General features: G+C 41.8%; 2 protein-coding genes and 1 pseudogene across 2 annotated transcripts; 2 read left to right on the plus strand and 1 right to left on the minus strand.

The window, feature by feature from the left end:
• Nucleotides 1-34262: 34262 nt before the first annotated feature.
• Sgo1 (shugoshin 1) lies at nt 34263-51829 on the plus strand. The gene is made up of 7 exons (XM_038343451.1): nt 34263-34404; nt 34817-35013; nt 44390-44466; nt 46195-46238; nt 47812-48612; nt 50803-50992; nt 51168-51829. The coding sequence occupies exons 1-7, from the start codon at nt 34263-34265 to the stop codon at nt 51277-51279; spliced, it is 1563 nt and encodes a 520-aa protein (XP_038199379.1). The 3' UTR covers nt 51280-51829.
• A 5672-nt stretch (nt 51830-57501) lies between these two features.
• Kat2b (lysine acetyltransferase 2B) lies at nt 57502-212338 on the minus strand. Its single transcript, XM_038341557.2, is given in 19 exon segments — nt 57502-59679; nt 62919-63003; nt 63092-63155; nt 63352-63388; nt 64952-65066; nt 68057-68200; nt 68735-68845; nt 75459-75585; nt 76948-77156; nt 93800-93936; nt 103764-103886; nt 107025-107131; nt 119534-119725; nt 126107-126288; nt 135716-135808; nt 139489-139637; nt 170387-170513; nt 212016-212144; nt 212146-212338. Coding segments are annotated over 19 exon segments (2445 nt in total). The 5' UTR covers nt 212266-212338; the 3' UTR covers nt 57502-59485.
• On the plus strand, nt 160984-161202 carry LOC119822374 (annotated as a pseudogene).
• Nucleotides 212339-258764: the final 46426 nt, after the last annotated feature.

Here is a 258764-nt window from a genome sequence, read left to right on the forward strand (position 1 = left end):
CCACACTCAGTGATTGGATATTCCTACTCAACCAACAATCAAGGTCATCTCAGGCCATAGCTGAAGCTAATTCTTATCTGAGTCAGCACTCAATTGGTACTCCTCAGATCATGCTAGACTACGTAACAATGACAGGTGAAGCTAAGTAGGACACACAAAAAATAAGATGAAAGAATATTTAACAATTCAAAAATCAATATATTAACCATATCAATCATTTAAGTAATAAAACCACAAGCAAACAAAGCAACAATTGTAGAACACAGATATGCCAAGAAATAGGAACAGGGAAGTTCTGATACTGAGAAGCACTGATACTGAAAAGAGAAAAATAATGTTATTTCTTTACAGAAAGTTCCCCCCAAACAACAAATTTCTAGAAAGTATTAAGATATGGTAGCTAGTTTTCAGAATATAAAATTATATAAAAGTTTATCATTTTATAAAAAATAATAAATACTTAAATCTATAATGAATAAAATAATGCAGCATAGACAGAATTACTGATGAAAGACAAAAACACAAACATACAAATATAATATGGTCCTTTAAACAAGAACTACAAGAGTCTAATAAAAATAATAATCAAAGAAATCACAGGCCAGCACTCATAATCTGTGAACTCTAATACTCTGTTCTGCCAATAATAGAAAACAGTGTGTCTGCAGGATTATTCTTCCAAACCTGGAGATATTTGCTTGAAGTACTCTAACGTTTCAACTTTTGAGATAATAGCTCTAACCAATAAAAAGTATTTCATCCTTTTATGAAAAATTAAATGATAAATTTTATGATCGGTTAGAAACTATTTTATGTTTCCTATGATCGATGATTGGATGTAAGTTTGTAAAACAGTGAGATACGATAATGCATATCTTTTAAAAGCAAAAGAAGGATGACATATTTTTAAAGAAAAGTTGTATGATTTCTATTATACACATAAAGCAATGTATTTTGCTCTGTTTCCTTTACAAGCTATAAATGCTTTGGGCAAGATAAAATATTACAGTTTTTTATATGTATTTGTACGTGAGAAAGAGAATGTCTTCTATGTATCTGTGACACCACATAGAAGAGTGTGTTAGATCCTCTGGATCTACAGTTGCAGGTAGTTATGAGCCTCCTGATTTGGGCATTGGGATCTCATCACAGTTCATCCCCCAGAAAAATATGTGCTAAGCCACCTGTGTGGCCCCAAAGTAATATTTATACAATATTAGTATATCTTTCATATATTGTGAAAATAAAAAAAGAACTAAATAAAATCTTTTACATACTATGAAAACATAAAAGAACTAAATAAATGATGAGGAGGTCAATGATCCTTGTGAACAAGATGAATCAGTATTATGATGTTGGATATAATCAATCTACAGCATAAATCAACACACCCAAGGAAAACGCCCAGCAATTTATAAAAGAAAAGCTGATTCTAAAGCTGTATGGAAAGCAGAAAAACTCAGAATAATCAACAGGATTCTGAAGAAATACTACACCCATTCACACAGTCTGTCCTCTATATTAAGCAAAAAACTACAACAATCAAGAAAGGTTATATATTTGTGAAAAAATAAACTGATGGAAAAAAGGACAAAAAAAGTTTTAGACAAAGGACAAAAAGAAACTAAGCCAGGATATGTATGATCTTGACAGATGTTATCTTACTGCTTAAGTATCTATAAGTATAGAAATTAAGTAAAAAAAGACTTCATAATGTAGCAATAATTTCTCATCAGGACCACCAGTCCACAAATAAAAATGTGGAGAATTATTATTATGAAAACACGCCTTGGCTTGGGCTTTTTCTCAATGAGCTCTTAAAACTCAAATTTATTAACTCCTAGTAATCTATGCTTTGCTATGTAATTTTTACTTTTCCTCAGTATGGCATGTCCATACTGCACCAAGTCTGCTGGCAAAATCCGTGTACTTAGTTTCCTTATTACTTCTCTCTGACTTTCTTGTCTTGTAAGTCCTGCTTATTCTCTTCAACTAGCTATTGGCCATTCTGCTTTTTATTAGACCAATTACAGTTACCCATCTTCATACAGTGTAAAAAAGTATTCCACAACATTTCCTCAATTTTTTCTAAATAAAAAAGGACTGTAATTCTAATACAGTAAAACTATATATAATAAGAACAATTATCAAGTAAGGATTATATTCACAGTGTCCAGCCCATTTGTAGTCAACAAACTATTATCTATACTATCTTGATGGGTTCAAAGTTTTATAGCTAAACCACTTTATATCATAAATTATATTATCATCCTAAAAATATCCTTTCAGACTTTTAAGCATTTTCTTAGATAAACAACTTTTATATAAACAGCTTTTATATCTCTCAACATATAAACTTTACATGTCTTTTGCAATTTTTTTCCCACAAGACAGTGTGGGAGAGTTCACACAAGCAGCACACGCACAGACACGACAGAAGCACACGGGATTCGAACTCGCGAACACACGAGCGCACCTTACACGATGAGCCACCGCGCAGCTCGCTGTCTTTTGCAATTTTTTCCCTGAATTTAGTAAGAAAGAAAATTGTAACTATAGTTATCTAGTCTTCAACCCTATCAGAGACCCAAGAAGGATAAAATACTACCTGAGTAAACAGGAAGTGCAGAGAAAACAACTTCCAAAACTATAGAAATGAAAAATACGACTACCTGAACCCAAGGTTCCTCTACAAGGTTGGGGCATCCACATTCATCCTAAAGACCTAAAATATCTGACATATTTTTCTGTGAAGCAGGAATTTTGAAGGATTGTCCTACTTTGTCTTGGGAAAAATTGGCAGTCACCTTCTTTGGTGTCCTCCTTGGCAAATTTGAACAGCATACTATCAGGAATCGAGGAATGGTAGTTTCTTGCCCAGTGGCTAACTTTACCACCAAGAAAGGAAACTCTGTATGGATATTCTTCAATTTCCATTATCTTTCTTTAAAGTAGATTGGTGCTGTCAGGAACAAACATGTCTCACTGTCATGAAAAGCCTTTGGTTATTAAAACATCTTAAATGCCATATTTTATAGATTTGAAGACCATCTTTGTAGCTTGAATTCTAATTGATCTGAATAATAAAAACTTGGAGTCATACATTAGAGGATAAAATCTGAAAAAGCAGAGAAGTAAAGCAGCCAGTCATGAAAGTTCTTTCCTCTACAAAATCCTCAGACTGAAAGGGGTTGAGCTCCTGTCTCCTCACACTTTATATTCCTCTCTCCACTGTGCTATATCACTTCCAGTCTCCACCTGCCTATTTCTAGGATTAAAAACAGGAGATCCCAAGTGTTGGAATCAAAAGTGTGAGCTGTTTCTTTTTTATACTGGTTAAATCTCATGTAGCCCAATGTGACCTTCAATGTTCAATACCTGATCTTGTTTGTTCCACCTCACTGGCAGAGGTTTCTGTCCCACCAGGTCCCACAGTCATTTAGTCCCCAAAAATACACAGAGTTCTACATTAGTTATAAACTAGGCTTCTTATTAACTCTTACATCCTACATTAACCCATAATTCTTGTCTGTGTTAGCCACGTGGCTTAGTAGCTTTTATCAGTGAGGCATTTCTCATCTTGTGCCCTCTGTGTCTAGGTGATGATTGCAGATTGACCCTTTCCTTTTCCCCGAATTCTCCTTTCTGATCACCCTGCCTGGCTACTGGCTAATCAACATTTTATTAAACCAATACAATTGACAAATCTTTACAGGGTACAAAACCATTGTCCCACAGCACTTCTCCCCTCCTTTTTTTCATAACAAAAACTCTGAATCTAATCTCCTTTGTTTAGCTTTTTTCCTGACCATTATCCATAATAACTTGTAACCAACACTCTAAAAAAAGACAAACATCCATAATCCATTTGGGAATATGGGCATAGTTTTCCAGGCTACTTCCTGCTGATTGAGGGCACTGGTAATCTTATGGGGACCTAAAGAAAATTTAGGATTTTGGTCAAACCCTGACAGGAATATTCTGTGAAACTTGATCATTTCAGCCAGCAGTCTTGAGTCTGTTCTGGATGTAGAACTCAGAGGAAACTCAAACTGAAGTCCTCTGAAACATTGGATTATCTGGGTCATCCACTCTTTTCGGAAATTTTTCAGGTGGTCATCCTTGAATAAACCTGATTTTTCTTAACCCAGAATGAATCCTTGGCCTCTCATTTCCTGTGGAAACAAAAGCAAAACCTCTTCTTCGAAGTATGATATCTTTTGTCTTAAATTTTGAAGTCAAGTCATTTTCAAAATATATATGTTGGATTAATCCAGAAGCATTTATAACCAAATGTCTTTTAGCAGTTGTTGCTCCTTCCTCAGCCATCACACAATTCAAAGGCAACACAATAACATACAGTAGCCAAATCTTTGTGTATTTTCCATCTTTATGTGGCTTTATTTAAAACTCTATTTCTTTTCTTTTTAATTTAATTTTTGGTTTTTTGAAACAAAGTTTTTCTTTGTATCTTTGACTGTCTTGGAATTCACTCTGTAGACCAGGCTTGAACTCACAGAAATCCACCTGCCTCTGCCTCGCAAGTGCTGGTATTAAAGATGTGTGCCATGACACCCAACAACTCTCTCTCTCCTCTCTCTCTCTCCTCTCTCTCTCTCTCTCTCTCTCTCTCTCTCTTTCTTTTTGTTAGGATTTTATTCTTTTTTTCTTTTCTCACCCAAGCCTACATACATTTTTAAATATACTGTAAACTGCTTAGAGGTTTTCTTTGTCTGAATTTGTCTTTACTGTGTATCTCTCTTTGTCTGACCACATGAGTCTTTAATTTGCTAAGCGATATTGCTGGGATTAAAGTCGTGGCTTTGGCAGCTGAACAACCCCATTTCTTAACTTTCTGAGAGTCTGGCTTCATGGCAGAGATACTGTCAGGAGCCATGTTTATTGCCATAAGTCTATGGAATTTCAAGGTCCCTACCACCACCAAGAAACATGCTGTCAGCTATTCATCACATCAGTTAAGTGTTTTGTGGCAAGGCCTATTAAAAGAGCTACAAGGTTTTGCAGCTAAAGCTGAATCAGGAAGCCTCTTTTAAATGAGACATGCTTCCCTATAGCAAACAGAGCCCACCTGAGAAAATGCTGCTATCAAGAAGCCATGCTTAACCATGTTTTTTTGTGTCTAGAATTGATTCCCAAGCTCTCTCAGGTTTTATGTGGATATAGTTGTCCACATTGGCATCATTTGTTGGCAATCAGCATTTTACTAAAACAATACAAATGACAAATCTTTACAGGATGAATCTTTACAGGTTCCATAGCACCACCTCCCAAGTGCTGGGACTAAAGGTATATGCCACCACTGCCTGGCCTCTATGCTTAGTTAGTGGCTAGCTCCACCCTCTGATCTTCAGGTAAGCTTTATTTCTTAGAGCACAAACAAAGTATCATCACCTCCTCTCTTTTGTTTAAAATAAAAAATGGTTATAGTTAATATAAGAAAAACTATAAGCAACAATTACAATAAACATTTGACAAATTCAGAGAAAATACTCTATTCTCTTTCCTATTTTGGTGAATCCAAAAGGTCAAACCCAAATCACTTGCTATTCTAAGTTGAATTGTCAAAAACTATTTATATCACTCAACCTTAAACACTTTACATTTCTTTAGAGAATTTCTTTTCTGAACCTGGTAACAAAGTTCTCTGTGAGTTCAAAGGCAGCCTATTCTACATAGAGAGTTCCAGGACAGCAGGACTGTTTCACAGAGAAATCTTGTCTTAGAAAAAAAAAACAGAGAAGGAAAAATGTGCCTACAAAACTAGACACATTTGGGGTACATATTGTATACTTGAACTTTTACTCAGGAGGCTCACACATTAAGATCGTTAGTTCACATATATAGCCTCAACAACATCTCAAAGGAATTTACAGAAATATAAGAAACCAAACCAGGAAAAACAATGAACCACCCTTTCACAGACACTCTTATTTGAAAAGTATATCCCACACTGCCCAATATTTAGACCACTTAAAGAGGCATTCCATTATATATATTACATCAGTAAAAAATGTCTGTCACTAAGTGAAAGTACAATAGAAAATGAACAAAAGTCACAGAAGGAATATAAACACCATGAAATAAACTTCACTAAATGTATTTGCCACATATACAACACACTAATACCTAATCCAAATATTTCAAAATAGGATCCACATGCAATGATTCCCACCAACAGTCTTGAGTGAACATGATAAGTGATTTACAAGCCTGATGAAAAAGAGATGAAACAAGATGTTTTTCTTGAAGCTGAAGAAACTGTGATGTCTAATTTTTTACCAAATTATTTATATGACTAAGATTTTTTTCTTGTATGAAAGTTCCTTCCTATTTCCTATGGTCAAGATGATATATGAGACAATTTCATGAGCAACACCTCCACCCCATACCATGTGGCTATATATCCCAGGCTCACAAGAGGACTACAGCAACACATCCACATCAACCAGGAGTCAAGCAGTTGGTCATTATTGTGATTACTTTGTAGTGAAGAAGCATGGTCCTATCCAAGGCCATGACATTCTAAATGGGACAAGGAGACCCACATGTGGGCCTGAGGCAGTCAACATCAGACTCCAAGGAGAAAACACTGGCCCACCCAGCATCCTCAAGAAGACAGGCACAACTATGGTGAGCATATGTACAGAGTGATATGGGAGAGAGACAAAATAGTTCATATCATGTGGATAGAGGTCTATCTGAAGAGGTATAAGAGATGTAGAGTGGATTGAGGTGGTTGGCTTCATTATCATCCAGGGACATGGTGATGCCTGGGCCTTGGCTTCTGCTAGGGCCCATGTTTGGGTTCAGGTTCTGATGCATCTTGGACTCTGTTGCTGTCCAGTGCTCCTGGTGCCACCAAAGGCAGAGAGGAATAGGCTGCACAGAATTGGCACTTACTGTACACTAGGGAGAACTGGTCCTGCCCCTCACTGGCTGAAACACTCAAGAGAGAGGATCCTACACCTCTCCTGGGCTTCAAATAGAACTGTCCCTGTTCACAGGGCATGGAAAAGCTTGCTCTGAAGGCATAAATATGGGAGAGCAGAACACACTCCTTTTATAGGCCTTGTGGTGGCATGGATAAGGGAAAGCTTCCCTCCTCCCCTCACCAACTGCATCTGGTGGGGGACTTGACAGCTACAAGTGCTTGGGAGTGCAGGCCTTGTACCTCATCTGGGCAGAACAATAGAGCTAACCTGTTAGCCATGGTGTGGGTGAACCAACACCAAAGCTGTGACCATGGGAGAACTGAACTCATTACTCATCTATCTTGTGACATCATGGGCTGCATAGGGATGTCCCCATGTTCATCAACACGTGAGGCAGGTAGGAGAGCTGGCCCCCGATGTCATAAGAGTGGGACAGCTGTTTTTTGCCTCTCATCAGTTGCAGGACTAATGGCCCCTGCTCCTTGCATAAATAACAGAGTAGAGCTGGTCCTGAAGGTGTAGATGTGAAAGAACTGACCCTGAGGATATGAAAGCCAGAGAACAGGCTCTTCCCCTTCCTCATCACTACAAGGGGTGAACTAGCCAGGGCAATGCTGTGCCAAAGACAGTGCAGAGCTGGTGGACTGACCAATCCTACAACTACTTGGGCCCAGAACCAGAGTTACATGTTGGTTCATCCACCCCATGTGTTATCTGCTGGAGCATAAGGGCTCAGTCCTGTGGACTAGGGGCTGCAGGATTTTCATGACACAGAACAGCATCAGGATCTGCAGGAAGAATCCCAGTGAGGACTCAGTGCTGATTGTGCAGTGTAAATCAGGGGCCTCAAACCAGACCAATGATTTTTTTATGAGAAACACCTGCATGTAAAAATATATATGGATAAAGAGGTGTGTTCTTTGGGGAAAAAGGAAAATTTCATTCATAGACTCAGGATTTCTTAAAACTTCCTGTAATTCTTGCTACACAGATACAAGGGTCTCACCTTCTTGAGAATCAGCATAAACATGCACATACCCACACAGTCTCACTGACTTCACATAGTTAAGATTAAAACAAATCGTTAAACAAAATTTTCACTAATGACTATTTCTCATGTGTAAATGTTCATTTTTGTAACCCAGATGTTAAAACATCTAAAAGTTTACTTTTTCTTTATCATGAATTGGTTCATGTAACAGAAAGCATTCATGTAAGCTTGAAGTTAGAGAAACGAATACTTCTCAGATGTTAGTATCATTTGGGAAGATTTGGGAAATGCTATCCTGTTATGGGAATATGTCTCTGGGTTGGATTTGAGAGTTGACATCAGCACACCATTTATAGTTGCTACTCTCTGCTTCATGGTTCAGGCTGATGTGAGCTCTGAGGTCCCTGATTTAGCTGCCATGCCTGACACTTGTTACCATGACACTTTCCTGGTAATTCTCTGTCTGGAACAATAAGTTAAATTAAGCTCTCTTATAAGTTGCCTAAAACATTATGTTTTGTCACTGTAACATAAAAGGCACTAACACATATCAATAAAGTTTTACACCCAAAAGCATTATTTTATGTAATTGAAGATTAGTGTGAAATCTAAAAGGGTTACCTTACCATTTAAAATAGGGCTTTTGACAATATGAATCTGCAGGTGCAAATAAAATAAAGGACATAATAATGCTTGAACAGATTGTTGGCACATAGTCAGATTTTTCTCCTAAATAAATAATCTTGGATAGATGAATGTAAGTGTGTTGTCTAAAAATCTTACCATATCCTTTATAGTCAGATTCCCTTCAGTATGAGTTCTTTCAGGTTTTCCATTATTACTGTGATACGCAAAGGCTGAAACAGACTACTTATACACTGAAGATTTTACTCTTGTATAAGTACTATCAATGAAATGCAAAACTTTTTCACACTGATGACCTTTATAGGGTTTCTCTGCAGTATGACTTTTTCTCATGATTTCAAAGACTAGTGCTACAAACAAAAGCTTAACCACATCACTTGCATTCACAGTGTTTCTCTCCAGCCTGTGGTCTTTTATGTATTTGGAGACTTTCACTGGGTTCCTCTCCAGTATGTATTTATGTATTCCTTTATGTATTTGGAGAAGTGGGTTTTCTCTCCAGTATGTATTACTTTATGTATTCAGAGATGATGTGATAGAGAAAGTTTTCACTGAATTTAATACATTTATAATGTTTCTCTCGTATGTGTACTTTGATGCATTCAAATATTACTGTGATGTACAAAGACTTGACCACATTGATTACATTCATAGGGTTTCTCTCCAGAACATGTTATTTTATATATTTAAAGATAACTGTGTTGTAAAATGGCCTATCACATCAATTATAGTACTAGTTGACTGTTTTATGTGAAGGTTTTGCCATATTCAGTACTTTCATAATATATGTTTCTTCAATATATGTTCTTTGATGCATTTGAACTGTTATGTTCAAAGGCATCATCAAATTGTTTACATTCATAGGATTTCTCCCCAGGATGATGCTTTTCATGATTTTGAATACCACTGTTACATGAAAAGGATTCACCACAGGCAATGGGTGTCTCTCCAGCAGGGGTTCTTTCATGCTTTGAGGGTAACTGTGAAAAGTAAATGCTTTACCACATTGATTATATTCAGAGGGTTTCTCTTTAATATGACTACTTTTGTGCCTGGAAAGATAGTTGGAAATGTAAAAATTTTACAATATTCATTCATTACACTTATGAATATTTTATCCATATGAATTAACTTAAAAATTTGGTCTAATTGAAAAGAAGAATCAGATCTTAAGGTTTTATCACTTTGTTTACATTAATTGTGTCCCTCTTCAGTATGGGTTCCTTTGTGTCTTTGATGATACCTGTGGTGGTAAAAGCCTTTATTACATGACTCATATTTATAACATCCTTCCTCCAAATGAGTTTTTTCACATATTTGAACCTTTACCATACAAATCATATTCATAAATTTTCCTATGGTATAAGTGATACTACATTTTCAAATGAGCCAGAACAAACAGATTTTCACATTCCTAGTACTCAGGACTTTTCTACAGTGTGAGCTTTTGATGTATTCACAATGAAGTTGTAAAACCAATTAATTGTAAACTGTGTCACTTTCAATAAGTCTATTCAAAGTGGGGACTACTACATAATTGTCCTGGGAGAGAGAGGACATGCTCTTTCCATATCCCTAGTCTCACATGATCTGTATCCATTGTGACATAGAATATACCTATTAAAGGAAGAATAACAAATAAAAGGTTTCTATATTATATTCATACAATTTGACTTCTTGTTCCTCATAGATATGTGGTGTAGGGATATAGTTTCTCCATACCAACCTCTTAACTCTCATAAACTGTACCTCTCACTAAATTTAGGAAAGTCACAAGTATATGAGTAATACCAACTTTATAAAAGAATACTTTCTGAGTATAATTTCTTGAACATATACATATTACCTACTCAATGTGTATGTCTTTTGCAATACTGTCAGGGACCATTTTCCTAAAGGATAGACTTGTCGGGGACCACAGTCCTTACAGGGATAGCAGAGGTCATTGCCCCAAGGATGTTTACAGAGAACCCACCCCTCATCCCACTATCTTGAGAGCGATCCGTTAACGGAACCCACCCCTTACTCCAATGCTAATGGATCACATGCTTCAGCTTACACCAGGTGCTGGCTAATGACCTTCAGTTACCCCAGCAGAGTTCCTGCCTACCCCTACCTCCATCCCATTCAAGGGTATATAAACTGTAACTTTCACCCCAATAAACGGAGACCTTGACAATAGAATCTTGCTTGGTCTCCTTCCTTTCTTCAGCCCATGTCTTGCAGGTTAGCGCCCCTTCAGAGGACCCTGAATAGCTGACCCTGCCGGCGGGGTTACAGTGGCACCTGAACACGGAACCTGAAATACGGCCAACTAACTGGACGATGAGGCGCAGTCACGGGATGAAGGAAAATAAGGTCCTGACCAGCTGTGATACTCGGACAGGTCTGCAGGACGGAGGTAGGCGCAGGTTCAGTTCGTTGTCGTCTATAGGACATGGGACAATCGCTTTCAAAGGAAGAGAAATTCATATGGGAATTTCAACAGTCACTTAGGGAAAGAGGAGTAAGAGTTAAAAAGAGAGATTTAGCTGAATTCTTTTGTTTTATAGATGAAAAATGCCCTTGGTTAGTTTTAACCAGCCCAGGAATTCACCCCCAGACTTGGGACAAGGTAGGGAAAGATCTTAGTAAAATGTTAAAAAATGGAGACCCCATGCTGGAGGCTGTCCTCAGTTACTGGGCTCTTAATAGAGATGTAACACAGAGAAAGAAATGTAAAAAAGCGGGACAAAAGTTAAATAGGGAGTAAAACTTTGTAAATAAGTTATAATGGGGATAAGGAAAAAGTATTCAGTTATATATGTTGGTAACTAAAGGGTGTAAGAATGGAGCAGGAACAATGGCAGAGTTATTGAGAATCAGTAAGCGTGATAGATGTAGAATTGCAACTTTTATTGCATGCTAAATGAGTAAAAAAGGTAAAGAAAAAATGATTTTTGTGAGGAGCCACGTGCACACAGTCAGCTAACCTAACTCACCTGCGGGTAAAAGGCAAGCAGAAGCAAGAGTAAGTTTAGAGAGCAAATTTAACCTCACACAGTCTATAGAACAGAGGAGAGGATTCAAAAACTTCTCCTAATCTTATGATTTACAAGTTAAAATAAAAAATGATAGTTAAAAATCCGCCCGCCAGAGCTCGGAAAGGCAAAGTTTAACAGGCAAAGTGAGTCTGTGTCCTACTACCCCATGTCGTGCTGCGCAGCTTCAGCTAAAGGAAAAAAGACAGGTTTAAATTAAGGTAGCCTCTGAGATAAGCAAGTTAAAATGCTTCTTTTCCATTTCACGATTTTGCTTCTTTGTCAAAAATCTGTTTGTAAGCAGGTGAATTTGTATCCAAGGTGGATTGATTTCAGTACTGTGGTAAAGTTTAAAGTCAGAGATTGTAATGCATTCTGAAGTTCCTTAATTGTACAGGATTTTAAGATTCTTTAGGCTATCCTAAGTTTTTGTGAGTTCTGTGAGAAATGTTGCTATAATTTTTAATGGACATTTACACTGAATCTGTAGATTGCTTTTAGTAAGATTGTCATTTTTGCTGTTTCTTCTACTTTCCCAAGAAAATAGGAGATCTTTTTATTTTCTAATGTCTTAATTTTTTTTTAAAAAAAAAGAGTTAAAGTTCTTATCATACAAGTTTTTCCATTTGTATGGCCCGCTCTTGGGTGGAAGTCGAGTTATCTCAGCTTGTGGTCCTTTCCTGCTGCCACGTGTTGCTTCAGGGTGGACTGCTGAGACTCAGGCCTCTTACTAAATTTATAAAGGGCCAGAGTTATACTCTAACAAATGATAATGGTTAAAAATAAAAAAAAAACATTTACCCCCTTCACAAGCAGAGATGACAGGACCAAAAACTTCTGTCCTGCTTGCTTAGAGTTACTCCAAGATATTTTATGGTATTTATGGCTATTTAAAAGGATGATGTCTCATCCTAGGTGTAAAACAGATACATTTGGGTTGTTTTCCGATTCTGACTATTATAAAGTAATTCTGCTGTAAGGATAGCTGAGCACATGTCCTTTTGGTATGGTTGAAAAACTTTTGTATTTAAGCCCAAAAGGGGTATTGCTGAGTTTCAAGGTAGATAGTTGCCTAATTGAAGGGGAAGCCTAGCCCAAAACCTTGTTTTGTAAGGCGTATCCCCCTTGGTCTAAAGGCGTGTCCCCCTTGGTCTAAAGGCGTGTCCCTCTTAGGCGTGTCCCCCTTAGGCTAATATTGACTTATAAAATCTTGCGGGCCTGCGGCCTGCCTGCTCTTTGTTTTCCTGCCCTCCTCGCTGGAACCTTGGATTTGTAAGTTCCCTTTCCTTTCCTTTATTAAAACTGAATTATATATATTAAAGCTTGTCTGGTGAATCATAACTGCCGATCAACCACGCACCTTCACCTAATTTTAAAAAATAACTATACTATGATCCAAAAGCGGCTGTGCTAGTTTGTACTTCCAGCAATGGAGTTTTGTCTTTACCCATATATTCTTAAGCATAAATTGTTAATAATAATTTTTGATCTTGGTCATTTTTACAAGGATAAGATGAAATCTCATAGAGTTTTGATTTGCATTTCTCTAATGGCTAAAGGATGTTATGTTTGAGCATTTTTTTTTAAATGTATCTTAGGCATTTTTAAGTTCGTCTGTTAAGAGTTTTCAGTTTGTCTGTAACAAATATTTTTATTGGATTAATTTTTTGATAACTAATTTCCTGAGTTATTCATATATTTTTGAAATGGGTTTATGATAAGTAAAAATCTTTTCCCATTCTCTAGGCTGATATTATGTTTGTTATACAAAAGTTTCTCAATTCAGGAGATATAATTTATTGTTTCTCCCAATGTTTGTGCCACCAAGGCTATGTTTAAGATGTGACAAAGTGTACTTCTAATTTTTTCTCTGTGAGGTTCAATATAATTTTTTATGTTGAGGCCTTTGACTCATTTAAACTTGAGTTTTGTACATGGAGATAAATGTGGATCTAATTTTATTCTTCCACATGTCGATCATTAGTTAAAATGCTTCCTTTTTTCCATTTTCCTATCTGCTAGGCAGACTTACAACTTAAGAGGAGGATAGCTTACAAACTTTTAATTAGATATACAATGGTTAAAGCCCTAGTTATAATATTCTTATGAGAGATATTGAGCCAATAGGTAAAATTCACAAAAAAACAATGAGCCAATTTCCAATAGAGAGCTTATAAAAGCTGCCTAACAGGTACTCACACAAATAAAGTATACAATAATGTACAAATACAGTATATTAATTATGATTCAGCTATGGCAATTGTGTATTAAGTGTAAAACTTATTCAACAACAGTTTTATGAAAAAGCACAATGCTGCTTTTGGGTAAACCTTCCCAGTTTTGCCAGTTAAGATATTAAAGGCTTAAATTAGAGGCAGAAGCCACCCTTATAAAGGTAGAAGAAGCTATCTCTCAACAAGGCTCAGGATATTTTGATCCTGAAAAATATCCTTTATTTATTGACATTTGCCACTGATTATATGCCATCAGGGCTCCTGTGGCAAGAGGAGCAGCCGCTTCTTTGGATACATGCGCCTCCTACCTCATCCAAGGTTTTGCCCTTCTATTCCTTTTTAGTGAAGCATACCATCTCTAAATTAATGGCACAAGAGACCCTTTACCCCATAAAAGACAATGCCAAGACAGTATTGGCCCATGCTCTCTTTGTGCTTAATTTCCTAACTTTGGACAATCAAGGGCAGTCCACTGCAGACAGATTGTGGCACCCTTCTACCCAATCTACTTATGCACAAGCCCTATGGAAGGACCCCCTGTTGGGAGTCTGGGCTGGCCCTGACCCTATGCTTATTTGGGAAAAAGGCCATGCATGTATTTATGATGCCAAGGCTCTTTAAAAGCAACTTAAAAAAGTTGCAAACAGATCCTGATGCGAACAGATCTGACATAACATCAAGCTGATCTTTATAACGCAAGGTAAAAAAGCCCTTGCAATGCATTATAAGAAAAACCCAACCTATATATATTTGGGGTCGAGGATATGTTTATGCCTTGTTTCACAGAAAGAAAATAAAGCTGGACCTGATGATGTCATAGCTGAGGACACCCCATGGAGGAGTTCAAGGAGAGACTAGTTGGAGGAAATCCTCATCCAGTCTTCCCTGCCCCCATGGAGAGAAGTGCCTGATAGCAGGACCTGCTATGCCACTCTACACATCCTGCCTCCAGAGATTCAGCTGAGATAATTGCCAAGGTGTGCTTCAGGTAGCTGAATCCAGCTCACCCCACCCAGGAATCCCACCTGCCCTGAAGCACAAACGCTGAGATGCTTCCAGACCTGAGACGCAGACACAGATGCCCTGCTGAGATGACCTGACCATTGGTGACTACAATTTTCTGCAGTTTGAATTCTGTTTGCTTTGGAGCTAAGATGCAGACTAAACATCTGACTGTTTTAATCTTTGGGACACAAAACTCATTTTGATTAAAATCTTAACTCCTCTTCACTTAAGAAGGGGAAAGAGCAGGATTTTAACCGTTGCTCAGAGACTGGAACTGATGGTGTTTTGATATAACAGTGTTTGTCATTGTACTCTTACTGGAATTGACCTAATGATATTTGTAACTGCTTATAGATGTTGGGAAAAGTTTGACACACCCTGTAAAATGTTTGGGTTTAATGCATATGTTAAAAATTTTTAGATTTTGCCACATAAAACCCAGAGATATGTGTGCCTGTCCACGATAGGCATAGACACCAGCAAAAAGGGTGCGAGGCAAAGCACTGCAGGGAGAGGACCATGCGTTCTGTCTCTCTACCCTTGTTACAGACTCCAAACCCTTTAGACCTTGGGATCCCTGGGAAAAAAATTTTTGGCAAGCAGCACTCGTAATCTTATGTTGGAGTAGGCACTTAGGAAGGAGTTTATACCATAGGCCAGACTAAAAGGTGAATACTGGGTTTGGAAGGTACCCTTTCTTCTTGTCCAGAGATGGAGTCATTGGTGTCCAAATTATATCTTTTATACCTTTTGTTTTAGAAGCTCCTCGCAGTCTTTTCATTAATAGTCCACACAGAGGCCCAATGACGGGAATACTGTGGAACCCTCCCCTGAACAGCACATCATACAGAGGCCGTACAGGCTGGCTAAACATGGCATGATGTCAGGGGATGAGGATTGCCCTCCACATAGCCTAAGACAGGGACCCTGCAGTCAAAGACCTGCTTACTTTGGTCTTGCTAGATACCTTTTTGAGGAGCTTCAAGGATGGGCAACTGATGGCGGGACCGCCCCCAACCTAAGACAGGGCCCTAGGAACCCTATGATGGGTAATGGGGAGAAAAACCTGGTCCCCACTTGACCTAAGACAAGAGCCCTCATCACAGGCCATCATTAAGGGCCAAAAAATAATTAATACTACCCATAAGACACCCCTCTGTTCCCAGGAGAGGATAGGAGACTCCACTCGAGAGAAGGGTCCTCCTTGCCCCAGTCCCTTCTCCTATAGGTCTGACAATGTGGTTAGATTCTGACCAGTGCTCTCCACTTATTAGCTGCCTTCCTTAATAAAAGCAAGGGGGATTTGTCAGGGACCATTTTCCTAAAGGATAGACTTGTCAGGGACCACAGTCCTTACAGGGATAGCAGAGGTCATTGCCCCAAGGATGTTTACAGAGAACCCACCCCTCATCCCACCATCTTGAGAGCTCTCTGTTAAAGGAACTCCAATGCTAATGGATCACATCTGTTAATGGAACCCACCCCTTACTCCAATGTTAATGAATCACATGCTTCGGCTTGCACCAGGTGCTGGCTGATGACCTTCAGTTACCCCAGCAGAGTTCCTGCCTACCCCTACCTCCATCCCATTCAAGGGTATATAAGCTGTAACTTTTCACCCCAATAAACGGAGACCTTGACAATAGAATCTTGCTTGGTCTCCTTCCTCTTCTTCAGCCCATGTCTTGCAGGTTAGCGCCCCTACAGAGGACCCTGAATAGCTGACCCTGCCGGCGGGGTTACATCAAATTCTTCACCCCATTCTTTAGGTCATCTTCCAGCAATGGAGGATAAACATCTAGAGGAGCCAGCAAGGGAACAGAAGAGCTGTTGCCAGCATATTTGTCGGTTTGTGGTGTTTTTAATTTTGATTTTGCCTGAATGGGGGAAAACCCCTTTTGACTATTTTAAGTTTGGGGATTTTTTGGGGGGGAGGGGGCTCTTGTTGTTGTTGTTTTGATACAGGATGTCTCTGTGTAGCCTTGACTGTTCTGGAACTCACTTTGTAGAACAGGCTGGCCTCAAACTCAGAGATCCGCCTGCCTCTGCCTTCTGAGGTTTGGAATTAAAGAGGTGTGCCACCACAGCCGGTTTGTCTTTCTCTAATCTTAAAGTTTGATCATCCTCATTATATTCATGCAAGAAATTAGCCACCTCTTTCTCCTAATTAATAATCATCTATTTCTTATGTATTTTGATAACAGTCAGGATTAATGCCCAAGATACCCAAAATTGGACAGGGATCAATTTTCCTCATTTGTATGCCTTTTCAATATTCTTTTGGACTCTCTCCAACACTTCTTCATCTAAAGTCTCTTCTGGAAACCAGGGGTTCTAATCATGAACAACTTGCAAGCAATCTAAGAGCTGTGGTCTTGATAACTGTGTTCCTTTTCCTTAAAAATATTTAGCTGAATGCAAGGCAAAACCTTCCCTGGTTTCTGCCTGTCATTCTCACTCACTTCCTTCTGTGAGGGTCTCCATACTCTTACCTCATAGCTGACCTCAGGCTTCTTTCACTTGTCACCACTTCAGAAGCAGTGGAACTTGGGAGAGTGAAGTCACTAAATGAGGCAGACTGAAGTCTGATGCAATAGTCAACTGTATTCAGAGAGTAAGACAATTTATGCTCTGAGGGTTAAGAAAGGTCATATAAGTAAAGTTCTTGTGAGTTCAGGCTGTACACAATCAAAACAAGAAACCAATTTGGAAAAAAACATGAGCAAAAGCCTGTTTCAGATCCTAAGAAGTCTTAAATGAAATGGGTGTATAATTTTTAACTTGCTGCCCTGGTTTATCAGAATTGGGTGTTTTACTTACAGGGAAAATAGAAAATCTTTTCACGTCCTCTCTCATCTCTCAAACTCGATACAAAGTCTCTTCCCTGGGAGACCTGTACTTTGACTTTAAAGAAATTAATTCTCTTGGAAGGGGAGGAGTGCAGGAAACCTCCCTAACAATCTAAGGAAGAGATGAAGCAAAGCAGGAAAAAACAATAGATGTTTCCATATCTGTAAACAAAGACTGCTCGTTCATTTCCCAACTGCTCAGACCCAAATAGTCACACAGAAACTATATTAATTACAACATCATTTGGCCAATAGCTTAAGTTAATAATCCCATATTGCATATCATCAGGAACTGCACTGCAGTAATAGGTGTTAGAAGCAGAAGAAATTGGAGTGTGTGTGTGTGTGTGTACGCACGCACGTGCGTGTACATGTGTGTGGTGGGGTGTGTGTATAAAACTAACACAAAGGAAGGAAGGAAGACAGCCAACTTTGTCACAGAGACACTAGATAATAAAAATTCAGGTTCTAAATATTCTTCTATCCCCAGTATTAGGTCCACTTTTTCCTGATCATTTTCATTTTTAATTTCAACTCTGTCACTTTGGTCCATTACTGTTTTTATTCCCAAAGCTGAAAAGCATCATTAGGAATTAGGATTTTTTTCTCATCCATTTGCATCTATCTAATTCTCCCTTAATTGTTCTTCCTTATGGAATCCACAGAAGGGAAAGGCTGAAGTCTGCTAATGAGCTTCAAGAATTTCACCAACTGTCGGTGGCCTGCTTTAACACTTTCATCCAGCAGCCAAGTTCATAGAACTTCTGCAAACAAACGTTGCTCCTTCAACCCTTCATTTTTTACTTCTAATTAATTAATTAATCCCCTGCATTATTATATTTGCACATGCACACAAACCAGGAGTTTCTTACCTTTAACAGTTTTAAACTTTACCATTTCCTTTTTGATTTTTCTTAAATTTTTATATTCCAGATCTCTGTTCCAGGCGCCATCTGTAAGGCCAGTGCTTACTTACCAAGCCAGGGTTATCTGGTTATGGCCAGTAAAAAATGCCATCTTAACCGGCCATGGGAAGGAAGGGTCACAACAATACTAAGACTGTAACAAGTTTATTGAAAATTAAAATTAAGGGACATGTGAGGTAAAATGGAAACAAACATTTTCTAAAATAAGTATGCCAAAAAATGGGGTAGAAAGAGTCCCAACTGGCTAATCTCATCACCAAACAAAGCTTATGGTACCAGGATTGTTTTACATATAATTGAGTTGTTGGACAAAGGGGTCTCATAAGAATCCCATAACAACCCACACTGCTGCCAAGACAATAGTTGCTTCTCCACATACAAAAAGCAAGACCCCATTGATAAACACATCAGTACAACTCATTGAACATGGGGAAGTTGAGACGGGTCTACATAGAGCCTCCACTCCCATAATCTAGCTTCTTTGCTACAAGAAGACACTCTGTGTGCTACTAAAAGAGAAACATAACCACTAGCCACAACCACAAACCCACTGATTTACAATGATGTCCTGCCTGAAAGATATGCTAGGATAACGGTGCTGCAAAGCCTATGCAAGAAACCAATCAATAATTGATCAGACTTAAGGCACACTCCACAAAATGAAACCCATACCTGACACTTTTTATGTGACCAAAAACCTGAGGCTAGATAGTCTGGTGATATAGAGTAAATCTAAATCCTAATGATCTTTAAAAATAAAATAATAATGACAATAACAAAAAATGTAGTGATAAAATTACTCCTCATGATATTCTGCTATCCTCTGTGTCTTGTTCAGCTATCATCAGGAAAGATTCTTCCTGCAGCAGATGGGATCAAATGTAGAGACCCACTTTCAGATATTACACAGCCCTAAATGTGATGTTGCCATTGAATTCCTCCCCTCAGAGCTCAGGGAACCTGTCAGAAGAGGAGGCAGGAAGAGATTAAGACCCAGAGTTTTTACCAACTTCATATCCAATAGAGGGCTAATATCTAAAATATATAAAGTCAGAGTAGATAGAGGACACTAGGAGAACAAGGCCCTCTAAATCAGCATAAAAAAAAACCTCATATGGAGTCAGAGGGACTGAAGAAGCATACACAAGGCCTGAATGGGTCTCCACTAGCTTCTCTGCATATATATCATGGCTTCCAGTTTAGTATTTTTTATGTGATTTCTGAGTGTGTGAACAAGTGGGTCTCTTATTCTTGTGTCTTCTCTTGGGCTCTTTTTCTTCTGTTAATTTGTCTTGTCCAATTTTGATGTGATAGTTTTTGTTTTATCTTGCTATAATTAAAAAATGAATGAATGGGGGCTGGAGAGATGGCTCAGTGGTTAAGAGCACTGGCTGCTCTTCCAGAGGTCCTGAGTTCAATTCCCAGCAACCACATGGTGGCTCACAACTATCTGTAATGAGATCTGGCACCCTCTTCTGGTGTGGGCATACATGGAGGCAGAATGTTGTACATATAATAAATAAATAAATAAATAAATAAATAAATAAATAAATAGATCTTTTAAAAAATTGAATGGATGTATGAATGAATGAATGAATGAATGAATGAATGAATGAAACCTAACCACTAAGTAAAGGTTAACAACTAAACTGTCACACCTTCTGGGAGAGAGAAAATCAGTTTTTTCTAATAGAGTGACGCTGGGTATGTCAACAACTCCAAGTCAGGCCTCAGGTCCAAGAGTCATTTAGTAACACATAATAGACTCCAGGTTTTCTTGGTATGTACTGTCCCTAGATTACAGTTTGGAGGTTTTTGTTTATTTTTTATTTTTATTTTATATGTGTGTGTGGTTTTATTTTGTTTTCTTTGTTCCGAGGAGCTTTATAGTATTGTGTTTTTGTCTGTTTTTTGAGAAAGAACTTAAATCTGGGTGGGTAAGGGAAAGAGAGTCTGAAAAGACTTGGGGAAGGAGAATTTTATCAAAATATCTTTAAATTTAAATTTTTATTTAAATAATAGAAATGTATTACAAAATAAACTTTAAAAAAGAATCCCTAGCAGAGATGCCTAGAATCCAGATAGGGAGGACCATGCTAAAAAGAGAAGAGAATTAGCCTGAAAGTTCCAACATCACATTTAAGGACATATTCCTGCAGGGCTGCTCAGTCAAAAAGCCAACTCTCTTAGAAATGTTCATCTTTGCTAAAAGAGACAGGGACAGACTTTGTAATTTCTTATGGCAGAACAAGGACAACTGAAACAAGACAGCCTTCTAACAGAAGTTTTTCACTCTACGGACAGAAAGAAAAATGAAGATGAAGATGAAGAAGAAAGGGGGAGAGCAAAAGAGTTTGAAAGAGATCATGGAGAGTCAGGGTGCACCAAAAGGCTAAGAGCAGAGGTACCTTAATCCTCCATAGGTTCTCCTCAGTCTGTGTCACAGCATGAGATCCCAAAGAAATGACTGACCCACTTACACAGGAGAGCACACCTGGAACAACTCTTATGACAGCAGCCAGCCCATTGCTGCTCATTAAAGGCACTGACCCTCTTGTAAGGCAACTTATATTGTTTCTTTAAGATGCCAGGCATGCCACAATTGAAACACTTTGCCAGCATTTGTTTTTGAACAATATAGGTTTCTAAAGCAACTAATTTTGCTCTATGTTTATAGGGCCCCACATTTCTATGTGACTTATGAAAGTCCATAATATTTCCTGTCCCTTTTTGAGGTCTGATTAATCTTTGGCAGTCTTCACTGGCATTATAAAAAGCCAGCTGTTTTAACAAAAACTCTTGTCTTGGTTCCCCCATTTCCTTGTTTTTCAATAACATCTTTGCTCCCTATAAAACCAGGATAAGGCTCAGAGTGACCTTGTATAATTTTTACATAACCAGGCCTAAAGTCACATCTCATATCAGTTTTATCCAGGCAGCCATAGCTCTGTCCCTCACATGTGGAAGAACTGCAGAAAGTATACTGTGCAACTAATAATCTGATCCTCCCTACAATTTTTTCTCTCTCCCTCCTTTTGTGAAACAGCCAACAAAGACTTTTAAGTTGTGTTCCAGGACATTCAACACAGCTGTATGGAAAAAAATCTCTTTTCTCTTCAAATTTAGCAAATATTCACTGCCTAACTAAGCCATGGTATTCTGTATGCTTAAATGCCTACTCAGAGAGGAAAATTTTTCCAGAGAGAACTGACTTCACTTGGACAGATCAGCAAGCACAAACACAGACAACTTTATGTGACAAAGGATTGGGTGCTTTCCTCCTTCAAGTATGGCACTCTCAGCCCATTTTCTTTCTCTTTATGCCTTAATTCAGATCCCTTTTTTTTGTCTGCATAATTTTTTAGTTTTATTTCTTTTGTTATTTTATATGTATGAGTGTTTTGCTTTCATTTATGTTTATGCACCATTGGCAGTCAGAAGAGATGACTGGATTCCATAGGACTAGAGTTACAGATAGTAGATGGTCATGATCTGCCATGGGAGTGTAAGAAATCTAATTCTGGGTCTCTGGAAGAGGAACAAGTGTCCTTATTATTGAGTCTACTCTATACCACCTTTATCATTTTGATTTTAAATTCCTCCCTGTTTTCTTCTATTCTTCCTCTTAAAATTAATTTTATTATTAAAGCAGTTCTAAATTGCCTTTTCCACCATTTTGCCAATTGGTGATGTTGTGCTTGCTACTGGTTTACGAATTTGTCTGATTTGCTTTATCATTGTTACTGCTCTTATAATCTTTTTTCTAAACATATGCTCAACATTTCCAGTAACATTAGAATCTTTCTCATTGAGCTATACTACAAGCTAGCTCAAGAAATCTGGTTCTTACTGAGTTCACAAGTATAAAACATGAAATCCTGGCATACACACCAAAGATAACAACAGAATGATTTCATGTATTAATCACACTCTTGCTCAGTTCTCGGGCCCATTTTTGCTCACAACGAGCAACTGCAGCAGGAGCAACAGAAAAGGAGGATTGCCAAAGGATGGAGTTGAGTGTATGCAGCCTAGATTTCAGCTAAATCTGGCAGGTGCTTTAACAGACCCATGAGTAGACTGCAGAGTTGTGAAGGAAGGCCTGTAATTCCTACAGTTATGGTTTCTGTTTCTCAAAGAATTCTGCCTGCCATATCCCATAGTAGACTTTCAACTGGGCCTTCATGGAGCACAACTCCCTGCAAGCAGAACAAGTCCAAGGACTTCAGAGAGGCTAGATCCTGAGTCCCCTTGACCATGAGCAACGGAGGCAGTACCAGCCTCCCATCACCCACTCATATCACAGCTGTGACAAATTAAAAGAGGAAGATTTTACCTGGGCTCATGGTTTTGAAAGTTCTAGTCAATCATGGTGAGTAGGGCACAGAGCAGCCACCCAGTTAATCTTAGACCCAAAATAATCACACAGAACCTGTATTATTTAAATCACTGCTTGATCCATTAGCTCTAGTTCCTTATTGGCTAACTATTACATATTAGTTTAACCCATTTCTATTAATCTGTGTTTGGCCACATGGCTGTGGCTTACCAGCCAAAGTTAAAGCACGTTTATCTCCAGTGGTGGCTCCATGGAGTCTCTCTGACTCACCCTTCTTTTTCCTAGCATTCACTCTGTTTTTCCTACCTAGTTCTGTTCTGCCCTTGTCATAGGCTCAAAGCAGTTCTTTATTCATTAACCAGTAAAAGCAACACATAGACAGAAGGACCTCCCACACCTCCCCAATATCGCATAGGAACTTTGGGTGATAGTCCAGGCAGCTAGCTGCTTCTGTTATTTATGCAATTTTGTAACTTGCTTGCTCTGTGCTTCTTGTTGACTCAGGTAATAGTATATCCTTCTCAGATCTTTGATGGGGTTAAAGACTAGATATAGTTACAGTTTTCCTTGTTACTAAATTCAGAAAAAAAATACAAAAGAGGGGTAAATTGTATAAGGCTGAGAGATAAAAACCTTAAAGTTATTATCTAAGAAATATTTTAGGTCTAAAAACATATATTTAGGATGGTAATACTAGTTATGATAGAAAGTGGTTTGATCCCATTGAGATAGAATATATAATACAATTTCAAATTTTCCAAATACATAGGACTGGACATTGTAGATGTAATTCTTACCTGATTATTAGTCTTACTATAAAAAGTTTTGCTATAGAAGCCAATGATAATGACACCGGGTTTTGATTCTACTGCATGTACTGGCTTTTTGGGAGCCTAGTCTGTTTGGATGCACACCTTCCTAGACCTGGTTGGAGGGGGGGAGGGCCTTGGACTTCCCACAGGGCAGGGCACCCTAACTTCTCTTAGGACTGGAGGGGGAGGGAAATGGGAGGATGGGAGGAAGTGAAAATTTTTAATAAATAAATTAATTACTTTTAAAAAGTTTTACTATATTAGAGTTAAAACCTTCCCTTTTTATTTAGGCAGTACCTGATAACTCTTCTAATTGTGTAAGATTTACTGTGTTAAAAGTTAAAACCTTCCCTTTTTTTTAGGCAGTACCTGATAACTCTTCTAATTGTATAAGATTTACTGTGTTAGAGTTAAAACCTTTCATTTTTCTTTAGACTAAAAGTAGGAAATGTTGTGGAACATTTTGATTGTACTCTGACACTCCTGAGACTTGCCAATAAAGTTAAACCTTGGATTAAGTGGTGGAGCCAATGACTAGCTGATCAGAATTGCCTTAAAGAAGCCAGCAATTTGAATAGAAATAACACACAAAAAAGGGTGGGGACTAGAGTTTCAGTTTTCCTCTTGGTTTCTGGGATGGAGGGGAGAGATGCAAGTTCTTGTGGGGTCCTCCGAAAAACAAGCAAGGCAGAGCTAATTGTTATTTAGCCTCTCTGATGCTTAAGCAGGTTTTCTACTCCAGCTTTCACTCCTGAGTCCTATTGATAAATTAAAACAATCAGGCTTTTCAGAAAGGGTTTTTGTAAGGAGGTCTCGTACTGTTGATATGTTGCTTTCATTGGTTAATCAATAAAAGAAACTGCTTGGTTTGTATTGGGCAGAACTTAGGTAGGTGGAGAAGACAGAACTGAATTTTGGAAGGAAGGAAGCAGAGTCAGAGAGCTGCCACGGAGATGTCAGGTCAGACATGCTAAATCTTTCCCGGCATACCACAACCTTGTGGTGAACACAAATTAGTAGAAATGGGTTAAATCAAGATGTGAGAGTTAGCCAATAGGAGGCTAGAGCAGATGACCAAGCAGTATTTTAATCAATATAGTTTCTGTGTGATTATTTTGGGTGTAAGCTAGCTGGGCAGCCGGGACAAACAAAGGCCCCCTCTCCTTGTAACAGGGTTTCTCTGCGTAACAGCCTTGGCTGTCCTGAAACTTACTCTGTAATGAGGTTGGCCTCAAACTTAAATTTAAACCTACATATATTTTCCAAAGCAGAGCTGGGGCCATAGTACCAGAAGCCTCAACAGTCTACAGTCTGAGTGGCTGGAAGACACTGACTGAGGTGCCATAGGGCCACAGACAATAATTAAATGTCAGCAAATTCATGAGTTCCTTCACTTATGCATATATATTCTAAAGAGAGAACTCAAACTACTTGCTCTTCAAAGAATGCTGTGTTTTTCAGTAGATTTTTAACAAACTTGTTACCTTAAGTACCCATGCAGAGTTGTTTTGATGGAAACTACTTAATATCTTTTATAGTAAAATTATCCAGTTATTTCTAAACTGAATTCAGCAATGCCTATGAAAGCCCACCTTATACCTAACACTATCCATAGCCCCAAATCCTAACCCTAGCCTTATCCCTACAGTAAAACACTAACAGTTACACTATTCCTAGCAACACCAACCATAACTATATCACTACCCCAACAAAATCATTATGTATAGTTTTCTCTAAGTCCCTGAGCATTTTTCCTTTACCTGTGAGCATATTTTCTAAAGAGCAAACTCCAAGTTCTTCCTCATCTAAGAGCACATGCTTTTTCCTTTGGTTTTAACAAGCAAGCATTCTGTAGCCATGTATGCAGAACAGTTTTAATACTAACAACACATAAACTTTCACACCAAAACAATCCCCTTAGTTCTAAACTGGATTTTGTAATCACTGTAGAACTAGAAGTATGACTTTTCTCTATTAGACAATTGAGCATATTTCCTGCACTAACATGTCTGTTTTCTGAAATGGAAACTTAAAGTTCTTGCTCAACTAAGATTTAAACATTTTTCACTTGGTTGTAACAGACCTTATATCCTTAAGCATATAAGCATAGCTGTTGTGATGCATGCAACTCAATAGCTATTGAAGGTAAACAAGGCACTTCTCTGCATGTTGTATTTAGTAATCACTATACAACAAAACTTTGGTTTTCCCTAGTCAGATCCAGAGCACAGTTCCTTAAAGTGTGCCTATGCATTCTAAAACAGAAAATCAAGCTTCTTATTCTTAAAAGTATATTGCATTTTCAGTATATTTTTTAATAAACCTGCTACTTTGGACAAGTATGAAATTGTTTTGATGAGAGTCATCTAATATCTTTTGTAGGAAAATGGGGCACTTCTTCCTAAAAAAAATTCAGCAATGCTTATAGAACCTTACCTCTAAAACTAAACCCAAACCTGACAATAATTCTGAACCTGACTCTAGCCCAAACCCTGACCCTGACCCTAACCCCCACCATGACCCTAATCCTGATCTTGATCATAACCCCAACCCCAACCCTGACCCTAACCCCGACCCTGACCCTAACCCTGCAGTAAAACACCAACAGTTACATTATCCCTAACAACAGGAACCGGAAGAGTAACACCAAGCCAACAAAAATACTATGCTTTTCTCTAATGAGTCGCTGAGCATAATTCCTTTACCTGTGTGAGTTTTTCTAAAGAGCAAACTCAAAGTTCTTCCTTGTCAAGAGTACATGGTTGTCCCCCCTACACACAAGCTTTCTGTAGGCAGGTAGGCTGAACTGTTTTGATGCTAGCGATGTGGTATCTCTCATTGGAAACAGTCTACTTCTTTCTAAACTGGATTTAGTAACCACTGTAGAACTAGAAGAACGGTTTTCTCTTAGACAACTGAGCATATTTCCTACGCTTGTGCATGTGGTAATATTTTATGATCAAACAAATAAAGCTTGCCTGAAGATCAGAGTGCAGAACTAGCCACACTAGTTAGCTGTAGAGGCCAGGCAGTGGTGGCACATACCTTTAATCCCAGCACTTGGGAGACAGGCAGGCAGATCTCTGTTAGTTCAAGGCTAACCTGGGCTACACAAAATTGATCCAGTCTAGAAGAGAAACGGAGCTCACACAAAGGTGATCCCAGTGCTTGGGACCACATGCCTTTAATCCCAGCATTAGGGAGATGAAGACAGGGATGATATAGATGGGCAGAGAAAAGAATATAAGGCAGGAGGAGACAAGAGCTCAGTGCAGTCTGACGAGGCAGTCCAAGCATGCAGTGTGAGTTTTCATAGAGATCAAATCTTCCTTTAGGTCTGAGCATTGGTAGATGTAAGATCTCTAGTGACTGGCTGCTCTGCTTCTCTGACCCTTCAGCTTGCACCCCAATAGCTGACTCCAAGTTTTTATTATTAAGATCAATTAGAATTCGTGCTACATGTGTGTCTGATTTCTAAAGTAGGAAACCCCAAATTCTTGTTCTTCTAAGAGTTATTTGTTTTTTCACTTGGTTGTAACAGACCTGATTTCCTTAAGCACCCAAGCAGAGCAATACAGGGCACTGTTGTTGTTTTAACTCTTTGGTCTTTATTATTTTACTCTTTTGGGGGTCTGCCACCCAACTCCCAAATAAACACACAAAGGATTATTCTTACTTATGAATGTGCAGCCTTAGCTTAGCTTGTGTCTAGCCCATTTTTCTTAAGTTATCCCATCTACCCTTTGCCTCTGGGCTTCTATTCTATATACCTTTCTTTACATGTAACTCCATGGCTTACTGTGTAGTTGGGTGGCTGGCCCCTGGTGTCCTCACCCTTTCTTCTTGTGCCTTTTTTCTTTTTCTTCCCAGATTTCTCCTTCTATTTATTCTCTCTTCCTGTCAATCCTGGATATTCTTTCCTGACAAGCTATTGGCCATTCAGCTCTTTATTAGACCAATCAGGTGTTTTAGACAAGCAACATAAGACAAACTTCACAAAGTTAAACAAATGCAACATAAAAGTATGCAACACATCTTTGCACCATTAAAACAAATGCTCCACAGCATAAAAAATGTAATGCATCTTTAAATGCTATTCCATACAGAGTATTTCACTCCCAACAACATTTAGTGAGCTCTAAACAACAAAACTAAGGTTTTCTCTAATAGACACCTGAGCACAGTTCCTTCACTTGTGCACGTGTATTCTAAACAGGAAACTCAGACTTCTTGATCTCCAAGGAATACTGCAATTTCCAGTATTTTTTAACAAACTTGCTACCTTAGACAAGCATGCAGAGTTGTTTTGATCCAAATCACTGAATATCTTTCTTAGGGAAACAAGCCACTTCTTCCTAAACTTAATTCAGCAATGCCTATAGAACCCTAATCCTAACCCTACCCCTAACCCTGAGAGTAACATTAGCCCTAACACTAGCCCTAGCCTTATCCCTACAATAAAACACTAAAACTTACACTATCTCTAACAACATGAACCATAACTGTAACCCTAACCCAATAAAAATAATATGTATTATTTTCTCTAATAAGCCACTGAACATGTTTCCTTTGCCTGTACAAGTGTTTTCTAAAGAACAAACTCAAAGTTCTTTGTCATGTAAAAGTACATGTATTTCCCTTGGTTTTACATGCAAGCTTGTAACACGGTAACAGTGTTACTGTGTAGAGACAAGGTTATGGGGGATATTTCACAGTTAAGCCAAAATAGGAGCCCAGTGTGGTTGCTGAAATCTTTAATTCCAGTGCTCAGAAGGCAGAGGCAGTAAGATCTCTATGAGTTTCAGGCCAACTAAATCTACATAGCTCGTTCTAGGCCAGTCAAAATTACATAATGAGACCCTGTCTCAAAAAAAAAAAAAGTCAGCATTAGTCCACATAATTCAACTAAATGTTTACATTCTTGGCACAAGGCTGAAAAATGCAACCTCCTAAAACAAAAGAGCTCTTTTGATTCCAACAATACAATATATTTTTCATACAATATAATAACGGTTTCCCCTCCCTCACATCCTTCTACACACTTTCTACCTCCTCATCTACCCAACCACCTCCCCCAAAGAAATACCACATTGAAAAAAGGAACACCTACTGGGTCTAGAGAGATGAACCATAGTAAAGAGCACTTGCTGTTCTTGTAAAGAACCCAAGTTCAGCTCCCAGTAGCCAAATGTTGGCTTACAACCATTAATAAATCCAGTTCCATGGGGACTGATACCTTCTTCTGACTTTGCAGGAACCAGACATGTTACACATACATACTTGCAAGCAAAGCGCCATCCCAATTAAATAAACACACAGACACACACATGTATGTATAAATATATCTATATCATGTTGAGTAAGTACACAGACCTATAGTTAGCCTGTCAAAGTCTTCATACTTATCATACTACATATCAGTCCCTTCAACTGAAAAAAAAACTAGTTTCTTAACATTGAACATCATAGATATAACATGAGGATAAAAAAGCTAATACATAGAAGGCACAAGCAAAGCCTGGCGCAGAGCATGCTCTTATCAGTACATTATGTATTTTTATGTTGCTGTGTAGAGTACATGGCAGAAGCAACTTAAGGAGAAAAGATTTATTTCAGTGTATAGTTCAGAAGCTATCAGTTCATCATGGCAGGAAAGGTATGGTGACAGACTGGGTCTGTGGCGGTGGGAGCATGCTGTAATTGCTTGTACATGACACTGACCAGAAAGCTCAGAGAGCTCAGGCCTGAAGCAGTACTGGACTCTCACTCACACAGCCATCCCTATGTCCTACTTCCTCCAGCTAGGCCCCACCTCCTAAGGCTTCACAACCTTTTAAAACAGTGTTACCGTGTAGAGACAAAGTGTTCAAGGTTATGGGGGATATTTCACAGTTAAGCCAAAATAGGAGCCCAGTGTGGTTGCTGAAATCTTTAATTCCAGTGCTCAGAAGGCAGAGGCAGTAAGATCTCTATGAGTTTCAGGCCAACTAAATCTACATAGCTCGTTCTAGGCCAGTCAAAACTACATAATGAGACCCTGTCTCAAAAAAAAAAAAAGTCAGCATTAGTCCACATAATTCAACTAAATGTTTACATTCTTGGCACAAGGCTGAAAAATGCAACCATCTAAAACAAAAGTATAAACAAGGATTCTGAGGACTAATAAGTGAGAGTTTGAAGGGATTTATATACATTTCTAAAACACACAAATGAAACCCAGAAGCAATCTGAAAGTAGTACCTTTCTGCAGCCTGTCTACCCACTGTACACTTGAGTAGGTTCTCCATAGCTTGCTACTGCTGAGTGAAAGAAAGGACTAAGCCAATGTGAGTACCAAAACATAATTGCAAAATGCTTTGAAACTTTGTTGCAGTTTGGTTTTGCATATCTCTTAAAACTTTTGCTCACCAAGTTTGTAACATATGTATGCTATTCAAAGGAATGTACACCACACTACCTGATAACTATTAAAGAATATTTTAAGATTTATTTTTACTCTTTTTATTTATGCATATATGTACACATTCTGTCTGAGTGCATTCTACATGCCATACAGAAATATAGACAGGAGCCCATGAAGAGGGCATCAAATCTCCTGATCACATCCACATTTCTAAATGAATCTTTCTAAAAACAATAAAGCAAACAAACAAAAACACTTTAATGCTGGGCTATAGTGGCATAGACCCTTAGAGTCCTAGCATTCTGGAGGCAGAACAGAAGCAGGTATATCTCTGTTAGTTCCAGGTTATTCTGGTCTACAGAGCTAGTTCCAGGACTGCCACGGTGATACATAAACAAAGCCCTGAGACTAATATAAAGTTAGTCACTGTTAAAAAGAAGTCAGATAAGCACTTGTCCCTATAGTAGCTAGCTCTTGATTCTAGCTTTGCTAAAACAGCAATTCTGATGGAGGGTGGCAATGACTGATGGAGGAATTACCTGTTTGAAAATACCAGATACCTTGATTTAAAATATTGCTCAATGGTGGAGTGCAATGATATGTAAAGTAAAGCCTTTATATCTGGCTTTAAATGACATGCATAGTAATGCCTTTGTGTCTGGCTTTGAGAGAAATGATTCAGCAAAGCCATTGCTATGTGTGGATTAATCAGTAGAGGCTGAAAAAAAAACTGTTCAAACCTTGAAGCACTGTTTCTCTGGAGTCTGCACTTGGTGCTACGTGAGAGCTTGCAGCTGCACTGATCTTGGTCCTAAGACACTCCTGGTAGACCTGGAAAGCCATAATCAAAAGGAACTTTTTTTTTGATTATGTGTGTGGCTTATCTGCTCTGATGGGCAGAAAGAGCAAGATGACTTTGGTAACTGGAAACTTTTCAGCCCCAATTTAAGCTTGTAAAATTGTTTGAATAAAGTAACTAGAGGGAGCTAGCCAGGTACCAGTCTTTTCCAAGAAGGCTGTACTCATCTGTTCCTTTGGAAAGTGAAGGCTTAGCATCTTGGTGGTCTGTCTCTGCTGCGGCACCTATGACCCAACATCAAACAAAAATGGAGTGCTTGCTTCACATACTCAAGGCCCAATGTTAGACACCAACACCAACAAGCTATATGAAACAGCAGAAAAGGTGAATTAGACTCTCCTAAGGCAACATCCTAGGAATGTGCTCCCTAGGTGACTCTTACAGTTTAAGATGCCCCTCACTAAGCATACCTACATAGTCATCTTCTGTTTATCACAGATGAGCTTGTCAACTGTTTATTCCTTCATCTCAACCCCTCGATACTTGCTTGCTTATTGTCTTCCATGTGCCAGGCATTATCAGGTCAAGTTCAGCTCTAATGTGTTTCAGACATCCTGGTAACTTCCTATGACATCAGAAGTTTGCTGATGAGTGGAAATGACTGAGTAGATTTAAACACATTTAAAGGGCATGGCTTCCCAGTCGGTGCAGTCAGGCTATTTCAACATACACTAAATTTCCTATGGAAGCAAGGGAACTCAGAAGGGAGTTGACAGATGAATGTGACCAGATGTCAATGCTAATTATTCACATTACTAGTTTTAATTGGAGCCTCCCATACTTCGTTCAGAATTACGGTGGCTCCTCTTGGTTTAACAAGAGTTCTGTTGTGCTACTAATGTTTACCAAGGATATGACTTAAGAAGCAGACTATCCAACTGTTGAGGCTTCAAATTGCTGCCATCTTCCTCTTCCCTCCCATTTTCTTTGTGTGACCAAATCTCACACCACATCTACTTGATGTGTGACTATGCTGCACTTTTCCCAGCATGCCTAACCCCAATTCCTTAACGATTCTCAGGAACTAATAAAGACGTTTAGGTTGTTCCCCAGAAAGTCCTTTTAAAATTCATCCTGGCCCTGAACCAACATTCCTTAACCTCTTATGTAAACTCAATCCTCTGCTCCAGTCAATGCTGCTGCACCTCGAAAGTCTGTCCTGGGGATAGGCTGCAGTCGGTTGTAAATCTCCTCAGTAAATGCTTGGGACGGGATCAGGCTGTCACTTGGAGTTTCTTCCATGAATCAGCCAGGCCCACCTGCAGAATGCTCTCGTGTTTTCCAGAGGTTGAAGCTATAATCTCTCTAGTCAGCTCTTACCCTGGGCCCTCCCGGGCGTGCAGTAAACTGGCTGGACGTTTGCCACAAGAGGGCGCTCCCGAGCACAGGTCTGTCTCAGTCTTCAGTTCTTCAATTCAGGTTTGCTTCGAACTCGTCATTCATCGTTCTCCTCCGTAGCCTCCAGAGAGCCAACACCCCGGCCTAAAATAGGAAGTTATGGACGCATCCAGAATCCAGCCTCCAAGCTTCCGGTGACTCCGCCCCTCGAACGGCCGCCGGGAGCCAAAGCCGGGGCCCCAGCGAGGCTCCACCCTTCCCCTCCGCTCCCACCCGTACGCCAACCCACGGCTGCGCGTGCGTGCACGGTCATAGGGGCTGGAAGTAGGCGCTAGTCGCGGCACGGCATCTGGCAGCCAATGGGGACGATCGTCAGATCACGAGGGATTTCCAACATGTGGCGGCGGTAGTTGTTTCCTGCCTGGCGGAGCGGGCAGGCCAGAGAAACTCGCGTGCTGTGAGGGGCTCTGTGAGCGGCGGTGAGCCGCTGAGGTACGGGGCGGGATGGGTGGTGAGCACCAGGGGGTAGGACGGGGCTAGGCCCTTCAGCTCTCGGGAGCGTGCACCCCGCACTTTGCAGGGCTTTTGCTCTAGCACACATCTTGTAGGACGTTAGCTTGCTTAGTTCATGCTAGCAAAAACTCCTTAGATAGGAGTTTGCTTTTAAAGTATTCTAATAGGGGCTGAGGACTGTGGCTTGCAGATAGATTTTTGCCTAGCATGCACAAGACCCTAGGTTCAGTTTCCTGCGCTGTTCAATTTCCCTGCGCGCCCGCGCGCGCACGGGAACACTCTGTAATCCATTTTAACTCCACCAGTTATTCAATCTCAGACATCTCCAGTGCAAATTTTAAAAACTTGGTGGTGTTAGGGTGGCTGTCTTACGCAAACCCATTCGTACTTTAAAAGAGTAGTTGCATTTATTCTGTTAGACACCCCCTCCAATCTATCGTACATACATTGGTAGAAATACCTTTAGATGAGATATAGAGTACCTATTTAAGTCCCCAGATATGCACGGAGGAAAAAAAGTCCTGGAGAAATTACCCAAGAAAGGAAAAGATTCAAAAAACACTTAACCAAGAGAAAAGAGTCCGTTGTGGTGAAATTGTATGTGTTCATTGCTGGTGGCAACAGTTTGCCAGTTTGGAGATTGTAGTCTAGGATATAAACTTAATGAAAAGTAGCCTGGCATGTTGAAGCATGTCATTTTGCTTTAATCACATTGATGTTTTAATATGAATGCATGTGTTCTCTGCCCCACAAATAATTAGTAATAATTCCTGAATAATTCCAGATAACCATATAATTGCTTCTGAACTAATACTGTAATCCTAAACACTAAAGGTTGGTCATAAACATTGTAAGAAAAGGAAGGCAAAGTGTGTGGCTCACACATGTGGTTCCAGATACTCAGGAGGCTGAGAATATCAGGGCTCTTAAGTTCAAAACCAGACTGGGTAACATAAACATAAGGAGATCCCATAGTGCTTAGAATATTGTATGCCTCCAATGAGTATCTACTAGAAAATGAATAGTTGATACTTACTACAACTTTCTTATGAAATGGCAGAAGTCAGAAACGTGAATGACATTTTACAGGAATTTTTTTTCTTATAATGGGCTTGATTCTAACATCTGTTTTTGTTGAATTGTTTTTGAAATGAGTTTTACTATGTAGCTGATGCATGAATTCATGATCTGGTGCCTTAACCATTTTAGTAGTTTGGATTATGCCACAACACCTGACTATTAATAATGTTTTAAAGCTAAAAAACCAAAATTATTGCCTTTTTGAAGTTTACAACTTAGTCTTAATTCCTTTTCCTAAATTTTATATTTGAAAGTATCTGAGAAATGTTAATTGTTTTTTGATTCATAGACAAAGATGGTTAAGGAAAGGTGTCAGAAAAAGTCCTTTCAAGATAGTCTTGAAGACATTAAGAAGCGAATGAAAGAGAAACGGAATAAAAACTTATCAGAGGTTGGCAAACGCAAGTCCTTTATTGTTGCACCATGCCAAGTACCCAGTAAGAGATTTTTGTGATGTCTTTATATACCATTCTTGTGTGCTAGTGTGGCATTTGTGTGTGTGTGTGTGTGTAGCAGGGAGCAGGGCTGTTGCTAGAGAAGTTCTGGAGCCCTGCTATTTCTCTCTGTTCTATTCCCCTGCAAACGGTCTCTTACTGAACCAAGAATTAGACTGGAAACCAACCAAGCTCCAGAGATCGTCCTGTGTCCATAACCCTCCAACACCTTAGCTCCTTTCCTGCTCTGACACACAGTGTTGGGGTTACTTGTGTGTATGAGCTCTTTATATGGCCTCTGGGCTTGATTGATTGATTGATTGATTGATTGATTGATTGCTCTTAACCACTGAGCCATCTCTCCAGCACGATTCACCTTCTAGGTGTAAGTTTAATTGAAATTTTTATCTTATAGCTAACACTGCGACACTGCTGAAAAATTACCAAGATAACAACAGGTTGTTAGTTTTGGCTTTGGAAAATGAAAAATCCAAAGTGAGAGAAGCCCAAGATATCATCCTACAGCTGAGAAGAGAATGTTACCATCTTGCATACCAGCTATATACAGTGAAAGAGAAGCTAACTTCCCAACAAAGTGAAGACATTGATCAGGTATGTTCATTACAAAACTTTCTTATATAGTTTTGCTGTGTGAAGTGCAGCTTTATAAAGCTCTTTATTTTAGATATGCAAAGTATTCTAAATACTATTTGGAGAATCACTTAAAAAATCATTTATTATGTTTATTTATTTAGGTGTGTATGTGAAGTTCAGAATACAACTTCCAGGTGTTACATAAACATGTGACATTTGTGTACCTTCTCATATAATATGTGCACAGTAGACAGTGTGTAGAAAATAATCGGTTTCTAGCAGATGCTATTTCTTCCTGGGTGCCATTCACACCCGTGACTTGTGACTCCAGACTTGACATGCTAAGTCATGGTATGATTAAAGTTATAGGTGTACAGTGAGTTCTTATCTCTGAAAGAGACTTCTAAAATTTTGTTTTTGTTTTGTTTTTGGTTTCTATAGTTGCTGTGTTGTTATTGTTATTTGATTTCTCGAGACAGGGTTTTTCTGTAGCTTTGGAACCTGGCCTGGCCTCAGACTTGGAGATCCACCTGCCTCAAAGGCTCTGTCACCACCACCGCCCAGCTTAGATTACATTTTAAAGATTGTTTTCTTTCAACACTTTAATCTTTTTTCCCTGTAGTGAGAAGAAGCGGGCTGCGTTCCTGCCACCACGATCCAGCCGCCTGGCTAGCTTATGCCCCGAAATAACAACACACAAACTGTATTCATTTAAACAATACCTGGCCCATTAGTTTCAGCCTCTTATTAGCTAATTCTCATATATCTTGGGCTTTAACCCATATCTAATAACTATGTAGCACCACAAGGGTGGTGGCTTATCAGGAAGATTCTAGCATATGTCAGTAATGGGCCAGATCTTCATCGCATCTGACCCAGAGAAGAGAGGCATGACGATTGCCTACCTTCCCTTCTGTTCTGTCTACTCCACCTATCTAACTATCCTGGCCCTGTCAAAAGCCAAGGCAGTTTCTTTATTAACCAATGAGAGTCCTCCATCATTTCCCCTTTTTCTGTTTAAACAAAAAAGAAAGGCTTTAACCTTAACATAGTAAAATTTCATATAAAACAGTTATCCAAGTAAGGAATTACAGTTACAAATATTTATATCTATTTTATCTTTTATCATATCTAAGGAAAACTATAACTATCTATCTATTCTTCAACTCCATCAAAGACTCCAGAAGGATATAATATTACCAGGTAAACAAGAAATAAGCAACTTCCAAACTCTAGAAATGACAGAGACATATGGATGTCTGGACAGTCACGCAAAGTTTCTCTGTACCATTGGGGCATCCATCTTTCGGCCTACAGGCCCATAGTATCCAGAGACATTTCCATGAAACAGGAAATTTCAAAGACAGTTCAGTCACTATCTGCTGTGTCCTGCAGAATGTCTCGCAGACTCTTTCATGAATCAGGAACCCCGAAAGATCATCTCACCTTTAGGCAAGTTCAGCAGTCCTCTCTCTGTGGGTTCTTCATGTCCAGTTTATGCAACAGTCCAGGCAAGAGCAGTTTCTTGCCCAAATGGCTAACCAACTCCATACATATAACAGAATTGACCTTAAATCCATACCAAGGCAAATTATTCATATCTATATCATATGCCCCCTTTAAATGTAAAAGACACATTTATAAACATATTTAGGAATATGGACGTATTTATTTCTCTCCAAACTGCTTCCTGCTTGAATGGGGACGCTGTTAATCAGATCTTCATGGTGTAAACCTGTGTGCCAGCTTCATCTCAGTCATCAGTTGGGTGAAGTAATTTTCTGAAGGTGTTCATAGCAACCTTCCAGGAGTGCCTGGTCTATCGTACCATACTGCGATAGAAGCAATTCACAGGTCTCATTTTCTGTGAAAACAAAGAAGAATCTCTTTCCAAGATTCCAAATTCTGAAGTCTATCTATCTTGGATTAGTTCAGCAGGCATTTGTAAACAAATATTTTTAGCAGCTGTTGCCCCTTCCTTAGCAATCAAACAATTCAAAGAGAGCATAATAGCATACAGTATCAAGGTTCTCTGTGTATTTTCCATCTTTGTGCGGCTTTATTTTAACCTCTATTTCTTTTATTTTACTTTTATATTTTGAGACAGGTTCTCTGTATATCTTTGTCCTGGAATAACTCTGAAGACCAGGCTGTCCTTGAACTCTCAGAGATCCATCTGTCTCTGCCTCCAAGGCACTGGGATTAAAGGTGTGCCCTGCCACACCTTGAAATCACGGAGGTCAATCTAGTTTCTGCCTCCCAAGTTGTTGGGATTAAAGGTGTGTACCACCACACCCAAGTACTCTCTTTGGTTTTTGTTTTGTTTGTTTTTTACTTTAAGAACTTTAAACTTTTAACATTAGCCTGCTTATATTCTTACACACTGTAAATCATTTAGAGGTTTTCTTTGTTTTTGTAATCTCTCTTTACTGTATCTCTCTCTTCTTTTTCTGACCACATGAGCCTTTAAATTACTGAGCAATATGGGTAGGATTAAAGCCGTGGCTTTGCTGGCTGGATCCAGCCCATTCCTTAGCTTTCCAGCCTCCTGGCGGAGGTACTAGCTGTAGCCACGTTTATCACCACAACTCTGTGGAGTTTCAAGGCCCATAAAGAAGTAAGTACACTTTCAAAAGTAAGGGCTTATCTTTCAAAGTACTGCAATAGCTGCTGAGATCCAGCCTATTGAGGCGTGGTCTCTCCTTCTTTAAAAAAGTAGCAACTGCCCTCCCGCTGGCTCTCTGGCTTCCTGCTCCCCTTCCGGCAACTAGGGCTCCCTTCCTGATTGCGCAGAGGGCTCTTGTCTGGACAGTGATCTGTAAGTTTTTCCCCTTCAAATAAATAACCATTCTATTAATTCCAAACTGGTGTGGGATTGTGACTTACGCCTTCATTTCCCCTTATTCAGTAAATTACAAGGAAACAGCCTATCGGCATCTGAATCCTCCTGATGCTTTCCAGAATTTATAAATGATTATTTTTGTTTGTTTTTAATTGTGGTGTGTTGTGTGGTGTGGTGTGTGTGTGTGTGTGTATGTGTGCATCTGGGCGTGTGTGTGCTAGTTATGAGATGCACATGGAAGCCAGAGGCATCAGAGCTGTAGGTTTAAGGCAGTTTTCAGCCACTACACATCCTTACTGCTGAGGCCCCCTCCTTTTCCAGAGTTTGGCTGAAATTCGAAGGATTACTCTACAATGTCTACTCAATGGCATAAATGCCCAGAACAGTAGGGAAAAAATTCTGCTATTGTACGCTTAGGCCAGCTGTCAATGTTCCTACTAAGTGTGTTGTTATTAGTTGCTAATATTATTCTAGCATTAAAAGAATTTTTTTTCTGTCGTGGATCTATGTGTGTCAACTTGCTCTGAACCACTCTGTACTTGTTCTTCAGTGTTCAAGGTTGATTGCTCAGTAGTAGAGAGCTCTTTTGTTTGTTTGTGACAGGATATCAATATGCAGACAAGGCTGGCCTCGAACTCACAGAGATATAACTGCCCTCAGCTATCCAAGTGGTTGGGGTTAAATGTGTCGTGCCACCACTAAGATGTTTTAGTCTAAGAAGAGCTTTCTTTGGCTGGGTCTGTAGCTCAAGAGTAGAATACTTGTCCGGAATGCATAAAGTTCTGAGTTCCTTCATCCTCAATGCTGCAAAAGAAATTGTGGGGGGAAAAGGGAAGATTTGGAGCAGAGACCTTCTGGGGTAAAGGTGTTTGCCACTTGTTGATGGGACACACATGGTAGAAAGAGAGACCTGACTCCCAGAAAAGCTGTCCTCTGACATCCACATTTGGCTAGCATGCATTCTCCACCAAATAAGTAATAATATTTTAAAAATGCAGAATGTGTAGACAAAAGAAGGGAATTTTAAGACCTGTTTCCTCCTATCTTTACTTAACTTGCTCACTAACAGTTTTTATAATAAGTCTTATATTTTTAAGATTTATTTTTAATTATTTATGGGGAGAGTGTGCACATGCATGCAGGTGCCCACACACAGCTCAGAAACTTCACGACCTCCACCCACCCAGGGATGGAATTATAAGGCAGTTATGAGACTCCAACATAGGTGGCTGGAGGCATAGCAGTGAGTGCTAGGGTCCTAGCACTTGAGGCTTTCTCTAGTCCTATAATTAATCTCTTCAGTTATACTGCTATGATACAGTTAAATATTCTTTTCTCCTTTATCTTGAATAATGTTAATACGTTCTTTTTGTTGGTGGTGGTGGTGTTCTTTTTTCTTCTTTTGGTTTTGCAAGACTGGAACCGGCTCTAGAGATGATGTCACAGACTCACAGAGATGTGTGAGGTCAGCCTTTGCCTCCTCCTGAGTGGCTGTGGATTAAAGGCGTGTGCCACCACCCGCCTTAATGTTACTACTTTCTTTTCTTTCTTCTTTTTTTTTTTTTGTGAGCAAATTTCTTAACTTTTATTTTCTTATTCCCTGAAATGGGATCCATGGTTTTGCATATGCTAGGCAAATGTTCTATCACTGAGCCACATCTCTATCCCCTCTAGTTATTTAACTGCCAATAAAAATTAAATTTTGTGTATGTGTGTGTGTGTGTATATACTATATATATAATAGGGGGTGGGGGTGTGTATGTATGATAATATACATGTATATAATTTATATATGTATATAATTTTAATGATATTTATTGAGCTCTACATTTTTCTTTTTTCCCCTCCCTGCCTCTCCCCTCCCCACTTCAATCCTCCCCCAAGGTCCCCATGCTCCCAATTTACTCAGGAGGTCTTGTCTTTTTCTACTTCCCATGTAGATTAGAGCTATGTAATCTTTCTAGTGTCCTCACTGTGTTATCTAAGTTCTCTGGGGTTGTGATTGTATGCTGGCTTTCTTTTGCCTTATGCTTTAAAACAACCTCTGAGTGAGAGTACCTGTGATAATTGTATTTGTGTCTGGGTTACCTCACTCAAGATAATGTTTCTAGCTCCATCTATTTCCTGCAAAATTCAAGCTATCGTTATTTTTTTCTGCTGTGTAGTACTCATTGTATAAATGTACCACATTTTCCTCAATCCATCTTGGTTGAGGGGCATTTGGTTGTTCCAGGTTCTGGCTATGACAAACAAAGCTGCTGTGAGCATAGTTGAGCACATGTCCTTGTGGCACACTTAAGCATCCTTTGGATATATACCCCAAAGTGGTATTACTGGGTTTTGAGGAAGGTTGTTTCCTAATTTTCTGAGAAATCGCCACACTGACAACCAAAGGGGTTGTACCAGCTTGCATTCCCACCAGCAGGCAGTGCAGAAGTGTTCCCTTTACCCTACAACCTCTCCAGCATAAGTTGTCATCAGTGTTTTTGATCTTGGCCATGCTTACAGGTGTAAGCAGAGTTGTTTTGATTTACATTTCTCTGATGACTAAGGATGTTGAATATTTCCTTCCTTAAGTGTCTTTCAGCCATTTTAGATTCCTCTGTTGAGAGTTCTCATGTTTAGGTCTGTATTCCATTTTTTTTATTGAATTATGTGATCTTTTGGTGTCCAATTTCTTGAGTTCATTGTATATTTTGGAGATCAGACCTCTGTTTGATGTGGGGTTAGTGAAGCTCTTTTCCCATTCTGTAGGCTGTCGTTTTGTCTTGTTGACCTTGTCCTTTGCTTTACATAAGCTTTTCAGTTTCAGGAGGTCCCAGTTATTAATTGTTTCTCTCAGTATCTGTGCTGCTGGGGTTATATTTAGGAAGTGGTTCCCTGTGCCAATGCATTCAAGTGTACTTCCCACTTTCTCTTCTTTAAGGTTTAATGTGGCTGGCTTTATGTTGAGGTCTTGGATCCATTTGGACTTGAGTTTTGTGCATGGTGATAGATATGGGTGTATTTTAATTCTTCTATATGTTGATATCCAGTTATGAAAGCACCACTTGTTAAATATGCTTTCTTTTTCCCATTTGATATTTTTTGCTTCTTTATCAAAGATCAGGTGTTCGAAGATATGTGGATTGATATCTGGGTCTTCTATTTGGTTCCATTGGTCCTCCTGTCTGTTCTTATGCCAATACCAGGCTGTTTTCAGTACTGTAGCTCTGTAGTAGAGTTTGAAGTCAGGGATTGTGATGTCTTTTATTGCCCAGGATTGTTTTGGCTGGGTTTTTTGCTTTTCCAAATGAAGTTGAGTGCTGTTCTTTCAAGGTCTTTGAAGAATTTTGCTGGGATTTTGATGGGCAAATGTTACTACTTTCAAAGTTAGCTATTTTGATATCAAATTGAAAACTTTCATAAGAAGTCTTTTTTTTTTTTTTTTTTTCATTTTCAAGACATGGTTTCTCTGTAGCTTTGAAGCCTGTCCTGGAACTAGCTCTTGTAGACCAGGCTGACCTCAAACTCACAGAGATCCGCCTGCCTCTGCCTCCTGAGTGCTGGGATTAAAGGCGTGCGCCGCCACCACCCGGCCAAGAACTCATTCTTATAGGTAGTTTTGGCCAATTTATTATTGAATTAATATATGTTGAGTTAGGATCCCTCCCCGCATAAGCTGGACAGGATCTGTTGCCCTCTTCTGGCCACATGAACATACATTCAACAGATATGTATATATATAGAATAAATAAAAAATGTGAGATAAAGATAAAACTAGTATGCGTTCATTAAATAAGTTAATTACATTTGATTAGGAGCTCTTCTTAGTGTTCCATCTGGGGTCATCTTTCCAGCAGAAATGTGCAGGCTTTTCCTATTTTCCCTTGTTCTTCCCCACGCATCATGTTCTTCTCATCTCACCCCCATGAGAATTTGGATCCTTAGTATTTGTTTTCTCCCTATTGGATTAGCACAGTCCAGATTGGATTAGAGGTGTAGTATCTGCATTATCTCTTGCCTTCAAGATGAAAGATGAAATCATTCCTGGTCAGGTTTCCATCCCTTATTTCTTTGTTTCCCCCTCACAACACAACTTTTAAAAGAGAGAGAAAGGGGGTGGGGGGCAGATGTAGTGTTCACACCTTAAATCCTTGCATTCGAGAGACAGAGACACATCTCTGTGAGTTTAAGGCCAGCCTGGCCTGTATAGTAAAACCTAGTCTCATTTAAACCGTGTACATAGCTTCTGTCATTGCCGTTCTCTGTGGCTGTGTATCAAGATCACCAAAGCTTGCATGCTGCCAAGTTTGGCTTTCCCTTGTTTCCTAGCTTTGCAGTGATTGGGAGAGAAGTCTCTTTACTTGAAATCATTGATCTCTTAATTTTCATGCCATCATACTCACCCTGAGTTTTCTTCCTACTTCCTTGCTGTTCCGTGTTAGTCTCCTGTGTTGGCAGCTTCTTTATTGGTAAATGCCAGTTGCCCTAGACACATGTGAAATCCTCCCATGGTTATATAAGTGTCTTCTGGTAACTTTCGAATTCAGAAATCAAAGCTTAAACACAGATGCAGAGCTTCTACTTGATTTTAGGAAGCATCTCAGACAAACTCTTATACAAAGCACAACTCTTGCTGGGTGGTGCACGCCTTTAATCCCAGCACTCGGGAGGCGGAGGCAGGCAGATCTCTGGGAGTTTGAGGCCAGCCTGGTCTACAAGAGCTAGTTCCAGGACACAAAAACCCTGTCTTGAAAAACAAAACAAAGCATAACTCTTCCAATTCTCAAGTATATTGTATACTTCTGTCTTCTTCTGTGATCCGATTTCTATTTTTTACTTATTTATTTATTCATTCATTTATTGTTGTTGTTTGGGTCACAGTCTCTCACTACAGCCCAGGCTAGCCCAGAACTCAGTCTGAAACCTGGCTAGCCTCACATTGATTTTCCTCCTGCCTCAGCACCAGAGTGTTGAGATTCACGCACTGCTGTGCCCAGATCTTTCTCCAATTAACTGCTGCTCATCTCAGTAAAGCAGCCTGCTCACTTACTCTGGCCAAACCTACTCCATCAATGCCATCTCCCCATCCACATTCAGTTCTTGCACATGTTGGAATTTTCTCTCCAAGTGTTCTCATCTGCTAAATGTTAAGAATGATAGAACCCTTGACAGAAACTCCGTGGCAAGTTGCTTAATACTGAATATACCCTAGACCCCTTGCGTTATGCATGTTTTATTAATGGGGCCATCCCACGAGCTTTAGTGCCACAGTCCTACCTAGTCTCACATCTTTGTTTGCTATGATGACATCCTAACTTTTTCCATCCTAGGACCCTTTTAAGCCATGCTTCTTGTTGGTCAGACTGATCTCTGTACTGCTTTGCTTAGTAGTTAAGTGAGTTTCAGTGACCCTTAACCTTCCCATCAGAGTCCTAGCTCTCCAGCTGCTGTGCCAGCTGTCGTTGTGTGCACACCTCCCACTGCTCTCAGTTGCTGTTTCACTGCATTGACCTATTCTCTTAAACACAACCATGACTGTTACTGTTTTACAACTTTTCCATTTGCTCTTTACACTGCTTTTCTTCCTCCTGCTCAGTAACTGATGAGTTCTTACATTGCAGTCAAAGGCACTGTATAGTAGGGCTCTCCAGCTTCAGTAGCTCTCGGTTCACTCATATCTCGTCTTCATAGCGCTTTTCACTGTAGAAATCAGATGTGTGTGTTGGGGAATAGTATTTTCAGGTATGTGATTTTGTTTACACTGCATTTGTTTAACTCTGTGAAGCTGTGTTACTGCGCCTGTCTAACACAGTGGATGGTCTAATAATGAGCTGAACAGCCAGTAGTGAGGCAGGAGCAAGGATAGGTGGGGCTGGCAGGCAGAGAGAATAAATAGAAGCAGAAACAAGGAAGAAGCAGAAGGAGAGAACAAGAAGAGGAGAACGTCAGGGGCCAGCCACCCAGCTACTTAGCCAGCCACGGATTAAGAGTGAAAGTAAGGTATACAGAAATAGAGAACGATAAAAGCCCAGAGGGAAAAGGTAGATGGGTTAATTTAAGCTGGCAAGAAACAAGCCAAGATAAAGCTCAGAATTCATAATTAATTGTGATGTATTTGGAAGCTGGGTGATGGGCCCCCCAAAAAGCCAAAAGAGTAAAACATCACACAACACACACGTCTCTCTTTTCACTGGGAGGAGGGGCACGTGTGTGCATGTGACGGTCAGAGGGCAGATTTCAGGTGTGATTCTTTCCTCCACCATGGTTCCATGGACCAGCTGAGATGATGAGGCCTGCATGGCAAGAGCTCCTATCTGTGGGCTAACTTGTGGACCCTTTTTAAAATTTCTTTCTATACACTAGAATGTGAGCTACACGAGGGCAGTGTGTGATGTGTCAGCTGTTGGAATCCTAGCCCCTGAAACTACAGGCTGTCAGCACGTATATATTATTGTTGCAGGCATATATGTTTATTCAGCAATACAGTCATAATGCAGAATGCACATACATACTTCATAGCAGTAAACAATTATAATGGTGTTTTCTTTTGATTTAATATATTAACAGAACCGGAACGGATGTATCTCAGAAGTGGTCTCCAGTAGTGACAACACCATCAGAGACTTGTCTGTGAAGACCTTACAGTTAGTACCAAGTTCATTATTGTTTCTAGGAAATTGACATCATTTGTCTTTACAAATACAGTCAGAGGCTTTTTCTATTGGAAGAATACTTAAGAGAATTTGATATTAAAATACTGTTCTATGTGGAAAGTTGGAGCTTTCTTTTTCTACTGTTTAGTTGCTTTAATGGATAAGTTAGAAACTCACCAAAGCTTTAAACTGTTTTCTTTCAGTTGTTTTGTTTGTTTTTTATTTTATTAGTTTGTATGTCATGTTTTCATTCTTGTAAGCAGTCATTATTAAAACTAATATTTTTTTCAGGCCTAAAACTGTCCAATTTATTGGGATGTGGGGTGGGACGAGTGAATTATCACTTCTTAATACCTCTGTCTGGTTGTTCAGTTCTGATTCAGATGCCCTTTCCCTGCTCTTCGATTATATAAGTTTTATGTTCTTTTGTGAACTATTGAGATTTAATTATATATACCAAAATACACAGCTCTTTCTTATTAAAATTGTTGTACCTCTCATCCAGCTCCTAGATCCTCCCTTCCCAAATGACTTTATGTCCATTCTCTCAAGAGGGGACAAAAAAACAAAACAAAAATGAAAAGCAGAATACTCAAAAGAAAGACAAAAAAAGAAAGAAAGAAATAAGAAAAAGAAAGAATTGCTCAATAAAACATCCACAGAAATACCACTGAGTCTATTTTGTATTGGCATGTTCTGGAGTGTAGTTGACAGACCCAGTGAGACTTCATTGGAGAAAACTGATTTTCTCTTTGCCAGCATGAACTCTCCAGCTCTTAATTATACCATTTTGTGAGTCTGGCTAACATATATAGCTGTAGATCCACAACTCGGGAGACTGATGCAGAATAGTTATTCAAGATGGCCTGGGCTACGTGGCTAAACCTTGGCTCATAACAAACAAAAAACTAGAAAAGCTACCGAATATGGCTTCAGTCTGTGCTGTGCTAGCACATTGGGGCTGCCCGTGTGCTGTGGATGTGGCAGTGTTCTTGGCTTACACCACTATGCCAGGAGGACAAACAGTGCTTCCAGATCGTGGCACTTAGCCCCAAGGGTGGGCTGCCTGCCGTAGATGGTGCTTGGTCATCCTCACTATAAAGTTCTAGCTGCTCACATCACTATTAAACTTCCAGAGTTTTAAAACTTGGATTTTAAGACCCAACAAATAAAGTTAGATGAGGTAAGGTAATCAGATTGTTATTAGGCTTCAAAAAAATCAGTAGTTCCCTCTGCTCTATTACAAAACCTATATTTTAATTATTATAAAGTGGGAAATTTTTACAAATTTAAATTACAAATTGTCAATACAAGCTTTGAGTAGAAGAAAATTTCTAATGAAGCAAACTAGAATTCAGGTTTCAAAGAAAACAAAGGGGGCTATAGTTTCAGAAGAATCTATAGTTATACCATTAAAGCATGTACCATCACCAAACGATAGCTCCCCTAGTGATGTCAGGGCCTGAAGAGCTGAGTGAGCAAACTTCATTCTGAAAAACTTTGAGGTGGTTGGGATTGACTGCTCCTTCTGTGACCTGAAATTGGATTAAATACCAGGTGTCATGTGAGCAGCATTTGGTTTTCTGTGATAGGGAACAAGGATTTGTAGATTTGGACTGGAATTGTGAAATGATATCACAAGCTTATAGCCTGGGAAAATGTTGAATTTGGGGTTTTCTTTTTTATAATTGCTGAGATTTCTGTTTCTTATTCTTTAAGGCAAATTGCTCTTGAAGAAAATGACTGGTCTTTCCAAACCAAAGGTAAGTTGGTTAGAAAATCTAAAAATACTGATCTTTGTGAATAAGTAACCTAATTACTTTTTTTTTTCATTTCTTTCTTCTTTTTAACTTTTAAGTCTGTTTATCTGTTATTCTGCTCAAAGAACCTTGATCTTACATAGACTGATAGGGGATTAAAAGAATCCCTTCAAAGCCTGAGTGGTGGCTTCCACCTATAATCTCAGCACTCGGGAGGGTCACTATTACTGTGATGAAATATCATTACCAAAAGTAGCTTGGGGAGGAAAGGGTTTATTTTGCTCACAGTTCCATTTAACAGTTCATCAACAAGCACAGTAAGGTCAGGAACTCCCATAGGATAGGAGCTAATACAGAGGCCATGGAGGAGTGCTGCTTACTGGCTTTCTCCTCATGGCTTGTTCAACCTGTTTTCTTCTTGAAGCCAGGACCACCAGCCCAGGGGTGGCCACACCCACAATGGTCTGGGCCCTCCCACATTAAGCACTAATTGCGAAAATGTCCTATAGGCTTACTTACAGCCTGATCTTATGGAGGCATTTTCCAAGTTAAGGGTCCCCGCTTTCAGATGACTCTAGCTTGTGTTAAGCTGACAAAGCCAGCACATTGAGGCAGTGGGGTCAAGTTCAAGGCCATCTGAATACATAGTTGAGACCCTGTCAGGAAAAACAACAGCAACACACCTATTCATTGTGCCAAATCTGTAAGGAGGAAATTTAGTTGTATCTGTAGCTGCAATCAACTGCTATGTGCTGTTGTAGCCTAGGAGTATAATCCATTTTCTTTAGCCTCAGATAAGTAAAGGATCTTACTAGAAGTAACTGAGGGGAGCATTCACACCTAGGACCATACTACTTTGTACTAAGCATCACAAAATGGACGGAATTTGAGTAAGGAAAACCAGGTGAAAACCCTGTTTTTCCTATAAATACAGATATTTATCTGAAAGGCCTAATTAACAATTATCCAAATAATTTCAAAAACTAACTTCTACTTTCTTGGTATATTTTCTCATTTCAGAATTTGAAGTTTTCTTCTTCTCTGTGCTTACAGATTAAACAGTGAAGCTAGTACTTTTTCTTTAAGCCTTTGAACCAGAAGCACATAAAACCCCTCTTATAATATATGCATAATGAGAATATATTTGCTTATGTTGGGGAGGTTGTTTTGTTCTTTTGAGGCAGGGTCTCACATATGTAGACCTGACTTTGAACTCAAAAAGATCCTCTGCCCTCCGAGTGCTGAGATTAAAGGGGTCTTCTTTTGAGACAGTGTCTCATTATGTGGCCCAGGCAATCCTAGAGCTAGGTGGCACATGCCGGACCTCACTTGATCCTCCTGCATCAGCTCCCACATATGACATCAGTATTTTTAAATGTTGAAATAAGCTATTGATTATTCAATGATAAGTAAAAAGCTGGTAAAAAAAAATATTGAACTTCCTATGTTTTTATTTACTTATAGTAAATATCGGGAAGTTATTGAATAACTGCTGCAACTTTCAATTCTAATGTTCTTGGAATGTACACTTCTAAAGTATAACATTGTTTCCCTCATTTGTTTCTTAAATATTCAGAAACAAGTTCTACTGTTACTCTAGACACACTGGGGAGTGATTTTGATTCAGGTAAAGTCGAGTCTACTGATGACATCTTACCTAAGACTGTGTCTTTCCGTCACCACTTAAAGAAAGATTTTAGTAATGTAAGTTGCTCCGCTGCTTTGGATGACTGTGAAGCCAGTCACTGGGTGGAACAGTCTTTGGAAGTTAGAAGAAGTGAATGTAAAGACCCAACTATAACTCTGCACAAACTTGAAAATGTTGAACAAAATGTTTGTCTGTGGAACAAGGACCAAATTAACTTATCCCCTAGACTGACGTACCCAGGAAAGGATGCTAAAACAAAAGTCATTTTACCATCTGAACCCGAACAAACAGAAAGTAAGCATCAACGTGCACAGAAAAGAGCACAGCGGAGAAGAGCCAACCAGAAATGCAAATCAAAATCCTCACTGAGGTGTAAAGGAAAGAAAAGCAAAGATAAGCACACTTTACAACCCACAAAATTGGATAGGTCTCTTGGTTCTGGCGACGCTTATGATTTTAATGTGGAAGAGAGTGTTCATCTTACCCCTTTCCGACAAAAAATGAGCAATGGCTCCAGTGAAGAAATTAACAGTGTTGACCAGGAAGGGAATGCTTTTGATCTGAGTGCCTCTGAGGATGAGTCCAGTGACATCTACCTGCCTCCTTGCAAGCACTTGATACACCACACCAGAGAATCAGACAGACCAGTCACCAGGCCTCGGCCTAAAAGAGAACTCAAGTACAGGGATGAAAGAGATAAGAAGACTCTGCCAACCAGAACTCCTACCAGTAAGCAGTGTGCTTATTTGCCTGAGTTTTGAATGTTTCTGCTAAATGGTTGTCCAATGCTGTTGATTCTTAGATACTATACCGCCATCTGTTTCTCTAGGGAGTTTAGAGACTTTCCATATGTGATCTCTGTAAGGGAAGTTATAGCCTGATTAAACAGTAGGGGTAGAAAATGGAAACATGGCTCTGTTATTCTGGCTTACTTAAAGCAAATAGGAATCTTAAGGAGTATTACTTCTCAGGGTCTGATTCCTGTTGGAAAGGAGGCTTTTGAGCAGGATAAGGAGAGGACAGGTTGTGGTTGGATTGAATTTAAAGATCTTTACACTTGTGATCACCTGGAAAAAGAAAAAAAAACTCATTTTAATGGACTTATATATTTAATTTAACAGGAAACTTGACTTATTTTTCTAGTTGAAGGTGAGCTTATGAGAGAAAGTTCTTTTCTCATCTGCTGAAAACTTTAGCTCAGAAACCCATGCATTTATTTTATCAAAGTGGCTTAGTGTTAGTTATCAGCCTACACCTACTCACAAAGACTTTGTTGAGAGTTTTGATTCCTGTGGCCATAGCTCCATGCTGTCAGGTCCTATCATCTTCAGAATGTTGTCACATTATAACAGCTCAGTTGGCATGCTTAATTTGCTTTACTGGGATATTAAAGCCTGAAACAGTGAATTAACTTTCCTAGTTAAGCAGCTGAACAGTATAGCTTGTAAAAATGTGTTTTAAAACTATGTATCATGAGAATCCGCTTTCAGTAGCTGTTTCTCTTTTTCTTTATAAATGTTTGTTCTACTTTAAATAAAAATACTTTAATGATAGAATAAGTTGAGCAGGGTTGGCAAACTGTTGATAATTATTGAAATCAAGTAACATGGGGCATAATTGAACTGTTTGTTACCTCTTTTTGTGTTCTTTTGAAAACAATAAGGTTTCACAAAGAACAAAAACACTTAAATAGTTTGATCCCAGACTTCTATCAACATCATTACCTGGAAACAGCCATAATCCCAGGTTCTGTCCTGTCCCTTGAATTAGAATTTGAGTGTCTTTATAAGTTTCCCTGGGGGTTTAGAACAGCTGGTTTAACCCTGTTGCTTGGAGGTAGTCTACATTAATACTGGATTGGTTGTATGTTTGTGGTGGCAGGAGAGTATCTGACACCCAGATACGCTGTAGTTAAAAAGCTCTCTTGGAGAAGATTGTCTTTCAGTATTCTCACTATGTGTATGGTATCTGCCTCCCAAATAGATGTAGCTTTGAGATGATGGAGGACCTGTTAATGATGGGAAAGACATCTGAATTTTTGTAACATTAGCACCAGGGGGAACATGTTTTATCCTGGTCTTCATGGTCTTATTGAGAGTTCTTGTATGTTTAATGGAATGACTTGGTGGTCAGTGGGCTCCAGCAGTGTCACAAACTTTGGTGTTGACTGGGACTGGAACCTTGGTGATTCTAAGGATTAAAGTGTAACTAAAATGCAGTTTCATACTTTAAACCAACTTATAACATCTAAGCTATTGAGGAAGAAGATTGCATTTTAGTAAATAGTTCTGATGTAGCTAACAGTTCTTTACATCTACCATAGTTTCTACATTATCTGGCTTGAAAAAAAGAAAAAAAAAACAAGAAGTTTTATAGATGGAAGTTTCTGTTCCACCCATTCCCACAGCCATTCAGTCCCAACAAAACACACAGAGGCTTATATTTGTAAACTGGTTGGCTCTACTACTGCTACTACCACTACTACTACTATTATTATTATTATTATTATTATTATACAATACAGGCTTATTATTAACTAAATCTTTCAATTTAAATTAACCCATAATTCTTATCTATGTTTAGCCACGTGACATGGTACCTTACTCAGTGAGGCATTCTTATCCTGCTTCCTTTGCCTCTGGATGGTGACTTCAGACTGAGCCTTTCCTCTTCCCAGAATTCTCCTAGTTTGGTCACCCGTCATATACTTCTTGCCTGGCTGCCAATCAGCATTTTATTAAATCAATAAAAGTGACAAATCTTTAAAGGATACAAGAGCATTATCCCACAGCAAAGTTATTAAAGCATAGATTATGAAGTGCCAGGTATTTTGTGTGTTCAAAAATATGTAATTGACCATAGTTTTATTTCTGTGGTTTGTATCCCTTGGATTCATATTCAATAAACACTATATTGTAGGTGTGTCGTGCAAGAATCAAGAATTATCTGGTTGTAGCCTAAAGGATGTCACCAATATCCTGCTGTCTCCTGTAGTGAAAATCAGGAAACTTTCTCTGTCTCTAAAAAGGCATGAAGATAGCCCAGCCGTGCCTCTGCCTAAGCGCAGGTGCACCACCATCACAAGCTATAAGGAGCCAACACTCGCTTCGTAAGTACTGTGTGGACTCATCTGTAGTGACTCTTATGGGAGGGTTGAAGAAGGGCTTTAGTCATGAATGGATTGTTTTTGAGGACTAGGACTGGCCTATTGTTACAATAATCCCGTGCTGAATGTAATGCTGCTATATGTGTAATCATACCTGAAATCTCTTTTTTATTTATAGGAAACTGAGAAGAGGAGATCCTTTCACAGACTTGTGTTTCTTGGATTCTCCTATTTTCAAGCAAAAAAAGGATATGAGACGTTCTAAAAGAAGTACAAAGCACACACAGTAACTCCTTTGGTTGCATGCTATCAAAGAGGATCCTTCTCTGTTGCCTGATAGAGTCTGTGAGGCAGTGTGCAGTGGGCAGAACCAATCTAAAATTTCTCCAGCAGGGAATTTCAGAGTTGAAATTTTATAAAGATAGAATGTGGATCTTTCGTGAATCCTTGACCATAAGACATAAGTTGCTGAGAATCCCTTATTCTACTATCAGATTGAGTCTTTGGGTAAACTATATGTGGAATCATGATTAAGAGAATTGGTAGTTTGGTTCTGGGACAAGGTTGTGAACTCTGTGTGACATCATTCTTCATCAGAATCGACCTCAGGCTACAAGTCAGAAGTCTACAAGTATAAATATGTGACTAGTAAGTTTCTGGGTTTGATGTATGTATTTAATGAAATAATTGAACTTCTGCAGGTATGTATATATTTCTTTAAACTGAAATTACTATAAGTGGTCCATTTTTAAAGAACACTGAAGTGTGGCCATTGTGGTGACCACAGTATATATAAAATCTGGCTGTACATAATGGTGGCCATTGTGTTTTCCTTCAGCTCTTAACTGTCAGGTAACCTTGATTATCTTCCTTTCTGGCCTTAACCACTCCCATCTTGTTTCCTCATCTGTTGTCCCTGTCAACTTTCCCCTTTCTTCACATTAGATTGTCTTAAGTTACCTGCAGCCTTCAGGCCCCAAACCAAGACATTTCGGTTTGTGGCTCAGTAGTGAACACTTGTGTCATATGGGCAAGGCCTAGGAGTAAATCCCACTGCAAACAACAGAAGGGCCTAGTGTTCATCTCAGACTGTCAACCATGACTTCCTGCAGTCCATTCAGTCACGCTGAGAGCTCTTCTCTGTTGCCCGTGTGCATCCCACTCTCCCATTACAGTCTTATTTCCAGCCACTCTTCTATTTGAGCACCAAAGACAGAACCCACGGTGCTGTGTGTGGCAGGAGCACATGTTTATCTTTTGTGATGTCATAGTACCTTCAGGACGAGCATTTTACCTAAGAATAAATATAAGTCCACTTTCATCTCAGTGGGCCTCATGCGGCTACGATTACCACAGTGCTGCCTACCCAGAGGTAGACTGTATCCTGGTCCACACCAAGCAAGCTGGCTTGTGGGCCATGTTTCCTATGAGCTAAGTTTAGTTTTTATGTATTTAAAAAGTCAAAAAACATGAGATTCCATCTTACACATTAAGAATGGCTAAGATCAAAAACACTGATGACAACTTATGCTGGAGAAGTTGTAGGGTAAAGGGAATGCTTCTGCATTGCTGGTGGGAATGCAAGCTGGTACAACCCCTTTGGATTTCAGTGTGGCAATTTCTCAGAAAATTAGGAAATAACCTTCCTCAAGACCCAGTAAAATCCCAGCACTCGGGAGGCAGAGGCAGGCGGATCTCTGTGAGTTCGAGACCAGCCTGGTCTACAAGAGCTAGGTCCAGGACAGGCTCTAAAGCTGCAGAGAAACCCTGTCTCGAAATAACCAAAAAAAAAAAAAAAAAAAAAAAAGACCCAGTAATACCACTTTTGGGTATATATCCAAAGGATGCTCAATCGTGCCACAAGGACGTGTGCTCAACCATGTTCATAGCAGCTTTGTTTGTCATAGCCAGAACCTGGAAACAACCTAAATGCCCCTCGACCGAAGAATGGATGAGGAAAATGTGGTACATTTATACAGTGGAGTACTACACAGCAGAAAAAACGACATCTTGAATTTTGCAGGAAAATGGATGAGGTAGGAAACATTTTGAGTGAGGTAACCCAGACACAGAAAGACAATTATCACACGTACTCACTCATAGGTGGTTTTTAAACATAAAGCAAAGAATACCAGCGTACAAACCACAACCCCAGAGAACTTAGGCAACAGTGAGGACCCTGAGAGACTTACATAGCTCTTATCTACATGAGAAGTAGAAAGTAGAAAAGGACAAGATCTCCTGAGTAAATTGGGAGCATGGGGACCTTGGGGGGGAGGGTTGAAGGCAGAGAAAAATGAGAGCTCAATAAAAATTAAAAAAAAAAAAAAAGAACAAAAAAAGTCAAGTCAAAAACATTAACATTTGGATTAAATTTGCTACTTAGCCTGCGGAACCCCAGCTATTTATATCCTGGTTCATTTTCAAAATTTTTTCCCATGGCCTGTTATGATGGTGCATACCTATAATCTCAACATTGTAGAGGCTGAGGCAGGAGGATCCTGTTTTACACAAACTGTGCTACATTGTTGGGACCATTTGGAGTCCAGGCCTCCAGCTGCTCTCCCCTGCTAGTGAATTTTTCTTGACCTTCTGAAAGCTGTGTCCAGCTCTGCTTCCTGAGCAGTTGTTGCCTTGTCCTTGATTGCTGATCAGGGGGATGAGGTTTTCACCTGTTGGCCTACCTGTGTTGGGTATAAAAGCTTCCGTGGTGCTATTCAATAAAGAGCTTCTTTTACCAGAGACTAGAGGTGGGTGTGTGTGTGTGTTTAATCCTGATGTCCTTCGCTTGGGTTTTGGTTCCAGGCCATGCAGGCGCAGCACTACATAATCTCAAAAAGGCAAAAACCATTTTCTACTTTCTTTCTATAGACACCTGAATGTTTATTGCAAAGATCTTTGGTGTTGTGTCAGCCTTGACCCTCACTTTATACGGTCACTGTTATCTTTCCAATTTTAGTAGAAGCACTGGTCACTGTTACCTTAAAACTGCTATTAGACTTTTAGTCTTCGTCATGTTTTTGTATTCCTGATGAAGTATTTGTTTATAGGCTGTTAAGGGTGTTGTGTCAACATTTTTTACCTGATAAGCACTGTATTTTATATATATATTTTACATACTGATTGATAATTGACAAGTGTTTGAGACTTACCATGTGGTAGATATAGAGTATTTCTGTTATACAGTATCTTAGAATAAACCAGACTTAGCGCCTCTTTGAGAAATAGTTACCACTTTCTTGTAACTGCAATTAATCTTCTTACCTCTCCAGGGCCATCTGTGAAGGCCAGGCTCACAGGCAAAGTGTTTCATGATGTTCAGCCAGGTTTTCTAACACATCTGCTTACACCCCAACCTCACATTAATCTCTTACCTCTGAATTCCCTGGTGTTCTAGCCCTTCTCCAATAATGTCTTAAAAGCTGACATTTAACTGTCCTACTTCATTACCTTTGTAAAAGGTGTTAAGAGGATCAAGTCTAGCTGGGTGTGGTGGTGCTCAAGGAAGCAGAGGCAGAGGGATCTCTGACTTTGAGGCCAGTCTGGTCTGCAGAGCAAGTTCCAGGACATTCAGCGCTACACAGGACAACCCTGTCTTCAAACCCATCCCCCCAAAAGAGAGAGAGAAATAAAGCAGCAATTCCACAAGGGGGGCATGTGTTTATTACTAATAGATGGAAGGAACTAAAATATACATTCCAGCTTTATGTTTCTAGACAAATGGAAAGCTGTGGCTAGAAGGAGGATTCATTCAGTGTGCCACAACCACATGACAGCATTCACAGGCTCTTGGCATTAAATCCTGTTCAGTAATGTTCAATTAGTGAATAAAAAGTATCTGCCAGAGATGTAGAATGGTAGAGTGTGGGAGCCTGGGCTTCAAAACCCAACACCACAGCAAAAGACTAAAACTAACATGGAGATGAACTGTGTAATTTATAAATAAACAAATAAATAAAGCCGGGACCTGGAGATGAAAGGACTCAGGCTAGTGAGATGACTTAGTAACAGCACTTGCCACAAAGACTGATTAGATAAGTTTGATCCACAGAACCCGTATGGTAGGAGAAGACCAACTCTACAAAGATGTCTTCTGCTGCATATATTTTTAAAAATTTCACAAGGAGCCACAGGCTTGGTGGTTCAGTTCATGTCTTAATCCCAGTATGCAGAAGCATGAACCAGAGAGTACAAATTTCATGGTCTCATCAAATAGGGCAGGACTCATCTTTGGACTAGAAAGAACCAATGAGGCATTTTTCATCTGCCTCCTTCAGAGCAGTGGTACTGGGTTGATCCAGTTGTCAAAGTATCACAGTAGTGAGATGGCATAACTGGGGGAGGTGCTTGCTACCAAACCCGATGACTTGAGTTTGAGCCTCTAGAACAGTGGTTCTCAACCTTCCTAATGTTGTGGTGACACCCCCCCCAACAGAAACTATTTCTATTGCTACTCTATAACTGTAATTTTGCTATGGTTATGAATCATATTGTAAATATCTGCTTTCCGATGGTCCTTGGGGGTTGAGAACCACTACAAAATAGCTTCCATTTAATACCTATAGAATAACATTAAGAGTATGAATACAAGATAGGCACCAAGAGAAAGGATGTGTGACAAAACATAGTTGTCAAATTACAACACAGACTGCTTCTTAACAATGACGGTTGGCCTGATTCATTCTGTAAGATCTGGCAGAAAGTGGGTCCCTGTTCGAACATACAGTTCATCCTGAGGAACCATAAGTTTATTAGGCCTACTTACTGAGCATGGGAAAGGAGTTAAGGGGAAGGAGTGTAATTGCCTCGAATATCTGCACTCCCAAACACGGAGATTAAAGGCCTGTGTGTACCACCACATCTGGTTAAATTTAGCTATTTCCAGTTATTAGCTGAACAATCAACAGTGAGTGGGGGGATGCAAGGTGGTTCTTCCAGTACTTGCTACCACATATGACAACCAGGGTTCACAACCCAGATTTTAGACTCATGCACATACAAAATAAATAACCTTTAGGGAAATGATTCAGATGGTAAAGAATTTGCCATGCAAATGACTAGGGGCTGAGTGTGGATTCCCCACCTCCACCCCTTGTGCTGGAAAGAGGGATGCAGCTGGGCATCTGGAGTTGGTTCATTGGTTAACCAATTTAGCCTAATTGGTAAGCTAGGTTTAAGGAGATACCTTGCCTAAAAACATAAGGTGGAGAGTTATTGAAGAAGACACCCATCGCCCTCTGGCCTACAAAAAGACAACACACACACACACACTGATAAATGTACAAAAGTGGAGATTTCTTTACACTATATAGGATGGAGAAGTTAGCTCATGTGGGGGAGGACATTCAGCATCTTCTCCCTGTGATCTCATCCACTCCTTACTGGGAGACTCAACTAAGCATGCTTGTAGGTTGGACATGAGTTGGCATGACCAATGTGCCCCCTCTCCCTCACTGGCACTGGTGGAGGTGAACCCAGGGTTTTGAGCCCAATAGGTGGTGCACACCTCTCTCCTACCTGTGCTGCCAGGTCTGCCTTTTCACCCCATTGCTTTTGATACTACAAAGATAGAGCCCAAAGCCCGTGCTCCTGGTTCAGGAAGTCATCCAACATCACAACTACTACTGGGTCCTCACACCCAGACAGGCTATAATTCCTAGAGAGAGTTTGAGGATGGGAAATGTTTTGAAATCACATGCACTTTGCTCTTTCCTCGTTACTCTAGCAGATATAAAGTGAAATGTTACAAACTATATTTAATTTCTAACAGCACTCTGTGAATGAATTTTTCTTCAGTGGTGGTGTTTTAGAGAAGTGTCTTTCTCCCGACATTCCAGCAGACTGGATTGTTTTTAACTTTGTTTTTAGTTACATGTATGTGTGTATGGATATTTGCATGTGAGTATGTGGAGAACAAAATGTGTATATGCGTGTGCATGTGTAAATATCCATATATCTGCAAGAGTATGGGTGCCTGTGGAGAATGGGATGTGTATATGTGTGTGCGTGTGCACATGCCTATGTGAATATCCATATATTTGTATGTGAGTATGGGTGCTTGTGGAGAACAGGACAAGGGGTGTGTGTGTGTGTGTGTGTGTGTGTGTGTGTGTGAATATTTGCACGTGAATATTTGGAGAAGAGGATATGTGTGCATGTGTTTATATCCATATATTTGCACGTGACTATGGGTGCCTTTGCAGAACAGAGGATGGCATCAGATCTTAAGCTTGAATTACAGGCAATTAATTATGAGCCATTAGATGTTGCTGCTGGGAATCAACCTGATGCTCTCTGGGAAAATGGGAGGTGCTCTTAACCCTGAGCCTTCTCTCCAGCTCCAGATACAGGGTTTGTTTTGTTTATAAAACTTCCTACGACTACAGCAATTCCAGACATGTTCACAAAAGCTTACGAGCTCAGGACTTAGGGTACAGTCCATGCTCATACCAGCTGACACATTGTCCTGTTTAACCTCAGACTGTTAGTGGAACAAAACAGAAGACCACACAGAATTTTTTAAAATATAATTTTAAATTATTTTGTACCAGTACAATATATTAACTTTACAAATGTAAAATTTTTATCAGCTGTTAAAGCATTTGCAAAAACCACACATTCTACTTCAGCTTTATTGCACAATATCTATAAGAAAATATTAATTTTTAAATTAGAAAACATAAAAATGCTTTCAATATAGAAGAGACCATCTGATTTTAAAGACAATACTCTATAAGAATGTCTACCCAGGAAACAAACTTTCACAGGATACCAAGCTGGACAGATGCTTCAGCAAAATCTGGTTTTAAAAACAGTCTGAGATACTTAATGCAATCTGTATTATCATTCTTCATTAAAAGTCTAGACACCACTTAGAGTGTTCCTTGCAGTTCAAAAGCTGAGGCACCTTCAGTGTGGTCTTCAGTGGACACTGAACGTACAAAACACCTCCGTGTCAGAAGCGGCGCTCGGTAGCAATGCCAGGGCGTCTTCCTTCAAGCACACTACCTCTTCAAGCTGTTTTAATGACATTAGTGACCTATTATAATTTATGATGATAGAAAACATACATTAAATACATTTTTAAAACCTCAGCCTTTACCAAAAAAATCAGTTTATAAATTTGTGTCATAAAAATTAGTGTCGACACCATTGAGATTAAAATGGTTGTATATTAGTTGGTTTTTCCCAGAGGTGGGGTGGCAGGTGTCCCCACTTTTCTATGTAGTGTAATCAGGAAATAAATCCAAGCACTAAGCTTGAGTCCCCCAGTCAAACTGGTTAGTAAGATTATACCATGGTGGATGTTGCTGCTGGGAATCAACCTGAGGCCCTCTGGGAAAATGGGAGGTGCTCTTAACCCTGAGCCTTCTCTCCAGCTCCAGATATAGGGTTTGTTTATAGTGGATGGATGTACTGGGATTTTACCAGGGACCATTGAAACGACTCAGGGGTTAAAATACTGGCATAAACTTTAGTGAGAATTCAGTTCCCGTCAGACAAACATAAATCTGGAAGTGAAAATGGGAAATGTTCACATAGACATTGCTAATAAGGTTAACTGTACCAGAAAATATAAGGAATCCTTATTCATTTGGAGTAAGACTCCCTAGCATTCATAAGTATTTAGGCTATATGTCTTAACATTGACAAAACCTCCAATGTTTTCAAGTTGACACCTTTGTGGCCTGGTAAAGGATCTTTTAGCACTTAAAGCCTGCACAAACAAAGGCAAATATGATATTGATACATATCTGCCAAGAATTATTCCATAGTGGTTGTGCACTCTCAAGCCTGTGATAGGCAGACAGGATGACCAAAGCCCTGGACACTTACACTCTGCAGCCTGTGATAGGCAGACAGGACAACAAAGCCCTGGGCACTTTCAAAGAGTCCCATCGTTAAGATTCCAGGCAGCTGTTGTTGGGGAAGCTGCATTTTTCAGAACTGCTCTGAGCACCTCTTCCAGATGAGTGTTTTAAAAATATATACTTGTAAAAGGTCTACAATGAGACTTCAAATATTACATAGTTCACCTTGACAGGCATATTGTGGACCCTTAAAGTCCTTCAGAATAAAATAAACTCTCATGTTCCATTAGAAAAAAATGGAGACATTCATGATCACAATTTTCTCTAGATTCCCCTAAATATTGATACTGTGTGCAATTTCCTCGCATACAGGTTTTGAGGAAGCCCCTGATCATCTGTCAGCTACTGGATATGCCAGAGAAAACTTACATGATAGTAGTAAATAGAGTAAAATCTATCCCACAAAATAATGTTTTCTATGACTTCCATTTAAATAAGTCTCTGAAAAGCTAAAGGAGGTTTTGTTTGTTTTTCAAAAGTGCTAATTATTACAAGTCTCTTCAACACATGATACACAATTTTAAAAACAAATAACAATAACAAAAAAAAAACCAAAAAAAAAAAGGGCCCAAACCTAAACCACCTGCTTTAGGCACGCTTCTGCTGAGTGTCTAAGTAAAAGAAATCACTTATCAATCAACCCTGCTTCCTTAATTTTACTGAAGAAGAACTTCTCCAGGACGCTGGCACATCTGTAGTACTCGCTCTCGGGAGGGTTGTACTCCTTGCAGTTGGTGAACACTCGCTGCAAGTCCGCCATGAATAATTTCTTAGACACATAGTACCTGTTCCTGAGGCGTTCACTCATGGTTTTCAGATCTGAACAGGAAAACAACAACATTAGCAACTCTTGACTCCTCCTACAGGAAGAAATCTATGGTGTTGATTTGCTTATATTTTTCTCATTCCAATGCCATGCTTAAGAGAAATTCTTGGGATTAAGCAAAATAACTGTGTGGGTGTAGGTGTGGGTGTGTGTGGGGGTATGTGTGTGTTTAAAGATTTATCTATTATATACACATAGAACAGAAGAGGGCACCATATTCCATTATAAGATGGCTGTGAGCCACCGTGAGGTGCTGGGAATTGAACTTAGGACCTCTAGAAGAGCAGCCAGTGATCTTAACCTCTGAGCCATCTCTCCAGCCCCCACAAAATAATTCTTAAGTCTATTCTTCTAAAAAGGATTTGTATATAACACTGCAGCCACACTAATATCAAAAGGACTGTGAGTACTTCTCTGCTCCCATCTCTTACTGTGCACCAGGAGACTAAGGGACAGTAAGTAGAGGATCCATGGATGCTGAGTGGGGCAGGTAGAACACTGGCACAGAATCTTTGATTGCTAAAAATTATCAGGCTGAACTCGTTTTAGTAAATTCATAGTTTTATTGGTATGATACAAAGAAAGAAACTAGCATCTTGTTTGCAAATACATCAGTGACCTGCATATGAAATACTAAAAGTAAAATAAGTGAATTTTGGCCAAGATTCCATCAATGATCAAACTTTAACTTTTGACTTTTAAATTTACCAAATAATCTATTTTTATTTTTATTGTATAGATGTTTCATTTCCATGTATGTCAGTGTGCATGTGCATGCCTGGTGCTCTTTGAAGTCAGAACAGGACACAGATTCCCTAGAACTAGAGTTACAGAGTGTTGTAAGTGGCCATTGGGTAGTGGGAATCAAACCAGGTCCTCTGAAAGAGCAATCAGTGGTCCTAAGTGCTGAACCATTGTTCTAGTCCAAAATGATTTACCCCCTACACACACACACACACACACACACACACACACACACACACACACAAATTAATAATATATATTGTTCTTGCAGAGGACCTGAGTTCAATTCCCAGTAACTTTGTGGGGCAGTTCTCAATAAGGAAGGAGGAGGAAAGAATCTGGGCCTCTAGGTGGGAGTGGCTATGGACAGTCCTTCTTAACTCCTACTGTTTTTGATATGCTGCCAATACAATGTTTATAATGCTTTAGAAAAATAATCATGTAGGGCATGATCAAACCAAAAATAAAGTACACATGTGCCGTGGTACTCACACCCATGTACACACTGACAAACTGATTTACTTTAGGGACTCTCAATCAATTGTTCCTGTTACTACAGTATAGGTAAAATACTTATTCTCTATTCCTGAAGCCTATTTGGTATTTTTTGGATTTGGAAAAAGATTGAATTAGAAATATACAGAAGCTGGTAAGATGGTTCAACAGATAATGATGCTTGCAGGACAAGCCTGATGACTCCACAAGGCTATCATTTCTCCTTCACTTGTGTGCTGTGACACTTGTGCTCGTACACACACATCATGCACACACAGAAATATAGTCAAGAAAAAGTTGTTTGTTTTTTTTTAAGGATATATATATAGTGACATTCACAGTATGGGAAAAAATCATTTACTAGAGTTTTTCCATCTGAAAGTACAGCCATAAAGAAGCTTAATCTATCCTCATCAAGTTACCTTGAAAGGTTCTTTATATAAAAATTATGTAGCCAAGCATGATAACACACACCCTTAATCCCAGCATTGGAAAGCTGAGCCAGGTGGCTCTCTGTTTGAGGCCAGACTGCTCTAGTGAGCTCCAGGTCAGCCAAAGCTACATAGAGAGATCCTGACTTGGAGGGAAGGAGGGAGGGAGGGAGGGAGGGAGGGAGGGAGGGAGGGAGGGAGGGAGGGAGGGAGGGAGGGAGGGAGGGAGGGAGGGAGGGAGGGCAAAAAACTTTATGTGTATGTAATGACGGTTTGACTAGGAATGGCTTTTAAAGGCTCATATAGTTGAATGCTTAGTCACTAGGAGTGGTGCTGTTTGAAAAGATTAGAAGAATTAGGAGGTGTGACCTTGCTGGAAGAAACAAGGGGGTGGGCTTTTAGAACCCACTAAAATGCCAGTCCCAATGTCTCCCTATGCCTATGGATCATGTAGCTCTCAGCTACTGCTCTAAAACCTGCCTGCATGGCACCATGCTCCCCACTGTGATAAAAACAGCCTAACCTCTGAAACTGTAAGCAAACCCCAGTTAAATGCTTTCTTTCATAGGAGTTGCCCTGGCCATGTGTCTTTTCACAACAACAAAACAGTAACTAAGACATATGAGTATTCTGCCTACATGCAATGCTTAAGGAAGTCAGGTCCCCTTGGACTGGAGTTACAAACAGCTGTGAACCACCTTGTAGCTACGTGCTGGGAATTTAACTCAATCCTCTGCAAGACCAGCCAGTACTATTAGCTACTGAGTTATCTATCTTGAACAATTCTTAAAAATAAGAACCACTTTTGGCTGACTCAAGTCATAGAAAAAAGACAAAATCTGGTATCTTTTTATCTGTAACCCAGAAGGTAACTGTTAGGACTCTAACGTTAAGGTGTGTTACTTTCGTTTATGTTGCATTTGTTTAACTCTATTAAACTGTGATACGTGCCCTGTCTAAAACACCTGATGGTCTAATAAAGATCTGAATGGCCAATAGCAAGACAGGAGAAAGGATTGGCAGGGCTGGCAGGCAAAAAGACTATATAGAAGGAGAAATCTGGAGGAAAAGAGGTACGGAGAGGTAACCAGAGAAGGAGGACACCAGGGGCCACAGCAATCCATGGAGTAAGAATAAGATTCACAGAAGAGGATGGGAAGGTAAACAAAATAAGCAAAAGTTGGCAAGCAACAAAGAATAAGCTTCTTTGTGATTTATTTGGGAGCTGGGTGGTGGGTCCCCCCAAAAAGCCAGAACAGTAAAAAAAAAAAAAAAAAAAAAAAAAATCATCATATTACTACTGCTATTTATTACAGGTAGCTTCATCCAAATAGCCACGTTGCAAACCAGGACTGCCTACAGTAAGGTTCCTACCTGCTCTCCACAGCTGTGGACTGAAAATGCACACAATGCACCATTTCCCCTCTGTTCCAGCATCACTCTCCCGGGTCCTACACATCACTAGCCTCATTAGCACAGAGAGTAATAAGTCTACCCTAGCCAGCATTTGTCTGTCACATCACCACCCAGTTTTATATCTGAGAAAACTGTAATAGCATTACCCATAGGGAACCTTATAACTTCATAATATCCTGGAGCTTCTGTTCTCTTCACAGGTTCCATGAAAGGCCAAGCGCTTTGATGGCTCTTGAATAAAGAATAAATAAGGTATCTCATATGGAAATGTCCTGTGGAAATCCTTTCAAAGAAGTGCGTGAATAAAGGACACACCCACCTTCACCTGCTGCAGGATGGTCTTGAGGGTGCTGTAAAGCTGTTCTGGGTCTCTGGGCTCTTTACTTGAAATAACAGAGAGTAAAGAAGGATTAGTGTTCATGTTCCAGGCCTCATCACCACTCAGCCTCACAGGTCCCAGCCTAGAAACTGAAGCCCACTAGCTGCTACATACCAATTACATCACTTGGCCCTTTTCCTAGAAAGTGCTGGAGAGGGGAAAATCACTTCCATTAACATCCTCTAGCCCGGCTTGCTTACCTTTTCTCTTTTCCACTTGGTTTCCAGCCTGTCTCTCCTATATGTCAACAAAATTAAACACTAAATGAGAACTGCTTTGGGTCAAGAGAATAACATACTACTTATTAGAAGCACCATACATGACAGCCATGTCTCAATAAACGTCTATTTGGGGAAACACACTGAAACTAATGGCATTTATCTTCCTTCTCATACAGCTTAAAGCATGAAATGCTTTCCCAGACTGGCAGCTCTATTAATATGTTTTGTTCATTTCATTGAGTTTTTAATTTCTTTTGTAGTGCTGGTGATGGAGGCAGGTGCTCTGCCCCTGAGCTACAGTCTCAGCTGGGCAGTGTCTAAGGCAGGAGCGCCAACTCTTCAAAACAAAGAAGAGAAAGGGGACAAGAAACTGCAAGTCGGAAATCTTCAATTATCTCACAATGAAGTGCTGCGGGCATTTTATCTCAAAAGAGTGTCTGCTCTCTGTTTTGTGTGGTTGAGCTCCTGCTCGCCTTACAGATGGTTTATAGGGCCTGGTGTCCGAGGGATCTGGATTTGATTCTTCTGTTCTCTTTTAAAAAGTCATTTACCTTTCCTTCAGTTTACCTGCCTACAAAACACAACTACAGAAACTAGGTGGAATTAGCCATTGTGACATTAGTTGATTTAAAAAAAAAAAGTCCAAATAGCTAAACATTTGACAAAAGAGGAAAAAGTAGTGAATTGGGACCTGGCACCATAAGGCATTCAACAATGGGGCAGCTACTTGGCTATTAACAGAGACAACACACGGAAGTGAGACCCAGGGTTCAGCATCAAGAGTCCTAGGGCAGGACAGATGCAATGAGAATTTTAGTTATGTGCCTGTGTGCTGGGGTGGGGGGTGGTAATTATAAGAACTTAGAGATTCAAACTGAATAAGATTGCCAAATGATAATTAGTAGCTTTCAATCTACAAATCCCAATCACTTTGTATAGTTTAACCCAGTACAGTTCGTTTTAGCATATTAAAAAGAATTATTAAAGTTACTGTAAAATAAAATCTTGAAAAACTGAAGTGACTTCTATCACACATGGAGAGGAAGGAAGAAGAGAAGTCAGGCAACAGGTTCATGGCATCAAGGCAGGTTGTCCACATCTTGTTCTGAACTTTTGCATGCTAATTTATACAACTATTTGAAGACCAGTTCCTCCATTTGTAAATATAAAAATCCAAAGTTTCCATGCTACTTAATATATACTCCTGTTGCCAAGCATTGTGAATAAGTGCTAGGCCTTAATAAGTTATGCAATATTAATAACTATTTTAAAGGTACTCAAGGCTGAGTTAGGAAGAAAGGACATTAGAAAGTCTTTATTACTGCCCTTCCCATCCCCGTACAGTGTCTCTCTCATTCTAGCCTCAGTTGGCCTCAAATTCTAGATCCCCGTGCCTTACTCTCTCAGTGCTGGGATTACAGGCAAGCCCCACAACTAGTTTGCTGCCCACTACACAGACCACACAGACACGGAAAGGGGACAGTTGAAAGCTTTTCAAATGACTGCATGCTGGAATCATTTCAAATATATCTTACATGATCAACAGAAGATTTTGCTTTTTAAAAGTATCTATACATACTGATTCCAGGAATGCTTTCTATAGGAATCTGCCGGACTCCATCTTTGAAACACGAAAGTCCAGGGTAGACTTTTCGAATCTGGGCTTGTTTTCTTTCTATCAGCTTTTTAATGATCTGAAAAGCATGAGGGAAAGTGTGTTTAGGAAAAGAGGCCATACATGAACCAGGGCAAGTCAGATAAGCTAAGGAGATAATGCTCCTGAGGCTGTACGCATGTTCATGAGACAAAAAGAAGAAAGGCTAAATACAAATTAACAGGTAAGAGGCAGAAGCACTCTGGGTCCTGCAACTTGGCTCAATGGGTAAAGGTACCTACCACCAAGCCCAAAGACCTGAGTTTAATCCCTGGGTTTCCACATGATAGAAGGAGAGAGTCAATCCCAGCAAGTTCTTTATGTTCTTTATGCTATGGAGTGTGTGTGTGTGCACCTTACATACATAAGTATAGTGCAAAATTTTTAAATATATCTTTTAAAAGAAGTATCCTTTTATACCACACTCATTAGTGACATTCACACAAACCCTTCACTAAGGAAAGGATCATCAGAGAGAAGGAAAGAGAGGGGCTGCCTAGAGAGGTTAGTAGGGGTCCTCCAGGTCTAGTCTCTTGACGTTTTACATGTGAACCGAGATATTGGAATCACCCTCCATACCAACATACACATATACATGAACACAGGCGGCCTTACAGCTCCCTGCCTATGACCTTTTCTCTTGCTCAAGGACACATTGTCCTGCCTATTCTTGTGTCCAACTTCTTATTTATTGGGCAGTGACCCAGCCTTTGTTCATGCCACCCCCAAAACATACAGGTATTTGATGAAGCTATCTCACTTGTGGGGCAGTAGAGATTTCACTCTGCCTTCATCTCATTCTGATCAAGTATGCATTCCAGGACTAGAAAAGTTCCCAGTTTACACAGCTTACTCACTGCTTTTATTACTGAAGGACAGTTTAGCATTTTAGAGTATTTCAGATTTTTGGATTACCTCATTAATGATGCTCAATTATAAGACAACAGAAGTATTGGAGAAGAAAAAAAAACATTCTAAAATACCTGGGTCAGGAGCATTTATGATAAGAGATAGTTATCCAGTCTCTACAAGAAAATAATTATTTTATTATGGTATGATTGCAGCTGTCTTAAAAATCTAGTTCAAAACACTGAGAATAAGGCTATGAGGGAAAAGACACAGATTGAACATAATTTTCAACACATCTCTCCCTTCCCAATGACTCAGAAAACATCAAGGAAGAAGGGGCAGAAAGAATGTAAGAGGCAGTAGACAGGGAGGAATGTGTGAAAGGAAGGCCCCTGAACACCTTTGGCCTGGTGCACACACACATGATCTCATTTGAAAGGAAGGACTAAACACCATTGGGCTGCGGCATATACACATGACCTCATTTGAAAGGAAGGACTCAACACCATTGGGTGGTGCATACACACATGACCTTGTATGAAAAAATGGCCTTGACACCGTTGGCCTGGTGCATACACACATGAACTTAGCAGCTGTGGTTGTCTGCACAAGAGTTAAAAATTGCATTATGAAGGGGTAAGAGCTCCAAATATCCCACCCTTAGATGAAGAGCAAAGAGCAACTGATGACTTCTGAGGGAGGAAGCGTAGCTTTTCTTTGTGGGTGTGGGCACTGATAGGTTGTCAATGCCTCGATGGGTGACCCCAGCTCATGTGCACATGGGTAGCAATAATTTGAGTTAGTTTATTAAGTTATAAAGCTGGGAGTCAGGTGGAAGATATATTGGGGTGAGGCTGGAAGGAGTGAGTAGATATGACCAAGATACATTGTATATGTGTGTGAAAAAAAAATAGGTTTACCTTCCAAACACTCCCATTTAATGGTATGTGTGAGAAAAAAACTAGAGATGGGGTGGGAGGGAGGACGTAAAAGAGAAAAGAGAAAAGGAGGAAGCCGAGAGGGAACAGAAGAGAGGAGAGAGGGAGAAAGCCTTGTTTTTTAAAAAGTGAACTGGTTTTTCTTGTTTGCTTGTTTGTTTGTTTGTTTGTTTTTGCCATCTGAAACAGCTCTGTGCTTCTGGCTTTTCCCTAGGTATTAGATATTAGAAGCTAACAGATCATCTTTGGTGGGCATCTGCAGACTTCCAAGGAACTCTGCTACCAGGGGATGAAGCCTTGTGACTGGTGGAAAACTACAGAACAAGCAGCTGACAACTGGCAAGCAGCCACCAATGCACGAAAGAACTGCCAAGTCCAGACCTGTTTGTTAGGACCTAGAAAACAGTGCGGGAAGACAGCTCTTCAAACAGAGGCACGCGCTACACTAGGAATAGGCAGCCCTACCGGAACTCCCCATTAGACATCTTTGACCATGCAACAAAGATATTTTGATTTTCTAACTTAAAATGCCTTTCATTCACTTTACAGCAGCACATACCTTACCCAAGTTTAAAGAAAATACTGAGTGAGTGACTGCTGCCACTAGGTACAGAATAAGTTTTCTGGGTGTTGTTTCTGGGTCACATTTAGTAAGTAAAAGAATTGGAAGGGTAGAAAGCACATGGTTTTAAGGCAGATGTGTTTTTTTTTTAGTAACTTGTCAGGTAAAAACAGCAGATTAAGTAACAAGAGTACTGGAAAGAACTGAAGTGTTAAATCACTGTACACTCTGTTATTTATCATTTGTGAGCATAAAGGATGTCATACCAATACACATAACAAACTATTATCTGGAAGGAAAGACTTCAGACAGAGCTTGCAGTGTAAAGGGGAAAATAACAGACACTAGAAGAAATGTCTCTGTATTATTAATAATTAAACCCAAGTGTGTGGGTCAGACTAATGCTGCAGAAGTTCAAAGGCAGCCTGGAACAGAACCTGAAAGAATGTCACTTGCTTGAGTGATAGGGAACAGGGTAATTTGAGCCAGAGAAGCTAATGCATCAGCAATAGTCTTTGAGGACCCTCTGGGGTATGAAAGGAAAGAGCTATGATTGCAAAGGGGCCAGAAGGCAAAAGGACCCAATGAAGTTAAGATGTCATGGTCCTATATACAGGCTGTATTTCACACAACACACACACACACACACACACACACACACACACACACACACACACTCACCTCCTTCTGCTTTTTAATGATGACAGAGAACTCTGTGTATGGGATCTGAGGATTCAACTCACATCCCATCAAAGTGGCACCTTCATAATCCTTGATGTATCCAACATACTTGGTTTTAGGTATTTTGATTTCTTTGGAGAAACCCTATAAGGCAAATCAGTTCAGTTATAGGATGCTGTGCAACAAAGCTGTCCAACTGGCTGCTAAGTGCTGGCTCTGGGCTAAGGATTAAGATGAGCGCTCTCCCCAATATCACTGCACAGCTATGAACAGCAGCCACAGAGAGTGACCCATGACAAACAAAATGATCAAAAATCAAACAGTGCCAACAGGAAACAAATCTAAACTAACTAAAGTATCTGGAGGTGGCAGTGTTCACACCACTAATCCCAGCAGGATTGTAAACTCAAGAGTGGGATGATATCCAAATTCCTATGACTGGAATCCTCTGTAGATTCAGTCCTCTGTTGAATCAATTTTCCTTTAAATTTTAAAAGAGATTCATATTCAGTGAGGGATCCTATCTCAAAGCAATAAGGCAGAGCACAATAGAGGAAGACACCCAATGTCTTGCATGGGCTGCCAAGTGTGCACAATAGGTGTGTACACCCAGGCACACTCATGCATGCACATGTGCACAGATGTAGCCTGAGGAGTAAGTTTTCACTGGGAACTGACCTGCTTCTTGAAGTAGCCGATGGCGTACTCATCCGCATATGTGAGGAAGTTCAGAACGTCATGCTTTATGTGGTATTCTTTGAGATGGTTCATCAGGTGTGTTCCATAGCCCTGTGGAATTAAAAATACTCAAGAAAAGAAATTCCTACAAACATGACAGAAAATTATAGCATTTAGGAGTTCATAGTTTTAAACATTTTATCAACCAGGGTCCTTTCTAGAAGGAACTATTATGTTAACAAACCTTTCTTGCATGTCTAAATTTTGAAAAGGAATCACAGGACAGACATTCAAAATCTATGGCTCAAGACAAAAATCATCGCTGGCAAATATTAATTCCTGGTTCTTTGAAAATAACACACAGAGACTCCAAACTCAGTCCTAAAATCCTTGCTGTTTCCAGATGCTTTTAGAGTGGATGTCAAGGTTGAGTTTAATTTTGACCATATTTGAGAAACTAAGATGAAAGGAAGTGGGTAGAGGAATGGTGTTGACCCTCATTACCATATCCAAGGTAAGTAAATGAGCTATGAAGACCTTCACTGGGGTGTGTACTAATCTAAACATTTACCTGTTTCAGATACCAACACCCCTTCTAGCCACTGCATCACAGACACCCAACTTACCTTGGTTTATCAGACCAAGAAAAATCTGAGAAGGCCACAATCTGAATCAGCAAATAAAACAGTGGAAACAAAAGCTATGGACAATACTGAATAAATGAATGGTTTAATATATGAAAACAGCATCCGTGTTCTGGTACACATTTGTGATGCTAGCAGTACTCAGGATGCTGAGGTGTGATGCTAGCAGCACTCAGGATGCTGAGGTGTGATGCTAGCACTCAGGATGCTGAGGTGAGAGGGTCTATATCTGGTATATAATCTTGGGCTATATATCAAAACTCTGTCTCAAAAAAAAGTAAAATATAGGCCAGGCAGTGGTGGTACACACCTTTAATCCCAGCACTTGGGAGGCAGAGGCAGGCAGATCTCAGTGAGTCTGAGGCCAACCTGGTCCACAAAGCAAGTTCCAGAACAGTCAGGACTGTTACACAAAGAAACCCTATCTCAAAAACAAACAAACTAACTAACTAACTAACTAACTAACTAACTAACAAAAACAACAAGAAAAAAGAGAAAAGAAAAAATAAGACTTAGGTGGGAAGGGACCATGCACATGTATTAAATTCTCAAAGAATTAATAAAGATGCATTTTAAAAATAAAAATAAACTAAAAGAATAAAAACTGAGCGGTTTAAATTGGAAAATACAAGTGTTCACTTTTTCAGTATAAAGTTCAGGAAAGACTGATGAATTTAGAAAGATTGTTTCAGAATCTCATAAAAAGACAGGAAACAGAGCTTCCAGAGGTGACTGTCCTCACACAAAGACTTCATCCACAGACACCACCTCACAGAATCACTTCCACCTCCCATGCTTCAAACCAAGCAGTATATAAGCCAGAGTCTCTTTGTGTGGCATGACTAGGCGACCCCAAGCAATCTCAGCACTTTCCAGGACTTTCTCCAAGATGCCTTGCTACAGAATGGCTTGTGGGACCAACTACCAGGTGGGTGCTCTGTCCAATAAAACTCAGCAGCACCATCTCCCTCTTTTGGAAATTGTTCCTCCAGTGCTGTTACCAAGAACATTTTCCCCCAAAGCACCATGATACCAAAACACTGTGAGTTTGGATATGATGTGAATAGAGAAGATGAGTGAAATATCTCTCCTGGAAGGGGGCATCGTGACACAGGGAAGAGAAACAACACAGAATAACAGTATGGACCTGCACTAGTCAGCATGACAGCTTGTTGGTGTCAACTGGGCTGTGCTTGAAGCATAAAATGTCCACCAGCAAAAAATATGAATATACATTTTATACTTCCATCTTGGCATGGCAATATTTTGGACATATTAAGTTAAATACAAACTTTAAACATTTAACTTCATTTGTTTCCTTTTACTTTGCACTACTACTACTAGCAATTTTTATTTTATGTACTCATTTATTTATTTGGTGTTTTGAGACAGGCTGGCCAGGAACTACTGCCTCTGCCTCCCAAGTGCTAAGATTAAAGCAACTTTACCCCTGACTTAGAAAAAGAATTATATATTAAAATGTTTCTATTTTGTAACATGGATTCAGAACAATGTATTTGTAATGGGTAAAAGGAGAAAAGTTAGAAATGATTTAGTGTGGCATTAAAAAGGGTTCGTCAAACGGCTAGGACTGTAGAGATGACTCAGCAGGTAAGAGCACTGGTTGCTCTTCCACAGCACCTGTGTTCAATTCCCAATACACACATAGAAGTGAATAACTAGAAATTGCTTCAGGAAGACTGAAGATGAAGGAAGGATGGACATCCACACACGCTGGCATCTACATGATGCAATAGAGAAACTACAGCACCCCTCTCCCAAGTTCAGGATGCCTTGGAAGCTCGGCATATTTATTACACAGAGTTGAACAGGGAGGCTGGATTGCTGCATACAGCTGAACTAATCTCACAGGTGTAGGCTCTGTAGGAAAAGTCCTCAGCCTGTAAATACTGAAGCAGCAATTCTCAACCTTCCAAATGCTACGACCCTTTAATACAGCTTCTCACATTAGAGTAGGCAGCAGAGGGCCATAGTTTCTGCACTGGGCAGCAGAGGCCCGTGGTTCTGAATGAGGCAGCAGAGGGCTAAGACTCTGTTGGTTCTTCCAGCTTCAAAGAATCACTGTCATTTGCAGAAACCAAAAATAAGTCACTGGACGAAGTAATTTTCATTTTCATTGCTATTTCATATTGTAATTTTGCTACTATTATGAATCATACTGTAAATATCTGTGTTTTCTGGTTGTCTTAGGCTGCCCCTGTGAAAGGGTTATTTGACCCCCACCACAAGAATTCACAAGCCACAGGTTGAGAATCATTGTATTAAGGGAAGAATACATTGTCTGCACATACTATCAGAATATGTACAAGGACCAACTGAAGGCTTTGCCATCCTTCTGAGCCTTGTGCTGGGAAGAGGGGGGAGGCTTTGCCTTTTTCCCATTGGTCAAACAAGGGTCTTTGACATGGTGGGCTTGTGCCAGCAACACACATGCCCTCAGGGCTTCCCGTGTGTGTGTGTGTGTGTGTGTGTGTGTGTGTGTGTGTGTGTGTGTGTGTGTGTGTGGTGTGTGTGTGTGTATGTATTTACCCCCATAAATATACAATAAAGACTACTGAAAGACACTCGCAGACCAATTGAACCCTGGAAAGGACACTCTCCAGCCTCTTGAGCTGCTTGCAGGTTGTGCAGTGAGCTCCAAGTTCCCAGCTTTTGAGAGCTGTCACCCACCCATGCGTGATGCAACTGTCTTTGAATCATTTCTTCTCCTGTAAGTAACCCTCTACCCAAATTCCTACAAGGACTCTGAAGAACTTTTTCCCCTTGTTATTCCTACTCAGTCTATAATGTTTGGCCACCTTCCTCGAGATTTTAGAAAATAACATAGTTTGTGCTGTGGCAGTGGAGGGAAATGCCCTCTGGAAGCCACTGAAAACTTTCCCACCAGTGTGAAGGTATCTTCAGTTTCGCTCTGCTATCGATAAAAGTGCCTAAATTCACCCTAATCAGTTCTTCCAAACTAAATGCTTGGTACAGCCATCTTAAAAAAAAAAAAAAAGTTACCTCATATTATAAGCTACCAGTGTGTTTTCCAAAGCAAAGTTTCTCTCTATATATAGTCACACAAAGTTTTGTTTCAAGTGAGGCCCTAAATTCTGTATTTTGGGAGACATCTGGACATTCTTCATGCTGGGGGATGGGTTGGTTATAAAGATAGCAACAGCAGCAAAAGGCATCTTGTCAGAATTCTTGGGCAGCTGAGGAGAGGGTGCCAGAAATGTCCAGATCCTATTGCCATACTCATGAATATCTTGCATATCACCATAGAACCTTCACCTGGCATTGGATGGAGAAAATGACAGAGCCCCACATAGGAGCACCGGACTGAGCTCCCAAGGTCCCAATGAGGAGCAAAAGGAGGGAGATCATGAGCAAGGAAGTCAGGACCGCGAGGAGTGCGTTTACCCATTGAGACGGTGGGACAGAGCTAACGGGAGACCACCAAGTCCAGTTGGAATGGGACTGATGGAACAGGGGACCAAACCGGACTCTCTGAATGTGGCTGACGGTGGAGGAGGACTGAGAAACCAAGGACAACGGCAATGAACGTGAACTCTACAGCATGGACGGGCTCCCTGTGAGCCTTGTCAGTTTGGTTGCTCACCTTCCTGGACTTAGGGGGAGCTGGGAGGACCTTGGACTTAACATAGTGAAGGGAACCCTGATGGCTCTTTGTCTTGGAGAGGGGTGGAGTGGGGGTATGGGTGGAAGGGAGGGGAGGGAAGGGGGAGGAGGAGGGAAGGAGATGGAAATCTTTAATAAAAAAATGAGGAAAAAAAAAGCATGAAAGGGCAGTTTGTATTTAATTTGAGTCTTTCCCTTCCCCCAGACAAACTGTGAGACACCTGCATCTGCAATTTGCTGATGAGTGTTAGGATTCAAAGCTAAAAAGCTCATATGTAGCAGGAGGCAGAAGTAGGTGGACCCCTGTGAGTTCCAGGACAGCCTGGTCTATACAAAGTTTCCAAGGCAACTAGAGCTACATAGTAAGACTGTTTAAAAAAAAGAAGAAACAAAACAAAATCAAAATCACAAAGAGCTAGATTGTAGACCTATAAATCCATAACCCCTAGCACCTGGAAGTTAAAGCAAGAATACTAAGTTCACGGCCAGCCTCGGCTTCCTAGAGAGTTTCAGGAGAGCATGAGCTACAGAGACACCTTGTTTCCATAGAAAGAGGGGAGAAAAATGGAGAGTTAGTAGGATCAGGATCTCAAGGCTATTCTTAGCTTTAAGCAAGTATGAGACCAGCAGCAACTCCATCAGATTCTGTCTTTAACGGGGGGGGGGGGGGGGGGTTGAACCCAAAAGAAAGCACAAATGTACAAAACTAACCACACTTTATACAGAAAATTACTTTGTCCAGTGACTTATTTTTGGTTTCTGCAAATGACAGTGATTATTTGAAGCTGGAAGAACCAACAGAGTCTTAGCCCTCTGCTGCCTCATTCAGAACCCTGGCCCTCTGCTGTGCAAGGCAGAAACTATGACCCTCTGCTGCCCAGTACAGGAGCCACGGCCTCTGCTGCCCCATACAGGAGCCACAGCCTCTTGCACCCAGTGGATAGACGAACTATGAGTGCAAAATATATACCAATTTCAAACACTTAGCACATACAGAGAATATAGATGCTGTTGATAATTCCTCATGATATTAAACTTTAGGTTAAGTGAAATACATTTGAAAAATTAACCTCTCCTGCTTTCATTTGTTTTTTTTGAAATGGACCTTCTAGAAAGTTTGTGCAGCTTTCATACAGCTATGTTAGACAACTTGCCCCAGACCTTCCAACAAATTTTCTGCAGCTACATTGACTCCTGAGCTGCTTACAGCTCCATCATTACAAGGTTTCTTCATACCCTTTTGCAGTGGTTCTTAACCTGTGGGTCTTGACCCCTCTGGTTATCAGATATCCTGCATATCAGATATTTACATTACAACTCATAACTAACACAGTTACAGTTTTAAAGTAACAACTGAATAACTTTATGGTTGGAGGTCACCACAACATTAGAAACTATATTAAAGGGACACAGCATTAGGAAACCTGAGAACCATTGCTTTAGTCTGTCCTGATAGAAATAGAGTGGAATATAACAGAGTCTACAGAAGAGCTCTTTCTGCCCGGCACATCTAAGTTATTCCAGGCAAACCAAAGACAATCCAAAAAGAGCACCTTAGCTCCCAGGAACACAGGGCCTGTGCCAGGTAGAGCAACATGGCACAGGGAAAGGAGGACTCCAGCAGGCTCATAGCCCACATAAGGGACGACGGCAACCGCTCTATGACAAAGTGCTAGAATAGCATTCATAGACATCTGGGTTCAAGGGAATGCTCTGAACCAAATCCATGGAAATGCTTTCTTACAACTTCTCTTCTCTCTGTCTCTCTGTGTCTCTGTCTCTTTCTCTCCCTCCCCCTCTCTCTTTTTAGACAGTCTCCCTGGTTATCCTGGAACTTAACAGGTTAACCAAGTTGGCCTCTAAACTCACCTGCCTGCCTCTTATTATGCCCAAATCCGCAAAGTCCCTGGGAAAGCTAACAAGGAGACCAAATCCCATATGTAAAAGTAAAGAACCTTTATTTTAAGCAAGTTTGCAAACTCAGTCTCTTCTCATGTCAAATGTATTGGAATAAATGGAGAGCCCCGAGCTCAGTTAGAATAGGGTTTTATAGTAGGTGAGGCGTTTCTGAGGTTCAGGACCCCTGATTGGCTGACATTCGTCTAGGGATGTCCTGGTGAGTGTGTGCTGGCAGGTGATCGGGTCTACAGTGGATGGAATGATAGGCATTTCCTTAGAAAGGACTGTCTTGGGTGGAGGTCAGGTAATCTCAGCTTGTGGTTCTTCCTACAACCAGGTGTTGCTTCAGGGTAAACTACTGAGACTCAGGTCTCCATTTAAATTTATCAATGGCCAGAGTCCTACTCTGGCAGGTGATAATGGTTGGAAGTAAAAAACTTCCTTTGGGTGACCTGCCCATACTTAGCCTATTATGGCTAACTCCCACATCCCTCCTTCCTGAGTGCTTTTCTGCTAAGATCCTGGGTTTCTCTTACCTTGACTTGTTCATTTGAAGTTACTGCACAGAAAACAATTTCTGTGAATCCCTGGGATGGAAACATCCGGAAACAGATACCACCAATGACACGGCCATCTTTAATTAAAGCAAGGGTTTTGTGTTTCCTGAAAGAATAAGGTTAAGCTTTATCTTTCTTGGTTATATAAAATACTTTTGGAGATGTTCCTTGTTGAGTGAGAAGACTTGGAGCAGAGGGGGTTCTTTCATCTAGACACCATAGACACCAGCTCACCAGGTAGCCATTTTCCTGTAGTCTTTAGGGCAAGCCTACTTCAGAGCTCCCACCAAAAACAAAGGAAGAGTTACCTTAGAAGAACGTGAGCCTGAAAGTATGTGCTTGGAGGGACTCTAGAATTGGCTATGGGAACTGGAGGAGGAGCTCAGAGCTCAAAGTAGTAGGTAAGGGTGGCACACATTCCTGAAGAGTTCACACAGTGATAGTAACATCACAGTAAAGAACACAACACCCACATGTAGGAACTGTCAAGTCCTGCAGTGTGGAATCCCCCAGACTGTCTCACTCGGACTTGCCACATTTTCAGATCACATTTCACACATGACTGGTTAACGAGGGTAAAGTAAAAACAAATGGAGCTTAATTCCAATTTGTTGGTATTTTTAGATTTTATTTTTTTCTTTTATATTGTGGATTAAACCTAGGGCTTTGTTTTCTCCAGGTAAGCCTTCTACCAGTGAGCTACAACTTCATCCTTGGATTTTTTTTCTTCCTGAAAGCATTGGATTTCCTAGTGTAATCTATCCCAAATCTCAATCATTTTTCTAGTGTTTACAGAAGCACTTTGCGCAAATGGATTATCTTGAGCTCTATACTTTGCCTGAAGATCCAACAAAACTTTGGTGCAACTACCTGTGGGTACGTGGGCTACAATGGTACCTATCCAATATAACAAAACAAGGAATGTACTGACTGCAGTAAAACACGTATTCCTATGTTCTCACAGTAAAACACGTTAGTATTGCTATGTTCTCACAGAATGTGGTGCAGAAGGCTCCTCATCAGCTTAGTATTTTTTATTTCATTCGTTTATTTGCGTGTTCAAGTATATGAGTACATGCCACTCTCTCCTCGTGTGTGTGTGTGTGCGTGCGTGTGTGTGTGCACACAAATGCATACCACTCAGGTGTAGAAGCCAGAGAAAAATTTATGGGAGTCGGGTCTCTCTACCATGTGGGTCCTAGGATAAAACTTAGATCATAAGGTTTGGCAGCAAGAGAATTTACCCACTAAACCACCTCACCAATCCCAGCAATTTATAAAGCTTCAATCTATTAACAAGAACATTTAAGATTTATTGATAGATTAATCTTTATGACTTTGACATGAAAATTATACCATTGTGACTGTATCCATATCAAGATAGGAGGTAGTTGGATTCCAAGGGCTAAATGTCATAAAATAGTTCTCTCTTGCATTAAAGAAGGAATTAAGAATGAGTTGAACTTACGGGTCGAACACGAGTCGTGTGATGTACTCTTTGGGCATTCGGGGCAGCTGGTGAGAAAACACATTCTGCAGACCCACCAGCCACATCAGCATCTTCTTGCTCGGTTTCTGGCTCAAGGAATTGCCCACCACATGGAATTCAATGACACCCCTGCGCTCTTCCAGTCTTGCCGCCTCATCTCTGGCTGAATGTGCTGAGAGAAAATTGGTCTGGGATCCAGGAGACAAGAAAAGATTACAAAGGACTCTTCTTTGAAAACAGTGAAATGGAACACATGAACGCTTTCCCTGTTCTAACAAGACTGTGTTATGAATTTAATGGTTTTAAACACAAGCACATGAGAGCACCTGTGCATCCATCCACACACCACACCCCACAAACTATGAAGACAAAATAGAAAAGTGAATTAAAAAGTAGATGATTCAGCAGTTAAAAGGGTTTACTGTGCAATCAGAAAAACTGGAGTTTGGGTTCTAGAGTCCACGTAACAAGCCAGGTACATCCTTTGTACACCTGTAAGCCTAACTCCAAAGAAGGAAGAGACAGATATGCTTCAAAGACTTGACAAATAATTATTTTAAAAGATACTGGATACCCTTTTCTGGCCTTTATGTGTACATAGGCATGAGAAACCACACCCTCACAAACAAATGAATAAATTAAGTAGACAAAGCATTATCAAAAGACAACATTGCATGAATTAGGCATCAGCAAACTTTTGTTGAGACAGAGTCTTGCTGTGTGGTATAAGCTGGCCTTGAACTAACATCCTCCTGCCTCAGCTTTCCCACTGATAAGAAGATTATACCACCACTTTGGGCCAGGTAACATTTTTAAAAAGAGAACAAAGGGCTGGAAAGATGGCTCAGTGGTTAAGAGCATTGGCTGCTCTTCCAGAGGTCCTGAGTTCAATTCCCAGCTACCACATGGTGGCGTACAACCATCTGTAATGAAATCTGGCGCCCTCTTCTGGCGCACAGGCATACATGGAGGCAGAATGTTGTATACATAATAAATAAATAAATCTTTAAAAAACGAGAGAGAACGAATAGAAAATGTTTTAGAAGAGTTGGAAAGAAGGCACACAATGTGAGGACATGGGTTTGATCACCAGCACCTACAGAAGTTAGGAGGGTCTGGTGGCCTGCCTGCAATTCCAACACTAGAGCAAGCTGGCTACTTAAAGTAGTCAAAAGGCAAGTTATGGGCCGGGCAGTGGTGGCGCACGCCTTTAATCCCAGGGCTCAGGAAGCAGAGGCTGACGGATCTCTGTGAGTTCGAGGCCAGCCTGGTCTACAAGAGCTAGCTCCAGGACAGGCTCCAAAGCTACACAGAGAAACCCTGTTTCGAAAAACCAAAAAAAAAAAAAAAAAAAAAAAAGGCAAGTTATGTGTTTATTTGAGAGAATCTGCCACAGGCACTAATGTGCCCCCATGCTCATATAAACACATGAATTAATGTAAAATTTAATTTTAAGACAATATTTTAGGGTGTTGGAAAAATGGTTCGGTTTTAACAGCATGTACTGCTCTTAGAAACGGCCCACGTGTAGGTCTCAGCTTGCACATTAGGTGACTCAAGCCCAGAGGATCTGTTACTTCTCTGGCACTACACTCACACACATACACCACTCCTACATAGAAAAACAAGTACGCATAATTTAAAAAATAATAAACATGTTAGACATTTTGAATCATATGTTTCTTAACTACTCAATTGCTGTTGTAATTTAAAAGATTGTACAGAATCACTGGTAAGGCATATTTGGCATGATTTCTAATAAAACTTTAAGGATGGTGGGAGGCCTGGAAAGAGAGAGGGCTCGGCAGTTAACAGTGCCTGCTGTTCTGCAGAGGATCCAAGCTTGGTTCCCAGCACCCATATTGGGAGGTTGAGAACTGCTTGCAACTCCAGTTCCAGAGGATCCAATGCCCTTTTCTTGCTTCTGTGGGCAGCCACACATGCCTGATCTATATGCAAACATATAGACATAAAAAAAAAAGGTACAAAACTTTTGAACTGGGGGGCAGTGAGATGGCTAAGAAGTAAGTGTTCTTGCTGCCAACCTGACAAGCTAAATTCAATATTCCAGACTAGTCATGTGGCAGGAGATCTCACAGACCACTGTGTCTGGCTTGAATTCCAGAGTACTAGCACCTAGGCTTTGAACTGACTTTTGTGATGTTACCTTTAGTTACTGATACCCCTTTGTCTGAAGTGTCTGAATCTTATCTGAGTTCTTCCTGAAGGGTTCAAAGATTTTGCAAAACTTAGTTATGAGAGGACTTAGAAAACCTAGAGATCTTGTGACTGAAAATTGCTTTGGTATTTGGTTCCTTCAAGGAACTTCAGATAAGAGGTTGTGGGATGTGGAAATTGACGTGTTAATGTGTAAATTGATAACAATAAAAAAGGCCTTTTGCAAATCAATGATCAGTAAGTTCACTGGAAGCAGACTCCTCTGCTGTAGCTGTTTGGCAAAATCTAAAATTCATTCTGGAGTGAATCTTCTTATCCACAGAACCATGCAAAACAGAATATTGACAGTCAGGGTTCTCTAGAGTCACAGAACTTATGGAATGAATTTACAGGCTACAGTCCAACTAATCCAACAATAGCTAGCTGTGAACAGAAAGTCCAAGAATCTAGTAGTTCCTCAGTCTCACAAGGCTGGATGGATGTTTCAGCTGGTCCTCTGTATGTGCTAGAATTCTGAAGAAGTAGACTGCAATGCCAGTGAAGGAATGGTTGTGCTAGCAAAGTGAGGGCAACCGGCAAAGAGCAAAACCTTCCTTCTTCCATGTCCTTATATAGGCTTCCAGTAGAAAGTGTGGCCCAGACTAAAGGTGCGTCTTAGTTCTAGACTCAAGATATGGATCAAAGGCATGCTGTTTTCCTGATTAAAGATCTAGATCAGAGATGTGTCTTGCTACCTCCAAGGTCTAAAATAAAAGTGGATTTACCCACTTCAAACCAAGCAGAAAATCTTTCACTGGTGTGCTCTCCTTCTCTGGGTTATAGTTCATTACAGATAGAGGCAAGCTGACAATCAAGAACAGCCATCACAATGCACCTCTTGTCAATTTGACACACAATCATATCTCCTTATATCATGATTACTTTCCAAATGGAAACAACCAGGTCACACTAATGCCTAAACTATCCCTTGGACAGCCACAATATGTTGTTAATTTAGAATAGGTAGCACTGTCCCTTGGGGAGCATCTTTTTAGTATTCTCTTATTTGATGTTACAACATATAATAAAGAAATTGAAGGAAAACAGAAATATCTGTACAAATGCATTCTTAACAAAATTCAACAGAAGCACTCTTCTCAATAATAATCCTTATTTCTGCAACTGGTCACAGGATCTTACCACTTCCATTTGATAATGGGTTGCTGCTGTGTATGCCCTACTTTAAGACTTGGTGGGTCAGATAACACCCAGCTCATGATGGGCAGCTCAGGTTGCACAGTACTTGACAAACAGTGTCAAATGTTCAGTTTCAACCAGGGCCCAATAGCAGACCAAGAGCTGTCTTTCAAAGGGAGAATAGTTGTCTGCAGATGATGGCAGAGCCTCACTCCAAAAACCCAAAGGTCTCTTCTGTAATTCACCTATAGGGGCAAACCAAAGGCTCCAAACAGCATCCTTATCTGCCGCTAACACCTCAACTACAATTGCTGGATCTTATAGTCCAAATGTAGAGCAGCATGCACTTGTTGAAGAGCTTCTCTCATTCCAGGCCCCACACAAAGCTAGCGAATGTATTTGCTAGATCAATTGCTGCATATCATGCACCAAAAAATCTGCTAATCTGCTCAAATAAGGATACTCTACAGTAGCTGCAATCAGAGTTACTACCTGATTGTGTTTTCAATAGTCAACTGTCATTCTCCACGATCCATCAGTCTTCTGCACTGGCCAGATAGAGTTAAAGGGAGCTGTAGTGTGAACCACCACCCCTGCACCTTGATGGTGGCACTAATTTCTGCAGTTCCTCCAGGGATGTGTTTTTGATTCACTATGTACCTTGGCAGAGGCAACTCTAAAGGCTTCCATTTAGCCTCTCCAACCATAACAGCGCTCCTCCACAGGTCAGGGAACCAATGTGAGAATTCTGCCAATTTCTAAGTATAGCTACCAAAATTATACATTCTGGAACTGGGGAAATAACTAATGGTTCAGAAACCCACTGGATGTACTGTGAGTCAGACATGAGCCAAATTTCCATTAATCACTGACATCCATAAGCCCCTACTTTAACTGAGTGGCCATAATGTTGCTTGGGATCTCCCAGGATCAGCTTCAAGTCAGAACCAGTATGCAACAGTCCTCCAAACAGTCTATTATCTCTCCCCAGTGTACCGTTGTACAAGGCCATAGATCTCTCTGGGGAAGAACTGGAGAAAAGCTAACAGTAAAACCTTGGTATTTTACCAAGTTCCTTCCTCAGTGTGAATCTGGCCGTCTCTTCATTCAAGGGGTTCTAGATCTGAAAACTGGCTCAAGTCTGGAAATTGATTCACTGACCAAGATTACCTTTTGTCACTGTCCAATGTGCCTTTCATTTGTTTGAGAATTTTTCTGATTATACAGATTGAACAAAAAAAGTTGTAGGCTTTTCATCTATTTCACGCCTGTAAACACCATGATTGACATGTCAGTACCAAAAGTCCATATGAGTCATAGCACTATAAAATTCACCTTTCCTATGCTGACCATTACAGGTTAGGTATTATGGACATTGCTTTGTCTATGCTGCCCATTATGATAACTACAATCATCTCATGACAATGCAATGCTACCCCAGATCCCCGCTACCTTGGGGCCTAGCTAATCCCATTGCATTTAACATGTCCCATTGAGGAGCAGCATCTACAACCCTAAGGTCTGGCAAAAGAAAAAGGGTGACAAGAGCAGGCCTGAAGCAACACATTTCCCAGGAGTAGGATTGAGAGAGAGACCTGGACCAGAGCAGGCCTGAGGTAGTGTCAACTCCATAGGAACAAGACTGAGCCAGCAACCAAGGCCAGAGCAGGTCTGAGGAAGCAAACTCCAAAAGAGCACAACTAAGCCAGTGACCTGGGCCAAAGTGGGCCTGGGACAGTGAACTCCATGAGAGTAGGAACAGATCTAGAACAGGGTCATTTGCAGAAGCAAGACTGGGCCAGTGACCTAGGCTGGAGTGGGCCTGAGACAGCAAGCTCCACAGAAGAAGGAACAGATCCAGACTGGGGGCATTTGTGGAAGCAGGACTGAGCCAGAGCAGACCAGAGACAGCAAGCTTCACAGAAGCAGGAGCAGATCCAGACTGGGGACATTTGTGGAGGCAGGACTGAGCCAGAGCAGACCAGAGACAGCAAACTCCACAGGGAAGGTAGAGAGGAGCAATTGCTGAGCAAGTGGGCCAGAGCCAGAGACAGCTGTGGGTTCGGGCGTGAATCTGGAACCTTCCAGGGAATAGACCTGAGAGCAAGGACCTCTGTGGGTCTGGGTGTCTGGGACCTCAGAGGGAGTAGGGAGGAACTAGAAATCTCTGAGCATCCCGGTGTAAGTCTGGGACCTCTGAGGGAGTAGGCCTGAGTGAGGTCCTTTGCTGGTCTGGACACATCCAAGTCTGGGACCTCCAAAGGAGTAGATGAGGGACAGAGACCTTTGCAGGACTAACCCCAAGCCAGGGATCTCTGCAGGAGCAAATCCAGAGAAGGGCCATTTAAAAAAACAGATCTGAGTCAATAACCTAGGCCGGAGCAGGCTTAAGACACCAAACTCCACCAGAGTGCAGCAAACCCCAGTAGAGCTGAGAGACCTCCAGGAACACGGAGTGAATAATGAAGTAACTAGAACCATGGCACAGACTGTACCATGAGGAACAACAACCACCTAAGCCTTGGATTCACTGGAACCTAGAAGATTAATCACCAGAATAACTGACAGCCCCAAACACACCAATTAGAGGAAAAGATGGGTAGACAAGGTAAGAACACATGCAACACCACAAAGAGCAATACGACACCAGTAAAATCTTGAGATTTTATGAAAGCAAGACTTGAACAACCAAATATAGATGAAGCAGAAGAAAATGACCTAAAAAATAACTTCAGGAGAATGTTTGAAACTCTTAAAGAGGAAATAAAATATCCCCTCAAAGAAAAGGAGTAAAAAACAAACAAAATATTAAAAGACATCAGCAAATCCCTTAAAGAAAACCAAGTAAAAGCAATCAAACATATGAAAGAAACTATTCAAGACTTAGAAATTGAAATAGAGACAATAAAGAAAACACAAGCCGAGGTAATTATAGAAACAGAAATCATGAGAAAACAATCAGGAACCATAAACACAACTATAAACAACAGGATACAAGATACGGACAAACGCTGAAGACACAATAGAGGAAATAGACTCATGAGCCAAAGAAAACATTAAATCTAACAAAAGCTTAACCCAAAATATCCAGGAAATATGGGACACCATGACAAACCTAAGAATAATAGGTATAGAAGGAGGAGAAGTTCAACTCAAAAGCATAGAAAATTTATTTAACAAAATCATAGAAGAAAACTTTCCCAACCTAAAGAAAGATATGTATATGAAGACACAAGAAGCATACAGAACACCAAATAGACTGGATCAATAAAAAAAGAAAAAAGTCCCCTCACCACATAATAATCAAAACACAAAAACATATAGAATAAAGAAAGAATATTAAGAGCTGCAAAGAAAAAAGGCCAAGTAACATATAAAGGTAGACCTATTAGAATTACACCTGACTTCTCATTGGAGACAATGAAAGCCAGAAGGTCATGGTCAGGTGTTATGCAGACATTAAGAGACCATAGATGCCAGCCCAGACTATTACACCCAGCAAAACTTTCATTCACCAAAGAAGAACAAAACAAGATATTCCATGACAAAACCAGATTTAATCAATACCTAGCCACAAACCTAGCCCTACACAAAAACTAGGAGGAAAACTCAAACCCAAGGAAGCTGGCTACATCAACAAAAACACAGACAATAGATGATCTCACAGCAGAAAATCCCAAAGAAGGGAAAAACACACAAATTAACATCACCAACATGAAAACTAAATTAACAGGAGACAGCAATCACTGGTCATTAATATCCCTTAATACAAATAGATTCAACTCGCCTATAAAGGCACAGACTAACAGACTGGATACGAAAACAGAATCCCTCCTTCTTGTGCATACAAGAAACACACCTCAACCTCAAAGACAGACATCATTTTAGAGTAAAGCATTAGGGAAAATATTCCAATTAAATGGACCTAAGAAACAAGCTGGTGTAGCTATCCTAATAAATAACAAAAGAGACTTAAACTAAAATCAATCAAAAGAAATTTAAAAAGGACATTTCATATTAGTCATAAGAAAAATCCATCAAGAGGAAATCTCAATACTGAACAACTACGCCCCAAATATAAGGGCACCCTCATATGTAAAATAAACACTTCTAAACTTAAATCATACATTAAACCCCACATACTAAAGTAGGGGACTTCAACACTCCACTTTCACCACTGGACAGGTCAGTCAGACAAAAAAAAAGAGAGAAATAAGAGAACTAACTGATGTTATAACTCAAATGGATTTAACAGACATCTATAGAATATTCCATTTAAAAAGAAAAGAATATACCTTCTTCTCAGCACATCATAGAACCTTCTCAAAAATTGACCACATACTCGGTAACAAAACAAACCTCAACTAATACAAAATAAATTGGAATAACAGTATGTATCCTGCCAGATCACCATGGTTTAAAACTAGAATTCAACAGCAATACTAATTCAAGAAAGCCCACTAACACATGGAAATTAAACAATGCTCACCTGAATCATCAATGGGTCAAGGAAAAAATATAGAAATAAATTAAAGACTTCCTAAAATTCAATGAAAATGACCACACAACATAACCAAATTTCTGGGACACAAGGAAGGCAGTGTAAAGAAGAAAGGTCATAGCACTAAATGCCTACATAAAGAAGCTGGAAAAATCCCATACTAGTGAATTAACAGAACATTTGAAAACTTTAGGAAAAAAAAAAGAAGCAAACTCACCCAAGAGAACTAGATGGCACGAAATAATCAAATTGAAAGCTGAAATCAACAAAACAGAAACAAAAAAATACAAGAATAAATGAGACAAAGAGTTGGTTCTTCGAGAAAACAAAATAGACAAACCTTTATCCAAACTAACCAAAAGGAAAAGAGATAATATCCAAATTAACAAAATCAGAAATGAAAAGGGGGACATAACAATAGACATGGAGGAAATAAAGAGAATCACTGGGTCATATTTCAAAAACCTATACTCCACAAATTTGGAAAACAAAGACTATGGACAACTTTCTGGATAAATATCACTTGCCAAATTAAGTCAAGACTAGATCAGCAAATTAAACAGACTGCTGAAGAAATAGAAACAAAAATCAAAAGTCTCCCAACCAAAAAAAGCCAAGGACCAGATGGTTTCAGCTCAGATTTCTACAAGACTTTCAAAGAAGAACTAATACCAATACACCTCAAATTATTCCACACAATAAAAACAGAAGGAACCTTGCCAAACTCTTTTTATGAGGCTAAAATTATCCTGACACCCAAACCACAGAAAGACATTACTAAGAAATAGAATTACAGACCAATCTCACTCATGAACACTGATGCAAAAATACTAAATAAAATACTGGCAAACTGAATCTAAGAACACAACAGAGCATTCATCCACCATTATCAAGTCGGCTTCATCCCAGAGATGCAAGGATGTTTTAACATATGAAAATCTGTCAAGGTAATCCACCATATAAATAAACTGAAAAATAAAAACCACATGATCATCTTATTAGATGCTGAAAAGCTTTTAACAAAATACAACATCCCTTCATAATAAAGGTCTTGGAAAGAGCAGGGATACAATAAACATGCCTAATCATAATCAAAGCAATAACAGCAAGCCAACAGCCAACATCAAACTAAATGGAAACTCCCAGCAATCCAGCTGAAATCAGGAGCAAGACAAAGTTGTCCTCTCTCTCCATATCTATTCAATACAGTTCTTGAGCTAGAGAAATAAGACAACAAAAGGAGAACAAGAGGATACAAATCAGAAAGGAAGAAGACAAACTCTCACTATTTGCTGATGATGATAGTTCATATAAGTGACTCCAAAACATCTACCAAGGAACTTCTACAACACATAAACACTTTCAGTATTTTAGCAGGATACAAGATTAACTCAAAAAAAAAAAAATCAGTAGCGCTCCTGTACACAGATGATAAATGGGCGAGAATGAAATCAGAACAACATCACCACTCATAATAGTCACAAATAGCATAAAATATCTCAGAGTAACTCTAACCAAACAAGTGGAAGACTTGTATGACAAGAACTTTAAAATCTTTGAAGAAAGAAATTGAAGAAGACATCAGAAAGTTGAAAGATCACCCATATTCTTGGGTAGGTAGCATTAACATAGTAAAAATGGCAATCTTACCAAAAGCAATCTACAGATTCAATGTAATGCTCATCAAAATCTCAGCAAAATTCTTCACAGACCTTGAACAAATAATAATCAACTTCATATGGAAAAGCAAAAAACTCAGGATAGCAAAAACAATCCTGGGCAATAAAAGAACTTCTTCTAAAGGCATCACAATCCCTGACTTCAAACTCTACTACAGAGATACAGTACTGAAAATAGCCTGGTACTGGCATAAGAACAGACAGGAGGACCAATGGAACCAAATAGAAGACCCGGATGTCAATCCACACATCTTCAAACACCTGAATTTTGACAAAGAAGCAAAAATGAGAAAAAGAAAGTATATTTAACAAGTGGTGCTGGCATAACTGAATATCAACATATAGAAGAATTAAAATACACCTATATCTATCACCATGCACAAAACTCAAGTCCAAATGGATCCAAGACCTCAACATAAAGCCAGCCACACCGAACCTTATAGAAGAGAAAGTAGGAAGTACACTTGAACACATTGGCACAGGGAACTACTTCCTAAATATAACCCCAGCAGCACAGACACTGAGAGAAACAATTAATAAATGGGGCCTCCTGAAACTGAAAAGCTTCTGTAAAGCGAAGGACACAGTCAACAAGACAAAACAACAGCCTACAGAATGGGAAAATGGTGTGGGACAATTGTCTGTGTTCTGTCAATTATGTTTAAATACACGCTGATTGGCCAGTAGCCAGACAGGAAGTATAGGTGGAACAACTACACAGGAAGTAGAGGCTGGTCAAGGAGAACAGGAGAATTCTGGGAAGAGGATGCAGTCCTGTCAAGACACAAAAGAAGCAAGATGTGACTATGCTGCTGAAAAAGGTACTGAGCCATGTGGCTAACACAGATAAGAATATAAGTTATGAGTTATAACTAATATAGTTATAGATAATATAAGTTATAAGAGTTAATAACAAGCCTGAGCTAATGGGCCAATCAGTTTATGATTAATGTAGACCTCTGTGTGATTTCTTTGGGACTTAATGACTGCAGGAACCGGGCAGGACAGAAACCTCAGACAACAGGAAAATATCTTCACAGATCCCACATCAGATAGAGATCTGATCTCCAAAATATACAAAGAACTCAAGAAATTGATCATCAAAAGAACAAATAATTCAATAAAAAATGGAGTACAGACCTAAACAGAGAACTCTCAACAGAGTGGTATCCTGAGCATAGAAAACCTCAAACCCTGCCCCCCTCAGTGACATACTTCCTCCAACAAAGGTATGCCCATGCCAACAAAGCTACACCTCCTAATAGTACAACTCCCTATGAGATTACAGGGGCCAATTACTTCAAACTACCACAGTCATCTTTTGATAAATGCTTCAGCCAACCATTCAAACTTGACACCTTTTTTAACTGTTCAAGATTCCATATTAAGCTTAGAGTCTCTACTCAGAGGGCCCATATCAATAAACTCAATGTGATCTAGTTTTATGTCCCTTCCACCATTAACCCACACCTTTAAAATCCACTCCCACAAATATTCCCCAGACTTCTGCTTGAATGAACTGGCAAACTCATTAAGCTCTTAATGTAGTATGGTGATATTTTGTGCTTTAACAAATAAAGCTTGCCTGAAGATCACAGTGCAGAGCCAGTCACATTACTTAGCCATGGAGACCACGTAGTGGTGGCACACGCTTTTAATCCTAGGAATTTGGAGAAACAGGAAGACATATTTCTGTGAATTCAAGGCCACCCTGTGCTACACGAGATTGAATCAGTCTAAAAGAGAAATAGAGCTCACACCTTTGATCCCAGCCCTTGGGATCACATGCCTTTAATCACAGCACTAGGGAAGTTGAGACTGGAATGACTTGGCAGGGCAAAAATAGGAATATAAGGTAGAAGGAGGGGGTGGGAGGAGAACTTGAGGGAATTGGATAGGCGAGATGGAAGAAGGACAGAGATGAGATCAAGGAAAGATATTTTGATTGAGGGAGCCATTATGGGGCTACCAAGAAACCTGGCACTAAAGAAATTCCCAGGAATTCACAAGGACGATGCCAGCTAAGACCCTAAGCAATAGAGGAGAAGGTGCCCAAAGTGGTCTTGCCCTGTAGTCAGATTGATGAATATCTTAAATATCACCATAGAACCTTCATCCAGCAACTAATGGAAACAGAGGCAAAGACCCACAATGGAGCACAGGGTGAGCTCCCAGTGAAGAGTGGGAGGAGTGAATATGAGCAAAGAGGTCAAGACCATGATGGATACAACCACTGAAACAGTTTACCTAAGCTAATGGGAGCTCACCAGCTCTAGTTGGACAGGAAAGGAACCAGCATAGGACCACACTTGAAACCCTAAATGTGTGTGACAGTTGTATGGCTGGGGCAGACTGTGGGGGGCCACTGAAGTAATGGTCTGTCCTGTCCCTTTCAGAGACAAACCCTGCCTATTCCATCCCCCATCAGCTAAGGCAAGCAGATCTTCCTTCTGCTTCTGGCCTGAGCTCCCTTCCTTTTCATCTCTCTCCTGAAAAAGCAGCTTCTGTCTCTCTCCCTTCTCCCTACTTCTCCCCTTCCCCCCTCCTCTCTCTCTGTTTTTTCTCTCTCATCTTCTCCCTTCTTCTCTTCACCCCCCCCCCCTCCATAACCCACTAAATAAATATCCAACCTCACTCTGCATGGTGTGCCTATCCATCTGTCTCTCACCTGCCGCTGCTCCTCGTAGGACAGGTCTCTGTCTCTCACCCACCATGTGGCTCCTAGCCTTGGATCTGCTCCCCCCACCCCATTACTACTGGCAATGTCACCAGGACTTATCCCTGCTGCTTGTACTGGCTTTTGGGAACCTATTCTCTTTGGATGGATACCTTGCTCAGCCTGGATATAGTAGGGAAGGCCTTGGACCTTCCCCAAAGCAATGTACCTTATCCTCTCTGAGGAGTGGATAGGGGGTGGGCTGTAGGTGGAAGGAATGGGAGGAGGGGAAGGAGTGGGAACTGGGACTGGTATGCTTTCTTTTAAAAAAAATAAAATAAATCTTTTTTTTAAAGAAAAAAAGGTAGGAGGAGACAGGAGCTCAGGGCATTCAGTCTGAGGATTCATAGAGACAGGATCACCTTTTTGGTCTGATGCAGATGTAAGAACTAGTGGCTGGCAGTACAGTTTAGTACATTCCACATGGACTACATTTTCTATATCCCCTCTAGAAAACTGCTTTGGCTTGAGTTTGGTTGTAAATCTAGATGTAACTAGATTTGGTGGGTCCTGAGGAACATCAGTATTGTCTTGCTGGCATTTCCTTCAGAGAGAGTCACTGCCGGTTTAGTGGACAATGAAGGATTAAACTCCTCAGTGAAAGGTGAAAGGAGCACTATTTCAAAGTGTACTGGCTGGGTTTATGTGTCAACTTAACACAAGCTAGAGTCATCAGAGAGGAAAGAGCCTCAGTCAAGGAAATGCCTCCTTCAGATTCAGCTGTAGGGCATTTTCTCATTTAGTGATCAGTGTGAGAGGGCACAGCCCTTTGTAGGTGGTGCCATCTCTGAGTTGGTGGTTCTGGGTTCTATAAGAAAGCAGGTTGAGCAAGTCATGGGAAACAAGCCACTAAGCAGCTCCCCTCTATTGGGTCTGCATCTGTTCCTGCCTCCAGGATCCTTCTCTGTTTGAGCTCCTGCCCTGACTTCCTTCAGTAATAAACAGCAATACTGAAGTGTAAGCCAAATAAACCCTTCCCTCTCCAACTTGCTTTTTTTGGATATGGTGTTTCACCACTGCAATAGAAATCCTAACTAAGACATTTGGGGGGAAGAGGTCGGGCAAGATAAAATCCTTGCAAATCTGAGGGTTCAAAGTTCTCAGCTTCAATAGGGTCCTCCACACATCCTCAAGCCAAGTTATAGGGTCCACTCTTTACCAATTGATGCCCTGACTTGAACTGCTGACATCCTCTGAAGCTGGGGCTTGAATTTTTTCTATAATTCAGCCAACCTTATAATGAGGGTTTCAGTTTGATGTTTTTGTAACACGAGCTCTGTGGCTGTTGGAAAGAAGATTCTTTTCCAGGGCACACTTAGAAACCTTTAGACTTTTTATTAACATCTGGAGCAGGTCAACTTTATCACTAAGTTCTTTATTGTCCTTTACCATATCCTGAAATTACTTAATTTTATCACAGAGCTCTTTTATCAGTTTATACAGAAATACTAAAAGCAACCACCAGCAGCATCATTTTCATTATTTTTCCACAAACTGACAAAATTTAAAATACAGGATCATCAAATCTAGTGCCATTCACAGCTGGTTACTCAAGATAATCAAATGTATTTATCCCTACAAGTTTGTAATACAGTTCACACCATGGGCTTTTGGTACTGTCTGAGCTCCCAAGAGAGGGAGTGATTAGAGAGACTACAGTAACCAAAAGTGGTGGAGAATTGAAAAAGTTTATCCCAGACAGTTAAAAGATTCATCATTATACTTGTTCTTCTATAAGCACTTCTGGTACCAAAATCTGTATTTGTCAGGGTTCTCTAGAATCACAAAGTTTATGGAATGAGTGTGTGTATGTATGTATGTATGTATGTATGTATGTATGTATGTATGTATGAAATTATTGGAATGACTTACAGGCTACAGTCCAACTACTCCAACAATGACCAGCTGTGTACAAAAAGTCCAAGAATCTAGTAGTTCCTCAGTTCCACAGGGCTGGTGTCTCTGTATATGCTGGGATCCTGAAGAAGTAGGCTCCAGAGAAGGAACAGATGTTTTAACACAGTGAAGGCAAATGGGCAAAGAAAAAAACCATCCTTCTTCCATGTCCTTATACAGGCTTGCAGCAGAAAGTGAAGCCCAGATTAGAGGCGTGCCTTCCCACCTCAATATCCAGATCAAAGGCATGCTGTCCTCCTACCTAAAGATCCAGATCTGAGGTGTGTCTTCCTACCTCAAAAGTCTAGAACAGAAATAAATTTACCCACTGTAAACCAAACAGAAAATCTTTCATGGGTGTGCTCTACATTTCTTGGTTGTAGTTCATTCCAGATATAGTCAAATTGACAATGAAGAATGGCAAGAATGGACCAAGACCCATCTGATGGAAGGAGACAAACAATTCTTTCCCATGGCCTCTAACCTCCACACTCATGCCATGATACAAGTGTTCCCACATGTGCACAGAAACACAAACACACAAAAACATTAAATAAATAAATGTAAATTTTTAAAAAGAGGACTGGTGAGATGGCTTATCACTCCACAAGCCTAACGACCTCAGTTTGATGCCCTGAATCCACAACTTAAGGAGATAACTGACTCCTAAAAGTTGTCCTCTACCTCCATGATGTGGAATGACTCCTTCACACAACATATAACAGCAGCAATAATAATGAAAAATTAAAGCTCATTAAGGTAACAGGTTCCAAAATCTTGAAATACACCATAAAGCAGTTGTCATATTTTATCATCTTAACAGCTCTTTTTGAATGACAGTTTTCTTTCCAGAAGTATCTATTGATCTTGACTTAACTCACAGCAGACTGTATGACCAAGTGCCAGCACCTCGTGCTTTAATCCACCCCATGCTGGGCAAGGAAATTTTTGACAAATAGCTCTTCTGGGAAGAAAAGTCCTAAGTGCAGCACTAGCTTTGAGGGCTCCAGCTGGTTGTCCAGGTTAACAGGTATCACTGTGGTACAAGTTACCAAGATAATTAACAACTAGTTTGCAAAGACATGTGAAAGCGCAGCCGCTTGCTTGGGCATGCTGGTACACTACTAACTGCAGAAACAGATGGTGAGATGGTTGATTGCCTGCCCACTTTAAATCTGAGTAGACCAAGTTCTGCTCATGTGAGAAGTTACAAAACCCCTAAAGCAAATACACAGAAGCAGCTCAGCTTTAAGTTCCCACAACTGGATAATCCAGAAGGAAAGAAGAATTTTATGAGATGGTTCTGTTGCAACACTCAGTTCTCTGAATTATCCTTGGGATTGATAAAGAACCACAGAAACAGATCAGTGTGAAACTTAATGATTTAATCTAGCAGAGCCACACCGAAGAAACAGAAGTTGCTTATAAACTCTAGCCATGTCTTCATTTCCCGGAAATGTCTTGAGCCTCCCTGTCCCTGGATGTCTTACAGTAAGATAAGATGTCAGCAGTACTTTCAACAAAAACGTTTTATCTGGATCGACCTAAACTATTACACAGATCCAGAGACATTATGCAAAACTAGCCAACAAGAGTCCACAATAAAGGCAACATTGCAAAAGAAGAAAGGCCTGGGAGAACTGTTTCAGTTAAAACAGACTAAAGAGATGGGATGCAGCTCAGAGGTAAGGTGCTTGCCCAGCATTCAGGAAGCCCTGGATTCGATCCCCAGAACATTAAGTGGTGGCTCAAGGTCATTCATCCTGGCTATATAATAAGCCCAAGATCAGCCTACTACGTGACATCTGTCCAAAAAATACACACTAAAGAGATGAAGAAATGAAAAATAAATTCCATGCTCAGTTCCTAATGGAGCCTCCAACAATAGCAATACATGTTTTGAATGGCATAATTTGGTAAGATAATCAATCATTGGATATAGGTTGCATATTAGGCAAACAAGTCAGCAAATTTTTCAGTGAAAAGTCTAGTGATGCACATTTTATTTTGGAAGACATACATTCCAAGCCTCAATTGTTTAATTTTCTGCTATGTGCAGTGGTGTACAGATAACATAATCCATTAGAACAGTTACAAGTCTAGCCTAATAAGATACATCTTTCCTTCTAGCTAGCTGGGAGACTGAGGCAGAAAAATTATTTCAACCCACAAGTTAAACAGCAAATCTGACTGGCAGGCTACAGTCTGCCAACCCTAAACCAGAGAACCTTGTAACAAAGCTAAATTTCCTGAGTGCTAACTCATGTGATAATACAAGAGAATTGCTTTCATACAAGACACAGGAGAATGCATTGGGTGTGAGCTATTATTTCATTTGTTTGGAACTCTGAAACGATTCTAAAAGGTCCACAGGAGAGGAAAGAGGAGGTAAACACAGGTAAATGGCATGTGAACACGGCTGAATCTCCAGGTGAACTACAAGGATTTTGTCACAGGTTTTTTGCAATACTGATGGAGGTTTGGAACTCATCAAGATGGAAAGGTTTCCAACTACTCGAACTGTGGTTTGTGGCCCTGTAATTAATATTTGTCAAGGGGGACCACATCTTGGTTAGCCATTCCTGCCCATTGTGTCCTCAGCATTCCACCTACATCTCTGACAGCTGATGTGGCAGGGAGACCAGAAAGGCCCTCTCAGCTGCCTGCCTGGTTCCCCCTGCTGACCTCTGGTCCAAGCATCACTGCAGGGTCTGTGATGGTAGACATGACCTCATTGATCAATTCCACAGGAATATCCCCCGACACTCGGGATCTCTTGGCTTCCTCCGGAGCATGAGAGTTGTTCATTTTCCTCTTTTCTCCTGTGATGTTCAAAATAAAAGGCAAAAAACAAAAAAAAAACAAAAAAAAAACAGATGATTTGAAATGGAAAATATGACCTGATGAATCTAACTTATTTTGGGGAAGTAATCTGGGGGTGAGACAGGCTCATGTATGTATCCCTGGCTGGTCTAATACTGACTATATATAGCTCAGGTGGGCTTCAAACTTGTGGCAATCCTCCTGCTTCTCTAACTCCTGAATGATGAGATAATAGGTATACACCATCACACTGGTCTCTCATATGATTTTCTGATAGCATTGATGGCTGTCCCCAGCCTTCCAGGAGGAGAAAGGCTGGTGGTGGAAGAGAAAGATCAGCCCACTGCCAGTTTCAGATCCACTTTAAAGACTGCCTGTTTTCTAAGATGTTTCCTTGACATATGAATTACTATAGTATGTTTCTTTTTTTAATTTATTTTTATTCATGTGTATTACTTCCTGTTTTACCTGCTGATTTATCTGTATGTGGGTTTGAACTAGAATTAGAGAGTTGTGAGCTATATGTGGGTGCTGGGAATTAAAACTGGGTCCTCTGGAAGAGCAGGCAGTGCTCTTAACCACTGAGCCGAATCCTCAGCCCCCATGTTTCTTTTTTTAAAGGTATTGTTATGTGACTGTTTGCGTGTGTGTTTGCGTGTGTGCGTGCGTGTGTGTGTGTGTGTGTGTGTGTGTGTGTTGCCCACAGAGGACAGACCAAAGCATCAGATTCCCTGGAACTGGAGATTATATATATATATATATATATATATAATATATTCAACAGTGAGCTGTTGGGTACTAGGAACCAAACATTGGTCTTCTACAAGAGCAGTCAATGCTCTTAAATGCTGAGCCTCCTCTCCAGCCCCAAGCACATGGTTCTTCATCTGCAGATATAGAGTTTGGTTTCATTATTCTTGGAGGATTGAGAGCTCAAAGTCATCCTTGGCTGCACAGGGAGTTCACAGCTATAATATAAATGTCTGTAATCATAAATGTCAAAAATTGTTTAAAAAAAACTGTTTTATTAATCCCAAATGAGAAGTTTCTGTTGCTTTTGTTTTTGGTTTTGTTTTATAAATGTGCATGTCCTCATAGAAAGAATCTGTGTTTTTCAATGTTGGGGTATAATAATCCCTGAGCACCCAGTAGCCCAAGCCTAGAGGACAAGTCTTTAGAATACCTAGATTCTCTTTTCTGTTTTTGTCTGCTTGCTTTTAAGAATTAACTAAGTTATTTCTCAAACATTCAGTGCTGGTTGATCTGATTATTTCTTTTTATAATCCCACTTATCTCAATTTACATACCATATTACAATATATGGTATGTACATTAATAGGTGTACATATGCATGTATATATATTATATTTAGGTATCTTCATATATATTTGAAAAATACTAGTAAATTGTCTTACTTTTAATAAACAAAACAGGGCTGCAGAGATGGCTATGGTAAAAGTGCTTGCCTTATAAAAGTGTGGATCAAAATTGGGATCATCAGAACTTAAAAAAGCCAGGCAGGCATGGTGACTCACTTGCAATTCCAGCCCTTGTGAGGAGGAACCTAATGATTCTACAGCAAGCTGAAAAACTAGACTAACCTTTATCTGTGTGTGTTAGGGTCAACTGAGAGACCCTGCCTCAAGGAATAAAGTGGAGCATGAGGGAAGAATAACCTTTTTGTTTCGATTGATTGTTTTCTGAGACAAGGTATTTCTGTGTAACAACAGCTCTGGCTGTCCTGGAACTCCCTCCATAGACCATACTGGCCTGGAACTCAGATCGATCTGTCTCTGCCTCCCAAGTGGTGGGATTAAATGTGTGTGCTGCCACCACTACCACCTGGCAAAAAAGATTTTTAACATCAGCCTTGAAAATCTACACACTTGTGTATCACACACACATGTATACCTTACATCCTCACATGTGTACCACACACACTCACATGTATACCTTACACCCTCACATGTGTACCACACACTCACATGCATACCATATACCCTCACATGTGCACACACACACATGTATACCCTACACCTTCACATATGCACCACATACTCACGTATACCTTACACCCTCACATGTGCACCACACACTCACATGCATACCATATACCCCCACATGTGCACACACACACACACACGTATACCTTACACCCTCACATGTGTGTAACATGAAGGCCGTCTTGTTGGGGTATCTGTCCCACCCGGTACCCCACAGCCAGCAAGCCCCAAAGAAAATCACACAGAGATCTCCATAAGTTATAAAACTGATTGGTCCCTTGGCTCAGGCTTCTTATTAGCTCTTGTAGCTTATATTAACCCATTATTCTTATCTATATTAGCCACATGGGCCATCCTGCCAGGGCAAACTCTGACTCTTTCAGGCAGGCAGTCTGACTATGGAGCATTTGAATGTGGTCTGTGAGCAGAATGCTGCAGCTTGCTTGCTGGGTCTAAGGATATGATGCTTTTGAAAAGAGGTTCTTCTTTTGTTTTCACAGAGGATGAGACCCTGTGGATTGCTTCTATCCCAATATGGTATGATAGACCATGTCCTCCTGAAAGGTTGCTGTGAACACCTCCAGAAAATTACTTCATTCAACTTATGACTGAGATTAACCTAGCACACAGGTTATACCATGAAAGACCTAATTAACAGTACCCCTATATAACAGTAAGAAGTTTGGAGAGAAAAAACTGTGCCCATATTCCCAAATATTGTTTATAAATGTTCTTTTATATTTAAAGGGGGATATGATAAATAAATAATTTGCATTGGTATGGATTTTAAGGTCAATTTTGTTATATGTATTTCTGATCTTGATTAAGGTATTGTGATTGTGGAGCTCATTTTAAAAATGTAATGTATAATTAGGAAATATAGGTTGTTAATGGATAATCATCAATGATAGTCAAGCTTATAGTCATGTTAGTTGGATTTTCTGGATATACAGAGATGTATTTCAGTTAGATAGGCATTCCTCATATCTTTCAAAGACTACAGAATATGCCATTTAATGTTTTAATAATTTAGGGCTTTTCATGACAATGAGACACGTCTGATCCTGGAAGCAACAGCTACTTCAAGAGGAAGATGGGCATTGAAGAGGCTCCTTATAGAGTTGGTTAGCCATTTGAGCAAAAAAATGTTCGTGCCTGGACTGTTGCATAAACTGGACATGAAGAACCCGCAGAGAGAGGACTGCTGAACTTGCCTAAAGGGGTTCCTGATTCATGAAAGAGTCTGCGAGAATTCTGCAGGACACAAAAGAAAGTGACTGAACTGTCTTTGAAATTTCCTGTTTCATGGAAATGTCTGCTGGATACTACGGGCCTGTAGGCTAAAGATGGATGCCCCAACGGTACAGAGGAACTTTGGGTGACTGTCCAGACAGCGAGATGTCTCTGTCATTTCTAGAGTTTTGGAAGTTGCTTACTTCTTTGTTTACTTAGGTAATATTATATTCTTCTGGAGTCTTTGATGGAGTTGAAGAATGGATAGAGAGTTATATTTTCCTTAGTTATGATAAAAGGTAAAATAGATATAAATATTATAACTGTAATTCTTGCTTGATAACTGTTTTGTTATATGTAATTTTACAATGTTAAGGTGAAAGCCTTTCTCTTTTTGTTTAAACAGAAAAAGGGGAAATGATGTAGAAGGGGTTCTATGTTTTGCTTTCACTGGTTAAATAAAGAGACTGCCTTGGCCTTTTAATAGGACAGCAGCTTAGATAGACGGAGTAGACCAAACAGAATGCTGGGAGTAAGAAAGCGGAGTCAGGCAGACGCCATGGCTCTCCTCTCCGAGACTGACACTGGTTAGACTCATGCCAGTAAGCCACAGTCAGGTGGCAATACAGATGATTAGAAATGGGTTAGATCAATATGTGAGTTAGCCAATGAGAGGTTAGAACTAATGGGCTAGGCGGTGTTTAAATGAATACAGTTTTCATGTAATTATTTTGGGTGAAGCTAGCCAGGAGCTGGGCGGTGGGAAGTGGCCCACTCCTCCTTTTACAACACATGTGTACCACACACACTCACATGTATGCCATACACCCTCACATGTGTACCACACACATGTATACCTTACACCCTCACATGTGTGCCACACACATGTATACCTTACACCCTCACATGTGTACCACGCACACTCACATGTATACCATACACCCTCACATGTGCACCACTCACACGTATACCTTATACCCTCACATGTGCACCACACACACATGTATACCATACAACCTCACATGTGTACCACACACATGTATACCATACACCCTCACATGTGCACCACACACTCATATGTATACCACATGTGCACCACACACTCACACCTATACCACATGTATGCCACACACATGTATACCATATGTATACCACACACTCACATGTACACCACACATACATACACAGGAAAAATAATAAAAACTTAAATGAATAATTTTAAAATGGTTAATTTTCTCATTATAAAATGGGCCCATTTAACACTCACATGTTGTAAATTTTGGGGGGCTTAAATATTTTATCATAAAAATGATAGTTCATAAGGTGAGCAAGACCACTGGCTGGGAAAATATGCAAAGGCACAGACAGCTGTGGATGGGCAAAAATATGAGCCTATTGACCTTGACTAAAGGTCAGAGAGTCAGGACTTAACTCTATTTCTTCAAGGTTATTGTGTTTCTACCTTAAACACAGGTCCCACCAAGATTCAGACCAGAGAATTCTGCTTTCTCAAGGTTTTTGTCAACAGGTGTGGCTAATAGCCAGACCTTGTATTTCAGGTATAGAGAAGTAGATATGTTTCTACCTCAAAGAAAAGTCTACAGATCCAACTAAGGTTCCAGTTCCTTTAAGAAGAACCCAGGGAGTGGTTTGCCTACAGAAGATTTTGGTCTAGGGTGTGAGTGTGACTGGTTTCGTTTAACTGTGACTGTAGCCTGCAATCTTCAACTGGTCTGTTCATTTTTTCATTTCCTTGTATCATGTTAATACAATTTTATCTTCCTCCTAACTTTTGGGACCAGGGGTATTTTAAGCAATCGGAAATTAAATGAACTCCCTTCTGGTGCTATCCTATCTTTACTGTTTTATTATTTTTCACTCATCTCTGTATTCTTTACTAATTTTTCTAAATCCCCATGCACCTATCCTGGCAAGCGGTATTTTTGTTGAGGCTGGTCCCCAACAGAGAGCTTTCTCCTATGTTCCTGCTAAGAATGTGAAACATAGGTTTTTATTTTTCTTTCTTTGTTTAAGGCATGTAAACACGTCTCGTGTAACCCTGTCTGGATGCTGACTTACTATGTAACCTAAATTAATCCTGAAATCCTAGGCCTCCTCTTCCTTCCAAATGCGTGGATTATAGCATATCCTACCCAGCTTGTCATCACCCTTTCTCCTTTCTGGCTTTTTTCTTTTACTATTTTACTTTTAATTTCTTTTACTATTATAATCTACACTTATTTTTTATTAGTGTGTGTGTGTGTGTGTGTGTGTGTGTGTGTAGTGTTGTTGAGGCTAGATCCCAGGGCTTCATATGTGCCAGACTGGCACTCTACCATTGAGCCACATCCCCAGTCCAGTAACTAAATGAAAAATAGAATAGCAATTTGAAGTCAGGCACAGCAGTGCATGCCTTTAATCTCAACTCTGCAAAGGCAGGCATATCTTTGTGAGTTTGAGGCCAACCTGGTCTACATAACGATTTCTAAGACAGCAGAGATACACAGAACTACCTGTTTTTAAAAAAGGAGGAGGGGTAGCTTTTTGATGGAGGAGAGTTATCTGTCTATGTTACTTTCATTATTAATAAAGAAAACTGCCTTGGCCCTTTAAGAGAAAATTAGGTAGGTGGAGTAGACAGAACAGAATTGTGGGAACAAGGAAGTAGAGTTGGGGAGACGCTTCAGGCATTCGCCATAGGAGTCTCCATGCTGCTGCTCTCCGAGATGGACGCAGGTTAAGATCTCTCCTGGTAAGGCACCCCTCGTGGTGCTATATAAATTACTAAATATGGGTTAAAGCAAGATATGAGTATTAGCCAATAAGAGGCTGAAACTATGGGCCAGGCAGTGTTTTAAAAGAATACAGTTTCCGTGTAATTATTTCGGGTGTAAAGCTAGCCAGGTGGCGGGTGGCGGGACACAGCCCTGCCGCTTCTCATTTTGGGTGTAAAGCTAGCCTGCGGCCAGGTGGCAGGACGCAGCCCCCGCCACTTCCACTACAGATTGGCGCTCCAACGTGGTGACTAAATCCACTTAAAAACCTTGCCCGCTTGGGATCGGAAAGAAAGTTCTCTGAGACCATGCCAATGGCTCACTGCTCCCTTCCTGCACCTGGGCAGATGGCAGAATCAGGCTTAGGTGAGCGGGAGAGCATGGCGGATTCCTGCCGCCATAGAGATGTTTTCAGACTGCGCGGTGCTCTGCGTGTCAGATTTGGCTGTAACTTGGATGAAAGAGTTTCTGTGCTGCACGCTCAGTCTCAGAATTAAACTGCTGAGTGCGGCTCCAATGTCGACTGCTGTGTGCCTGGAACTGTGTGCAGCTCAGGGACACCAAATGACTGAGGCAGTAGCAGCTCTGGCTCTGCTCCGCCATGCTAAACTGTGCTGACCTCAGGCAGGTCTATCGCAATTACCATAATAACAGCGCAGTTAAGGTTTAGACTTGGCTGTAAACAGCCTGGCGCAACTTAAGATTTTAAGAAGTGGTTAACCTTTTAAGAAGTGCTCCTGGATAATAAAAAATTACAGATTCACAATAGAAAAGATTCAGACATAGAAGGCCTTTAAATGGCTCACGTAGGCTTAAAAGAGAGAAAAAGAAAATATAGAGAATAAAGTTAATGCCTTAAAAAAAAAAAAGGTTAAAGTCTTTAAAGAGACAGAATAAAGTAAAGTGATAGAATGAAAATAAGCCACATAAAAATGGAAAATTCACAGAGAGTCTGGATTATGTATTTTATTGTGTTTTCTTTGATTTTTTTGACTGTAAAGGAGCTAAGTACAGAGAGACATTTCATTATATGGGCTGCCAGTCTAGACCAGAATGGACATTTTAATGGTATGACTTCAGGATTTGTATCTAAGAACATGATGCTTTGGAAAAGAGTTTCTTCTTTTGTTTTCACAGAGGACGAGACTCTGTGGATTGCTTCTATCCCAATATGGTATGATAGACCACGCCCTCCTGAAAGGTTGCTGTGAACATCTTCAAAAAATTACTTCACTCAACTGCCAACTGAGAGGAACCTAGCACACAGGTTATACCATGAAAGACCTAAATAACAACGCCCCCATTCAGCAGGAAGCAGTTTGGAGAGAAAAACTGCGCCCATTTTCCCAAATATTGCTTATAAATGTTCTTTTACATTTAAAGGGGGAGATGATATAGATATGAATTTGCATTGGTATAGATTTTAAGGTCAATTTTGTTATATGTATATGTATTTCTGATTTTGATTAAGCTATTGTGATTGTAGTTCATTTTAAAGAATGTAATGTATAATTAGGAAATATAGGTTGTTAATGGATAATCATCGATAATAGTCAAGCTTGTAGTCATGTTAGTCATTTTCTAGATGTGCATAGATATATTTCAGATAGGCATTCTTCATATCTTTCAAAGACTGCAGAATATGGCATTTAATGTTTTAATAACTTGGGGTTTTTCATGACAATGAGACACGTCTGCTCCTGGCAGCACCAATCTACTTCAAGAGGAAGATGGGCATCGAAGAGGCTACTTATGGAGTTTGTTAGCCATTTGGGCAAGAAACTGCTCTTGCCTGGACTGTTGCATAAACTGGACACAAGGAACCCACAGAAAGAGGACTGCTAAACTTGCCTAAAGGTGAGATGGTCTCTCAGGGTTCCTGATTCGTGAAAGAGTCTGCGAGACGTTCTGCAGGACACAGCAGAAAGTGACTGAACTGTCTTTGGAATTTTTCTGCTTCATGGAAATGTCTGCTGGATACTGTGGGCCTGAAGCCCGAAGATGGATGCCCCAACGGTACAGAGGAACTTTGGGTGACTGTCCAGGCAGCGAGTTGTCTCTGTCATTTCTAGAGTTTTATAAGTTACTTATTTCTTGTTTACTTAGGTAGCATTGTATCCTTCTGGAGTCTTTGATGGAGTTGAAGAATAAATAGATAGTTATAGCTTTCCTTAGTTATGATAAAAGATAAAATAGATTTAAATATTGTAACTGTAATACTTGCTTGATAACTGTTTTGTTACATGTAATTTTGCTATGTTAAAGTTGAAGCCTTTCTTTTTTGTTTAAACAGAAAAAGGGGAAATGATGGAGGAGAGTTATCTGTCTATGTTACTTTCATTATTAATAAAGAAAACTGCCTTGGCCCTTTAAGAGAAAATTAGGTAGGTGGAGTAGACAGAACAGAATTGTGGGAACAAGGAAGTAGAGTTGGGGAGACGCTTCAGGCATTCGCCATAGGAGTCTCCATGCTGCTGCTCTCCGAGATGGACGCAGGTTAAGATCTCTCCTGGTAAGGCACCCCTCGTGGTGCTATATAAATTACTAAATATGGGTTAAAGCAAGATATGAGTATTAGCCAATAAGAGGCTGAAACTATGGGCCAGGCAGTGTTTTAAAAGAATACAGTTTCCGTGTAATTATTTCGGCGGCTGGGTGGCGGGACACAGCCCTGCCGCTTCTCATTTTGGGTGTAAAGCTAGCCTGCGGCCAGGTGGCAGGACGCAGCCCCCGCCACTTCCACTACAGCTTTTCAACATCCAAATGCAATTTGCTCCGTCAGTATGCAGTCTAGTAAGCACACTTCCACACCGTATGCTCACTAACTTTAAAAAACAGAGTACTATAAAGCACATAGTCTATAGAAAAGGTACCATAGTGCTATGTACGATCCACTACATGGCCTTGGTTCCAATTCCACCAAATCTATGAAAGTTGGTTCTGGAGATTAGTGAGGATTATCTTCAGATATTTGACTAGCAAGTCACCATAACCCATGATTTGCATGTGAATGTTGAAGGAATTGACAACGGCATTCTTTATTTCTCCCCCACTGTGACTCCATGTGTATCCATTTGATTTCTTTTGATGCCAGAATGAGTCATCCATCTCAAGACACTGAATATTTCCTTTGTTTTCAGAAAGAAAACAGGTTTTTTTTTAAGTGCACTACTATAAGGGCTGTGGGCTGAGCAGCAACAAGGAGTGCTGCCTATAGACAGCACCGTGTGTCTCAAACCAACCTGTAGTGATGCCACTGCCAGAAGAACATGCTGTGTGCAATTCCACGTCCCCAGAGAAGAAAGAAATACACATGTAGGAAAGTTGTTTCCCATTAAGTGCTTTAGCCAAGCCAAACCCAAAATGAGACCACAGAGTTGTGAGACTAGCTGAAATTCGATGACTGCCAAAGGACATCCCACATGGGTGCTGTAATGACAAGTTGTTTGTTTGTTTTAAGTTTAATGAAACAGGGATTCTCTATGTAGTAATGAAACAGGGATTTTCTATGTAGTACTGGACATGTAGACCAGGCTGGCCTCGAACTCTGAGAGATCCACCTGCTTCTGCCTCTTGAGTGCTGGGTTGAAAGGTGTGAGACATCATCACCCAGTACAAGTTTTTATAGCAACAGTTCTGCACTGTGGGTTTGTTAATGACACAATAGTACATCCCGAAAGTCTAAAGCAAAGTGGCATCCAGCCACTAAAGTCATGGGGAACATAACTGTTAGTGCATCTGAATATAGTTCAGGACTCTACTGATGACTGAGTTACCAGTGTGAGCTACAGCAGTCTTACTCCCTCCATAGCTTACCTGGGTTTGCTTCAAGCCCGGAAGGACCTCTGCAACCAGGACTTGTTCTATCTCCATTGATCTGCTCATGGGAAGAGGCATTTGTACAGAAAGATTCTGTCCCAGTTACAGGAGGACTGATCACTACGCCAAGAGAAGAAAAAAACAGATGTTAGATGAATTTTCTCTTAGAAAAGAAGCCAAGTACACATGAGACGATAAGGCCATCCTATGACTGCCCAGCACCATAAAGCCATGCTAAAGTAAAGCCACAGAGCATCAAGATACTAGAGAGTCAGGGATTAGAAATCACTGAACAGATTTAGAATGTATCCAAGCCCACACTGATAAAGTAGTGAGTAAAGAATGTACAGCTCTTTCCATACAGATGGACACCAGGAAGTAAAGAAGCATGGATGTTTGCTCTTTTTAAAAAAAAATCTAATCAATCATTCAGTAAATAAATCACTATGGTAGTCATTGTGATAAAACTAATTAAAGGAAGATTGAGTATGGAGGCTAAACTTTGTGGGTATAATGGTGGGGTATTGACAGAGCCTAAAGTTGTGCACTTGAGAATGTTCCTGGAAATAAAAAATGCCAGGGGACTCCAAACTAACAATTAAGCAAGCCCCGTGCCAACAGAAGTGCACAAGCTTTATCCCCAGCCTCCAGCAAGTGATTGAAACCGTGAGTATGCTATTTTACTGAGAAAAGAGGCAAAAATTATAGGCAGTCTATCCACTAGAAAACATTGCATCCAGATACACTTACTGGCTTTAACAAGAACACTGTTTCCATAGAAGAAAATGTGGTTTGCTCTGAGAGGAGTTCATAAGTGGGAATATTTGCAATTATGTATTGATTTTTTGAGAAAATACATAATACAGCAGGTGTGGTAGTTTGAATAAGGAAAGTTCCCCATAGGCTCTTTTGTATTTCATCCAAGGCTGGTGGTGCAGTTTGGGGAGGTTATTTAATACTTAGGTGTGGCTTTGCTGAAGAAAGTACTTCACTGAAGGCAGGCTTTGGAAGCTTGCAGCCTCACCCCACTCCCTTCCTGCCTTCTCTGCTTCCTATAAAAATGAAACATGATTGGTCAGCTTTCTGTTTCTGCCACCAGCTTCCATTCCATCCCAGGAATGATGGACTCTTGCCCTCTGAAACCATAAGCCAAAATAAACTCTTCCCTCTATAAGTTGGGTTTGGTCAAGGTGTTTCATCATAGCAACAGAAAAATGGATACAGCAGGGATATAATGAAGGGTGTGTGTGTGTGTGTGTGCGCGCGCGCGCATGCCTGTCTGTCTCTCTCTCTCTCTCTCTTACTCACTGTGTGTGTGTATGTGTGTGTGTGTAGGCAGAGAGCACATACACATGAAAAGTGAATTGGAGGGAAGCAATTCTTATTTATTGTATGTGTGTCAAATCCTAAGGCTAGAATGCCTTGTGGTATTGAGCTGGTAACAGCTCTATACACCAGAGGCTTATTTCCAAATAAACTGTGGTTTATTTGGTGGTTTCCATTATATATTGTGGTATGCCACTTTCCTGGATGTGCCACTGATTTGTAGCTAAAGAAGTGAGAGGGGGTAGGTAGTGAATATTCTCAGTAACACTATAGCACAGGTACCCAAAGAGTTCATTCAATAAGGTTTCCTAGGAGTAGTGGTTCATTCTGCAGATGTTCCCAATAGCCAAGTCAGACAATAGAATAAGCAAGCCTAGTGACAATAAGTCACCAACCCCTGACACTTCTAGTTGTAGGCAACTGAATCACAACAAAAATGGGGTACAGCAGCAACTGCAGTCCCAGATACTTGGCAGAAAGTTGCTTGAGCCCAAGAGTTTAAGGCTAGACTGAGAAACAAGAAAAGATTATGCCTTCCTCTATACCTATAAAAAGAGGCTCAGAATATGCTCAAGAGTAAAGCTGCAGACAGGCTTCTGGATCTCAAAATATAGAGAAGCAATGTAAAGAGAAGCTCTAGAGATTCAGAAGACATTAGAGTAGCTGACATACTGGAGTAGCTGACAGAACCTCAGCATCATCATGATGACAGCTATTTACCACTGTAGCATGGGTGTGCAGACATGACAATGGAGGTGATCAAATTCCACTTTCCCAACAAAGAACATGTAATTACAGCAAGAGAGAACAGCTCCCTTCTGAATGGCTTCATGTTCCACCAGAGTGTATGATCTAGCTTAAGGGTACAACCTCTGCCTTGTCTATCTAGTGCTATGGCAATAACCTGACCAGAAGGGGAGGAATTTAATCCGGCAGAGGTAAAAGGGGTTTTCATACAAAGATATTTTCCAGAGATCTTTCACCAAAAATCTAAGCAGCAATGCTTACCCCCAACTATATATGTCTGTCAAAACTCCTAGTATATTATAAAGAGGAACTTGGCACTGATAAAGACAATAGCAAGAGCAACTTGGTCACACTGAGAAGTACTTTACATACTGAAACCCGGATCACCTTCTTCTGCCCACCATCCCACTATTTTTCATAAAATAGATATCACAGTTGAAAAAAACAGACTGAAGCTTGATTTCTTGATACCTTACTACTGACTGCTCCTGTGGTTTCGATGTAAAATGTCCCCAATAGGCTCATGGAATTGAACTGGTCTCTAGTTAAGAGTGGTGTTTGAGAAGTGATAGAATCATTATGAAGTGGGCCTTTGATGGAGGAAGTACCTCAATGGAACAAGGCTTTGATATTTTATGGCCTGACCCCTGTTTTACTCTCTCTTGCCTTTCTGTGTGATGATGAAATGTGATCAGCCAGCTTCCTGTGTTTGCCACCATGCCTTCCCCTATATGTTGCATGGTTTCCTGGTCATGATAGACTTATTCCTGGAATTACAAGCCAAAATAAACCCTTTATCTCCTAGATTGCTTTCTGTCAGAGCATTTTATTACATCAACAGAAAAGAAAATGAATACAATTGCTAATAGAAGTATCTTCAAAAGGCCAGCATTTCATGACAGAGCTGAGCTTCCTGGAATTTGATCCTCCACTAACTGGACTATGCAAACAAAGATTCCCTGTCCTTAATGTGGCTGTACCTGCTTCGTTTGTGTTAGTGCTTATGCTGCTCATCAACAAAGACACAGCACCATAATGTGAGTTAGGGTAATGCATATACAAGACTTATTGGCTCTAAACATCCATTTCCTTATGAGAAACTCAAATAAATGCAAAAGGAATAACAATTAACACTGTGACTTGATCTTCCTGGTTGCTCTCCAATTTATATAAAAGGAAAGGTACCTGTTTGGATTCCTAGTAGGCTGGTTCTGGAAGAGGCTGACAGAAAATCCTGATCCCAGATAGGAGAGTTTTGACTATACACTTCTTCTTCCAACATGGACAGAAACCTAGGCACACACCAAAAAAATCAAAACAAAACAAAACAAACCAACAAACAAACAAAAAAACAAGAACAAGAGTGACCTTCTAAAAATTATAAGTATTTGTTGGGCCAAAATTATCTCAGGACCTGTACTTTGAGGCCTGTAGGACAGAGAAAAGCCTGGCTCAAGTTCAGGGCCTATACCTCGAGGCCTGTAGGACAGAGAAAAGCCTGGCTTGAGTATGAGGGACAGTCTCAAAGTTACCGAGGATGAGACAGTAAAATCTAGGTAGGTTCCTCCAGCCAGAGGGAGGGCTTGGCTGTCTCTCATTGGCTGGAGGAACCCCCACATCACACGATGTCACATAACCTATATAAGCTGAAGCTCACAGTAATGAACTGAGTTCCTGCTTTGACTTGACTCCCTATCGTGTCTGATTGTCCTGTGTTGTGGGGCTGCAGAATAGGCAGATAGCCCACTCACCTTTCCCTGGGGAATAAGGCTAAGGAGGCCTGGCAAGTATTCCCTAAGGCTCAGAGACCATCTTAGAAGAGGGAACAAGAAGGAGGTAAGGGCTAGATGTCAGAAAGACTGAGGACTGAGGCAATACAGCAATACACTGTCTTCTGGACATGACAATACAACTGCACTCTGGCTAGATCAAGGCAGTCAGGATTTCAGATTGGAGAAAAGGCAGGGCTCCCACAAGTCTCCACCCCAGCTGAGAGGTCATTTGACAGTTGATGGCTTCTGGGAAAGGGAAAGTCAGTTTTAAGGGTGTGTCTCCTGGTAAATCAACCAAGCTCCAGTGGATAGTCTCACAATGAAAAGTATAAGGGGTGCTAGGCAGTGGTGGCTCACGCCTTTAATCCCTGCAGGGGCAGGCAGATCTCTGTGAGTTCCAGGCCAGCAGAGGCTACAAGAGCTGGTTCCAGGACAGGCTTCAAAGCTACAGAGAAACCCTGTATCAAACAAACAAACAAACAAACAAAAACAAAAAAGTATAAGGGCAGAACAAATTGGACTTGATGGGTCATTTAAAAATAAAAGAGGACATAAAGGGTAGTAGAGAGGTAAGGGTGTATCTGGGAGGAGTTGGTAGGGATGGATGTGATCAAAATACATGAAATTCTCAAAGAAATAATGACAATATTTTTAATTAAAACATAGAGGCAGGACCTTGGCCCTTTTGTCTGGGCTGCGACCCTGGGCTGCCTGGAATCCCTGATCCTGTGCCCTGACATTCCATCTGAACTGGTGAGTGAATGCGGACCCTGGGGCAACCTGCCCTGGAAGAGAGCACAGACCCCCTACCCCCACATCCCTCTGCAGGCTTGTGTCGGTTTCTCCCGTCCCTGTGTCTCCCAAGATTTCCCTAGTGTTCTCAGGTGTCCTGGTCCTGTTCTAAGACCATCCACCCAGAGGAGTCAGACTCTGGCCTCCAGGCAGGTCTGAGGATTCCTGCAAGGGAGTGCCGGCTCCTTCAGATTGTGACGCAAGGAATAGGTCCTCCTCTGGCACTGGGGAGATCCAACCAGTTTCAGTCACAGCAAAGATTGGTCTAGGACACCAAACGCCTCCGGGCTCCTTTTGAAGGAAGAGATGGGCAGGCGCCAATGCAGGAGCTCCTCCAACAACATGAAAGGCAACATGACATCACCACAAGCCAGACATCCCGAAACAACAAGAATTGAATACCCTACCCCAGAAGATATAGAAGAAACCGACCTTCAACAGTACTTTATGAAAATAATAGAGGACCTTAAACAGGAGGTAAAAAACTGCCATAAAGAAATGGAGATGACAAACAAAAAGGTAGATGAAATAAATAAATCTCTCAAAGATACCCAAGAAAAACAAGAAAAACAAGAAAAAGCAATCAAACAGGTAAGGGAAACAGTACAAGACCTGATGAATGAAATGGAGGTATTGAAGAAAACACAATCTGAGAGAAGACTCGAAATGGAAACTCTGAGTAAACAAACAGAAACTTCAGAGACAAGTATTTCCAACCGAATACAAGAGATGGAAGAAAGAATCTCGGACTCTGAAGATACTATAGAGGAAATAAACTCACAGATTAAAGAACTAAACAAATCTAACAAATTCTTAACACAAAACATTCAGGAAATCTGGGACACCATGAAAAGACCAAACCTAAGAATAATTGGGGTAGAAGAAGGAGAAGAATTACAACTCAAAGGCCCAGAAAACATATTCAACAAAATTATAGAAGAAAACTTCCCCAACCTAAAGAAGGATGTTCCTATGAAGGTACAAGAAGCCTACAGAACACCAAATAGACTGGATCAAAAGAAAGCATCCCCACGCCATATAATAATCAAAACACAAAACATGCAGAATAAAGAACAGATATTAAGAGCTGCAAAGGAAAAAGGTCAAGTAACATATAAAGGGAAACCTATCAGAATTACACCTGATTTCTCAATGGAAACCATGAAAGCCACAAGAGCTTGGATAGATGTGTTACAGACACTAAGGGAACATGGATGCAAGCCTAGACTATTATACCCAGCAAAGCTTGCATTCACCATTGATGGAGAAAACAAGATATTCCAGGACAAAAACAGATTTAAACAATACGCAGCCACAAATCCAGCCTTGCAGAAAGTAACAGAAGGAAAATCACAAACCAAGGAGTCCAACAACGCCCACAATAACTCAGGCATCTAGCGACCATCCACCAGCACAACTAGAAGAAGGCAAATACACAAACTCTACTACTAAAAATGACTGAAGTTAACAACCACTGGTCATTAATATCACTTAATATCAATGGACTCAACTCACCTATAAAAAGGCACAGGCTAAGAGACTGGATACGAAAACAGAATCCAACATTTTGCTGTTTACGAGAAACACACCTCAACCACAAAGACAGACACCTACTCAGAGTAAAGGGTTGGGAAAAGGTTTATCAAGCAAATGGACCTAAGAAACAAGCGGGTGTGGCCATACTAATTTCCAACAAAGTTGACTTCAAACTAAAATCAATCAGAAGAGATGGAAAGGGACACTTTATACTCATAACAGGAAAAATCCATCAGAATGAAGTCTCAATCCTGAATATCTATGCCCCTAATATAAAAGCTCCCACTTATGTAAAAGAAACACTTCTAGAACTCAAGGCAGCCATCAAACCACACACACTAATAGTTGGAGACTTCAACACTCCTCTCTCACCAATGGACAGGTCAATCAGACAGAAACCTAACAGAGAATTGAAAGACTTAATGAAGGTAATGAACCAAATGGACTTAACAGACATCTATGTAACATTCCACCCAAATAGGAAAGAATATACCTTCTTCTCTGCGGCTCATGGAACCTTTTCGAAAATTGACCATATACTTGGTAACAAAGCAAACTTCCACAGTTACAAAAAAATATTAGTAACCACCTGTGTCTTATCGGATCACCATGGATTAAAATTAGAAATCAACAACAATGCTACCCCCAGAAAGCCCACAAACTCATGGAAACTGAACAGTCAACTACTGACCCACACCTGGGTCAAGGAAGAAATAAAGAAAGAAATTAAAGTCTTTCTTGAATTTAATGAAAACAAAGACACAACATACTCAACCTATGGGACACAATGAAAGCAGTGCTAAGAGGAAAGTTCATAGCACTAAGTGCCCACTTAAAGAAAACGGAGAAAGCGCTCATTGGTGACTTAACAGCACACCTGAAAGCTCTGGGAAAAAAAGAAGCAGACTCACCTAGGAGAAGTAGAAGACTGGAAATAATCAAATTGAGGGCAGAAATCAACAAAATAGAAACACAGAAAACAATCCAAAGAATCAATGAAACAAGAAGCTGGTTCTTGGAGAAAATCAACAAGATTGACAATCCCTTAGCCAAACTAATCAAACGGCAGAGGGAGAACACGCAAATTAATAAGATCAGAAATGAAAAGGGGGACATAACCACGGACACAGAGGAAATTCAGAAAATCATTAGATCTTACTACAAAAGCCTGTATGCCACAAAATTGGAAAATGTAAAAGAAATGGACAGTTTTTTAGATAAATACCATCATATACCAAAGTTAAACCAGGACCAGGTAAATGCTCTAAATCGTCCTGTTAGTCGCGAAGAATTAGAAACTGTTATCAGAAACCTCCCTACCAAAAAGAGCCCAGGACCAGATGGTTTCAATGCGGAGTTCTACCAGAACTTCCAAGAAGACCTAATACCTATACTCCTTAAGTTATTTCATAATATAGAAACACAAGAGTCACTGCCAAATTCCTTCTATGAAGCTACAGTTACCCTGATACCTAAACCACACAAAGACTCAACCAAGAAAGAGAATTACAGGCCAATCTCACTCATGAACATTGACGCAAAAATTCTCAATAAAATACTGGGAAACCGAATCCAAGAACACATTAGAAAAATTATCCATTATGATCAAGTAGGCTTCATCCCAGAGATGCAGGGCTGGTTCAACATACGAAAATCTATCAATGTAATCCATCATATAAATAAACTGAAGGAAAAAAGCCATATGGTCATCTCATTAGATGCTGAAAAAGCATTTGACAAAATTCAGCACCCTTTTATGATAAAGGTCTTGGAGAGATCAGGGATACAAGGGTCATTCCTAAATATAATAAAAGCTATTTACAGCAAGCTGAAAGCTAACATCAAATTAAACGGAGAGAAACTCAAGGCTATCCCACTAAATTCAGGAACACGACAAGGCTGTCCACTCTCTCCTTATCTCTTCAATATAGTGCTTGAAGTTCTAGCAATAGCAATAAGACAACATAAGGGAATCAAGGGGATTCAATTTGGAAAGGAAGAAGTTAAACTTTCATTATTTGCAGATGATATGATAGTATACATAAGCGACCCCAAAAACTCCACCAAAGAACTCCTACAGCTGATAAACTCCTTCAGTAACATGGCAGGTTACAAGATCAACTCCAAAAAATCAGTCGCCCTCCTATACACAAAGGATAAGGAAGCAGAGAGGGAAATCAGAGAAGTATCACCTTTCACAATAGCCACAAATAGCATAAGATATCTGGGAGTATCTCTAACCAAGAAAGTGAAGGATTTATTTGACAAGAACTTTAAGTCTTTGAAGAAAGAAATTGAAGAGGATACCAGAAAATGGAAGGATCTCCCCTGCTCGTGGATTGGGAGGATCAACATAGTAAAAATGGCAATTCTACCAAAAGCAATCTATAGATTCAATGCAATCCCAATCAAGCTCCCATTAAAATTCTTCACAGAGATTGAGAGGACAATAATCAACTTTATATGGAAAAACAAGAAACCCAGGATAGCCAAAAAAAATCTTATACAATAAAGGTTCTTCTGGAGGCATTACCATCCCTGACTTCAAACTCTATTACAAAGCTACAGTATTGAAAACAGCTTGGTATTGGCATAAAAACAGAGAAGTTGACCAATGGAATCGTATAGAAGACCCGGATCTTAAACCACAAACCTACGAACACCTGATTTTTGATAAAGGAGCCAAAAGTACACAATGGAAGAAAGAGGGCATCTTCAACAAATGGTGCTGGCATAACTGGATGTCAACCTGTAGAAGAGTGAAAGTAGATCCATATCTATCACCATGCACAAAACTCAAGTCCAAATGGATTAAAGACCTCAATATTCATCTGAACACACTGAGCTTGATAGAGGAGAAAGTGGGAAGTACTCTACAACAAATGGGCACAGGAGACCATTTCCTACGTATAACCCCTGCTGCACAGACATTAAGGGCAACATTGAATAAATGGGACCCTTCTGTAAAGCAAAGGACACTGTCACTAAGACACAAAGGCAGCCTACTGACTGGGAAAAGATCTTCACCAACCCTGCAACTGACAAAGGTCTGATCTCTAAAATATATAAGGAACTCAAGAGACTAGACGGTAAAATGCCAATTAACCCAATTAAAAAATGGGGCGCTGAACTGAACAGAGAATTCTCAACAGAAGAAGTTCGAATGGCCAAAAGACACTTAAGGTCATGCTCAACCTCCCTAGCTATCAGGGAAATGCAAATCAAAACAACTTTGAGATATCATCTTACACCTGTCAGATTGGCTAAAATCCAAAACACCAATAATAACCTTTGCTGGAGAGGTTGTGGGGTAAGGGGTATACTCATCCATTGTTGGTGGGAATGCAAACTTGTGCAACCACTTTGGAAAGCAGTGTGGTGGTTTCTCAGGAAATTCGGGATCAACCTACCCCAGGACCCAGCAATTCCACTATTGGGAATCTACCCAAGAGATGCCCAATCATACAACAAAAGCATATGCTCATCTATGTCATAGCAGCATTATTTGTATAGCCAGATCCTGGAAACAACCTAGATGCCCTTCAGTGGAAGAATGGATGAAGAAACTGTGGAATATATACATGCTAGAATACTACTCAGTGGTAAAAAACAATGACATCTTGAATTTTGCATGCAAATGGATGGAAATAGAAAACACTATTCTGAGTGAGGTAACCCAGACCCAAAAAGATGAATATGGGATGTACTCACTCATAATCGGTTTCTAGCCATAATTAAAGGACATCGAGCCTATAAATTTGGGATCCTTGAGAAGATAATAAGAAGGTGAACTCCCAAAAAAGATATAGTAATCCTCCTGGATATTGGAAGTAGACACGATCGCCAGGCAAAATTGGGAACTTGAGGGTTGGGCAAGACTGGGCCAAGGGAAGATGGGGAGAGAAAAATGTGAAGGGGAGAATGGGGGGAGCTCGGAGGAATGGGGTGCTTGGGATATAGGAAGGGTGGATATGGGAGCAGGGAAGCATATATCTTAATTTAAGGAGCTACCTGAGGGTTGTCAAGAGACTTGACCCTAGAGGGGTCCCAGGTTTCCAGGGAGACGCCCCCAGTTAGTTCCTTGGGCAGCTGAGGAGAGGGAGCCTGAAAAGGCCAGTTCCTATAGCCATACTGATGAATTTCTTGCATATCACCATAGAACCTCCACCTGACGATAGATGAAGAAAATGACAGAGCCCCACATTGGAGCACCGGACTGAGCTCCCAAGTTCCTGATGAGGAGCAGAAGGAGAGAGAACATGAGAAAGAAAGTCAGGACCGTGAGGGAACCTCCAGCTGGCGACAGATGGGGAAGGTGACTGGGCCCCACATTGGAGCACTTGACTGAGCTCCCAAGGTCCTGATGAGGAGCAGAAGGAGCGAGAACATGAGGGAGAAAGTCAGGAACGAGAGGGGTGCGTTCACTCATGGAGACGGTGGGACAGAAGTAATGGGAGATCACCAACTCCAGTTGGAATGGGACTGATGGATCATGCGACCAAACCCGTCTCTCTGAATGTGGCCAACAGCGGGGGCTGACTGAGAAGCAAAGGACAATGGCTCTCGGCTCTGATTCTTCTGCATGGACGGGCTCTGTGGGAGCCTTCTCAGCTTGGTCGATCACCTTCCTGGACCTGGGGGGAGTTGGGAGGACCTTGGTCTTAGCATAGAGTGGGGAACCCTGATGGCTTCTTGGCCTTGAGAGGGAGGGAGGGGAGGTATGGGTGGAGGGGAGGGGAGGGAAGGGGGAGAAGGAGGGGAGGGAAGGGGGAGGAGGAGGGGAAGGAGGGGGGAGGAGGAGGGAAGGAGATGGAAATTTTTAAATATAAAAAAAATAAACCATGAGAGAAAAAAAAAACATAGAGGCAGGAAAAATGGCTGGGTGGTTAATTCTGAGCACCTACATGGTGGCTCACAAACATCTATAACTTCAGTTTCAGAAGATCTGATGCTCTCTTCCAACCTCCATGGGTATCATGTATGCCCAAGGTACACAGAAATAAATTCAGGCAAAACATCCACACAAATAAAATAAAACAAAATAAAATAAAAACATTTTAAATAGACAAAAAAATAAACCTTTGTTACCAGAATCAAAAAGCCTCAGTCACTTGTATCAACCACCCGAGGACAGGGTTTCTACTTCAACCATAAAATATATTGGAATTAAGACTCAAGTGATGATTTCAGATGGCCATTTCTGTCTATTGAAGTAGAGAAAAGTGTTTCTACAAACCTCTCCTTTTACTCCTGCCTCACTTGGTAGGACACTGGCTACAGAGTACTAATACACTGACCAGATGCATCCTCAGTGAGCCTCCCGGAAGATGCCAGCTCTCTATGTAGCTGTCATTGGCATCACTGCCACCAAGGCTGTTGTGTCCTGACTAGGTACCTGCATTGCTTCTGCAGCTTCTGGAACTTCATTCTGAATAATTGATAACACTGTGAGTTACATGTCTTCTTAGCACATCTGAACACATCTCTTACTACTTGACAGTGTTGTAAGGTATTGATGTGCTTAGTTACTATAAATAGAATCCACTGCACCCATGGAAACATGTAAGGTGCACCCTTGACTACCAAATGGTAGGGTGTGAGTTGAGACCGATGATGAGTACTGTACTCACTCCTCAACCCACTATAAATATATCTCAAGTTTTGGAGGTCAAAAGAAAGATACCCCAATGTTACCACATTACTTTTTTCCACACACATAAAAGAAAAAAGGAGGGAAAGGCGGGGGGGGGGGGGCTAGGGATATGGCTAACATGTATGAAGAAGCCTTAAATTCAGTCTCAGAACTGCAAAAATTAATAAGAGCTGGATACAAGCCTTTCATCAAAGCACTCGGGAGGCAGAGGCAGGTGAGGCAGAGGCAGGTGGATCTCTGTAAGTTCAAGGCAGCCTGGTCTGCATAGAAAGTTCCAAACCAGCAAGAAATCAAGGCTAGATAGTTAGACTCTGTTTCAAGAAATAAATACTATGGAGGAAAGGGAAAACTGGGAGGCTTGGAGGGAGGGGAAACTGGGGTCAGGATGTAATACATGAGAGAGAGAGAGAAATTTAAATAAATAAATAAATAAATAAATAAAGGCAAGCAATGAAAGAAAAGGCAACATATAAAGATAGGAAGAAGGGTGTGAAATTTAGGAACAAACTAGAGAAATAGGTTCTATAGGTGAAACAGGTACTAGATCTCCATCTGGCATATATGGCCAAGTTCAAATGCACCTGGGTTAACAGCCAAAACTGTATGTATAAACCCCCAACAGCCTCCAACGTTGTCAAGTGCTATGAATAGAGATTTGAAAGACGTGAGTGGTATTTTTACCATTAGTAACAGAAGAAGGAAAAAGAGCAGCGTTGATTTCTCAGCTCAGCATACAGACATGCCAGAACTGTGAGCTGAGGGAACAATACACTATAATTAGCAAATATATACAAAGAGCAAAATAATTTTACTGTCATTATACAAACTAATAAAACTGCCACTATACAAAGTAATTAAATTTCTCCATTAGCACTACAACAGGTATGGGGCTCAGGTTCCCTCTATGTCCCTTGACAGAGACAGATCGCTACCCTCTGAAGGCAGAACGCTCCTTAAGTGGCAAATTAGTGTGAGATGGCTTTAACATGGAGGAAAGAAGCTTTCAAAGCCTGAGACATGACCTCTGTGATGCTGCATAATCAGAACCACACATTTCTAGCTGGGGGTAGCATGCAACTTAAGACTTTCATCTGGAATTCTATACATTTCATGGCTGGAATTTTGCTTCCTGGTGAGCATGCCTTCATCTCATCTTAGAAAAAGTTGATACTGTAAATGTTCAGTACTTGGTTCAAACCCTTCACCACTATCCACAGCATTTCCTTCATTAGCCTTTGGATTCGGATCCAACGGTCAAGGAAAGTTCTGTAATCTTAATCAGAAAAAGATCTCTATTGTTGTTGTTGTATGTGTGCATGTGTGTGTGTGCACTTGAGCATATAAGCATTAGTAATGTTGGGGATAAAACCCCTGGTAGAGAAAAGCTCTGTCATTGAGGGACATCCCCAATCCTTGAACCTATTTAGTGCTTTTTTTTTCTCCCTTACTTTTATTTTTCAAATCAGCTTACAAAGTAACAGGTTCCCACATAGGGTTTTGACACATGTTTCAATTTAGTTGATCCCTACCTCCCAACTCAGTACCTAACTTATTCTTAAATTTTAGAAAAGTATGTTTAGAGCCAGATTTGGTGATAAACACCTGTAATCCCACCACTACGAAGACTGGCTTAGGTAGAGAAAAACTCTGAGTTCAAAGCTAGCCTAGACTACAGACTGAGACCTTGTCTCTAAACAAAAACTGTTAACATCCTTCCTGAAACAAACTGGGTAATTCAATAATAATATCTTGATAATAAAAATTCAGTTTTTCTGTGGCTAAATATACAGTTCAGCAGTTAAGAGGATATATTGCTCTTGTAAAGAAGAGTCAAATTCAATTCCCAGAACCCACGTCAAGTACTCACAACTGCCTACAATTCCAGCTCTAGCCAAACCAAGCACCTCTGGTCTTCTCAGCTATTTGTGCTTACATACACAGACCACACACAGATGTGTACACATAATTAAAAACCAAAAACATCCAAATATTAGTTTCCCAAAAGCAAAATTTTAATAATCTTTGATCAAAGAATACAAAACTGCCTCTCCTAATATGTTCCAAATGGAGAGTTTCAGTTCGAGAGGGAGGAAATGTGTTACTCCTGGTAGGACAGGGAAGGAAAAATGCTGCATCACTCCTGGTAGCTTTTGAATCTTTACTTTTGTCCACTATGCACCAATTTAGGCAAAATTTAAAAAAAAAAATTCCACCCACCCCGTAAAAGCCAACCGTCTCATTCATTTATTGCGGTCCTTGCTCAACAAGCCATGAGCTGTAACCGCACTTAGCTCTTCTCCAGCAGCCTTCCTCTTTCCTAGATTAGACTCAGGGTTCTAACCTGAGGATGGATCTCACTGGCAGACTACAAACCCACTGTGTGAGGCCTGTGGTTTAGCCCCAAGCACTGGAATGGGGAAACAAAATTCTTATGGCCTCAAGGTCCAGAATGTAGCACTTGAATTTCTTTCTTTCTTTCTTTCTTTTTTTTTTTTTTTGAGACAGGGTTTCTCTGTGGCTTTGGAGCCTGTCCTGGAACTAGCTCTTGTAGACCAGGCTGGCCTCAAACTCACAGAGATCCGCCTGCCTCTGCTTCCCCAGTGCTGGGATTAAAGGCATGCGCCACCACTGCCCGGCCCAAATTTCCTTTTCTATAACATTTTCTGAAAGATTATATATCCACCAAAGCAAGATCCAAGAGTCAGAGAGAGTGTGCATTCTTGAAACAACAGTTCAGAGGAGGAAGCTTCTACCCTAGCTCTGGCAGTTTGCTTTTCATAGGGTGAAAGCCAGGAGTGAAGATGCTGGAACTTCACCGGGGCTCGGAGAGGATTACCTAGGTTCTTCTGCACCCCCTGAATGGAAAGAAACAGCACCTACATGCTCTCTCTCATCCATCTTTAACATTGTGGTAGCTGAAATACATAGAGCCATATAAAGGCTGTGTCTGCACAAGACTGGCCCTCTCTTCAATCAGTCACAAATGAACTATTGGTACTGACAGATGCTGGGGGTGAGGAGACATTGGCTTCAGTTGTGTGCCCACTGGTGAACCCACAGAATACAATGGATAGTTTCAACCCCATGGTCACACAGACAGTCTTGGTAGAACATGGAAGGACACAACTAAATAAGAATATGTGAATATGGAAAATAAATTAGTATAGAAGAGAGGGTGTGCAATAAAAGAGAGTAGAGGTCAGAGCAATAAAAATGCATCATATAATTATATGAAATTGTCAAAGAAATTTAATTAACTTAACAAGTGCTGGTCAGATACTATGGGTGTTATGAAAGAAAACGGATCCCAAAGGAAGTGACACTATTAGGAGGCTTGGCTTTGCTGGAGTAGGTGTCACTTTGTTGAAAGAAGTATAGGGGGACAGGTTTTGAGGTCTCCTATGTTCAAGCTACAATCACTGTGGCACACAGTTGCTTCTACCTGAGGGTAAAGATGAGAACTCTCAGCTCCTCCAGCACCATATCTACCTGCATGCTGCCATACTTCTTACCATAATGATAATAGACTAAACCTCTGAAACTGTAAGCCAGCCCCAATAAAACACTTTCCTTTATGAGTTTCTATGGTCATAGTGTCTCTTCACAGCACTAGAAACCCTAACTAAGACAAAAGTGGTGGTATACCTTTAACTCCAGCATTCAGGAGGCTGGGGCAGGCAGACATCTGTGAGTTTAATGCCAGCCTGGTCCATATAGTGAGTTTAAAGACAGCTAGGGTCTCAAAAACTATGAACAAATGAAAACAAAGTTAAGTACAGGCTTGCTGTATGGAAAGCAGAGAAATCTGGGAACTGAGAGTCCTTCTTCCTCTCCAGACACTTGCCCTGATGTGCATGATTTTAGTACTTAAGTAGATTTTGGCATGTTCTCCACATCCTCAGACCAGGGTAAAACAAAACCCCACAAGTAGACCCCCTTACTTTGGGAAATGTGTGAGGATTAGTGTGCGTTTCTCAAGAGGCAGCTTGTCTTTTTCCTGTCTGGCTTGCTCCAGGAGTTGTCGTCTCATGATGGTAAAGACTGAGCGAAGCAATGTTCTCCCAAACACCTTTGTGGTTTCGTACCGAGGTAGGCTGTCACAGAACTGTGGTACATTACAGTAGCACAACCACCTGTAAGAAGAGGAGACAAGTGCCATCAGTGGGCCACCAAGTCCCAGGCATCCAAAACACCCAATCAAAGAAACCTGCTAGGCAATGAAGCTTAGTTGAATAGGCCTATGATGACAGCCAACAAGATCACTACCAGGTAGTGAGCCTGGGATGAGACCAGCTGGCCCGTATATACCCCCTGTGATTCCATGTGGGCCTCCTCCTGTCATCATGCAGGGAACCTTAAACCAATACTGCCTTACTGGTGTGGGACAATGGTCTGTATTCTGTCAATCATTTTAAATAAATGCTGATTGGCCAGTAGCCAGGCAGGATAAGCAGACAGGAAGTAGAGGCGGGTCAAGGAGAACAGGAGAATTCTGGGAAGAAGGAAGCCCATTCCTCTGCAGTCGTGACCCGGCCACAGAAGAAGCAAGATGTGACTGCCTCACCAAAAATGGTACTGAGCCATGTGGTTAACATAGACAAGAATAATGGGCTAAAATAAGTTATAAGAGTTAATAAGAAGCCTGAGCTAATGGACCAACCAGTTTATGATTAATGTAGACCTCTGTGTGATTTCTTTGGGACTTAACAATTGTGGGAACTGGGCAGGACAGAAACCTCAGACAACACTTTACCACTTGAATACCTACATGGAAATATTACATTGTTCAGTGCCCACTTTATTACCTATAAAAAGGGACAAATAATAGCTAACTATTGGATTTTCTATGGAGTGAGATAGCATGTTTAAGGTACAGATTGTAATCTGTGTTTATATTGGGATTATAGTCCATGAGTTATAGCCTATAAACCTAGTACTCTGGATGCTAAAGTAGATGAGTATTAAAGATTGAGCCCCAGAATTCCTGCAGGCCAACAGGGATGCTTCTGCAGGCCAGGACAGAGACTCTGAACAGCAAGGGAAGTATGGTGTTGCAGGAGCTCCTTCTGCTCCTTCAGCCAATAGCTGCTGAGATACCAGCCTATTGAGGTATGGTCTCTCCTTCTTTAAAAAAGTAGCAACTAACCTCCGCTGGCTCTCTGGCTTCTGGCTCCACTTCTGGCGACTAGGCTGCCTTCCTGATTGCTCAGAGGGCTGTTGTCTGGGACGGTGATCTGTAAGTTTTTTCCCCTTTAAATAAATAACCATTCTATTAATCATAATTCCAAACTGGTGTGGGATTGTTTGTGACTTACGCCTTCATCTGGCACCCAGACATAGATAACTGAATCCACAGAAAGCCTAAGAAAGCTTGGGAAAGTAAAGCATGTTTTCTTGGTAGCAGCAATTTCTCAGGTCTGGCTCTGCTTGCTAGAGGCAATCAAGCGCTCTCATCTAAGAGAGGCTTCCTGACTCAGCTTTAGCTGCAAAACCCTGCAGCTCTCTTAAAGAGGTCCTGCCATAAAACACATAGTGTTGATGAAAAATCGACCGCACGCTTTTCAGTTTTCAGCTGTAGCAGGAAAAAAGTTGCGCTGTTTTAAAATGTCGGCTTTCTGAGCCTTCCTGCCAGGGCAAACTCTGACTCTTTCAGGCAAGTGGTCGACTATGGAGTGTTTGAGTGTGGTTTCTGAGTGCAATGTTGCAGCTTGCTTGCTGGCAGGGACCCTTGAAACACTATAGAGTTGTAGCAATAAACATGGCTACGCCGGTACCCCCTCCATGAGACTGGAATTGCAGAAAGCTAAGAAATGGGCTGTATCCAGCTGCCGAAGCCACAGCTTTAGTCCTACCGATATGCTTGGTAATTAAAGACACATGTGATTAGAAAAGAGAGAGATATACAGTAAAGACAGATTCAAAGATGAAAAAAAATCTCTAAAAGGTTTACTATGTGTTAAAAATACGGAGGCTAAAGGTTAAAGTTCTTAATAAAGTAAAAAAGAAAAAAAGGAAGTAGTTGGTGTTGGTAGTACACACCTTTAATCCCAATACTTGGGAGGTAGAGGTAGATTGACCTCTGTGACTTGAAGGTGTGGTAGCGCACACCTTTAATCCCAATGCCTGGGAGGCAGAGACAGGAGGATCTCTGAGTTCAAGTACAGGCTGGTCTGCAGAGTTATTCCAGGAGAACCTGTCTCAAAAAAGTTAAAGTAAAAATAAAAGAAATAGAGGTTAAGTAAAGCGGCACAAAGATGGAAAATACACAGAGAATCTTGATACTGTATGCTAGTATGCTCTCTTTGAATTGTTTGAATGCTGAGGAAGAAGCAACAGCTGCTAAAAGATATTTGTTTATAAATGCTGCTGAACTAATGCAACATAGATATTTTGAAAATACCTTGACTTCAGAATTTGGATCTAAAGATATGATACTTTGGAAAAGAGATTCTCCTTTTGTTTTCACAGAGGATGAAACCCTGTGGATTGCTTCTATCCCAATATGGTATGATAGACCACGCCCTCCTGAAAGGTTGCTGTGAACACCTTCAGAAAATTATTTCACTCAACTGCCAACTGAGATGAAACTACCACACAGGTTATACCATGAAAGACCTAAATAACAGCGCCCCAATTCAGCAGGAAGCAGTTTGGAGAGAAATAACTGTGCCCATATTCCCAAATATTGTTTATAAATGTTGTTCTTTTACATTTAAAGGGGGAAATGATAAAGATATGAATAATTTACATTGGTATAAATTTTGCTCTATTGATATAAATTTAAGGTCAATTTTGTTATATGTATATGTATTTCTGATACTGATTAAGGTATTGTGATTGTGTAGTTCATTTAAAAATGTAATGTATATCGGTTGTTAATGGATGTCATCAATAATAGTCAAGTTTGTAGTCATGTTAGTTAGATTTTCTAGATATATAGAGATATATTTCAGTTAGATAGGCATACTTCATATCTTCCAAAGACTACAGAATATGGCATTTTAAATGTTTTAATAACTTAGGTCTTTTCATGACAATGAGACATGTCTGATCCTGGCAGCACCAATCTACTTCAAGGGGAAGATGGGCATCGAAGAGGCTCCATATGGAGTTTGACAGCCATTTAGGCAAGAAACTGCTCTTGCCTGGACTGTTGCATAAACTGGACACAAAGAACCTGCAGAAAGAGGACTGCTGAACTTGCCTAAAGGTGAGATGATCTTTTTATCCTAATTTGCATTAACATCCCAAAACTATTTTATTTTTTAGACCTCAAAACATTTTCTTAGAAAAACAATTTAAGCATTTATGTCTCTCAAATTTATATACTTTACACATCTTTTGTACGTTTCCTTATTGAATTGGTAACAAAGAAAACTGTAACTATAACAAGTATCTCATCTTCACCTATCAGAGACCCAAGAAGGATGTAATATTACTTCAGTAAACAAGAAGTGCAGAGCAAGCAACTGTGAAAACAGTAGAAATTATAGAAATAGTTGGCTTCCTGGATAGTCACCCAAGTTTCATCTGCAATGGTGGGGCATCCATCTTCAGTCTACAGGCACAGAATATCTTCAGACTTTTCTGTGAAGCAGGAATTTCGAAAGACTGCCACACCTTGTCTTGGCAAAGTTCATCAGTCTTATTCCTTTATATCCTGCCTCTCCAGTTTGTACATTGTACATATGCTGTCAGCACTCAAGGCAAGGGCAATTTCTTGCCTAAATGACTACCTTTGTCACAATGAAAAAACCCTCCATATGGAGGTTCTTTGATGCACATCATCATTCTATGAAGTAGATTGGTGCTGCTAGGACCAGACATGTCTCACTATCATGAAAAGTCTTAGATTATTAAAGCATCTTAAATTTCATATTCTGTATGTCTCTGAAGTGTTTGAAGACCATTTATCTACCTACAGTATAGCAGCTTAACCGTGAAAAAATACCTAATGTGACTACAAGTTTGACTGTCATAGATAACTGCTAAATTTTCTTTATTATCCTTAATTGCTTTCAAGGACTAGAACTTTACATTTTTAAATTAGTTGCATGGGTACAATACCTTAAAAAGAATAGAAAAATATATACACAGTAAAAAAAATCCCTTAAATTTGTATCAATATACAGAAATATCTTAAACAAGAGTAGAAACGTATACAGTATAACAAAAATAACCCTAAATTTGTATCAATTCACAAAAACCCATAATGTAAAATATTTGAGACTAATAGTTTTTTTTTTTTTAGTTTGAAAGTAAATTCAATAACCTCCCCTTTTATCCTATCATTTCCATATACCCCCCTTTTTCTTTTCAGAATGAGATCCCTGATTCTAATTTCCTTTGTTTAGTAACCTAGCACCTCCTTGACCCTAATCAATAAAAACTTGTGACCAATTCTCCCTCCCAAACAATGACCAATATCCATCAAATGACCAAAAACCACCCACCCCACAGCTTGGGAATGTGAACATTATGTTATTTAAATTACTCACTGCTGTCTGAGAGCAATAGCATCTTTAGGAGACCATGGGAAAACTGAGATAAAAGCTTGGAATGCTTCATGAATCTGTGTCACCCTTGCACAGCAGCCGTGTTAACCTCTCTGTGTCATTCCAGTTGGAGTATTTGTGCTGCCCAAGAATTCTTGTTCAATTATTCATTACTCTTGTCTATTTTCAGCCACACAACCCCACATTGGCAGCCTGTGATTTAGACAGAACTGCATTGGAGGGGGGGGGTAAAAAAAATTTTCCCTGCATTTGTTTTGTGCCAAACAGCAGTGCAAATTTCCCACAAAATACAACTTCACAGAAGAAGAAACTGGGCATCAGGGAAGAGACTGGTCAACAGCTCACAGAGATAGAGATAAGCCTTGAGTCCACTCAAAACCCACTTTCTTTTTTTTCTTTAAAGATTTACTTATTTATTATGTACACAGTGTTCTGTCTGTATGCTTGCTGGTCAGAAGATGGCACCAGATCTTATTACAGATGGCTGTGAGCCACCATGTGGTTGCTGGGAATTGAACTCAGGACCTCTAGAGAGCAGGCAGTGCTCTTAACCTCTGAGCCTTTTGCTATTTCATAAGTATCTATCAATATGTGCTACCTGTTTCATGATAGTACCCAAATGCTACCCCATACTATTACTTTATTTATTTCTGTTTGTTTGTTTGACTGACTGACTGATTTTTGGAGGCAGGTCTTCTCTATAAAGCCCTGGCTGTCCTGGACTCACTGTATAGACCTTGAACTCAAAGATCTGACTGCCTCTGCTTCCTGAGTGCTGTGATTAAGTCTGTGTGCCACCATACCTCGCTTTATTTTGTTCCTAGTCATTCTGCCTCTGCTGGGTGCATAGAATCACAGGTGTACACACACACACCTCTTCCTTTAATTATTTGCTTGGGGGGGGTCTCTTTTTTATTGATTAAACAATAATTTTCTTCCTTAAGAGCTACAAAGACAAGCTTGGTAGTGCACACCTGCAATCTCAGAATTCATGACACTGAGCAGAGGATCCTATGTTAAAAACCAGCCTGAGGTATACAGAGAATCCATGGTTACCTGGGCTAAATGCACTCTGTGTCAAATACACACAGTAGGAATATCATGAAAAAAAAATGGATAATATTGGCCACTACTGTTTAGAATGAAGATAAATACAGGTCTTTATATTTTGTATAATGAATATGCCAAATTGTTTGTTTTCTAATTTATGTTTTATGTCTTGTTGGTTCAGTTTGGTGTGTGATTTTGTACTCTTCTCATTAAACTTAATACAAAAAGGTTAATTTTTTTAAAAAAAATACAAGCTATGTATTAGTTCATGTATCTTTTTCCTTTGGGACAAAGTCTCGTTATACAGCTCTGATTGACCTGAAACTCACTAATATAAACCAGACTGGTCTTCTCATAGATGGACCTGCTTCTGTCTATCAAGTGTTGGAATTAAAGACATGGGCAACCAGCTCATGTAGTTACTTTAAATTAGATAGTAGACACATTGAAGAAATAAAGATGTACAAGTTAACCTTATTTAGTTTATTATATCCAAAATACAGAGTCAATGGAATGGCTCAGTTAGGCAGCAGTGCATGCCACCAAACCTGAGGACTCAATTACATCCCTCTGTATCACATGGTGGAGGAAAGAACGAATTCCTACATCTTGCACTCTGATGTCCACACAAGTTACAGAGACAGTAGATAGATAGATACATAGATAGGTAGACAGACAGACAGGCAGGCAGGCAGGCAGGCAGGCAGGCAGGCAGGCAGGCAGGCAGACAGACAGACAGACAGACAGACAGACAGACAGATAGACAGACAGATAGATAGATAGACAACAAGTTGAATTTAAAAAGCAAACAAAGAACTTGAAAGTTAAACAACATAGACATGTTCTACAAGTTGTTGCAGTCACCATAATAACTGGGCAACCCTTTCCTGCAGAGGCAAACAGCAATTTCATGTTTGGAGCCAGGATGCAGTACCTCAACTCAATTACCTTGTGTAGTTCTCCTTGTATCCAGAGATGTCATCATTGGGAGATCGTAGTCTCCGCTGTGATGGAGCTTCCAGGTGCCAGTAGTTGATTCGGTTCAGAAACATCTTGGCCAGCTCAACTGTTGTCTGCCTCTCTTTTGATGGCAAGTGACTAAACTTGTATTGTACAAAGTTATTTACACCCTGAAAAGAGTAGAAGGAAGCATGTTTATGTAGCTATGGAACCACACTAACTCTGAACAAAACCAGTTACCTTAGTTGTTGTAGCAAAAGAACAGACATTCTCAGACCACAAAAAATCTTCCCTTTCTTTCAAAATAAACAGCACAGGGTTCATAACATCTCCAGATCAGCCTGCAGCAAGGTAGGCCCTCTCCGGAACTCCCTGGCCAGCAAAGACACTGGATATTAGGACCAGAAAACACATCTGGGAGGTGAGTGACTTCCTGCCCCCTCGGCAGCAGCCTGGGAGATGGATCACAGCCACTCCCTGACCGGCTACACTTTCTAGTCTTCTGGCTGGGGCTAGTCTCACTGGCTACTGCCTCCATCATTCGACCCCACCCAGCTTGCACCCAGAAAAACCGTCCCTTCTTCCTCCCCTCTTGGGGTTCATAACATCTCCAGCTCAGCCCGATCAGGGCGCTGGGACTGCGTAGGGAGTGCAACCGGCAGGCAGGAGTTTGTTTATTTCAATAGTCTGCCTGTGGCAAGGTAGGCCCTCTCCGGAACTCTCAGGCCAGCAAAGACACTGGATATTAAGACCAGAAGACATATCTGGGAGGACCAGAAGACACATCTAGGAGGACCAGAAGACACATCTGGGAGCAAAGACACCGGATACTAGCACCAGAAGACTCATCTGGGAACAAAGACACCGGATATTTGTACCAGAAGACACATCTGGGAGCAAAGACACCACATCTTAAAACCGGAAAACACATCTGAGAGGCGTCCCTCAGCTACCAGGAATCCCTCATTCAGTGCGGTGGAGGCCCATCTGGACGGCCTTCCCTAGTGTATTCAAGTGTCCTGACCCTGAACCAAGGCCACCTAACCAGAGGGGGAAGAGGCTGCCCTCCTTGCAGGTCTGAGGAGCCCGGCAAGGGAGTGTGGGCTCCTTCAGATTGTGCTGCAAGGAATAGCTCCTGCTCTGGCACTGAGGAGATCCACCCAGATTCAGTCAGAGCAAGGATTGGAACAAGTCACCAAGTCTCTCCTAGCTCCATTTGAAGGAAGAAATGGGCAGGCGCCAATGCAAGAGCTCCTCCAACAACCCGAAAGGCAACATGACATCACCAGAATCCAGTCATCCCGAAACAACAAGAACTGAACACCCTACTCCAGAAGAAATAGAAGAAATCGACCTTAAACAGTACTTTATGAAAATAATAGAGGACTTTAAACAGGAGGTAAAAAACTGCCATAAAGAAATGGAGATGACAAACAAAAAGGTAGATGAAATAAATAAATCTCTCAAAGATACCCAAGAAAAACAAGAAAAAGCAATCAAACAGGTAAGGGAAACAGTACAAGACCTGAAAAATGAAATGGAGGTAATGAGGAAAACACAATCCGAGGGAAGACTGGAAATGGAAATTCGGACTAAACGAACAGAAACTTCAGAGACAAGTATTTCCAACCGACTACAAGAGATGGAAGGAAGAATCTCAGACTCTGAAGATACTATAGAGGAAATAAACTCACAGATTAAAGAACAAAACAAATCCAACAAATTCTTAACACAAAACATCCAGGAAATCTGGGACACCATGAAAAGACCAAACTTAAGAATAATTGGGGTAGAAGAAGGAGAAGAATTACAACTCAAAGGCCCAGAAAATATATTAAACAAAATTATAGAAGAAAATTTCCCCAACCTAAAGAAGGATATTGCTATGAAGCTACAAGAAGCCTACAGAACACCAAATAGACTGGATCAAAAGAAAGTATCCAATGGCATATAATAATCAAAACACAAAACATACAGAATAAAGATATTAAGAGCTGCAAAGGAAAAAGGTCAAGTAACATACAAGGGAAACCTATCAGAATTACACCTGATTTCTCAATGGAAACCATAAAAGCCAGAAGAGCTTGGATAGATGTGCTACAGACACTAAGGGAACATGGATGCAGCCCAGACTACTATACCCGGCAAAGCTCGCATTCACCATCAATGGAGAAAACAAGATATTCCAGGACAACAACAGATTTAAACAATACGTAGCCACAAATCCAGTGATGGAGGATTCTCAATGGCTAATAAAGAAACTGCCTGGGCTTTTGATAGGGCAAGATTATATAGGGTGGAGTAGACAGAACAGGAAAAAGGAAGTGAGGTAGATGGCTCAGACAATTGCCCCGCCTCTCCTCTCTGGGACAGACTGCCATGCCTCTCCTCAGGGAGAAAGATGCAATGAAGCCAGCCACCAGGTCAGAGGTGCTGAATCTTTCCCGGTAAGACACCAGTCGTGGTGTTACACAGATTATTAGATATGGGTTAGTCAAGATATGAGTAAGAGGATGAAAATAATGGGCCAGGCAGTGTTTAAAAGAATACAGTTTCCGTGTAATTATTTTGGGTAAAGCTAGCCAGTGGTTGGGAGCCAGGCAGCGGGAAGCCGACCCGCAGATCCACACTACAGAATGGGCAGGACACATCATAACAATCCAGCCTTGCAGAAAGTAAGAGACGGAAAATCACAAACCAAGGACTCCAACAACGCCCACAATAACTCAGGCATCTAGCAACCATTCACCAGCACAACTAGAAGAAGGGAAACACACAAACTCTACTACAAAAAAAAAATGACCGGAGTTAACAACCACTGGTCATTAATATCGATGAATATCAATGGACTCAATTCACCTATAAAAAGGCACAGGCTAAGAGATTGGATACGAAAACAGGATCCAACATTTTGCTGTTTACAAGAAACACACCTCAACCACAAAGACAGACACCTACTCAGAGTAAAGGGTTGGGAAAAGGTTTATCAAGCAAATGGACCTAAGAAACAAACCGGTGTGGCCACACTAATTTCCAACAAAGTTGACTTCAAACTAAAATCAATCAGAAGAGATTGAAAGGGACACTTTATACCCATTACAGGAAAAATCCTTCAGAATGAAGTCTCAATCCTGAATATCTATGCCCTAATATAAAAGCACCCACTTATGTAAAAGAAACACTTCTAGAACTCAAGGCAGTCATCAACCACACACACTAATAGTATTAGAGTTCAACACACCTCTCTCACCAATGGACAGGTCAATCAGACAGAAACCTAACAGAGAATTGAAAGACTTAATGGAGGTAATGAACCAAAGGGACTTAACAAACATCTATACAACAATCCACCCAAATAGGAAAGAATATACCTTCTTCCCTGCGGCTCAAGGAACCTTTTCAGAATTGACCATATACTTGGTAACAAAGCAAACTTCCAAAGTTACAAAACAATATTAATATCGACCTGTGTCTTATCGGATCACCATGGATTAAAATTAGAAATCAACAACAATGCTACCCCCAGAAAGCCCACAAACTCATGGAAACTGAACAGTCAACTACTGACCCACACCTGGGTCAAGGAAGAAATAAAGAAAGAAATTAAAGTCTTCCTTCAATTCAATGAAAATAAAGACATAACACACTCAAATCTATGGTACACAATGAAAGCAGTGCTAAGAGGAAAATTCATAGCACTAAGTTCCCACTTAAAGAAAACGGAGAAAGCACTCATTGGTAACTTGACAGCACACCTGAAAGCTCTGGGAAAAAAAGAAGCAGACTCACCCAGGAGGAGTAGAAGACTGGAAATAATCAAACTGAGGGCAGAAATCAACAAAATAGAAACAGAAAACAACCCAAAGAATTAATGAAACAAAAAGCTGGCTCTTGGAGAAAATCAACAAGATTGACAAACCCATAGCCAAACTAATCAAACGCCAGAGAGAGAACACACAAATTAAAAAGATCAGAAATGGAAAGGGGGACATAACCACAAACGCAGAGGAAATTCAGAGAATCATTAGCTCTTACTACAAAAGCCTATATGCCACAAAATTGGAAAATGTAAAAGAAATGGACATTTTTTTAGATAAGTACCATATACCAAAGTTAAACCAGGACCAGATGAACGATCTAAATAGTCCTGTTAGTCGCGAAGAATTTGAAACTCTTATCAAAAACTTCCCTACCAAAAAGAGCCCAGGACCAGATGGTTTCAATGCAGAATTCTACCAGAATTTCCAAAAAGACCTAATACCTATACTCCTTAAGGTATTTCATAATATGGAAACACAAGAGTCACTGCCAAATTCCTTTTATGAAGCTACAGGTACCCTGATACCTAAACCACACATAGATTCAACCAATAAAGAGAATTACAGGCCAATCTCACTCATGAACATTGACACAAAAATTCTCAATAAAATACTGGCAAACCGAATCCAAGAACACATTAGAAAAATTATCCACTACGATCAAGTAGGCTTCATCCCAGAGATGCAGGGCTGGTTCAACATAAGAAAATCTATCAATGTAATCCATCATATAAATAAACTGAAGGAAAAAAAATATGATCATCTCATTAGATGCTGAAAAAGCATTTGACAAAATTCAACACCCCTTTATTATAAAGGTCTTGGAGAGATTAGGGATACAAGAGTCATTCCTAAATATAATAAAGGCTATTTGCAGCAAGCCGACAGCTAACATCAAATTAAACAGAGAGAAACTCAAGGCCATCCCACTAAATTCAGGAACACGACAAGGCTGTCCACTCTCTCCTTATCTCTTCAATATAGTGCTTGAAGTTCTAGCAATAGCAATAAGACAACATAAGGGAATCAAGGCGATTCGATTTGGAAAGGAAGAAGTTAAACTTTCGTTATTTGCAGATGATTTGAAAGTATACATAAGCGACTCCAAAAATTCCACCAAAGAATTCCTACAGCTGATAAACTCCTTTAGAAACGTGGCAGGATACAAGATCAGCTCCAAAAAATCAGTTGCCCTCCTATATACAAAGGATAAGGAAGCAGATAGGGAAATCAGAGAAGTATCACCTTTCACAATAGCCACAAATAGCATAAAATATCTTGGAGTAACTCTAACCAAGGAAGTGAAGGATTTATTTGACAAGAACTTTAAGTCTTTGAACGAAGAAATTGAAGAAGATACCAGAAAATGGAAGGATCTCCCTTGCTCGTGGATTGGGAGGATCAACATAGTAAAACTGGCAATTCTAAAAAAAGCAATCTATAGATTCAATGCAATCCCCATCAAGGTTCCATCAAAATTTTTCACAGATATTGAGAGGACAATAATCAACTTTATATGGAAAAACAAGAAACTCAGGATAGCCAAAACAATCTTATACAGTAACGGAACTTCTGGAGGCATTACAGAGCTACAGTATTGAAAACAGCTTGGTATTGGCATAAAAACAGAGAAGTCAACAAATGGAATCGTATAGAAGACCCGGATCTTAAACCACAAACCTATGAACACCTGATTTTTGATAAAGGAGCCAAGGAACACAATGAATGAACACATTGAACACAAGCAGTACACAATGGAAGAAAGAGGGCATCTTCAACAAATGGTGCTGGCATAACTGGATGTCAACCTGTAGAAGAATGAAAGTAGATCCATATCTATCACCATGCACAAACCTCAAGTCCAAATGGATTAAAGACCTCAATATTCATCTGAACACACTGAGCTTGATAGAGGAGAAAGTGGGAAGTACTCTACAACAATGGGCACAGGAGACCATTTCCTACATATAACCCCTGCTGCACAGACATTAAGGGCAACATTGAATAAATGGGACCTCCTGAAGCTGAGCAGCTTCTGTAAAGCAAAGGACACTGTCACTAAGACACAAAGGCAGCCTACTGACTGGGAAAAGATTCTTCACCAACCCTGCAACTGACAAAGGTCTGATCTCTAAAATATATAAGGAACTCAAGAGACTAGACTTTAAAATGCTAATGAACCCAATTAAAAAATGGGGCGCTGAACTGAACAGAGAATTCTCAACAGAAGAAGTTCAAATGGCCAATAGACACTTAAGGTCATGCTCAACCTCCTTAGCTATCAGGGAAATGCAAATCAAAACAACTTTGAGATATCATCTTACACCTGTCAGATTGGCTAAAATCAAAAACACCAATGATAACCTTTGCTGGAGAGGTGTGGGATAAGGGGTACACTCATCCATTGCTGGTGGGAATGCACACATGTGCAACCACTTTGGAAAGGCGGCTTCTCAGGAAATTCGGGGATCAACCTGCCCCAGGACCCAGTAATCCACTCTTGGGAATTTACCCAAGAGATGCCCAATCATACTACAAAAGCATTTGCTCAACTATGTTCATAGCAGCATTATTTGTAATAGCCAGATCCTGGAAACAACCTAGATGCCCTTCAGTGGAAGAATGGATGAAAAAACTGTGGAATATATACATGTTAGAAAACTACTCAGCGGTAAAAAAACAATGACATCTTGAATTTTGCATGCAAATGAATGGAAATAGAAAACAACTATTCTTAGTGAGGTAACCCAGACCCAAAAAGATGAACATGGATGTACTCACTCATAATCGGTTTCTAGCCATAATTAAAGACATCAAGCCTATAATTCGGGATCCTTGAAAAGATAATAAGAAGGTGAACCCAAAGAAAAACATATAGTTATCCTCCTGGATATTGGAAGTAGACAAGATAGCCGGGCAAAAATTGGGAACTTGGGGGTGGGGTGAGACGGGGCCAAGGGGAGATGGGGAGAGAAATGCATGAAGGGGAGAATGAGGAGAGGCTCGGGGGAATGGGATGCTTGGGATACAGGAAGGGTGGATATGGGAGCAGGGAAGCATATATCTTAATTAAGGGAGCCATCTGAGGGTTGTCAAGAGACTTGACTCTAGAGGGGTTCCCAGGTTTCCAGGGAGATGCCCCCAGCCAGTTCCTTGGGCAGCTGAGGAGAGGGAGCCCGAAAAGGCCAGATCCTATAGCCATACTGATGAATGTATTGCATATCACCATAGAACCTCCACTTGGCGATGGATGAAGAAAATGACAGAGCCCCATATTGGAGCACCAGACTGAGCTCCCAAGGTCCTAATGAGGAGCAGAAAAAGGGAGAACATTAGAAAGAAAGTCAGGACCGTGAGGGGTGCGTTCACCCATGGAGATTACCAACTCCAGTTGGAATGGGACTGATGGAACATGTGACCAAACCGGACTCTCTGAATGTGGCCTATGGTGGAGGCTGACTGAGAAACCAAGGACAATGGCGCTGGGCTCTGATTCTTCTGCATGGACCGGCTCTGTGGGAGCCTTGTCAGTTTGGTTGATCACCTTCCTGGACCTGAGGGGTGTTGGGAGGACCTTGGACTTAACATAGAGTAGGGAACCCTGATGGCTCCTTGGCCTGGAGAGGGAGGGGGGGGATGGGTGGAGGGGAGGGGAGGGAAGGGGGAGGAAGAAAGGAGGAGATGGAAATTTTAAAATAAATAAATAAATAAATAAACCATGAAGGAAAAAAATAAAAATAAACAGCACAGCACAGGAGAAAACTCCACTCTCGTCACAGTGGAAGAAAAGGTGACAAAACGGAAAAACAGAATTACAATTCTGTTCCCTCTTTAAATCCTGGAGCATCAAGGAGAAAATCATGGGTTCAGATGGGAAGGGTCAAAACCCTTTAAACGAAAAAGCATGAAGAATGAGGTTCTTGGAGAAATGATTCTGTCTGGAAATTTTTTTAACTTTCTACCTTATCTTTCATCAAGCTAAACACTAAAATTTATACCTTTATTAACACTCTTGTAATTTAAAAGAAGAAAAAATATTCAGAAATGTGCATTTTTCCAAGACAGAGATTAATCTAAACTTTCTATAGAATACTCCCATCTCATCACATAAAAGAACAAAAACTCTTATTAGTTCTTGAACTCTTATTAGTTTAGAATCAACATGAAACTTACTCTCAGCCAGGTGGGGGTGTCACATGCCTTTAATCCCAGCACTCTGGAGGCAGAGGCCGACACTCTGAGTGTGAAACCAGCCTGGTCTACATAGTGAGTTCCACTATGTAGAGACAAATGAACCCTGTCTCAAAAAAATAAATAAAAAGAGGAGTGGAAGAAAAGAAAAATGTGTTCTCCTGACACTTACTTACAAAAGTCATTTATGTAAAAGACTCTGGTATCATTTGGTGATGGTTAGCTCTGTAAACTGGATGACCTAGGATGGATCAAGGGGAAGGAGACCTAGAGAGGGACTGTTGACAACAGCTTGGCCTTTGGGAATATCTTCAGGACATGATCTTAATCAAGTTTACTGATATGAGATACACTATAGGTGGCACCATTCCCAGTGACTGAGGTTCTGATCTTCCTAAGAGTAGAAAAACCAAACTGAACATAAGCAATTCTCATGCACACATTTCTATCTGCTCTTGACTGTGACTATGCTCTGACCAGCTTTGTGGGGCTCCTGCCATGGGACTTCCCTGCTATGAAAAACTACAACCTAGATTTTAAGCTGAGTAAAACCCCTTTCCCTTCAAGCTGCATTTCTAAAATCTAGTATTTTATCACAAAAACAAAGCTAGAATTAGAATTAAACCCCCCTCAGGATACAATGTCTTCCACATCATTAATGATTCTCTCTCTCCTCAATCGTTTTTTTTTACACAGTGCCAAATAAAAAGACAAAGATTTAATTTTAAGACATCAAGAGCAAGAAAAAGGCAACACTTTATGAATTCTTACCAACTACACGTTCTACTCATTTTTCCCTACATACAGAGTGGAGTCTAAGTGCACAACACGCCTTAAAAGACAGAAGCTAGATTATTTATTACAGTGGGCATTGTAATGATTCAGCCACACAACATGCTGACACTTCCGGGTTCCAGGGTCACGCATGTGCGGACAAGCCCTCAGGCAGAAGTGCCTAATGGCCCCGGGAATCTTTTAAGATTCCCCCATGACCCACGTGCAGCATGGTTGCATCATCTACGTATGACGCAGCTGCGTGAGCCCTTGTGCACATGTGTGAGCTCCGTCATCTGTGTATGACACAGCCACATCATCCCCCCCCCACCCCGTGCGCATGTGCTAGGCAGCCTTTAAAGGATGGATGCACCATCTTCAGCTCTCTCTCTCTCTCTCTCTCTCTCTCTCTCTCTCTCTCTCTCTCTCTCTCTCTCTCTCTCACACACACACACACACACCAGGTCTGTATACCGTACACCCCTCTCCCCAATAAACTCCTAAGAGGGTTTGTTGTGTGTTCCTTGTTTCCTTCTCACTGGCGCCAAGTAATCTCAGGCATGCTTTTGGGACCCAGAGTGTCCCAGGTAATTCCTATTTTCTTTATGTTAACATCTTGAAGCTGAGTGGGGATGTATGCAGGACCTATACAGAAATGTGGAAGGAAGTATGACAAGTTCTTCAAGCTAGAATATAGCTTAATGGTATAGACTGACTATTCACAAGGTTCTAGGTTTGAACAACAGCAAACAAAAGCTAGCAAGAGCACTTCAGCCTTAAATTCATGTAAAAGCGATGTTCAAAATAATTTTACCTGTTCAATACTGGGTTTTTCAAATGGGGGCTTCTTCTCCAAGGATCCTTCAACCACAGGTTTTCCTCTTTGCAAAATAGACTTTCTCAAGAGCTGCAAAGAAATCATTTTTAAAAGAAAACTTTAGTTTGAAAGGCTTTTTACCGTGTGTTTGTGAATATGGGATTTATCATTTTCTTTTTTTTTTTTTTTAAGACAGTGTCTCCGTATGTAGTCTAGACTGGCATTAAACTCATGGCCCTTCTTTCTCAGCCTCACCTTCCCAAATGATGGAATTATGGGTATGTACCAACGTAACTAGCACTTACACACACACACACACACACACATATGTTAGGGACCATAGTCCTAAAAGATGATAGCAGGAACCATTGTCCTAAAGATGATAGCAGGGACCATTGTCCTAAGGATGTTTGCAGAGAGCCCCACATCCTAACTATCTTGAGAACTGTTTATTAACAGAACCTGCCTCACATCCTAATTATCTTGAGAACTGTTTGTTAACTGAACCTGCCTCACATCCTAACTATCTTGAGAACTGTTTGTTAAGGGAATCACAAAAAGAATGTTTCTGCTTGCACAAGGAACACCAGGTTTGCTAGCTGGTGACCTTTGCTACCCCTACCCCCCACCCCAATCTGAGTTCCTCATTCAAGGGTTATATAAGCTGTAACCATCACCCTAATAAACAAGACCTTGACAACAGAATCTTGCTTGGTCTCCTTCCTCTTCTCCAGCCCATGTGCTTTCAGGTTAGTGCCCCTTCAGAGGACCCTGAATAGCTGACCCCGCCAAGTGGGGTTACACACACACACACCACATCACATCTATTCCTTTTCTTCATTGCCCACCCCACATATACCTAACCTTTAAGTGAAGTCACCAACTATATTCTACTCAGCCACATGAGAATTAATCTTCAAGTCAAACAAACTCCTGGCTACCACAAACTTGCTTTCATGTCTCTAAACAGAGCTAAGCAACTTCCAATTTTGAGCAGCCCAGACTACCCTGAGCTGATCCCCACACTCTACCCTTCCCCCCAGTTTCCCCTTCTCTGCCATTTTTGCTTGCTAGGGACCCAAAAGTCCATTTATACTTATTGAAGCCACCACAAGTAGCTGAAGGTCTCAGACTTTAAAACACTAGAAAAGCCAGGATCTACTCTATAAATAAGGCAACTGCTGCCCGCAGGAGCTACGTAGCTCATGTGTACTAGATACATGGGCTCAGGAACTTGGAGGGAACTTCCTCTACTTCTTTTTCCATTTCTTCTCCATCTGTAAATGCCAGGTGCATGTTCTCGGTGCCCACAAACCAAATATACTGCTTTTAATTCCTGTTCTAGGATCAAAAGCCTCCAAAGAGCAAACAGACAGGAAAGGGACAGAGCCATTTACCCAGAACTAAGCTGAAAATTAATTCAACCCTAAGGACTCTGGAGAAATCCACACTTTTCTTCCTCCCTTGATGCTTATGTTTAAGTCTACTTTAAAACATTTTCTAGGCTGATGTGGTGACTCCACACCTATAATCCAAAGGACATGGAAGGTTGAGACCAGAGGACTGCACATGAATTCAAGGCCATCATTGTTACAAAATGAGTTTGAAGCCAAACAGAGAGCTAACTTAGCCAAGGAATTCCCTCTTGCCATGGCTGCTGGGAATCTCAGTGGATTCTTTACAGGATTCTCATAGGTTACCTGTCGTCTTCTACTAAAAATTTTTCTCTCTAGCTCCTGCCTCCTCTTCCGCCTCCCTCCTCCTCTTTCTCCCTCTCTTCTCTCCTCGTCTCTCTCTTCCGCTCCTCTCTCCTCTCTCCCTCCCTCCCTCTCTCTCTCTCTCGCTCTTTCTCTCATCCTCCCCTTCCATTTCATGTATTAACTAAGGGATTAGGGGTAAATAGGCAGACAGAAGGGAGAAGGAAAATCCATTTTTAAAAAAAAAAAAAAAAGCTTTTAGAGGGGCTGGAGAGATGGCTCAGCAATTAAGAGCACTGGTTATTCTTCTAGAGGTCCTGAGTTCGATTCCAGCAACCACATGGTGGCTCACAACTATCTATAGTGGGATCTGATGCCCTCTTCTGACCTAAAGTCGATAAAGCACTCATACATAATAAATCTTTAAAAAAAAAACTTTTAGGGTACTAATGGTATATCCTAAATGGGATGGGGTGGGTGGGGTAGAGGGATTGAATCACACAGTGTCATCTGGTTTGGGCCCCTCACCTAGCAACTTCTTGACATGGCTGTGAGGCTTGAGCCATCTGATTGAACCCTGGCAGATTCTGGTTGTTACTGCTTCTTTGGAGAAAGGTCTCAGCTGAGGGAAAACAAGGACTGCATAGCTGCAGCTACTGTTTATCTTTGAGCAAATGCCCTGCCAAGTGAAGGCAATTGTCCGACTTTCCATCCTGTAGGCCATGTGGCTTATAGCCAGTATAGCCAGCCAGCAAGCATTGTCCTGGGTCATAGATAGCACTCTGCCCGCTCACATCTGCAAACAACAGTACAGATATACTTGCTTCTACAATCCAAATCCAAGATATTTAGAGCTCTCTTCTCTTCCAGCCATCCCTTTCTCTTCTCTTCTCTTCTCTTCTCTTCTCTTCTCTCCTCTCCACTTCTCTCCTCTCCTCTTTTTCTCTTCTCTCCTCTTCTTTTCTCTCCTCTCCTCTCTCCTCTGCTCTCTTCTCTCCTTTCCTCTTTTCTTTCTTTTGGCTAGGTCTTTCTATGAAACAGGGTCTTTTTATGTAGCTGTGGCTAGCCTGTAATTTACTAGGAATCATAGGCTAGCTTTGGATTTGTAGCAGTCCTTACTGTCTCACCCTCCTGAGTACTGGGTTGATAGCATGAGACATTATACCCAGTTTCCAGATCTATCACTTCATGTTTGAAGAAATAGGTTCAAAGTCTCCCAGTTCAGTTTCCCTCAAAACCGAACATTCCACAGGATCAAGTTCCCAAGTGAGGGAACTGAGCTAAGAAAAAAAAAAAGACTTTTTTTTAACTCAGAAAATAAACACAGGCAACTGGAATTGTTTGTTTTTAAAATTCATAATTACTCAAGTCTTTTTTAAGAAGGAGTCTCTTTGTAGCTTCAAATCATTGTGTGTTGAGGATGACCTAAGCCTTCTGATTGCTCTGCCTCCACCTCAGAGGTGCTGGGGTTGCCACCCAAAACAAGCAGAGGCTGGAATTCAGATCAATAGAACACTTGTTTGGTACATATAAGGCCCTTGTTTCAAACCCCCAGTACCGTAAAAGGTAAAATACTAAAATTAAAAATTAAAATAAGCACAACTGTTCTTATTAAAAGAAGAAAGTTTCTGTGGGCTGGGAAATGTAGCTAAATGGTTAGTAGAGCAATTGTCTGGCATGTGCCTTGCCCTCATGTGGTACACAGACATTCATGCAAGCAAAACACTCACCACACATGAATAAAAAACACTACAGAGAAAGAGAAAAGAGAGCAACCACAGTGGGTAGGTTAGTCTGTGTCATAAAAAACTCTATATAAATCACTAAGCATGGTGGCCTGTGCTATAACCCAAGCACTAGAGTGACTGAGGGAGGAAGACCAGTGAGTTCAAAGTCAGTCTAGAAATCACTAGGAGACACTATTTCAAAATGCAATCTAAAACAAGTGAAACCTGAAAGACAAACTCTCTGCTCTTCACATGTGAACCATATGTTACACGTATCTACATGTGTATACATGCACACATACCAATCAAGTAGTAATTAAATATAATAAAATGTTAAAAATCTCACCTTGAATAGGTAGAAATAAACTTGTTTGGTATCTGCATCTTCTTCTTGTGGACCACAGGTAAAGAGGTACTCCACATCCAACACAATTCCCAGGAGTCTGTTCATTTCCTCCTCTGACGCATTTTCCCAGTAGTGGGAAACGTGAGCAGCTTAAGGTGAGACCAAGCAAGAGTTGTAAGACTCAAGAGACAGTCACAGACATTATCCACAGTAAAACTGTGGCACATACCTATAATCCCGACACTTGGCAGGCTTGAACAGGTGGAACACAAAATTCCAAGCAAGCAGAACACCAAAGATCACAAATAAAAAACATAAAACAGTGGTGTTGTGCGCTGTTTTGTCTGTGTTCTGACAATAAGTGTGCTTGGAGTCAGAAGGTGGAGTGGTCACTACTTAGCCATAGAGTTCTACAGGTACAGAGAGTAGACAGGAAGTGACAAAAGTAGTGCAGAGAGAGAGAGGATCTTGGCCCTTAGGTTGGAGGAACAGTAGAGGGTGGCTGCTGTGCTGCTTCTCTGATGCTTTCAGGTTTGTACCCCTAATATTTGACTCCTGATTTTTATGTTAAAGATTAATTAGATTATGCCTCACCTGGTGTTCAATATGGGGCACAAAAGCAAGTGATAGCCACTTACCACTGGCTGTGCAGCTAAACACAACTGCCACTGATAGCCGCAGATGCAATCACAGATGCCAGAATCAACTGGCTTCTCCTCCTTTGCTCTCAAGCCCTCTGGGAGAGTCTCAAATATTTCTGTTGCAGCTTCTCTACAGCAATTTTCAAAAGCACTTGGGCTCCCTAGTGCCACCAGAGTTAACCCTCACTACCACACCGCTCGCCTTCAGGCAGCTCCTGCCACACGTGTTTCTTCCACAGGATCCTCTGTGTATGTTTTTCAGATGGCTAGCTCCCTCTCCCAACAACCCTGTGAGGTTGCAGGCTTATCCTGAACGCCCTTCTTGGGCTGCTTCCACAATAGGTGGTCTGCCCTGACAGTCACTGGGCTTTACTGTTGTGCACCCATCAGACACTCTCAGCTCACAGCTACACACCAGCAGCTGCAGCTGTCCTCAGCCAGGCTGAGCACCACCCGTGTTCTCCACTTAGACATGCTACACACCTGCAGACAGTCTCACACTTCACCACCATCAGCAGCAGAATTTGGTAATACAATTGGGAATTCCTAAGGGGGGGACTAGTTTTAAAAAGAGTGGGTTTTTTTTCCCACATTAAAAAAAATGAGAGGGTTGGAGAGATGGCTCAGAGGTTAAGAACACTGATGCTCTTCCAGAGGTCCCAGCAACCACATGGTGGCTCACAGTCATCTATGAGATTGGTGCCCTCTTCTGGCATGCAGCAAGAGGCAGACATGGAAGGAATGTTGTATACATAATAAAAATAAATCTTTTAAAAAAATGAGAAAACATTATTATATGGAGGGAGTTAGGTCCCGGTATGATTACACAACCGATGGTCCAAATGAAACATCTAAGGAAAGGAATAGATAATAAACTTAGGTGGGATTTATGTAATGTCAACTATAAACATTATCTATTTGATAATTCTTGTTTATCAATAAAAACAGTTGGTTGATATGAGTGCCAAGAAAAAGTAATAGAGAAAAAGATGCCATTTTGACTAATAAGTTACAAGCCTTAGAAAAACTTACTAAAACAAATAATAGAGTATATTCAGACAAAGACAGAGGTATTTAAAGGAGAATCAACCCTCACCATTAAATTATAAAATTAGAGGAACAGTCCAAGGTTATCCAATCACCTTACAGGAACAACTGCCAAATGACAGTTATCCCCAAGGCTATATAAGAGCAGACTCTTAAACGGGGAAACTCCCTAAAGTTTGGGTTGGGGCAGGGTTTTTTTTTTTCTTTCCAGGAGAATGAAGGCATCCAACTAAGGACTCTGAAGATCACTGGACAAACAAGACATCTGAAGAAAAAGAATGAATCATCCAGAGAAAATGTTCCAAGAAAAAGAGTAAATTGGTTTATTGGTATATCATATCTACAACAGGCTAAAACTTCATGAATCTTCCCAAATGTTTATTTCTGCTGTACTCTATAAACATACAATGCAAATGGTCTTTTTGTAGTTCCAGTTCAATTAAAAATGAAAGTTGGCTTTGGAGTCTGAGTCTGGCTCTGTCCTTCTTTAAACCCAAGCATGCTTGTTTAAAAAAAATCCAAAATTACTATCTCATGTCAGAAAGCTAACTGTTATGGGACAGAAGGTAAAACCAAAATTTAGGTATGATTCTATTCCCAGTAATCTAACAATTCTTTGGTTTTATTTTGACTCTAAAACTTTTCTTAATGTATAAACATTATCTCAAAATCTATAAAATTAATTAATAAATATATATTTTATTTTAAACTTTTTCTCATGATAATAATGTTCATATAGAAAACTTAATCAATTCCAGGAAAAAAAGTTTCATCTAGTTTTCTGTACAGGATTTCAGGTTTGAGTCCCTATCAGGTAGCTAGGAATTAAGTTTTTGTACTCTTGATATATATAACAAATTATGGGCCTTTTACCTCTCTGAGATCTGATACATATGACATTTAAAATGTTTTAAGTTGGGGCTGGAGAAATGGCTCAGTGATTAAGAGCACTGACTGCTCTTCCAGAGGACCTGGGTTCAATTCCCAGCACCCACATGGCAGCTCACAACTCTCTGAAGATCCAATTGCAGAGGATCTGACACCTTCACACCAATGCACATAAAATAAGGTTAAATAAACCATAAAAATATTTAAAAACAAAGAGAAACTAAATAAACAAAACAAAATAAAAAATAAATGAAAACCACCACTACACTTTCATTGAGATATTGACTCGTCTGTCAGTCCTCTGTGGGAAGGCAGGACACTGAGCTGGCACTGCTGGCTCAGTCCAGTTGCACCATCTGATTTAATTTCCTCTCAAGACTATGGAAAAAAATAAATAAAATGTTTAAGCTTTCTGCAGTGAACCATGACCATGCTCAACAGTGACCTTTGAAGTCTCCAAAGGGAGGATGGAACCCCACAATGATGATTCTACTAACTCCACTAAGCTGACAAACACCACACAAAGATTGACTTTGGACTACAAACTGCTCAGGACAATATCAAGATCACTAGCTGAGATGGTCCAGTCTCATAGGTCACTCTAGCCAGGACTTGAGATAAGCCCTGCACTTTCCTACTACACAGAGACCAAACAACAAATGATACGGCTAGCTCTTCCAGGACTTGACAATTATCAATATTTTTTCAGGGTCCCCAAAAGATGCCATCACCCCCCAGACAACAGGAAATAATTTTAAGAACACAATGACTACATTCCCAAGAGGTGAGGTAGGCAATTTTTGGTCATTCAATGGGTTATGGATATCTATCATTTTTATGGGGGTGGTTGTTACAAGTTGTTATTGGTAATAATCAGGAAAAACTGAATAAAGGAGATTAGATTCAGGGATCTTGTTCTGGGAAAAAAAAGTGAGGATATAGAAATAGTAGGATAAATGTTAGATTATTGAATCTACTTTTAAACTAAAAGAGCAACTATTACTCTTATATATTTTATATGACATGGATTTTTGTATATTGATACAAACTTGAGTTATTTTGTTATACTGAATATATGTTTCTACTCTTGTTTATGATTTTTGCATGCTGATATGAATTTAGGGTTATTTTTGCACATACATATTTAAAGTATTGTACCCATATTACTCACTCAACAATGCAATGTAAATTTCTAGTCCTTGAAAGTTTTAATACAAACTTTTTAGAATTAAAAAAAGAAATTCTGGTTATTAGTCACCTATTATAATCAAACTTGTAGTCATGTTTGCAAGGTCAAACAGTAATATATTTTAGATAGACAGCTGATCTTCAAACAATTCAGAAATCTACAGAAAATGGCATTAAGATATTTTAATAACATAGGTTCTTTTATTTTATGACGATGAGACATGTCTGCTCCTGGAAGCACCAACCTACTTCAGAGAAGATGATGGGCACTGAAGAGACTCCTATGGAGTTTACTATCTATGAGGGAAAAGACCCTGGGGGAAAAGTGCTGACAGTATGCTGTGCAAATTAGACAAGCAGGATATAAAAAAACAGGATTGCCACACACTACCAAGACAAGGTAGGACAGCCCTTCAGAATTTCTAGCTTCACAGAAAAGTCTCTCAGATATTCTAGGCTTGTAGGCCAAAGATGGATGACCCAATATTACAAGGGAGCTTTAGGGGACTGTCCAAGCAGTCTGCTGTTTCTCTCCTTTCTTAAGTTTGGAAGTTATTTACTCTGCACTTACTGTTACATAATATTATATCCTCCACAGGTTTCTGATGGAGTTGAAGACTAGATAGCTATGGTTAAAGTTTTTTTTGTTTTGTTTTGGTTTTTGGTTTTCTTTTTTTTTTTTTTTTTTGGTTAACATATTCAGAAAAGAAAACTCACAAGAAAGGTGTAAAGTACATAAGGTTGAAAGACATAAAAAGATAGTTCTGGGTTGATAAACCAAGTTAGAATAGAAACTGAATTAGGTACTACACTTTGGAATGCTCAAGAAAGCATAGATAATGAAGCATTTTCTCTAACTTTGTCAAATGTATATGGACTAGACATTGTTAATGTAATTACTGCCTGTATATATTTAGATATAATTATTGTACTTATTGTATATAGTTTTACTAGGTTAGTTTAAACTTTTGTCTTTAGTCTGGTGGTGGTGGCACACACATTTAATCACAGCACTCGGAAGGCAGAGGCAGGTGGGTCTCTGTGAGTATGAGACCAGCCTTTCTACAAGAGCTAGTTCCAGGAAAGGCACCAAGCTACACAGAGAGACCCTGTCTCAAAAAAAAAAAAAAAACCACTTTTTGCTTTTTATTTAGACAAAAAAGGGTAATATTGTGTGATATTTTGTTTTTGTTCTGACAAATAAAGCTAGCTTGGAGTCAGAGGGGTGGAGCTAGTCACCAGTTAAGCACAGAGTTCTGGAGATTTGTGTAGAGAGGAGACCAGAAGTGATAAAGAGGGATGGAGAGAGGATCTCAGCCTTCTTGTGGAATGAGAAACCCAAGAGGTAGGAAGCAATTGACGGCTATTCCTCTGCTTCTCTGATCCTTCGGTTTCTACTCCGTATCTGACTCCTGGTTCTTACTGTTAAGGTAATTAGATTTACACATCATAGTGGACCAGTCATTAAGATGGTTCACCAGGGGACCCATTTGCCACACAAGTCTGACGACCCAAGTTCAATCCCCAGAACCCATACTGGAAGGAAAAAACAGACTCCTGAAAGTTGTCCTCTGACCTCCTCACAAGTCATGTTCACACCTACATGCACACAATAATAAGTAACTAAATATGGTGGGCTTTCAGTGAGTTGGCTCAGTGGATAAAGGTTTTTACTGTCCAGATTGACAAACTTAGTTCAACCTTCTTATCTCACACAGTAGGAGATAACCAACTCCAAATGATTGTCCTCTGGCTCCATAAGCACACTATGGCACACCACTCAAATACACAAGTACACAAACACACACACAATAAAAAGAAATTACTGAGGCGCCATCAACTGCGACCTCAGAGGAACTCTGCAGCACAGGCTGTAACTGCACAGAGTGGACTAAGAGGTGAGAGATCAGTCAGCCAACTGGGAACCCCACTCTCTAGGAGTTCAGTCCCAGGGCAAAACCCCAGGCCCCTACCCCACCTGCATCAGCTTCACTAGCCAGCCAGCAGGCAAGCTTCCTACAGGTAGGCTGCTTCAATACACCCCATCCATCAGACCCTGTAAGCTACAAGGCCCACTCCAAACCCAAATCCACCCATCCCCTGCGACCTCAGAGGAACTGAAGCACAGGTTGCAAACTGCACAGAGCAAACAAAGTGGGTCAAAAGAAACCTCAGCGGCTCCCTGAGACACAGAGACTGCACAGAGCAGACTAAGTGCAGCTCCCTAAGACACAGACAGCAACTGCAAGAATTGGAACAGAGGCCAAGACACTGTCGGCTCCAACAGAAGAAGAAATGGGTAGGCACCAATGCAAAAATTCATTCAAAAATCTTAAAAAGCACATGGTAATGTCAGAACACAATGGTCATACAACAGGAAGACCTGATGATCCTAACCAAGAAGCAGAAGAAAATGATCTTAAATATATTTTTATGAAGATGATAGAGACTCTTAAAGAGGAAATGAAAAAAAATTCCTAAAATTATTGAAGAAAAAGACAAACAAAAACTTGGAAGAATCAATAAATATCTTAAAGAAAGGCAAGGAAGCAAAGAAAAAGCAAACAGGTGAAGGAAACAGTTCAAGATTTGAAAACTGAAAGAGGCAATAAAGAAAACATAAATGAGGAAATTCTGGAAATGGAATATCTTGGTAAATGAACAGAAACTACCAATGCAAGCATAAGAACAGAATACAAGAGATGGAAAAGAGAATCATAAATGTTGAAGATACTATAAAGGAAATAGACTCATCTATCAAAGAAAACTCTTAACACAAAACATCCAGGAAATCTCAGACACCATGAAAAGACCAAATCTAAGAATATAGGGATAGAGGAAGTAGAACTCCAGCTCAAAGGCAGAGAAAATATATTCAACAAAATCATAGAAAAAAATTTCTAACCTAAAGAAGAATATGCCTGTGAAAGTACAAGAAGCTTACAGAACACCAAATAGATTGAACAAAAAAAAAGTCCCCTCGCCATATAATAATGAAAATGCAAACATACAAAATAAAGAATATTAAGAGCTGCAAAGAAAAAAAGCCAAGTAACATATAAAGGCAGACCTATCAGAATTATATCCGACTTCTCAATAGAACCATGAAAGCCAGAAGGACCTAGACAGATGTGCTGCAGTCACCAATAGACCAAGGATGCAAGTTCAGACTACTAGACCCAACAATACATATACTCACTATCAATAGAGAAAACAAAATATTCCATGACAAAACCAGATTTAAACAATACCTACCCACAAATCCAACCTTACAGAAAGTACTGGAAGGAGAACCTCAACCCAAAAATACTAATGGCACCAGCAAAGACACAGGCAATAGGTAACTTCCCACCAACAAACCCCAAAGAAGGGAAACACTCAACCACTACCACTCGAAAAATAACAGGAATCAACAACCACAGGTCACTAATATCTCTTAATATCAATGGACTCAATTCGCCTATATAAAGAAACAGGGTAACAGAATGGATACAAAAGCAGGATCTATCCTTCTGCTATATACAAGAAACACACACCTCAACCTCAAAGAGAGACATTACTTCAAAGAAAAAGGAATGGGAAAAGATTTTCCAATCAAATGAACTTAAGAATAAGCAGATATAGCTATCTAACAAAATAGATTTAAAACTAAAATCAATAAGAAGAGATGAAGAAGGACACTTCATACTCATCAAAGGAAAAATCCGTCAAGATGAAGTCTCAACCCTGAACATTTATGCCCCAAATACAAGAGCACCCACATATGTAAAAGGAACATTACTAAACCTTAAATCGCACATCAAACCCCACACACTAATAGTAGGAGACTTCAACAAACAATTCTCACCAATGGGCAGGTCAACCAGACAGAAATGTAACAGAGAAGTAAGAAAACTAACAGATATCATGACTCAAGTGGACATCTACAGAACATTTCACCCAAACACAAAAGCATATACCTTCTTCTCAGCACCTCATAGAACCTTCTGTAAAACTGATCACATTCTCGGTAACAAAGCAAACCTCAACAGATACAAAAACAATTAGAATAACCTCCTGTATCTTATCGAATCACCAGGGTTTAAAGTTAGAATTCAACAACACCATTAATTACAGAAAACTCATGGAAATTGAACAGTGCTCAGTTAAATCATCCTGTTGTCAAGGAAGAAAGAGAGAAAGAAATTAATACTCCTAGAATTCAAAGAAAACTAAGGCACAATTTACCCAAACCTATGGGATACTATGAAAGCAGTGATAAGAAGAAAGTTCATAACATTAAGGCCCTACATAAAGAAAGTGAGAAATCTCACACTACTGACTTAACAACACACCTGAAGTTCTAGAACAAAAAGAGGCAAGACTCACCCAGGAGGAGTAGAAGACAGGAAATAATCAAATTGAGGGCCAAAAATCAATAAAATAGAAACAAAGAAAAGAATACAAAGAATCAATAAAACAAAGAGCTGGTTCTTTGAAAAAAAATCAACAAGATTTTTAGACAAACCCTTATCTAAACTAATCAAAGGCAGAGAGAGAAGATCCAATCAACGAAATCAGAAATGAAAAGGTGGATATAACAACAGACACTGAGGAAATCCCATCAATAATTAGGTCATACTACAAAAACCTGTATGACACAAAATTGGAAAATGTAAAGTATATGGACAATTTTCTGGATAGGTATCAATACAGAAAATTAAATCAAGATCAGGTGAACAAAATAGACCTATAACCTGCAAGGAAATAGACGTTGTCATCAAAGCCTCCCAACTAAAAAAAAAAAGCCCAAGGCCCGATGGTTTTACCACAGAATTTTTACCAGAAATTCAAAGAAGAGGTAATACCTATACTCCTCAAATTGTTCCACTATTAGAAACAAAGGAACATTGCCAAACTCTTTTTATGAAGCTACAGTTACCCTAATACAGAAATCACAAAGACTCAACCAAGAAAGAGAATTACAGACCAATCTCACACATGAACAATGATGCAAAAATATTCAGTAACATGGGGCAAATTGAATACAAAAAACACATAAAAAAAATCATCCACCATGACCAAGTTGGCTTCATCCCAGAGATGTAGAGATGGTGCAACATATGAAAATCTATCAATGTAATACACTATATAAATAAACTGAAAGAAAAAACCATATTATCATCTCACTGGATGATGAAAAAAGCATTTGATAAAATCCAACACCTCTTTATGGTAAAGGTCTTGGAGAGATCAGGGATACACGGAACATATCTAAAACAAATTAAAGCAATATACAACTAGCTGACAGCCAACATCAAATTAAATGGAGAGAAACTCTAAAGGATTCTACTAAAATCAGGAACAAGACAAGGCTGACCACTCTCTCCATATCTATTCAATACAGTTCTTGAAGTTCTGAATAGAGCAATAAAACAAGAAAAGGAGATCAAGTGGAAACAAATTGGAAAGAAAGAAGTCAAATTTGTTATTTGCAGATGATATGATAGTATACATAAGTGAGCCCAAGAATTCTACCAGGAACCTCATACAGCTGATAAACACCTTCAATAATGTGGCAGAATACAAGATCAACTTAAAAAAATCAGTAGCTCTCCTATATATGAAATGATAAAGAAGTTGAGAAATAAATCAGAGAAACATCACCATTTACAATAACCACAAATAACATAAAATATCTTGGGGTAACAATAAACAAACAAGTGAAGAATTGTTGAACAAGAACTTTACATCTTTGAAGAATGAAATTGAAGAAGATCCCCCATGCTCTTGGGTAGGTAGATCACATAGTAAAAATGGCCATCTTCCCTAAAGCAATCTACAGATTCAACATAATCAAAATCAGCACAATTCTACACAGACCACAAAAGAACAACATATGGAAAAACAAAAAACCCATGATAGCCAAAACAATCCTGCATAATAAAGGAACTTCTAGCGGTATCACCATCCCTCTATCAAGCTCTATTATAGAGCTACAGTAATGAAAACAGCCTAGTACTGGCATAAAAACAGACAGGTTGACAATTAAATCAATTGAAGACCCAGATATCATTCCACATGCCTTTGAACCACCTGATTTTTGGCAAAGAAGATACAATGTAAAAAAAAAAGCATCTTCAACAAATGGTGTTGGCATAACTGGATGTCAGCATGTAGAAGAATGCAAATAGACCCATATCTGTTCCCACGCACAAATTCAAGTCCACATGCACTAAAGACTTCAATATACATCTTATCACACTGAACCTGATAGAAGAAAAAGTGGGAAGTAGCCTTCAATGCATAGGCACAGTAGACTACTTCCTAAATATAACCTCAGTAGCGCAGACACTAAGAGCAACAATAAAGAAATGGGACCGTCCTGAAAATGAGATGCTTCTGTAAAACAAAGGACACAGTTAATAAGACAAAAAGCCAGCCTCCTGAATGGGAAAGATCTTTACCAGTTCCACATCAGACAGAGGACTGATCTCCAAAATATATAAAGAACTCAAGAAATTAGACATCAAAATATCAAATAAAAATCAATTTAAAATGGAGTACAGCCAGGCAGTGGTGACGCATGCCTATTAAATCCCAGCACTTGGGAGGCAGAGGCACGCAAATCTCTGTGAGTTCAAGGCCAGCCTGGTCTACAAGAGCTAGTTCTAGGACAGGCTCCAAAAGCTACAGAGAAACCCTGTCTCCAAAAACAAAAACCAAAAAACAAACAAAAAATGGGGTACAGATCTAAACAGAATTCTCAACAGAATGGCTGAAAGACATTTAAGGAAATGTTCAACATCCTTAACCATCAGGGAACAGCAAATCAAACGACTCTGAGATATCATCTCATACCTGTCAAAATGGCTAAGATCAAAAACACTGATGACAGCTTATGCTGGAGAGGATGTGGATGAAGGAAACACTCCTCCATTGCTGGTAGGAGTGCAAACTTGTACCACCACTCTGGAAATCAGTATGGCGGTTTCTCAGAAAATTGGTAATCAAGCTACCGCAAGGCCCAGCAATACCACCACTCTTGGGCATATACTCCAAAGGATTTTCAACCATACTACAAGGACATTTATTCAACTATGTTCATAGCAGCATTCTTTGTAAAACCAGAACCTAGAATCAACCTATATGTCCCTCCATTGAAGAATGGATAAAAAACAAATGTGGTACACAATGGAGTACTACTCAGAGGTAGAAAACAATGACATGTTAAAATTTGCATACAATGGATGGAACTAAAAAAAACATCCTGAGTGAGGTAACCCAGATTCAGGAAGATGCACATTATAATGTACCCACTCATAAGTGAATACTAGCTGCGAAGCAAAGGATAAGGAGGCTATAGGCCCACGACCCCAGAGAAGCTAAGTAACAAGGAGAACACTAAGAGAAACATAGATAGATCCCCTGGGAAGGGAAATAGACAAGATCTCCTGACAAAATCAGGAGCATGGGAGTTGGGAGAAGAGGGAAGGCGAAAAAAAGAGGAGGAAGGAAGAAAGGGGGAAGGGGGGAGGAGAACTAGAGGGAATGGGATGGTTGAGATGTGGGAAAGACGAAATGGGAAGAAGGAAGAGATATCTTGATTGAGGGAGCCACTGTGAACTAGTAAGAAACCTGGAACTAGAGAAATTCCCAGAAAATCCACAAGGGATGACCCCAGCTAAGACCCTAAGCAATAGAGAAGGTGCCTGAACTAGCCTTGCCCTGTAGTCAGATGGATATTATCTTAAAATGTTATCATAGAACCCTCATCCAGCAACTGATGGAAGAAGCAGTTGCAGAGAACCATAGTGGGAGCATTGGGCTGAGCTCCCAAGACCAGTTATAAACAGAGAGAGAATGACGAATATGAGCAAAGAGGTCAGACCATGATGGGGATCCCCACTGAAACAGCTTACGTGAGCTAATGGAAGCCTACCAACTCCAGCTTGACAGCAAGGAAATCAGTATAGGAACCAAACTAGGCCCTCTGAATGTGGGTGACAGTTGTATGGCTGGGGCAGACTGTTGGGCCACTGGCAGTAACACCAGAATTTATTCCTACTGCTTAGCTCCTATTCTCTCTGGAGGGATACCTTGCTCAACCTAAATATAGTTTGGTCCTGCCTCAAAGCAATGTGCTAGACTTTGTTGACTGCCCATGGGAAGCCTTAAACTTTCTGAGGAGTGGATGGGAATGTAGGATGGGGGTGGGAAAGGGGTAAGGTGGAGGGAGCAGGAGGAAAGAAGGAAGTGAGAACTGGATTTAGCATGTAAAATGAGAAAAGATAATTAAAATTTAAAAAAGATTACAGGATATAAAATTTTTAAAAAATTACAGAGGCCAAAGCAATTTTTGTAATCTACTTACCTGAATATAGTGGACACATCTGAATTCTCACTGTATCTTTGCATTATCAAATTTTTTGAAAAGGAACTGATTAGCTGGGTATGGAACACTGCTATCCCAGCACCCAGGAGACTGAGGCAGAAGAACTGAGAGTTTAGGAACAGCCTGGATTTCAAAATAATACTCTGAGTTAGAGGGTCCTGAATTAGGACAAAGTATAATGGTATATCATAAAAATGTCACAATGAGTCTCATTGCTCTATGCTAAGCTACATTTAGTCACCAAGAGGAGAGCCGCAGCTGCGCTCCCAGGTCTGTGGTTTACCATGGCCGTGGATAGAAATCACTTTTCCACTTTAATACCTTGTAACCACACCGCCTACCTCTTCAACTCTCACCACACCGAGCACCCCTGTGTCAGGGCAAACACTAGAGGTTTACATGCTGAAATTTACTAATTTTTATCTTGTGGGTTTTTGGGGGGGAGGCTGATTTTAGTTTGTTTGTTTGAGAAAGGGTTTCTTTACATATTTCTGTACTAACCTAGAATTCACTATTTAGACCTTGCTGGTTCTAAACTCATTGAGATCTGCCTGCCTCTGCTTCCGTTTTTGCCTGGTGTGTGTGTGTGTGTGTGTGTGAGAGAGAGAAGAAGAGAGATGGAGAGGGAGAGGGAGAAGAGATCGATGAGAGAGAGAAAGAGAGAGAGAGAGAGAGAGAGATTGTCCAGCTGTAATAGTGAGAATGTTTAAAATCCATTCTCTTGGCAGTTTTTCAAGCATACAATACATGAAGAACCATCACTTTTTCTTTTCTTTCTTTCTTTGCTTTTTTTGTTTTTGTTTTGTTTTTTGTTTTGCTTGTTTGTTTTGTTTCAAGACAGGGTTTCTCTGTGTAGCCCAGGCTATGCTGGAACTCACTCTGTAGACTAGGCTTGCTTTGAACGAGGAGATCCACCTGCCCCTGACTGAAGAGGACTAGGATTAAAGGCGTGACCTATACTGCTTAGCTTCTTTTTTTTTTTTACTTTTTTTTTCTTTCTTTCTTTCTTTTCTTTCTTTCTTTCTTTCTTTCTTTCTTTCTTTCTTTTTTTTTTTTTTTTTTTTTGGTTTTTCAAGAAAGGGTTTCTCTATACCATTGGAGCCTGTCCTGGAATTCACTCTGTAGATCAGGCTGGCCTCAGACTCACAAGAGATTTGCCTGCCTCTGCCTCCCAAGTGCTGGGATTAAGACGTGAGCCACTACCACCTGGCTTTCTTTTTCTTAAAAAAATATTTCTTTGGTATGTATGTTTGCCTGCATGTATGTATGGGTACCATACACCTGCCTGTTACCCAAGGAGTACAGAAGAAAAGGCAGGTACCATGGCATTAACATTAACAAACATTGATGAGCTGAGAATTGGACCTTGGATCCTCTAGTAGAGCAAATATTGCTCCAACAATGTCCCCAGTCCTAGGACCATGTCTTAAAAACCATGCCTTCTTAGGACTAGTATGGTTTCGTGCTGCACTTGCCTAACATGTTTTAGGCCCTGAGTTCAAACCTCATCAGCCACACAAAGAAAAACAGCTTTACAAAACAAAAGAATCTAAGAATGACTGCTTACATCAAAAATCTTCTTTAGAAAAAAAGAACTGAAGAGACAGCTCAGCCTAGCTGCTCTTCCAGGATCAAATTCAATTCCTAGCACCCACACAGAGGACCCAATGCCCTCTTCTGGCCTCCATAAGCACCAGGCACACAGACATATAAGAAAGCAAAACATCCATATACATAAAATTAATAAATCTAAAAAAGTTTTACTTTTTAAGATTAAGGGTTTCTATTAGTAATAAGTGGTTCTTCAGGGCTTAGTACAAGTTGCTTATCAGTGAACAGTTCTGCCTTGCAGTTAGAGTGCTGGTGTGACTGGGGAATCACTAAGTGCCCGGAGTCCAGAGATAAGCTCAGTATCTCCAGTTCTAGCAACAGACCCAAAAAATGAGAAGTGTGGTTTAAATGTGAAATCCTCACATTTAAATCCATTGATTTTAATCCATTGATGTGTTTGAACACTTGCAAACCAAAACATACCCTTTCTCCCCTTAATCACTTTGAAAGATGTCACAGCAAGGATACAGTAACTCAGGCAGTGATCTTAGGGTGACAGATGTGGTTGCATGAATAAGGCCATGTTAGACTACCCTGGGAATAGACAGGGCCGTCTGGAATTTAAGGAATGAAGTGGCTCTAGAAGGCGACAAGGAATGACTGAATCCGGTGACTGATGGGGAGGAAGGACAGTTGTCGTTTAGATGACATGTCACACATAGAGGCCAATTTGCCTTGCTGTGTGGTACCCTTATGTTATTGCAGGTTCCAATAGACTGACATTTGGGAAGAAGCTACCTGGTGATGGGAATTTAGTGAGACGAGCAAAGAATGAGAAGCACACATATAAAAACCCAAGGCTGGGTGTGGTGTCAGGGACCATTTTCCTAAGGATGGATTTGTCAGGGACCATCGTCCTTACAGCGATAGCAGAGGTCATTGCCCTAAGGATGTTTACGGAGATCCCACCCTTCATCCCAAACTATCTTGAGAGCTATCCGTTAATGGAACCCACCCCTTACTCCAATGCTAATGGATCACATCTGTTAAGGGAACCCACCCCTTACTCCAATGTTAATGAATCACATGCTTCGGCTTACAACAGGTGCTGGCTGATGACCTTCAGTTACCCCGGCAGAGTTCCTGCCTACCCCTACCTCCACCCCGTATTCAAGGGTATATAAGCTGTAACTTTCACCCCAATAAATGGAGACCTTGACAATAGAATCTTGCTTGGTCTCCATTCCTCTTCTTCAGCCCATGTCTTGCAGGTTAGCGCCCCTTCAGAGGACCCTGAATAGCTGACCCTGCCGGCGGGGTTACAGTGGCGCCTGAACAGGGACCCTGAAGTACGGCCAACTAAAACGGACGACGCCAACATAAACGGACGACGAGGTGCAGTCCCAGGACAGAGAAAATAAGGTCCTGACCAGCTGTGATACTCGGACAGGTCTGCAGAGGAAGGAGGGCGCCAGGTTCGTTGTCGTCTATAGGACTGGGACAATCGCTTCCAAAGGAAGAGAAATTCATAGAGGAATTTCAACAGTAACTTAGGGAGAGAGGAGTAGAGTTAAAAAGAGAGATATTTAGCTGAATTCTTTTGTTTTATAGATGAAAATGCCCTCCTGCTTAATTTTAACCAGCCCAGAAATCCATCCCCAGACATGGGCAAGGTAGGGAAAAATCCTAGTAAAATGTTAAAAAAATGGAGACCCATGCTGGAGGCTGTCCTCAGTTACTGAGCCTTATTAGAGATGTAGCCATAGAGAAAGAAATGTAGAAAAGCGGGACAAAAGTTAAATAGGGAGTAAAACCTTTGTAAATAAGTTATAATGGGATAAGGAAAGTTATTCAGTAAATAAGTTATAATGGGAATAAGGAAAGTATTCAGTATATATGTGTGGTAACTCAAGGGTGTAAGAAATGGAGCAGGAGGACAATGGCAGAGTTTATTGAGAATCAGTAAGCATGATAGATGTAGAATTGCAACTTTTATTGCATGCTAATGAGTAAAAAAGGTAAAGAAAAAAATGATTTTTGTGAGGAGCCACGTGCACACAGTCAGCTAACCTAACTCACCTGCAGGTAAAAAGCAAGCAGAAACAAGAGTAAGTTTAGAGAGCAAATTTAACCTCACACAGTCTATAGAACAGAGGAGAGGATTCAAAAAATTCTAATTTTATGATTACAAGTTAAAATAAAAAAGATAGTTAAAAATCCGCCCTCCAGAGCTCGGGAAGTGCAGTCTAACACTAACAGTGACAAAGTGAGCCTGTGTTCTAACCCCTGCCGTGCGGCGCAGCTTCAGCTAAAGGAAAAAGGACAGGTTTAAATTAAGGAGCCTCTGAGATAAGCAGGTTGAAATCCTTCTTTTCCATTCACGATTTTGCTTCTTTGTCAAAACTCTGTTGTTTGTATGGCAGGGTGAATTTGTATCCAAGGTGGATTGATTTAGTACTGGTGGTAAAGTTTAAAGTCAGAGATTGTAATGCATTCTGAAGTTCCTTGATTGTACAGGATTTTAAGATTGTTTAGGCTATCCTAAGTTTTTGTGAGTTCTGTGAGAAATGTTGCTATAATTTTTAATGGACTTTACACTGAATCTGTAGATTGCTTTCAGTGAGATTGTCAGTTTTGCTGTGTTTCTTCTACCTTCCCAAGAAAATAGGAGATCTTTTATTTTCTAATGTCTTAATTTTTTCTTAGAGTTAAGTTCTTATCATACAAGTTTTTTCCATTTGTATGGCCCGCTCTTGGTTGGAAGTCGAGTTATCTCAGCTTGTGGTCCTTTCCTGCTGCCACCTGTGCTTCAGGGTGGACTGCTGAGACTCAGGCTCTTACTAAATTTATCAAGGGCCAGAGTTATACTCTAACAAATGATAATGGTTAAAAATAAAAAACATTTACTCCTTCACAAGCAGAGATGACAGGACCCATCAACTTTCTGTCCTGCTTGCTTAGAGTTACTCCAAGATATTTTATGGTATTTATGGCTATTTAAAAGGATGATGTTTCATCCTAGGTGTAAAATAGATACATTTGGGTTGTTTTCCGATTCTTACTATTATAAAGTAATTCTGCTGTAAGCATAGCTGAGCACATGTCCCTGTTTGGTATGGTTTAAACAACTTTTGTATTTAAGCCCAAAAGGGGTATTGCTGAGTTTCAAGGGTAGATAGTTGCCTAATTTTAAAAATAACCATACTATGATCCAAAAGCGGCTGTGCTAGTTTACACTTCCAGCAATGGAGTTTTTTCTTTACCCACATTTTCTTAAGTATAAGTTGTTAGTAAATAATTTTTAATCTTGGTCATTTTTACAAGGATAAGATGAAATCTCATAGAGTTTTGATTTGCATTTCTCTAATGGCTAAGGATGTTATGTTTGAGCATTTTTTTTAAAATGTATCTTAGGCATTTTTAAGTTCGTCTCTTGAGAGTTTCAGTTTGTCTGTAACAAATATTTTTATTGGATTAATTTTTGATAACTAATTTCCTGAGTATTCATATATTTTTAAAATGGGTTTATGATAAGTAAAATCTTTTCCCATTCTATAGGCTGATATTATGTTTGTTATACAAAAAGTTTCTCAATTCAGGAGATATAGTTATTGTTTTCTCCCAATGTTTGTGCCACTGAGGCTGTGTTTATGTGGCAAAGTGTACTTCTAATTTTTTCTCTGTGAGGTTCATATAATTTTTTATGTTGAGGCCTTTGACTCATTTTAAAATTTGAGTTTGTACATGGAGATAGATGTGGATCTATTTTTATTCTTCTACATGTCAATCATTAGTTTAAAATGCTTCCCTTTTTTTCCATTTTCCTATCTGCTAGCAGACTTACAACTTAAAAGGAAGATAGCTTTACAAACTTTAATTAATATACAATGGGTAAAGCCCTAGTTATAATATCTTATGAGAGATATTAGAGCCAATAGGGAAAATTCTTACAAAAAAACAATGAGCCAATTTCAATAGAGAGCTTAAAAAGCTGCCTAACAGGTACTCACACAAATAAAGTATACAATAATGTACAATACATATATTAAAGTATGATTTCAGCTATGGCAATTGTGGTATTAAGTGTAAACTTATTCAACACAGTTTTATGAAAAAGCATCAAATGCTGCTTTTGGGTAAACCTTCCAGTTTTGCCATTTAAGATATAAAGGCTTAATTAGAGCAGAAGCCACCCTTATAAAGGTAGAAGAAGCTATCTCTCAACAAGGCTCAGGATATTTTGATCCTGAAAAATACCTTTATTTATGACATTTGCCACTGATTATATGCCATCAGGGCTCCCGTGGCAAGAGGAGCAGCCGCTTCTTTGGATACATGCACCTGCTACCTCAATCCAGGTTTTTGCCCTTCTATTCCTTTTTAGGTGAAGCATACCAATCTCTAAATTAATGGCACAAGAGACCCTTTACCCCATACAAGGCAATGCCAAGACCGTATTGGCCCATGCTCTCTTTGTGCTTAATTTCCTAACTTTGGACAATCAAGGCAGTCCACTGCAGACAGATTGTGGCACCCTTCTACACCCAATCTACTTATGCACAAGCCCTATGGAGGACCCCCTGTTGGGAGTCTGGGCTGGCCCTGACCCTATGCTTATTTGGAAAAAGGCCATGCATGTATTATGATACCAAGGCTCTCTGAAAGCACCTTAAAAAGTTGCAAACAGATCCTGATGCGAAACAGATCTGACATAACATCAAGCTGATCTTTAACTAACGCAAGGTAAAAAAGCCCTTGCAATGCATTATAAGAAAAACCCAACCTATATATATTTGGGGTCGAGGATATGTTTGGTGCCTTGTTTCAACAGAAAGAAAATAAGCTGGACCTGATGATGTCATAGCTTGCAGACAACCCCATGGAGGAGTTCAAGGAGAGAGAGTTGGAGGAAATCCTTACCCAGGTCTTCCCTGCCCCATGGAGAGAAGTGCCTGATAGGAGAACCTGCTATGCCACTCTACACATCCTCCTCCAGAGAACTCAGCTGAAGCAAGATCTGCTTCAGGTAGCTGAATCCAGCTCACCACACCAGGAATCCCACCCTGCCCTGAAGCACAAACGCTGAGATGCTTCCAGACCTGAGACGCAGACACAGATGCCCTGCTGAATGACCTGACCATTGGTGACTACAATTTTCTGCAGTTGAATTCTATTTGCTTTGGAGCTAAGACGCAGACTAAACATCTGACTGTTTTAATCTTGGGGACACAAACAACTCATTTGATTAAAATCTTAACTCCTCTTCACTTAAGAAGGGGAAAGAGTGGGATTTTAACTGTTGCTCAGAGACTGGTGTTTTGATATAACAATGTCTGTCATTGTACTCTTACTGGAATTGACCTAATGATATTTGTAACTGCTTATAGATGTTGGGAAAAAGTTTGACACACCCTGTAAAATGTTTGAGTTTAATGCATATGTTTAAAAATTTTTAGATTTTGCCACCATAAAACCCAGAGATATGTGTGTCTGTCCACGATAGGCATAGACACCAGCAAAAAGGGTGCGAGGCACAGCACTGCAGGGAGAGGACCATGCATTCTGTCTCTCTACCCTTGTTTACAGACTCCAAACCCTTTAGACCTTTGGAATCCCTGAAAAAAATTTTTGGCAAGCAGCACTCGTAATCTTATTGTTGGAGTAGCACTTAGGAAGGAGTTTATACCTAGGCCAGACTAAAAGGTGAATACTGGGTTTGGAAGGTACCTTTCTTCTTGTCCAGAGATGGAGTCATTGGTGTCCAAATTATATCTTTTATACCTTTTGTTTTAGAAAGCTCCTTGCAGTCTTTTCATTATAATTGGGCAAAGGCCCAATGACGGGAATATTGTGGAGCCCTCCCCTGAACACACATCATACAGAGGCCGTACAGGCCGGCTCAACATGGCATGATGTCAGGGTTGAGGGATTGCCCTCCACAAGCCTAAGACAGGGGACCCTGCAGTCAAAGACCTGCTTACTTTGGTCTTTGCTAGATACCTTTTTGAGGAGCTTCAAGGACGGGGCAACTGATGGCGGGACCGCCCCCCAACCTAAGACAGGGGCCCTGGAACCCTATGACGGGTAATGGGGAGAAAAACCTGGTCCCCACTCGACCTAAGACAAGAGGCCCTCATCACAGGCCATCATTAGGGCCAAAAAATAATACTACCCATAAGACAACCCCTCTGTTCCCAGGAGAGGATAGGAGACTCCACCTCGAGAGAAGGGTCCTCCTTGCCCCCGTCCCTTCTCTTATAGGTCTGGACAATGTGGTTAGATTCTGACCAGTGCTCTCCACTTATTAGCTGCTTCCTTAATAAAGCAAGGGGGATTTGTCAGGACCATTTCCTAAAGGATAGACTTGTCAGGGACCACAGTCCTTACAGGGATAGCAGAGGTCATTGCCCTAAGGATGTTTACAGAGAACCCACCCCTCATCCCACTATCTTGAGAGCTCTCGTTAAGGAACCCCACCCCTTACTCCAATGCTAATGGATCACATCTGTTAATGGAACCCCACCCCTTACTCCAATGTTAAATGCATCACATGCTCCAGCTTACCCAGGTGTTGACTGATGACCTTCAGTACCCCGGCAGAGTTCCTTGCCTACCCCTACCTCCACCACCATTCAAGGGTAATATAAGCTTAACTTTCACCCCAATAAACGGAGACCTTGACCATAGAATCTTGCTTGGTCTCCTTCCTCTTTTTCAGCTCATGTCTTGCAGGTTAGTGCCCCTTCAGAGGACCCTGAATAGCTGACCCCTGCCGGTCGGGGTTACAGTGTGGGAAGTCCTTATGAATTTGTGTTGCTTTTATTGGTTATGAATAAAGCTGCTTTCAGCCAATGGCTTAACAGAGTAAAGCCAGGTGTGAAATTCAAAAACCGAGATGTACAAGAGAGAGTAGGCAGAGCCAAAGAGAAGCCATGGAGCTGTTGCAGGAGAAGGACCTAGGAGACATCAGACGGACGGGACCTTAACAGTAGGCCACAACCACGTAGCAATTACACAGATGAATAGAATGGGTTAATTTTAGATATAAAAAGTACTACGGCAATATGCCTAAGCTATTGGTCCTGCAGTGTTTTATACATATAGTTTCTGTGTGATTAGTATATTTCAGGTCAGGGCGGCCGTGACAAATGAACAGTGCTCCGCCTACACAAGCTTAAGCAAGACAACGAAAAGCAGGAGAGCAGCCTAAGTGGTCCAAAAAATAATAATGAAATGTATTATTTTCTGCAATTAACTGACATTTTATTTTATTATTTTATGAGACAGGGTTTTCCTGTGTAGCCCTGGCTGCCCTGGAACTATTATTACTATAGTTCAGGCTAGCCCCAAACTCCCGAGATCCACTGCCTCTGTCTCCTGAGCGCGAGAATAAAAGGCCTATGCCACCACACCAAACTATTTTTTTAATTTTGGGACAATGTCTCACTAATTGGTAGACCAGGCTGACCTATTTCAAAGATAATCTGCCCAGACTCCCAAGTGCTGGGATTAAAGGTGTGTGCCACTATAACCTGCTTTGATGCAAACTATGTATAGTCATAGAAATAATGGAAATTTAAACAATTCCTTTTACAAAGTGTTGTTGGTTTATTTTCTTAAGACAGGGTCTTACTATGTGTACTTGGCTCTTGTGGAACTTGCTATGTAGACCAGGCTGGCCTGTTGGCCTCAAACTTGTGGTAATACTCCTGCCTCTGCCTCCCAAGTGCAGAAATTGGAAGCCTGGGAATCTCTTCCGCCCCGGCCCGGAAGGGCGATGGGGACTGGACCAGCACTGGCCTCACTATGTCTGCCATTTTCAGTTTTCAGAGTGTGTTGACTGTAGTCTTGCTGCTTATATGTATGTGTATTTATATCTGATCCTGGAACCCAGCCTCCTGGACAGAAATAAAACTGGACTTTGGGAATATTTTGGAAGTGTGGCCCGAACTGGTGAACACAAGAGTCCTTATGTCGCTGTATCCTTTATAGTGATGATCTTTTAGTATCCTCTTCATACAATAGCTTCAGAAACTACCAGCATGTGACTGCCATCAGACTCCAGAAACAATGGGAAGAATACTTAATTAACCCTTTTATCTCTGAACATGGAATAAGATAAATTTGAGATAATTTTGGAAAAAAGATACTATTTTTATACTATTGGGGCCAATGAGCTATATAAATAATTAAGAGGTACAATTTGAATACACAGGAATGTGATTATAGCAATAAAAAAGAAATTGCAGCCTGTACCATGATGCACCAAGTCCTCCCCCAACCTCCATCCCACCCCACCCCCCCATGTCTCACTGTTTACTTCATTGTCTTGGCTGGTTTCAGCTTTATAATCCTGCCAAGTCCCAGTGCCTGCCAAGCTCAGCAGGGGCAGCTGGTTTTGAAGCTTTGAAGAGTGCTTCCTGAACCCTCGAGAAGTTTTCATCAGTACAGTGTAGCACCAGTATGGGAGAAACCCCTGTTCCCTAACCATTGCCCTTATCTGGGCTTCTTCTCATAGCAGATCAAGCTGTAAAACAGTAATGGCTGCCGCGGTTCTGTGGAGGCCTAAGTGTGGTTCATTTCTTCCCATAGGCTACTGTTCTCTCTAGTACTACCATTTCCTCCACCTGCCTGTCAAGGATGCTGGTCTTTTCCTACTGCATTAAAGAACTTGAAGTACTAACGTTCCATCTGTCATATGCTACGCAGAGGTTACGAAGGTTGTAAGGGGTCTGGGTTTGACTGAATAGATTCGGTGGAATATAAGTTCATTTGGAGGCTAGAGAGATGGCTCCATGTTTAAGAACCCTGGCTGCTCTTCCAGACATCCTGGAAGCAGTTCCTAGAACCAACAAACTGTGTGTTATTCCAATCTGTGGTGGGTAGGGTGGTATTCTGACATTGTCTGGTCTCTATGGGCAATCACTACATGCAGTATAGATACAAACATTCGATCAATATCATGTGATGAAATAAATGAATAGGTTTTTTTTTTGTTTTTTTGGTTTTTTTTAATTAAAGCCAGGCATGGTGGCACATGCCTTTAATCAAAGTGAGTTCCATGACAGTTAAGGCTGTTACACAGAAAAACCTGTCTAAAAAAAAAAAAAGAAAAGAAAAAAGGAAAGGAGGGAGGGAGGCAGGGTGGGGCCAGGGCGGGGTGGAGCGGGGCAGTGCAAGATGAAAAGAAAATTTAAATTATTGTTTAGAATAACAACTCTATTGTGTAGCTTGGCATTTCTTTAGGTCTTTCAACAGTATGTCCAAAAGGAACCAAGAGAATGAATTTCCAAGAAACACTTTGTTCTTTATGGAGAAAAGTCTCTGTGTAACCTTGACAAGTGTGGAACTTGCAGTATAAACCTGGTTAACCTCAAACACACAGAGGTCCTCCCTGCCCCTGGGTTCCCAATGCTAGACTAAAGGCATGAGCACCAACCTAGCACTTTCATGATATGCTTTCAAATGTGAAAACATGCCTCTATAAAAATGTCAGTGTCACGTTTTAAAAAGGCTAAGAAGTTGTTTCAATTAAAGAAGACTAAGACAGACAACTAACTATTTGTGGCAATTCTAGACTGGATGTTTAAAGGTGAGGATAATGTAATATGAAGCTACCCTTTGGGTTAGCTGAGAAAATTAGACACACATATTATATTGTTAAACTTATTGTAATTGAGAATTGTGCAGGGATACAACAAAAATATTGTCCTAATTAGGGTTTTATTGCTATGATGAAACATGACCAAAGGTAACTAGGGAAAGAAAGGGTTATTTTAGCTTATGCTTCCACTGACGAAGTCAGGACAGGAACCCAAGCAGGGCAGGAACCTGGAGGCAGGAGCTGATACAGAGGTCATGGAGGTGAGCTGCTTACTGACCCTGTTCCTCTGGCTTGCTCAGTCCTGCTTTCTTAAAGAACCCAGAACCACCAGCCAGGAAACAGTACCCCCACAATGGGGCTGGGGCCTCCCTCATCAATCACTTATAAGAAATGCCTTACAGTCTGATCTCATGGAGCATTTTCTCAACTGAATTTCCTGCTTTAAGGTAACACACTAGCCTATGTCAAGTCAACATAAAACTATCCAGCACAGATACTTTTATTTATGTGTGTGCGTGCGTGCGTGCGTGCGTGCGTGCGTGCGTGCGTGCGTGCGTGGGTTGTGTGTGTGTGTGTGTGAAACTATAAAATGAAAACAAATAGAAAAGCAAATAAGATAAAAGGTACCAGCAAGTAAAACCTAGGGGGGAAGGGCACATGGAACATTTTTCACCATTGTTCCTCATGACTTTAAATTTTATGACTTTATTTATTGGGGGCAGGATTGTCTCTGCAGAGTCCTGGCTGTCCTGGAACTCACACTGTAGACCAGGCTGGCCTTGAACTCAGAGGTTCACACCAGCCTTTGCCTCTGGATTAAAGGCGCACCACCACACCCAGCCATTTAGAGACGGCTCAGCAGTTAAGAGCACTTGTTGCTCTTGTAGAGCATCCAGATTCAGTTCCAGCACCCACATCATGGCTCATAACCATCTGAACACAAGTTCCAGAAGACGTAATAAAAAGTCTTCTGGCCTCCTCAGGCAGAACATGCATATGAATACACACACATATAGACACAAAATTAAAATAAATTAAAATTTTAACATTATCTCCAGCTGGGTGTGATGGCACAGACCTTTAATCCCAGCATAGGAAAGGTAGAGGCAGAGAACTCTGTGACCTTCAGGGAAGCCTCAGCTACACAGGAAGATCCTGTCTCAAAAATAAGAACAAAGAACAAAGTTATTTCCAAATAAGCTGTACTTTGTTTGATAGTTTTTGGTTTCATATTTGTTCTCCTGTTTTGGTTTCTTCCTTAGTACTGTGATTATAACAGTGCACCACACCTAGCTAATTACTTATAATACAATACATTTGAACTTAAACAGTCAAATCTATTGGGCCTTGCTTCAATTCAAATAGTCTTTCCAAAACCTGTTATGAAATATGGATATAATTATCCCAAATTGTTTCAGGAAAACAGGAGGCTGACACAGGAGAATCATGAGTTCAAGGCCAGCCTATGACACAAACTTAGACCTTACCTACAAATATGAATAAAAATTACTTAAGAATGGGCCATATTCTAACACCTAAGAAAGATTCCTGGGGGTCGCATGCTCTAGTGTCTACTGTGTGGCACCTCACACAGGTGGGGTGAAGGGGAGAGAAGGTGTACCTCAAGGGCCAGGGGAGACAACTGAGCATCTTATGATATCTCTCCAGAAAGAATGCACCCTAGCACCCTCAACACTACGTCACATAACAAACACCAGAGAGCCAAGAGGTACTTGCTGAGTGTCTGCGCTGCTGAAAATCACAATGAGCTGTTGCTTAACAGAAAACAGATCGGTCATGATCACTGTTTGCCATGACCCTTGCTAAGTTCCACTGACTAATTATACTTACCTGTATTTCTCAAGGACTGGCCTGCCAACTTTTTGAGGTCTGTTGAACTGGAAGGAAACTCTAAAGTGTCTGCATGATTTGGAAGCAGCACAAATCAGTCTGTTGTGGTCCATTGTTTGGTTTTTAGTTTGGGGGTTTTGCTGTTGTTGCTGCTGTTGTTATTGTTTTTAAGGGCCTCATCATGTAACTCTGGCTTATTAAGTAGGCCCAGCTGAACTTGAACTCACGGAGACCTAACTACATCTGACTCCTGAGTATTGGGATTAAAGGCATGTGCTACTACAACTGCCTAAAATCAATTTTTCTCTTTAGAAAAACGAAGTGGGAAGGCTAGAAAAAATCAATGCAATGCAATGAACACTGTTAACAGACTAATGGGCAAAGGTTTGATCATATAAAAATTGTTTCTCAGCCGGGCAAGTGGTGGTGCACGCCTTTAATCCCAGTACTCGGGAGGCAGAGACAAGCGGATATCTGTGAGTTCAAGGCCAACCTGGTCTACAATTGTTCCAGGACAGGCTCCAAAGCTACAGAGGAAGAACAAAGAAGTATTATGGAGATGGCTCCACAGGTTAAAATGCTGGCTTCACACAAGCCTAGACCTAAGGCCCTCAGGCAACTACAGCATATAACAGAAACAAGAGAGACCTCATCTCAGTAAAGCAAAGGTGAGGGCCTACTCTGAACATCCTCCTCTTAACTTCTTACACATGCATGAAAATTATACAAACATAGTAAGTAAGTAAGTAAAATATTTGAAATAAAAAAGTATCACTGGGGATATGTCAGTGTAGGGCATGTGTGATGCATGGTCCCAAGCCTGACTCTGACGCCATGCCCCCCAAACATTAAAAAGTAAATGTAGGGCTAGAGAGATGGCTCAGTGGTTAAGAGTACTGACTGCTCTTCCAGAGGAACCAGGTTCAATTCCCAGCACCCACATGCAGCTAACAACTGTCTGTAACTCCCAAGATCTGACAACATTACAGACATACATGCAGGCAAAATACCAATATACATAAAATAAAAATAAATTATTAAAAAGTAAATGTAGACAAAGTCCACTTTAATCATAATATTTAACTTAATATATATCAAACAATTACTATTGTTTGCATACTCCATATTTGAAAGTTACTGTGGTGTCTGAAAGAGAATGGCCATCAATAGGCTCAGATATTTGAATACTTGGTCCCCAGTTGGTATATAGCTTGGGAAAGATTAGGTGGTATGACAAGTGTTAGAGAAGATATGTCACCAGTTTGGGGGGGGGGGGAGTCAAAAGACTCTCTGCCTCCTCCTTGCACATCTAGATGCTAGCACCCAGCTGTCCCTGCCACTGTCACCACCCCACTCTCATGGACTCTGACCCTCTGAAACTATAAGCCCAATTAAAAGGTTTTATCACAGCAATAGAAAAGTAACGTAAGACAACTGTATGTATTTTACATTCATTTGCTGTAGTTCACCTTCAACTTATGTATTTTACACTTGAAACTTTATCAATGATCCACATTTCAAGTGCTGTTAGGCACAGTTTTAAAGACCGCACTTACCGAGTCTAAGGCTACGAGACCTTATCTTGGGCCAGTGCCACTCAGTAAAGCCAGTTAGCCCTCTCTCTTGCCATTTCACCCTCTTGCCCCCGCTTTCTTTAAAACATTATGCAATTTGATATTGTCAATGAGGAAAACAAAAAGGCATAGGGTATGGGAACCAGATCTGAGCTGGGAGGGAGGGGCATGAAGCAATCTTCAGTAAAAAAAGTGCTGTGTAGGAAGGAGGATGGAAAGCCAAGCTGCCTGGTCCAGCCTCTTGACCCTGAGCCCCACAACCTGCATGCTGGCCTGGATTCACTTGCAGTATAGCTAAAACTCAAAGGTGCTGGGTGTCACGTGTACATTTTCAAACCCTAAACTCAGGGAGAAGCAGAAAAATGAGAAGTTCAAGGCCAGCCATGGTTTAAGTGAAACCCAACCTCAAACAAACAAAACAAGACTTATGATGTTGTATTTTTTTCAAAAATAAAAGGTGTCCCCCCACCTAGTGTCTGTCATTTCAATAGGAGCTGAAGCATGAGAATAGGGATTACAAACAAGACTTTAGAAGCTACCTCTACTTTCCTTAGAAAGCAGATAGATAAAAAGATGAAACATAATCCCAATAACGGAGAACTTTCAGTTGCACTGAAAAATGACAACAGCAGCTGATGACGCTAGTGTTTGAAGAACAAGGAAACAGCATTCCTCATCAGAGTGTGGTGGCACATGCTTACACTCTCAGAACTGGGGGTAGCCCAGATCAACCAAAGAGCCTGTCTCAAAAAGAAAGCTACCTAGCTCAGGTTGGTGGTGCATACCTTGAATTCCAGTACTCTGGAGGTAGAGGCAGGCAGACCTCTGCAAGTTCGAGGCCAGCCTGGTCTACATAAGTTCTGGGCCAGCTTGTACACGTATGACTGTGTCTCCAAAACACAAAACAAAATAAAACAAACAAAAAATGAAGTCGATAATGGTGTTCCTGACGAAGGACACTGGAGTTGATCTCTGATCTTCACACCCTGTCCACACGAACACACATACACACAGAGAGAAAGAGAGATAGAGGCAAAGAGAGTCAGAGAAAGAGAAGTAATCCTGTATGCATAAGGTGAGGATTAAATGCCCAGAGAACTTGCTTAAAATACCCAAAAGGTGGAGATGAGGGGATAAAAGATGGAGGAGGAGTGGTAGGAGTTAGATAAAAAACAAATAAACAAATGTTAATGATCTTTACAATGGGCAATGTGTCCCAGCTATTTGTTAAACTAGTTGGTGTGTGGTCAGCAACTTTCTATGACTGCATTTTGTAAGCATGGGGAGGATAGTGTAATCTCACAAAACAATTTTCTAGACCCCTGAGAAAAGCTAGCATTCCAGCAAGAATCCTAAGAGTTCTTGAAATGTACAGATGTTTCTGTTTAAGAAAGCTGTCTAGGAAGAGGAGTGGTGGGGGATTCCCAGTGCAATGGCTTTGGAAGGCTGAAGCAGGAGGTCTACATGAAGGTACCCTATCTCTGACAAAAAAGAATAAATCAAAATTTATTCTTTCCTGTAGAGCAGTGGTTCTCAAACTGTAGGTCATGACCTCTTTGTGGGGGGGGGGGTCAAACAACCTTTCTACAGAGATCAAATATCAGATATCCTAAGTATCAGATTATGTATAGTTATGATTCGTAAGAGTAGCAAATTTACAGCTATGAACTAACAACAAAAACAATTTTATGGTTGGGGTCACCACAACATGAATGACATAAAGGGTAGCAGCATTAGGAAGGTTGTTTACAAACTGTTCTGTTTTCTAAACTAATTAAATAGGATGCACTCAGGAAGGCCATGGTGTCCTTGCCGTTGGGAGGGCTACTTTCCATGAAGATTCTCTGAGAGTGGAACTCAGGGTTGAGCTAAGACAGACAGGGCTCCACACAAACAACAAATTGCTTCCCTTTTCTTAACAGTAGTTTTTATTGCTGTGTGTGGGGGCCCTGTCCATGTCAGTAAAACAATTTCTGGAAAGGTAGTTTCTCTCCTTCCACTTATGGGATCCAAGAATTGAACTCAAGTCATCAGGTTTGTAGAAAGTTCTTTAACCACTAAGCCATCTTGTCCAGTACCTAGTTCTTTAAATATAAATAAGGCTATAAAAAACAGCCGGGTGGTGGTGGCGCACGCCTTTAATCCCAGCACTTGGGAGGCAGAGGCAGATGGATCTCTGTGAGTTCGAGGCCAGCCTGGTCTACAAGAGCTACTTCCAGGACAGGCTCCAAACTCTGTCTCAAAAAAAAAAAAAGAGAGAGAGAACTTTTCAACATTCCTACAGGCAGCACTAACTGAACTCAGTAGATTACAAAGGAGAAGGAGAGACATGGAAGTTGGAGGGAGATGAATTTGAGGAGATGAGAGGAGTTGAGGGTAGAGCTGAGATTGGAGATGACAAAATATGCCCACATGTATGAAATTGTCAGAAAGTAAATAAAATAAACTCAAATAAGTAACTATTTTACAAAATACTTTTAACTTAATTTCAAGGTACATCTTAATTTATGCACAGGTTAATTTCAGGGGTCAATTTGCAAGTATAAAGGACATGGAGCTATACAAATACACACATACATACATGCATTGCGCATACATACTCACTGCTGGTACACAGTGCTGGAGAACAGTTCAATAACATAGCACTTACCTAACTGAAACAATGTCCTCAGCTAGATTTCTAGCACGGAGGACCAAAAAAATAAATAAAATAAAATAAAATAAAATAAAATAATTGAATACTTATTTTTCCATTCTTCGCTATGTATCGAAAAAGAAGGGTATCTGCTGCCAAAGCTTGTTCAGAAACATGAAGGGAAACAAAGTCAGCTGGAGTTGTCACTCGTACCAATTCTGGCATGCATTACATGCACAGAACCACACAATTCCCAGCTAGGGAAGAAAAAAATTTTTCAAATGGTAGTTGATTTGGGATAACAGGATTTTTCACTCAGTACAGCCACAGCCCAGGCATAGATCAAGTGCATTGTGTTTCCTGGGTGATTCAATTCAAAGAGCACCCAGTCTATTAACTCACAGATGGGATATAAAATTGGCATATTATAAACTAAGACATCTCTGGTACTTTTGGACTCTTTCCTTTGCACTGTTTAAAATAATTAACACAGCCTACAGCTTTAAACAAGATGTTCTGTAATGAAAGTGTTTTTTCTTTTAATCACATCTTAGATTACTTCTGACACCAGGTCAGTCAGCACAAGGATGCACTTCTTAGAGTGCTGGTATCCTGTGAGATCTAGACTCTGCTTCCTTTTGAGGAGTGCTTTAGTGCAGCCACTCCCAGCGTTGACTATCATTGCCGACTCTTTTGTTTTGCAAGTAGTGAAATATCAATACTGAAATACTCTCTAGCAGAGAACAAAACAAAACATCAGACTCAGCTTAACAGGGGGCTGACCTCAGAGGTGGGGCTGCACCATCTAAACCAACAGCAAACTGAGAGAAAGACAAAGCCAACAAAGCCATCCTTTTATGGACGGTGCATAGAAGAAGTAAGGGAGGACTTGGTGATGCCATTTTGTCCAATGCTCGGTCCTTGCCATACTGGACAGTAAAGCAGGCTTATTTAGCATGGGCGGACAAGTGCAATACATTAGATAACCAAAATGCTGTTATCAAAGAACAGCCAGTTCCCCACTGAACTGATTAGACACAGAATTTGCACATATCTGTGATCCTAGCACTTGAGGAAAAAGGCACAACATCATCAAGTTGAGACCAGGTTGGCTACACAATGAGACCTGAAAGGCAGCTAGGGGTGTGTGTGTGTGTGTGTGTGTGTGTGTGTGTGTGTGTAAGAAAAGGAAGATAAATTCATCTAGGGCTGGTGTCATAGCTCAGTGTCAAAGCATGTGCTTTATATGTGCAAAGCCCTGGTTTCATTCTCAGCACCAAAAAGAGGTGGAGGAGATTTGTCCTAAGAGTAGTGTTAAGAAGACTGGAGTGAAGTTCAGCTGGTTAAGAGCCCTAGCTCTCTAGAAGAAGACCTGGCTTAGATTCCCAACACTCACATGACAGCTCACAACCATCTAAAACTCCAGTCTGATACCCTCTTCTGTCCTCCACAGGCTCTTACACAACATGGTACACAGACACACATTGTCTAGATATGATAGAGTACGTTTTCAGTCCCTTTTGGGAGGCTGATCTGGGGACTTACCAAGGGCATGGCTACAGCTCCGGCAGGATTCAGTCAGACTAACGATTATTTGCTGGAGGTCTGCTCTTGGTGGAGTGGGAGAGGGGTTGGGGTTCTTCCAGCCATTGCATTTACAGGACTCTTCTGCCTAGAAAAGGCAATGAAGAAAGAAACAGAGCTCTATAATGAACAGCCATGGACAGTTTTACAAGAGAGCCACGCACACCAGTTATCTGACAGGGACTCACACCTATGCTATGTAAATTTCTATATATGTAAGAGAAATAAAACCAAGGGAGAACAAAGGGGGTGCTTTGGGTGATGGTTAAGTTTGCTTCTTCTGATAGTATCTACAGCCCAGATATTTTGCCTTCCCCAGGGAATTATTAAGGGAATGGGCCATTCCCAGACACTCTGAACCTCCAACTTCATAAACAAGCCAGACTCCCAGACAGTGAGAAGACAAGAAAAAGCTTGGAATATTTGATATGAATCTCGTTTCCCTCCTTAGCTCTGTAGGAAAGAATGAAGCTGACTTATTTCACCTCTGTGTGGTAACCTGGGCTATACAACAGCAAAAACATGAAGGATATATTATTTACAACAGCAGGCTTGCCATACTTGTGTGGCTGGGAGGCCTCAGTGAATGTCCTTGGACTGAATGATTCTGTTACTCCTGGAAGTGGTTATTCCTTCCCTGATATCGTTTACTATTAAGTAGTACTGGTTAGTTTCGTGTGTCAACCTGACACAAACAGAGAATCATCAGAGAGAACAAAGCCTCAGCTGAGGAAATGCATCTGAAAGATCCAGCTGTAAGGCATTTCTCAATTAGTGATGAATGGGGAGGGCTCAGCCCATGGTGGATGGTGCCATCCCTGGGCTGCTGGTTCTGCCTTCTAAAGAAGGTGGGCTGAGCAAGCCAAGGGGAAGCAAGCCAGTAAGCTGTCCTGACTTCCATCGGGGATGAACAGCAAAGCTCAAGTGCAAACTGAATAAGCACTCTCCCCCACAACTTGCTTTATGGCCATGGTGTTCCGTTGCTGCACTAGAAAACCTAAGACACTAATGATCTCAATGTCGACTAGCCAAAGCAGTTGGCTCCAGCTGCAATGAAAGACTATCTCAAAAACATAAGGTGGACAGTTTTAAACTGGTATGTACTTTTAAGTCTCTTACAAAAATGCCTTAAGCTGTTCTCAACCATTGTCAATTCTGACATTAACCTTCCATTGCCAGCAGTTTCTTTCTGCCTTTTTACAAGTCTGGATCTTACCTGTTAAGAGCCAGTATACTGCAGCTATATTTAATCCAGCCCTCAACTGTTCAGAGATCTGGGGAATGTGATATTTAAATATTTATTATTAAAAACTTTTCACAGCAAAAAGAGACAGGTTGGCTCCTAGCAGCAGCTCTCTGCTCCCTCCAAAGAAGATAGACGTGCACGAAACAACGTCCTGCAGTTTGCTTCAACTGCCGAGCGCTGACCATTAGACAAAACTGCCTTTCATCCAAAGACCTCCAGACATGGACAGAATCACTGGAATTGACAGCCTAGCTGCTCAGGTCAAGAGACACCAGACATTTCCATGCCACAGACACCAGTCAGAAGCAAAGAGACCAGCTATGCCAGGATGTGACCGGCACCCAGCCTTCTCTCAGGTTCCCCCCCCCAAAGACGACGCCCACAATCAGCCAGAAGCAGTCTGAGAATTCGCCGCCCCAATTCCTTCGAACTGTGATGTCTAATTTTTTTGCCTTTTATTGTAAGAAATACCCGGGAATGTTATTCTTTTGGTCCCCGCCCCTTTCCACGCCCACTCCCAGCGACCTCTGGTCTCTTGGAGTCATCCTGAATCTCTTCCCTCTCTCTCTTCTCACTGCCCCCTTTTGCGTGTGCACACGCGCCCTCCCTCTCTCTCTCTCTCTCTCCCTCTCTCTCTTTTCTCTCTCTCTCTCTCTCTCTCTCTCTCTCTCAATAAAGCTTTATGTCTATTTTCTGTGTCTGTGCCATTAACCCGCCACTGCACCGCCTGTTTCACCCGCCGCCCTGGTCACACGTGTTCCGCAGGACTCCGCGCAGCTACGCGCAGCTATCCAGCTACTAAGTCTTTAAGAAAAAAAGAACAACATTGGTGCCGAACCCGACGGCTGTGTCCCCCGGATTTCGGGACTGGGGCTCCGGGCTTGGCGCCAGCCTGGTTCCCCCGGACCGTGCCGGACCGGCTGGAAGAACTGGAGACCTGAGACCTGAGGACCGGAGGCCCTATGGACTAAACCACCTGCTTCACATCTCAACACCTGCCTGTGCGCGGCTCTTCATCCAACACCGGCTTCAACCGTGAGTTAGTTCCCTTCCAGCTGGTCAAACGACCCTGGTCTACCCACTGGTCGCCACTGAGCGCTTGGCGGCCTGCTGGCTGTTTCTAGGGTGGGGGGGGGACTTCTCTGCACCCGGCTGGCTCTCTTTTCTTTTCTTTTCTTCCTTCCCTGCTTCTGACTCTCCACGTGATCACTACGGTGTGAACGGAGGCTTGGCCTTGCTGTACCCCTACTGTCTGAGAAACGGTTCTCGTACACTTGTGGGTTCAGCCAGCCAAGCATAACATTCCGCGTGTGGCACCGGGACGCTGGGTCACGCGCCTGAATGTTCGTTCCATCTGCATGCATTTCACCTGCCAGAAACGGTTCTTCAGGTTTGAAGTGCTACGGTTTTTTGCGGGCGTGTTCACGGTCTAGCTATGGGAGCCAAGCAGTCCAAGCCGTTCGGTTTCAGCCTTTTGTCCCTCCCCTCTGTGGCTTCTGTTATGTCATGGCAGCTCAGCAACAGAGCAGATCATGCCTTTAGGTCCCTCTCATTAAACTTAAAGTCCTTACAGCTCAAAAATTGTAACTGTTTTCCCACAACACGTGGCTGCCGCCATCTTGGCTGAGGGCCAGGTGGATCAGGTGACTCGTCGCCATCTTGGCTGAGGGCCAGGTCAGGTGACCAAGCTCTCCCAATTTCACCCTGCTTCTTCACCAGGTCTTCACTAAAATTCTCCTGTTAACTCTGCTACATGTGTTTTGTGCAAATGGTATGTCTCTGATAGGGCCCATCAGAGTCATCCACGTTGCTCAATTCCTTTTCACTCTATGTATAATAATTGTTCATTACATCTCATTTCAGATCACAAAATCCTAAATCTCATTTTAAACTGGTATGTACTTTTAAGTCTCTTACAAAAATGCCTTAAGCTGTTCTCAACCATTGTCAATTCTGACATTAACCTTCCATTGCCAGCAGTTTCTTTCTGCCTTTTTACAAGTCTGGATCTTACCTGTTAAGAGCCAGTATACTGCAGCTATATTTAATCCAGCCCTCAACTGTTCAGAGATCTGGGGAATGTGATATTTAAATATTTAATTATTAAAAACTTTTCATAGCAAAAAGAGACAGGTTGGCTCCTAGCAGCAGCTCTCTGCTCCCTCCAAAGAAGATAGACGCGCACGAAACAACGTCCTGCAGTTTGCTTCAACTGCCGAGCGCTGACCATTAGACAAAACTGCCTTTCATCCAAAGACCTCCAGACATGGACAGAATCACTGGAATTGACAGCCTAGCTGCTCAGGTCAAGAGACACCAGACATTTCCATGCCACAGACACCAGTCAGAAGCAAAGAGACCAGCTATGCCAGGATGTGACCGGCACCCAGCCTTCTCTCGGGTTCCCCCCCCCAAAGACGACGCCCACAATCAGCCAGAAGCAGTCTTGAGAATTCGCCGCCCCAATTCCTTCGAACTGTGATGTCTAATTTTTTTGCCTTTTATTGTAAGAAATACCCGGGAATGTTATTCTTTTGGTCCCCGCCCCTTTCCACGCCCACTCCCAGCGACCTCTGGTCTCTTGGAGTCATCCTGAATCTCTTCCCTCTCTCTCTTCTCACTGCCCCCTTTTGCGTGTGCACACGCGCCCTCTCTCTCTCTCCCTCTCCCTCCCTCTCTCTCTCTTGCTCTCTCTCTCTCTCTCTCTCTTTCTCTCTATCTCTCTCTTTCTTGTTCCTCCCTCCCTTGACCCGCACTGTCGAGCACACCCTTCCCTAATAAATAATCCTCCCACGCACGTGGTCGCGTCCTGGGTCTCCCTTCCTCTGGCTCCACGATACACCCCAGGCCAAAAAGAAGAAGAACAGACAGCTCCAGAGGATCTGACAGCCTCTTCTGGAATCTGCCAGAAACGGCACGCATGTGAATATACCTTTCAACACACACCACATAACTTTTACAAGTAATAATAAGATGGAGAGAGACTAAGGAAAGGCAATCAACCTTGACCCTCGGCCTCCACCCAGCACCCTGGCTGCACTTGTCTATCTCTGACGATAGGATACTTGAAGACCAGAACTGATCAAAACTACCGCATCTAATATGGCAGGTGGGGGTAACTACATGACAGTCTCCAACTCCATCATAACACCACTGCAAACTTGCATGCCCTAGCCCCATGCCAGTTGCCACAAAAGCAGAGGGAAAAGAAGCAGCAGAGTTTTTGTTTGGTTGGTTTGGTGGTTTTTTTGGTTTGTTTGTTTGTTTTTTGAATGGGTTTCTCTATGTAGCCTTGGCTATCCTGGAACTTGCTCCATAGACCAGTCTGGCCTCAAACTCAGAGATTCACCTGCTTCTGACTCCCAAGTGCTGGGATTAAAGGTGTGCGCCACCACCACCTGGCTAGAGGCAGAGTTTAGATCCCCCTGGAAACTTCTGTACATTCCCAGAAGACTACATGTAGCACAAATAATAAGAACCCAGAGACAGATATTGGGGTTCAACCTAAAGATCAGAAAAGCAAAGCAGCCAGCCACTAGAGACCTTTTACCTCTACCAATGCTCAGATTGAAGAGGTGAGCCTCAAACTACCAAACCTCAGACTCCACACTTCACTGAGTTCTTGATTCTTCCCCTTTAAATTCCTCTCTCCACCCAGCCATATTGCTACTGTCTCCACTCCGTAGTGCTGGGACTAAAGATGTGTGATCACCTCTGCTGGGATCACCTTCGTGTGAGCTCTGTTTCTCTTTCAGACCTTCATTCTTTGTAGCCAAGGGTGTCCTTGAACTCACAGAGGTCCAAACTCCTTTTCTCTTTATCAGGGACCATTTTCCTAAGGATAGATTTGTCAGGGACCATCGTCCTTACAGGGATAGCAGAGGTCACTGCCCTAAGGATGTTTACAGAGATCCCACCCCTCATCCCAACTATCTTGAGAGCTATCTGTTAAGGGAACCCACCCCTTACTCCAATGCTAATGGATCACATCTGTTAACGAACCCGCCCCTTACTCCAATGTTAATGCATCACATGCTCCAGCTTACACCAGGTGTTGACTGATGACCTTCAGTTACCCCGGCAGAGTTCTACCACCTAAATGTCTACTAAATGTCTACTAGAGTGCCTACCCCTACCTCCACCCCACTAGGGGTATATAAGCTGTAACTTTCACCCCAATAAAGGGAGACCTTGACAATAGAATCTTGCTTGGTTTCCTTCCTCTCTCCAGCTCATGTCTTGCAGGTTAGCACCCCTTCAGAGGACCCTGAATAGCTGACCTGCCAAGCGGGGGTTACATCTCTTGAGTCCTCGGATTAAAGGTGTGTGCCACCACTCCCTGGCCTGTATGGCCGACTAGTACGGCTTCTTTGTTCTCTAATCTTCAGGTAAGCTTTACTTACTAAAACACAAATAATATACCACTATAACTACTTGGACATTTCTCCCTTTCATAAGCCCCCTCTCAAACCCTGTCTCTATAAGAACAGGTAGGATGACTCTAAAGTTGATCTTACATTTCTGTCCCTGGCTAAGAACAAGCTTCTTGATTCTGCTCATTTGGGTATCATGGTTGCCACAGTTCCAAGAGGGAGGAAAAGCCCGAGTTGAGGTGGAAAATGGCAGCACATTTGCTATATGACAGAAAACAAAGATCCTTTTCTGGCGCAGCAAGCTGTCAGGCAACACAAGATGAGCAGATTGTATTTCAAAGCATCAGTGCTATGTAGAGAGAAGTAAGACAACTGCGGGAGAGAAGGAGCACTGTGAGGAAGACCACAAGGACGACAGGGTGCCCGTCCATGGCCGCTCGTGGAGCTGCCGTGCAGCCAGGAAGTAAAAGCCAGTCTGAGCGATTTATACATGCAAGACACTATGTTCAGTCCCCAGTACTAAGCGGATAAAGAGAATTCAAGGATCCAAAACTTGTCTCCCTGTGAGGTTGCTTATAAAAGCACATCCATGAGCAGACAAAACACCCATGTGCATAAAATTAAAAAAATAAACAAATACAAATAAAATATGTTTAAAGGACTGGAGAGATAGCTCAGCAGTTAAGTTGCTCTTCCAGTGGATTTGAGTTCAATTACCAGCACCCAACATGGTGGCTCTGTAACACCATTCTCGGGGAATCTGACATTCTCTCTTGGTCTCCTCAGCAACAGATATGTAGGCAGGCAAATCACTCACATACATAAAAATAAATAAGTTAAAAATCAGACCAAAAAATAAAAAAAAAAAAACACTTTAAAAAAAACTTGCCTTCCTCATTGAAATTCAGGTGAACAAATAACCCCCTCTGAAACCTGGGTAAGAACCTGCAGACTTTCAGTTAGAGATCATAACTTCATTACTACATGGGCTTAGTGCAATCAGCTGAGAAAAACAAGTTTACACCCTACTTGCTCTGCCTAACGTAAAATAATAGACCTGTTCCCCAGGGCTCATAAACTTCTAGTCACAAGTCTCAAAGCAGGAGGATTTATAATAATCAAGTCTTATATTTCTATTTAATATTAATCACACTAATTTAAGCCACTGTGATAGAATGGTGAATCTAGTCTTCCACACAATAGATACTGTACTTAAACATGTCCGGGGATTCAATATATATGGCTTTCCTTGAAAAACCAGCTAATTTTACTTTCCCACCAAATCTCAGGACTCCAGTAGGTTTTACAAAGTCAATTTTGGTTTCTTTGGTTCAGAAAAAGTGATTTTTTTTTCTAAATAAATAGAAAACTCCAAAAGCAAGAGAAGACAAGAAGGAGGCATGGAACAGAACAATGACAGTCCAATGGTTTTGTGGCTTCATGGCACTCCAGAGTAGAAGGCAGGAAGGGCACGTCATAGGGACAACATGTCCAGGGAAAGTGATACCTTCTGGGGATGTAGCTCAGTGGTACAGCCTTGCCTTGCATGCCTAGAACAACAATGACCAAAAAAAAAAAAAAAAAAAAAAAAAAAAGCATGTATAGTGGTACCCACCTATAATCTGAGAATTTAAAATGAATGAGATTGGAGGGTCATGAGTTCAAGGCCAACCTAGGTTACATATTGAAAGCCTGTCATTAATCTCAGAACTATGGAGGCAAAAAGGCAGAAGCAGGTGATCTTTGTGAGTTCAAAGACAGCCTGTTCTACATATCAAGTTTCTGAATAGCTAGGACTATAGAGAGAGACCCTGTCTCAAAACAAAACTAAAACTAAACTAAAAACAGAAAGAAAAAAAAAAAGCCAAGCAGTGGTGGCGCACGCCTTTAATCCCAGCACCCGGGAGACAGAAGCAGGTGGATCTCTTTGAGTTCAAGGCCAGCCTGGTCTACAGAGTGAGTTCCAGGACAGCAAGACTGTTTGACAGAGAAACCCTGTCTCAAAGGAAAAAAAAGTGAAGGAGCTGGGACTATAGCTTATAGCACTAGGTAGCATGCTTGAGACGCTGGGTTTAATTCCCTAGCAGTTCACATAGCAATCTCAAGTTGAGGTATGTTACCAGAAACAATATTAAAATATATGGGGCAAGCAAAATGGCCTAGTGGGTAAGAGTACTTGCTACCAAAGCTGATGACCTCAGTCTTTTCCCCAGAACCCACAGAGTAGAAGCAAATGAACACACACAGGTTGTCATCTAGCCTTCACAGAGATGTTGCAATACACATACAGACACACACATATATATATCCACATGCACTCTAACTGGAAAATAAATATAATTTTTAAACTTATTAAATAGAGTATGATTGTTCATACATATAATCCGAGCATTTTTCTATAATCCTGGCACTCGGGAGACCGAGAAAGGATGATGACAAGTTCAAGGCCAGTCTAGACTACACAGCAAGACTCTGTCCCTAAAACAAACAAAAAACCTTTGGGCCAGCAAAGGTGACTAATGAGTAAAAGGCCCTTGCCATTCTCAAAGACAGTCTATACACAGGCACTATGTTATGCATACAATCCCATGTAATGATATCTCGTTTGTATTTTAATAAATAAAGCTTGCCTAAATGATCAAAATGCAAACAGCCACACTAGCCGGTCAAACAGGCCAAGCAGACGTGGCACATACCTTCAATCCCAGCAGCCACACTACTTAGCCATAGAGGACGGGCCGTGGTGGTGCACACCTTTAATCCTAGCACTACAGATGAGACAGGAACTGGCTCTCTTTTTCAGTCTGAAGATTTCTTAGAGGTAAGAGCTCTCTAGTGGCTTGGCTGCTTTGCTTTTCTGGTCTTCAAGTTGAACCCCAATGTTGTCTGTCTCTGGATTTTTTGCTACATTTGGCACCAAACGTTTGGGGTATAAATTCACAAAAAAGTCATTTGTCTCTGGCTTTCTAGGCATCAGCATAGGCCATAGCAGCAAATGGGGTACATTCCAGAACTGCACGTGAGGCTTCAACCCCACTCAGCTAGGCTTTCTTTTCTATTTTCCCAATAGAACCCCAATAACTGTTTCAGGGTTTTTATTATTCATGCTACACTCCTACACATACAAAGATAAAAAGAGCAACATTTAAAATAATTCTTAATTATTTTATATTCACTACATATTATGATAATAACTTTTAGAGTACCAGTCAGAAAAAAATCATTTAGCTTAATGAAATTTAAGTTCTAGTCTCTCTCTCTCTTTCTCTCTCTCTCTCAAACACACACACACACACACACACACACACACTTCACCGTGGTGTTCCTCTTAGCTTAGCCTCTCAACTGCTAAATTACAGGTATGAGCTATAAACCCAGTTTCCTTCTTGATTTAATGTTGGCAAAACCTAGGAGAGATAAATGCTATCAAAGTTTTGCTAAGTGGATATGAACCCAAATCAGCTCTTGGACATTATGTTTATATTCCTAGATTAGTGCTGCTCTCAACCTGGGTGAGAAGCTTCTTGGTGCAGATACAGTTAATACAGATTCCTTTTTTTTTTCTTTCGGAGACAGGGTTTGCCTGTAGTTTTGGAGCCTGTCCTAGAACTAGCTCTTGTAGACCAGGCTGACCTCAAACTCACAGAGATCCTCCTGCCTCTGCATCCCAAGTGCTGGGATTAAAGGCGTGAGCCACATCACCTGGCAATGCAGAATCTTATAACCGTTAAAAAGTAGTCTGACTACATAACTGTTGAGTGCTCAGTCCTAAATTATACATCTATACCACCTCCTCCAAGGCTAGAGAGCAACATGGAAGAAGTTAGAAGTGGGCTAACTAAAGGGCTGGAACATGGAAGTGAGCACACTAAAACACTGTCTTCTGGTATGACATGGCTAAAGTAATCATGAACATGTGTTCATGTAGCTGTGACTGGAAGGCTGGAAATTCAATCAGAGACAATGTCCACTGCCACTAACACATATACAGGGTCTCATGCTAGCCTCAAACCTGTGATCCTCATGCCTTAGCCTCCCAATGAGAATTCTTTTTGGGGGTGGGGGGGGTGGAAATTGGATAGAGTCATATATTGTGTCCTAGTCTAGCCTAGAACTCACTGTCACCCAGCAATCCTCCTGCCTTGGGGTTCTGGATGGAGACGGATTCTAAGTGTGCCAGCTTTCAATGGGCTTTCTTTTTAGTTCTCTCTCTCTCTCTCTCTCTCTCTCTCTCTCTCTCTCTCTCTCTCCACTTTTAGCTGTGAAGATGCTGAAGCATCCAGTTGAGTTCTTAACTCTGTGAACAGCCTCACTCAGCTGCCTGGTTGGCACTTAGCCACTTAGACATACAGCCGACTACCGGAATGTCTCCATCCTCCACCTGCTGTTGGGCAATGGGAGGAGAAACTCAAGTCTTCCACAGGTTGCTTTGGAAGCTCATGCTCTCCTGAAGGACACGTAACCAGCCTAACCTGTGCCTAACCTGTGCACCAGATCCGCCCACACCAGCTTTGTGCCCAGAGCTCCATAGCAGTTTGTCTTCGGCACCACAGCCCCCTTTCAACCCCACTGCCCTTCATCCGATGGCCCTTCTCCAACTTCTAAGACTCAGTTAACACTTTTTTTTTTTTTTTTTTTTAATTTTTTCGAGACAGGGTTTCTCTGTGGCTTTAGAGCCTGTCCTGGAACTAGCTCTTGTAGACCAGGCTGGTCTCGAACTCACAGAGATCCGCCTGCCTCTGCCTCCCGAGTGCTGGGATTAAAGGCGTGCGCCACCACCGCCCGGCTTAAGACTCAGTTAACACTTTAACTCAATGCCTCACCCACCACCTTGGGTTCTTGGACCTACACCTTCTGCAGTCTCATTATCAAGGCCTCCTTCAAGCACTCTTCCTCCTTTCTTCCCACAAATCCCTATTCCCAATCCTTCACTTGAAAAACACAGAAAAATAAATGTTTAATAAAAAAATAATGAAAATTCCACTCTATTAAAAAATCTCTTAATTTTTTAAGTTAAAGAAGAAAGACCAAAAAAAAGTTCCATAACTCCGAAGCCAGGCAGTGGTGGCGGATGCCTTTAATCCCAGCACTCAGGAGGCAGAGTAAACATACTGAGGGAATGGAAAAACTGGTGTCACTATCCACCACTATGGAGCCCATTTCTGGGCCACACAGATGCAAAGAGGCATGTTAGAATTTGAACCCAGGTCCATGTTGTTCTAGCCACCCTGAGCTGTGGGTCTCCTCACTTGGATTCTTTGCTTGCTTTCAGTCAGTTCACACCCCTCTCCTCTACACTTCCAACTCAAGATGTGGCGTTTTGAATTTAAAAAGTCTCTGTGGAGACTTTAAATTTGATTTTCACTTTAATTTTTTTCTTCTTGCATTACTGTCTCTGTAGCAAGAAGCTCCTGTGCCTTTGGCGTCCTTTTACACAGATAGCAATGCTGGGCCAAGCACTTTTCAGATGCAAAAAGAGTCAGGTAGTCAGTCCTTCCGGGATGCGCAATCCTGGGTTGCATGACTCACTATTATTTCAAAGAATGCTGCCCTTGGCTTCCTTGGCATCCTGCCAGCCTATTTCAACACCAGTTTGTTAGGGCAGATATGCAAATTAGTGCAGCCACCATCCAGCACTGAGACAGTGGCTGACAGTCCTTGGTCTGGGCCTGGTCCTGGAATCCCCCACACAGCAGGGGAGGCGCGTAACAAATGGGGATTGGTCTGTGTGGAATGTAGCACCCTGAAGCCATCAGATGTGGGTTTCAGCCTCCTTCAGAGATTAGGTGATATTCATTCCAAGGACATGGTTCACTTTTTTTTTCCCAAAATCAATATATTCACGATTTTTAAATAATAAAGTTGGGTATGGTGGCATAGGTCCATAATCCCAGAACTCACAGAGGTCGAGGCAAGAAAATCAGAACTCAAAGTCAACCTTGGCTACATTGAAAGTCTGAGCCCTGGATTAGTTCACATGTGACCTTGCCTCAAAAGTGAAGGAGCGGGGGAGAAAAAGGGAGGCAGGAATAGCTGGCACCTAAACAAATGAACAGAAAACAAAGACAACCTATTGCCAACTTTACGTTAAAAGAGCAGTGTTCGGCCAGGCAGTGGTGGCACACGCCTTTAATCCCAGCACTCGGGAGGCAGAGGCAGGCGGATCTCTGGGAGTTCAAGACCAGCCTGGTCTACAAGAGCTAGTTCCAGGACAGGCTCCAAAGCCACAGAGAAACCCTGTCTCGAAAAACCAAAAAAAAAAAAAAAAAAAAAAAAAAAAAAAAGAGCAGTGTTCGATAAAACGTTTAAATAGGAATTATGCCATGTAGTTTTTATATACAACTGATGTTTCTATTTCATCAATATAATCGATTTTTAAACTTTCTGGAAAAACCTTTTTTTGTACCATATACATTTATTTTGGTTGACTGATTGGTTGGTCTTTTTGAGACAGAATTTTTCTATGTAGTCTGGCTTCCATGGAACTCGCTATGTAGAACAAGCTGGCCTGCAACTCCCAGAAATCCCCCTGCCTTGGGCTCTGAGTGCTAGAATAAAAGTGTATGCCACCATGTCTTTCCTAATAGTTACGGTGTCTTTATGAAATATGATCCTAATATACAGATAAGGACACAGTACTTGCAGAAATTCACCTTTTTGTTGCTGTTGGTTTTGGTTTTTTGACACGACACAAACCCTTCCTTTGTAGCTTTCGCTTGTGTCAAACTTGAGGTCCTTCTGCCTCAGCCTAGATGAGATTTCTAGGGCTGTGCTACCTCACCTGGGGGAAACCCACAGCTTTTGTTCAGAAAGAAGTGATCCTGTAGCAGAAATCCTTGCAATGAGAAAAGCATTATTTGTTATCAAATCCACCCTGAGGCCAGATGACAAATCAGGAAAATCAAGTTTGGGCCCAACAGAAGCCAAAGAGAAGACCCTGTTTTCACTAATGACCAACAACAACAAAAAATGGACAGGTGGCACTAGTCTATAATCCCAGCATTGAAGAACCATAAGCCAGCCTGGACTAAATAATGAAAGCCTGAACAGAAAAAGAAAAGCCAGCTATGTATAAAGAGAGCCACATTTGCAGACGCCTCTCTCCAGCTCTCAACCCCTCTGCTTTGGACCCACAGCTGCAAAGCCTTTGAGAGTCTCAGTTTCTCATTTCTTTTGTTTCAAGATAGTCTCACTCTGCAATTCAGAATGGCCTGGAACTCACTAGGAAGCCCAGGTTAGCCTCAAAATTTAGGCAATTCCCTGACTCAGTGCCAGGTTGTCAAGATTATAGGTGTAAGCCACCACATATGGTTACTTGTCCCATCCTTAAAAGTGTTTTCTTGCCAGGTATGGCAGTGCACAACTTCAATCCCAGCACTCAGGAGGCAGAGGCAGGTAGATCTCTGTAAATTCAAAGCTAGTCTGGTCTACAGAGCAAGTTCCAGGACACAAAACCAACCAAACAAAAAAGAAGTGTTTTTTTTTTTTCCTGTAATCTCACAAAGCCTCTGAATTCTTTTATTCAATAGCTATTTTTAGGATGCCTAGTATGTATGAGATATGGCCTTCCTGCTATGTGAAATAAAACAAAGCCTCTGCTTCATAGGGCTTACTTAGCACATGGGCAAGAAATGGCTTTTAAAATTTTTATTTCTAATGGTGTAGTTTAGAAGAGCACTTCCCTACCCTTTGAGATATCCTGGTTTCCATCCTCAGCACTGCAATATACATAACATTATATGTTATCATGTTATTTATTATTATATATTATATGTATGTAACCTATTGATGGAGGAGAGTTATCTATGTTTCTTTCATTGGTTAATTAATAAAGAAAACTGCCTTGGCCCTTTAAGAACAGAAAATTAGGTAGGTGGAGTAGACAGAACAGAATTGTGGGAACAAGGAAGTAGAGTTGGAGAGACGCTTCAGGCATTCGCCATAGGAGTCTCCATGCTGCTCCTCTCCGAGATGGACGCAGGTTAAGATCTCTCCTGGTAAGGCACACCTCGTGGTGCTACCCAGATTACTAAATATGGGTTAAAGGAAGATGTGAGAATTAGCCTATAAGAGGCTACAGATAATGGGCCAGACAGTGTTTTAAAAGAATACAGTTTCCGTGTAATTATTTCGGGTGTAAAGCTAGCCAGGTGGCGGGTGGTGGGACGCAGCCCCGCCGCTTCCCACTACAGTTTGGCGCGCCAACGTGGTGACCAAATCCACGTAAAAACCTGAAAAAGCTTTAAATAAAGGAGAGAGAGAGTTTAACACGGCTTTTTGCTGTTTGCCTGGACATGCTGTAGAGAGATTTCCTGTTTCCACAATAGCGGCACAAAAAAAAAAAAAAAAAAAGCTGAGTCATTTTAAAATGCAGCTTCCTGCGCTGTGCCGCCAGTGCAAACTCTGGCTATAAAGCATTTCAGTGGCTTTTATGGACTGGATGTTTGTGTGCCCGCTGGGGATCGGAAAGAAGGTTCTCTGAGACCATGCTCTGAGGCAGGAGTGGCTCCGGCTCTGCTCCGCCATGCTGAACTGTACTGATCTCAGGCAGGATCTATCGTAATTACCACAATAACAGTGCAGTTAAGGTTTAGACTTGGCTGTAAACAGGCAGTACCGTATTACCTCTACCTGGCGCAACTTAAGATTTTAAGAAGTGGTTAACCTTTTAAGAAGTGCTCCTGGATAGTAAAAAATTACAGATTCACAATAGAAAAGATTCAGACATAGAAGGCCTTTAAATGGCTCACGTAGGCTTAAAAGAGAGAAAAAAAATATAGAAAATAAAGTTAATGCCTTAAAAAGAAAAGGTTAAAGTCTTTAAAGAGACAGAGTACAGATAGTTATAGATTAAAAGAAGTAAAGTGATAGAGTAAAAATAAGCCACGTAAAAATGGAAAATTCACAGAGAGTCTGGATTATGTATTTTGTTGTGTTTTCTTTGATTTTTTTTGACTGTAAAGGAGCTAAATACAGAGAGACATTTCATTATATGGGCTGCCAGTCTAGACCAAAATGGACATCTTAATGGTATGACTTCAGGATTTGGATTTAAGAACATGATGCTTTGGAAAAGAGTTTCTTCTTTTGTTTTCACAGAGGACGAGACTCTGTGGATTGCTTCTATCCCAATATGGTATGATAGACCACGCCCTCCTGAAAGGTTGCTGTGAACATCTTCAAAAAATTACTTCACTCAACTGCCAACTGAGAGGAACCTAGCACACAGGTTACACCATGAAAGACCTAAATAACAGCGCCCCCATTCAGCAGGAAGCAGTTTGGAGAGAAAAAACTGCGCCCATTTTCCCAAATATTGCTTATAAATGTTCTTTTACATTTAAAGGGGGAGATGATATAGATATGAATTTGCATTGGTATAGATTTTAAGGTCAATTTTGTTATATGTATATGTATTTCTGATCTTGATTAAGCTATTGTGATTGTAGTTCATTTTAAAAACTGTAATGTATAATTAGGAAATATAGGTTGTTAATGGATAATCATCGATAATAGTCAAACTTGTAGTCATGTTAGATTTTCTAGATGTGCATAGATATATTTCAAATAGGCATTCTTCATATCTTTCAAAGACTGCAGAATATGGCATTTTAAATGTTTTAATAACTTAGGGTTTTTCATGATCATGAGACACGTCTGCTCCTGGCAGCACCAATCTACTTCAAGAGGAAGATGGGCATCGAAGAGGCTACTTATGGAGTTTGTTAGCCATTTGGGCAAGAAACTGCTCTTGCCTGGACTGTTGCATAAACTGGACACAAGGAACCCACAGAAAGAGGACTGCTGAACTTGCCTAAAGGTGAGATGGCCTTTTGGGGTTCCTGATTCGTGAAAGAGTCTGCGAGACGTTCTGCAGGACACAGCAGAAAGTGACTGAACTGTCTTTGGAATTTTTCTGCTTCATGGAAATGTCTGCTGGATACTGTGGGCCTGAAGCCCGAAGATGGATGCCCCAACGGTACAGAGGAACTTTGGGTGACTGTCCAGGCAGCGAGTTGTCTCTGTCATTTCTAGAGTTGTATAAGTTACTTATTTCTTGTTTACTTAGGTAGCATTATATCCTTCTGGAGTCTTTGATGGAGTTGAAGAATAAATAGATAGTTATAGCTTTCCTTAGTTATGATAAAAGATAAAATAGATTTAAATATTGTAACTGTAATACTTGCTTGATAACTGTTTTGTTATATGTAATTTTGCTATGTTAAAGTTGAAGCCTTTCTTTTTTGTTTAAACAGAAAAAGGGGAAATGATGGAGGAGAGTTATCTATGTTTCTTTCATTGGTTAATTAATAAAGAAAACTGCCTTGGCCCTTTAAGAACAGAAAATTAGGTAGGTGGAGTAGACAGAACAGAATTGTGGGAACAAGGAAGTAGAGTTGGAGAGACGCTTCAGGCATTCGCCATAGGAGTCTCCATGCTGCTCCTCTCCGAGATGGACGCAGGTTAAGATCTCTCCTGGTAAGGCACACCTCGTGGTGCTACCCAGATTACTAAATATGGGTTAAGGAAGATGTGAGAATTAGCCTATAAGAGGCTACAGATAATGGGCCAGACAGTGTTTTAAAAGAATACAGTTTCCGTGTAATTATTTCGGGTGTAAAGCTAGCCAGGTGGCGGGTGGTGGGACGCAGCCCCGCCGCTTCCCACTACAACCTATATATAAAACACATACATAATTATTTCCAACTATTGATAAGTATATCAAAAAAATTGAAAAGGATGATTGATGTATTATACAGTAAAAGTACAGCTGAGAGATCCACAGATAAAGCCACAGAAATATGATCCGGTGGGGAACCCACTTTGCAAAGCTTTGGGAACACTTGTGTTTTGGATAGTCACTGTCAATTCTGTAGAAATCTTGTGAAATCATGACATTTCTCCCTTCCATATTGGGATTCATCCCAAAATATGCCAACATTGTATAGTACTCTTTAAACCTGCCTTTTCCTAGACTGGCAACTGTATGCTTTCTTCCACACTATGGAGCCCTAATGTGAAAGCAATCACTCAGTCAAGTTCTAATAGTCAAATCCACATAAAGCTAGTCCCCCAAAATATCCTTATTGGCAGGACTTATTGACCAGAAAGAAGCCCTGAGCAGGAGGCACTGAGCAGAGAGACAGTATGTCTGCTCTTACTGATAAACAGGTCTGGATGGCGCTGTATTCTCCAGCAGCAGACTCAGGAAGGTGTAATCTTTGCTCTACCCTAACACTCTATTGATATTCTGTCCTTACCTTCACCTTTCATTTGACTGTTTGTACCTTTACCCCTAAAATATACAGGAAAAACCTTGGGTCACTATACTAGCACCAGAGAAAGAAATTCCTTCTTAACTGGGTACCAGCAGATACAAAGCTTGGTTGGGGGTGTGCGGGGGCAAGCTCTTAATCCTCCTGGTCTGCCTAGGAGCTTCACAACAATACCCCTTCTGAGACATAAGGAACCTACCTTGTCAGTCTTTTCTCCATCCTGTTAGCCCTAAAAAGTGCACTCTTGTTAACTATGTCTGTGTGGATATATAAACTGGAAACCTTGTGGGAAGAGGTGAAGAACAAGGAACATTGAAAGGGAACAGCGAGGAAGAACAATGAAGAAAATTAAAAGAACAGTGAAAAAACATCAAAAAGGGAACATCAGGGGAGCATTAGAGAGTGCAGAGAAAGAATAAATCTATTCTGACATGATAAAAAGACTGATGTGAGCTAATTTATTTCACTTACCCTCGGACCTTACTGGTCAGGTTTTCACTTGCTAAAGTGATTGTTCTGAATCCTGAGAGGTTTAGTGGGGTTTAACCCCAACATAAACCTCAATAGATGATTAATGTTATAGAGTGATGGATGGTGCTACTTTAGATAGCCAGGGGAAAGGATGAGATGTTGAAATTTGAGTCCTCAGTAAAGGACTAAGATAGTGACAGAGCGCTTGCCTAGCATGCACAAGACCTCCGAGTTCAATTCCCAGTACAGAAAACACAGGAAAGAGGGAAGGAAGAGAGAAGTGTGTGTTTACCTGTCTCCTTGTTCATGTGCAAAGACAAAGGTACCCCAGGAACAATCTGACGTCAAGGATGACAGCAACTCAAAATATTAGGGATTCAGGACCACATATATGGCTCAGTGGACAAAGGTGCATGTTGATGGGTCTGAGTTTGACACATGGGACCCACATGGTACAGGGAAAGAACTGTTCCAGCAAGTTTTCCTCTGACCTCCACAGGCCACCTGTAGCAAGGATACACATGTATGCACACAAAATAAATTAAAAATATGTAATTAAGGAATTAGAAGCCAGTTAAGTGAGACTCTGTCTCAAAAAAAAATGGTCTACAGAGTTAAATGAATGGCAGCAATAGCAGTAAAATTCAGAGCTGTACACACACTAAGTCATACCTGCCCTGAAAATCAGGCTTGGAGAACAGTGCCAGCTACAATAAGACGGATAGTCACATGAGTCCTTACAGAAAGATCATTTTAACTCAATCTTAATTTTCATTTATGTAAAAACTGTGAGGAACTGTAGAGAATCAGGCATCAGTTGAAGAGAATAGAAGAATGAGGGTTCCGTTTCCAGAATCTCCACCCAGTAGGCCAGTGCCACAGAGGTACTGTTGCCCTCTGAACTTTGTGTACTGGCTTCTGTCAGCCTCCCCAACATCTCCAGGTCTACACAGCTTCTGAAGCAACCAGCGGCAATGCTCGTCATCCTCCAGAGCTGGGGCAGGGGCAGTAGGCCGTCACATGATATCCCCATTTCAACCCTCACCACTGCTAAGACCACAAACCACACCAAACAGAAGGAAGTCTGTAGCTGGCACTCCACCAACTGGGGCATCACCACTTTCACCCACTTTCCACCCATCAACTGTCTCTCAGCATTCCATCCCATTCAAGAGTGGCCAGGCACACCTTGAATTCTTGTCTCCATCCAAGCCTCAAAAGGCCTTCTCAGCACATTTGAATGTCAGATTCCCGTCTGTTCTTTCAAAAACCAAATTAAATTCTAGCCTAGTGGGTGGAGGTGATTCAGACAGTCATTCCAGCACCCACTGGGCTGGGCCAGGACTATGAATTCCAGGTGAGCTTCAGTTTCATAACAAAACTCCACCTCAAAAGACCAAACAACTAAACTAAAGTTAATTAAGTTTTTAAAAAAATGAAACCAGTTCTCTGACATTTCCATATCCATTTATTTTCATTTTGAAAGAGGCTGGTGAATTTATGAACTACTGCTCCGTGTTGGGTTCTGAGACAGCTCAGCAGTCAAAAGTGCTCAGTGCTCTCAAAGGGCGTCACATGGAGGCTCAGACCAGGAAACCGGGTCCCCTCTTCAGGCTGCACACTTGGTGAATATACATTCAGGCAAAAACTCATACACATGAAATAAAACAAATCTGAAAAAATAAAATACTGTTGCACATGACAATCCGGCTGCAGACCAAATGATTCTTTTGTGTGTGAAAGAGAGGGGTGGGGTCTTATGTGTCCTAGGTTGGTATACACAGAATAAAGAAATCTTTAAAAGAAAATAAAAAGGGAAGGAGTGTTAGCACAATAGTAGAGTGCTCGCCTACCATTAGCAAGGCTCTGCTTTGAGTCACATCACCACACACATAAAAGAATCCTTGGGCCACTAACATGATTTAAAAACAATATTGTTTTTTCTTGTCTGTTTTCTTTTATGATTTTATTCAAGACAGGGTTACTCTGTGTAGTGCTGGCTGTCCAGGAATTAACCCTTCAGACTAGGCTAGCATCAAACTCACAGAGATCCTCCTGCCTCTGCCAAGTGCTGGGATTAAACATGCGGGCCACCACTGCCTGGCTTTGAACACAATATTGCATGCATAATAAATTTTAAAAATTTAATTTGTTTGTTTGTTTGTTTAAAAACTGTGTCTCATTATGCAGCTCTCACTGGCCTAAAACTCTCTGTGTAAAGCATGCTAGCCTGAAACTCACAGAAAACTGCCTGTCTCTGCCTCTTGAATGCTGGAAGTAAAGGTGTGTGCCACCATGACTGGCCCTTTCTTTAAATTAGGTCTTGGTGGCACATACCTTTAACCCAGAACTTTGGACGTAGAATCAAGAAAATTGGGAGTTCAAGATCATTCTCAGCTACATGTTAAGGCCAACCTGGGCTACATGAGAAGGGGGGGGGGAATGAGTGTAATGGTCTGTCCTGTCCCTTTAAGAGACAAGCCCTGCCCACCCCCACTCCCCTCCCCCTGTCCACTAAGGCAAGCAGATCTTCTTTCTTCTTCCAACCTGAATTCCTTTCTTTCCCTCTCTCTCCCGAAGAGGTAGCTACTGCCATGGCTACTCTCCTCTCCCCACTTCTCTTTCTCCCCCCTCCTCTGCCTCTCTCTCCTTGTCCCCCTCCTACCTCCCTCTCCCCTTTCCCCTTCCCTTCCATAAGACACTAAATAAATATCCAACCTCACTCTGCATGGCATGCCTAATAGGCCTCAGTTTCTCACCTGCCTCACAGCCTCTCATGGGACCAGGTGCCCTCGGGTCTGCCGTGGTCTCCCACCCACCAGGGCCCTAAACCACCCACAGAGGCCCACTGCCACCACTCAGGGACCACAGTGATTTATCTAAACCATTACATTTGGTGCTCATGACTCAGCCAGGCTCTCTCCATGTTCCCTCCTGCCCTCAGGTGGGCCGGCTGAGGGTGCCTGGAACCCTGGGCTCGGGAACCGGATTTCTTCACAAGAGCTCTGCATTCTATCTGCCTAAATGCCAACCTCTGCCTAAATGCCAACCTCTACAAACACCAGCGGTTTCGGTGGTGAGTTTTCCCCTTCTGGTTGGTCAACCACAGCCTTCATGGCTACGTTGAGCTCTTTGCTGACATTCATTTCATCTCTGGTTGCTTTCCATACCTAAAAACATGACCAGACAACCAGGTTGGTCCTCTAGCGCTAGCACTGCACACACTGGGAAGTGCATTCAATTTGGGGCCTGGGGTCCCTCGGATTTTTCTTTCTCTTTTCTTTTCTTTCCTTTCTTTTTCTTTTCTTTTGGACCACTCATAAGTGGTCCCTACCATGAGAGACCACTAGGAGCAGCCTCTAGCCTCTGGCTTCCAAGCCACCTGAACTGGAGCCAGTCAGGCTTCATCCACACCCTGCCTGTAAAGAAAGGACGTTTTCCTATAGGTTTTGTGGTATTGCTGCTTCATTAACACCCTGCCTGTAGAGAGGAGACGTCCTCCTATAGGCCCTGTGGTGTTTTCACGGGTTTTCACATTTTCAGCTTTGGTATAAACCTCAAACTATCAGCTACCCACCTATGAATGCTCGGCTGGTGTCCTGCTGGTTCCGCTTTTCCTCAAACTATCCCTGCCACCGCTGGTCCCGCAGAAACTGACAAGATTAGCTGGATCCGTGAGGCAACTATTTTCAATTCCAGCCTTTGTTCCCCACCATGGCTTGTAGTGTGGTGGCTTGGCAACAGGGTGGATCACACCTCTAGGTCTCTCTTGTTATTATGTTTAAAACTCCTGCAACTCAAAAAAACATGGCTTGTCCATACAACATGTGATCGCTGCCATTTTGACTGAGGTCAGGTGACCTTACCACCATCTTAACTGATGGTCAGGTCAAGTGACCTCACTGCCATGTTAACTGACAGCCAGGTCAGGCGATCACGTCCAGCCGGCCAGCTTTACTGGGGTATACCCTGCCCGGTCCCATGGTTTACTTATGTTTTTGTCTTTAAATTCCTCTTGCTGACTCTGTTACATGTGTGTTTTGTGCAGTGGCATGCCTTTGGTAGGGCCCACCATGAGAATCCACTTTGCCCAATTCCTATTCACTGTGTGTGTACATACATGTAACTTAAATGCACTTATGTTTACTGTTAAATGTTATAATTGTCTGATGGAGGACTCTCATTAGTTAATAAAGAAACTGCAGGGCTGGAGAGATGGCTCAGAGGTTAAGAGCATTGCCTGCTCTTCCAAAAGTCCTGAGTTCAATTCCCAGCAACCACATGGTGGCTTACAACCATCTGTAATAGGGCCTGGTGCCTCTTCTGGCCTGCAGGCACACACACAGGAAGAATATTGTATACATAATAATAAATAAATATTTAAAAAAAAAAAAAGAAACTGCCTTGGCTTTTTGATAGGGCAGGATTTAGATAGGTCAGTAGATAGAACAGAATGCTGGGAAGAAGGGAAGTTAGTCAGACGCCATGCCTCTCCTCTCTGAGACAGTTGCCATGAAGCCAGCCACCAGGTCAGACATGCTGAATCTTTCCCAGTAAACCATCACCTTGTGGTGCTACACAGATTATTAGAAATGGGTTAAGCAAGATGTGAGAGTTAGCCAGTAAGAGGCTAGAGCTAATGGGCCAGGCAGTATTTAAATGAATACAATTTGTGTGTTGTTATTTCGGGTGTAAAGCTAGCCATGTGGGATCCAGGCAGGATGAAAAGCAGGCCTGCCTACCTCACCTACTACAATTGTCTGTTCATTGTATCTCATTCCAAACTATAATAAGTCTCATGTTTTAAATTGGTATATACTTTTAAGTCTGTTAAAAAAAATACCGTATATTTAATCCAACCCTGATTTAAAATACATTAAGCTGTTCTCCACTATCATCAGCCCCACTGTTAAGCTTTACTGCAAACAGTTCTTTCCTACTTTGTCTTTCACAAGTAAAAATATCACCGGTTACGTTAAGAGCCAGTATAGTCAAGCTCAGACCCAGCTCTCCAGGCAGATTCTATAACTTATCTATACCCAGTCAACAGTCCTCAACTTCTCAGAGATCTGGGGAATATGACATTTAAATGCTTAATTATTTAAAAAAAATCTTTTTATAACAAAAGAGACATGTTGGCTCCTAGCAGCAGCGCTCTACTTACTCCAAAGCAGACAGAAGACAGATGGGCACAAACAATATCCATCCACAATTCGCTCCAATTGCCAAGTGCTGACCACTGGACAAAACTGCCTTTTGTCTAAACTGAAGATCTCAGACAGTGGACAGAATCACCGGAATCGACAGCCTAGCTGCTCAGGTCATGGTAGGCTTGTCATCCTACGGGTTTTTTAGCCCACAGGATCTTCTGGAGCATGGCAGGCCCTGTGCTAAACAGCAAAAGGCAAATAAGGCCCTCAGCTGTAAAACTTTAAGACAATTCTGAGGATAATTCTGAGCCCTCTCAGCCTCAGCAGTAGTGCTCCCCTCCCCCCTGGGAACCAAGGACCTAACAGCTACACATGAACATACTGAGATGTTGGGAACTTTCTATCTCCCTGAATAGGGGCAAAATAACCCTTAGGTGTTGACTCAGTTACTGATGTTTTGAATTAGGCCCTAGGAAAGGGGCAAAGTGACACTCAGATGTTTCCCTTACCTCATCTGATCTGGCAACCACTCTCCAGTCAATTATTGGTAATAGCCCTTTTGAATAAGCCAATCATAATAGTCAAAGAACAACCCCCAGAAACCCCCTTCCTTTTGTGGCTTCTTCCTTTAAAAGTAGCCTGTACCAGCTATTCGGGGTCTTTCTGGCCTCTAATGCTGAAAGACCCTGTCATGACAGAATAAAATCCTCATGCTTTTACATCAGCTGTGGTGTGAGAGATAGTCTCTTGGGATGACTCCTCCTCGGTGATCAGACTCTAGGTCCAACACAGCGACCATGTAGGATCCTTAGGAGTAGCTTTAAATGCCAACCAAGTAAGTTCTCTGTTGTTTCTGAATCAATAACTCAAGTAAAATTTTATCCTTCTCAAAGATCTCTGATACAGTTAAACAGCTGAGAGGTTTTGTCAGTTTAAAAGGATAGCCTCACCAAACAAACTTCTACAAGTATAAGTTAACAAAATTCTCATGCTGCCTTTCATAGTCTTAAAGATACTTTTCATTATGCAAAAATATCTGTCACAGTCATTCTGATATAAATATGCTGCTGTTTAAAATTTATGTTTTGCCGGGCTGTGGTGGCGCATGCCTTTAATCCCAGCACTTGGGAGGCAGAGGCAGGCGGATCTCTGTGAGTTCGAGGCCAGCCTGGTCTACAAGAGCTAGTTCCAGGACAGGCTCTAAAAAAGCTGCAGAGAAACCCTGTCTCGAAAAACCAAAAAAAGAAAAAAGAAAAAAAAATAAAACTTATGTTTTCACAAACCCAAAAAATTCTTGTAAGTTCCAGGGAGCCAAATTGAAGGATCCACCTCAAACAGGTCAGAAACATCCCGCTCAATTCCCTGGTCCTAATTTTTTTTCTTAAACTTAACTTTGTCCTTTGTTCTGCCAAACAGGTGTAAAAGACACCAGACATTTCCATACCACCAACACCAGACAGGATCAAAGACACCAGCTACCCCAGGATGTGACCAGCATTCAGCTTTTCTCAGGTTCTCCTCAAGACAACGCCCACAAATAAGCAGGAAGCAGTCTTGAGAATCCATCATCCCAATTCCTTTAACCTGTTGTTCCTAACCTCCTGCCTTTTTATTATAAAAAAGAGATGGGAGTATAATGGTCTGTCCTGTCCCTTTAAGAGACAAGCCCCGCGCATTCGCCCCCACCCCATCTGCCAAGGCAGGTGGATCTTTCTTCTGCTTCCAGCCTGAGTTCCTTCCTTTCAGTCTCTCTCCAGAAAAGGCAGCTAGTGTAGTGGCTACTATCCTCTTCCTTCCTCCTCTCTTTAACCCCTCCTCTCTGCCTTTCTCTCCTCGTCCCCTCCTACCTCCCTCTCCCCTTTCCCCTTCCCTTCCATAAGACACTAAATAAATATCCAACCTCACTCTACATGGCGTGCCTAATAGGCCTCAGTTTCTCACCCACTGCACAGCCCTTCGTGGGACCAGCTGCTCTCGGGTCTGCCGTGGTCTCCCACCCGCTGCAGGCCTTAAACCACCCACAGTGGCCCCCTGCCACCACTCAGGGACCACAGCAATTTATCTAAACCATTACAATGGGGAAAAAGTGAGAGGGAGGAGAGGTAAGGAAGGAGGGATTGAGCTGGGCGGTGGTGGTGCACGTCTTTAATCCCAGTACTCAGGAGGCAGCGGAGGGCAGATCTCTGTGAGTTCAAGGCCATCCTGGTCTACAAGCTAGTTCCAAGACAGCTAAGGCTGTTACGCAGACAAACTCTGTCTCAAAAAAGCACACACAAAACAAGATCCCAACGGGATGAGATGCAGTTACCACCTATGACATGGATAAAAGACAGATGTCATTTTGGCTCACTCTGCTCACTAACTGCACAGTTTGGATTCTGGAGCACCTTTTTAACAAAAGGAAACTTCTTCCAACATTATTTTCACATTTTTCCTTTGTGAAACAGCAATATTATACTTTACCCACAAGGCTCACCAGAGTAAGGTGAGTTCTTGTGAGTTCTACCTCAGAACTCACATTATGGTAGAAGGAGAGAACTAACTCCACAAGTCCCCTGAACTCAACATGTGTACACACACAAACACATGTTGTCTGTGTACTAGGCCCTGAGACTTACCAGTCTTTGGAGGGGTCACCACCTATAAAATGTATGCTATATGTTTAACAGCTGAGTACCAATTTTTCAAGTGAGGCTTGGTAGGAGGCAGAGGCAGAAGGATCTCAGAATATCTGAGGCTAGTAAGGGTCAAGGCCAGTGCAAGAGAGGAAAGGGGATCTTGGTTTTTCATTTTGTTTGTTTTTGAGACAGGGTCTCTAGTAGCCCAGGCTGGCCTCAAACTCAGTATGTAACTGATGCTGCCCTGGGACTCTTTATCTTCCTGCTTCTGCCTCCTAAATTCAGAGATCAGAGGCATAGGGCCACAAACCCAGATGATAGATCTTTTCAATGTCATTTTATCTACCTTTGTTCCTGTTTTGTATCTTTTGTTTGTTTGGTTGGTTGGTTTGGTTTTTGGGTTTTTTTGGTGGCTTTTTTTTTTTTTTTTTTTTGAGACAAGGTTTCTCTGTAGCTTTCGTGCCTGTTCCGGAACTAGCTCTTGTAGACCAGGCTGGCCTCAGACTCAGAGATCTGCCTGCCTCTGTCTCCCTCTGTCTCAAGTTATAAGGAAATAAAGCTGTTTACAACTGTGTCTGCAGGATAAAATGCTTGCTGGGCAGATGTGAGAACTATGGAGTTCTTATACCACAATCAAAACTACTTTATAATTACTTTTTTAAAAAAAATATTTATTTATTTATTATGTATACAATATTCTGTCTGTGTATATGCCTGCAGGCCAGAAGAGGGCACCAGACCCCATTACAGATGGTGGTGAGCCACCATGTGGTTGTTGGGAATTGAACTCAGGACCTTTGGAAGAGCAGGCAATGGTCTTAACCTCTGAGCCATCTCTCCAACCCCCTATAATTACTTTTTAATTGTATTTGTGTATGCGTGTGAGTGTGCAGATGCCTGTGGGGGCCAGAAGAGTGCCTCCTAGGCTACTCTGGTGTAGAAGGAAGCAGCGGGGCTGCGTCCCGCCACCTGGCCGCCGGCTAGCTTTACATCCGAAATAATTACATGGAAACTGTATTCTTTTAAAACACTGCCTAGCCCATAGTTTTAGCCTCTTATTGGCTAATTCTCATATCTTGCTTTAACCCATATTTAGTAATTTATATAGCACCATGCAGGTGTGGCTTACCAGGAGAGATCTTAACCTGCGTCCATCTCGGAGAGGAGAAGCATAGAGACTCACTATGGCGAATGCCTGAAGCGTCTCCCCAACTCTGCTTCCATTTCCCACAATTCTGTTCTCTCTACTCCGCCTACCTAATTTTCTGTCTCTTAAAGGGCCAAGGCAGTTTTCTTTATTAATTAACCAATGAAAGTAACATAGACAGATAACTCTCCTCCATCACTCTGGAGCTGTAGTTACAAGTCTGTTGAGAGCCATTCTACATGGGCTGTGAATAAGCTGGAGCTCTTAACCACTGAGCCATCGTTTCTCCAACTGCCACCACCATCACCATCAGTGGGTAAAAATGAGCAAGACGAAAGGAATAAGGAGAAAATTAGCTCTAAAAACTTGTCCTCTGGCCGGGCAATGGTGGCCCAGCACTTGGAAGGCAGAGACAAATGGATCTCCGTGAGTTCAAGGCCAGCCTGGATAACAGAACTAGTTCCAAGACAGCCAGAGCTGTCACACACAGAAACTGTCTTGGGAAAAAAAAAAGTTGTCCTATGATTCAACGTGAGTGTGCACGCTGATGTGTACACATAAATACATCGATGACTTTAGAAGGGCCATGATGTGGGAGGGTCTTCTGTTTGAGTTGATTTCATTGGTTAATAAAGAAACTGCCTGGCCCATTTGATTGGCCAGCCCTTAGGTGGGCGGAGTAGACAGAACAGAATGCTGGGAAGGGAAGTTAATAAATCACCATGCCTCTCCTCTCTGAGTCAGATGCAATGAAGCTCCGACCCAAGATGGACGTAGGCTAGAATCTTCCCGGAAGCCACCTCTTGTGGTGCTACATATATTACTAAATACAGGTTAATCAAAATGTGAGAGTTAGCCAGTAAGCCTGAAACTAATGGGCCAGGCAGTGTTTCAAAGAATACAATTTGTGTGTTGTTATTTCGCTTGTAAAGCTAGCCGTGCGGGAGCCGGGTGGCAGGATGCAGCCCACAGCTCCTCACTACAGGGTCAGCGGTGGCTTTTGTCTTACAATAGGTTGTGATATTAGGCAGGAGGTATACATAGGCAGGGAATATGTCAAGATATACATCTTGACACCCATGAAAGGGCCTGAAGACAAATGCAGTGAATTGTGGAGTCTGCCACTGAAGCCCCATAAAACATGACTCATGGCCATTTCCTGGGACCCCAGTATGGACCTGGCGAGTATTTAATTAAAGCTTGATTCAAATTTGGTTTTAAATTGTAGTAGTGGCCTTATTCTTGACCAGTGGGATTAACATTTTCTTGAGACCCTGATGTAGGTGTGTCTTCTATCTATCTGATGATTTCATTGGTTAATTAATAAAGAAACTGCCTTGGCCAGCACTTAGGTGGGTGGAGTAGACAGAACAGGAAGAAGGAAGTGAGGTAGATGGCTCAGTCAGATGCCACGCCTCTCCTAAGTTAGTCAGACTACTGTGCCTCTCCTCAGGGAGAGAGATGCGATGAAGCCAGCCACCAGGTCAGACATACTGAATCTTTCCCGGTAAGACACCACTTTGTGGTGTTACACAGATTATTCGATATGGGGTAGTCAAGATGTGAGTAAGAGGCTGAAAATAATGGGCCAGGCAGTGTTTAAAAGAATACAATTTGTGTGTTGTTATTTCTGGGGCTGAGCTAGTCAGGCGGCCAGGAGCCAGGCGGGACAAAAAGCAGGCTGGCCCGCAACCCCTCACTACAAGACCCCCCCAGTGAGATTCGAACCACCCATACACAAATTCTAAAGCCATACCTTCACTCCTGAACTCCAGGCTGAGGAGCCTCTTCAGGAGGCACAGGTCTTGAAGCATCCCAAGGGTCCAAGTCTGTCTTTGGTTCTCAGACTATAAGGGTAAACTTCTGTGCTGAGAAAAGCAGCAAGCATCTATGGAAGCCTCCTAGTGAGTCATAGACTCTTCTGTTCTGTGAGATCCCTATCTGGAATATGGAAGGGCCTCAACAGAACCCCAAGATTCTCCCTTCCAGGGCAAATAGTGAGACATCACCAGCCTGCCTGGTTATGGTTGGATGAAAGGTTTTGTTCATCTGTTTCATGCAGAAAGTCTTTTTCATATACTTGGACAGGTCTTTGTTTTCTGGTATGTCTCTAAGTTTTGTTGTAAAATGTATGAAGCAAAATGTATGAATGAAGAGTGGCCACCACATGTTTGTTTCTGACTGCTCTTCTTTGAGTATATGAGTTTTCTGTGTTGTGTTTCTTGGTCATATTTTTGCTGTCTCTGCTGCTGTCAGCCACCAGCCACAATTGCCATGGCTGCTTTTATGGTCATTGGATTTGGGTTAGCATGAGTTCAGAAGTCTTGTTGGATGTGAATAACATTAAAGTTGTTCTATGCTGTTGGAAATCTGGCCCTAAAGTTGGGTTGTGGCTCTCCTTTCTCAAGACCCAAGCATATTTAAATGTTTCCTCTCTGTCCTGTGTTAGTCGAGTCACCTGACACTGTGACAGGGAGAAGAAAGCAAAGCAGAACAGCCACAAATTAGATGTGATTTATGTGAACATTCTATAGCTCAAGATTTATGAGTTTGTTTTATTGGGTATAGTTAAAAATCTGTTTTTAAAAAGTTAACTTAAAACTTGTAATAGGCAATCTTGAGAGGCAGAGGCAGGTGGGTCTCTGTGAGTTAGATGTCAGTCTGGTCTATAGAGCTAGATCCAGGACAGCCAAGATTATACAAAGAAACCCAGTCTTGAAAAAAGTAAATGGAAAAATAAAAAACTTGTATCACAGGATTGACATTTAAAAATCTATGCATATGTAATCTTAGAGGCACCATGACATGATCCCATTTTGGAATATAAGCAACACATGCCTTGATACCATCTTAAGGTAGTCATACGGCTGAATGCCAACTTTGCTAGGGCAGGAATGGGTAGATGCCAAGCAACTTCACCACCATCTTTTGACAGCCATCTCTGCTAGGGGTGGAGAAGGCAGATCTCATGTCTTGATTAAAAGTAACCATGTGGCAAGGGCCCAACCAAGGAGGCAACAATAGGCCTCCACAAAATTTTGGATTCGAATGGATTTTTATAAGATAATTTCTGTCTTAAAAACAAGGATTGTGAAAGATAGAATTTAAAACAATGTATGTTTAATAAGGTACTAAAGCTGCATCTCCAAGCATTCATATGCAAAAATGTACTTTGCTGGAAGTAAAACTTTGTAACATTAGAGTAAACCAGGTAGTATTGGTTTTAGAGCTATGAAGGGGCCATATAGAAAAGCTGAGGTTTGCAAGTGTGTGGCAGGGCTTGAGTTCCTAAAGAGAGCCCAGTTGCAAAAGACCATAGCAGTTTTGGAGAGGCCTGTACCATGTGATAGTCACCAGAAATTCCACCTGTAATTAAACAGGACTGGCTAGGATCTAGAAATCAGGCTGTATGTGCTGCCAAGGGTGGAGAGAGAGGAATGACCCAAGTCCCTTGGGAAAGTGCAAAGGGCAGTGAAGGAATCCCAGATATTGAGCAAATTGTTTGTACTAATGGAGAGTGATTTTGCCTTGTGCAGATTATGGTTGTGCCTTCTCTCTTGAAGTAAAAAGGGTACTTTATTTTTTGGGTATTGCAAGAAACATACAGTTAAGGCAATTATAAACTATTTTTAGAGTTTTACAGAAATTTAGGTTAAAACAAATGGATTTTTTTAAGGAACAGCTTTTAAAATATTTAACTTTATAAGACCTTGGGACATTCTTAGCTTATAAAATGTTTTGTACTATTAATAAATGATCTTAAAAATAAATAAATAAAAGGTTAACAACTAAGGCCACAACGTTGAGCAACAAACACTTAACAGCAGAAACCGGAATATTCCTAAGTTATGATGCCACAAGAAAACAACCTAAGCAGTCTGAAAAAAAGCCTGGAGCAGTTCTTACCCTATGGGGCTGAAAGATCTCTTCGCAGGGGTAGCCTAGGCCCACGTGCATGTTGGATGTTTGCATTGCAATTCCTAACAGTGGCAAAACTGTGGCTGCAGCACGGCAGTGAGAGTGATTTTGTGCTTGGGGTCACCACAACATGAGGAACCTTTTGAAAGGTCACAATATCACAAAAGTTGAGAACAACTGGCTTAGAGAATGTCTCTCCTTACTTAAGGTGTATTCAGGCTTAAGAGTGTCTGCCTAGCCTCCTTTACTAACTTCAAGGCCCATACGTAACAAGATAAAGTTGTAAAAATCCTAATCTTTATAAAAGCTACTAATTTAGTGTAAAGTGTTAAAGATAATTAAAACATGAAAGTTAAAGGTAAGTCACCTTATGAATGATCAAATTTTTAATGTGTTCATAACTATACATACAATCATGCTAAGTAATAATTACAGGAAAAATTAGTCTCCTATATGTGTTTTCAAAGGATATGTCTAAAACAAGTAGCTTAAAACAAGCAAGTTTGTTTAGCTCAGATATACTTAATGGTCCTCAAATTTGTCAGAGATCTGCTAGCAATGACCCCCACGTTCTCCAAAGAAGATGGGACACTGCAATGACAGCTCAATCTGGACTGTGGTAATGTTAACCATTGGACAAGACGGCCACATGGCCTCCCTCACCACCAGGACCCTGCCCAAATAGTGAACAAGCATGACAGTGGAAAGTTAATTGCCCCACTTTGCCTAGGCAAACTAAGGTCAGTCCCCCCAAGTTCCTCCTCCACCGGAAACGCAAAGACTAATGATGCCCTGGTACCTCTGACTCAAACAAAGCTATGGAGATCACAGGAGCCTGGGAAAACTACCTACTAGGTCAACTATAGTTAGGTCAGCTTGGCAGTAGTAGCCAACCAAGTTCTTATCTAACCTTGTTCATTTCATATGTAAGAAATCGGGTCAGCCGGGCGGTGGTGGCACACGCCTTTAATCCCAGCACTCGGGAGGCAGAGGCAGGCGGATCTCTGTGAGTTCGAGACCAGCCTGGTCTACAAGAGCTAGTTCCAGGATAGGCTTCAAAGCTACAGAGAAACCCTGTCTCGAAAAACCAAAAAAAAAAAAAAGAAATCGGGTCTTGTTTTGTGAAGATCTATTAGGTCTTTAGTTAAGAAAAGGCAGACGGGCTTGCCTTGTAAACAGGCTAAGGATAAACAGGGACAACTGTAACTTTTTACCAAAAAAAAAAAAAAAAAAATGTACAGATTCAACGCAATGCCCATCAAAATCCCCAACAAAATTCTTCAAAGACCTCGAAAGAACGGTACTCAACTTCATTTGGAAAAGCAAAATCCCAGGATAGCCAAAACAATCCTGTACAATAAAAGAACTTCTGGAGGCAACACAATCCCTGACTTCAAACTCTACTACAGAGCTACAGTACTGAAAACAGCCTGGTATTGGCATAAGAACAGACAGGAGGACGAATGGAATCAAATAGAAGATCCGGATATCAATCCACACATCTTCGAATACCTGATCTTTGATAAATATATATATCAAATATATATCAAATATATATTTGATATATATATATATATATATAAACTGGAAAAAATAAAGCATATTTAACAAGTGGTGCTGGCATAACTGGATATCAACACGTAGAAAAATGAAAATAGACCCATATCTATCACCATGCACAAAACTCAAGTCCAAATAGATCCAAGACCTTAACATAAAGCCAGCCACATTGAACCTTATATAAGAGAAAGTGGGAAGTACACTTGAATGCATTGGCACAGAAACCACTTCCTAAATATAACCCCAGCAGCACAGACACTGAAACAATTAATAAATGGGACCTCCTGAAACTGAAAAGCTTATGTAAAGCAAAAGACAAGGTCAACCAGACAAAACGACAGCCTACAGAATGGAAAAAGATCTTCACTAACCCCACATCAGACAGAGGTCTAATCTCAAAAACATACAAAGAACTCAAGAAATTGTACACCAAAAGATTACTTAATCCAATAAAAAAATAGAATACAGACCTAAACAGAGAACTCTTAACAGAGAAATCTAAAATGGGTGAAAGACACTTAAGGAAATGTTCAACGTCCTTAGTCATCAGAGAAATGTAAATCAAAACAATTCTGAGATTCCCTCATACACCTGTAAGATTGGCCAAGATAAAAAACATTGATGACAACTTATGCTTATGCTTATATAAAAATCAATCAGAATTATATGCTATTCTAGTGGGGTAAAGAGAACACTTTTGCATTGCTGGTGGGAATGCAAGCTGGTACAACCCCTTTGGATGTCAATGTGGCGATTTCTCAGAAAATTAGGAAACAACCTTCCTCAAGACCCAGTAATACCACTTTTGGGTATATATCCAAAGGATGCTCAAGTGTGCCACAAGGACATGTGCTCAACTATGTTCATAGCAGGTTTGTTTGTCATAGCCAGAACCTGGAAACAACCTAAATGACCCTCAATCAAATAATGGATAAGGAAAATGTGGTACATTTACACAATGAAGTATTACAAAACAGAAAAAAAAAAATAACGACATCTTGAATTTTGCAGGAAAATGGATAGAGCTAGAAAACATTATTTTGAGTCAGGTAGCCCAGACACTGAAAGACAATTATCACATATACTCACTCATAGGTGGTTTTTTAAACATAAAGCAAGGAAAACCAGCCTACAAACCACAATCCCAGAGAACCTAGACAACAATGAGGACACCAAAAGAGACTTACATCGATTTAATCTACATGAAAAGTAGAAAAAGACAAGATCTCCTGAGTAAGTTGGGAGCATGAGGATGGGGGAGGGTTGAAGGGGAGAGGAGAGGCAGGGATGGGAGCAGAAAAAAATGTAGAGCTCAATAAATATCAATAAAATAAATAAAAAACAAAAAATAAAAATTAATCAGAATTATATGCTATTCTTATGGTATTATTATATTTTCCAGAATCTCTTAATACAGTTACTGATTCTCAATATGCAAAAAAGTCATTTTACATGTTGAAACCACTAAACTTATTCCAAATTATTCAGAAGTAACTTTGTTATTTATTCAATTATAACAAGTAATCAGAAATAGAAATCATCCATTGCATATAACATATATCTGATCCCATATAGGTGTACCAGGTCCTTTGGCATAAGGTAATGATGAAATTGACTAGCTATTAAAAGAAATGTGCTAGAAGCCTCAGAATTTCATTTGGCAAGAAGCCAAGAAAATTATAAGGAAATGTTCTACTTATTCTTTACATAACCAAACTCTATTACCTGCAGGAAGTAACCCAAAAGGTACTCAAAGAAATGAAATTTGTCACAATAAAGACACTAAGAGAGACTTACATAGACATAATCTACATGGGAAGTAGAAAGTATAAAAAGACAAGATCTCCTGAGTAAATTGGGAGCATGGGGACCTTGGGGGAGGGTTGAAGTGGGGGATGGGAAAAGCAGGGAGGGGAGCAGAGAAAAATATAGAGCTCAATAAATATCAATAATAAAAGAAAAAAACATGTTTTGCAATGACTCTTCTCAGGAATGCCTCTGGTAATTGGAAGATGGAAAGAAAAATGTTTAAAGTCTATGCACGTTCTGAGGATATAAGAAAGTGTTCTAAGGTATGTAAAGGTCTGAGGCTAAGAATGCTTAAATAAGATAATTATTTAAGGTGTGTAAATGCAAGTTGTAATTGCAAAAAAAAGTGTGTTGGAGCCACAAGACTATACAGTGAATGCACAGCTGACAACCAATAGGCAGATCCACGGGAAGTGTATACGTACACGTCCACATGGAGCAATCTGTTTTGCAGAGCTGCGGGAAAAACTTATCTTTGGAAAAGTCGCTGTCATATCTGTGGAAACCTTGTGAAGTCATGATTCTTTCCTTCAAAATGGGACTCATCCCCAGAACACCTCAGCAGTGTAACCTCTGTGGGGGCAATGAAGTGACCTTGCTCCATTCCCCAACACCAAAAGGCATTGGAGCAAAGGCATTCACTCTTTGTTCTGTCAAACTTACAGAGTAAGTCCCACAAAATTACCTGCTAACAAACCACATAGAAATTCCTATAGAAGACAGGCACTGAGCAGGAAGGCAGCACGCCCCACCCTTGCTAACAAACAAATCTGAGCATCCCCAAAACTGGTTATCACCAAAGAGATTAGATGAGGAGAATGGGTGAATCCAGGATTCAGAGATGTTTAGTAACTTTATTTAGTGGTTTGGAAAGTCAGGTGCTTCCTCTTGAATGGTTGGGTCACCTGTTCCAGAGTACAGCTTTGTCAGGGTTTATTTGCCCTTTTTTGTGATTTTAATATGGATATTATCATTGTTTTTGCCTATGGAATTTTCCAACTATGTCGGTAAAAACTAGAAACCTCCTGGGGATCACCCCTTACTCTTCTTCTCCTCCTCACTAGTTATTCTACTTCTTTCCCTATTCTCCTTCTTTCTTTTTTTTTTTTTTTTTTTTTTTTTTTTTTTTTTTTTTTGATTTTTCGAGACAGGGTTTCTCTGTGGTTTTGGAGCCTGTCCTGGAACTAGCTCCTGTAGACCAGGCTGGTCTTGAACTCACAGAGATCCGCCTGCCTCTGCCTCCCGAGTGCTGGGATTAAAGGCGTGCGCCACCACCGCCCGGCAAGATCCTTGCCTGCCATAGACATCCAATTCTGAGCCCTGAGGAAGTACTGAGGCTGGTACTCAAAGCCCCCAATAAAAGTGCATCAAGATATGTAAAAAAAAGATAAGAAATGTTTCAGGCTTCTTTGCCCCCATCTATTGTTATTATTATACTACGATTTTGAAAGTTCAGTTTTAACATTAATCAATGGAGTTCTGGTCAGCTAGCAGAGCACTGGTTCCTATTATCAGTCACAAGCTCAAGATTTTAAGTTTCTTTGGTTGTTGTGGAGGTTGGAATAGGAATGGGCTCCATAGACTCCTGGGTCTGAATGCTCCGCCCATCATCAGGAGGTGTGATTTTGTTGGCGGAAGATGGTCTCTGTGGTGGTGGGCCTTCAGGTCTCATATGCTCAAGCTACTCCCAGCTTGGCTCAGCCTCCTAGTGCCAGCAGATCAAGATGTAAAACTCTCAGCGCCTTTTCTAGTATGTATCTGCCTGCTTGTCACCATGAGTCTTGCCATGACGATATGGACTGAAATTCTGAAACTGTAAGCTAGCCCCAATTAAAAGTTTTCCATTACAAAAGTTGTCATGGTCATGGTGTCTCTTCACAGCAATAGAAACCCTAACTACAACAGTTGTCTTCTAAGTTTAGACTTAAAGATGCTTCTCATCAGGCTAAAAACATCTCTGTTCAATCTATATATCCAGCTTTCTGGACAGGAAAAAAATGTTCATGCTTTCTAAGCCAAAGCTACCGCTTTTGCGAGGACTCAAAGGTGTGAGTCTGCTCAGCTAACACTTGTTAGCTGCTTTCTCTACAGTGTGGATTTCAGTGCAGATTACAGTAGATATCTAAGACTTTAATCTCTTTTAGTAAACTAAAAATTCATGTAAGCTTCAAGAAGTCACAAAACTTGGATCCACTTCTCATAGGTCAAAGGGACTCCAGATAAGTACAGCCCAAGTTTTGCACATGCCTGTTCCTGATAGTGAAATATCTCTTCTGGTCTTGGGACTCCTTCCACCTCCAGTTACTAGGGCTGTGGGCCTGGAAGTTACAAATGTAAGATTTTCTTTTAAGTTCCTAAACGTTAACTTCTGTCCCTAGCCTGTATCTGTCTCAGTAGATTTCCACTTGATTGACAGCCGCCATCCAGGAAACAGCTGCTGACTACAACCTGCTCCAGATAACTGCAAGCCCCGTACTTGCTGGAAGCTGATGTGAACCAGTCCAGGCGATGTGATTGCCCCCTGTCTCTTCAGATGGGTCAGCTAACCAGACGCTTCTGACGAATGCCCTCTGCTTGAATCCCCTCCCGGCCTCTGACTAGTATTCCAGCCCTGCTGAACCCTGACAAAGACATTCTAGTTTCAGCAGTTAGTTGTTTCAGAAGACACTCTCTCACCCCATGTGCTCCAACAGGCCAGAATATGAGATCAAAAGGAAGCTCCCTGGAATAGGGAACAAATGGCTACCATAGTGCCTATTGGCTACCAGGAAAAGTACCTGTTAAAATCAAATAGACCCAGATCTATCAGGAGGTAAATCCAGTAGCTGAAATCATTCTACAATATGACAGGTAACTTGGCCTGTTTTATGTAGTTTATGCAGAACACAGAGGCATTATGTGGGTTTTTTGTTGTTTTTTAGTTTGGTTTGATTTGGTTTGGTTTTTCAGGAGAGGGTTTCACTGTAGCTTTGGAGCCTGTCCTGGCACTAGCTCTTGTAGACCAGGCTGGCCTGGAACTCACAGAGTTCCTGCCTCTGCCTCCTGAGTGCTGGAATTAATATTAATAAAATTAAATTGATTACTAATTAATATTAAATTAATATTAATAATATTTTAAAAGCTTCTATTATGAGGACCCGACTTTGCAGGTTCCATTTTAAATAAAGGGGCTTCATCTTAAGCCATATGTTAAGTTGGGAGCATAGCCCCCAGCCCATGGCATCTGTCCCAGCCAACCTGGCTTGGGAGTTGCATTGCTCTGGACTTCAAATCCCAGCATGCCTGGTCCTGACCCGAGGGGGTGGGGGTTCAGGACCACTTCCACAGGGTTTTTAAGTTGGATCCCAGAGGAGATATACATGGTTTTCAGGTCTACATGGGCTCCCTGCTGTTCTGTCTCCCCACCATGCACTTGACCACCTGAGAGTGTCATTCTTAATAAAACGATGGGCAATTTGATTTGGTTTGATTAGACCTAACTGGATTTCTTGCGCTGGCAGAGCTGCCTTTCTTTTTTATTAATTTTACTTAACACCATATAGTGACCAGGGACCGACCTCAGTTCCAGGAATGTGCTGGACAGTGAAATTTAAATGGATACCCTAGAAATAGCCAATTAAGGAACTAAGGAGCAGGGCCATAAAACTTAACGAGGTCCAGATGTTTTCTGCAGACATCCTAGTCCTTGCAGATATCCTGACAGCAGTTTATGGTCCTTTGTTAACAGTTCACACCCAAAGTTTAACCAAAGATCTCAGAAATCATCTTACTCTGTACACCTTTCAACCAATCCCATAACCCCGAAATATGCATTCACCCTACTTGTGGTCATTCCCCTTTAAAAGCTCTCCTTTCCCAGGCTCAGGATCTCACTCTCTCCTCACCAGCTGCATTGTGTGTTGTAAAAGTGTGGTCCAGACTTGAGTTTGTTAAACAAAGACCCTCATAAATTCTGCACCGGACTCAGTCCATGGATTCACTTGGGATTCAGTGACACAGGCATAACGCTATACAAACCCTTTATTAGACACTAGAAATAACCTGGCTGTACTCAGAAAAGTTCTGTTTCCAGTCTCTACCTAGATAGTACTCTGATATCAGCCATCAGAGGGCCTTTGGCCGTTCCCTTTCTGCTACTCATTTGGCTCTTGCATCATTGATACTTTAACTAGATAATTATTCTGTCTCGGTTTGATTAAGCTGATGGTTGTTAGATCCCAATATAAACAAGTACCCATCACAGAGTCAAGGATTTGACTAAGGAAAGGCTATTATTTATGTTTTCACTTCCCTAACCGCATTTGACCCATCTGCACAGGGCCGAGCAGAAGGGAATCAGCTTGTACACTTGCCCCGATTGGAACTGATGAGAAATGGGGTAAATTTTGCAGTTTGATCTTTTCTTCTCTAGTTCATTTACTCACTCACTAATTTCATCACAGAATCCAGTCAGTTGATTTAAACAGGGCAAAAAAATATACTTTGGGGGTAGGCTTATAATTCCAGCACTTACCAAGCTAAGAGTGTGGGATCTTTAGCTCCCAATAAGCCTACATTAAAATAAATAAGGCTGGCCAGGTGGCACAGACAGGACGATCTTTGTGAGTTCAAGGTCAACCTTTTCTACAAATGGAGTTTCAGGGTAGTGAGGGCTACACAGAGGGCCTCTATCTCAATAAACAAGTAAATCGCATATCTGCAGGAAGGAAGAATTTGGGTAATTCCTAATGAAAATATTGGCTAGCGACAAAGGAACCACAAGATATCTGAGATCAAATTTGAGGGGTTATTTGTTTTTGGTTAGGGTTTGGTTGTGTGTTTGCATATGAGATCAATGCTAAAACCTTGTGATAAACTTCCCTCCCCAGGATGGGGAATTAACTTCCAAGAGGGCAGAAGAGTTTTCAGATTGATCCCAAAGGAACCATGCAAAGACCTGACATAGAGAACTGTTCACAAGGCCCTGAGACATTGGCCAGGCCAAACGCAGAATGTGGACTCGGGAATAGGGGACTAAAGGACCAGAGTCAGCAAGGTCTAAAAGATGTAGTCCTTATCTGTGTCCTTATCTGGGGCTGTGTCCCAGAAGTCAAGAAACTCTGATGCAACCTTTACCAGGCACAGTTCCAAGAACTCTGGGCTGGAGCCCGTAAAACACGTTTGTTTGTTTCGCACAGACTTTTCCCTCTCTTCTCTGGGCCACATCTTGTCTTGGTCTCAGGCCTGCTCTTCTTCCGGTAGCCCCCAGGAAACTGTATCTTCCCAGAGTCAACTTGTCCACCTTGCTTGCTCTCCCACTGGCCCAGGAGCCATTGGCAAAGGCTGAGTCTTCTGTCCTTTGTGGCTTGCTTACATTAAGTACAAACACAAGCTGATAAAAAGCCACAGAGCATCTGACCCAACCAACACAGCCTAAAGCAAACACAATCATCTGAGCACTTGTGAGCACACAAATGCACATAATTGAAAATAAAACAAACTTTTATTTTTTTAAATCTAAGATAATGTCCCTCCCAGGTTAGTCCTGGATCCCTAAGTACCCCCTCTCCAAATCCAGTGTCTCCAGCAAAGTGAAGACTTTGACTGGCCCAATTCCAAGTTTTCAAAACTGCTTTCAGTTTCTCTTCACAGCAAGAAACCCTACCCCACCCACCTCCAGCCAGCCAAAAGTTGTAATCAGGATGACACTTCCTCTAGGAAGTTGTCCACAGAAGCCTCAGCCCCACAGTTCCCCAACTCCCAGCCCCTAACTCTCAAAGAAGGCTTCGCTGGACTCCATTGTAACTGGCTTACTGCTTTTGCCCAGAATCTCAACACACACACACACACACACACACACACACACACACACACTCCATCAAACAACTCCAAAGACAGAGCCTGGTGTCATAAGCCCAACCTGGCCCCCAATTAGAAATCCTCAAAATATTTACGAATAAATCTCAAATATGAACATACACTTTCAGGCTGATGAGATGACTCAGGACACAAAGTGCTCATCCTAAAAACTTGACAACCCGAGTTCAAATCCCAGAACCCATGTGGAAGGAGAACTAGACCTCCTCAGAGTGCTCTGGTACATGCAAACCCACACACCACACCACACACTAAACTCCCACATGTTCAAAGTTTCACAGAAGCAGGAAGAAAGGGCTTGAATAACAAATTTTCCTTTCCTAGGAGTTGGTAAAAAAAATATATATATATGGCCAGAAATACTAAAGTTACACACTTGAAGTATGTTTCACTACTCAGGAAAATTTTAAATATTGAAGGTAAAATATCAAGGCCAATGGGAGCATAGTGGTAGAACTGTAATCATAGGCAGATAGGAATTCAAGGTCATCCTGGGCTTCATAAGAAGACCTGGGGAAATTTTTTAAAAAATAAGAAATGCATGCCATAAACACCAGGAAAATTTCAGATACTACACAACAGCAGGCTGTATGGAGGGTGGGTGCTGGTGATGGGAACTCAGGCACATACTGAATCCTAGGCAGGACTGAAGTAGCTGACTGGGTTTCCATAAACACAGAGAGGCTTCAAAAGTCAAGCTTATTAGTCCTTGAGCTTGCTCTGGGTTCTCTCTGCCCACTTTCTCTCCTTTGTGCCTTCGTGTTACGCCAGGGGTCCTGACTTCCTTAGTTTGGAGCTATTGCAGTAGAACTCCAGACCTTTCCCACGACTCCTGATTCACCTTTCTGCATTCCTTAGGATATATGACTGACGTTAGTATTTCACAACTCCTCTACAGAATTCAATATACTTGCTTCGTGGAAAATATTCTCAATTACCACACACATTCCCGGGGCTTTTAGAAACGCAGGTCCTCAAACCCCATCCCAGCCAGATCTGATTCCGCATCAGCATTTCCACCAGCTCATTCAGCAATTCCAGCGTACACCAAGTGCATAAAGCACCGCGGTGGAGCCTGCTCAGAAAGGCACGACCAAACAGGAGGTGGCCGCATGGAAAGGCCTGCAGGAGACCATCCAAGGCCCTCAGAAGCGCCAGTAAACACTGCAGCCAGCATTCCCCGGGAGGGATGTCATCTGCTTGGTTTATCCATCCTCGCTGTGGAGGGTGGGGCTGAGAACGCTGGTGCTGGGAACTTGACCCCTTTAGCAGTAGGCGGGAGCAATAAGGCGGAGGTGTGAGTGAGTGCCCCTCTTCCGGGACCCAGCTACAAGCCGCCAAAGCTGACAAGGCCAAGTTCCCGCCCCTTTCTGCTGTCACCCGGTCAAAACAAAGCCGCCGCCTGCGGCCTAGGGAGCGGAGCCCCCTCCACAGGCACCTCCAGCTGGCGGCTCTAGGGTGCCTAGAGTCCTCGGGGAAGGAGAATGGCAAGAAAACTGTCCTCAAACTGCGAAGTACTCGCCGCCAGGGCCGTCACCCTTGCCAGACCTTGTTTACCCTCCCTAGCGGCCAAAGGCGCCGCAATCCCTAAACAAGTATAACAACAATAATGGCAGGGGCTGTCGCCGCCCGGCCGAGGGCGGCCAGGCGCCAAAGGACCCAGGCTTGGGTTGTTGGCCCACCTCCCACCCCACGCTCCGCCCCTTCGCTCCCGCAGAGCTCCAGTATTCCGGGGACTCTTCTGCGCGCTCACTCCGGAACCCAGCTCCTCCTAGCGGGGCACAGTGCGAAGGGCGAGCGCAGGGAGACACACTCAGATCCCCACCCCCCCACACACAACCCCAAAAAGATGCTTCCCAGCCGAGAGTGGTTCGCCACACCAAGCACAGTTCCTGTGAAAGGTCTCCCGCAAACTCCTACAGAGCAACAAAGCCCAGGGTAGCCCCGGCACTTGAAGCCAAGACTCAACATCCCCAGAAGAAGGAGACGAGCAGACTTGGATAACCCCTACCCCTATGGGACGTTGTGCAAGCCGCAGCGGGGAGCGCGCGCAGAGAGTGCAGCACTTCCGCGGTGCTCTCCGGAGGCCAGGAGCTTGGTGGGGGAGGGGAGAGGAGGGTCCAGGCCAGCCCGCGACCCCGCTATCGCGCGCGTCCCGGTGGGTACCTTGCAGGCGGAGTACACGCCGAGTTTCTCCAGTTTCTTCTCCCGCGGAGCCGAGCGCAGTTGCGCTTTCTTCACGGCGATCCGGGCCGAGCCGCCGCCTCCCGGTCCCTCGGCTGTGCCTGCCGCGGCCCACCGCGGTCGCTGGCCCGCAGGAAGCAGAGCTCCCGGCGGCGGTGGCCAGGGGCCGGGGAGAGCCGTGCTGGGGAGCGGGCGGCAGTATAGGGGAGCCGGCCCCGCCAGCTTCGGCCATGCCCGCCCCGAGTGTCACCCGCCGCCGCCAGGGTCCCAGCGGGCGCCCGTGGCGGAGCTCAGACCCTCCCCCCCAACCCAGGCCGCCGCCCTGAGCCCTCCCCACCCCCCCCGCGCTCCGCCGCTGGCGATCGCCGGCCCCCGAGCCGCCGGGGCGGCTAGGACGCTAGCGGGGCCTGAGCGCCAGGGCCGCGATTTGCTCCCCTGGGCGCAGGCATGTTGCTGCTAGCTTGGCCACCCGCCCTGGCGCGCCAGGGCCTGCGGGTGACCAGCGACCCGAGAAGCCGGGCCGCTGCAGCCCACGCACCTGCCGGACTAAGCTGCGGCGTTCCTGGCTGGGCCTGACACCCTCCCGCGCGGAAACCCAACTTCCTCCACCCTAAGCGGGAGCCAGAGGAAAAAAAAAAATGTTTTTCAGAAGTATCCGTCAGCGGCCCAATCCTCCTCTATTGTTGCTAATTCACCGAAATCATGGCGTGAGAGGTTCTTTTTTTTCTTTTAAGCGACTCGGTAAAACTTTTTATTTTAAGGAATGCTTCCCATCCCTCTTTCCCTGATAGTTTTCTGAGCCCAATCCGTCCAAAGTTACGGGGTCGGCAAATAAAAGCTAAGTGCGTGGAAAAGTTTGAAGTGAGTCTGCCTGCACGATTCAGCCGGGTTGCACGATTGCAGTCTGCTGTTAGTTTTCTTGTCTATTATGCTTTCAAAGGTGAAACCCGGTGTGCATGTTAGCCGGCAAGACTGTCCAGAAGTGGATGCTGATTTTTAGTTAAACTTTATAAGCAAAACTATTGTCCCTGTCACTGAAGCAAGTTGTTTAAGTTTTTCATCTTGAGTCCAACCCTTCTAAAACGACTTGAAAAGCCCCACATTGTTTTGTCAGCAACGTTGGCAAGTGCCCTAATTCTGCGGAGCAAGCCATGGTCATAATGTGGGACATGGGTTGTAATGTGTTTATGATTGGTTGTCTGGCAAGCTTGGTAGCTACCCTGCCACACTTCAGCCTCAAGGGATGTGCATTCCCTTGTAAATGCTCCTTGCCCGTGCTGTTTTTGTTTTTCGGGATCCCTCTTTCCAGATCCTGTGTCCTTTTAACGCGGGCTCACACGTGAATGTGGTTACAGTTTCTAACAGCGATGTTATGCCAGGAAAAGGAAGTCTTCTCTGAGCAGTGAAGCCTGCCCGCTGTGAAATGGCAGCATCTTATTAGTTCGCATTTTGACCAGCATCCCTTCCTAGGCTTGGCCTTAGCCCGATGTGGAGGCTCATGAGAGGCTGAAACAGGAGATTGGCCATGAGTTCCAGGGTATCCTGGGCATCACGAGTGAGACTCTTGCCTCAAAAAAATATTGATCAATAAGATTTGATCCCAGAACTACAGAGCATAAAAACAGGTCAGACTACGTGAGTTCCAGGTCAGCCACACAGAGAGCCCCTGTGTATAAACAAAAGAAAACTTAAGGTTTACAGCACTTTCTACAGTTGCTCTCTGGTGTTTTGTTTAAATAGTAATGTCATTAAACCAGAAATAACTTTACTGGGGAGTCCAGGTTCTCTAATATGATCTTTGTGTCCTTCATCTAAGACTTTTTTTTTAATGGTTTTTCAAGACAAGGTTTCTCAGTAGCTATGAAGCCAGTCCTGGAACTCGCTCTGTAGACCAAGGCTGGCCTCAACTCATAAAGATCCACCTGTCTCTGCCTCCCAAGTCCGGGAATTAAAGGTGTGGGCCTCCACCACCCAGCACAATCTAAGACTTTTGAAATGAATTCAGAAGGAAGCTTGGGGTCCATTGTATCATAACGAGCTGTTAATCGCTGCCCAGAGGAGATTCAGAAGAGGAAGGGGGAGACTGGCTTCTTTTTTGTTTGAATCCAGAAAAGTAAGCCTGTTCTACAATTGGGGTTGGGAGGAGGTGCAAACAGCTGTATTGAAGGGTGGGTTTGGAGGGTGCATCCTCAGAGAAAAGTGGAAAATCCACCCAGAGTGTCAGGGGAAAATACACTTTTTGATTTTGGTCAGTAACTGAAGATAGGAAGGTGGAAAGTAAAAGACAAAACTTTCTGAGGTAAGGTCAGAAATTCAGACAAGGTCCGTACTGCAGACCCATAAATATCTGCACAGAGAGGGGGACTTATGGGTGGGTGTAAGAGCATCATCTCATGGAAGGGGCTGAGGATTTTCCTGTCTCCTTAGTATGTTGTAGGTATATCTACTTTCCATATGACGTGAATTTTATAGATTCTCTGTACTGTGATAATAGGTTTCTCTGCTAATGCAGGAAACCAGATCAACCCTAAAGGAAAAAAAGTAATGAAAACAAACAAAAACAGGATTATTTGAGCAAAGAAACTCCTGCGTAAGTTCTCCAGTTTCCAGAGATAGAGGCAGGAGAAGTCACATGCCAGAACTGAAGAGCAGGACAGCTTATATAGCCTGTAGGAGAGAGGTGATGACATGTCCACCCCGAGCTGGCCTTGTGTCCAAGAGTTCAAAGACTGAATGCTTTAGACCCAGACTCACTGCTGGCAGCTTCAGGGGAGGAGCTGTGCTGCAGTAGCCAAGAATGCCAAAACTGGGCTTTTTGTCGCCTTTTCTTTTGTTGGAAATTCTCTGAGAGGGTGAGTATTTGGAGACAGACAGACAGACAGAAAGAAGAGAAGAGAGATGGGGCTTCTCAGATAGTTGTACAGGCTCAAGCTAGAGGTTCCAACCAACCAATTTTTTTTTTGATCCAGGGTTTCCTCTACCACCTCCTGTTGGTCAAGTGATTTGACAAGCCCAGTTGGAGAGAACAATAGTTTGTCTTTGCAACCTTTATGTTTTGGTTTGAGCAGCTTAAACTCTTGTTTATATCTACCCCAGAGCTCAGATTATACCTCTGATTTCTCAATCTTCTAAAAAAAAAAAAAATGTAACCCAGTAGATTAAAGATAAACTTTAAAAAAGAAATCTATTCAAGGAATGTGATGACACACCTGTAATCTTAGCACTCAGAGACAAAATCAACCAGGGCTACATAGTTAGAGCCTGTCTCAAAAAAATAAATAAATAAATAAACACGTAAAGCAGCCAAGGTTTGTGCTGGAGAGATGGCTCAGCAGTTCTAGAACACTTGTTTTATGGAGAGCCCAGGCCCAATTGCCAGTCTCACATGGCAATTCACCAACTACCCCAGGACTCTAGTTCTGTGGCCTCCACTCCTGACTCTCATTGGCACCAGGCATGCACATGGTATATAATTCACACATTACATGCAGGCTAAACACAAATACACATAAAAAAAATCAATAAATCTAAAACCAATTCTTTTAAAATAGTCAGACTTACAGAGAAGGAAACAGCCCTTCTCAAATTGCCTTCAACAAAGCCCTGCTACTACTCCACCTTCCCTCTATTTCATACAGTATTTTAAATTCTAAGAAGGGGCAATTGGGATACTTCCCTTTCTATAAAATGGTTGTAGTAGCTGGGGTGACAATGCCTACTTGTATCCCAGGACTTTGGAAGCAGAGACATATGGTAGCAAGTTCAAAGCTAGGCTGGACTATATAATGAGGTGCTATCTTTAAATTACTTAATTAAATTAAAAGCTGTGTTGCCACATATGGTGGTTTTAATAAAAATTGGCCCCCATATGTCCATAGGAAGTTGCGCTATTGGTCTGGCCTTGTGCCTTTGTTGGAGGAAGTGTGTCACTTTGAGGGCTCAGAAGCTCAAGCCTGGCCAGTGTGTCACTGTCTCTTCCTGTGCTTGCAGATCCAGATGCAGAACTCTCAGCTCATTCCCCAACACCATATCTGCAATGCTTGCTGCTTCCCACCCACCATGATGACAAGGGACTAAACCTCTCAACTGTAAATCAGTCCGAATTAAATGTTTTCCTTTATAATGGTAGCCGTGGTCACGTGGTCATGGTGCCTCTTCACCTTAATAAAACACCCTGCAAATAGAAGCTGGAGTCAAGGATATAGTGAAGGAGATCTATCCTCACAGATTGGCCTGCTGATGCTACCTAACAAGACTAAGTGACTGTAGTTCTCAGCTCAAACAACGTCTTACATTACAACATTAACAAAGATGATAGGGTATTGTGTTCCACCCTATGCCATTTGTTACATTGATGGGATGGTCCACTTGACATTTGTATGAGCCACTGAATGTCAATATTATCTAAAGGGGGGAAGGGGAGATGAAAGGGCAGCTGTGGTAGTACATGCTTTGGGGAGAAAGGAAGCAAAGGTGGGAAGTGAATCTTTGTTGAAGCCCGTGTTGCTCCACACGATAACTATTTCCCTAACTGGACTGGTACGGAGACCCAAGAAATAGTCAGACACAGGCCGGAGAGATGGCTCAAGAGGTTTAAGACCATTGCCTGCTCTTCCAAGGGTCCTGAGTTCAATTCCCAGCAACCACATGGTGGCTCACAACCATCTGTAATGGTTGCCCTCTTCTGGTGCCCTCTTCTGGCCTGCAGGCAGTAACACAGACAGAATATGGTATACATAATAAAATAAATAAATAATATTTAAAAAAAGAAAAATCAGACACAACTTCACAGTCATCATTGAAGGGGCATCTCAGGCTCTTGTTCCCTACCTGAGGAGTCTCCTGCATTTATTCTCCAAACAACGTATATACCATCACATCAATTGAGCAGGGAGGGGGGTACATTAGGCTGTCTCCTAGGTAACCAGGTGAATGGCCTTTTGTCATGTTAGCATCTACCTGTATGCTAGCTGTCACATAGGCCTGAATTAGCATCTCTATAAGATATCCTCCAAAAGAAGAAGCACCAAACCTCCTGACCATTAAGTATCAGCTTCAGCCACACCTCTTCCCCAGGTGATCCTACATTTATATAAAAGAAAAAGCATCACATCCTGTCTATTGTTAGGCAGAGACAGCTGTCTCAGAGCTACGTGACCACCTCAGATCAGGCCGTATGGCTTTTGTGCCTGGTAGCTACACCATACAAAAAAAGCCACAGAGAAAACCCTGTCTTGAAACAAACAAACAAACAAAAAAAAAAGTTTGAGTTTGAAGCCAGACTATTCTTACATAAAGAGTTCCAAGACAGCTCAAGGTACATAGCAAGACCCTGTTTAAAAAGCCAATTGTATTCATTAAATACATTTTTAAAAAGAAGGAAGACTTCATGGACATAGTGATACTCCTCTGGAGCTCTGGTGATACAAGGACGTTAGGTCCCTGCTTGGAGAACAGAAGCAGAAGGAAGAAAGATCATGCTATGGAGGCTGACATGTTGGTCAGACACAGAGACGAACAGCCAGTCCGCAGCAAGGTAACTTTAGAGGAAAGAATCAAGAAAACCCAGTATGCTGGTGAGGGGGGAGACCCGAAGTGTTGATGAAAGCATGCTTAGAAAAGAAATACAGAGGTTGGAGGTGTATTGGCTTGTGCCTTAATTCTGGTACTAGGAGGCAGAGGCAGGCAGATCTCACTCAAGACCAGCCTGATCATCACAGGGAGTTCAAGAACAAACAACAAACCAGGCTAGAAACTCTGTCTCAGAAAAGAAAAAAAGTAAGAAATAGAAGTAAAAGAAAGTTACATTTTACTAATTCAGACAACCTGACAGATTTACAAGCTGTCTAACTGCAAAGCTACACTCCAGTAGCATAAGCCACTGCACATGGGGTGAAGATTCTGGAGGCATTCTTTGGGCGGTGAGTGAGGAGTGAGTGCCCGAACCGCGGCAGCTGCCCGGTGAGGGACCACACCGACTCTCCACAACTCCCCCTGCCACCAACACACTTCCTGCTCTTCCTGCAGGGGTTATTCTCCCCGGATACCGCCTCTCTCTCCCTGTCCCTTCCCAGCTTGCACCCAGAATCCTCCCCCCCTCCCCCTGCCTCATCCTCCCGTCTTTGGGGCCACAAAATCCCACAGCTCAGCCTGTTTGGGCTCTGGGGACCTGGAATTGAGTGCACCCAGGCCGGTGGGAGGTCCCCTCCTTCATTTGACTGCCCGGAGCAAGGTAGGCCTTTGTCTGAGAGCTGCTTGGCCTGCAAGGGGACCTGACAGTCGGCAGGAGGATCCATCATTCTTTGGGGTGAGTGAGGAGTGAGTGCCCGAACCCTGGCAGCTGCCCGGAGAGGGACCACCGACTCTCCACAACTCCCCCTGCCACCAGCACAATTCCTGCGCTTCCTGCAGGGGTTATTCTCCCCGGATACCGCCTCTCTCTCCCTGTCCCTTCCCAGCTTGCACCCAGAATCCCCCCCTCCCCCTGCCTCATCCTCCCGTCTTTGGGGCCACAAAATCCAACAGCTCAGCCTGTTTGGGCTCTGGGGACCTGGAAGTGAGTGCACCCAGGCCGGTGGGAGGTCCCCTCCTTCATTTGACTGCCCAGGGCAAGGTAGGCCTTTGTCTGAGAGCTGCTTGGCCTGCAAGGGGACCTGACAGTCTGCCAGAGGATCCATCATTCTTTGGGGTGTCCTGCTCCAGTTCTGGGGCCATCCACCCAAGGGGGTCGGGCTCTGGCCTCCAGGCAGGTCTGTGGGTTCCTGTGGAGGGGTGCGGGCTCCTTTGGATTGTGCTGCCAGGTTCACTGTGTGGTGTTCCAATCCGCCCTGCCCCCACATTGGCCCTTTTGTCTGGCTGCGACCCTGGGCTGCCTGGAATCCCTGATCCTGTGCCCTGACATTCCGTCTGAACTGGTGGGTGAGTGCGGACCCTGGGGCAACCTGCCTGGAGGAGAACACAAGACCCCCCTACCCCCACTTCCCTCTGCAGGCTTGTGTCGGTTTCTCCCCTTCCCGTGTGTCTCTCCCAAGCTTTCCCTAGTGTTCTCAGGTGTCCTGCTCCTGTTCTCTGACCAATCCACCCCGGAGGAGTCAGACCCTGGCCTCCAGGGACACCAAACACCTCCGCGCTCCTTTTGAAGGAAGAGATGGGCAGGCGCCAATGGCAGGAGCTCCTCCAACAACATGAAAGGCAACATGACATCACCACAAGCCAGACATCCCGAAACAACAAGAATTGAACACCCTACCCCAGAAGATATAGAAGAAACCGACATAAACAGTACTTTATGAAAATAATAGAGGAACCTTAAACAGGAGGTAAAAAACTGCCATAAAGAAATGGAGATGACAAACAAAAAGGTAGACGAAATAAATAAATCTCTCAAAGATACCCAAGAAAAAACAAGAAAACAAGAAAAAGCAATCAAACAGGTAAGGGAAACAGTAACAAGACCTGATAAATGAATGGGAGGTATTGAAGAAACACAATCTGAGGGACGACTGAAATGGAAACTCTGAGTAAACGAACAGAAACTTCAGAAACAGTACTTCCACCGAATACAAGAGATGGAAGAAAGAATCTCGACTCTGAAGATACTCTAGAGGAATAAACTCACAGATTAAAGAACTAAACAAATCTAACAAATTCTTAACACAAAACATTCAGGAAATCTGGGACACACCATGAAAAGACCAAACCTAAGAATAATTGGGGTAGAAGAAGGAGAAGAATTACAACTCAAAGGCCCAGAAAACCTATTCAACAAAATTATAAAGAAAACTTCCCCAACCTAAAGAAGGATGTTCCTATGAAGGTACAAGAAGCCTACAGAACACCAAATAGACTGGATCAAAAGAAAGCATCCCCACGCCATATAATAATCAAAACACAAAACATACAGAATAAAGAACAGATATTAAGAGCTGCAAAGGAAAAAAGTTCAAGTAACATATAAAGGGAAACCTATCAGAATTACACCTGATTTCTCAATGGAAACCATGAAAGCCAGAAGAGCTTGGATAGATGTGCTACAGACACTTAGGGAACATGGATGCAAGCCTAGACTATTATACCCAGCAAAGCTGCATTCACCATTGCATGGAGAAAACAAGATATTCCAGGACAAAAACAGATTTAAACAATACGCAGCCACAATAATCCAGCCTTGCAGAAAGTAATAGAAGGAAAATCACAAACCAAGGAATCCAACAACGCCGACAATAACTCAGGCATCTAGCGACCCTTCACCCAGCACAACTAGAAGAAGGAAACACACAAACTCTACTACTAAAAATGACTGAGTTAACAACACTGGTCATTAATATCACTTAATATCAATGGACTCAATTCACCTATAAAAAGGCACAGGCTAAGAGACTGGATACGAAAACAGAATCCACATTTGCTGTTTACAAAGAAACACACCTCAACCACAAGACAGACATCTACTCAGAGTAAGGGTTGGGAAAAGGTTTAATCAAGCAAATGGCCCTAAGAAACAAGCGGGTGTGGCCATACTAATTTCCAACAAAGTTGACTTCAAACTAAAAATCAATCAGAAGAGATGGAAAGGGACACTTTATACTCATAACAGGAAAAATCCATCAGAATGAAGTCTCAATCCTGAATATCTATGCCCCTAATATAAAGCTCCACTTATGTAAAAGAAACACTTCTAGAACTCAAGGCAGCCATCAACCACCACACTAATAGTTGGAGACTTCAACACTCCTCTCTCACCAATGGACAGGTCAATCAGCCAGAAAACCTAACAGAGAATTGAAAGACTTAATGGAGGTAATGAACCAAATGGACTTAACAGACATCTATAGAACATTCCACCCAAATAGGAAAGAATATACCTTCTTCTCTGCAGCTCATGGAACCTTTCGAAAATTGGACCATATACTTGGTAACCAAAGCAAACTTCCACAGTTACAAAAAAATTATTAGTAACCAACCTGTGTCTTATCGGATCACCATGGATTCAAAATTAGAATTCAACAACAATGCTACCCCCAGAAAACCCACAAACTCATGGAAACTGAACAGTCATACTACTGACCCACACTGGGTCAAGGAAGAAATAAAGAAGAAATTAAAGTCTTTCTTGAATTTAATGAAAACAAAGACACAACATACTCAAACCTATGGGACACAATTGAAAGCAGTGCTAAGAGGAAAGTTCATAGCACTATGGTGCCCACTTAAAGAAAACGGAGAAAGCGCTCATTGTGGTGACTTAACAGCACACCTGAAAAGCTCTGGGAAAAAAAGAAGCAAGACCTCACTAGGAGAAGTAGAAGACTGGAAATAATCAAATTGAGGGCAGAAATCAACAAAATAGAAACACAGAAAACAATCCAAAGAATCAATGAAACAAGAAGCTGGTTCTTGGAGAAAATCAACCAAGATTGACAAACCCTTAGCAAACTAATCAAACGGCAGAGGGAGAACACGCAAATTAACAAGATCAGAAATGAAAGGGGGACATAACCACAGACACAGAGGAAATTCAGAAAATCATTAGATCTTACTACAATAAGCCTGTATGCCACAAAATTGAAAATGTAAAAGAAATGGACAGTTTTTTTAATAAATACATATACCAAAGTTAAACCAGGACCAGGTAAATGCTCTAAATCGTCCTGTAGTCGCGAAAGAATTAGAAACTGTTATCAGAAACCTCCCTACCAAAAGAGCCCAGGACCAGATGGTTTCAATGCGGAATTCTACCAGAACTTCCAAGAAGACCTAATACTATACTCCTTAAGGTATTTCATAATATAGAAACACAAGAGTCCACTGCCAATTCCTTCTATGAAAGCTTACAGGTTACCCTGATACCTAAACCACACAAAGACTCAACCAAGAAAGAGAATTACAGGCCAATCTCACTCATGAACATTGACGCAAAAATTCTCAATAAAATACTGGCAAACCGAATCCAAGAACACATTAGAAAATTATCCATTACGATCAAGTAGGCTTCATCCCAGAGATGCAGGGTGGTTCAACATACGAAAATCTATTAATGTAATCCAATCATATAAACAAACTGAAGGAAAAAAACCATATGGTCATCTCATTAGATGCTGAAAAAGCATTTGACAAAATTCAGCACCCTTTTATGATAAAGGTCTTGGAGAGATTAGGGATACAAGGGTCATTCCTAAATATAATAAAAGCCTATTTACAGCAAGCCGACAGCTAACATCAAATTAACGGAGAGAAACTCAAGGGCTGATCCCACTAAATTCAGGAACACGACAAGGATGTCCACTCTCTCCTTATCTCTTCAATATAGTGCTTGAAGTTCTAGCAATAGCAATAAGACACAACATAAGGGAATCAAGGGGATTTCAATTTGGAAAGGAAGAAGTTAAACTTTCATTATTTGCAGATGATATGATAGTATACATAAGCGACCCCAAAAAAAACCTCCCACCCAAAGAACTTCCTACAGCTGATAAACTCCTTTCAGTAACGTGGCAGGTTACAAGATCAACTCCAAAAAATCAGATCGCCCTCCTATACACAAAGGATTAAGGAAGCAGAGAGGGAAATCAGCGAAGTATCACCTTTCACAATAGCCACAAATAGCATAAGATATCTGGGAGTATCTCTAACCAAGGAAGTGAGGATTTATTTGACAAAGAACTTAAGTCTTTGAAGAAAGAAATTGAAGAGGATACCAGAAAATGGAAGATCTCCCCTGCTCGTGGATTGGGAGGATCACATAGTAAAAATGGCAATTCTACCAAAAGCAATCTATAGATTCAATGCAATCCCAATCAAGTCCCATTAAAATTCTTCACAGAGATTGAGAGGACAATAATCAACTTTATATGGAAAACAAGAAACCCAGGATAGCCAAAAAAAATCTTATACAATAAAGGTACTTCTGGAGGCATTACCATCCCTGACTTCAAACTCTATTACAGAGCTACAGTATTGAAACGGCTTGGTATTGGCATAAGAACAGAGAATTGACCAATGGAATCGTATAGAAGACCGGATCTTAACCACAAACCCTATGACACCTGATTTTTGATAAAGGAGCCAAAAGTACACAATGGAAGAAAGAGGCATCTTCAACAAATGGTGCTGGCATAACTGGATGTCAACCTGTAGAAGAATGAAAGTAGATCCATATCTATCATCATGCACAAGGAAAAAAAAAAAAGATTCTGGATAGGAAAAGTACAGTATCTCATTAAAGACTCTTATTCCATCTACGTCTTTAGCATGACTTACAATGGTGCCCACCTGCCTGGGTGGGGCTTCTACTCCAGGTAACAAACCAGACACCTGAATGTCAGGTCTCCACCAAAACATGAGGTTTTATTCTGTTGACTACAAGTATTTTACTTGAAGAGTCCAAGAAATAAATAAATATGGATTCCAAAAGTGAGGAATATATATATATATATATATATATATATATATATATATATATATATATATATATATATATAGTTGCAAGTCTGGGAGAATGAGAACAGACCATCATCAGCTTTCCCAGCAGATCAAGGATCATTCACTCACAGGGAGCTTTTTTCTCAGATGTTGGGAAGCTTAGATTATTTTACGACTGGCTGTTTCATTTACAAGGACCAGAACGCCCCCCTATAAATTGAGAATGGTGTCCTGGCCAGTCCCCGATAAACGACAGACGTGAACTGAGCTAACCTTTAGGAGACAGAGATAGGTGACCTTTGGGTCAGATACTGTCTCCATTATGGACAACTGGCGCCACAGCAGGGTATTTTTATGGTTACAATCTGGTCAAAGGATTAGCTGACCGGACTAAGCTCCCAGGCTTCCTTATCACTGCTGTCAAATTGATGGTAGTATACCTTGTGAAAAAACCTGGGAACAGACAAATGGGACTGTCCCCAAGATGACCCAAGCCCCTACCAATAGAATTACTGTTACTAAGCCCCCCCCATGTAACCTGTAACCTATAAAAGCTGAATAAAGAGTTGGATCAGTGTGATCAGTTGGCGAGACCACTACTGATACACCGACAGACGCCTGTGTAATCAATAAAGAAACCTCTTGCTAATTGCATCTGTTGGTTCGAGTTATTGAGGTTGGGGGAAATCGCCACCCTGTGAAAACGAGGGTCTTTTCCTACTCTAACACTAGGGTGCTGGAGGCTGAGTCAAGCAGGGTGGAAGCTGAGGCTAGGCCGAACTATATGTCGAATGTGGCGCACACCTTTAATCCCAGCACTCGGGAGGCAGAGGCAGGTGGATCTCTGTGAGTTCGAGACCAGCCTGGTCTACAAGAGCTAGCTCCAGGACAGGCTCTAAAGCTGCAGAGAAACCCTGTCTTGAAAAACCAAAAAAAAAAGGGAAAAAAAAAGATCCTATCTATAAAAAAAAAAAAAAACAAAAAAAAAAACAAAAAAAAAACATGCTGGGTGGTGGTAGCACGTCTTTAATCCCAGCAGTGGTGAGTTAAAGGCAGACAAATCTCTCAGTTTGAGTCCAGCGTGGTCTATAAAGTGAGTTCCAGGATGGCCAGGCTGCACAGAGAAACCCTATCTCTTTTTTTTAATATTTTTGGGGGGTTCCATGATATTTATTGAGCTCTACATTTTTCTCTGCTCCCTTCCCTGCCTTTCCCCTCCCTGCTTCAATCCTCCCCCAAGGTGCCCATGCTCCCAATTTACTCAGGAGATCTTGTCTTTTTCTACTTTCTACTTCCCATGTAGATTATATCTATGTAAAATCTCTCTTAGTGTCCTCATTGTTGTCCTAAAATTCTCTGGATTGTTTTTTTTTTCCACATAAAGAAACCCTGTCTTTAAAAATAAAAATTAAAAAAATACCCTGCATGGGTATTGTCCTTCCCCAAAAAGTGACAAGAGAGCACTACCACAATTTTAGTGACAAATTTGAAGCAGCTTGATTACAGACTGCTGGGATCCATTTCTTGGGCCCCCTTTTTTTTTTTTTTTGGTTTTTTCGAGACAAGGTTTTCCCTGTAGTTTCTAGAGCCTGTCCTGGAACTAGCTCTTGTAGACAGGCTGGCCTCGAACTCAGAGATCTACCTGCCTCTGCTCCCGAGTGCTGGATTTAAAGGCGTGCGCACCACCACGCCCCGCCCGGCTCTTGGGCCCCCTTTTAAGGAGTAAAATCACAAGTAGTTGCAAAGCAGGTTTATGGAATAGAGACAATGGGGCAATAAGGAAATGCAGAAAAAGTCAGAACAAAACAAACAACAAGAAACACTATGTGGTTGTGGTTAGGAGAGTTATTCTCAAAAGAAGTCAAGGTCACGGGTGGGCCAGGTCAGGCTCCAGGAGACAGATATAAAAACAGCAGCTCCACTCTTACAGTGAACCGAAACATTTTTATAATACATGAAAATGACTCTACCTACAAAATGATAGTCAGACAGGTTCCTCATTCCCCACCTGACTTATGTTTTCCTGTCAAATCTTTGCCTTAATATGCTGGTCGAACTGTCGGTGATCCTAGAGTTGTTTCATTTGGAGGGCACAGGACCTGACTGTGATGACCAGTAGACATCGTGCCAGAGGGCCGATGAAGGGAAATGTAAGCCACAATTTGCTAGTCAAATTTGTTTCAGAGATTTTGTCTATTTCTTATAGATAATCAATTTGCTTGCCAATAGTATGAGAGAATTAGAGATATTAAAGTAGCAACATTCCAGTAAATTGCTGACACTCAAGATTATGTTTAAGTACAGATAGTCTATAGTAGCTCTATTTTTGTAGAACAGTTCTCAGTTCTCCCATTTCTTGATTAATTTCAGCTGACATTTTGCTGTCATATTAGTAGTTTTTTGAAATTAGATGGGCTATTTAGAAACCTCTCTTTGTCGTCCAACAGTCCTGCGACTGATGGAGTAAAGTTATCTGTCTATGTTTTTTTTATTGGTTAATTAATAAAGAAAACGGCCTTGGCCCTTTAAGACACAAAAAATTAGGTAGGTGGAGTAGACCCCAACAAAATTGTGGGAACAAGGAAGTAGAGTGGGGGAGACGCTTCAGGCAGTCGCCATAGGGGAGTCTCCATGCTTCTCTCCGAGATGGGATGCAGTTAAGATCTCTCCTGGTAAGCCACACCTCGTGGTGCTACCCAGATTACTAAATATGGGTTAAAAAAAGATGTGAGAATTAGCCAATAAGAGGCTACAATAATGGGCCAGACAAGTGTTTTAAAGAATACAGTTTCCGTATAATTATTTCGGGTGTAAAGCTAGCCGGTGGCCAGGTGGCGGGACACAGCCCTGCCGCTTCACACTACATGCGACAGGGTGACAGAAAGGCTACAGCAGCAGCAACTGTAGTGGCATCTAATAGATGAAAGAACGCATTGGAATTTTCAGGAAGAGCTCTTGTGATTCTATTAACCATTGTAAAGATTTGCTGAATAAAATAAGGTGTAACACATGCTATCCTATATAAGCCCTTATATCCTGCAGGGAGTGCAGAATAATGCTATTTTTCATAGAAAAAAAGTTCATCGTAAGGGCAATTGTTTTACCAAAGGGAAGGGTGCGATAAAAAGTAGTAGAATTACAATAAGAAGGGACATTAGTCCAATCAAAGCACAGGCAGTAGGGCAGAAAGACGGACAGTGGGGCAGAAAGACACAAACGTGAGGCAGAAAGACAGGACAGGTGGGGCAAAAAGACAGACAGTGGGGCAGAAAGACAGACAGTGGGGCAGAAAGACACAGATAAGAGGGGCAGAAAGACAGACAGTGGGGCAGAAAGACAGACAGTGGGGCAGAAAGACACAGATAGAGGGGCAGAAAGACAGACAGTTGGGGCAGAAAGACACAGATAGAGGGACAGAAAGACAGACAGTGGGGCAGAAAGACAGACAGTGGGGCAGAAAGACATTATCACCTGGAATGTCAGCCACGACTTTAAAACATTCGTGGGGATGGTTTCCATTTCATCCCCCATTATCCTTATATAATTTTCATCTGAAACCCCGATTTTATACAAATTTCTTTTTAAGAAATAAAGGGACTAGAGGAATCTCTTCTGACTCAGAAGAAGTTTTCTCATTGTCTTTTCAGTGGTACATGGACAGAGATTATATCCCATATTATTTCTTACAGACAGTGTTACTCTATGTATGTTAAGTTCAATTAAAATAATTAATAAATCTTCCCTCCCCCTTCTTAGTTTAGCACTCCCATAATTTCTATTATCAAACCCTTTAAAGAATATTTGATTATGTTGGTCTGTATTATTACATTGGGGTTGGTCAGTTAGATTAGTCCATCCCAAATATCTGCCATCTACCTTGCTAATGACTATTTGTTCCCTTTTTGTCCAAACTACGGGTCCTGGTGGATAAAAGCAATCTATTGTATGACAAGACAACATCAGGGTGTTTTATATGATAGGAGTGCCTCTGATTTCCCCATCAAGATGCATTTAAATTGTTTGCATAGGTTGAAAACAAAACAGTAAATATGTTAACTATAGGACAATTCTGGCACAAATTTCAAAAGCAAGAAAAATGTTTAAAGTCATGTTAGACGATCAAACCTTAGAAAGTCTGATTTTTAACGGTCCTTTTTCAGTCACTTCCCACCTCTGGGGGTTGGGCTCTTCATCTGCAGGGTCCCCTAGTGCCTTCTTGAGATGGGACTGGTGAAGCGAGGCAGGAATTCCAGCAACCTCAACACCAGTATGCATCTGGAAAATCACAGTGAAACATCCTTATTCCATCCAGGAATAAGATGGTTAGTGTTTTGTTATTGTATTTTGTGTGTGTGTGTGTGTGTGTGTGTGACTTTTGATTTAATAAAAGAATTTAGAAAAATTAAATTTTTACTGTGTCTCCTTGCTTAGATTATTTTTATAAGATAACTCTTTATTGATTCTTTAAGAATTTCACATCATGCACCCTAATCCTGCTCCCCTCCCCATCCTTTATATCTGCCCCTAACCACGCAGCATCGCCCCCTAAACCACTGCAGCATCCCCCCCAAAAGGAAACCTCCCAAATTATTTAAAAACAAAACAACACAACAAAAACCCACCTCTATATTTCCCATCTCCCACACAATGATGGCATTGAGAGCTGCAGTTTCTCACTCATTATACCCATTTGTCCAGTCCACTCTATCCACAAATGTCATGGGTCTGGTTAAGGCCTCTTGCACACCATCATCACTGAACCTTCACTGAAACTCCTCTCGGGCACCCTGCTGTTGCCTAGAGTCAGGAAGATCCTGAGGTTTTCAGTTGACAGGACCAGTCCATGTACACTCCCTAGTAGGATATAGATGGGGTAGGTAAATACCAGGATTGACCAACCTAAGGCCCAAGATGTGGGTCTGGATGATAATTAAGTTTAGTCAGTCTGGGCCACTGGGACCACACCCCCCCTCAGGTGAGGATGACATGTTGAGACAGCTCTCCTAGGCCCATCCCATCAGGCCAGCTCTCCCACACTTATGGTGAGGGGTAGGATCATCTCTCCTGAGTGTTGGGGCAGTTCTCCCCCATGAGGGATGGGGTCAGCTCTCCTGATGCCATGTCCAGCAATGGATAGGACCAGCTATCCCAGGGCCAGTGAATGGGAATGGCTGCATTGCAGCCTTCAGATTTCTAAACACCACATAGTTCCTATGACCACCTCATGGCAAGACAAAGTCATGGACATTAACACAAACCCCAGCCTGCCGCAAAAACCATGGATCCAGACATGGTCCTCAGCAGCACCGTAGGCCCACATATCACCATGGCCCCAGTTGACAGCAGCGTGGCCCTTGGCAGCTAACATGGTCTCAGGTGGCTGACTAGAACCCAGGGTAACAGGAGCCATGCACATTAACTCAGACATTTTCTGGAAAAAGACCACAGACCCAAACATGCCCTTAGGTAGCAACCCAACCCAGGCCTGGATGATACCTTGACCCTGGGTGATTGCACAGGCCACTCAGATAGACATTGCCCCAGGGACAGCATGGCCATTGAACACCACAGGCTATGGCCTAGATCCTGGGCATCATGTGACCTTTGGTAGCGACTTGGGCCATGGTCATCAACACAGATCCCAGCTGTGGTAGGACCACCAACCATGGACTTCAGCAGCAGCCTAGTTTCCATTATCACCTTGGCTTTAATCTCAGCACTCGGGAGGCAGAGGCAGGCAGATCTCTATGAGTCTGGGGCCAGTGTAGTCTATAAGAGCTAATTCCAGGACAGTTAGGGCTGTTACACAGAGAAACCCTTTTGTTCTTAAAAACTTGTGAGGACAGCTGCCAGCCCAGTGGGCTGGTGTAGCTGCGTGGAGACTCGCAGAACACGTGTGACCAAGGCAGTGGTGAACAGGCGGTGCGGCGACGGGTTAACGACACAGACACAAAAAATAAGCTTTATTAAAGGAGAGAGGGAGATGAGAGAGAGAGGGAGAGGGGGGAGGGGGAGGGAGGAGGAGAGAGAGAGAGAGAGAGAGAGAGAGAGAGAGAGAGAGAGAGAGAGAGAGAGAGAGAGGGGGAGAAATGGAGGCATGTGTGCACACGCAAAAGGGGACAGTTGAGAGAAGAGAGGGAAGAGAAAAGATTCAAGATGACTCCAAGAGACCAGAGGTCGCTGGGGAGTGGGCGGGTGGAAGGGGCGGGGACCAACAAGAATAACATTTCCCGGGTATTGCTTACAATAAAAAGCAAAAAATTAACACCACAGTTTGAAGGAATTGGGGCAAGCAAATTCTCAAGACTGCTTCCGGCTGATTGTAGGCGTCGTCTTTGGGGAGGAACCGAGAGAAGGCTGGGTGCTGCTGGTCACATCCTGGCATAAGCTGGTCTCTTTGCTTTTGACCCATGTCTGTGGCTTGGAAATGTCTGGTGTCTCTAAGGTTATTGGCAGAACAAAGAACAAAGTTAAATTAAGGGAAGAATTTTTGGACCAGGGAATTAAGCGGGTATCTGACCTGTTTAGATGGATTCTTTAATTGGCTCCCTGGAACTCACAAGAAACTCCTTGGATTTGGTGAAAACAGAAGTTTTAGACATATAATGACTGTAGCATAAGAGATAAATTTGTTTTGAATAATTTGTTTGGTGAGGGTGACCTGGTAAAATCTCAACCTGGTAAAACCTCTCAGCTGTCAAACTGTCAGAGATCTTTGAGAAGGATAAGATTTTACTTGAGTTACCAATTAAAAAGTGACAGAAACTTACTGGTTGGCATCCAGAGCTACTCTTTTTGGGTCCTCCATGGTTGCCTGAAGGTTGTACTTGACCTTCTTGGTTAGCACAGGCCTGGTTTTGTTCTTAAAGATAGTAGCTGGGCAGCTGCGCGTAGCTGGCTGGTTGTAGCTGCGTGGAGACTTGCGAAACACGTGTGACCAGGGTGGCGGGTGAGCACACGTGAACAAGGCAGTGGCGAATGGCGGCGGCAGATGGCAGCGGGTGGCAGCTTAACGGCACAGACACAAAAAATAAGCATAAAGCTTTATTAAAAGAGAGAGGGAGAGAGAGACAGAGAGAGAGAGAGAGAGAGAGAGAGAGAGAGAGAGAGAGAGAGAGAGAGAGAGAGAGAGAGAGAGAGACAGAGAAGGGGGAGAGACAAGCGCCTGTGCACACGCAAAAGGGGATAGTGAGAAGAAAGAAGGAAAAGATTCAGGATGACTCCAAGAGACCAGAGGTCGCTGGGAGTGGGCATGGAAAGGGGCGGGGACCAAAAGAATAACAAACCCTGTCTCAAAAAAACAAAACAAAGCAAAAAAAGGGTCCTGTTTGTTTGACCCATCTGTATTGGATACACTTAATCACAAGTGGGTGGAAGGTACATGGATAGTAAATTATCAAGATGTTGCTTAGCCCTGATTGGATATAGGCAAAAGGTACATAGGCGTCAGCATGTGTGATTGTCCATGATTGAAACTGATGGGAAATTTGCTGAATTATGGGCTTGCCTTTTAAGTCCTTGCAAAATGTGACTTGTGGTCCATTTTCTGGGAATCTAGAGATGGACCTAATGAGAAGTCTATCTGCTTGGCCAGTATTTAATTTAAGCTTGCCTTCAAATTTGGCTTTAAATGGCGAAAGCCCTGGATAAAATCCACACACACCCCCAGCAGGAAGAAATAGCCAAAAATCTAAGCAGGAAGAGAAGACATCAGAAATCTAGGATAGCCAGTTCAGTGACTGTGTTTCAAGAACTAGCTGAAGATAAAGTTAGATTGTAATCTTGAGAATAATCTTGAGAAACAGGGAATTTCCCCCTTGTGATTATCATTGGTATTTTGGAATACTGTGTTTCAGGAACTAGCTGATTATGGACCCTGAGAGTGATCTTGAGAGGCAGGGAGTTGCCCCCTTGTGATCATCACTGGTAATTTTCAGAATGTTCTACACCCCTTGCCCCTTTTGGATCACTGGGCTGTGGTTTCTTCCCTAAAAAACTCCTTCTCCCGGCCACTAGGGGGTTGAACTCTTCCCCTGCATGGGTATATGAGTCTCGGGCCCCAGTGCACTGGTTACCTTCTCATCTCATTAAAACCTCGTGACGGTCCTCTCATGAGTTACTGGGGGGGGGGGCGGGGTCGTGTTATCCCAGAAGACTTGAGTGAGAGTCTCCCCACTCCGGAGGTCTTTCGATTGTAGTAGTGGCCTTAATCTTGGCCAGTGAAAGAAATATTTTCTGTAGACCCCCAGTGAGATTAGGACCACCCCATACACAAATTCTAAAGCCATACCTTCACTCCTGAACTCCAGGCTGAGGAGCCTCTTCAGGAGGCACAGGTCTTGAAGCATCCCAAGGGTCCAAGTCTGTCCTTTGTTCTCAGACTATAAGGGTAAACTTCTGTGCTGAGAAAAGCAGCAAGCATTTTATGGAAGCCTCCTAGTGAGTCATAGACACTTCTGTTCTGTGAGAGATCTCTATCTGGGATGTGGAAGGGTTTCAACAGGACCCCAAGATTCTCCCTTCCAGGGCAAATATGAGACTCACCAGCCTGCTGGTTATGGTTGGATGAAACAGTTTTGTCCATCCGTTTTATGCAAGAAAGTTTTGGTCTTTCTGTTTTTATATACTTTGGCTGGCTGTGTTTTCTGGTGTGTCTGTAAGTTTTGTTGCAAAATGTATGAATGAAGGGTAGCCACCACATGTTTTGTTCTGACTCTGCATCTCTTTTGAGTATACAAGTTTTCGTGTTCTGTGTTTCATGGTTATCTTTTTGCTGTCTCTGCTGCTGCCAGCCACCAGCTACACTGCCATGGTTGCTTTATGGTCAAAGCTCAGAATTTATCTCTCTGATTTCTCTGGTCACTGGATTTGATTACAGGAGTAATCAAATCAGGTTTTTGTTTTGTTTCTTTTGAAGACAGGGTTTTCTCTGTAGCTTTGGAGCCGTCCTGGAACTATCTTTTGTAGACCAGGCTTGTCCTCAAACTCACAGAGATCTGCCTGCCTCTGCAGTGCTTGGATTAAGGTGTGTGCCACCACCACCCTGCCAGAAATCAGTTTAGGGGATCCTGAGGAATCCAGAATTTAAGCTCATTTTACCCAGTCAGAGTCCTTCAGTTAAGACATTTACAACAGCACTACCACTTTGGGGGCCTGCATTGAACCTAACAAGGGACAACCCAGGACTATAGAGTGAGATCCTGTCCACATAGACAAAAAATAGGGAAATAGGAGATATAAGTAAAGTAGTAAGTAGAAGGGTACTTGCCTAGCAAACAGGAGGTAAGGCCCTGGGTTCTACCCCAGCATTGTATAAAACTGACTGTAATGGTGGCATCATAGGTAATGTTGACACTTAGGAGGTAGAGGCAGAAGGATCACAAGTTCAAAGTCATGCTAGGCTATATGATATTTAGTCTCAATAAATGAAAGAAAGGGGTGGTAATATGGCTTTTAGCTAGCAAACAGAAAACTGTGGGGTCCACTCCTAGGAGAGAAATGAATAAAATAAATAAATTAATTATGGAGCTAGGAATGCTCACAGGTTAATAACATACTGACTTTGCAGAGGACCTTGATTCTGTCCTCAGCCACCCACATGTTGGTACACATACATATTTGTGCAAAATATCCATGCATAATAATAAAATAATTTTAAAATAATATTTTAAACCACAAAAACTAGTTATGTGAAAGTCATTTAGCCTGGTGTGATGGTGTATGCCTTTAATCTCAGCACTCAGAAGGCAAAGGCAGGTAGATCTTTGTGAGTCCACGGTTATTCTGGTCTGTATAGTAAGTTTCCGAGGATACCCAAAGCTACATGTACCTGTCTCAGAAAACATACAAAAAAGAAAAAGAAAAAGAAAATTTAGGATTGGCTTGATGGTGCCCACCTGTAATCTTAAACTCAGAGGTTCATCTTATCTTTGAAGAAAAAAAGGTGTGACTCTCTGATTTTTTTTTTCTTCATTGTGTTATGAAGTTTCTGACCCCAGGTAAAAGGGCCCTAGACATATCCAATTATAATTAAAAGATTTATTGATTAGCTGCTGGTAGACACCAGCCTTAAAGTCAAATCTCAGATATGTCCCGAAGGAGGGATATGGGGGAAGGGTTTTTTAAAGGCAAAAACCCACAGGTAGACCTTAATTATCTATGCAAGCAAGCAAGCAAGCAAGCAAACAAACAAAAAACTGGTCTGTTCTGCCAAATTAACTGGTTAAAGCAACTCAAAATAATTTTTGAGTATGTGTGTAAGCAAGTTACAGAAGCCATAAAAAAGCAGTAAGTCACATCCATAAAAAGATGGATCATGGCAGTACATTTCTGGGTGCAGGTCACTGAGTGTTTCTGGGAACTCATCTCCCAGGCAATGAAGTCAAGATTAAACAGCCAGTGGATTCCAAGATGCTCAGCATAAATGGAGCTTCTTTAGCCATCACAACCACGGTGTGAGGCTGCACTCATGCATCCAATCTGCTTTTCGTCTTCACTGTTACATGAACGATTCATTGCAGTGTGTTTGTGTGTTTCCAAAAACCACTTTATACATGTGAAGGTCAGAAGACAGCCTCTCAGAGTCAGGTCTCTCTCTCCTTTACCCACTGAACCATCTTATTGAACACAGACCTACATGAGACATTCAGTGCTTTAAGAGATGGGCTTTATGTTAGATGCTTTGTGAAATAGTAAACTAAGGTAAATGTTCTATTTTCCTTGCGTTGGGGGGCAAGAGGGGGAGCCAGGAATTGAGCTTGGAAGCTTTCCGTTTTCTAGGTACAACAACACCCCCATGTACTTTATAGAATTATCCCAGGTTAGCCTGGAATTTGCTCTTTAAAGCAGGCTGATCTTAATTGGCAATCTTCCTGCCTCAGCCTTCCAAGTAGCTGGCAATTCCATGCCTGCCTATACCCAGACTGACTAGTGTGGACTATTCTATGCAGGCCTAAGATAGGGTGTGTTGTTCTGTGGTGTTTGTAAGTTAGGTTTATTAAATATCATTTGAGATAGGGTCTTTGCTATGTATAATGCAAACACACAGACATATTTTTACCAGTGCATCTCCTAATTGGGAAGAAAGTGCTGTGCAAGTAGAAAAATGAAGCCCAAACCTTCTAATTTTGACTAAAGTCTGCTACTTTTGGAAAGCTGAATGTGAGTATCTCTTCAGCAACCCCGAAATTTATAGAAGCAAATTAAATGTCAAAAAAACCAAGCTCCAGTAGGACCTAGATTTTCTGAAACTATTTTTTTTAAGATTATTTATTTGTTATGTATGCAGTGGTTCTGCCTGCACACCAGAAGAGGGCACTAGATCTCATTATAAATGGTTGTGAGCCACCATGTGGTTGCTAGGAATTGAACTCAGGACCTCTGAAAATGCAGCCAGTGCTCTTAACTCTAGCTCCCCTGGAACAATCTTAATATCATGAATTTTATTATTGTCAATGCTAGATAATTGTTTAAAATAACTTAAATTCTAGATCCTATCTGTATAAAAAGGTTTAAATGAACATATATATAAAATTTCATTTAAAAAGTTTACAGTACTTGTCGATGATAGGCAAGCATTCTTCTTCAGTCCTCTCACTGTTTACAAAATGTTCAGACAGCTGAAGGGATCTCAAGACCAAGTTCTCAGCACACAAGGAGATTTATTTGTCTCAGAGGGGACAAAGGGCAGAGAATAAGAGACAAAGGACAGGAGATAGAGGACAAGGGAAAAGGGGGAAAGGAACAAGAATATGTCCTGGAGGACAGTGACTGCCTCTGGATAGACAGGAGACAGGTGAGGCACACAGACAAATGGCAGTTTATAAAGGTACACAGGGAAGCCTTGGTGGCAGTTTTACCAATGTAATGTAAAGTTGGTTTTTTTTTTTTTTTTTTTAGAAAGGTAGAGAGAATAGAGGAAAGAACAAGGCCTGCCAGACACATGTTGCCATGATGGGGACAGCTAGAGTCCAAGGCTTCCACAGTGTTCCACAATGTTGGGGTATACCTGGCCTTGAATTCTCCCTTCCTCAGCAGAGAAACTGGGACTATAAACTTGCTCTACAAGTAAAATCCTGCCTCTCTTACCTTTCTTTGTTTCAAGGTCCTATGTACGTAGCCTAGGCCTAGACTGAACTCCTGATTCTCCTTCTTCCACATCCTGAGTTCTGGGATTGCAGAAGGAATACATCTAATTACAAAAGTTTTGGTTACACTTACCAAAGCTACATGTAACCCAGCTTTGCAGAGTTAGAAGCTGGAAAATCAGATATTCAAGGCTTTGAGAGGCTGGGTCTCAAACAAACAAACAAACAAAGAGTTTCATTGGACAGAGGTGGATTCATGTTTCTAATTCCAGTACTCAGGGCAGAGTTTAGCAGATCTCTCTGAGATAGAGGCCAGCAGGTTACATAGTGAGTTCCAAGCCAGCCACTGCTATGCATTTAGTATCAGGCCACCAGGGTTACAAAGTGAGACTTTGTCTCAAAAAACAAATAGAGGCAGCTGGGGGGTGGTGGCACAAGCCTTTAATCCTAGCATTTGAGAGGCAGAGGCAGGCGGATCTCTGTGAGTTCGAGGTCTACAAGCTAGTTCCAAGACAGGTTCCAAAGCTACAGAAAAACTTTGTCTTGAAAAAACAAAACAGAAAACAAATAAACAAAAACCAAATAGGGGCTATTGAAATGGTTCAGTGGTTTAATTGCACTGAGTTTTGCAGCAAAAAAAAATTTCCTGGGGAGATGCAACACTAGATAGGGAACTTCTAACAGACCAAAGTATGGATACCACTGAAGTCCAACATTGTGGTGATATTTTGTTGTGCTTTAACAAATGAAGCTTGCCTGGTAATTCAGAGTGTGGAGCTAGCCACTAGTTAGCCATAGAGATCAGGCACTGGGGGCACACACCTTTAATCCCAGCACTTGGGAGGCAGAGGCAGATGGATCTCTGTGAACCACCACTGCCTGACTCTGATTTTCTTTTAGACTGGATAGATCTTATGTAGCCCAAGGTGGTCTTAAACTCACAGAGATCTGTTTGCCTCTGCCTCCCAAGTGCTGAGATTAAAGGTGTGTGCCACCACTGCCTGGTCTTTGTGGCTAACTAGTGGTTTGCTCTGCACTCTAATTTTCAAACAAGCTTTATTGGTTATTACACAAACAAAATATCACTATACAACATGGTGAACCAATGAGTTTTATTGGGGTTTACTTACAGAAGCAGAAATGGACTCAAAGACAGATATACTACTAAGCCCATCCAAGCATAAGCTCACGAAATTGGGAACCTGGAGTATACTACACAGCCTATAGGCAGAGTGTTCTAAGTACCTCAATTGGTCCAAACCTCTTCCAGGTAGCTGGGCCTGGTCTGAGGGTCTTCTTTGCAGCTCTGGCAGGGAGGGTCCAAGTGAATCTGGTAAATTTCAGGGATTTCCTGAATCTGTTTTGAGTAATTTACCTTCCTTAAGGAGCTTTGTTGCAAAGGTGGAATATGTCGGAGGAAAGTGTTATGTAACAACTGGCTGTTTTTAAGAGGACCTGGTTCAACCTCATCAAACATCCCCATGTTTGTTTTTGTTTTATTTTGTTTTTTGTTTTTTCAAGGCAAGGGTCTCACTATGTAATTCTTCCTATCCTGAACCTCACAATGTAGACCAGGCTGGCTTTGAACTCACAGAGGTCCAACCATCTCTGCCTCCCAAGTTCTGGGATTGATTGTCTAAGCTTTTAATTAATTAACTCATGTTCCTGGGAATGGCAGGGTTTGCCCATGCTAAGCTCATGCTCTCTCAGTTACTGCTCTCAGCTACCTCCAGTCCTAAAATTTTGGGTTTTTTTTAACTTTTATTTATTATGTATGTAGTGTTCTTTCTCCATATATGCCTACTCGCCAGAAGTGGCACTAGATCTCATTACAGATGGTTGTGAGCCACCATGTGGTTGCTGGAAATTGAACTCAGGACCTCAGGAAGAGCAGTCAGTGCTCTTAACCTCTGAGCCATCTCTCCAGCCCCTAGAATTTTGGTTTTGAATATTTTTTAAAAAGTAATTACAATGACCGGGCGGTGGTGGCGCACGCTTTTAATCCCAGCACTCGGGAGGCAGAGGCAGGAGGATCTCTGAGTTCGAGGCCAGCCTGGTCTACAAGAGCTAGTTCCAGGACAGGCTCTAGAAACTACAAGGAAACCCTGTCTCAAAAAAACCAAAAAAAGGCCGGGCAGTGGTGGCGCACGCCTTAATCCCCAGCACTCGGGAGGGCAGAGGCAGGCGGATCTCTGTGAGTTCGAGACCAGCCTGGTCTACAAGAGCTAGCTTCCCGGACAGGCTCTAAAGCTGCATGAGAAACCCTGTCTCGAAAAAAAAAAAAACCAAAAAAAAATATTACAATGTTTTCATTGGGTGTTCATGCATGCAATGACATGTATGGAGGTCAGAGGACAACTTAAAACGAGTCAGTTCTCTCCTTCTTACTGCTTAAACTATTGTATTTTATTTTTGATTACTTGTGTTTATTTATGTTGAGTTATAGATATGTATATGTGTGTGGACATGCACCCACACATAGAAGTTAGAGCGTAACTCTCAGGAGTCTGTCCTCTTCCCCTCTGCCATGAGCGTTCCGGGGCTCAAAGTCAGGCCTTGTGTAACAAGTAACCTTTACCCAATGACACTGTATCACTGGCCCTATTTTTGTATTTTGAGAGAATATTTTTTGCCAATAGCCCTAACTGGCCTAGAACTTGCTATGTAGAACGAATGAGCTCTAACTTGTATCCAATCCCTCTTGCCTCTTCCTCGTGAATGCTGTCAACTTTTCTATTTATTTTTGAGAAAGGGTTTAATTCTGTAGTGCATGCTGGCCTACAACTTATGAATCCAATTCAGGAACTCAGGGAACTCCTACCACTTCAACCTTTAGAATACTGGGGTTACAGGCATGTACCATTAAATGTGGCTCCATTTATTTATTCCACTCACTGTGTTGGCTCTCTCTTTGTCCACCAGGTGGGTCCCTAGCTCAAACTCAGGTCGTTGCTTGGCAGCAAACACCTTTGCCCTCTGTGCCATGTAAGCACTCCTTTTGTTCCTTTTTCTGCTTTTTTGAGAAAGGGATTTAGCCAGCTATGGTGATGCTATGCCTTTAATCCCAGCATTTGAGAAGCAGAGGCAGGCAGATCTGCGTTCAAGGCCAGCCTGGTCTACAGAGTGAGTTCCAGGACAGCCAGGGCTACCAGGGAAACCCCGACTCGAAGGAAAAGGAAAGGAAAGGTCTTGTTAGGTAGCCAGGCACTGACCTTAAACTGGAGGCTTCTTAGGTCTGCTTGCTGAGTGATGGGATTAAGGATATATTTATTTTTACCATGGTTGCGTGCTCTCCATTAGTAAGACAAAACAAAGGAAAAGAAATAGTCTGCCTAAGCCTTTGTCTGAGATCTGTAATCCCAATTATTTCGATAAGGTAGTGTGTTCAAGGCCACTGTCCTCAAAAACGAAATGTAAAAACGTGTGTCCTAAGGTTGTAAGATTAGTGGTCAGGCACTTGTCTTAAATGCATGAAGCCTTGGGTTCAATCCATGGAAACAGTCCCTTTGATTACTGGTGGCTTTATTTGTATTAGGGTGCTGGGGTGGAACTTGGAGACTAAAATGGTAGACAATCACTTTTGATCACTGCACCACTCCCAGCCCTGAATTGTTCTGTTTATTTTCCTCCTGCTTTGTGTATCAGCATCACATTCTCCCAACCAAAGTTATGCTAGAATACTGCATGATCCTCCTGCCTCCACTTCTCAAAACTAGAATTTCAGAAGTTGTGCCTTCCTGGGCCCTCGCTCCTCAAAATTAATACTTAGAGAGCTTTGACTCCGGAACTTAGATAGTGGGACCCTCCTCTGGGACACATAGTGGAGAGTGCCTTGTGTCAGGGGATGTAGGAGTATATGGTCTTGGTATTCCTTCAGATAGGGCAACCTCATGAATCTAGACATTCACCCTCCATCTCCACCCACCCCAGGTGGTGAGGCATGCCTCACAGCTCTTTGTCCTAAATCCTCAAGCAACAGACATCTGCATTGATGTTTGTTCAGTTTTCTGGCAGAGCTAGCTTGGAAATGCATAAAGGATTTGAGTGGCAGAAGTACTTAGGTAAGTAAAAAGACAAATTAATTAACTTTTCAAATCCCTCCTTCTTAGCATGAATGTGGAAGATTCTTGCATAAGAAAGTATTGTTCCCAGCAGCCCAGCAGTTCTTTTTCTTTTCTTCTTTGTACTCAATTCATGGTTCTGCTTATCTCATGAAATTGGCTCCTCTCCAGGCAGTAAGATTGCAGAGTAGGGCTGGGGAACTCTTGGTAAAATGGATTTATTTCAACCCTCGGTTTCATATGCAGAGAGATGCAAACCTTCACACAGGAAGTGGTGGTAGGAGACTTGTTGGCAAGTTCAGGACGTGCTGAGATCGACAGGCTTTGAAGAGCTGCTGTAGTTAAAATCCAGTGGTGTGCAGCTGTGCTCAATTATCTTTGACTTGACTCAAAATTCTAGGCTTTTATATGTTTTATTCATGGTTTGTTCTTTATGTGTTAAATGAACTAAAAGTGTGATAGTTACTTATAATATGACAATATCATTTGGTCATTTTGTTTTTGGAGTTTTGATAGACGGTTTTTGAATAGTTTAGTTGCCCTGGTTTGTTTTTCATTGTTTGCTTGGTCTTTCTGTAATTTTGGATACCCATACACACTTGCTGGGAACAGATTCCAGGATGGGCTAAGATGAGCCAGGGTGGGCCAGGGCAGTCCAGGGCTGCTGTTGAGCTAATTTCCCAGTCCTGATATTGAATACTTCAAAATACCTTCCTCTTTGTTATTTTTTCGAGACAGTCACACTGTGAACAGTAATCCACCCAAGCCCATGCTGGCCTTAAATTACTATAGAGTCCAGACTGACCTTCAACTCTGTCTCAGTCACTGTTCTATTGGCTGTGAAAAAAACTATGACCAAGGACAACACATAAAGAAAGCATTTAACTGGGGTCTTGCTTACAATTTCAGAGGTTTAGTCCGTTATTGTTAGGAATATTCTTAAAAAACGAGCCTCTCCGCCATGCAAATAATTCCAATCAGACCAAATCAAACCAAATTAAAAGATATCTGATTTAATTGAATGTCAGTCGGCCTCCCAGGTGGCCTGAAAGGGGAACGGAAAGCTGACTCAACCACCAAAAGGAAGAAGGAAGACCAAGTGCTAATTTTCTGGAGAGCAGTTTAAATAGCCTGTGGAAATGGTCTTGACCTTTCCTGGGAAGGGGTCAATGTTTGGTGAACTGGGGTGGGGAAGGAGGCTTCCAAAAATGGATGCCTGGGGCTGAGATTACATTCCAGACTCTTTGTCTAAGGGGTGAGAGGAAGCTGAAGTGATACATATGACCAACATTTTAGGTTCTCTTTGGGTAAAAGGGTGTAAACTCAAGTCTGGCTACTTCCTGCGGGCATGGGGCGACATGGAGGAGGGAAAGCTGGTTGTTGGTGGGTTACCCTCAGTGAGAAGTGTGGCTGGAGAGGCATCCTTTCATCCCAGAGAGGGCAGGCATCTGTTCCTTGAGGGAGATGAGAAGGCAGGTGAATGAGTTCAATGGAGCTTGATTAGCTGTTGTTTAATGAGTCTGAAGAGTCCATAAATAAATAATATATGGATTCCAAAAATTATATATATAGTTACAAGTCTGGGAGAATGAGAACAGACCATCAGCAGCTTTCCCAGCAGATCAAAGGATCATTCACTCACAGGGAGCTGTTTTCTCAGATGTTTGGGAAGCTTAGATTATTTTACAACTGGCCTGTTTCATTTACAAGACCAGAACTCCCCCCCCCCCCATAAATTAAGAATGGTGTCCTGGCCAGTCCTGATAAATGACAGACATGAACTGAGCTAACCTTTAGGAGACAGAGATAGGTGACCTTTGGGTCAGATACTGTCTCCGTTATGGACAACTGGCGCCACAGCAGGATATTTTATGGGCTACATCTGGTCAAGAGATTAGCTGACTGGACTAAGCCCCCTTAGGCTACCTTATCACAGCTGTCAAATTGATGAAGTATGCCTTGCGAGAAACCTGGGAACAGACAAATGGGACTGTCCCCAAGATGACCCAAGCCCCTACCAATAGAATTACTGTTACTAAGCCCCCCCCATGTAACCTGTAAACCTATAAAAGCTGAATAAAAAGTTGGATCGGTGTGATCAGTTGGCGAGACCTACTGATACGCTGACAGACGCCTGTGTAATCAATAAAGAAACCTCTTGCTAATTGCATCTGTTGGTTCGGGTTGTTGAGGTTAGGGGAAAATCACCACCCTTGAAAACGAGGGTCTTTTCAAGTCCATTGGCCCTCTCCACCTTTCCCAAGGATTGTGGATGGTAGGGGTTGTGGAATTTCCAGGAGATGTTGAGAGCTTCTGACATAAGCTCTGTGACCCTGGAAGTGAAGGCTGGCCCATTGTCTATCTGATCGTCCGTGGGATGCCAAACCAAGGAATGATGTGGTTCAGGAGTACCTGAGCCACCACATCTCCCATTTCCCTGGAGGCCCAGAAAACACTTCTATCCATCCTGTAAAAGTGTCCACAAGTGTTAGGAGATAACGGAGTTTTTTATGAGTAGGCATATGGTGAAATCAACGTGCCAGTCTTCACCCTGGTTGGTATCTATGAAGCTGATGTTGAGACTGACACATGTGGAGGGCCCCCTGTGGACTGGCCTAGGCACACGTCTGTCAGGAGGAGTAAAATATGATCTCAGAGATGGGTGGGGTCAAAGAGGGGCTCCAAGAAGGGAACAAAGCTTTGGAGCCTGTGTGTAAGGTCTGGTGGATGTCTGAAATGATCAACAATGCCTAGTCTTGAGGAAGGATGAGACAGTTACTTAAGTAGAACCATCCATCCTTTGCTTTTGTGGCCCCCCCTTTTTACTAGCTTGTCCTTCTTTTTTTGATTGGTAACAGGGCTGATAGGAGGGAGTTAAGAACAAAATATGTTCTGTGGAATCAGAGGCTAGACCCCCGGGCCACTGAGTCAGCCTTGACATGCCTAAGGCCACTGGGTTTTTAGAGGACTGGTGTCCCCAACAGTGAATAGTGGCTACTTTTGCAGGGAGCTGGAGGGCCTCCAAGAGGTTGGCTATAAGGGGTCCATTAACTATGGGAGTGACCTTGGTGGTGTTATTCTTTTGGTCCCCGCCCCTTTCCACGCCCACTCCCAGTGATCTCTGACCACTTGTCTCTATCTGGAAACTCTTCTTCCTGTCCCCTCTGGCATGTGCACATGTGTCCCCCCCCCCCTTTTAATAAATGTTTAGCTTTATGTCTATTTTATGTGTCTATGTGTCTTATCTGCCGCCTGTTTACACGCACCCTCCTGCTGTTGGGAACCCGTAGCTGTTTGGCTCTCCTGACCGCATGGCCTGCCATCACAGCTCTCAGGGAACCGCCCAGGGAATAGGAACACGGGAATTTTAAAAGAACAACATTTGGTGCTGATGACTCGAGACACCCACCTGCCTGGATTTCCACCTGGGGCTGGAACTCTGGCTTCTGGCGCCGCCCGGGGCTCCACCTCTCTCACAGGGCATGGTCAGGACTGAGGAGCCCCTCTACAGTGACCCACGTGTTCCATCTGCCTGGGCACAGCTCCACGAACAACACCGGCTCCTAATCGTGAGTGTTTCCCTTCCGGCCAGCCTAACCACCCCTTCTAACCCGGGAATTGACGGTTGAGCTCCTGGCAACCTCCTGGTGTTTCTAGGGTCAGGAGGGGACTTCCCTGGTTGTCCCCTTCGCTGGCATTCGATCCCAGCTTGTATCGTTGGCTAAGCCCATGCCTGAGACGGCCTGGCCTTGGCCAAACCCTCAGCCCACCAGCAAGTGGAGGCCTGAGGTCTTCAGTTCTCTCTCTCTTTCTCTTTTTCCTTTCTTTTCTTCTTCCTTCGTTGTGATCACCGCTACGGTGCGGCTTTGCTGCTACAATGCGGGCCCCAGCCTCTGGTTTCTGAGTCCAGATCCAGCCAGGCTCCTAGGCACCCCCACACATAAAAGCGGAGACACCCCTTTACGAGTCCCTGGGTGTTTATGCCATCTGCATCTCACTTTAGCTGGGGAGCTGTCCTCTGGAGACTTGAAGTGCCATGGTTTTTTTTTTGCGGGTGTTTTCACGGCCTTGGCTATGGGAAGCCAAGCCGTCCAGACCTATCACTCTGGCCTTCCAGCTGGGGACGCCCTTTGGACGCCCTGCAGCCTCACATTTACCCATCTCTGTTCAAAAAATGGCCCCAATATACCTTAGAAAAAAAACTGTAAATGGCTGCCTAACGGCACACTATCATCATACAGGCAAATATGTAGGCACTAAGACGGCTTTTAAAATTCCAGCCAGCTTTTTCAACTCCAGCGGTGGCATGGTGCAGTTTTTATGGCATGACGGTCTCACCAACAGAGCAGATCAAGCCTTTAGGTCCCTCTCATTAAGACAACACACGTGGCTGTCGCCATCTTGGCTGAGGACACAGGTGGGCTCAGATGACTTTTGTCGCCCATCTTGGCTGAGAGCCAGGTCACGTGACCAAGCTCTCCCACTTTTACTTCTGCATACCCTGCCCTTTTCACCCAGTTTTCGCTAAACTCCCTCATGTTAACCCTGTTTACATATGTTTTGCACAATGGCATGTCTTTGATAGGGCCCATCAAAGACATCCACGTTGCCCAATTCCTGTTCACTCCTTTCTGTGTATAATAATTGTTCATTACATCTCATTTCAGATTACAAATCATAAGTCTCATATTTTAAACTGGAATGTATTTTTATTTAATATTAAGCTGTTCTTTACCATTGTCAGTTCTGGCATTAACCTTCCATTGCCAGCAGTTTCTTCTTTCTGCCTTTTTACAAGTGTGGATCTTACATGTTAAGAGCCAATGCAAGTCAAGCTCAGACCCAACCTTCCAGACAGAATAAACAGCCCTTCAACTGCTCAGAGATCTGGGGAATGTGATATTTAAGTATTTAAAAACTTTTCATAACAAAAAGAGACAGGTTGGCTCCTAGCAGCAGCTCTCTGCTCCCTCCAAAGAAGACAGAAGACAGATGTGTGCAGAACAACATCCTTCTGCAGTTTGCTTCGACTGCCGAGCACTGACCATTGGACAAAACTGCCTTTCCAGACTTCCAGACTGTTGTTCTTCTGTTTTCTTAAAGCTTAGTAGCCTGGATAGCTGCGCGTAGCTGCGCGGAGTCCTGCGAACACGTGTGACCAGGGCGGCGGGTGAACAGGGCGGTGCAGCGGCGGGTTAATGGCACAGACACAAAATAGACATAAAGCTTTATTGAGAGAGAGAGAGAGAGAGAGAGAGAGGGCGTGTGTGCACACAAAAAAGGGGGCAGTGAGAAGAGAGAGAGGGAAGAGATTCAGGATGACTCCAAGAGACCAGAGGTCGCTGGGAGTGGGCGTGGAAAGGGGGCGGGGACCAAAAGAATAACATTCCCGGGTATTTCTTACAATAAAAAGCAAAAATTAGACATCACAGTTTGAAGGAATTGGGGCGGCGGAATTCTCAAGACTGCTTCTCCGGCTGATTGTGGGCGTCGTCTTTGGGGGGAGGGGGAACCCGAGAGAAGGCTGGGTGCCGGTCACATCCTGGCATAGCTGGTCTCTTTGCTTCTGACTGGTGTCTGTGGCATGGAAATGTCTGGTGTCTAAGAACTCCTTGAATTTGTGAAAACATAAGTTTTAAGAGATAAATTTGTTTTGAAATTTGTTTGGTGAGGTGACCTGGTAAAACCTCAACCTGGTAAAACCTCTCAGCTGTCAAACTGTCAGAGATCTTTGAGAAGGATAAGATTTTACTTGAGTTACCGATTAAGAATGACAGAGAACTTACTTGGTTGGCACCCAGAGCTACTCTTTTTAGGTCCTCCATGGTCGCTGAAGGTTGTGCTTGACCTTTTTTATTTAGCTCAGTCCTGCCAGGCTCCAGAAGACTCTGTGCGCTAAGAAATCTGTAGGAAGACAGGCCTACCTTGACCTGAGCAGCTAGGCTGTCAATTCCAGTGATTCTGTCCACGTCTGGAGGTCTTTGGACGAAAGGCAGTTTTGCCTAATGGTCAGCGCTCGGCAGTTGAAGCAAACTGCAGGACGTTGTTTCGTGCGCGTCTGTCTTCTTTGGAGGGAGCAGAGAGCTGCTGCTAGGAGCCAACCTGTCTCTTTTTGCTATGAAAAGTTTTTAATAATTAAATATTTAAATATCCATTCCCCAGATCTCTGAACAGTTGAGGGCTGGATTAAATATAGCTGCAGTATACTGGCTCTTAACAGGTAAGATCCAGACTTGTAAAAAGGCAGAAAGAAACTGTTGGCAATGGAAGGTTAATGTCAGAATTGACAATGTTAGAGAACAGCTTAAGGCATTTTTTGTAAGAGACTTAAAAGTACATACCAGTTTAAAATATGAGACTTAGGATTTTGTAATCTGAAATGAGATGTAATGAACAATTATTATACATAGAGTGAACAGGAATTGAGCAATGTGGATGACTCTGATGGGCCCTATCAGAGACATACCATTTGCACAAACACATGTAGCAGAGTTAACAGGAGAATTTTAGTGAAGACCTGGTGAAGAGGCAGGGTGAAATTGGGAGAGCTTGGTCACCTGACCTGGCCCTCAGCCAAGATGGCGACGAGTCACCTGATCCACCTGGCCCTCAGCCAAGATGGCAGCAGCCACGTGTTGCGGGGGGGGGGGGGGAAAGTTACAATTTTTGAGCTGTAAGGACTTTAAGTTTACTGCTTGGCTCCCATAGCTAGACCGTGAACACGCCCGCAAAAAAAAAAACCGTAACACTTCAAACCTGAAGGACCGTTCCTGGCAGGTGAAATGCATGCAGATGGAACGAACATTCAGGCGCGTGACCCAGCGTCCCGGTGACACGCGCGGAATGTTATGCTTGGCTGGCTGAACCCACAAGTGTACGAGAACCGGTTTCCCAGACAGGAGGGTGGTAGCAAGGACCAAGCCTCCGTCCTGGACGGGAGATCACACCGTAGTGATCACATGGAGAGTCAGAAGTAGGGAAGGAAGAAAAGAAAAGAGAGCCGGAGCCCCGGGCCCCGGGTGCGAGCGGAGTGAGAGGCTTTCTTGCCGTCTCAATCACGGTCAGAGCTGGGAACGCAAGCCGGATTGAAGGCCGGAGAAGGGGATCAGAGAAGTCCCCCCGACCCTAGAACCAGCCCACAGGCCGCCGAGCGCTCAGTGGAGACCGGTGGGTAGACCAGGGTCGTTTGACCAGCTGGAAGGGAACTCACGGTTGAAGCCGGTGTTGGATGAAGAGCCGCGCACAGGCAGGTGTTGAGATGTGAAGCAGGTGGTTTAGTCCATAGGGCCTCCGGTCCTCAGGTCTCAGGTCTCCAGTTCTTCAGCCGGTCCGGCACGGTCCGGGGGGAACCAGGCTGGCGCCAAGCCCGGAGCCCCAGTCCCGAAATCCGGTGGACACAGCCGTCGGGTTTGGCACCAATGTTGTTCTTCTTTTTCTTAAAGACTTAGTAGCTGGATAGCTGCGCGTAGCTGCGCGGAGTCCTGCGGACACACGTGTGACCAGGGCGGCGGGTGAAACAGGCGGTGCAGCGGCGGGGTTAATGGCCACAGACACAAAAATAGACATAAAGCTTTATTGAGAGGAGAGAGATGAGAGAGAGAGAGAGAGAGAGAGAGAGGGAGCAAGAGAGAGAGAGGGGAGAGAGAGAGAGAGAGAGAGAGAGAGAGGGGAGAGAGAGAGGGCGCAGTGTGCACACAAAAAAGGGGGCAGTGAGGAAGAGAGAGAGGGAAGAGATTCAGGATGACTCCAAGAGACCAGAGGTCGCTGGGAGTGGGCATGGAAAGGGGCGGGGACCAAAGAATAACACAGACTAAGGACTTCCAGACGTGGACAAAATCACTGGAATCGACAGCCTAATTGCTCAAGTCAAGGTAGGCCTGTCTTTCTACAGATTTCTTAGCCCACAGGGTCTTCTGGAGCCTGGCAGGCCTGCACTAACCAACAAAGGTCAAGTGCCACCTTCAGCGACCATGGAGGACCCAAAAAAAGTAGCTCTGGGTGCCAACCAAGTAAGTTCTCTGTCATTTTTTAATCAGTAACTCAAGTAAAATCTTATCCTTCTCAAAGATCTCTGACAGTTTGATAGCTGAGAGGTTTTGCTATATTATCTCACCAAATAAATTTCAAATCAACTTTCTCTCTTATGCTGCCTTCCACAAAAATATGCTACAGTCATTATGTGTCTAAAACTTCTGTTTTCAAAAACCCAAGGAGTTCTTGTGAGTTCTAGGGAGCTGAATTAAAGGATCTTTTTTTTTTTTTTTTTTTTTTGGTTTTTCGAGACAGGGTTTCTCTGCAGCTTTTTTAGAGCCTGTCCTGGAACTAGCTCTTGTAGACCAGGCTGGCCTTGAACTCACAGAGATCCACCTGCCTCTGCCTCCCGAGTGCTGGGATTAAAGGCGTGCGCCACCATCGCCCGGCATTAAAGGATCTTAAACAGGTCAGATAACATCCCCCTCAATTCCTTGATCTTAAAAAAATTATTTTTTCTTAATTTGACTTTGTTCTTTGTTCTGCCAATACCTTAAACAGGATAAGGGACACTAGACATTTCTGTGCCACAGACACCGGTCAAAAGCAAAGAGACCAGCTATGCCAGGATGTGACCAGCACCCAGCCTTCTCTCGGGTTACCCCCCCCAAAGACGATGCCCACAATCAGCCTGAAGCAGTTTTGAGAACCCGCTGCCCCAGTTCCTTCAAACTGTGGTGTCTAATCTGCTTTTTATTGTAAACAAGACGTGAAAATGTTATTGTTTTGGTCCCCGGCCCTTTCCACGCCCACTCCCAGTGATCTCTGACCACTCATGGCCATGTGGAAACTCTCTCTTCTTCCTGTCTCCTCTGGCATATGCACAAGTGTCCTCTCTCTCTCTCTCTCTCTCTCTCTCTCTCTCTCTCTCTCTCTCTCTCTCTCTCTCTCTCTTAATAAATGTTTAGCTTTATGTCTATTTTATGTGTCTATGTGTCTTTTACCTGCTGCCTATTTACACACGCCCGCCTGCTGTTGGGAACCCACCGCCACTTGGCTCTCCCGGCCGCATAGCCTGCCATCACCACTCTCCGGGAACTTCCCAGGGAATAGGAACACGGGAATTTTAAAAGAACAACAGTAAGGAAGCCCCTTTCCTTCCAGAGTGCAGAATGAGTACAGGCTATTCATAAGATATATTTAGAGTCAATATAGATATTAGCCTGTTGGCCCTTGGCTATCTGGAGCACCCTAGTCAAGGCAATTAATTTAGCCTTTTGGGAGGTTCCCATTGGCAGGCAGGTCACTTCAACTGTGTTTAGTGGAAGTGACCACTGCATATGCTATCTGATGTTTTCCTGATTTATCTATAGGGAACATCTGTAAGTGGCTGGTCTAGAACACCTGGCCTAGGTGTGTGGTTAAAGCCTCTACAGACTCTTGGAGAGGAGGTACTAGAGGGGTAGAGAGCAGAAAGGAGAGTTGTGGTGTTTTAGGGAAGGACTGGAGGTCAAAATAATTTGGGGTTTTTCTAGGAACAGTAAGTAAGTGAAAAACCTGGGCTCCTGAAGGTCCAAGGAGAGAAAGGGAGAGAGGAGTGTCTCAGAAGGTCTGAGAGGTGGTGGGTGGAATATACCGTGATTGGCTTAGGCTCGGAGAGGATTATGGGAGTCACCAAGTCTGGGCGGCATCAATCCTCTGCAAAGTGGAGAAGTTCAAAGGCTGGTACAGTTTCCCTTTCTGATGTTGGTGAGGCTGGACCTCCATGGCATGGCATAGAGGACGAGCCCACACAGAGGCATTGTTATTTCCAGAGTCCAGGTTGCTGGCAGATAGGGCATGGCCTTGTAGGTGGAGGCCCAGTGCAATATCATGCCACATGGCCATTTAGACCATGTTTGAAGCAGCCTACTGGCAAGGTTGACTTAGGCTGAGCTCCAGTGGGGTGGAGTCTAGTGGTTGACTTCCCTTGTTCCCCTTCTGGGGGTCCTGGTGGGGCTTGGGCTTGGAGCCTTGCCACCTATTGCAGCCTTGTCTGTCGGGAGGACTCAGCTGTTTCTTCTCAGGCATTAAAAACTTTAAAGGCCATTTTCCCCAATTCCTGTATGGGAGTTTGGGGACCTTCCTCAGCCTTCTTAAACTTTTTTTTAAAAAAAATATCTTGTGCTGACTGAGAAATAAAATGGGTAGCTATAATGGAAAAATTAAAAATTCTGCAGGATCCCTGGCGGCAGCAGGCAGCAGAAATGCTGTGGGTCCTCAAGCCATGGTAGCGGGCCATGTGGTGGCAGGCAGTGGGCCCTGAGAGTAGCCAGTCCCAGGCAGAGATGGCTGCCTGTCCCCTAGAGTGGCTGGTCCCCAGAAGGAAGACACATGGTGGGCAGGCAAGAGACAGAGACATGGATAGACACAACATGTAGAGTGAGGCTGGATATTTATTAAGTGGGTTATGGAAGTATGGAAGGGAAGGACAAGAAGAGAGAAGAGCAGAGAGAGAGAGAGAGAGAGAGAGAGAGAGAGGAGAGACGAGAGATGAGAGAGAGAGAGGAGGGAGGGAGGGGAGGGAGGGAGGGAGGGAGGGAGGGAGGGAGGGAGAGGGAGGGAGGGAGGGAGAGGGAGGGAGGGAGGGAGGGAGGGAGGGAGGGAGGAGAGGTCAAAGCTGCCTCTCTGAGAGGGAGATAGAGAAAGAGAGACTAAGGCTGCAAGCAGGAAGATTTGCCTGCCTCAGGGGATGGGGGAGGGGAGTGGCATGGCTTGTCTCTTAAAGAGACAGAACAACCATTACAGTAGCCAGGATTGTGACTCTCTCTGGGGAGGTTCAGTCCAGTCTAGTATATTGGACCATGGTCTCTTACAATCCATTTAAAAAAAATAGCTGGGTTTTCAACAGCTAGCTATGTAATTTCTCAAAGTTTGTCAAAATTAACTACTTTTCCTGAGACTATCTCTATACCCTGAAGGAGGCACCAAACCATGATGTCCCACCTCTGTCGGCTGTTCTGGCCAGGTTGATAATCCCAGTATCGTTCTGTGGCTGGCAGGGCCACTTCTCCCATAGGAACTGTACTATCTACTAGGTGAGTCTGGTCTGCCTGCTGTCTAGCTGCTGCCTGAATTCTTCTTCACTCCTCAGGAGTTAGAGTAGAAATCTGGATGACAGAGAAGTCATGCCAGGTTAGATTGTAGGCCTGGGACAGATAGTGAAACTCGTTAATATAAACAGAAGGATTAGCAGAAAAGGAACCCAACTGCTTTTCTATGTGAGAGAGATCTGGAAAAGAGAAGAGAACATGGACTTTAATAACACCATTGGCTCTTGCTTCCTCATGGAGAGGGCAGAGAAGGGCAGGGTTAAGGTGAGATCTGTATGAGAGAAGACAGAGAAGGATTGGGAGGGGTTAGTCTAGTACACGTGTAGAGGGGGCCCAAGAAGTAGGGTGAGGTGTGTGGGGGTTAGGGAGATGGGTAGGAGGGAGGGGAGGGAGAGGAAGGTGGGTAGGGAGAAAGTTGAGCTTGAACTTTAGGTTTGAATGGGGAGGGATCAGGTGGGGGTAGGTAAGGGGACGAATGTGGAGAATTGTTCCGCAGGAGGGGGTTGGGTAGTCAGGGTACCAGGGAGTGGGGGAGGGGCCAGTGCCTCTGGATGTATGGTCATGGTGGAGGGTATTTAAGTGGGCTCCCAGAGGAGAAACAAGTGGTTCTGGGTTTGCATGTGCTCCCTGCTTTCCTGTCTCCCCGCCATGTGCTTGGCCAACTGAGAGTGCCATATTTAATAAAATGATGGGCATTTTAATTTGGTTTGATCTGACCTAATTGGATTTCTTTGAGCCAGCGGAGCCACCCCTCTTAGGATATTTTTCCTTGACCCCGTCCTAGGAAAAGTCAAGACCACTCCCACAGACTATTTAAACTGCTCCCCAGAAACTAAACACATGGTCTTTATTATGATTTTTGCCGGTGGGTCCTGAGCAGCTTGCCGTGGGATGGGCTGGTCCTGGCAACAGTGAGGTTCCCTGACCCGGAGAGCTGCACAGACCCAGCCATTGCAGTGAGCTGCTGGGCAGGCAACAGTGAGCCCCCGAGGTGCAGGTTCCCAGCGGTGAGCGGGTGGGAGACATGTGGACAGACACATTGTACAAGATAGAATTGGATATTTATTACTTAGAGGGGGGGGGAGAAGGAGAAGAGGACGGGGGGGGGGGGGGGGCGGCAGGGAGAGAGACAGAGAAGGGGAGAGAGAGGCAGAAGTGAAGCTGCCTCTCTGAGAGGAAGACAGAAAAGAGAATCAGCTCAGGCCGGAAGCTGAAGATCAGCCTGCTTCAGTGGATAGGGAAGGGAGTGGGTGTAGCTTGTCTCTTAAAGAGACAAAAATCATAACAGTCTTCCCTCTTCCTTTTTGGTGGTCTTGTTGACTTTCCTTCCCCGCCCCCCAGGCCATCCGAGAGTGCAGACATCCAATTAAACCTGGATATCTTTTCATTTGGTTTGATTTGGTCTGATTGGAATTATTTGCATCGGTGGAGAGGCTCATTTTTAGGAATATTCATAACATTTATCATCATGTTGAATAATATGGAGGGTGCTGGAGAAGTAGCCCAGAATTCTACTTTCTGATCTGCAGGCAGCAGTGAGAGAAAGAAGTGAGCCTGGCATGGGCTTTTGAAACCTCAAAGTACACCTCCAGAGACACATTTCCTCCAACAAAGCCACTCCCCTAATCCTTCTCAAATAGTTCCACTCACTGATGACTAAGGATTCAAACATATGAGCACATGGGGGGTAAATCTTATTCACAACACCACAAACTCTGTTTCATTTTTATTTTTATGTGCGTTGCTGGGGATCAAGCCAAGCCTTGAGCAAGTGCTCAACCTAGAAACTATATTCCCAGCCCTGACCTGGAACTTCTGACTTTACTTCACCATCTTCCTGAATGCTGAAACTATAGGTGTTTGCTGCCCCACTCAGCCTACAATTACGTTTTAGCCATATAAACACAGTAAAACTTTAATCATGCACACTATTACTTTGAATTAAAAATTAAACAAACACAAAATCTATTGCTTTTGAAGGCAAACTATAGCTATGCTCGGATAGCTGAGAATGGAGGTTTTCTTGAATCCCTGAATTTGAGAACCAGCTATCTCAATAACACCAACAACCCAACACACACACAGCATAAAACATGCACTCACACACAGGACACACAAACACATAACACATCCTCACACACACACACACACACACACACACACACACACAAGCATATGTGCACACTGAATAGGAACTGGCCATGTAAATCAGTTGGTAGAGTGTACACATGAACCCCTGGATTCAATGGTCAGTAACTGCATAAACTGTGGTGACATGCACCTGTGATTTCAGCAAGTAGAGGTGGAGGCAGCAGGATCAAAAGAAATCTTCAGGGGCATCTTCACTGAGTTTGGGCCAGCCTGGACACCTGAAACCATATCTCAACATCAGAGAAGTAAAGGAACAGCCACAGTCACCTCTTCCTCTCAGAATCTTCAGAATGAAAGGGCCAAGATCTTATCTACAACCTGTCTTATCACTTCCTCTCTCCTGTCTGTGGAGACCTCCACACCTCTATGGTTAGCTAGTTGCTAACTCCGTCTGATCTTTAGGCAAGCTTCATTGTCAGAACATAAAATATCACAACAAAAATGAGTAAAGAAACCAACAAATAAGGTTTATAGCCATGTTTAGAAACACTGGATTTTCAGTAAATATTAGGGTTATTCTAATTTGAAATCAGCTAAAATATGGCTTCGTTTTTTTCCTTATTTTCTTCCTTCTTCCATACATACACACATAGCCTGTTTGGAACTGAGTTTCCTTTATCAAAACAGGTCTGAGACAAGAAGACAACACAGCCGGCTAATGAAGCCCACTGACTCTGTTAGCAGAGTTTTGACTTCTAGGCCTCATGAGGAGTTCTAGAGCTCAGAAATGTGGGTGTGGCAAAGGAGAAGCTAATTCTTTTAAGTGTGATTTCATGTTGGTTTGCCAATTGTTGGCAGAAATGAAGGAAAGTACTTGAAGTTTTGCATTGCTTGTGTCCTCCACACACCCTCAGATGCACACCTGGGCTGTCTTCAAGTCTGAAATCTAATTTCTAAAGCAATTCATGAGAAAATAAGATCAGAAAAAGAGCTTCCTGAGGTATCTCAGTGTGACCCTAGCATCAAGGTAGAGTGCCAGACAGGTCAAAACTAGCTTGGTTTATTTGGTGAGTTCCAGGCCTGTCTGTGAAAAGCAATGAAGGGATGAAGGAGCAAAACAAACTCCATTTTGAAAAAAACAAAAACAAACCAACAAACAAACCCTCCATTTTAGACAGAACCTAACTAGGGGGCTGAATGCTGTCCAGCAAAGTCATAAACATTCCCAAGAGACTGTGTCTGCCCTGGTCAAAGTGACCCTACCAGGATACTCAAACAACATCTGTTTACATCTGCTTGCTTCAAATGTCCCTGTGGGTACCTGATTAACCACTGTTTCACCCCTGTGGTTAGCACAGGGTCAGCAGATAACGTCGGGGGGGGGGGGCTGTTGCTATCCCCTCTTAGATATTAATAGCCTATCAGGAACTAACAGCTGAGGTGAGGTAAAGACCTCACCTTTAGCCAATTGTGATAAGTATTTTGTATTTTGAGACCTTGTGACTGCTTTGTGGGTTTTGGCTTTATAAATCCCTTACAAAAATAGACAGGGTCATCCCCAGCTTGCTCCTTGAGCATCTGAGGAGAGGGTGCCTGAACTTGCCCTATACTATAGCCACACTGATGAATATCTTGCATATCACCACAGAACCTTCATCTGGCGATGGATGGAGATAGAGACAGAGACCCACATTGGAGCACTGGACTGTGCTTCCAAGGTCCAAATGAGGAGCAGAAGGAGGGAGAACATGACCAATGAAGTCAGGACTGCAAGGGGTGCGTCCACTCACTGAGATAATGGGACTGATCTGATGGGAGCTCACCAAGGACAACTGGAATGGGACTGATGGAGCATGTGATCAAACCGGTCTCTCTGAACGTGGCTGACAAGGAGGGCTGACTGAGAAGCCAAGGACAATGGCACTGGGTTTTGACTCTACTGCATGTACTGGTTTTGTGGGAAACCTAGTCTGTTTGGATGCTCACCTTCCTAGACCTGGATGGAGCAGGGAGGAACTTGGACTTCCCACAGGGCAGGGAACCCTGACTACTCCTTGGACTGGAGAGGGAGGGGGAGGGAAAGAGAAATGGGAGGAGGGGAGGAGGTGAAAATTTGTAAAAATTATATAATTTAATAAAAAAAAAAACAGACAGGGTCCTTCTTCCTCTATCTGCTGTGTCAGACTGTGTGACAGAGGACCCGTGTTAGCCTGTACTTAATAAACAAAACCTTGCTTTTGCATTCAGAAGTGTGGCTCTGTGGTGGTCTTCTTGAGGGTAGACAGACAGACAGATAGATAGATGGATGGATAGATAGATAAATAGATAGATAGACAGAAAGATAGATAAAGCAGGTAGAGATAGAAGAGATCTTTGTGGAATGAATTTTTTTTTTTCTAGACAGGGTTTCTCTTTGGCTTTGGACCCTGTCCTGGAACTAGCTTTTTTAGACCAGGCTGGCCTCGAACTCATAGAGATCCACCTACCTCTGCCTCCCAAGTGCTGAGATTAAAGGCATGCACCACCACTGCCCAGCTGTGGAATGAATTTAACAGGTGCTTTTAAAAAAGATTTGTGGCCAGGCGGTGGTGGCACTCAGGAGGCAGAGGCAGGCAGATCTTTATGTGTTCAAGACCAGCCTGGTTTACAAGAGTTAGTTCCAGGATACGCTCCAAAAGCTACAGAGAAACCCTGTCTTGAAAAAATAAAATAAAAAGATTTGTGTGTGTCAAGTATATGTATATGTGTAACACACATGCAATGTCTAAACAGGCCACAAGAGGATGTGAGGTCTCTAGAGTTAGAGGCATTTGTAAGCTACCTGTGGATTCTGGGAATTGAACTCCAGTACTCTCTGGGACTGGAATTCAAATCTAAGAGATGCTCTTAACTGTTGAGCATCTCTCCAGCCGTAACATATGCTTCTTACACTTTTTCTTACTGAATGTCAGTCTGTAAGTGTGAGTTAACTTCTGCCACAGTGCATCCTCGTCTTCCTGTCTCGCCATCTCTGTCACTAAGGCTTCATTTTCTTGTGATTGTTTTGTTTTACAGTGCTAGGGAATAAGCCCCGTGTCTTGTGTAGCATGAATAATAAAAACCCAGAGACAGAAATTGGGGTTCAACCTGAAAACCAAAATAGCAAAGCAACCAAGCCACTAGAGAAATCTTACCTATACTAAGGCTGAGCGACCATAAACTAAGCAGCCTAAGCTTCTCTCACCTCCCATTTTATATTCCCTCTAGTGCTGAGAATAAAGGTGTGTGACTCCCTGGGACTGGGATTAAAGGTGTGAGCCACCACCACCTGGATTTGTTTCGGCATTGCTCTTGGGTGACCTTAAACTCACAGAGATTCATCTAACTCTGTCTCCCAAATCCTGGGATTAAAGGTGTGTGTCACCATTATCTGACCTCTAGTGGCTTTAGCTTTGCCTCTGGTCTTCAGGAAAGATTTATTTATCAAAATACAAATAATATACCCCTGCAGTCTCACACATGGCAGACAAACTTTCTAACAATAATCTAAAGAACAGAATTTTTTCATTGTCAGGTATTGCAGTATTTTTTTTATAATCAAATCCAGCATGTGCTAAGCAGGGCTCTGAATGAATACACCGTCAGCCAAGACAACACACACCTTCACTATATTTTTGTGTTTGTTTAGCTTTATTGTGGCACCAGTGATTAAAACAAGGTGGGCCTCCATGCATTTATGGGGCAAATGCCTACCATATAGAAATATGCCGGGCATTTTTTTGGTTGGAGGAGACAGGGTCTCAGTAAATTACCCCACTCTAGCCTTGAACTCATTCTGTAATCTAGGCAGACTTTGAATTTGGGCCGTCTTCCTAGCTCAAACTTCCCAGAAGCTAAAACTTCAGGTCCAGGTAAAGCAGTAAGGTTTTAAAGAGTAACACTGCTTGGTAGCTAAGCTCTAAACAGAGTGCTCATTGTTTGGTTTTAGCTTGTGTGACTCCCCTGAAGCCTTCCAAAGCCCGGGGGATACATGCCAGTGAATACCAGAGTCTACATTCTCTGTTTGTTACACACAAGATGTCTGTGAAAAAGTTAATTTGTAGATTAGGCACAATAAGAAATCACCAGTAACCGGTAAGACTAAAACAACTAAAATGGCTAGCTAAGTATGACACTGCACATCTTTAATCCAAGTGTTTGGGGGGCAAAGGCAGGCAGATTCCAGGCCAGCTAGGGCTATGTAGTGCGTTCTCAAACAAGCAGTATATGCCACAACGAATGTGTTGTGAATGTGGAGTTCCACTGTATTCTTTTCACTGCTACTATTTTGTTGTCTTCTTTTGCTTTTTTTTTTTTTTTTTTTTTTTTTTTTTGAGACAGGATCTCCTATGTAGTTCAGGCTGACTTTCAATTTGCAGGGATTCTCCTCTTTGGTGTTGGAATTATGGGCTGGTACCACCTCCTTCTGGCAATGTTGAGGATTACTTGTGGAAGTGAGAGAAAAAAATTGAGAAAGCAAGAACTAACTGGCCACCATGAAGGACATGGCTGTGAGGGTGGTAGCTTTGGGGAAGGCAGGTTTAAGGAGTGTAGGGTGCAGGCTTGAAGGTCCTTAGAGGACGGAAAGTGCAGAGACAGGAAGGGTCAGACTTTCACCAGATTCTGTAGACCTTGTGACTCACTGTAGGATCACTGACTTTTGCCCTGAAAGCAGAGCTGTTGAGAATTCAGGCAGAATACAGACTTAGAAAATAAACTGACAAAGGAAAGAAGCTGACAGAGTAAACGTGGCTCTTTACAACAGTGGCATTGTTCTTTGTTTGCTCCCTCCACCTCAGCAGGCTGGCAACTCAGGCCTGAAGCTGGCACAGAGGCAACTCCTCCAAATACACTAGCAGGCTTGATCTGGGACCATGAGCTGAGCAAGCTAAGCAGGCGCTTTTCTCTAATGTGTTCTCTCTGTGTTTCTACTATTAAATAAATACTCAGATATTTATAAGAACTGTTGGTAAGCCGCCCACTCCATCTTCCCAAACCACAGGCTCTGAAACACTTAACCAACAAAATTCTGGACAGAAAAATAGCATTCTGAGTGTAGTATCTTCTAAGCAGCTTGTACCACGTGGTGCAGCATCTAACCATTTTTCCTTACAGCAGAAAGTGCAAATCAAATCACCTAGGAAATTAGAGATTGAAGGGGAAGTGTGTTATCCGCCCGCAGGTCAGCTATTCAGAGTCCTGAAGAGGCGCTACCTGCAAGATCATGGGCGGGAGAGAGAAAGGAGACCAAGCAAGATTCTATTGTCAAGGTCTCTGTTTATTAGGGTGATGGTTACAGCTTATATAGCCCTCGAATGAGGAACTTGGCTTGGGGTGGGGGTAGGAGTAGGAAGGAACTTTTGCTGGGGTAGCAAAGCACCCCTGGTGTAAGTGGAAACCTTCTTTTTGTGATTCCGTTAACAAACAGTTTTCAAGATAGTTGAATGTGGGGCGGGTTCTGTTAACAAACAGTTGGAATGTGAGGCGGGGTTCCATTAACAAACAGTTCTTAAGATAGTTGGAATGTGGGGTTCTCTGCAAGCATTCTTAAGACAATGGTCCCTGACAGAAGTGCTTTTTGGTTTGGTTTGGAGTGATATTAGTCAATTAGTTAATTTTTGTGATGCTGAGGATTGCCTTGTGCCTGAGATCAAAGGACTCCAGCCCTTAGGGAAAGGTCTATATAGTACTGGCTGGTAATTTTAGCAAACAAATTAACAGCAGCCTACTCAAGAGACTGCATTTCTGATTCTTTACATGTGGTGTGTGTGTGTGTGTGTGTGTGTGTGTGTGTGTGACCAGGTGTATGGGAGCCAGAGGACAATCAACAACAAGCTGGTTCTCTCCTTCCACCATGTACTACCAACTGACCAAACCAAAGTTTTTAGTCTTGGCAGTGGTATCTTTCCCTCTGACCAAAGTTTACTTTTTCACTAAATAATATGTATTTGGTTGTTAGGGAAAAGCACCCCCCATGGCCCTGAAGGACTT

The sequence above is a fragment of the Arvicola amphibius genome, chromosome 9 (assembly GCF_903992535.2).
Source record: "Arvicola amphibius chromosome 9, mArvAmp1.2, whole genome shotgun sequence".
Classification (NCBI taxonomy): domain Eukaryota; kingdom Metazoa; phylum Chordata; class Mammalia; order Rodentia; family Cricetidae; genus Arvicola; species Arvicola amphibius.

What these genes read in the sequence shown, in the direction of transcription:
- Sgo1 (XM_038343451.1), top strand. Translation starts at nt 34,263, where the DNA reads ATGGTTAAGGAAAGGTGTCAGAAAAAGTCCTTTCAAGATAGTCTTGAA. An exon ending in CTGGTCTTTCCAAACCAAAG is followed by an intron (nt 46,239 to 47,811) that starts GTAAGTTGGTTA and finishes TTAAATATTCAG; the next exon opens with AAACAAGTTCTACTGTTACT. An exon ending in AAGGAGCCAACACTCGCTTC is followed by an intron (nt 50,993 to 51,167) that starts GTAAGTACTGTG and finishes TTTTATTTATAG; the next exon opens with GAAACTGAGAAGAGGAGATC.